We start from the raw sequence: 225,477 nt of genomic DNA, 5'->3' as shown, positions 1-225,477 counted from the left end.
TATTGTAACAGTCCAAGCATCTTCATTCTCCAACCTGCTGCAGTAATGCAGAAATAGTATATTTGTTGACTCCTGAGAGGGGTTTTACACTGGTCATTTCCCAGTTCCATTGTTTATTCTCAGATAAGCGAAAAAGTAAGTGTGCTTACTATTTAGCATTCCTTTTTTGTTTAATTTTGGCCATTTCTATTTTTCATGAATTATAATTAATCAAATCACATTTATCTTACCTAGAACATCTAAGGAGATGTTTTTGAGGTATAAGATCTCAACTTCAGAGCTCCCCTGTGTAAGATTAGAAAAATATGTGCATATCAAAACACATTTGTTTAATGCACTTGATTGGCTGGGTATTATACCTTTTACTTCACTATATTTTTAATGTGATACATATATTACATGGACATATGGTAGAAGAGTACATTTTCAGCACAGCAGGACGCTAGACTGTTTGCTGTGATGGGGCACTGATTATACTGTCACACAGAAAAGCTGCATTTGATCACTTTAATATAGACCGCTATTTTGAAGGCACAGCTCACTGACCTGAACTCTGTTGATGTCTTGACCAGCATTTGGTCAAATTCAAAGCCAAATTAAGTTGAGTGGTGACCCTAATGCAGCTCCACCTCTGTGGACCTGAGGGTAAAGGGCTGAACATAAAGTTGGAGCTACAGTGAGCAGGTTCTGCAGTGAGCAGTGCTTCATGCACACTAATTACTCAGATGCACATGTGTAAATAAATGAGGAAAGTCAAAGTTGTACATTATTTTTCGAATTGAAGGTCTTCAGCCATGTAATTCCACTGAGCAAATTCCTTTTTCCACATCTGGCCCATGTGATGACTGAATTCCACTGAGATGTAGTTATCTGTCGTGAATAGCACCTCCCTGGTTAACCAGCTTTGTACCGTCTAGGTCTTTGCTGAGCCCCCCCAGGAAACAAGAAGAAAGATGTTGGTGAAGAGTACCACCAATAGCCCACTCTCAGTATTACATCTAAAAGTCAACTCAAAACCTCATTGACTGTTTCACATGACAGTGGCTTTTTAAATGCTCTTAGAGAAGTGATGGGTCAAGACAAAAAATCAGTAAAATAAATCTGCACCACAACAGGCAAATAATCACAAGCCACAAGATGATCCGTCATGTTTATAGCATGCGAGTAGAAAACACAGAAGAAGATGGGATGTTGTCAAAACTTTATATAGTACACAAACACGACAGGTTCAACAAATGGCCACTGTTTTTGTCATGTATAAATTTTTTCCTTTTGAAAAATAAACAAAACATAAAAAGAGAATTAACTACGAATGAGGTCAGAAAAACACTAATAAAATATCAAGTAGAAAACAAGAAAAAAACTACAAGAGCAGAGAGCAGTTTACCTATTTACATGACAGGTTCAAGAAATGGCCACTGTTTTTGTTACAAGTTACAAAATATTTTCATTCTTCTTCGTAAGTAAATATTTTTTCCAATTTAACAATAAAACATAATCTAGAAACAAATAACTATTAATGAAAAGGCACTAATAAGTGAAAAAATGAAGAACGGAGAACAAGCATTTCGATAACAGTCGAGATCGTTTTAGTTAATAAAATAACCTATTTACAAAGTGAGGTTCAGTTTCAAAAAATCCTCAAATTTATGCAAAGCCGAAAATTTATGGTCATAAAGCTAATCATGGAAGAAAAAAAAATCAGTAAAAGGAGCTTAAATAAGTTCCAACTGTGGGACACAAAGCTGAAAACATTTTAGTCAGCTCTTTTAATCTTTTTTAGGCTTTAAACCCAAGCCTCCATTTCTGAAGTTTAACAGTTAGCTTTTCAAAGTATATATTCTCTCTCAACACAAAATAGGTTTATGGATAATGAAGGCAGATAATAGCATCTGTTTAGTGTATAACACACCTACTTCTTGTGTCAGCTATAGGCTACAACAATAAGGATCTCATTCCTGCTTGATGCCCACTTCACTTTGCACAACTCCACGATGCTATGAGTCAGTGGCCATATTTTCTTGCTCCTCTTTGATCAAAGTACTCTCATTGCCCTGACCAGTGGAGCCATGGAGTATCCAAGCTTCACCTGGAACGAAACACTTCAAACATCCACAGTATCTACTTCTGTTTTTATGTTACTCTCAATGTTTGGACATACAGTGAGCATAGCATGTCCTTCAGATGCTTGTGGTTCAGCCAGGATGTAATACTGGACACCCTCATTTTCTGATTCTGTTTTTATGTTGCTTTCAGAGTTCGGACACATGGTTGGTAAAGTATATCCAAGGGATCCGGCGGGTCCACCTGGGACTAAAGGCTTGACATACCCAGTGTTTGACTTTATTTTGACGTCATCATAACCATCATCATGTGGATGATATTGCTCGTCAGTGTCCGGTCCTGGTTACTCATCGCCATAATGTGGATCAAGCTCTTCCTCTTTAATCTGATTGTTTCCCTGGAGAGGACTGCCACAGCCAACACTCCCATTCATCTGCACGTTCACTGTCCAAAGATCACTTAGGGACTTCGTGTCCTCATCACAGCACAAAGATTCCTTGTTAATTTTAACGCGACCGACAAAAATGATGCGGTTAACATCTGTATGGTATCTAACTTGGTGGATAAAAGGACTTGCATTCCTTTTCTTGTTGGGCTCTTTGTGGGAGTACTTTTTAGGTGTAATTTCTTGGCTCTTCTTTATCAACATTTGTGAATTATTGGGAGGAAACACATATGGCAATCTGAAGACCTCGTCAGGTCTGTGTCGTTTTGTACAATATTGCATGACAATGGTTTGGACTTTGGATGCAGTAGCTAAGGAAAATTCCCAGCGCCTGTAATGCTGGGAGCTAAGATCAAAGTTATAGTCAAGGATGTCAAAAATAGTGTGCGGGTAAAAGTGTCCTACTTTCTGACTTGCAAAATTATGTATCTCTAACACTACAGCTGTGGTCAATAGCTTCAAGTCCAGTTTTTCTTTCTCTCCTGATTTTGATGTCATGTCTAGATCCAAACCGATCTCTGTGCAAACTGGATAACACTTTCCAGTGCTCTGATGATTAGTCTTTGATTTTATCACCCTGACAGCACTACAACTTTGCAATGTGGCTTTTTCCTCCTTTGTTTCCAGGGCCAACTTTCTTTTTTTGATAGTTTCCTTCAATTCACTCCTGTGCAAGGCAGATTCCCGTTTCAGTTTACTTGCATATGCAGGTGGTGTGTGACGATATGGCTCAAAGACTTCATCGAAACAGGTGAGCTTGTCATCTTTACCTGACATCACTCTCCGGAACACCTGTGGAGGATCTAGGTCTTGGCTCTGCACGCCAAAATTGAAGTTGTGTTCAAGGACATCATTAATGACTTTATTAGGTGTTCCACACAATTTTTTTGCAAAATGAGCCACTTCCAGGGCAATCACGCGTGTCAACACATGTGTGCCAAGCTTATCTTTCACTTGGTCTTTGTCCCCACACAGGTTCAAACCTGCTTCCTTGCAGTAAGGGTAAATCTCCATTATTTTTTCCTCTATTGCTACAGAGATAGAGGACAGATCCTTTGCACACTTCTGTACTGTGCAGTTAGCATCGGAAGAGACTGAGTCAGTCATGGTACGTGGACAAGGATGATGCATGTGACCAGCATCAGATTCATCTTGATGAGGCTTATGATTTCGGTCTTGATAGCATTTGGGGCAGTATAGAGTAGGTTCTTGTATGCACGTCACCATCTGCGTCACATCAGGGAGTTCAAAAGAAAGCTTTTTTCTGTATGTTTTATTCCCATTAATTGCTCTAATTTTATCCATAGTCTGTTGTGCAAAGGCACGGCGAGACAGCTCATTTTTCAAATTGAGATCAAAATTATACTCCAATATCTCTGTGATAAAATGCTTTCTGGCGGACAACAGTGCTGAGGCAAAAGTGTTCAATTCAACCATGATGCCATTGGTCAGTAACTTGGGGTCAAGATTTTGTTTGACTCCAGATCCTACATTGAAATCGATGCCTAGTTTCTTGCATCTGGAATAAGAATAAAGTGGGCAATGTTCTTGATGGGGTATTGAGAGGATTTGCTGAACCTGATTGGCTCGCAATTTCCACAGCTGTAAATTGAGCTCATTTTGGTTTTCAATGTCAGCAGAACTGCCTACATTATGATTTTGGTCTACGGTTGCAGCCTGCGAAGAACCAGAACTCAATGCATCTAAATTTGATCTGTCATGGCAATCCAGTTTTGCTGGTGTTGGGATATCTTTTCTTGGGCGCCTTTTTTTCCTGTTGCCCTTTAAAAAGGCTAATAGATTTCTTTCCTCCACTGCAACAGGAATTTGTGCAAGAATATTCCTGGCAAGGTCAGATTCTCCATTTTGCAGATTAAGATTAAAGTTATGTCTGAGGATGTCAAGGCAAATCTGCTCAAATGTTCCACACAACTTTTCTGCAAAGTTTGCAACTTCAGTCATTGCTCCATTGGTCAGTTTGTTGATCTCCAGTTTTTTGTTTGGTTGACTATTGATTACATGGAGCTTCAGACCTATTTCCTTACATAAAGGATATAGGTCCACACTCTTGGGTGAAATGTGTTCTTCAGTTTCAACATGTGAATCAGGAGAACACACAGAAGCTACATTACAGTTCTCCATTCTTGATATGCTGCTGGGTTCAGGAATAACATTGCCCATACTCTCATTTGCCTCGTTCATTGATGGCATGTGACCAGGAAGTTCAAAAACCTCTTTTGAGAATTTGACTGCATCTTCACAACTTCTCAGCTGTCTAACTCTATTCAGAATTTCACATGTGAAACTATTCCTCTGGTGTTGAGTCTGCAGGCTGAGGTCAAAATTGTATTCAAGAATCTCCATGATGAATTCTTGCTGGGATGAATTAATTGCTAAGGCAAATTTTGCAATTTCAAGCAGAACAGTATTCGACAAACAATCAACACTGATGTTTTGCTTTGGGCCAAATCCAACATTCAATTCCAGACCAAATTCCCTGGATCTGTAGAATGCACTGAACTCTTTGTTGCGTGAGAGGATCTGTTCTACACGGTTAGCACGTAACTTCCACATCCTGTTTTCTGTTTCAGTTTCCTCTTGTTCCACGTCACATTCATTCGGTACATTTCTTGGAGTATTTGTTTGCTGTTCATCTCCACAAAGTCCATTTTTATTAAGCTGACTTGCACATGGCGTGTCCATATTTAAGTTTCCACTTAAGCTGGATGAGACTTCAGTGGAGGTGAGCAAAGGCACACGAACACCCAGAGAAATTGATTCTGATTCTCTAGATATGTCAGGGCTCAGAGAACAACTGCTTGGTTTTTGTAAATGGTCCTCATTGCAAGCATTTTCTGAATCTGTGACTTTGTCTGGGTCTAGGTCAGATTCTCTCAGAGGACAAATGTAGTTGTTTTGTGTTCCCATGTCTTGTTGTTCCATGTCAAAGTTGTTTGGTACATTTTGTGGAGTATGTGTTTGCTCTTCACCGGGACAAAGCCCTCTTTTATCACTTTGACTAACAAATAGTGGTTCCACATTTGAGTTGACAGTTAGTAAAGTGGATGAGACATGAGTGGTGTTGGGGAAAGGCACACAAACAAAACTTAATTCAGATTCTCTTGGGATGTAATACTTCGTTGGATTTTGTAAGTGATCCTGATTGGCAGCACTTCCAATTGAACCTGCGGGTTCACCTGGGACGACGGGCTCCACATGCCCTGTGTTTGGCTCTGTTTTGAAATCATCATAATTTGGATGATATTGCTCGTCAGTGTCCGGTTCTGGTTTCATATCACCATAATGTGGATCAAACTCCTCCAGTTTAATCTGTATGTTTCCCTGGAGAGGACTGCCACAGCCTGAACTTACTTGACTCCCATCCATCTGCACCTTCATTGTCCAAAGATCTGCTGGGAACTTTGTGTCCTCATCATGGGAGCAAGGTTCCTCATCAGCTTTGACACCACTGAGAAAACTGACATGACTGACATCTGTATGGTATCTCACTTGGTCCACAAAAGTACCATCATTCCTTTTCTTCTCTGGCTCTTTACAGGAATACTTCTTACGTTTCATTTTTTCTCTCTTCTCAGCAAACACAAATGGCAATTCGAAGACCTCGTCAGGTCTGTCTCGTTTTATACGATATCTCTTGACTCTGGCTTGGATTTTGGATGCAGTAGCTAAGGAAAATTCCCAGCGCCTGTCATGTTGGGAGCTAAGATCAAAGTTATAGTCAAGGATGTCAAACACAGTGCCTGGGAAATAATGTCTTACTTTTCGACTTGCAAACTTATGTATCTCCACGACCACAGCTGTGGTCAACAGCTTCAAGTCCAGTTTTTCTTTCTCTCCAGATTTTGATGTCATGTCTAGATCCAAACCGATCTCTGTGCAAAGTGGAAAACACTTTCCAGTGCTCTGACGATTAGTCTTTGATTTTATCACCCTGACAGCACTACGACTTTGCAATGTGGCTTTTTCCTCCTTTGTTTCCAGGGCCAACTTTCTTTTTTTGATAGTTTCCTTCAATTCACTCCTCTGCAAGGCAGATTTCTGTTTTGGTTTACTTGCATATGCAGGTGGTGTGTGACGATATGGCTCAAAGACTTCATCGAAACAGGTGAGCTTGTCATCTTTACCTGACATCACTCTCCGGAACACCTGTGGAGGATCTAGGTCTTGGCTCTGCACGCCAAAATTGAAGTTGTGTTCAAGGACATCATTAATGACTTTATTAGGTGTTCCACACAATTTTTTTGCAAAATGAGCCACTTCCAGGGCAATCACGCGTGTCAACACATGTGTGCCAAGCTTATCTTTCACTTGGTCTTTGTCCACACACAGGTTCAAACCTGCTTCCTTGCAGTAAGGGTAAATCTCCATTATTTTTTCCTCTATTGCTACAGAGATAGAGGACAGATCCTTTGCACACTTCTGTACTGTGCAGTTAGCATCAGAAGAGACTGAGTCAGTCATGGTACGTGGACAAGGATGATGCATGTGACCAGTATCAGATTCATCTTGATGAGGCTTATGATTTCGGTCTTGATAGCATTTGGGGCAGTATAGAGTAGGTTCTTGTATGCACGTCACCATCTGCGTCACATCAGGGAGTTCAAAAGAAAGCTTTTTTCGAATGCCGCTGTATGGTTTATTCCCATTAATTGCTCTAATTTTATCCATAGTCTGTTGTGCAAAGGCACGGCGAGACAGCTCATTTTTCAAATTGAGATCAAAATTATACTCCAATATCTCTGTGATAAAATGCTTTCTGGCGGACAACAGTGCTGAGGCAAAAGTGTTCAATTCAACCATGATGCCATTGGTCAGTAACTTGGGGTCAAGATTTTGTTTGACTCCAGATCCTACATTGAAATCGATGCCTAGTTTCTTGCATCTGGAATAAGAATAAAGTGGGCAATGTTCTTGATGGGGTATTGAGAGGATTTGCTGAACCTGATTGGCTCGCAATTTCCACAGCTGTAAATTGAGCTCATTTTGGTTTTCAATGTCAGCAAAACTGCCTACATTATGATTTTGGTCTACGGTTGCAGCCTGCGAAGAACCAGAACTCAATGCATCTAAATTTGATCTGTCATGGCAATCCAGTTTTGCTGTTATTAAGATATCTTTTCTTGGGCGCCTTTTTTTCCTGTTGCCCTTTAAAAAGGCTAATAGATTTCTTTCCTCCACTGCAACAGGAATTTGTGCAAGAATATTCCTGGCAAGGTCAGATTCTCCATTTTGCAGATTAAGATTAAAGTTATGTCTGAGGATGTCAAGGCAAATCTGCTCAAATGTTCCACACAACTTTTCTGCAAAGTTTGCAACTTCAGTCATTGCTCCATTGGTCAGTTTGTTGATCTCCAGTTTTTTGTTTGGTTGACTATTGATTACATGGAGCTTCAGACCTATTTCCTTGCACAAAGGATATAGGTCCACACTCTTGGGTGAAATGTGTTCTTCAGTTTCAACATGTAAATCAGGAGAACACACAGAAGCAACATTACACTTCTCCATTCTTGATATGCTGCTGGGTTCAGGAATAACATTGCCCATACTCTCATTTGCCTCGTTCATTGATGGCATGTGACCAGGAAGTTCAAAAACCTCTTTTGAGAATTTGACTGCATCTTCACAACTTCTCAGCTGTCTAACTCTATTCAGAATTTCACATGTGAAACTATTCCTCTGGTGTTGACTCTGCAGGCCGAGATCGAAATTGTAGTCAAGAATCTCCATGATGAATTCTTGCTGGGATGAATTAATTGCTAAGGCAAATTTTGCAATTTCAAGCAGAACAGTATTCGACAAACAATCAACACTGATGTTTTGCTTTGGGCCAAATCCAACATTCAATTCCAGACCAAATTCCCTGGATCTGTAGAATGCACTGAACTCTTTGTTGCGTGAGAGGATCTGTTCTACACGGTTAGCACGTAACTTCCACATCCTGTTTTCTGTTTCAGTTTCCTCTTGTTCCACGTCACATTCGTTCGGTACATTTCTTGGAGTATTTGTTTGCTGTTCATCTCCACAAAGTCCATTTTTATTAAGCTGACTTGCACATGGCGTGTCCATATTTAAGTTTCCACTTAAGCTGGATGAGACTTCAGTGGAGGTGAGCAAAGGCACACGAACACCCAGAGAAATTGATTCTGATTCTCTAGATATGTCAGGGCTCAGAGAACAACTGCTTGGTTTTTGTAAATGGTCCTCATTGCAAGCATTTTCTGAATCTGTGACTTTGTCTGGGTCTAGGTCAGATTCTCTCAGAGGACAAATGTAGTTGTTTTGTGTTCCCATGTCTTGTTGTTCCATGTCAAAGTTGTTTGGTACATTTTGTGGAGTATGTGTTTGCTCTTCACCGGGACAAAGCCCTCTTTTATTACTTTGACTTACAAATAGTGGTTCCACATTTGAGTTGACAGTTAGTAAAGTGGATGAGACATGAGTGGTGTTGGGGAAAGGCACACAAACAAAACTTAATTCAGATTCTCTTGGGATGTAATACTTCGTTGGATTTTGCAAGTGATCCTGATTGGCAGCACTTCCAATTGAACCTGCGAGTTCACCTGGGACTACGGGCTCCACATGCCCTGTGTTTGGCTCTGTTTTGAAATCATCATAATTTGGATGATATTGCTCGTCAGTGTCCGGTTCTGGTTTCATATCACCATAATGTGGATCAAACTCCTCCATTTTAATCTGTATGTTTCCCTGGAGAGGACTGCCACAGCCTGAACTTACTTGACTCCCATCCATCTGCACATTCATTGTCCAAAGACCTGCTGGGAACTTTGTGTCCTCATCATGGGAGCAAGGTTCCTCATCAGGTTTGACACCACTGAGAAAACTGACATGACTGACATCTGTATGGTATCTCACTTGGTCCACAAAAGTACCATCATTCCTTTTCTTCTCTGGCTCTTTACGGGAATACTTCTTACGTTTCATTTTTTCTCTCTTCTCAGCAAACACAAATGGCAATTTGAAGACCTCGTCAGGTCTGTCTCGTTTTATACGATATCTCTTGACTCTGGCTTGGATTTTGGATGCAGTAGCTAAGGAAAATTCCCAGCGCCTGTCATGTTGGGAGCTAAGATCAAAGTTATAGTCAAGGATGTCAAACACAGTGCCTGGGAAATAATGTCTTACTTTTTGACTTGCAAACTTATGTATCTCCACGACCACAGCTGTGGTCAATAGCTTCAAGTCCAGTTTTTCTTTCTCTCCTGATTTTGATGTCATGTCTAGATCCAAACCGATCTCTGTGCAAAGTGGATAACACTTTCCAGTACTCTGACAATTAGTCTTTGATTTTACGACCCTGGAAGCACTTTGACTTTGCAATGTGGCTTTTTTCTCCTTTGTTTCCAGGGCCAACTTTCTTTTTTTGATAGTTTCCTTCAATTCACTCCTGTGCAAGGCAGATTCCCGTTTCAGTTTACTTGCACAACCAGGCAGTCTGTGAGGACTTGGCTCAATGACAAAAATATCATCGAACCAGGCAGGTCTGTCATCTTTACCTGACATCACTCTCCGGAACACCTGTTCAGGATTTAGGTCTTGGCTCTGCATGCCAAAGTTGAAGTTGTGTTCAAGGACATCATTAAAGACTTTATTAGCTGTTCCACACAATTTATCTGCAAAATTAGCCACTTCCACGGCAATCCCGCGTGTCAACACATGTATGTCAAGCTTATCTTTCACTTGGTCTTTGTCCACACACAGGTTCAAACCTGCTTCCTTGCAGTAAGGGTAACTCTCCATTATTTTTTCCTCTATTGCTACAGAGATAGAGGACAGATCCTTTGCACACTTCTGTATTGTGCAGTTAGCATCGGAAGAGACTGAGTCAGTCATGGTACGTGGACAAGGATGATGCATGTGACCAGCATCGGATTCATCTTGATGAGGCTTATGATTTCGGTCTTGATAGCATTTGGGGCAATATGTAGTAGGTTCTTGTATGCACGTCACCATCTGCGTCACATCAGGGAGTTCAAAAAACTTTTTTTTTCGAAGAGTGCAGACTCGCTTATAATTTCTATATTCTTCAAGTGCATGAATTTTATTAAAAGTCTGTTGTGCAAAGGCACGGCGAGACAACTCATTTTTCAAATTGAGATCAAAATTATACTCCAATATCTCTGTGATAAAATGCTTTCTGGCGGACAACAGTGCTGAGGCAAAAGTGTTCAATTCAACCATGATGCCATTGGTCAGTAACTTGGGGTCAAGATTTTGTTTGACTCCAGATCCTACATTGAAATCGATGCCTAGTTTCTTGCATCTGGAATAAGAATAAAGTGGGCAATGTTCTTGATGGGGTATTGAGAGGATTTGCTGAACTTGATTTGCTCGCAATTTCCACAGCTGTAAATTGAACTCATTTTTTGAGTAATTCTGGCAATCTGATTTCTGCATTGTTGCAACACATATTCTTTTGCCCTTCATTATTTTGTAGGCTTTTACCTGGTTTGATAGATTAATTTGCTCCATTGCAGCAGGAATTCGTGCAAGAATATTCCTGGCAAGGTCAGATTCTCCACTTTGCAGATCAAGATCTAAGTTGTGTCTGAGGATGTCAAGGCAAATCTGCTCAAATGTTCCACATAACTTTTCTGCAAAGTTTGCAACTTCAGTCATTGCTCCATTGGTCAGTTTGTTGATCTCCAGTTTTTTGTTTGGTTGACTATTGATTACATGGAGCTTCAGACCTATTTCCTTGCACAAAGGATATAGGTCCACACTCTTGGGTGAAATGTGTTCTTTAGTTTCAACATGTGAATCAGGAGGACACACAGAAGCAACATTACACTTCTCCATTCTTGATATGCTGCTGGGTTCAGGAATAACATTGCCCATACTCTCATTTGCCTCGTTCATTGATGGCATGTGACCAGGAAGTTCAAAAACCTCTTTTGAGAATTTGACTGCATCTTCACAACTTCTCAGCTGTCTAACTCTATTCAGAATTTCACATGTGAAACTATTCCTCTGGTGTTGACTCTGCAGGCCGAGATCGAAATTGTATTCAAGAATCTCCATGATGAATTCTTGCTGGGATGAATTAATTGCTAAGGCAAATTTTGCAATTTCAATCAGAACAGCATTCGACAAACAATCAACACTGATGTTTTGCTTTGGGCCAAATCCAACATTGAATTTCAGACCAAATTCCCTGGATCTGTAGAATGTACTGAACTCTTTGTTGCGTGAGAGGATCTGTTCTACACGGTTAGCACGTAACTTCCACATCCTGTTTTCTGTTTCAGTTTCCTCTTGTTCCACGTCACATTCGTTCGGTACATTTCTTGGAGTATTTGTTTGCTGTTCATCTCCACAAAGTCCATTTTTATTAAGCTGACTTGCACATGGCGTGTCCATATTTAAGTTTCCACTTAAGCTGGATGAGACTTCAGTGGAGGTGAGCAAAGGCACACGAACACCCAGAGAAATTGATTCTGATTCTCTAGATATGTCAGGGCTCAGAGAACAACTGCTTGGTTTTTGTAAATGGTCCTCAATGCAAGCATTTCCTGAATCTGTGACTTTGTCTGGGTCTAGGTCAGATTCTCTCAGAGGACAAATGTAGTTGTTTTGTGTTCCCATGTCTTGTTGTTCCATGTCAAAGTTGTTTGGTACATTTTGTGGAGTATGTGTTTGCTCTTCACCAGGATAAAGCCCTCTTTTATCACTTTGACTTACAAATAGTGGTTCCACATTTGAGTTGACAGTTGGTAAACTGGATGAGACACCAGAGGTGGTGAGGAAAGTCTTGTGTATACCCAGACAGCATGATTCTGATTCTCTCGGGATGTCAGAGTGTGTTGGATTCTGTAATTGATCCTGATTTCCAGCGTTACCGAAATCTGTGACTTCGTCTGAATCTAGATCAGATTCTCCTAGAGGACAAGTGTAGTGATGGTCGTCCACTGCTTTTGCACTGGTACACAAATTAGTGCGATGAGAAAATGAGTTTGTCTCCTCGTGTTTAGATTGTCCTTTTCTGTGTCTTTTGGTTATCGGTTCACTTGTTGTTAAACAAGCCCTCTTTTCCTGTTTAGTTTTTAAATCAGACTGCCTTCTTTTAGTAACAAATCGATATTTTGGGGTTCCCGTATTTGGCAGTGCTGATCCTCTGCGTCTTTTGAAAGTGTTTGTCTGGAAGGAAAAGGGCTCATTTTTAAACTGTGGAGTTGTTTTGCTACCAGTGGCAGTTATGTGCTTTCTCTTTTTCAGTAGGTGTGATATCTTGAACCAAACTCGATTTTTCACCTGTTGATTTTTGAGATTAAGTTCAAAATTATGCTCCAACACATCCAGAATAATACGGCTGTAGGATGCAGTCAGTACTTTTGTGAAGTGCACTAGTTCCAACATTGCGCCCTTTGTGAGCAAACCTGGATCTAAACTTTGTTTTGACCCAATATCAAGATTCAGACCAATTGCTTCACAAGAGGGAAACGATAGGGGAACATCTTTCAGTTCTTTTGTTGACTCTGTTCCTGAACACTTAAATTCATCCTCATGTTCACTGTCATCAGTATTTGTTCCATCCACTCCATCTGAAAGGCTTTCTGTCTCCATGTATTTTTTGCATGATGCTAGTGAACACTTGAATTTGTCTTCATGTTCACTTTCCTCAGTATCATCCATCTGCACCAGGAAACTTATAGTCTTATGCTCTGGGGATGCCATGTTTAGTCCATTGTTGCTGTTGCTGGTACATTCTGGCTTAGGTGGAGTGTCAAAGAGTGTGAAAACTTCATGTTTATCTTCTGGGGGTTTTCTGATCAGGTCTTTGACTTTGTGCAGAATCTGGGCAGTAAAATCAATTCGCTGTTGCTCACTGTCAAATGTAAGATCAAAATTGTTCTCTAGAATTTTTGTGATAAAATGCATTTTACTCTTATTTACTGTTTTAGCAAAGTCACAGACCTCAAGTATGACACCATTTGTTAATAACCGTAAATCCAGTTTTTCCTGTGTGTTTGATGCAACATTAAAATTCAAGCCTATTTTATTGCTGTACTGAAATGGTTCTGGACATCTGGAATATTTCATTACACGCATAATGCGCCACTGCCATACTGTGTTGGAATCCATCTTTTTTCTGTCCTTCAGACTGCAGGTGTCCCTGTTGTCAATCTGTTGTGATCTTCTTGTTCTTCCTTTCCTGTATTTAGTTCAGGAGAAAAAAAGATATAAATGACAGACTCTATGCCTCTCTCTGATTACAGTCACATACAATTTAAAATGGTTAATTACCGCATTTCATTTACTAGATTAAGAAAACTACAGTCATTGCTTCTATAATGGGATTTGCACATGTGTCTCTTTTCTTTTCAATACCTTTGGGTTTTTGGATTGCTGTTCAAAAAGCACAGGGTCTTCACTTTGGATCCCTGTTTACTGGAGAAGGGCAACTGCAAATACTAAAATACTATGGATGAGCTAAGTTGCAATAAAGTACTGAGCATTGCTGACATGTTTTGATTCCTCTTAGTAATACTATGGTACTGGTACTTATCAAAGCGCAGTCAACCAAAATGAAGCTAACCTTGTTCCTCACAGGTTTGCGTTATAATGTAGCAGGGAACATGTACTGTGTACATACACACATTCTCCTGTTTTAGAAACCGATTTGTGATACATTGGTTTGACCATCAGAGAGCTCAGTGGGAAAGCAGGCACAGTGCTTGATGGTGATGTGCACAGGTGTGCAGGTGTGCCTCTGAACTGAGATCTTGGCTTTTAAAAACTCCTCTTCAAAACTCTGCAAGCACATTGAATACTGTAAGCACCACATACTGTAGGTTCAGGGCTGCAACTAACAATTATTCAGTTAGTAAAATGCTAAAATTTGGAAAACTGCTCATCAGAACTTCCCAAGACCCAATGTGACATCTTAAAATTGCTTCTTTTGTCCAACTAACAGTCCAAATCCAATGGCTATTAAAGCAGCAAACCCTTCCATTTCAGAAGCTGGAACTAGGAAAAAAACTAGGAACTAGGAAAAATGACTGAAATGATTAATCGATAATCAAAACAGTTGGTGATTAATTTTATTTCGATCGAGTAACTACTTGTAAAATTGTTGCAGTACTTCGTACTCTATGCTTGGCAAATGCTACATTATGTATACACTGCTCAAAAAATAAAGGGAACACTAAAATAACACATCCTAGATCTGAATGAATGAAATATTCTTATTAAGTACTTCATTTACATAGTTGAATGTGCTGACCACAAAATCACACAGAAATTATCAATGGAAATTCAATTTATTGATCCATAGAGGTCTGGATTTGGTGTCACACTCAAAATTAAAGGTAGGGCCAGTCCATAGCATCAATGCCTTCGTCTTGCAGGAACTGCTGACACACTCCAGCCACATGAGGTCTAGCATTGTCCTGCATTAGGAGGAACCCAGGCATATGGTCTCACAAGGGGTCTGAGAATCTCATCTCGGTACCTAATGGCAGTCACGCTACCTCTGGAGAGCACATGGAGGGCTGTGTGGTCCCCCCAAAAAATGCCACCCCACACCACTACTGACCCACTGCCAAACCGGTCATGCTGGAGGATGTTGCAGGCAGCAGAACGTTCTCCATGGAGTCTCCAGACTCTGTCACGTCTATCACATGTGCTCAATGTGAACCTGCTTTCATCTGTGAAGAGCACAGAGAACACCAATCTTGGTGTTCTCTGGCAAATGCCAAACATCCTGCACAGTGTTGGGCTGTAAGCACAACCCCCACCTGTGGACGTCGGAACCTCATACCACCCTAATGGAGTCTGTTTCTGACCATTTGAGCAGACACATGCACATTTGTGGCCGGCTGGAGGTCATTTTGCAGGGCTCTGGCAGTGCTCCTCTTGTTCCTTGCACAAGGGCGGAGGTAGCGGTCCTGCTGCTGGGTTGTTGCCCTCCTACGGCCTCCTCCACATTTCCTGATGTACTGGCCTGTCTCCTGGTAGCACCTCCATGCTCTGGACACTACACTGACAGACACAGCAAACCGTCTTGCCACAGCTCGCATTGATGTGCCATCCTGGATGAGCTGCACTACCGGAGCCACTTGTGTGGGTTGTAGACTCTGTCTCATGCTACCACTGGAGTTAAAGCACTGCCAGCATTCAAAAGTGACCAAAACATCAGCCAGAAAGCATAGGAACTGAGAAGTGGTCTGTGGTCACCACCTGCAGAACCACTCCTTTATTGTGGGTGTCTTGCTAATTGCCTATAATTTCTACCTGTTGTCTATTCCATTTGCGCAACAGCATGTGAAATTGATTGTCAATCAGTGTTGTTTCCTAAGAGGACAGTTTGATTTCACAGAAGTGTGATTGACTTGGAGTTACATTGTATTGTTTAAGTGTTCCCTTTATTTTTTTGAGCAGTGTAGTTTATCATGATAACTGATTGATAACTTGAATCCCTTTTTTCTCATTACTTATATTAACCACTCCTACCTGAACACCTGAAGGGTTACTCAGCGAGCCAACTTTCTATTTGTTATAGCAACCATGTCACAAAATCCATCAGATCAAAGATGACAGATTAACACTGGGGGTGGATGAAAGTTTTCTTGCAGACCAGCAAATGTAGCAAGATTTCACCTGACTACATACCTTGCAGAGCACGGTCTAGCTTAGGAAAGAGTTCCTCCACCCCGTCTGGTCCACACTGTATGTCTGCATCCAAGGGTCACATCCTCCAATCGTTAATGGGATGGTTCTGGTACAGTGCAGCCCTGAATAAACAAAATGTTAGTGTCCGTTCATTAGGGACACGGGGCGAAGCCCAGAGTCACTATTGTTATCCTGTGCGTTTCTTCTTATTATTATTTTTTATCTTCCTCCAAAATTTCGTCCCCTCCTACAGCTTGAAGAGTTGTAGGACAAATTATATATCAAAACGTGCGGTTTGATTGGGATCTGTGTGCTATTACTTTTCTCTACAAAATACGCATTTTTCGTGACGTAAGACGTGAAAAACTGCGAAAAATTTTCCATAAGAATGAATGGAACGTGCACAGCATTCATCTACAAGCTCAAAGAAGTGGAGAATATTTGGCTGGAAAAATTTGATTCGTTTTTTCATTACACCTCTTATAAAAAGCAAATTCTCTCAATCACGAGAACAATGCTGGAGGCAGTGCGGAAACATGAACGCAGACCACTCCCATATATTCTGGTTATGCCCAAAAATTCAAACTTTTTGGGGTATTGTATGTATTACTGTGGGAAAGATCTTGGGATACACAATTCCTAATGATGTGATGGTCCTCTATTTTTGTGTTTTAAACGAAAATGTGATTATTAAAAAAGACTGGTATTTATGTAAAATAATGTTGATGGCCTGTAAAAAAGCTATAACAAAATGCTGGTATAAAACTGAATCTCCAAGCATTGACCAATGGATTGACAGAGTAAAGGAGATGTGTTTAATGGAAAAGATGACTTTCTCTCTCAGATCTAGTGGAGCAATCTTTCACAGGAAATGGAAGAAATGGACTGCTTTTATCAAATCAATTGAGGATGCCACACACTAACAAGTAAAGACACTGGACAGTAATTATAGTATTACCATTCGAGGAGCCCCCATGTTTTTGTTTGTGTTCTTGTTTTACTTTCTTGACAGTCTGTTGTCAACTTGTTCATTTGTTCTTTCTTGTAATTGAAAATATTAAAATAAATAAAAAGTATCAAAAAAAAAAAAAAAGAATGAATGGGACGGGAGAAAAAAAAGAGATTGGAATTGGAGTTTTGCAAACGTCTGTAGCTCAGGCACACATTCACTGCGAGACTTCATTTAAACTTCAAACTGTAGACACAAGTCTGGTCTATTGGTGTATTCATCCACATTTTGATTGGTCCTATAGTTTTTGATCAGTCACTGTTCAATGACAATGACAAATTTTGAGATTATAATGGGCGTGTATTGCACGGAATGTTCGTGCTAGAGTGGGTGACAGAGTCTAAAAATGTTCTGTCTCTCGTCGCTACGGCCACAAATTACACTCTACACATGATTTAATACACTTTTGTAGACAAACTTATCTTCTTTCATCTGATGTCCTCAAAAAAGCAGAGAGACTTACTGAATTAAAATAGTGAGACTTTTTGTGCAGCCAGCTCCCTCCTGCTCTCCATTAACTCAAAAAAAATTTGAGTTTTGAGGCCCCTGGCCCCTACAGCTATTTCATGGCAACCTCTGAGCTGAACCCACAGCCACAGCTGGAACCAATTCATTAATCAGGGACTGACTACCTCTGATATCTGCTGTTTCCTCAAATTTCAGCCTTTTTCAATTGCATTTTCTAGTTTGTCCTACAACTCTTCAAGCTGTAGGACGAGTTTGGGGACTAAAATTTGGAGGAGGATGAAAAATAATAACGAGAAAATTCCCTCTGGGAACGCGGGGGGCTACTGCTGGGGGAAACCATCTCCGTCAACATAGACACGATCATCTTTCACTGAGCAATGATTGAGGAGCTGTAATCACATTAAGTCTTCTGTGTGTTTGTATCTCTGTGATCAAGTAACCTGTATGTACATGCATGTGTGTGTGTGTGTGTGTGTGTGTGTGTGTATGTTTGTGTCTAACTTCTGCCCCACCTGCTGATAATTACCTATCTCTCCCACTTTTTACCTGTTCCTGTTCTGGGCATTTTTTTGAGAAACTTTACGGTCTTCAGATGGCCATAGCTCGAAAACCGTAAGAGATATTAAAAAATGTACCGGGTTCATTTTTGAGCCAACAAAATTATCTACATTTTAAAGTTTGAATGAAGTCTCTAGGAGAAAGTATGGCGAAGCAGTGGACAATTGAAAAAGGCTGAAATTTGAGAAAACAGCAGATATCAGAGGTAGCCAGTCCCTGATTAATGAATTGGTCCCAGCTGTGCCTCTGGGTTCAGCTCAGAGGTTGCCATGAAATAGCTGTAGGGGCCAGTGACTTGGTGCGTTGCCCCTTGTCCCTAATCATAATAATAATATTAATAAGAAACACGAAGGATAACAATAGCTAGTCACTGGCCCCTACAGGTATGAAATAGCTGCAAGTGTGTGTGTCTGCTTAAACTACACATTTATCAAATTCTGCCCCACCTGCTGATAATTACCTCTCCCACTTTTTACCTGTTCCTGTTCAGTTGACATGCATGTTTTTAATCACTTTTTTAGCTGTTGGTTAGCCCTGTTTGTGTGTGCGTTTGTGTGACTACTGTCTCAACCTTTTTGCAAAAGTGCTTTCTGAAGCCGAGTGTAACTGCTTGTTGGACGGAGATTGTTTTCAAACAATGCCCTTGTTTTGACTGAGCTCATTAAGAGGACAAGGACATTTAATTATTCTCAGGCTGGTTGTCCTGCAGATGTGTGTGCGTGGGTTATTGACCGGTATGTGTGTAAATGACAGTTGCACCTGTTCAACTCTTCCCTTGAAAAGCTGCTTTTTCGCTGTCGGTTTCTTCCAAACAACTTGTGATTGTGAAAAAACCGTAGCTCCTATCAAAAAACCGATTACACTGTGAGATGCGGACAAGTCTGGGCCAGATGTACGTGTGTTTTATGTCCAGATATTCTTTAGAAAAATTACTAAAGGGTCGATTTAAAAGGCACACTCCCGCAGGCTGTGACTCAGAAAACAGGAGATTTTATGGGTTTAAATGGAGAGCAGTTCCCCTGAACTAAAGCCTTGTGTGAGAGAACCATACCTCCTATCTGAGTGTACTATAGATCATCGGACTCCTGAGACCTTCCTGAGTAGACTGTGTGCTTTTTATTGTCCTTGGACAACAACTTTTCTTTTTATGGCGATCTGAAGACAGGAGGCATTTCTGCTTTTCTCCAAAAACAGCTCTGAATTTTAACAGAGTTAATGGAGAGCAGGAGGGAGCTGGATGCACAAAAAATCTCACCATTTAAATTCAGTAAGTCTCTCTGCTTTTTTGAGAACATCAGATGAAAGAAGATAAGTTTGTCTACAAAAAGATCCAAAAAAATTATGGGTGTAGAGTGTAATTTGTGGCCGTAGCGACGAGAGACAGAACATTTTCAGATAATTTTTAGACTCCCTGTCCCACTCTAGCTGGTGATGTCACCCACTCTAGCACGAACATGGGGGGGATTTGTTTAGGAGGTGCGCAGAACCCAAATCTCACTGCATACTGCCTGCTCTCTGCATACTGGCTGCTTCTAACCACCTCAAGTTGTCATGGCAACCTCTGAGCTGAACCCACAGGCACAGCTGAGAGCAATTCATTAATCAGGGACTGACTACTCTGATATCTGCTGTTTACTCAAATTGCAGCCTTTTTCAATTGTCCGCTGCTTCGCCATAGTTTCTCCTAGAGACTTCATTCAAACTTTAAAACGTAGATAATTTTGTCGGCTCGAACACACACACACGCACAAACACGCGCACGCACATACAGGTAACTTGATTACAGAGATACACACACACACAGAAGACTTAATGTGATTACAGCTCCTCAATCATTGCTCAGTGAAAGATGATCATGTCTATGTTGACAGAGATGGTTCCCCCGGCAGGAGCCCCCCCGTGTCCCTTTCAAAATTTTCCAGAGGGAATTTTCTAGTTAGGGACACGGGGCAACGTCCCGAGTCACTGGCTCCTACAGCTATGAAATAGCTGCAGGAGCCAGTGACTCCGGGCATAGCCCCGAGTCACTTATTACTATCCCGCGCGTTTCTTCTTCATTATTATTATTATTATTATTATTATTATTATTATTATTATTATTATTATTATTATTAGGGACACGGGGCACGCTCCGAGTCACTTATTACTATCCTGCGTGTTTCTTCTTATTAGGGACACGGGGCACGCTCCGAGTCACTTATTACTATCCCGCGCGTTTCTTCTTCTTATTAGGGACACGGGGCAACGTCCCGAGTCACTGGCTCCTACAGCTATGAAATAGCTGCAGGAGCCAGTGACTCCGGGCATAGCCCCGAGTCACTTATTACTATCCCGCGCGTTTCTTCTTCATTATTATTATTATTATTATTATTATTATTATTATTATTATTATTATTATTAGGGACACGGGGCACGCTCCGAGTCACTTATTACTTTCCCGCGCGTTTCTTCTTATTATTTTTCATCCTCCTCCAAATTTTCGTCCCTTAACTCGTCCCACAGCTTTGAGAAACCCTCGCAAATTATATATCAAAACGTGCGGTTTGATCGGGATCGGTGTGCTATTACTTTTCTCAAATAAATTTCCCATAAGAAATGAATGGGGAAATTTCCTCAAATTTCAGTGTCTCACAGTGTAATCGGTTTTTTGATAGCAGCTACGGTTTTGACACAATTGCAAGTTGTTCGGAAGAAACCGACAGCGAAAAAGCCGCTTTTCAAGGGAAGAGTTAACAGGTGCAACTGTCATTTACACACACACCGGTCAATAACCCACGCACACACATCTGCAGGACAACCAGCCTGAGAATGATTATCTTAACGAGCTCAGTCAAAACAAGGGCATTGTTTGAAAACAATCTCCGTCCAACAAGCAGTTAAACTCAGCTTCAGAAAGCTCTTTGCCAAAGAGGTTGAGACAGTAGTCACACAAATGCACACACAAAAAGGGCTAACCAACAGCTAAAAAGTGATTAAAAACAGCACGTCAAAACTGAACAGGAACAGGTAAACAGTGGGAGAGGTGCAGAGGTAATTATCAGCAGGTGGGGCAGAAGTTACACAGGCACACACGCACACACACACACACACACACACACACACACATTCAGACACATATATACCATACACATCTCCATGTAGGAGCTGGTTGGGCTGCTTGTGTAGTTCAAGCAGACACACACACACACAAACAGACGAAGACACACACACAGGTAAACAGTGGGAGAGGTGCAGAGGTAATTATCAGGAGGTGGGGCAGAAGTTACACACGCACACACACACACACACACACACATTCAGACACACATATACCAGACACATCTCCATGTAGGAGCTGGTTGGGCTGCTTGTGTAGTTCAAGCAGACACACACACACAAACAGACGAAGACACACACATACGCAGTCACACACAATGACAGATACACAAACACACACACACACACAGACAAATGCATAATGAAAACCCCATCCCCCCGCCCCCTTGTTAACGCCGTTAGCTCTATTAGCTCTGTTAGCACAGTTAGCTCTGTTAGCGTTAGCGCCGTTAGCTCTATTCGCACCGTTAGCTGTTAGCTCCATTAGTGTTAGCTCTGTTAGCTCCGTTAGCATTAGCTCCATTCATGTTTATTGATTAATTCATGTTAACAGAGACATGAAGCAGAGGAGAAAGCCACAGAAACACAGCTGGGACCAGTTCATTAATCAGGGACTGACTACCTCTGATATCTGCTGTTTTCTCAAATTGCAGCCTTTTTCAATTGTCCGCTGCTTCGCCATAGTTTCTCCTGGAGACTTCATTCAAACTTTAAAACGTAGATAATTTTGTCGGCTCGAACACACCCCGTGTCCCTTTCAAAATTTCCCAGAGGGAATTTTCTAGTTAGGGACACGGGGCACGCTCCGAGTCACTTATTACTATCCCGCGCGTTTCTTCTTATTAGGGACACGGGGCACGCTCCGAGTCACTTATTACTATCCCGCGCGTTTCTTCTTATTAGGGACACGGGGCACGCTCCGAGTCACTTATTACTATCCCGCGCGTTTCTTCTTATTTTTCATCTTCCTTCAAATTTTCGTCCCTTAACTCGTCCCGCAGCTTTGAGAAAACCCTCGCAAATTATATATCAAAACGTGCGGTTTGATCGGGATCGGTGTGCTATTACTTTTCTCAAATTTAAACAAATTTCCCATAAGAAATGAATGGGGGAGTTCCTCAAATTTCAGCCTTTTTCAATTGTCCACTGCTTCGCCATACTTTCTCCTAGAGACTTCATTCAAACTTTAAAACGTAGATAATTTTGTCGGCTCGAAATGACCCTCGGCGCATTTTGATAAATCTTACGGTTTTCGAGCTATGACCATCGAAGGCCGACGTAAGACGCGAAAAACTGCGATAAATTTCCCATAAGAAATGAATGGGGAAATTTCCTCAAATTTCAGCCTTTTTCAATTGTCCGCAGCTCGGCCATACTTTCTCCTAGAGACTTCATTCAAAGTTTAAAATGTAGATAAATTTGTCAGCTCAAAATTAACACCGGCACATTTTTTGATATCTCTTACGGTTTTCGAGCTACGACCATCTGAAGACCATCAAGTTTCTCACAAAAATGCTCAGAATTTCTCCCCCTACAGTGGGTGATGTCATCACTTAGAGTGAGACAGCCGGTGAGAAATCGCCTGAAATTGTTTTCTAAAATTGCCGTAAAATCCAAACGGTGAATAGGAGACACATAATTTTGGATATTTTTGTAGACAAACTTGTCCTCTTTCATGTGATGTCCTCGAAAAAGCCGAGAGACGTACTGAATTTAAATAGTGAGACTCTGTGTGCAGCCAACTCCCTCCTGCTCTCCCATTGACTCCAATGTAAAAATTCAGAGCTGTTTTGTGAGAAAAGCAGAAATGCCTCTTGTCTTTAGATCGCCATAAAAACAAAAGTTGTTGTCTCAGGAATAAAACGAGATGATATTCGGACTCAGGAAGGTCTCGGGAGTCCAGTGATCTATAGTACACTCTGATAGGAGGTACGGTTCTCTCACCAGAGGATTTCGTTCAGGAGGTTCGCCGAACCCAAATCTCACTGCATACAATACAAACTCCTGTTCTCTGAGTCGCAGCCTGCCGGACGGTGTCTTTTAAATCGTCCATTTTGTCATTTTTCTAAAGAATATCTGGACATAAAACACATGTACATCTGGCCCAGACTTGTCCGCATCTCACAGTGTAATCGGTTTTTTGATAGCAGCTACGGTTTTGTCACAATCGCAAGTTGTTCGGAAGAAACCGACAGCGAAAAAGCCGCTTTTCAAGGGAAGAGTTTAACAGGTGCAACTGTCATTTACACACACACCGGTCAATAACCCACGCACACACATCTGCAGGACAACCAGCCTGAGAATGATTATCTTAACGAGCTCAGTCAAAACAAGGGCATTGTTTGAAAACATTCTCCGTCCAACAAGCAGTTAAACTCAGCTTCAGAAAGCGCTTTGCCAAAGAGGTTGAGACAGTAGTCACACAAATGCACACACAAAAAGGGCTAACCAACAGCTAAAAAGTGATTAAAAACAGCACGTCAAAACTGAACAGGAACAGGTAAACAGTGGGAGAGGTGCAGAGGTAATTATCAGCAGGTGGGGCAGAAGTTACACAGGCACACACGCACTCACACACACACACACACACACACACACACACACACACACACATATATACCATACACATCTCCATGTAGGAGCTGGTTGGGCTGCTTGTGTAGTTCAAGCAGACACACACACACAAACAGACGAAGACACACACACAGGTAAACAGTGGGAGAGGTGCAGAGGTAATTATCAGGAGGTGGGGCAGAAGTTACACACGCACACACACACACACACACACACACACATTCAGACACACATATACCAGACACATCTCCATGTAGGAGCTGGTTGGGCTGCTTGTGTAGTTCAAGCAGACACACACACACAAACAGACGAAGACACACACATACGCAGTCACACACAATGACAGATACACAAACACACACACACACAGACAAATGCATAATGAAAACCCCATCCCCCCGCCCCCTTGTTAACGCCGTTAGCTCTATTAGCTCTGTTAGCACAGTTAGCTCTGTTAGCGTTAGCGCCGTTAGCTCTATTCGCACCGTTAGCTGTTAGCTCCATTAGTGTTAGCTCTGTTAGCTCCGTTAGCATTAGCTCCATTCATGTTTATTGATTCAGTTCATTAATTCATGTTAACAGAGACATGAAGCAGAGGAGAAAGCCACAGAAACACAGCTGGGACCAGTTCATTAATCAGGGACTGACTACCTGATATCTGCTGTTTTCTCAAATTGCAGCCTTTTTCAATTGTCCGCTGCTTCGCCATAGTTTCTCCTAGAGACTTCATTCAAACTTTAAAACGTAGATAATTTTGTCGGCTTAAACACACCCCGTGTCCCTTTCAAAATTTCCCAGAGGGAATTTTCTAGTTATTAGGGACACGGGGCACGCCCGAGTCACTTATTACTATCCCGCGCGTTTCTTCTTCTTCTTCCTATTATTAGGGACACGGGGCAACGTCCCGAGTCACTGGCTCCTACAGCTATTTCATAGCTGCATTTTCATAGCTGCAGGAGCCAGTTATCACTTATTACTATCCCGCGCGTTTCTTCTTCTTCTTCTTATTTTTCATCCTCCTCCAAGTTTTCGTCCCTTAACTCGTCCCGCAGCTTTGAGAAAACCCTCGCAAATTATATATCAAAACATGCGGTTTCATCGGGATCGGTGTGCTATTACTTTTCTCAAATTTAATTTCCCATAAGAAATGAATGGGACGGGCGAAAAAAACAAGATTGAAATTGGAGTTTTTCAAACGTCTGTAGCTCAGGCATACATTCACCGAGAGACTTCATTTAAACTTTAAAATGTAGACCCAAGTCTGGTCTATTGGTGTGTTCATCCACATTTTGATTGGTCCTATAGTTTTTGTTCAGTCACTGTTCAATGACAGTGATCATTTGGAGGGAAATTTTGAGATTATAATGGGTGTGTATTGCGCGGAATGTTCGTGCTAGAGTGCGTGCTAGAGTGGCACAGAGTCTAAAAACGATCTGAAAATCTTCTCTTTTTCTCGTCGCTACGGCCACAAATTACACTCTACACGCATAATTTTGGGATCAGTTTGTAGACAAACTTGTCCTCTTTCGTGTGATGTCCTCGAAAAAGCCGAGAGACTTACTGAATTTAAATAGTGAGACTTTTTGTGCAGCCAGCTCCCTCCTGCTCTCCCATTAAGTCCCATGTTAAAATTCAGAGCTGTTTTGTGAGAAAAGCAGAAATGCCTCCTGTCTTTACATCGCCATAAAACGAAAAGTTGTTGTCTCAGGAATAAAACGAGGAGATGGTCGGACTCAGGAAGTTCTCGGGAGTCCGATGATCTATAGTACACTCTGATACGAGGTACGGTTCTCTCACCAGAGGATTTAGTTCAGGAGGTTCGCCGAACCCAAATCTCACTGCATACAATACAAACTCCTGTTCTCTGAGTCGCAGAGTCTTTTTAAGTCGACCATTTTGTCATTTTTCTAAAGAATATCTGGACATAAAACACACGTACATCTGGCCCAGACTTGTCCGCATCTCACAGTGTAATCGGTTTTTTGATAGCAGCTACGGTTTTGACACAATCGCAAGTTGTTCGGAAGAAACCGACAGCGAAAAAGCCGCTTTTCAGTTAACAGGTGTAACTGTCATTAACTGTCATTTACACACACACCGGTCAATAACCCACGCACACACATCTGCAGGACAACCAGCCTGAGAGTGATTATCTTAACGAGCTCAGTCAAAACAAGGGCATTGTTTGAAAACAATCTCCGTCCAACAAACAGTTAAACTCAGCTTCACCAAGCGCTTTGCCAAAAAGGTTGAGACAGTAGTCACACAAACGCACACACAAGCAGGGCTAACCAACAGCTAAAAAGTGATTAAAAACAAGCACGTCAAAACTGAACAGGAACAGGTAAACAGTGGGAGAGGTAGAGAGGTAATTATCAGCAGGTGGGGCAGAAGTTACACACGCACACACGCACACACACACACACATTCAGACACACATATACCAGACACATCTCCATGTAGGAGCTGGTTGGGCTGCTTGTGTAGTTCAAGCAGACACACACACACAAACAGAAGAAGACACACACATACGCAGTCACACACAATGACAGATACATAAACACACACACACAGACAAATGCATAATGAAAACCCCATCCCCCCGCCCCCTTGTTAACGCCGTTAGCTCTATTAGCTCTGTTAGCACAGTTAGCTCTGTTAGCATTAGCGCCGTTAGCTCTATTCGCACCGTTAGCTGTTAGCTCCGTTAGTGTTAGCTCTGTTAGCTCCGTTAGCATTAGCTCCATTCATGTTTATTGATTCAGTTCATTAATTCATGTTAACAGAGACATGAAGCAGAGGAGAAAGCCACAGAAACACAGCTGGGACCAGTTCATTAATCAGGGACTGACTACCTCTGATATCTGCTGTTTACTCAAATTGCAGCCTTTTTCAATTGTCCGCTGCTTCGCCATAGTTTCTCCTGGAGACTTCATTCAAACTTTAAAACGTAGATAATTTTGTCGGCTCGAACACACACACACACGCGCACATACACACATGCACGCACATACAGGTAACTTGATTACAGAGATACACACACACAGAAGACTTAATGTGATTACAGCTCCTCAATCATTGCTCAGTGAAAGATGATCATGTCTATGTTGACAGAGATGGTTCCCCCGGCAGTAGCCCCCCGTGTCCCTTTCAAAATTTCCCAGAGGGTATTTTCTAGTTATAATCACATTTACAGCACTGCAGCGACTGGTCTAATGGTGGGAACAGCTAATAAAGGCTTCGCACACTCTGTGATGGTGTAGCTGAATCTCTTTCTCAATCATCGTGTCAACGTTACAAGACAAGCACTTTCTGTACAGCAACGAAGCAGGAAAAACACTACTGGAGTCCACTTAACAACTCAAACATAACCATTTTGTTCGTATATATTTCACATCTACACATATTAACCGTCATTTGGACGGAAAAAGGGGCAGGTCCTGCCATGGATTTCATTTTGAGAAAACCACGAACGATGAAATGATCGAAATAAGACGAAACACACAAGTACACGTACCTAACGTGGGCTGACCGGCCACAGAGGAGTTCTTCTCACTTGCTAAGACGACGCACGGTTGTACAAACAACGTCTTTAATCAAGCCTTTAACTCGCTCAATTGTGGACGAAAGGACGCAGCGCTCTCGCAGGAAGTATCGATCAAGAGGTCCGCGGGCCCTTCAAAATAAAAGTGTCCAAGACTGTCGCTTTTTCATGATTCAATTTCCCTGCCGTCTGTTCGGCTCTCTGCAAAGCAAACCGGAATTCTTGAAAAACTACATGACTACACTAACAGAGAAAAAAGGCATTTATAATTCAGACAGTTTTTTTCCCTTTCTTTCGGAAGAGATAACCATTTTGTTCGTATATATTTCGTACTGACACATATTAACTGTCGTTTGGCACAAACAAGAACAGAATGATGGAAATAGGATGAAAACATGAGTGTACATTTGCCCATTGTGGTTCGAACGATCACAGAGGAGCTCTTCTTACGAGCTAACACGACGCACGGTTGCACAAACATGCATTTTTATATAAACCGAGGCCTAAAATCTCATAATTGTGGACGAAACAACGAAGCGGTCTTACTGGAAGTATCTCGCAAGTGCACTGGGACTTCAAAATAAGTGTCGAAGACTGTGGCTTTTTTTTAATGACACATTTCCCTGCCGCCAGTTCGACTGTCTGCAAAGCAAACTGGAATTCTTAAAACACTAAATGATGAGACTTACGGAGAAAATGCATTTACAATTTATAAAGAATTTTTTCTTTCAGAGGAGTAATATAGCAAAAAGAAACCAAACCGAGCAGGCAAATAGTTTATTGAACAAAAAACAAACAAACAAACAAACCATTAAGTCACTTAGATACATTGACTTTTGAGCCAACAGACTTATTGAAACATAAATTATTTCATTTTGCTCGATCTCGCAGAAAAAACAAACAGAAATAAATCAGCAACTTAAGTTTTGCATTGGATGCCAACTATTATGTTCTGTAGTATTCTTGTAAGCAATGCAATGGAGCCCCTCATTTATATAACGAGAATAACGGTCTCAGCCTGCCTTCACGCTGAGCATTGACATGGTTTCAACTTCCAAAGCATAAATTCTAAGCCTAATTTTCGGATGAGAAACTACACAACTAAGAGAAGAAAAAAAACAAAACCATCAGGAGTCTGGTTATCCACTGGATGAAGATTAGAGATTCTGGCATACACAGTGAAATGTTGCCATTTTGACATCTTCAGTATGCATTTCATGTCAATTCTTTATGACTTATGTGTACATGCGTTTGTCAGGGTGGAACTGTTTGTACAATGTGTGAAAATGTTGTGTTTTTCTCTACTCTGTATCATCAGGCCATAGTGTTATGTTAGTTGGGTTGTGCTCAGAAGGCTCTGAAAAGCTGGTTTGGCATGTATCCCAGGTGGAGGAAGGAACTTTGGGCTTCTCTCTCGAGGCTTGCCAGCTCCTGGACCGTCGGGGCCAGAACATCCACGTGACCCTTGTAGTTACCACCTAGGTGAGAGCAACAGGTTTGCTGGTCAAACGAAACATAACGGCAGTAAATATCATACGTGTTTAGCCAAACCACCAGTCTATAAAGGCTATAATGCCTCACAACAATCCATGCAATAATTGTAGATATTCCACTGTATTGACTGGATACTATTCCTAAAGCCAGTGCCCCTAGTGTGGCTAAAAATGTACAACATACTTGTGTCATCAGTCACTCCACAACACATACCTCCCAATGCCCTACGCTGACCATAGGTGACCTTTCCATCGAAGTCATCCACAGGTACCTTAATATCTGGCTCACACTGGGTGATGGTGCACTTTAGATGCTCCTCAATTTCTGACAGGAGCTGTGATCGGAGGAAAGGAAGACAAGTAGCATTGAGAGTTCATGATGGGTAGGCTGTACTGGGTCGGCAAAACGTTTCAGCTCACGATGGTTTCTCCATGAATGTGTTATGTTTAAACCCAGACACATCTTCCAAAGTAGAGGTTGACCATAATCGAGTACAAAGTGTTGCGTATAATAATAGTATGTCTTTCTGCTCTGAGGTCAAATTCCACAGGGATCACCCTTGTTTTGTGTTTAATTGCTGCCATGGGTCACAACTTCAGAAAAACACAATCTAATGTATCACTGCTATGCTGATGGCACACAAATCCATCTTCCTGGTACAGTCAGGATTCCTATAAAATTAGAGACAGGCTTGTTAGAAGTCCATCGTTCGATGTGCAATAATTTCTGCATTTGAGTGCACACGAAGCTCAAAATAGATTCATCTTTCTTTATACTTTATATATTAACTGTGACGGCAGCATGATTTCTCAGACCCTCAGTTTAGAATCTAGGAATACCACTGGATCCCTTTCTTATATACATCAAGTATATAACGCAAACTGCCTTCATCCACCATCATTATCAAAATCAGACACTGTAATCCTCGAACATGCCTTAACAACATCTGGAATAGACTATTCAAATGCACTTTTGTCTGGCCTTTCTAAGACAGAAAGTTGGATCATGTAACTCTGGTACTGATGTCTCTGGCATTGGCGACTGTTTCACGCCAAGAGCTGATTTCAAAATCCTCCTTCTTACTCATAAGGCTTCAAATGGACTGACTCCCTCATATGTCTCAAGCTAAATTTTTTACTTACTTCGGGTGTACACACACTCTCTCTGTGATGTACACTTAAAGTAAACTGAAGTTGAAGCTCAATACTGATCTTATTGGTGCCGATTAATTGGCCGAACCGTCGATTTGCACTCTAAACTCAAAAGCGTCGTTTCTGCCAGGATGACAAATGCATTGGCTGCGTATCAAGTCACTCATTCTGCTGAACCACACACGGTGTCGCATTTCAAACCGCAATTTACTTGCTGCCTTAACTCGATTAAGTTTGTGTCTGCGTTCACCTCTTTCTCATTGTACCAGATGGTGCAACCCCCATCCTCCTTCAGTCGGGTGTTGTAGCAGCCCCTGCCTCGGTTTGGGCAAACATGGTACCACACCTGCGCATATGGAAAGATTTACTTCCACCGGGTTTCAAAAGCTATGCGCGATTAAAATCAATTATCCGTGTATTTTTATCATCCACTGTACCTTCTCCTTCTCCATAGCAACCAAGGAGATAGCCAGTCCCATTCTGCAAGTCAAAAGGAGAGGATTTTCACTATATGGGCAGTAAGTATTTATTGTTTCTCAGTCAAAATGTATTGTGATTAGACATTTCACAGTACACTGTGTGAAAGTTTCAGGTTGCAATGAGGTCGAATTTGATAAATGCATATGATCTTTATATAAGATGCGAAAGAAAGTCTGTGCTTACCTCTCGGCTCTTCCAACTCGGCCGATACGATGGACATAGTTCTGCTTCTCGTCTGGCAGGGTCACGTTAATCACTGGAGAAAAAAAAAAAAAACAGATTAAACTTGTGAGAACACAGCAAAATTTTTGATGAACACTGTGTATATAATCAGGGCTGTTTTCCATCAATAATCGTCACACAAATAATTGTGATTAACAATTTGTCTTTTTCCGTTCACTTTCAGTCACCATAATAGCCAAATAATACTTTAATGCACAGACACCTTGTGAAGAAGAGCCATGTATCGGCACTGAAAATTGGAAAATATAAACAAAAATTACGTTTCTGCTTGTAAGGCTTTGTAAAGATCATTTGCCCCGATCAGGTTTACTTTTTATTTGCTGCAACATTCCAAATATTAGCCAGATTTCTGACTACATGTATCGCAAAGTTTAATCAAAATTTACAGAAAAAGCAATGTGCGTCTCCATCCACAACCATTAGGCGACGATCCTCCACTCAGCTGCCCTTAAACTTTAGCAGAAGAAGGTGAAGGTGCAACAAGGTGGCACCAGTCAAACCCCAAACAGCGAAAACAACATGGAAACAGTGGCGGAAATTTGACATTGTGACGTTTCATACAGCTGTTTTTTTTAAATACAGGTGAATGGAAATGATTCTGGAAATGTAATGTTTACCATAAGGAACTCCGTGGATGTCAATTCCTCTGGCAGCTACGTCCGTGCAGATCAAGAGCCGCACTTCTTTTCTCTGAGAACACAAAATTATCTTCAGACACGCGTTGTGTTTTGTGAAAAGGTGATCATTGTGCTGCAGTCCTTTCTACCTTGAAGCGCTCCAAGTTATTTTTCCGCTCATTGGGCTTGCGATCACCATGTAGACAAACGCAGGAAAGCTGGTGGCCTTTGCTGTCTGGACCTAAAGAAGAGAGGCCAATACTGAGTTGGGATTCTGACTTTGTTGTGTTAGCAAACGCATATTATCTCATCATTCTGTTACGTGCATGTGTGTCCAGTGACGGCTGAAAAGCAAAATCTCAGTGATCCTAACGCCTCCTACCTCCTCCTTGCTGAACGAAGTACTGCTCCATGTTGTCACAGTCAATCTTGGTGCGACAGAAGATTATGGCCTGGTCCATTTTGTGCTCTTTGATGGCTCTCACTGTGTACTCGCCCTTCAGCACCTTGATGGCTTCTGACCACATTTCTAAAATGCACACATACACATTTCTACTAGAGTCCTTCATCATGACTATTCGTAGAAGGAAAATGCTAATATAATATCTGTGTTGTTGTTTATGTGATGTGCATTGATAGATGTTTATTCAAGGGCTGTATGTGACACATCACACTACAGGGATGAAATCAAATGGTCTAAACCGTGCTGATGGTCTGCTCTCACCTGCAGAATTGGCTCCTGGTCTGGTGTTATCTTTGGCATGGACTTCATCCGTCTTTCCAAAGCGAAACAGATCAAACGAGAAAAACATTGTCAACACCTTATTCTAAGCCGAGAGAAATAATGGGTTCACTCCTCCACAATGCTTCAACAGCGAAGCAAATCCCTGCCGCATTTTTTCCACCATGACTTGTGTCCTTGGCCCAACATGACGGACTCACCCGGATGTGGTTCTTGCCCAGGCGCTCCCAGAGGCGATCGCTTTTAGGGTTGACGGGGACCACCACATGGTGGACAGTCTCAGGGACAGAGTCCTCCCCCTTCAGGTCCACCCAAGTGGGAAAGTGCATGATTCGCTCAGACAGCTTCTTCACGTCAAACGAATGCAGCGTGGCTGAGCAAACGATCACCTGGAAAAGAGGATATGGATCAGTGCGCTTAAACTAATACCTGCCAATCACCTTCCAATGTGCAGAAAGGCATAAGTCACGTGATACAGTGAAAAAACATGGACATTTGATTTTCAGCAACTGAAATAGTTCACTTGGACTCCCAACATCTCGCAGCAATAACATACTCTATTTAAGGAGCTACTTGCTTTGCTAGGGTTAGGGTGGGTGCCAGAGAGCATTGTTTAAATCGAATCCATCTGTGTCTCACATATAAACACATAGAAAGTTTTCAGAAAACACGCCACAACTGCTCTGACTACCGTCTGAAGTGGTCTCTCAAGTTGTTGTCACTACAATCTGCACTGTCACATATGCAATTCATCTGAAGTGTTACCTGCAGCCTCTTGCCATCAGACGTGACCTGAGGGATTTGTTTGTGGATCCTGTTGATAAAGTCTGTGTAGCCTGCGGACAGCAGACCATCCTGAGGGACACGGGGAACACAGGCAAACGGGTAAGTGACTTCAGGGATCACGTCACGCTCTGTAAATCAATTATTAAAATCTGTGTTGTACATACACACTCATCCAGGACGAGAAAGCGGACTTGGGACAGACTGAGCTTCCCAGTGGATATGAGATCATCCAGTCTGCCGGGTGTTCCCACCACAATGTCAATCTAATTGTAAGATGACACAAGAAAGCAGAATACAGGACAGGGGGAACAAATCGAAGAGAGATGAAGAGCAAAGATTATGTCAGCTAGTTTTAAAGTATTTCGAGATTTGTTTGGAGACAGTACATGTCACGTACCCCCTGTTCCAGAGCAGCCAGCTGCTCTTTGGCAGCCACACCACCAATCACCAGCAGCTCCCTGTAGACAGATTGATAAATGTGATGCATAGGCAATATTTATAATCAAGCTCTGGCGCCATCTGCTGGTATAAACAGGAATCATAGCACCACTGGTTCTCAGTCATACCTGAGTTTGGGGTTTTCCACATATTTCCTAAATTGCTTGACATTGTTGAGGGTTTGTTCAGCCAGTTCTTTAGATGGCTCGATGATCAAAGCTTTGGGTGCGTTTGATGAAGCTTTCACCTGCGTCACTTTGGCACTGCCTGCGCAGACACAGAGCAGAGATGACTATTCAACACTGGGATATATAATATACAAGTGATACTGTCTTACTGATGTATTCACAGGTGTAACAACAATAGTAAAAATGTGTCTTGTTTTTAAAAAGGTTTAGCAGAAGAAGGATTTTATTGTGAAAGGAGGAAACTCATGATCTAGTCTAAATATCGAATCATCTCGGGTTCTACAATTATCTCACAAACGCAGTTGATTTTTTCTGTCTCTTTTCAGTACACTGTCTTGCTACACCTGACGGGAGTTTGCATCCACACACCTGTCTGAGAAGATTTGACTTGGTGGCCCTCTGGCGCCTGGTCCAGGGCAACAAACCCACCCTTGGGGGCATGTTTAAAGTCTTCTCCTCCAAAGTTGAACTTCAGCTCTGCATTCTGTCAGACACATAAGCAAACGGGCAATTTGTATGATGGAAATGCGGCACTTGCCGGTTTGTTTTCTACCTTTGTGAGTTGATACCTTGAGCACACAGGAGGCAAAGAAGGGCTGATTCCTCAGGTGTTGAGGGATCTCAAAGGCCAAACCCAAGTCATTACCTGGAAGAAGAAATCAAAGAGAAAGGAGCAGCATGAGTAACTAAGCCATTTACCATCAACTTGAGATGTCATGCATAACTATAATAAGAATCATAGCTACTAAGACAGCACCATTTTTAGAGAACATAATTTGGCTCTTGTCCAGATCCAGGTAGCATCCAATTATGTCATGCATGGTGAACTCCTGTAAAGAGGTAAGACAACAAAGAGAAAATATGCCTCAAAAGTATCCTCCCAATTGTTTACATATGTAAGCAACAAGTTCATTCATTACTTGTTACCTCGCCATAGCTGTCAAACTGCTTGTTGTTGGATTTCTTTCCAGTTCCACCAAAACCAAAACCATACTTATCAGTTCCTGCAAAAAAAAAAGAGTTTGGGATTGAATTATTGTTCTACTGAGAAAGTTTATCTTAGCTGTTGTATGTTCTGCAGACTGAAGAGTAGAAGAACATACCCAGGTCCAGCGCTGCCTGGCTGGTGGACCAGCCAATGCGACACAGACCCTGGTCATGGCAGGTCACCTCATAGTAGTACTTCCCTAGACAAAGAAAGACAAGGACAAGAACAGGTAACAGTTGTAAAGAAATACAAGGTCATTCCTTTTTTGTCTGTCAAATGTGAGATGCATGTGTGCCGTCTTGAAATCCTAATTAGTCTGGCTTTAACTCTTGCGTGCTTTACACACCTTTGGTGACACCTTTTGTAGAGCGACAGCCGTGCCACTCTTTAAACTCCCTGCTCTGGCAGCACAGCCCATCTGGACCAATGGCTGTACAGGTAAAAACAAAAAGTGACAATGAGGAGAGGTGACAAAGAATAAAGCTGGAGGAGTTGCAGTTATAACAGATTAGATTAAGGTGGAATGTGACATTACACGCTTGTTTTTCTCCACTTACCAAAGGCTGGACTGCGGTCATAGGGATTCATCTGCCAACTGTTGAAAACTGAGCCACACAAAGAAACAAAAGCAGGTTAAACATCCGCAGAGCACCCACCACTGCTTTCAGAATTTGTATTATAATGGATTATTATTTAGATGCTGGGCTGACTGTGTGTATTGGACCGGAGTTGTCTGTGCAATGCTGTGAACACCTTTAAGGTGGCATATCAAACACAGACTGCAATCAAATAAGTATTAAAGTGGTCTCACTTGCTCCTCCAGTCTTGACGGAGGCTCTGCCCGTCTTGCCCTCCTGCTGATCCTTCAGCGTCTCATACACGATCTGGATCACTGGGATACTGAAGGCCTGAGGATGACAATTATTACACTTTAGCATTAAAACTAAATAAATCTGACCATATCTTTAAAAGCTAATGTAATAAACAAACTGTGGATGGGAAGCGGTATTTTAAAACTGTGTGGCTGTAAAATACTTACACCTGTTTTGCCGCTACCAGTTTCTGCCGCCTTAAAAAAAAAAATAGAAAAGAAAATTAGATGTGAAACTAGCATTTGGCAAATTTTGAGTCAGAGACACAACAGAGACAAATAGGTAGATTTACCATAAGTACATCTCCTCCACCAAGAATAAGGGGAATAGACTCTGCCTGGATGTCAGTGGGAAGCCTGAAATCCAACGATTGAAATAAATCGAGTCATTGTGAACTGTTAGGCTTAAAGCAAAGGGTAACAGGTAACAAAAATAATGACAGACATCAGAATATATGCATGACTTAGCAAGACAGATGACTGAGTCTGACGTTTGTAGAGTGACTTACAGCCAGTCCAGCTCTTCCACAGCTTGCGCGATTTCAGGCATGACCCCCATCTCTATTGAACAAAAGACATATTTCATGATTGCGTACGTTTATGTAGATTTTAACAAACAATGTGGCGTTGAAGTAAAATACGAATGTAATGTTAACATAATGACATTCATTGAAAAGTTCTTACCAGAAAACGCTGCCATGATTGCTAATACGACAGCAACCCAACCGGATATAGAACGTGCTCAGAATTTTCGGCTCGGTGCAACTCGTTTAGCGGACTGGCCTTATGTCAATGGTTCCGGGCAGATAGTTCGTAAATTGCGGTCGATATTTAAAACACATATCACCTTTGGGAGAAATACAGAAGCATATAACTCTATGGTATTACGATAACAACTTGTGTTTTGTCAAGCCATGAAAATACCTTTTCTGAGAGGTTAGCAATAGTTTCCAAACGCGGTCTCGTGATATATTTTGTCCTGTGCTAACCGCCGTAGACGTTTGACAGCTGGTTGAAGTAAATATGGCTGAAGAAAGTCTGATTGAAGGCGAAGATGAAAATATTTTATACGATTTACTTGTCATTACTGAATGGCCGCCAGAGACGGACACTCAGGTTAGTCAGACTTTTATTTATGCTCGCTTTCAGTTTAGTGTGGGTCTTTCGCTGACTATTTATTGGTTAAAATAGCCCTCGAAAGTGAACTCTGGTCATCTGAATAGCGTCCGCTGCTCAAAGCCACGTAGCATAAACATACGGCCACATTGCTAGCTAAATCCTCATGTTCTTATATCGCACATCGTGTAGTTTTCCGTTTTGATTGTGATGTCTCGTGCAATGGGCGATGAGTTCCGTTTTGTATGACAGCATTTATATCTTGCTCCAGTTAGCTAGCTAGCCCAAAAGTGTGTTGCTGCAAGGCTGCCACTGCTATTAATGAAAGAGGTTACCCTAGCAACAGAGGAAAGCACATCCATGGCACTTTCATTCTAAGTTCAGTATTAACAAATGATAAGAGATGACACCGACTCTGCTTTATTCATCGGAGGAAAGAAGTGAACAAACTTACCTGTCACTTTCTAATATTTGCAGTTGCGAGGCAACAAGGAGCACAACACCTCACTTATTGCAAAAGCAGTGACTGGTAAGTTCTGTTTTGTTTTTGTTTTTTTTCAATCCAAGTTGTGGTGCTGTGCATGCAAAGGGGTACGTTACTTCATCACAAAATAAACATCGATCAGCCACAACATTAAAACAACTGACAGGTGAAACGAATAACACTAATCATCTCTTAACTTCGAACAATGCAATGTTCAGTTTGGGTCCTGGCATTCACGTGGATGGCACTTTGACATGCACCACCCACCTTTGCAGACCAGATACACCCCCTCTTACGGCCCAATGGCAATGCCCCCCCTCCACTCCCCGTAGAATTATGTGCCCTCCACATCGTAAGAAATGCACAGGAATGGTCCAAGCAACATGACAAAGAAATCAAGGCCTCGACCTGGCCTACAAATTCCCCAGATCACAGTCTGATCGAGCATCCGTGGGATGAGCCAATCCATGAAGGCCCCACCCCACAACCCACAGAAATCCAGTGCCCTGTTGCCAGACACCACAGGACACCCCCAGAGGTCCTGTGTCCATGCCTCAACAGGTCATAGCTGTTTTGGCGGCATGAGGGGGATCAGTGTATATTGAGCACCTGACCATAACCTTTTCACTCTTAAATTCAGCACTAAATTTACCTTCAATGTAACACCTTTATGGAGTTTGCTTCCACCAGAATACAGTTTAGGATTGGTAGCATGAAGTTTCACCAGTAGGCCAAAGGTGTGGACCGGAGTGGGGCTGCAACTGCCAATTGTTTTCACTGTCGATTCATCTGTCGATTATTTTCTTGTTTAATCGATTAGTTGTTTGGTCTATAAAATGTCAGAAAATAGTGAAAAATGTCCATCAGTGTGTCCTAAAGCCCAAGATGACCTTCTCAAATGTCTTTGTTTCGTCCCCAACCCAGAGCTATTGAGTTAACTGTCATAGAGGAATGAAGGAATGAATGAAGATCATGTCCTATATGTCCTTGAGCAAACACCAAATCCCCACCAGCTTCAGGAATAATGCCCCTGTGCTACTAGTCATTTAGAATGTGACAAGAGACTTTATACAAAATAATTCATGAACCATGACCTTGTGTTCATGTGATATTTGACTGATTATTATTATTGTTATCATTGTTATGCATACTAACTGTGATACTTTTCTTGCAGGGCCATTTCGCTTAATCTTACACTACTTGTGGTACAGGTGGGTTCATCATTATTATGCTGAGATTGAGCTGTACTGAGGAACTAAAACTTTGATCAGGAAGTCTTGGTTCATACATTCCTTTATGGTTTGATGATTGAAACGTATGTTTTAATGCTAGTTTTTGGATGTAGTGCTGCGTCAAACTAAATTTACTCTGGTAGCCGCACAAACACGGAATTACTTAAAAATGAATAGATCCAGCACTTTTACTTTGTGACATTCTAAATGATGAGATGTAACCTTGTCAAATTCAGCTAGAGTCACATTTGACAGTTCAGTCATTTGCTAGAAATAACAAGAATCTATTTATAAATGCCAACAACAGCTGTAATTTGTTCCGTTAATGCTAATCTTGTAAGTGGGTTTATTGAGCTAAATACTGGCACAAGCTGCAACTGAGAAAACATGACAATGAAAGCTAAAACAAACCGATTTTGTCCTAAGAAGACTCTGTTTTGTTATGTTATACTGTGTAAAATGTTGCTTTTTTTTTGAAGGCACTGAATAATCGAAACTTACCTTCGATTTGTGTGTCTTAATTTTTTGCCTAACTCAGACTAAAACGAAAGTTTCAATGTGTCTGTTTGCAACAGATTTAAGTAGGACTACACTTTGACGGAGAGCCTATAGTTCCCCCGTACATCCTTAAATCTACTAAAAGTCTTATAGACACATTCCTGGATTCAAAGTTCAGATTTCTGAGGTTTTTTTCCAAGCAACATGAATCCAAAAATACTGACCTCGTTCACCCTGCTCTCACTGCATAGTGTCTGTTGGAGCGCGTTAACAGATGGCTACGTGTGGCCTGCAGTAGATTCTGCAGTGCTCTATCACCAAGGCCTGCTTATCCTCTCAGCAGGTGGTTAGCTAGAACCATCAATAACCCCATTAAATATTTAAGAACTCCTCCAGCCATGTTTGCCTCTCGGCTCTCCTTCTCTTTATGTGGACAAGGAAGGATGGGGAGTTTTATTTAACATAACAAATGGAGTAGATAGAATGCCCTCCACATGCTATTTAGCACAAAAAACAAAATAGTTCAAGACAGAAATACAATACTTATGAGCTTTAAAGGCATGTTTTGATGGTGGGTCAGATAGTGAGAATCAGAACAACAAAGATCCACCGCAGACGGCAGTTTGTAAACTCTTGACTGCTTGGAAACTGGGCAAATGCGGTTTGCAGTGCTGAAGAACTTGAAATATCTCAGCTGTCTGTAAAAATTATTTCTCAAAGCAAAAATATGCTCTTCAGATTCAATTTAATGAAAAATGTATATATTTCAGTTTCAAGTTTAAGTTTGAATTGAATAGCATTTTTTAAAATTTAATTTAAATTTTAAATTAACTTAAGTTATACAGAATTTGATTTCATTTTAAATGTTAAATATTTTTTGTATTTTTGATATAATGTAATTGAATTTACTTCTTATAATTTTTTATTTAACTTCACATTGTGATTGAAGTGAATTTGATGTTTTATTTAATTGTATTTTAGATATTTTTAAACTTAATTTTAGTTTAATTTAATTTGAATTTAAGTTTAATGAATGTTTGATATAATTCCATTTTTATTTTTTAATTTTACTGAATCCAGGTCCTGTTGAAATCCTGTGCATGATGAGATTTTAGTTCACAGTCGTTCACACAGATTGGTCACCTGTCAACGAATCACCTCAGACATAGTGAATAAACATAATGTCGTCCACAGCTCTCGTCTCGGGAGTCGTCTCAGTCCCTCAGTAAAAGCTGCTCTCAGCAGCTCTTAAGAGGAAACTCCTGGAACTTTTAGCCCCATTTAGACAGACTCCTTGTAGTAACGTGAGACGTTTTGTGAATATGACCACTGCTGAGCGGCCGTTAACGTTTTTAATCTGTTCATTAATGTTTTGATTGTTTGTTTGATTCTGTAAACCTCAGCCCCTCCAGCTCGTCTCTGCCTCTTGGTCTCGTCCGCCAGGCAAACAAGCAGATCAACTGGCAGCTGGTGCTTGCAAGGTGCAGCCCACACACACACACGCACACGCACACACACACACACACGTGCACGCTTCCTCTTTGTGATCAATACGTGAATGTGGGCTACTTTGTTGCTGACAGGCACTAAGCCTTCCCCTCTTCTGATTTTCTCTCCCTTCTGCTGTATCCCCTAAACCAATCATTTAATTGTACTCATTACCAACAGACAAACCAAGTAGAAAGGCGGTTTTTAATTGGCTATCGATTCAACAATGTAAGACAGTGTTAAACGCGGTCAAATGATGCTGCGGATGTCCATTAGTCTGATGTGCTTGATCCTTCCGTTTCGTTTCGGTCGGCCCTTAAATCTTTCGTCCTCGTTTCATTCCCTCTGAAACTATCTTTGCTCTTTTTAATGCCTCCAATTATCATTGTTTCTCCTCTCTTTAAGCCGTCCAACATGGGCTCTCATTCCGGTCTTTATCTCTCTTCCACCCGAACTGCACTGCCTGGCACACTCTCATGCACACACACACAAAAATGTTCTTTTCTTCATTGCCACTGGTAAACGTGTCTCATCTTCCTTAATCACCTTCACTTTATCTCCCGCTTTTTAAAATATCAGTCAGAATGACATTTGTTCTCTTCTTTATCCGCGTTTCCTCCTCTCACCCTTTGCTCTCTTTGTGTTCTCTCTCGTTCCTTTCTTTCTCTTGCTCTTTCCTGACTGTTCTCTTGTTTTCTCCGCAGTAATGGAAAACTGCTGGCAGTGGTTCAGGACCAGTGTGTGGAGATTAGGTAATTATTGAACTCTACCCTGCTGTTTGAGGCACTCTGTGTGTGCTAGTGATAGAGAGCCTTTTAATTAATAGGGTGATTTATCACATCTCCGTTAAAAAGGGCTGTGGCCTCGGCCTGTATCTAAAAGCACTAAGATTTTCTCTTCAAGCATCAGTACAATCAGTAATAATGGTCATAATAAAAATATGGGAGTCATTTAGATACCTTCTGTGGCGCCCATTTGGTGCTTCAGGCAACATAAAAGTAACTCTAACAACATGAAAATACCAGCGCTCCCGAAATGTTTTCATTAGTTTGTGTGTGTTTGTGTGAGGGATAGAGAAAGAGACGAAACCATACATGCTGGTGAGCTTGTTTGTGCTCATTTTGAGTGGTTGTAATTATTTTCAGACACAATCCAATTTCCCCCCTTACACGGAGAAAATGCACCCACTCAGCAATGTGCTCTATTGACACAATGTAATGCTTTAAATGGAGCAAAATTGAAATGAAAATCAATAGCGCTCGACCAGGTATACAAATAACGTCTTGCTCTGCAGAGGCTAACAAGAGGCAAATTCCGAATGTGTCCCTGTTGACCATTTGTGTAACTCAAAGTCATTTTAATGCGTAGATCATTATGGAGAACATGTCTGCATTGTTCACCATGCTCTGAATTGTGTTGTGGCTGACCTGTTGTAATTGACACAGCCGAGCCTCTCCACTTACACCTCAGCTTGATACTGTGGGCTTCTCCCTTGTCCTTTGTTCACACCACTGTTGTTTAATCACAGTGTTTTATAGCCTTGCTTCGTGGCATTAGTTGGTGTGAGTGGGTGTTAAGTCAGCTCAAGGCCTTTTCCGTTGAGCTCTGTTAAGAGTCTGTCTAAACGCTGCCTACTCTCAAGGCCCTGTCTGCCTGATCCATTGAGCTACTTCAGTCGGATATAACACACCTCATACCAGGCCATAACAGGCTTAGCCGTGTGCATCCTTGTCGCGCAGTGAAAAGGCATCACCCATCCTGCTCCCCCTCATCTTGTCTGTTTATGTGTGTTTGCTCCTCAGGTCGGTGAGAGATGACTTTGGCTCGGTCATTGGGAAGTGCCAGGGTAAGATCGCCTCCCGCTGCTTTATCAGTCATGTGCTGTAGTTCACGGTAAATGGCGTTAAATCACCATAGCTCACCTCGCTAAACACCCCGTTTGCTTTATGAATGCACTGGTTACTATTGTGTAGTATCATCAGCGTAACGCGAGTGTGCTTGAGCCCATGTTGACGTAGGAAAGTTAAGCTGTGTGTGTCCTTGCGCTGTACATTGAGTTTTGAGAGGCTCAGTCAGGTTGTGTTTGAGAAAAGAACATTAGACGTGGTCAATATGGCTGAAATTATGGCCGCAATACACATAGAAATATAACCTAGGTCAGTATTTACATCCTGGACTCAGAAAAGTTGGGACGCATTATGTTTTATTTACGTTTCTCAAAGCGTCACAACTTTTTTGGGATTGGGATTGTAGAATAAAACACTCTAACCACAGGTGGAGGTTTGGTCTCACTTCAGACACAGTAGCACGCTATGTTTGCTGGCCATCATTTGCGTCTAAAATTTAGTGTCTAAATTCTGAATGGGAAATGTGTGATGTACAAAATTTCTGTCAATGAAACTAAAAAAAGAATATTAATGGTATTTACACTGCCGTCTGCTCACAATCCCACAATGTCACATTTTATAGATGCGTAAATTAGAGTAAATTAGTGTCACGCGACTCCGGTCAGTGGTGATGCAAAATGATCTTGATTAATAAGTGTGTGAAATCTCTATTCACTGAGCAGAGTAAACTAGTGTCTTTTGTTGAGGGAGCAGTGAATGAGTGACACAGCCCAGGTTTGCTGGTGTTGATTAAACTGTAGCCTTAATTTACAGTATCTTTTGTTGTGTGTGTGTGAGCGCATGTGAGCGCACATGCCCGTGTTTCAGCACATCTACTTTGAGTTTGTTTCAAAGAGAAATATCGACCGCGGTGGCTAATTGGAATGTGTGAGGGAGACTGTGAACAGCAGCACAGATAATCACCCTCATCCCCCCTACACTGCCACTCATTAAACACGGCCTCCGAGTGGCTGATAAAAACAAATAGCCTTGATTGTTTGGTTAGTTATTAAAATGGCCTGCTGTGTTTTGATTTTAATTGTTCTAAACTTGGTGAGGCCCAAACTTTGTACAAGTTGAGAAGTTTTGAATCATACAGAACAAAGTTTACTTCTATAAAAAAAAAAATCGCGTCTATTTGAAATCTGTCTTATTGATCTTCACTAATCAGCTGCACTAATCAAACTTTTTATATTAGCAATGAATCAAATATGTGTAATGTAAAATGGGTCATTTCTAGTGATGGCCCCACAGAGAATTGCTGCTGCTGAGCATTTAGGGGTTTTGCTTGACTCTCGCTGCTCTCATCAGACCCTCTTCCAGCCGCTTCCAGCAGGAGGCTTTGATAATCCCGCCGTGTGCTACCGGCCAGCATCAAACGGTCGACTGTCAAAGTTAACAGTTAGTTAAGTTTACAGCATTTAGCTGCTAAAGAGCAACGCATTCCCCTCAGGATTTGGTGGAGAGAAAAACAGGGCAAGAAGAAGAGGGAACATTGGAGTTACCTTCATCAGTTGGACAGAAACATGACGCCAGATATGTAAATGTTAGCAATCATGGCGACCGTAACAGCTTTATGTGATGATAATATGGTGTGTTTGCAGCCAAAAGTGGCCAAAGAAAACATAAGTTAATTTAGGTTTGCAACAGCTGTAACGCTTTAGAGCCACTAGGTGGAGAATTTAAAAAATTCTGAGATTTGACACCCCGTAGCAGTAGCATCATAAAAGACAGTAATTCACACCAATGCCCCGCAGTCTTACAGATCTGACCAGAAGAGACTGTGTTAACTGGCTGAAAGCAACAGCTGGACTTCAGTCACTCTCACCAGGATTGTTACATATCTGTGCGATCAAAAACCAAAGCTATCAGAATCATTTGAAAGAATCTGTTATCACAAAATGTCTGCATAAAGCGAATCACTGTAAAGAATAAAAACAACATGGGCTTTCTTTCTGAATTTCTTCCTCCGTACAAACACTGCTCCAAACAAGTCGCACAAACAAAGCGCAAAGAGCTCAGCGTGGGTTTTGTCAGAATTTTCCATCTCCACTTCTTGCCTTCTTTCGTTCTTTTCATTGTTTTTCTGATTTTCATCTTCTTTCCCACCCATTCTATGTCTCTCTATCTCTCTCTCTCTCGCTGTATTTGTTCTGCTCTGGCTAGCCGTCATTGTGGGCCGTTGTTCTAATGGTTCATAGTGTTGATAACAGTAGCCCCTGGGCCCGTGTAAACCCCATCCTCCCTCCTCTTTTTCATTCTATTTCATCTCTCCTTTCCATTTTACTTGTACTTCATTTCATTTCACGGAGATTTGTCCTAATGGATTTTGCTGTGATCCTGCCTTCAATAGCATTTGCTTTTAATGGAGGAGCATGCGTGTGTGTGTGCGTTGCTGCCTCCTTTGCCCGTGTGTGCACGCCTGCGTTTGCATCCCCGTGCGCGAATCTGTCGGCGCATCCACACCTGCGTGTCCCTCTCTGCACCCCCACCCCCGCCCCCCGCTCCTGTTACAGTGGAGCCGTCTCCCACCCCCGTACATAATTCATAAGTGTTGAGCTCTGATAAATGCATCTGCGAGGCTTCAGATGGAAGGCTTCTGTTGGGTCGTTGGGTGTAATTCTCCCCAACTTCTGCCCCCGCCAATGCTTGGAGAGAGAGAAAAAAAGAAAAAAGAAAATCAGGACAGTAGCATCCAATTTTCCAGCTCCCCAAAAAAGCCATCTATGTGGAAATGGAGCCCTCTCAGCCGCAGAACAACATACTGTATACAATTCATAATGGGAGCCAGAGATAGGAGGGGAGGGCGTGTGTGAGTGAAATAGAAAAGAGGTTGACATAGGAAGCAAAAGAACAAAAAGAGAACAGAGGAGATGCTTGGTACCTATGGCTCACGTAATGGCTCCATGTTCCTGTCTGCTCCTCCTCAGCTCAGCGTCTCAGAGGTGTGTTAAATCGCCAACATCCCGAGGTGCTCTCTGACACTCAGGCCTTAAAATTTGGGGAGCTATTATTTCTCTCAGTGGGTGCCGGATTCATCGTTTCTCCCTCTCTCTCTCTCTCTCTTTGTCTGTGTCGCCCTCCCACTTCCTCCCTCCGTTCTTCATTTAAAATTCTAGTCATACAATATCCGACGCCTCCATTCGTTTGCAGTATTGCCCACCAGGGGTTGCAGCAGCGATCCTCAGCCAAGAAATTCAATACAATAAACGCCAATAGCGCTGTTATGTGATATCAACAAAAACATAACTTCCTTTTCATAACTTTATTGCTTAGCAGACACAGCACCCGTGGTGGCATATTATGTTTCACAGTGTTCTCCAATGCACAAGTCTAACTCTGTGCTAAAGGTTCTATCTAATTGTACGTAGTACTTAAATATTCCACTTAGCTTTCTTGTACCAAGTGCGTAGAGACTGTGCATGTTCGTGAAAGAAAAGCCTTACCCTGTTTACCTCCCATGCTGTTAAATCTGGGATGGTAACGTTGGAGAGACCAGCGAGAACAGATTTTGAAGGTACACAACCGAAAAATCAATCCCCTCCCACACTGCCTGACTTGTGCTGTCGCTGTGCAGCGGCTTTCTCAGTCTTCAGGGTGTGTACTGTGCCACAAATGTCATCGCTAACCATATCCGACTAGCTCATGTCTCACTCACATGTAAGAAACCACCTAACATTATCATAATGAACTGAAGCAGTTAACATCTGTCTGCCGTCGAGCTAGCATGTTAGTTTTGGGAGATTTTGGCTGCACTCTCTCTGCCATTCTTGTGCAACTAGCTCGTTGTAGGAGCTGTGGAAGATATATTGTGGAAGACTCGGGTCATGTGCAATGAGTGCGCGGGGGCAGGTAGTTAAACAGGTAGACAGGCATCCAGTCATTTCATTTGGCCTGAATGAAATGGATTGGATGGACTTATTACAGGCCTGCAACAGCCATAGGATTTTTTCTGCCTTTTTTGGCAGAGCGTTTGATTTATAGATTGCTGTCAGAATGTAAAGAGAATTTCAACAAATATGCTCTACAAAAAAAAAAAAAAAAACTGCCTCTGAAACCCATTACAATTCCCCACTCTGTCTTTGAATATGTCATAAGATAATTAGGTATTCAGAACAGATTCGGGATCAGAGGCCTGCCAGGCCGCCCCAGCTCTTCGATCAGAAGTGTGACAGCGAAGCCTTGAGAAAGTGCCAGCAGTCAGGGATGTGCTTTATAACAGCGATACGGTTACCCTCGCAGCACTGCTGAGCCAGCAGATTGGTAAAACGGTAGCCTATACTTCAATAACAGCTGGATTTATGATCTCCGTTCTCCTCCCCCTTTCTTTCTGCCTCTCTTTTTTAGTCACTCCACCTTTCTCTCCCCCTCCATCGACCCCCCCCCATAGTGTGTGTGAAAGTGTGTGCGTCTTTGAGAGACAATTATTGAGATGTATTACTCTAGCTATCCTTCATAGATGAATTGGATAGGTCCTTAGACACACTGTGTTGATGTATGGCATTAGCTTTATCCTTCTTCCCCCATCTGTATTCATCAGCGGCACACCACAGAACACCAGGGATTATTCACAGAGAATTTTCTCATCTGGCTTAATCAGAAATCCTTTTGTTCCCTGATTCTCTTGTCAGTCTCTCTCTGTTCGTACGAACTTTCAAGTCCTCTGTTTATTTTTTCATCTGCCACAGTGCCGAAGGACCCGAATCCCCAGTGGCGAAGGGTGGCGTGGAGCCATGACTGCACCCTGCTAGCGTACGCCGACAGCACGGGCACCGTGCGCCTTTTCGACCTCATGGGCAGCGAGCTCTTCGTCATCCCGCCGGTAACCATGCCCGTCCCTCCTCTCTGACGCCATCGACCGGCCCCTTTCACCCCTTCAAGCTAACCTATCCTAACATTTCTTTTTTGTGCATTCATTGGTACTAATTATAGGTGATTAGGCGGAGCATATGGAAGCACAGCACTCACTTGGCTTCTCCTCTGTATTATCTCCATATTTTTCTCAGATGATTGGCTCAGTTACAATATGTTACATCTAATATGAATTAATGCACACGTTTTCTTTAGTTTATCATCGTAGTACTGCACAGGCTGATGCTGTTCTGTCAGAAGGGTCATAAATTGGGTAGATGCAGTTTCTCAAAAACAGCCCCTCAAAAACAAGAAAAAAATCAATCAATTAAGCAAATGTATGTGCCAACAGAACAAGTAAAATTCACTTACCGAGATTTTAGTCATCAGTCATCATTTAGCCATTCAGACATTGAGGCTTGAAAGCAGTTTTGTACTTCTGTCTGTGCTGATCAAACAGCTTTATCATTCTGGAAATTCTAGTTTCAAGCATTTCGTCACTCAAAACCGGTGATAACATCTCAGTGACAAGTTATAATATCATATTAAGATAATTAAGGACAAAAAATGCTTGAAACAAGTGAGATGCTCCAACAATAAAACTGCTAAAATCTTATCAGTCAAAAAACAAGCACGTATTGCCTTGATTTGGGATATTTCTTCCTAGATTTTTGCAGCGAATGTGTAACTTTGCAGCAAAACAGTTATGGGGATATAGACGTCCATAATCTTGGCTCCAGAGATCGGTTGGGCCATGTTCTGCCGTTTCAGTGCAGCATATATTCACTGGGCACTTTGCCTGTCACCTTTTTGAAGAAACCGTCTCCATGTCAGACGCCCTCTGTTCTCTCTCCGTCTGTCATGCCTGCTTTCTCATCTCTCTTTCTTCTTCCCACTTTGCTCATAGTGTCCCATTCTCTTCTTTTCCCTGCTCTCTTTAATTTTTCACAACCGCGCCGCTCCCCGGATCCTCCATCCCCTCTCTCCCCCAGTATTTCTCTCATCCTTGCATGTCTGTGTCTCAGTAACTCTCCTCACACTGCGATTTTCAGGTCCATCTGTCCCTCACTTTAATGCCCTCTGTGTGCTTCATATATCGCTCCCCCATTTCTATCCATCATTCCTTCCATTCCCCCTTCTGCCCTGTCGGAGACTTGAGCGCAGACACTCCCCAGCCACGCTCGTCTGTGATCTCCGTTCCTTTAGCGCAGCTCTGCTTTGTTATGTATCTACAGTATGTGTGTCTGCGCACTTACAGCGCTCGGCTGTTCTGTTGCTTTTGTTTGTCACTGTTAAGTGCACACACTGGTGACTTGCTGCTATTTCTGGAGGAGAGGATGAAAAAGTGTCAATTTGACAGAAAGTATGCATGGATGAAAAAAATTAAAATTGGTTCATCTTCCCTGCCACCCCCATCTCTCTCACTTCCTGTCTCTCTTTCACTTCGTCTCTCTTTTATCTTTTGTTCCTTGCCTTCCCTGTTCCATCGTTTTTCTTAATCTTTTTTCTGTCATTTCATGTTCTTTAACAAAAGCTGTTGTGACGACGTGTCTTTGTTGTTTGTCCTTGTAAAAACTTGGCGGGGGCACAAACCGAAAGATAATTATACAGATTCCTCAACTTCTTTTGATTTCCGCGATCAGTCACTTTCACTCCGCTGCCGACTCGTGTTTCTCATCTCTCTCTCTTGATCCAGGTGGTGAGTTTTCCTGGGGATTTCAGCTGTGCGGTGGTGGGCCTGATCTTCCTTGAGTACACGGGCAGCGCCCAGTGGTCAGCCGAGCTGCTCGTTATCACGTACGGCGGCGGGCTCAAGAGTTACCTGGTCAGGTGAGAGACGAAACTGCTGCAAAATACACCAGAACAGCAATCTCCTTATTAGTCACAGCATCTTCACTTGAATAATGATCTACAGTCCGGTATTATTTCAGATTAAACCCCACAAGTAATTGTTGTTTATTATTGTCTAATTTCTGGAGACTTTTGGGTACAAAGCTCATATTCCTGACTGCTTTATTATCTTCCAATTGTGCCTGTGCATATTTTCATTCATCCAGGTCATTGTAAGCTTTAGGGCATTCAATTGCTCGCAACTGGACCTCGTCAGTTTGTCTTAGAAGACGTTTCGCCTCTCATCCGAGCAGGCTTCATCAGTTCATGCGCACCAGACTAGATAGGACAGCTCTAGTCCCAACATCTTCCAATTGAAATCCACATACTGTATATTTCAGCCTTTCTTAAACAATGCACCCTCTCTTTCACATCAAGTGTGTATCAAGTGTTCCTGGGCATCCTTTAGTAACATCCTTTATGCAATCATGTGCTCACAGAGTGTTGAACCTCGCTCCATCCTCGCTTGTGAGCGACTGAGCCTTTCCAGGGTGCTCCTTTCATACCCCATATATCATGATACTATCACCTGTTACCAATCCACCTGTTTACCTGTGGAATGATCCAAACAGGTGTTTTTGGAGCGTTCCACAACTTTCCCAGTCTTTTGTTGCTCCTGTCCCAACTTGTTTGAAAAGTGTGGCTGCATCAAACGGCTGGCTCGGTGGTCTTTGACAACCAATGTATTTAAGAAGACCTGAAGAATGAGGAAGCAAGCAGAAAGCTGCACACATGCTGCACAATGGCGACACGCAGTCACTGTAAAAGTTTTGACGACAAAACATCACACGTGTGGGTCACCGTGCTGACACCACGGCTCCTTTCAGGCCTCAAGTCTTTAACCTTTAAACCGATCGGACACAGCTTCGTCGAGCTTACACTTGAATTGACATAATTTTTCAGTTTATACGCTTGTAGTGGAACTAATTCCTTCCAAGACTTCCACTTCAACCGACATTACCAGCTCAATTACTCACCGACACTTGGACTGACGTTGCCGGCTGCTTTCAGTGCTTGAAGTTCAGCTGAAGCGTCATCTCCACTCAGTGCTTGTACTTAAATCAGCAGTTCAGTTTCGTTCAGCGCTTACACTTCAAACTTCAGCCTCCTTTTGCACTTGCAGTTTTTTCGGTTTTCATAATTCCTCATCCACTTCAAATGCAACTTTTCCAGTATTTCAGCTGTTTTAAATATTTCAACTCAGCTGTTCAATTTCTGGGGATTTTTTGAGCTGCTTTATTATAATATGATTTTAAATGCATGTACTGTATGTTCTAACCTTTTTGTGACATTTCACCCTATTTATTTGGTGCTGCACGCCTGCCTATAGGTAAACTGTAAGGGGTGGCGATACCTCTCTTCCCCTGCTTGCCAGCCCTCTTCAAATGCACATCTTGATTATTTGATGACGTCTGATTTTGTGCGCACGTACTTGAAAGAGTCTGCCTGCTTGCGTTCCTCATGGCTGCCCACACCTTCCTTTTTTAATTTAGCATTATTTAAAATGCCATTATTTCAGAGATTTCCCACTTAATTCTGTTTGATTGCCGCAGTCACACCAGGCCCTGGTGCGCTGACGCTCCAAGACACGGGATGAGATTGTGTCTGCGGGTTGAATCTCGATCAGAATCATCCCGCGCTCCACGACTTCTCTTCAATCCCGTGTGCGTAGTGATGTTTGCAGAGGACGCGCGAGAATGCTGATTTATTTTTTCTATTACGGGCAGATAAATGGCGTTGGCTGCCCTTGAAGGCATCGGGGTGTGAGTGTACGTATGTGTGTTTGTGTCAGGAGGTAATTAAGATGTGGGAGACATTTGCACCAGATTTACTCTGAAAGTGCTGGCTTGTTTTCAGAGGTTCATTTTCAGTACGGAGCTCATACTCACTCCTCTCCATATGACTGCATCCCAATATTGTCGCTCAAACACTTTGAATTAGAATTTCAGAATTATGGCTGAGCCTTGACAGTAAGTCATCTCTCTTACTCTCTCTCCCTTGCTCTGTGCCAGCACTTCTTTATATGTGTGTGTGTTCACATACACACACACCTGCTTTAGTGTTGCACAAACACCTACACGTCTGGAAGAAGTGGAACTATGGGACTCTTTCAGCTTCTTCCTTTGTGCTCTTTTCTTTACCTCCTTTTCTCCTTCTCTCTTTACAATTTACATTGCAGGAAAACATTTCCACACTGAGATATCCCCACACAAATTACACAACATCTTGCCAAGTGCCGATCCGATTTAGATTGCCCACTTAGATTAGATTATATATTTTGCCATGTCTCATTTTAATTGCAGCTGGGATTTAAATTGCTCTGTCATGTTCCCCGAAACAGCTTTGTCACACCATTAACATTCTGCACACGAGCGTTCACGTTTTGATTGTTTTTGTGCCAGAGTTCAATTACGGGTGACTCGTCATGTGACTCTGCTCTCCCTCTCTCAGTGTGGGAACCAATCAGAACTTCCAAGAGAACCACAGCTTCAGTTTCTCCGCTCACTACTCCCACGGCATCACCTCGGCCATTTACCACCCCGGTCACCGGTAAGTTGGTCGTTGCCAGCAAACACAAATATCAACCTTGAGTGCTTCTAGAATATAATTACAATAATGAATATTTTGAAAAAGTTGCATTTCTACCATCCTTTATCTGTTAATTCATCAATGACAGCATAATTAATGCCTGTAGCATTCACTCGACACCCTTACACATTTTATTTTGTCTTGTGGCCTCCACAGTCAGAGCCTACTGAGATTCAAACTCTGTTTCATCAAGAGTGTTGTTCAGACATTCATATTCAAACATCTACACACGTCCTTATAAATCCATTGAATCAATTTTCATCCTTAAACCTATTGCCAGTGATGGTACATGATGCCATGTACAGCTTAAATATGTGAATTTGAAAGTAGCCGAGTAATTTCAAAGGCTTTCATCATTTGATGTCTAGGGGCAATATGAGCATACTCCAGCGTGTCTTCAATACGCTTGTGAATATGTATTATATTGATCACCGTGCAAACATCGTGTGAATTTACTGCATTACAGTTAACATTAGCTGAAACATTATTTGACCATGAAAAAAGTTGCTTTGCAGACAAGTTTTATAAGTGTATAAATAAGAAGATCATGCAATGAAATATGTTCTATACATATCAGGCAATAAGACCAGGAAAAAAAAGAGCAAATACACAGCTCTTATGCAGACATTTTTGCACAGGCATAAAATGTTACATTATGGAATGGGTCCAAGGGGCTTATTCAGGAATAAATGAATCAATCACTTTAATGGAATACCTGCAGGAATTGACCACGGTGGTCTACAATGTCCTTGGCCTTCCTCACCCATGCAACATAAGGTTTCGGTTAATTATGTCTGGCTCACACCCATAACCTTAGTGTTTTCACCACGCTCCCCCAGTCTCCACAAACCAGATTTAGTTTGGCCGGTGCAGCTCAGTTTGGCAGCTTAATGGATTTTGGCAGCTACTGTCAAGTGTTTGCCAACTGATAGATGAGATGAAACTTTAATGATCCCTGTGTGAAAACTGGGTCAGCAACAGAGCGGGTAGGATTGCGATAAGAAGAAGGCAAGGTGAGAAGCTGTATATAAAAAGAGTGATTTCGACAGCTGAACATACGTATGAGGATTCTGTATAGTAATGAAGATATGCAGACACTGTGGAAGTGTTAACCAGTAGCAGCTTTAATTCATGCAGTGCACAGATGGAATTATAAATACTCAGAAATGTTTCCAGATGTGTAGTTAGACATTGTAATTTTTCCATTATCCGACTTAAAGACGGAGTTAATATACTCCATGTATGTGCAGCATATGCAGATGTGTATCAGGGATGCTAGAAGCAGACAGGTATCTGTTTTAATGAACCTTAATGTCTGGCTTATGTCGGATGAGAGCTGCCGTGTTAACACAAAAACGAGTTTTCCATCAGTGCTCAAACTCTCCTTCAGTTCCTGGCTCTTACTAAGTGTCCAACTCTTGCACTAGGGGGCAGTGTTGAGCTGGAGAGTGCTGCATCATCCTCGCCTCCCCCCCTGAGTTCAAGACCAGTGTTGCATCTGTTCTGTTTCGCTGAGACCCACAGATCACTGTGGTCATTGTGGTATTGTTTGGGCTTATCTGTGCTCAGCCACTGATTCCAAACAGACCTTTGATAAAAAAAAAAAAACACATCTTAATCCACTGCTTTACTAAATGGCACTTCAGGGCTGTGAATGCTCACTGATATTCTGGTTTGAACCCAGGCTGTTGGATGACCTCACAGTGACCACCTTAATTTGCCGCCCTTGTCGTGTCAGGACACAATCATGGAGGTGCTAAGAAAAGAATCTGTGTGTGCTTGTTTTTAAGATTGCTGCTGGTGGGGGGCTGTGAGTCTGGAGATGACAGTACTTCCAAGGCCTCTTGCTGTGGGATTACAGCCTGGAGGGCTCTGTCTGGCTCGCCACACTACAAGCAGGTCACCAGTTATGAGGACGACGTCAATCCGGTGACGAGACTATACACATGTTCATGCACTAATTATCCATGTCAATGTGCACATACACACATGCACATTATTGTCTTACGTTCTCTGTGTCTGTTAGAATCAGAAGAGAGGTTTCATCAGGATCCCTAGCTTCAGATTGTTTTCCAGACAGGGAGATGAAAAGGTAACACGGCCCCCTTCTTTTTCATTTTCCTCACTTTAAATGAAAAGCTTAATGGGAAGTGTCTCGCAAGCAATCTCTTGTTTAAAGAAAAGATTGCGTGCCTGTATTTGTCATGTCCAGGACGGCGTATTCCGCATGAGTCTGAGCCCCGATGGCACCCTGCTGGCTGTCATCCACTTCTCCGGTCGCCTGTCTGTCTGGGACGTCCCCTCCCTCAAAGAGAGGGCCACGTGGGGCCAAGACCAGCAGGTACGCCTCTAAGCTGCTTGTGTTTATACATATGCATACATGATTTTACTTGCTTTGTGCAGTGCGGTTGTGTGTGCTGGTAACATTTTATACATTAGATGCTCGACTGACTGTATTCATGTAATCTCTCTTTGGCCTTAGTATGAGTGTGTGTGGAGTGCGAGGTTGTGTGTGTGTGCTCCCATTAGACAGTAAGTGAGGTGGCTTAGGGAGAACTCATATTGCAGGATGTTTTGACAATTTATACGCCGTGTGTATGTTCTGCTTCATCGTTGGTCTGAGCTGGCAGAGCTGCAGTGTGTGTGCTATAAGTGTAAACAGGGTTAGCAGATTAATTTCTACACCCCCTCCTCCCTCTCTTCTTCTTTTCCTCCCTTCCTCTTTGGTCCCTCCATCCTTCGGTCCTCCCCGCAGCCAGGATTTGAGGAGATCAACCCAGAGTGGAAGACATCGCTGGAGAGGAGGAAGAAAATAAAAGGTAGTTTGGCCTGAAGGGCTAAAGAGAGCCGACTTTGTTGCTGACACAGCAGTGCATGCTGGATACAATTTAATGATCTTTGACATGTCTTATTCACTGAATTATACAGTTATTTAGATGTACAACCATATAGTATACGCCAAGGCTAGCAAATATTTTTCTCCTTCACAGTGTGCATACTCGTGAGTGTGTGTATCTGTGTCTATGCCTGTTTGTATGCCTTTTTTTGACAGTATTGGGCCAGTAGTGATGACAGCTGTGACAGCTTGTGTAAGCAATAATCTGTGTGAGTCCTTATCCCACATATGTAAACATGTCCACAAGCACACTGAAAAAAGTTAATGGGGATAAGAGTACTAATAAGGACTAATGAGTGCATCATTTTAATACAAATCGCTGCAGCTTTGCTCCACCCTTTTCTGTTTATAATTTATAAAACTGCCCTCACGTCTCTCCATTAACCGGCCCAGATAAGGAGCAGTACTATCCGTTGGTGGATGTGAGCTGGTGGAGTGACAACGTGTTGATTCTGGCGCGCTGCTCCGGCTCCGTCACCGTCTCATCCGTCAGGACACTGCGCAACCTGCTGGGGAAGTCCTGCGAATGGTTCGAGCCTTCACCTCAAGTCACCGCCGCACACGATGGGGGCTTCCTCAGCCTGGAGGTAAATGTCAAGCTAGTGGTATCCATGTGTGGTTAAGTAAACAGATAGAGGGAGTTTGTCAGTGATAGAATGACATGTGAGACTCATGCAAGCATCTTTTCACCTTGTTGCACCAATCATCTGTTCTAGATGTTGGCCTTCAGGGCTTTAGAAGGGATATTATAATTTTCATCCTTTCACCCATTTTCTAAAAAGCTTATTTAGTTCCGTACAGGGCTGGAGCCTAGCCCAGCATGCACTGAGCGAGAAGAAGGGAACAGGCTGGACAGGTCCCGAGTCTATTATGGGGATGTCAGTTCTTTTGTTTTATTTATTAAAGATTTAAAACAGAAACTGCTTTTGAGTACAAAGTGAGCCTCATGTACAGTTAAATCAATCATGGTTTTGCAGCACAAATGTGATGCATTGATTTGTGGTCGATCCTTTGTACTGCCGGCTGATGTGATTCCCCAATGGAACCCAAAGTCCTCTATGCTTGTATTGTTCAATTTGTTAGTGTCATTGTGTGAGGGTGTGTGTGCGTGTGTGTAATTGCACAAAGCATGTGATGATGAAATATGTATCCCTGCTGCTTTATCCCCCAACAAAGACCCTGATAGCACATCACCCTTCTCTTTCATTCAGTCCTTAGCCTTTTTCTGTATTTTTTTATCTGATTGCATACAGAGAGAGAGAGAGAGAGAGAGAGGGAGAGGGAGAGGGAGAGAGAGAGAGAGAGAGCGAGAGAGAGATCTTTACCAGCCAGCTGCCAACTTTTTGGAAAGGTTTCATCAGCCTGCTCAGCATGGAGTGGGGGGGATGGGTGCCTGTGTAGCTATATCTGAGCTGAGAGTAAGTGTGCGCTGAATTGTGGGTTGTAGTTAACTTGAATGCGTGGCTGCGTACGAGGACGGGGCATGTACTGCGTGCACGCCTCCACACATGGTGCATAATGTGATCCTGTTGTGATGATTTTCACATGTGGATGTCCCTGTGTATGATGAGTTGTATTAGTGCAGCACTATGGAAGCTGCTTCAGCTCCTCATCGATTAAGGGCTTAATGTATTTACAGGTGCTAAACGTTTCATAAACCCTGTCTGGGAGCCCGTCTGCTAGCATATTTTTCTTGTGAGCTAAAACCCAGAGGGACATCCCGACCAAATATGAGGACTTGCTGCAGTGTACGGACGCAAAACGGGCGAATAATAGGCAGTAACAAAACTAGACAACAGATGAGTTGAAGAAAGTACTTTGGACAGCACGGATTTAGATCTTCTATCGAGCAGCTTGACCTTGCTGTTGTTCTGTGTTTTAGACAGGCTGCTGATCTGGCATGAGGGCGTTAAATTGAGTGTGTTACCAGCTTTAAGCGCAGCTATATGTGGAAACTGTGTTGGATTGCATTCCATGGTTCATTTTTCGTGCAGACTTCCTGCTGGCAAAGAAGTGTCCATGCTCAGCATCAGAAAGTCATTCTGAGCAGAAGCTTTAAATCTGACATCTCAATCATCAGGAATGGGGCTTCTTCTGTTTTGCGGCCCTCACTTTATGATTCGAGCCAAGACAGATGTACAGTATTATGTATCAGAGCTTGATGCAGCTTTATGATCACTTTCAGTAGTATTGCAGTATAGGTCAGAGCTAGGTTTAAATCACTCTTTTTACTCTTGCTCATCAATTCTCTTGTGCGCCTTCATTTTTCTCGATTCTTCTGTTTCCAGCCTTCGTAATTTTTCGCTGCCTCTCAGTTTACCTCCTTCCCATTCGTAATGCCATGTTTTTTATTATTCACAGTGTGAGGTGAAGCTGGCTCAGAAGCGTGGGCGCCTGGAGAGCAACCTGAGCGGCGGGGCCAGTGAGGATGAGGAGGGTGATGATGGCGGAGACTCTGACTCAGACGAGGAGTCCTCAGCCAAAGCCCGCTACTTTGGCTACATCAAGCAGGGCCTGTATTATGTGACGGAGATGGAACGGTTTGCCCCGCCGCGGAAGCGCCCGCGCACCGTAATCAAGAACTACCGTCTAGTCAGCCTGAGGTCAACGACACCAGAGGAGCTGTACCAGAGGAAGGTAGGAGCCTGACACGGCTTGTGAAAGACTGGAATATTAGCGTTCACATGCACTTGTTGATACTTAGCCTAACTCTCTTCAAACACTAAACTTGTGCATCTTTTTTAGAAGGGCAATAGCTCTGAATTTTGGCCCGTAACATGCTCCACAGGTATAAGCTCCTATAGACACTGCTTAGAAAACACTGCTTAAAAAATGATCTAACCATTCAACGGGAACACCATGGCCCATGAGCTGTAGTAAATGATTAGCACTGCAAAGGTCTGGAATATATGTCAAAGATGTCTTTAGGTTTTTACCTGACAGCTCTCGGGAGGCTGTTCAGTCGGTGGGTCCGCCTCTTCGGTCCTCTTCGAAATTACCCAACAGCTATTGGATGGATAGCTATGACATTCATGGTCTCTAGATGATGAATCCTATTGACTTTGGTGATCCCCTGACTTTTTCTTTAGCGCCACCATGAGGTTGACACATGTGATTTTGCGCTAAATGTCTCAACACCTCTTGGATGGATCAGGATGAAATTTGCTCCCTGCATTCGTATTCCCCACAGAATGAATCCTAATCACTTTGACGATCTATCACCACCATCAGCTCAGAAACAATACTAACGACATTCCCATCAGCTCCAGCTTTACTTTGTGCTGAGCCATAATTAGCGAATGTTATCATGTTAACATGCACACTGTGCCTAAGTACAGCCTCACAGAGCTGCTGTCATCAGTCTCTGAGGTATGAATAAATAGCCAGTTGGTTGGAGGGTGATTGAGGGCCCCAGTGACTCTGTGGAAAAGTCACATCGCAGTATTCATATTTCAGAACATTTACATAATTGGTGTGACCTGTTCTGAAAGGTACATTTTCATTTGACAGTTCAAGTCGCTGATGCGGTGTGTTAAAACCAGTAGGAGTCCACAGAACGAGATAGCATATCCATAATGGGGGAAAAATAAAGAGTCACATTTCTGTCCTTGTTTGCTTATTCATTGTGACACACACAACAAAACTCTTGTGTGCTTAGACGAGAAAAGCTTCCGTCAGTACTCATGCTGGAATGCCTTCATGTGTGGATTTGAATGTTCTTTTAGCTCAGCAGTCTAAACAACAACTCCGGAGCTGACGTGCAGTTCTCTGCCTCACACAGTGTTCTAAATTCATTTTGGCAAAGAAACTGATATTACCTATTTAATATTTCAAAGATTCTCCAGTCCTAATTATACCACCCCTTTTGTGAGGCCTTTATCATACTCAAACGGATACATGAGTCAGTGCCTCACTGTAATGCCAGTAATCATTTTTAAGAGCAGTTGTCAGTTTTCTTCAATGGTGGATATCACATTTACCATGAAAGTCTTAATTTCCTTTTGCCACTTAATTTAGCAGCAACTGAGGGATGTCATATGAATCCGTTTGGTCACTGACTGAATTATAACAGGCTGATCTGCAAAAGTGGTTTCTGACTAAATAAATCCTGTGCCAGCTCAGTGAAGTGCTATTGTTTTGTTGGCTCAGCTCCAGAGTGCTGTTGAGGAGAAATGAAAACCAAGCAAGATGTTCAGCCTGCTTTAAGGCTATTTCTCAGTCCCAGGGGTTTCTCTGAAATGCTAATTGCTGCATTAGAAATATGGCTGCTGTTGCGACTCGCTACAAATTGCAGCAAAGACAACAACATGTTCTGTCATAAAGCGCAGTGTCGGCTCTCAGCGGTCCCAAGTTTGAGCATGGTTCATCAGTCATTTTTATGACCCATCATCGACTTCCTTCTTCATCATTGTCATCATCATTAGATGACATTAGTCATCACCATCAATCCTAACAGTGGAGAGTTACAAAGTAATATATCATTATTATCTCTTTGTAACACTTGGTACCCGCGGCACTCCCCCAGCTGCTGCTGCTGCTCTCCTGTTGAAATTGTATTTTTTTTCTGTTCACATGTACCACATGTAGGCGTGTGAGTCAACACAATAGGCTGTCTGTATTGTCTTTGTGCGAATGCATGCAGGTGCATATGCTTGCATGCATATTCGCACTATATTGCATGTTTGTACAGTTTGACATTTCTACACTACACACACTCACACAGAAATCAGAATGACCTGATCTCTCTTCAGGGATTTGCTTCATGTGAGGTTTGTAGTCCGTTCGACTGTGAGCAGACCAGATCAAGTGATTCAGGGTTATTTCCTCAAGTCAGCCTCTTCGTGTGTTCAGAAGTTTGATGATGCGTTCGGTAGCATAACCCAGCCTGTGCGAGAAGCACACTGGCAGGGCTGCTAACAGTTTTATTAGCTGAATCCAGAGAGAGAAGGAAGCAGTTTTTGATGTCCTCCTACGTGAGGTTTAACTGTGTGGGGTTCTTATTGCCCTCGAGGAACCTCAGTCTGGCTAATGTGTTGCTTTGTACTCCTACACACAGAAAGAGATGGATACGCAGTGTCAGTCAGCGTGCTGGCACGCATGTACTTTCACACACACCGAGTGGGTCTGCATAGACTGAGGTGTCATGCCGTTCGATCAAATTATTTCATGAGACGCTGATATGACACAAAACCTCTTTTAGCATCATTATGTGCTGACATCCAAGCCAGGGCAATTTAAGAATAACACTAGTGATAACAACAGCTACTACTACCACCAACCAGAAATGCATGGTAGCAAGAGTCTACAGCAATGCTAGCGGCTATGTGAGACTGTACGTGGGCACAGCAGTGATTTGAGCTCAGTATTAACATCAGAATCCGAACATTGAGGTTGAACTTGCTGTCCTAAATACACCTGTGTGTTAAGCAGCACGAAATGCAGGCGTACATACTGTATCCCTTCCCTCCTGACTTGTCCTCTATTAGGTCAAAAACTTTGTCCACCCCTTTTGGTTTTTGCCCAAACGCCTGCAAAACTAGTGGCATAACTAAAAGCCACGACATGCTGTAGCAATTAGCATGCTAACATGCTACTGATGGTGCTAAAGGTGAGCATTTAAGCTAGAATTGTCATTTCGATCATGCACGGCTGCTAGCATCGCTGTACACTACACTAGGATTTTTATTTTTTTAGTGAGGTAGTACTAACGCTGTGTGTGATATTAAGTCCCAGTATCCAGCTACGGATTCTCCCATTGGGTTTTCTCCTTCTGTCAATTTGATTTTCCTCAGATATCCCCAAATATTTCATTCCCCTTCAGCCACTCTCCTTATCCCACTGTAGCAGGCCCAGTCCAGACTGTGTCACATTGCACATTGCTTCACAGATTGGAATCTGCATGTGAGAGCTGTTCCTATTCAGTCTTTGGGTATTCAGAGCGCATACTCAGGATTTCGGAAGTGCCACGGCTTGCACACAGGTTTATTCAAAGCCTTGGCTTCTGTGTCCTTCAGTGTGATGGAAAATTAGGCCGTGAACTTTTCTCCTGTTTTTTTTTCCCTTTTTTTCCCCAGATATTTGCTTTAAATACCACATGGTTTGAATTTGTTTAGTGCATTCTATTCATTTAATTCTGTATCGAGACCCAGTGCATGAAGATTGAATCAGTAATATACCCTTGGAACACTAATTTGTTATTAAAAATCATGAAACGTACCTCATAGAATATGAAACAAATTAAAGTGTTCTGCAGTTCTGTTATTTTTTTGGTACTCAACCTAATTTTACATCAGAAAATTAAACATGTTTCTTAATTAGAGTTGTGACCTCTCATCAAATGGTTTGTTCCTGTCATTTCACAAACACTTGTCTCAATCACTGAGAAATAAATGTCAACCTGCTCACCTTTTCTGATTCTATGCACTTGTCTTCACAATGTGAAGAAAACACGCACAGATACAGCATATTGATCATGTCCTCAGCGTGTTCATTGTGTGCTTGCTTGTTCATCCCACAGATTGACAATGAGGAATATGGTGAAGCCCTGTCCCTTGCCCATGCATATAATCTGGATTCCGACCTTGTCTACCAGAGACAGTGGAGGAAGAGTACTGTCAGCATCGCCTCGATACAAGATTATCTGGTAAGAGATAAGAAATAAGAGCGATAGATGTGAGGAAATGAGGAAAGGAGAAGGGACGGTTAGGAAGAGAGAGAGAGATGAAGAATTGTATCAGGTTTGGTGTTTATCACAGTATATTAGATGACTGGTAAGAAAAATACAGTATATATGTGTGGGCGAGCAGGGTTACAGCACACGCTTAAGTGTAGCACAACCCCCTTACTCTATTTCACGCATCATTTTTACCAATTTGTAGCAAATTTTCACACCCTTCCCTCCTAATTCTGTATCTCATTTTATCCCATCATTTCTTCTGAACTCATTCCCTCTCCTTCCTACATCCCACCCAGAGCAAGATCTGCAAGCGCTCATGGGTGCTGCACGAGTGTGTGGAGCGCGTCCCAGAGAACGTCGATGCGGCCAAGGAGCTGCTGCAGTACGGCCTGAAGGGAACCGACCTCGAGGCCCTCTTAGCCATAGGAAACAGGGAAGATGGGGGGAGGTAGGGCATGCACAAACACATGAACACACGTATTCTGTAAATGACAATTGATTTTTGTTAGCGTCTCCATTAGCCTGAGGCTCATTCTGCGTTTACTTTTAAGCTACAGCATGTGTTTTTTCCTCGCTATGCTCCAGGTTTATCATGCCAGGCGACGTCGACCTCGATGACCTGCCCTATGAAGACATCCTGTCAGACGATGTGGAGCTGGAGATGAAGAAGGAGAGGGAGAGCAGGAAGAGACGAGAGCTGTTGGCCAAGGTCGACTTCAGCAGGTACACAGACAGGCAGACTTCAGCAGGTACACAGACAGGCAGTCTGTTGGTTAGTCAGCTCAGTTATTCAGTCAGACAGCAGATGAAGACAGAAAGTCACGGCAGGCAGAAATGCTGCCAATTTCCTGAATGTACGGAGACTAGAGCATTTATTTGAACAAAATCACCTAGGCTGTCTGGTGGTCACAGAGACCATCCTTCAGCTGGGGGACCCGAGCTTGGTTGGCAAGCATCTGCTGAAATGTGCAAGTTACCAAAGCCCTTATTTCACACATATAATCCCTTTACAGTATGCCGCTGCTTTTTAGGCATGCCAGTGGCATGACTTTAGGAATGGCAGTGACTCTGCTAGTCGGTTGGCCGTCCATCACTTTGTTCCATACTGAAAAGTGTCAGCAGCTATTGGACGGATCACCATGAAATTTTGTACACACATTCATGGTTCCCAAAGAATGCAGCCTGCTAGCTTTTGCGATGCCCTGACTTTTTCTTTTCCTGTGTACATGCTGTATGTGGTTCAGAGTGAAATATCTTGACAACTACTGGATGCCATGAAATCTGTTACAGGTATTTACAGTCCCTTGTGGATAAATTTAATGCCTCTGGTGATCCTCTGACTCTTGCTCTAGCGCCACCAGCAGGACAAATATTTTACTTATTCAGTGAAATAAATCAACATCTAAGAGGTGGGTTGGCGCCAGATTTTGTACAGTTTTTTTATCAGGTCAAAGTTTCTGTTTTCTTAACACCCTAGTTTGTGACCCAATACCTAGAACATTATTCCCCCTAGCAAATATTAGCACACTAACACGGAAGATTCAAGATTCCTTTATTGTCATTGAGCATGACATGTCAATGACATTTGCATTGCAACCCCCATGTTAGTAACAAGATAATAAGAAAGATAAAAAAGATTATAAAATAAAATTAAGATACTAGAATAAAATAAACCAACATGCAGTAAAAATATTCATAAATGCAATAAAATAGACCAGAAATGACAATATACTAAGACAATAAAAATATACTAATCAATAAACAATAAAATATACCAGTGAAATGTAACTACGCTGATTTACATGATAAACATTATACCTGCTGAACATCAACATGTAAGCAATGCCATTGTGGCCAGTGTTTGCAAACTGACCAGGGAACTCAGAACACTGCTGACCTAATGGAGAGCCTCACAGAGCAACTTGCTTGGCATGGCTACAGACTCAAAGTCTTGTTGCTAAATTGTCGCAAGCTGTTTGTATAATTTTCACTAAACTTTCAAGACTGCATCAGCAGAATCAGTCATTAGCAGTTGTTAGGTGGGTGGTAAAACCAGACGCTGACCCGTGTGAGCCGTCTTGTCGGCAGGTTGTTTCCTGCTGTTCAGAGAGCTTAAATGGAGCCATTATTATTCACGGTGTCAACTGCAATGATGGGCAAAGCGACTGCACTCGGATTTGTTGAAAATTCAGAAAAAGAGAGATTGTGGTGACAGTATTTCAGGTGTATACAAGGACACTGTGAGGAAATGGGAGAGGAGGCTGCCAAATGTCACACTGATTGTTTGATTAGGTCGCACACTGGAGAGGGGATCATAAAGGCAGGGATATTAATGAGGACGAGGGAGAGAGCATTGGTGGAGATTAGTGGGTAATCTGCTGGAGGTAATTTATGCCTTTGTTGTCGAGTGCCCAGGGAAAGACTAATGAAAAACCCTTTAGTGATCACTAATCACCTTTCATACACACACACATGCACGGCAATACACCTACCCATGAAACACTCAAGCTTAATGTGAGTTCATACACAGACTACATACATCTGTTAAGATGATAAAGGAAATACTGGTGTACTGAAATGAATTATGCACACGTAAACGTGCATATCCATGCAGTGTTTATGCAGCAGGCATTGTGTGCACAGGTATTTCAAGCTTCAGTTGGTAGATTGCGCCGTCTCTGTTGTTCTTCTCACCTCAGACGTTTAACCAGTGACCCTCCAGTCTGCATTTGAATGAGGAAGATCAGAGACAGTGTGGTATTGAGCGCCTGTAAAATCTCCCCCTCAGTTCCCTGTTAAGCTTCTTTTTTTGTCTCTTTGCCTGTTTGATTTTCTTTCTGTTTAATTCATTGTGTAATAAAACTCTTTAGCTTTATTGCGGACCTGTAGTCCATGGTAGATAAAAAAAAGATGTAGGATAAGAAAAAAAAACTAAAGAGGGGGCAAAAAAATCGATTTTCTTACGAACTATTAAGAAAACCCCATCACATTAAATCGTCAGTGAATTGCCGTCTTTAAATATGCCTATTTTTCTCCCTTCTCCATCTCCGAGTCGGCGTGTCTGCCAGACAGCCTCTACATATGTCCCCAGAATGTGTATATATACTGTATATATGTGTGTGCACGCGTTCGGGTGCAGTGAAGCCCCTTGCTAATGGATCCAACCGTGCTGCCTCAAGGCCTGCGGCCGAGGCTTGAGACAGATAATAATTCTCTTAATTTCTTTTTAACTACACCGCCATTACAGAAATGGCTCGGTATCGATCACAGCTGCTCTCTGTATGTCTGCTTGTGTGCCATTTGTGTGTGTGTGATGCTCCTGTGTGTAGATAAGGACTGTATTTAACTACTGACTGTGACGCTGGCCGCATCTTTCGTCCCTCCGCATGTTTTGAAGTTGTCTCTGTTTGTTTGTATGTATGTATGTATGTGTATATGTATACGTGCCTGTGCTTGAGAGACACAGTCGGTCAGGATTTGCTTTCCATCACCAGTCAGTACAACGAAATCAAGTGTGATTATTCCTGAGTATGACTTCTGGACAGCACTCTTAAAGATCTCTATTCATGGTTCTTGTCCAGGAGAGAATCACATTTTCAATAATCAGAGTCAAACCCACTCAATCGATTTCTGCCATGTTATGTAAGATGCTGAAAGATGTTCATTTCCCTCTCAGCAAACACAGGCTTTGTTTAAACGGTCCAATAAAATGATGGATGTTAATGTATGTCTTCAGCCTCTCCCGTTTTTTTCTAGTACATTTCTCTTGTTGCTATCAGCTTTACTCCTACAGGCAATGTGTTGCACTTGAATTCAGTTATCCTAAAATATAATATCACACAAAGTACAGACTTCCTCAGGACTTGGTTATTGGTTTATATTCTTAAGTGTCATGCACTAGTGCACTGTTGTTTGTCTTGCATGCTTTAAAACTGTTGTTTTGGCTGCACGCAGACAGCTTTATCTATTAGCCTCCTCCTCATCAGTCTGTGTATGCATAATAAAATATATTCGGAATCCGCTGAGGGCCATTAGAACTGCTGCTCTCACTCTCTGCACACAACAACAAGACGGACAGTGCTGCAGTTGTTTTGTGTGTGTGTGTGTGTGTGTGCGCGCGCATGTGTGTGTGTGTGAATGAGAGACAGAGAGAGATGGGGGAAAAAAGTGTGAAGATGAGTGCAGTCTGCTGCAAGGTGTTCTTATCTGATCAGACTCAGACCTCAATCAGAAGTCTCATTTGCTCCAGCATTGGTTCTATGTGCGTGCGCGAGCGCGTGTGTGCACGTGTGCGTGCGGCTGTTTATGCTTTTACTGTGATGCACGTGAAGGCATGAGCTGAAGTGTTTTTGTCTGTTTATGCAGTCCAATTTTGTCACTCACACTGTGTGATAATCGCTTTTATCGCACACTGCATTTCTGTGTATGTGCGTGTGTGTGTTTGACTTTTTGTGTGTGTGTGCGTGTGTGTGTGCGTGTGTGTGTGTGTGCGTGTTGCTTTGTTAGCCTGTTTATGCAGTTCTATCTCTGTCCATACAGTCATATTCAAGGTGTCTGTACAGAGATGGAGGAGAGGAGAGATGCCATCTGATAATAACCAGCAGCTGTGGTAGCTTCAAAATACAAGACACACACACACACACACACACACACACACACCTTGATGCAATCAGAGTCCAGTTTCTTTACATTAAACAGCATGTGCAATGATGTGTTCACATTCTACAGCACAGCTGAAGATGTGAACAGTAAATTGCAAACCTTACAGCCCTCAATCTCCATTCAGATGTGCCGCAGTGCTTTTGTTCATTCTGGCCCTTCCTTAACTACGGTTTCCCCTTGAGTCACTGTTGTAAGGGCAATCCAGGAACTAATGTAAACGTTTACAAAGGCGCAGGCACTCTGCTGCCCTTTTGGCGTACGGACAGGTTGCCCATTTGTATGTGTAACAGTGTAGTGCGCACTTTTTATGCTGTGCTTGAGTGGAATTCAGCAGTAGGATTTGCAATTTAGGAGCAAGAGATGTGGACCTGAATTGAACATTCACCGACTTTTAACCTGTTGGTAGCCACTTCCAGAATCCCACCACGCTGGTGTTGGTCTCTGAATTGCATTCAGGAAAAAGGTTTAAGAATTTTAAACATTGTCTCATGTTAAATTCCTAGCTGGTAATTTATTTTCTGTCGGCATGTCTAAAAATTAAATTGAAATCACAAGGATCAGCTCTGTGGGGCATTGCTAGTGCACAGTGGTGCTTTGAGCTAGATGCTAACCTTAGTATGCTAACATGCTCATAATGGCAATGCTAACATGCTGGTGTTAAGCAGGTGCGATGTGCACCGTGTTCACGATCTTAGTCTTGTCTGTTAGCACGGTAAGATTAGCGAATTAGCACCAAACACAATGCACAGCTGAGGCTGATGGGAACGTCTTTAGTTTCACAGCTGATTGGTCACAGAAATTGACATTTTGATGTCATCGTCGCGCTAGATGAAAAGTTAAGGGATCACCAAAGTTATTACAGGTCAGCCTGAGGGGGTCATGAATGCACCAAATTTGACTCAATCATCTCATTGATCCATAATCTATAAATGTCAAGACTTTTCAGTAAAAACCAGAAATGGGCACTAGAGGTAAAGTCATCATCAAAGTCATTAGGATCCATCATGTGAGTTTTGTGGATAAAAATGCACTTTTTCAGATTTTACACTTAATTTAATAAAGCACCTTGCAAAATGAAGAGTTTCATGGGAAGTTTAGTCAACCAAATTCAGAAAGAGAGACACCCAGCCCGTGTTTCCTTCCTCCGAGGCCTTTTTGTTTGTATTAGACTTTATGATTGAGCCATCATGAAGAACCTCCAGAGGAAAACAGACGGGTGAAATAGCTTCCTAGCATCTCTTCTCATCTCCTCTCCTTCTCTCCCCTCTCCTTCCTCCACCTCTACTTTCCTCACTTTTCTCTGAAGAGGCAGAACAGAGCAATAATTACCACTGGTACGAGTGCTAAGCCGCCACCCTTTGATGTGTCAGAGAGTGTGTTGAGCCAGTATTAATCTCTGTTATTCTGTGTAGAGGAACCCTGATAAGGCCTGATAGCACACTCTGTAATGAGGGATTAGGGATTAAGGCGGCAGTGGAGGGGTCACCTCCCCTGTGGTCACACTGCGGTTGATCCAGGCTAACTTTTTTAAGGAGCTTTGGGCACTGCTCCGCCTGGTCAGGTTGTTTCCTTGTGGATTAAACTTGGGGGTGTGAGTATGTGGTGAAAAATGTTTGATTTTACGGCGAGCGGGTGCGATCTGAGGGGGCATAACCGACCACTCGCAGTGGTTTTCAGCCTTGTCGTTCTTTTCCCTTGGGCATACCTCGAGTGATTGAATTGTAGGTAGATTCTATAAAGCCTAGGGCCTTGGTGTTTGGTAGTCATCCAATTTATTTATGGTGGTGATTAAATGACATTGAAAATGGATTTGATTCTCACCGGGCAATCAGTCACCTCATTGACAGCTAGCATCCCATACATAACAACTGGAGGGTTCTTGTGGTCATAAGGAGTTGATTTGTGGCCCTTAGAAAATGATTAGGTCTGGAGGGCACTATGTGGTATTGTAGTCAACAGCCCCAAGCATTGCTATATAGGTCCCTGCGGATATACAGCACTACATAGGGTCAATTTACAGTTAATTTAAAGCTAGAGTGTGTGATAGTGCAGCGTATAGACTAAGCCTGAAGTTTGATTTGACTGTGTTTAAAACAAAAAATTATTCAGATGTTAGAACTTGAGTTTTCAAGGTGCGGTTTTGACTGTTAATTGTGATGTTGTGTTGGAGTGCTTGTGCAGTCATGCTGTTCATTTGTGTTTGTGTGCTTAGGCTGACTCTGGAGCAGAAGGAGCTGTGTCGAAGCCGACTCAAACTGCTCTCCTACCTGGACCGACTGGCAACGTACGAGGTAAGCACATCCACCCATTTTTCTGGTACTCTGGATCAGGCCCAGAGTTGTTACATAGTTATTACATAACCTGCAGTCATAAAGCTGCCACAGTTCAAGATATTTAATAAGGGCTGCAGATAATTATTTTTTTTATTATGGATTAATCTTCTGATTTCAAGAGATCATTTTTTCTATGAAATTTATGATCACAGTTTTAGAGTCCAAGGTAACATACTCAGATGTATTGTTTCGTCTGACTGACAAAACTCAAACATGTGCAGTCTACTATCATAGAAGACTACAAAAATATTCACCTTTTTTGTTTAAATACATACTCGAATAGAATTCTTGCTTTAACCCCTTAACGGCCAATTTCGATAGGAATGCCGGTTTGTGCATATTCAACACACACCTAGGAACCTTTTTCAAGCACTGGTTTCTCGTCGGACCGGTCAAAGTGAAAACAACATCCGCTGTGTTGTTGTTACAATGTAATGGTTGTAAGCCAATTTTGTGGCTGTTTTGATGAAATAAATGAATTTTGAATACACAAAAAAGATGTTTTTCCTGCATTTAAGCATCGACAAAAGTGGACATATACTGTTTGTTTGAACCCTAATCTAGTTGGTGATATATTGTAAAAAGTTGTAAACAATTTTGTGCCTTTTTGATAGATAGATAGATATATAGATAGATAGATAGATACTTTATTAATCTCCAAGGAGGAATTAAGTATTTTTATTGCCGTTAAGCCTGTTGTCGCTAATTTGCATCTTACCTAAATTTGTATCTATTGTATGTGCTACAGAAAAATTAACAAACTCCTCTTAATTTAGGATCAATTTGAAAGCAAAAACACAAAGAATTAATTTTTTAATATAATTCTAAATAAATTCAGGCCTCAAGGGATTAATTGTCTGTTGATTGACTATTCAATTAATCTACTACTAATTTCAGCTCTAGATTTCTAATAAATCTGAACCATCCAATTGACAAGACATGTCAACGTTTGTGAGGGTTTCACTGATATTTCAAACTGCAGACTGTCAGCAGAAGCTTCAGTCCTCTGATATTTTATATATTTATATATTTTATAAATATCTGCTTATTCTGAATTTGTGCAGCCACACTTTTCAAACAAGTTGGGACAGGAGCAACAAAAGACTGAGAAAGTTGTGGAACGCTCCAAAAGCACCTGTTTGGATCATTCCACAGGTAAACAGGTTGATTGGTAACAGGTGACAGTATCATGATTGGGTATGAAAGGAGCATCCTGGAAAGGCTCAGTCGTTCACAAGTGAGGATGGAGCGAGGTTCACCACTTTGTGAACTAATGATTGTATAAATGATGTTACTACATGAGCTCAGGGACACTGTGTACAACTGTTGTCTATAAACACAGTTCATTTGGAAATTATTGCATTCTGTTCTCATTTTTGTGTTCCATGGTTTTTTGGAATCAGGGCTGTTTGCATACATCTATTCCGCCCGTTTTGTGTGAGATGGAAGCCATTGAAACGCCCCTTGTGTAAACACAGTGGTATGAACCCAATATGCTGCTTATTACAAAGTCAAAAAGTTCCCTTTGTATCCGATTGATTGCCTTAAGATGAAAACCAGAAAAAAAAGCAGTGCTTGTTTGTCATAATTAAAGAAAGTACTCCTGACAGTGTGTTGATGTCCAGCTTGGAGCCAGCGGGCTCACTGGAGTCTCAATTGATATTTTCCAGACTAATGTCTCATTATGAAAATTGAGCTCACGAGATTTTAGCTTTCCTCTGTGAGACCTCGCAATGTTTGAAGTACAATTAACTACTATTAAATGTACACTTATTTTAGGGTCACTAAAGGACCATAGTATATCTTCATTTACATGTTTGCAGAAGACACGAGCTAATTCAGTGTTTTTGGTAAACATCCTTTTCGCTTGGTTGTTTCCCCCATTGGCAATCTAGAGCTTTCTCGTTTCATATCCAATCCCTCCAAAGCACAGAGGCTTTTCTCACATGCTCCATTGATGTTCTCTCTTTTAACCCACTAATCTCTTTAGGAATGTTGAAAAGTTGTAGATGTTTACGTGAGAGGCATTTGAAGTGCGTAAATAAAAGAATGGCAGGAAACTATGGGTTTATAGGCTCGCGGTGTATAGGCATCAGTGCAGCATAGATGGATACATGCTTAAAGCGGAACTTGTGACACTTGCAACTACTCAGCACTCTGGGTTTGAGATTTATGATGAGTTATGTTAACATGCACGCCCTTCTCATCCGCGATGAATCACAGACGAGCAGGGCCATACTTTTGCCCAAGCAGGAGAGGAGAGATGAGATTTTAACCTGCTAGATATTCAACTCAGACAGAATGACGTCTCTCTCTTTATTCGGACATTGTCATGGTAACTGCAGCGCTCGTCAGATTCCTTTTGCCCCAATCCATTTTCTCTGGCTGTCTATGAATATGATATTAGGGTTTTTATCATCCCGACTTGGGCCGGCTCTGTCTGCATACGGCCCATTCAAAGGCCATTCATCAGACGCACACACACATCTTCACAAAGGCGCACACACCCTTGCGCAGAGGATGCTATGGAGGTTTTATACGCACAGGCACACATAAATCACTCCAAGCCAAAGGCCAGGGCAACAAATGTTCCCTCCTGACGTATGCGTGTGCACACACTTACACACTCTCATACCTGCCTCAGATGGTTCCAGCTAAAGGGACAAGACAGCTGTATGCGAGGAAGTTAAATTGCACCTGTGTGGACTTATCTTGTCTTAGCGCATTCATTTGCAGTCACATCTTCCACTCGCTCTTTTACCTTTACCTTTAGTTTGACTTTTTATCCACTCACGCCAATTCGGCTTTATAAATTCTTTTTATGAACCACACTTGCACACTTCTTCCTCATTTTTTGTGTTTTCCCTCTCTCGCTCTCTCCTTTCTCTCTTTGCTTCACGTTCTCCAGGAGATACTCGGCGGTCCTCATGCAGCCGAGCAGAAATATGATGCCGAGTTCTTCAAGAAGTTCCGCAGTCAAAATATCGTTTTGTCAGCAAGAAACTACGCCAGGGTAACATCAGACTCAGACTCTCCACTCATCTCACTTAATTTGCTTTTCTTCGCCGTCTGCACCTCCATTTGGCACCAATGTGATATGCACTCAGTTGCCAGTTTATTAGGTATACAAGACTAATGCAGTCTAATGGGACAATAAATCCCACTTTCATGACGGTTATAATGTTCAGTTTTTTTTTAATCTGTGTTACAGAGGTGTTGATTCATCTGTATGGTCATTTTGGAGGCTGCAGTTTGTGGTGCTGTTGAGATGTGTTGTGTTGATATAATTGGAGTGGATGGACAAAATAATAGAAACACCTGTTATTAGACATTCCTAATAAACTGGCAACTGAGTGTGTTTCCTACAAACCTTCTAAATCAATTCAGGTTTTCAGTTGTTCGATCATGCATCTGTGTGTCTACAGGAGAGTAACGTGCAGGCTCTGGACATTCTGTTCACGTACCACGGAGCAGAACTCCTCCAGCATCGGCTAGCTGTCCTTCAAAACTTCCCAGAAACCACCTCTCCACACGAGTACACCATCCTGCTGCCTGAAGCCTGGTGAGACATGCACATACTCTGAGTCATCAGGGGACAAAAAAAAAACAAAAAGCAGGAAGTTGCTCATCATTTAAAAATAAGGGCAAATTGAAGCAGTGTTTGCTGAAGTATGGAACATGTGGACGGTGCTGGAGTCCAGTCACTGAAGGTGGCTGCCCTCCTATCTTTCTGTGATAGATGGTGCAGTTTCAGCGAGAGCGTCCAATTCACTTACTCTGTGGTGGTAAAAATGTGTGAAGAAAACGCTATTCAGATTGAACCCTTTGTGTTTTTACAGATGTTGAAATAAGCATGAACCATTTTATTCTGATCTATTCTGGTGTTCTCAAACCTATAATTTACATTACACTATGAAACAAAATCGAATCCATTAAGAGATACTGGTGGGAACACATTAATACTGAATGTGACGTCCCTTAAAAAGTACTTGAAAAGAATTCTTTTTCATATCAATGACATAAATGAGCAAGTTAGACGAAAATTAGAAATGAGCATTTCTGTTTCATCTATTTTTTCATTCCCTTTCATTCACTTTGTGAACTATAGACACAGCAGGTGTAAAAATACATGCATCACCGCAGGGACACGTGCCCTTTCTGACGTCTGAAAATGTACACCTCTCTGGAAAGCACAAACCACGCTTGTCACTACATTTCAAATTAAAATCACAGCAAACTGGAAGCACACCTGTCTCAAAGTGCGCCCTCTTCCAGGTATTTCTCACTTCTTTATTCTCACCTTCACACATCAGGATAGACACACAGGATAGACACACAGATACACGTGTATGCACACAGCCACAGGTTAAGGGCTGACACTGGCGAACTCAGCTATAAAATATAAAAGGAGTGAGACTTAATTGCTGCTCCTGAATTTACACGTGAACTACTCAACGCCTCAAAATGATACAATACTGGCTGCAAGGATTGCAACTGTCCGCCTGCACTTTGGTTTTGTTCTAGTTTACACCTTACAGTTTCTGCTTTGGGACTGGAGGAACGCTGAGGGGGAGGGAGTTGGGGAGAAGATATGTGCGAAGGAGATGATGGAGGAGTGTTTTGGAGGGGAAGAAGTCATTCCTCACCCCTTACGGTTCACTAATAGAGGTGACAGACTGAATTTACCGATGAGTGCAGCCAGCCATTCGTTTTGCCTTTTTGTTTCCTCTTACTCGCTTTTCCGTTTTAGTCCTCTCCTTTTCCCCCTTGCTTCCTCCACTTTCAACTATTCATATACCGTCTGTGCCAGTATTTGTATAAGGAAACACATGCATACATGGTGACATTCGCCTGTCGTGATATATGTGAAATATATATCATTTAAAAATCATTGTTCTTACAGCTTCCATCCACACACCGCCACTGCTTCCTTTTATTAGCCATGTCTGAGTTTGTATGGAGGTCAGGCAGCTGTGGCTCTGCAGTGAGCATCCATCATGGGTCTGCCGCTGTGGGGCAGTTTCCTATTTTCCCCAGCCTGTGAGCACCAACTGCTCCTCCCAACAGCGCTCGCTCCTACACTGCAGCAGACGGAGTCGGCTCAAGCCATCTGTTTGGAGCTCACTGGCTATATACTATAGTCTTGCTTCATTGGAAGGGGAAAATATCCTCCTGTAATATTGATCAGGTCTGCGAGGGGACTTCTGGATGCGTGGAAGTATGAGGAATAGTGATATTTTGTTGGAAACTTTGCCCGCAGCTTGAAAAGGTTTGGCCCAGTGGAAATACGAATAAACCAAAACGCCAGCTCCAAGTTTGCTTTGCATCTCCATTTTCCTTCCCCCCGCTTCCCTGCCTCTCTCAGGCTGACGCGAAGCAGATTAGGGGAGCGGGCGTGGAATAATTCATTCCTCCCATCGATATCTGAGCTCTCACACCAATATTTACTCTCCACCCTCTAACCTGGCTGTCTTTAATGAGGAAAGAGGAGCAGGGAGCGAGGGAACGAAAGAAGAACCGAGGCTTCTCTATCTCTGCCACCTCTGTGTTAAAATTCCAGTCGTAACAGATGAACTTGCGCTGGAGTGTTGGTAAAAAATCTTCCTGCTTTTGTGTGTTGACATAAATCACATCCGCCGCTCGGACACATCTTATGTATTTTGTGATTGGATGGAATTTATGGCCGTGTTAAAAAACTGCTGCGGCGCGTGTGCACTCGGCCTTTAACTGCACCAAAGCTATCGATGATTTGTAGCCCGCGGTATCTCCTTGAGTTTTACAGCCACAGTACATATTTTTCTGTCTACAGACAAATAGATAACAAGAAGAAATGCATTCATCCTAGAATAAGAGATAAAAACGGCTTCTGTTCATCCCAGCATCTCAGTATGTGTGCATGCATTCATATACTTCTGTGTCTGAGTCTTGTCAGCGCTGACACGCCAGGTTACAGAGTCATTCTTCACTTTGGTTTCTTTTCTTGTGTGTTCCCCATTTATCTTCCTCAGACCTGTCACACTCAAGGAGAGCAGAAAGAAGCAAAGCTTAGTACCAACATGGCGTTTAGAAAATAAAAGTCCCAGCTATTTACAACCAAGGCACGACCCAGGCTCTTTTGGAAAGTTCCCTGACTGGTTTATTGTTGCCCGTTCGTCCCTGATTATGCTCCTCTGTTTCCATTTCCCATATGTTGCAACCTCTCGCCGCAGTAGTTTATGACCATGTTTAGTCTGAAACAGTCTTTGCAGATTTATCAGGTGCAATTATAGATGAGCGCCGCGCAGTTTATTGTTTGACTCCTGCCTACTAATTGGTCTTTCCTCCTCTTTTCTTCCATTTCTCACTCTGCCTTTGCCGCTTACTCTCTTTTTCTACCTCCCTCTGCCCCTTTCTTTCACTCTCTCAGTCTGGATGGCAGAGGCGAATTGGTGTTGATTCCTTGGGATGAGCAGAGGCATAGAGAGATGGACTGGTGCGAGGCAGAGGAGTGCAGGTAAACAGTAAACATAAACACGCCGACATTATGACACCGTGCACCGAGCACCAAGCTAACCGAGAGATATCATTGTAAAATCTCTCCATTACCCCTGATAACAAAGCCTCTCGCACTGTGGAATTGTTAAAATTCGTGCTCCATACAGACCAGATGCTTGTGCTGGCATCATTATGTGAAACAAAACATGACATCCTATTATCGAAATGTTAAACAGAGCCATAACAAACTAATACCAAATCTTGTTGCGCTGCCAATTTATGCCTTTTGCCTACTTCTGTGGGGAGGCCAGCTCCATTTACAATTTTATTTAGCAAGCTCTTTTTACTGCTCTTTGGTGGAGAGTCATAATATCAGTTGGCTATTGTTGCATGCTTGGCCAGGAATTGCTGGATGAAATTGTGATACTTCTGTGAAGCCAGTAATGTTTAGGGTTGTGTTTATGACATGTTTTGTCCCCTAAATTTCATCCTCAGTCTTCCCATTTTCTGTCTTCTGTGTGTGTTTTCTCTCTTCCCTCTTCTCGCTTTAACCCTGTATCCTCCTTCTTAAAGGGTACTAGGGGTGCTAATATTCCATACTATGAGCATTTCTTTGCTTGTTTTGCTCTTTTATCGGGTTTCGTTGCTCATAAGAACAATATAGAATATCACCAGGTTGGTCCTTTAATTTAAAGTGAGTAAATAGATCAAATGCACTCCACTCTCCCTCCATGTCTCCCTCAGAGCAATGCTGGACCAGAACTTGTTCGATGATGACAGTTTCCTGTATGAGGAGGCTCCGGAGCTGCTCAGGTTCCGCACAGCCACACCCTCCGTCGAGCTGTTGACCGACTGGTACCAAAGCAGGGCTAAGGATATCGAATCCTGCTCCAGACAGGTACGTACACCTATGTTGTTGCAGGTTCCCAGTTGCAGCTGATTTCCATGGCACCAAAGAGTCAAGAATGGTTTTGACTTTCAGTGGATCCATTACGTTATAGGAATTTTTGTCATTGTCACCTTGCAATTAGTTACAGAAGCCACAAAATCAGCTCTATCTGACAGACTCTTGTGATCCAAGTTCACATAGACCCAGGACAGAGTGTGTAAGAGACATCACTTTGGAGGCTTCAGTACACTTGTTGATGCAGGACCAATTTGTTGCCTAATCCCTGTGAGTGAAAGGAGCTGTGTGCTGAGGTTGCATGCAAACAGCTACAAAATGTATGGAGCTATTTTGCTGCTTTTTTTTTTAGCCTTCACACGGTTGACAGGCGATGGGTTTTCTGACTGTCCCATTCTCGTGGATGCGATCTCAGGAATGCCTGGAGAGATGTTGTTTATATTTGGTACATGTATTCACTTGGACAGAAGAATGAACTGATTAGATTTTAATGGTCAAAGGTCACTGTGACCACACAAAATACATTTTTGACCACAACTAAAGAATTCACACAAATGTCTCATAGGAAAAACAATAATGAAATGATGATCTTCTGTCCTCCCAGGTTGAAGATGTGTGTGAAGCACAATTTGCAATTTGTGGCTTCTTTGCAGCAGCATCCATATTTGTTATCCACCACAGGCTCATTGGTTCTGCAGATATTGAGCTTCAGGTGATTGTCGTTGCACCATGTGATGAAGCTCTATATCAGTCCTCTGCCCTCCTCTGGAAAAATAGTCTCTAAGTCAAGACAGCATGTTTAGAGATAACTTCCATTTTGCCAAAAAATATTTTCCAAAATACAGTTTACTGTTAAATTCATCACCTGAATCCTTTTCTCTCTTTGCCATCTTCTTTATGAGAGAGGACCAGCTGACGTGCTGCTGCAGCTTTATGTCTTTACACTCCGGCAGCCAGCCAGTCAACACACACACACGAAAGTTAATGTGACTTGGTACTTGGTTCATGTGAACTCTCTGGTCTATTCATCGATACACGCACACACACACTCTTTTTGGCCCCCGACTTCTGAAACGAATCCAGCGCCCTTGCCTATACTTGATTGGAACTTATAGCTGGACAGCAACAGAAAAGAATGAACAGACATCTGGCAATTTGGAAGATAATTGCCGCTGCACACTTCTTTTAGATGAGTGGGGCTCTTTTAGTGAGCTGGGATTCACGCTGCACCAGCAATGTTGCCAACCTCCATCAGTAAAGGTCACTTTGATCCTATCTGTGACAGACATTATCATATTCGCCATATGGACCTCTAATGAAGAGTAACCAAAGCTTCTGTCATCTGCGTTCTGTTGCGGTAACTGAAAAATAGGACTTGATAGGACTTGTTTAGGGGAGTAATGGGATGTAACTGCCGGAGCTGCCCACTCTCCACCCACGCCATCCACACTGCAGCTCTGTCCCCTCTTTACCTCCCTCACAGTGATGGATCAAGGTTGTCACAGTGGTCTCTTTGTCTTTGTGAAAAGACTAACAAGGGTGCAGTCATATCTTTCCCCTTCATTTCTCCATTTTATCCCTTTCACTGAGCGTAAGGAGGATGGAGGGGAAGAGATTTGGGGGTCCATTGCTCATTTTTGAAGACAACTGGGGAATCGCGCCTTTCATCATCCACTTGAGGGAAAGAAAGTGAGACTGAGAGACTTGAGTGTGTGTAAAAAGCAGTCTGTTAATCTCTAGGAATTCACACCAGCTCTCTCTTTCATTCTCTCCCTTGTTCCTTTTTTAATTTGACCTCATCTTCTTTTCGTGCTCTCACACGTTACTCCAGGAGCCTCTCGGGGTCGCCCCCAACTCTCATGTTTCTCGGTTTTTCACAGGTTTTTTTCCTCACTCACACTCCTGTAGATGCAGCAGAGAGAGACACTCGAATTTTTTCCCCTCTCCTTCCTGCCCTCTTTACTTTTTCATCCCATTTGTTCTCTCTCATTTGCACCCTCCTCCCATACCTCATCTGGCCGTGTTTATGCTTGGGAGAGCGTTTTAATGGAGGAAAATGGGGTTTGATTAAAATGAGCCACATCAGAGGAAGCTGGAGTGTTTTAAACCAGTCGCAGAGCCGCAGGAAGCAAAGCGCTGAATGGGAAGATTGACAAGATGATGACAGATTGACTCACAGAGGGAGACAGGTTTTGAAAAAGCAGAGAATGGAAGCGCAACCAAAAGAAAGAAAAAAGGAGATTAACACTGGTCCAATGCAACATCCCTAGTTAGGTTAGAGTGTATTACAAACACAGAAAGAGGGGAGGACAAGGCTGAAGTAAAAAGGGAAAGCAATCTCATGGAAAGAGCTGTTGGTGGGAAAGAAAATCACAGGTTATAAGGGGGTGAAAGGGCATAAATAAAGGATATTAAAAAGAAGTGTTAGAAACACCGTTGGCAACAAGATGGCACAAAATGAGAGGGTGGCTTTGGAAAGCAGACAGCGAGGGGGAGACAGGCATACAGAGAAGGCAAAGGGCCAGACTTGGTAGAGTTCAAATGGAGGTCAATCATGGTGACTGTTACAAACCTGTTGTTAGAGGTGAGAAGAGAGAGAGAGAGGAGAATAAAAAAACCTGCGGCAGTGTTGAAAAGAATATGTGGAAATGATGTTTGAAAGAAAGGGCTGAGATGGGACAGGGAGGAGAGACAAAGAAGGATCCAAATGAGCTGGAGAATTAAACTGAAGAGTCGGTGAGAAGGTGGAGATAGCACAGAGAGAGAGAGAGAGGCAGAGGATACAAGTTGTGTTACAGTGCAGAAAACGATGAGGGGAGGGCATGGAGACGAGGTCGTAATTAAAAAGTGTGAGATTTTAACGTCTGAATTGTCTGTGGTTAGCTGGGGAGTCTATCTCAGGAGAGCAGGGAAAGAGAGCGAGGGAGGGAGGGGTGGAGTGAGCAGGAGGATCTTTACTCACAGTTAGATCAATAGACTTCTCTCTCTTGTTGTATCTAATTGCTCCGGCTCTGAGTCAAGGTGATTTGGGTTTTCTCTTGTGTGTGTGTGTGTGTGTGTGTGTGTGTGTGTGTGTGTGTGTGTGTGTGTGTGTGTGTGTGTGTGTGTTTGCGGACGTGCATGCTATGAACGAAGGCATGCAAATTTGGCAAGTAGAGTGTTGACATAAGCTGAAGATGAAAAGGCTGTGGACCCTCTGTGTGTGTGTGTGTGTGTGTGTGTGTGTGTGTGTGTGTGTGTGTGTGTGTGTGTGTGTGTGTGTGTGCGTGCATGTGCAAGACACTGTGCTAACCGCTGTGCTAAAGGGCTCTCCTTCTCTAAAAGGTGTAGAGAAAGCAATCATCACCACAGGGCCCAGCGGCATCTGCTATTGATTGGCTAGCATCCGCAGGTGGCTGAGCATCGATTGGCCGGGTGCGCTGCCAGCATATAGGTGGTCGGATATCGACTGGTTGCTCTTCTGGATGGAATTTTATCGATCAGAGTAAGAGGAAGCCCAAATCTTCCCTGTTTTATTGTCCAAAGACTAATGATTGGATATTAGTAATGACTGACAAGGTATTATTTGGTTTTGCATTAGATGGGATATTGTTGTTTGCCCACGTCCCAGTTCTGTGATCTCAGCAAGAGTGTTTCAAAGCAGCCTCTTCATTCACCTGTTGAACCTGTTACTTTTACTAGATTAACTGGATTGTAGAAAGGTGGAAAGGTACAAGGCACGGGCTACAAGTACGTGTGTGTAGGAATTCAGTGCAATGCAACAGCACTACAATGCACAGCCTCAAGAATAACCACAGAGGTTATTCAACAAATGTCACATAATAAAGATTAAACAGTTGAGGCTATGTTGGATTTGTTTGTTGCTACAGAGCTTTGGGTCAGTGGTGAGTGTTTGAGCAAGGTGAGTTTCCACTCTGACCAACTTTAAGGCAGAAGTAGTAAATGACTACAATGGTTGCTCACCTATTTACTTACACAGTAAATAGTCAGCACTTTGGTCCAAAATATTGCACAGGTCATCAACAATTTGTCTAACAGCCACAAGTTTTTCAATCAGACGCTGTGCGGGCCAGACATCTACAAAACAAAACATTTAAGCCTACTTAGCCTATTATTATTATCATTGTTTAATACTTTCACTTTCTTACAAACTTAATGTTATTTTTATGAGCCTGTATCAATGTGAACAAAACATGGAAAATCCATAACGATAACTAGAAACTTCACTTGAAAATGCTCTCAGGCCTCCACCAAGGAGGCAGTCAGCGCTAAATACACAACCCACGGTTCAACTCAACAAAATCTCCTCTTCAGGATCCCTGGAAGCAAACAAAAATACTCTTTGACTCAATGCAACAAAATGCAACGAAAATAAACCAAAGTGCTTTTGGGTCTAATGAAAAGGCTCCATGAATCACCAGCAGCTCCCAGTCAGCCCAGTGCGCTGCTGACGGCTCGAGGGAATGGTCAGCCTGGGAGCCGAGGGGTTTGATGGTGACTCTATGGAGTAGAGAAGATGGAGTTGGAAAATAATCCAATTCTGTAGAATGTAGAATTAATTATGGACTTTCTGGCTCGTTGTCCGGGGTCGGCAAGCTAATCGACAATCACTCTCAGGGTGGACTGGGCCTCTTCCACTGGTGAGTAATGTTAGATGCGTGCATTTTTTCCGAATTCATCAATATTCTGTGGCCTGGATGTGGCTCGTGGGCTGCCGGTTGATCATCACTGAACGATTAGATGATAAATCCAACTGCCTTTCCCTCTAGTGCCGCCTTTATGTTGACATTGTAGGGTTTTTTAGTGAAATGTCTTGACAGCTGTTGGATGGATCGTCCTGCAATTTGGGGCAGACGTGACGGGCAGAGGATGAATGCCAATGACAGGTCAAAGTGTCCACCTGTCCAGTGCAGTATCTCTAACTTTCCTACAGACATTCGTGTTATCTGGAGGATTAAGCCTTCTGACCACCAGCGGGTTGTGCTTCAGCATGAAGTGTCTCGACGACTGTTGGATGGATTTCCACCATTTTTCCACCATTTTTTGTGCGCACATTCATGGTCTAGTGCCATCATCACCTCGCAATATAAATTTGTCCGGTACTTTAGTTTATCTGTCATTATACAGTTCAGCCGTTTGTACAATGAACATTTAAGCCTCGCAGAAGAAAATATGAATGTGGCTAATGATGTGCGGTAGATGCCTCATGACTCAGCATTTTTTCTCATGTTGCCTTTTTCTCATTTTTTCCCCCTCCTCTCTCGTTGGCATTTCTTTGTGTCCATCAGGTGGACTGCGCCCTGTCGCTGGTGCGTCTGGGGAAGGAGCGGGAGATCCCGGGGCTAGAGCTCCTGTGTGATGACCTGGTCACCATGGAAACACTCGTATATGAGACATCATGTGAATTGAGTCTGACACTTAAAGATTTGCAGCAGCTCAGTGACATCGACAAGCTCCACCTGCTAATGAAAAATGTAAGTGCCATGATTTGTGCCCTTCATCTCTCTTTTTTTTTTTTTTTTTTTTTTTTTTTTGCATTTTCGCTGGAACATTTTCCCAAGATATGTTCTGGAATCAGATATTGGTTTGAAATTCTTATTTTTTATTCATAAAATGAATGAAGTCTGATTAAATTGCAAGGTGATGCTTTCACTTGGCATGTGCTGATGTAGCAGTATCTCAGCCAAAGTGAGCAGATATGAGAGATCATCTTGCTACAGAAATAAAATGAAACTATTCCTCTCTACTATTTTAAATTTCAATAAGCTTTATTGGCATGACTGTAGATCAACAATATATTATCAAAACATTATCATCATGGAGATCTCTCATTCTGTCAATAATTTTGCATCATCTGGAAAGTGCACTTTCCAGCATGCTGCTTTGTCTAGTTCACAGTATGTGGAGAGTTCATCATCAGTAAAGTTAAGAAAGCTTACCTTGCAACTGCATTTCATATTAAAGTTCCCTAGCGTGGTTACTTTAATCCTTGACTGCAGCTTAAAAGAACATAATGTATGCTAATTACAACTTCAGTTGGCAACAAAAGCAAACTTGAAAAGCAGAATTTGAAAATGTTTTTAATAGCGCCCCAACAGTAAATCACTTTCTTTTAAATCTTGAAGCCCTGACATTTGTCAGTGCAATCTTCGCGTCGAACAGCAGCGAGAGCGCTGATGGCGCCCGTCTGTAGCAGGTAGTACAGTTACAAGTCCCCTTGGAGTACATAATATAAGCTGTCCTCTAAATTGTAGCTAATAACTGCCAGCTTCAGCCTGTGAGGACCACTGCCAGTAGGATCTGCCATACAGGCAGGCAGCCAGCAAATGTTGTTGACTGCACTAACACATGCTGTTTGACTGGTACTCCCTTTGGGCGTTATTTGAGAGTGTCTGTGAATGTTTACCAAACTCGCCTAGATTAAATCTCCCTCTTTGCCTGTGTCTGATGTCTTCCTTTATCAGAGACACAGTATAGCAAAGTAAAATGTTTGCGTGTGGGCGTGCAAGGTTGCATTTAGCATCTAAGTATTTCTTGAATCTCATCTTTCCTGTGGATGCTCTCTTATCTGTTTATCCTGAGTCAGAGCTGTCGCGAGGTGGGTGCGAAGCCCTGCACGAATTTGACATGCAGCGCAAATTGCAGCACAGCCCACATACTGTAGCAGTTATAGTTCAAGTTCAAGTTTAATTGCATGGCATGATTTCATTTGAATTCTTCTTACAGTACTTTGCACTGTTCTAAAAACATTAAAATCAAAAATGATACATTTATTGTAAATGAAGAAAGGATGGTTTTCACAGGATGTGCATCTGCTTTTGATGATTTTTTTCCATCTTGCAGACGGGTGTCTACCTTGTAACATTACATTCTGTGATGCTGTATTTCTCGGCCAGCTCAGAAGAGGCTTTCCACTCATTAGGAGTTTATTTCTTTCACGGCAGCAACACATTACAAGAACAAGCATATAACTTCTGGGATAACTTAACACAAGACACAGAAGACACATAATAGAAGGATGAAATTGGGAGTCTAGCGGCAATAAGGGTACTTATAACCCATAAAACAACACTGTTTCAAAGTAAAAAGTATTTACTGTCCACGACTCTCTTTCATAGTGCACCTCTTGAATATTCAATGTAGTGTATCCCATAATGAGACCAGGGTTTTTTGTTATCATGCTGTCTAATTGGTTATGTTTAGCACAGCTAATGGTTTCATTCTTCATAAATCCATTATTCATTTGTTCCAATCAATCATTCATTTCATCTAAAAACAACCTGCTCTGTAAAATGCAAGTGCTGATACTTACACATATTTACACAAGAAGTGTGTTGTCTCTTTGGTTCAGTATGGTAATGTATATGCAAGATATGTAATGCTTGATTTGCAGTTTATATATCACCTGACAATTTGCAAAATTGATGTTGCGCTACGGAGAGGAAGAAAAAGAAGTCCAGTAATAAATCAGTGGTCAAGGTAGGCCCGACCTTGTATTGGGAGAGTTTTGCTTTCATTAACATGTCTTCATAGAGAGCACGGAATAACTGTTGAAAAAAGTTAAGCCAGTATTTGCTGAGTTTTTGGTCAGAGGTAATCAATATTTTTGGAATGAGCTACATCAGCACCACAGACAGCGCCATGGATTCATCGCTACACTGCACGGTTAGCTGCTGATGTTTCAGAGCCATGTTCAAGGCCGGAGATTCTAAATTGCACAAACCTCAGACAGACAAAGGATCAATGAGTCAGGCAGACCAGACTAACATATTCAACGAAACAGCCCCTCTGCCCCTGCACTCTATCTGCTAGTAAGGGATGGAGAGGGATGGCATCTGGTCATTTTGCTAACCAGGGAGATGGCACCGCCCCCTCAGATCACCTACTGCAAATAGGGGTCTAAGGCAGCTGTTCGCATTCATGTCTTAAAGTAAATGTCTTTCTATCACCAGTCCAGCTCCGAGCGCTACGTGAAAGACGCCTTCCAGTGGATGGTGCCGTTCCTGCACCGGTGTGAGGGACAGAAAGAGGGTGCTGCTAAGTCTCTGCTCAGAGAGTACCTGGTCAGCCTGGCCCAGCGAGACCTCACCCTGCCCCTCATCATCTTCCAGCACTCCAAACCAGACGTGATTATCCCAACTCTCACACACACACAAACACAAGCACAAGTGGTGGGAGGCGTCACACTTGGGTAACCATAACACACACACACGCTGCATCTCTCTGGCTGTTTGTGCCATTTCAAGGCCAGTGTCGTGTCCCTGCGCTGTAAATGTTATATTTATGACCCTATAAGGGCACTGCCAAGGACAGGTCTCCTGGCTATTAGAAAACATCCACCACACACACACACAAACACTGAAAGAGAAGAAAATCTCTCTCCCTCTTTCGCCCCCTCTCCTCCAGTGCCAGCAGAAGATCATCGGGGACCCAGACCAGCTGATGGCGGTCGCTCTGGAGTGCATCTACAGCTGTGAGCAAGATGACCAGCTCAGCCTCTGTTATGACATCCTGGAGTGTTTGCCACAGAGGGGCTACGGGTGGGACTTCCAAACACAAACACACACACACACACACACACACACACACACACAAAATCACAAACGCTTCCACTTATTTAGATTATGTAAACCATCATGTAAAGAGGCTGAAGCTGTTCACCAACTCATCCACGACAAAACAGCGGTTCCTCCCCTCCCACCTCTTCACTTTCCTTCCACTCCTCTACGAGGACCTATCAATAAACGTAACTACCACCTCTGTTTCTATCTTCTTCCCTTTGCACCTTTCTTTTCCTCCTCCTCCTCCTCCTCCTCTCTCTCTCATGCTTAACTGTGACTCCAAGGAGCCATCAGTTAGCCGAGCTACACTCTATACAGCATTTCCTACCTTCCACTATTGCTGTTTCTGCCTCTCTCTCCCCCCACCTCTTTTGGAACACATTTTATTTCATGTGGCAAGAGGGCCTGTCCTTTAAGTCTCCCACGAGGGTGTGTGGGTGCGCAGTGCATTTGAAGGAGAGTAAGTGATAATAAAAGACTGAGAGGGAAAAAAAATCAGGAGTACAAAAGAGTAAATTGTTGATAAAATGGACCTGTAGAGTGTCTGAGTAATGTAAATGAATTTAAATCGCTGGATGGTGTGTGCACTTTAATTGGAAAGCTGAATTACCACAATAAGTGCTTTGTTTTTTTCTTGTTGTTGTCTGCAAAGAAGTGACCATACTTTTTTAACAACGCTATCAACAGTGGTAGCTTTTCACCTAGCTCGTTCAGCTATGCTGTGCTGTGACCGTGTGCATTTCCACTGCGCAGTCACAGCGATAACTGCACTGAAACAAGGTATTATGGGACTGCTCGAGAGCAGGGCCACTCTCAACCAAAGCAATACTGAACAAATCTAATGCAGGAAAATAAAGGTTTTAGGTCTTGTCATGCAGTTTAAAGAGTATTAGCTGGGAAATAGTTTTGTTGCTCTAGCGTAATGTTGACTCTGTGGTTTTAAGTTTTGTTCACTCGTTGCCCCAATACCGTGTAGGTGAATGGAACGTTTTTTCTGCCACTGACAGTAATGACATAAAGGCATTTAGCCATGTCAGCAGCCATGTCTCTGCAGAAACAGGGTCCCAGTTACTCTGAATAATCCGCCGATCTTGCTGTTGACAGCTCTCATCAAAACTACTTTCTACCAAAGAAATAGCCCTACAAAACACAGCAAAACTGTGGAAACCCGAAGAAACCTTACCCTGGTTAAGAGTAGGGCTGCATGGCAGACCTTGCAGTACCAGTCCTGCTCTTCTTCATGCCCTTTTATGGTGTTCAGATGCATATAAGTGCATTTTAAGTCACTGAACACATTTACAGAGCCAGCTGTGGCAGTTTCACATGCGGTTTCAGATAGATGTTTTTTAAGTCCCAGTTGAGCTGGTCACTCCACCAAAACATGCTCAGAAACCCAAATAAAGCGCTATTGTAGTTTTACAATTGGGCTTATTACCTATTCTAAACAGGGTCTTACTTTCTAAATGTTTGGGTGTATATAATACTCATACATGTTTCTAAGTTAGTACAGTGCTGCATTTGATGCTAAGCACGTCACTTTGCTAGACAGGGTTCCTTCCTGCAGTGTTTGGATTAGCAGTGCTGCAAGGCTCTACTGTATAAGCAATGCCTTCAACTCCACATTTCTCCCAGGAGTGATTTCTCTGACTTACTAAGCTCCAAAATTGCCATCCCAGCACAGAATATTACAGATTTGCGAGCAAGGAGAGAAACCATGAGTTAGTAGTTTCAGCCCAATTTTTCGATTTTTTTTTTTTTTTTTTGTGAGACAGCTTAATTAGGTCTAAATCTGCTCAGAAGAATGTAATATGCATTCACCCTTAGAGAGTGGAAAATGTGGAAATGGGCAAGGGATTAGATGGCGAGAGAGGGAGAGAAGTGGAATGAAGGAGAAAAGGATATTAAAAAGAGGAAGGAGCAGGAGGAGGAGGAGGCTGGAACCGAAGAAGCAGTGGATGCATTGGAATGGATTGATGGGTCAAGAGTTTGCGTGTGTAAAAACAGAGAGATGGTGTGTTTGTAAAAAACAGACGGACACACACACACACACACACACACACACACAGAAGGTTGTTTCATCAGGGTCAGTACTCTAGTGGGGGACAGGCCAGCCTGACCCAGAATCCTTTGCCTCAAGGCAAAGCATCGTGGGGTTTTATTTTTAGTGGGGATCAGTACAGCCTCACAGTGGTAGGCCACACACACCCACACACATATAGTACACTGTGCACTGTACTAGCATAAATACACATGCAGGCAGGCGCTTGAACATTTTGCACACACAAAAAAAACTTCGAATTAATGTTCTGCTTTTTATTTTTTACCCCAGACACCTTTTTGACGACATGAACATAAAATATACTTTGCTTTTGTCATCCTACAGGCCTGACACGGACGTCACGGCATCCCTCCACGATCAGGTGGACAGACTTGAGAAGCATCTCAGGTACATCAGCACAACTCCCGCCATCTTTCAGCTGTCATTCCGCCCTTCTGCTTCGTCTTCTCCCGTCCACCCCGTCCAGCCACGCGTGCGCATGCGAGCTTAAGGGTGGAGGATTTGCTGCTTTTTCCTTTTCTCCAACTGTTTTAGTGGAATATGTTTTGGCTCTGCACAAAACAAGGTTTCACGCCAGCTCTTCATCCAAATATCTGTGCCGTAGCATCGAAGGTGCTGAAGAGAGCTTCTCATCAGTTTGATTATTAGCACTGCGCTGCTGGGGAAATGTTGACTTTGTAGCAATGCTTATTACTTCCCTCCCCCATAATGGGCCTGATGGAAAACCCTGAAAATGAGAGGAGACATGGATGTGCAGTCAACACACTCGATATCAAAGGACTGCTGTGTGTCCCATGGTATTCAAACAGCCTCAGGCATATTCTCTGTTACAGGTTAAAATCACCTACGTGTCTCTCTCCCTGTCTCCCTCTCTGTCTCTCTTATTCTCTCACTCTCCTCCACCCCTCCCCTCAGGGTGAACTTCCGAACACAGAGAAGTGATGAGGAGGAAGGAAGGAGGATAAGGATGAAGGCAGGGGGAGGGCGGGAGCCTGAAGGGAATGCGAATGTAGATGATGAGGAGGAGGAGGAAGCAGCAACAGGAAAGCCTGTGTTACAGCTTAGCGTTGGCCTTTACAGACAAATATTCACACATATTTACACGCAGGCACACACAGCCATGCACAAACACACCCCGGGGGATCCTGGGAAGTGTGTTCATGTGTATTTTGTGCTGAAGCAATGTGACTCACACACAATACTGTACACACAAACATGACTCTTACCCAGATGAATCAGGCAGCAAATGCGACGTGTCTGCTCTCAGAGCGCCTCCAGAATAAAAGCTGTTTTCAGCTGCTGCCACTACCACTTGCTGGCACATTAATATGTGCACAGGGAACATGCAGACACGCCCACACCAAATTCACGCTTGAGCAAACACACGCGCGCGCAGACACACAGAGTATATATCGAGACTTGCTGTCTGTCTTTTGCTCACATTTCCGCATATGCAGCCACACACACGCATGCACCTGTTTACTATGGTAATTAGTTTGCAGCAAAGCGGGTACATCTGTAGCAGTACGACCCTGTTGAGACTCGGGGTGCCATGCTAATTCCACAGCAACACACACATGCATACACACACACACACTCTCTCCCTATGTTACATAAGACGGCGCCATTCACATGCTCCCAGACACACACAAACACACGTTTACAAAAAAGCGGTGTCTCGTTGGCGTACACTTCATCACGTTGCTCTTCATTGTTGCTCTACACTTTCTCCATCTGCTCTGTGGCATGCAAATGACTTTCTGCTGCCAAAATAATGAACAGTTTAGAGCGTGCACATCTTCTGTCTTTCTCCTCTGCACTCTCTCTTGGATTTCAGGTTTTATTTTACCCTTGCGTCTTCTTCTTTGCCATTTCCAACTGTAAAACTTACTGCCAATCTTCCCGTCTTCTGCTTTTACTGAATGAGCTGATTAATGTGACTTGAAACTTCATTTGTCTGTTTTTATTGCACAGTTGTCCTTGTCCTGTATCAGCGTGCCTCATTACATCAGTGTGTGTATCTCTGTGTTTATACTTAACAGTGTGGTGGAGGTTCTGGAGAAACACGGCCTGCAGAAGCCCACTTCATATGTAAAGAACAGTCAGAACAGTGAAGAAGAAGCCCACCAACTAATGGTGAAACTGTGCCGCCACACTGGCCGCAAGTATGATTGTGAAAGACACACACATGCACTTACACTTACAAACACACATGTCTGTCAAGGTCACATGAGCATGCTGAATATATATTATATGTTCGTGTGTGTCCAGAAACCCTCCGGTGAGTGAGACGGTGTGGAGAGGTCTGCTGCAGGACCTGCTTGACATGCAGCAGAATGTCTACACCTGTCTGAAACCAGAGACGTGTCACCAGGTATCACACCGCAGCAAAACAGCAAAACATGACACGTAATCATCAGATTTCTACTAAAATATATCACATCAACTTGCAATTTAAGGTGACAAAGTATCTAAGTGTACAATTTGCACCTTTAATGACACCTTGGGCCGCATTTCACACTCTGAGCTATGTGTTTCCACTTCCTGAACCACTCAGTTCTTAAGTGCAACTCATCAAACAAAGTGAAAACTTAAACGCTGTCTCCTCCTGCAGATCTTTGTTGAGTCGCTGCTGTGTTCCAGCCGCGTGGAGAATGTACGCCTGGCAGGGCAGCTCATGCACTGCTCCAAGGTATATAAGATATGACTCGAGACTCTACCTCAGAGAGCTACACTCACACTGCCCATTGCAGTCCCTAAATATTCAGCCACCCATAATGAATTCTGATGCTGCGGTATTGTCAAAGTCTAAATTTTATGTGACTGTTTCCAGGTCAGCCAGGATGTTCCTGTCAGCTTGTCTTTCCGGGGTAAAGGCTACGCTCTGAAGGTGGCCTACGACAGCAGCGTAGAATTAGTGTTGGCTGCTGCCAGAGAATACTTCAATTCATCCACAACGCTAACGGACCCCTGCATGGGCCTCGCCAGGTAAGTAGGGAAATGAGAAGTAATTCTCTGCTTAAGAGGACCATTTGGACATTTGTCAGTGTTCGTTTGCCAATTCTCACTTATTCAAGGGCCTTATTCAGATTTAAAGCCTGATTCACATGTAATTTGTTATCGCTAAGAGTGAAGATAAATGCTATCCATGCAATATTGAGGTAAAGCTATGGGTTGGATGTAATTTCTGACAATTTCAAACTTTACTAACTTTGTTTATGTGCTGTCTGAGATGCTGACCTTGCTTGTGGTTGGTTTGAGAAACACTATTTATTTCTTTGTGGGTGGATTGTGCTTTGTGCATGACTGACCAGGAAAAAAATACTGGTGGCGACTTCTTTTCCCCTTCCTATAGTACATTACATGAAGTTTATACCAAGTATTGGTATGTGTGTCTGTTGCTGGTTTCAGATCTGAGAGGGGAGCTGCTGGGTGTCTAACCTTACCGTCTGTTCCTACTGGGGAAGTGGGACAGTAATTGGGTCGTCATTCATTTATAGTAACTAATGTAGAGGCCCCCCTCCACTCTCTTGGACAACATCATCCATTGTAGCACTCCCACTGTGTGTGTGTGTGTGAGAGAGAGAGAGAGTGTGAGTGTGTGTGTTTACGGCATGTAAATTTGAGATATGAGGCAGAAAGTAGCGTGAACATGTGCCTGTCGCTCTGAAATTAATAGTCCATACAGACTTTCTGCCTGTGTCCTTAAGATTAAAATAACTGCTCCACAGACACACATTTTATCCTGTGTACGAAATACCAAAGACGTGCACAAACGCGCACCCACATGCACATGCTCGGACAAATGCACAAATTGTGCCCGCCTGTGTCCTGAACGGACGCGGTCAGTGGCGCCAGGCACAAGTTTACACAAGGACAAAAAGATTCCTCTTAAAATAACATGGGAATCCCCTTCAACTACTGAAGTGATCCAACAAACATCACTCAGGATAGACAGCGGAGATGCTCACTTACACACAGTAGTGACAAACAAAGAGGTATGAACACAGGTCCCTAAAGATACGAAAAAAAAAGTTCATATATCTGAAAAAAAATAGCTCCGCTAATCGATTTATTTTACATGGACAATGGGTCAAATCACTGAAATTTATATAAAAGGTGTGCATAGTGACGAACCCACAGGGAATTATTGCCCTACACTGAGGCTCTGCTTAGCTCTGGGGAGCATTTTAGCATCTTTGAGCGTATTATTGTGGTTTTACGGCCTATAACTTTAGTGCTTCGTTTCACTCTCACAGCTTTCTAACTCTGACCTAATTTTCACCAGCATCAGTTTTAGATTAAATAAAGCTTTAAAAACTCACTCTACGCCACCTGCAAAGCACCAAAGGGAGCGATAATTTCCTCAGGAGCTGGTGGAGACCAAAACAGAGCTAAAAGGAAGGTGACTATTTGACTTGATCCAACCACAAACTTTATGTAGTGATATTAGTTCAGTGTTTTGTTTACAGCTACTCAGGCTGACCCCAAGTGTCCAAAAAAATAATAATAATAATGCAGGTTTAAGGCTTTGAAAATGGTTAAATTGCTGTAATATAATTGAGCTCTTTTCAGTAATATAAATTGGCCTTATGTGTGACAATGATGTGTGATGTCTCCCAAAAGATGTAAATTATACTGCCGACTGTATGCAGAGTTAGATCTATGTTCTTGATTTTTCTTATGGTACTTTTGCTTTCAGTTGGTCTGAGGGGGGCTGGCTTACATGCATGCTATTATCAGAGCTGGCCAAGGTCAATATGATGTTCATATTTATATATTTCAGTGAATACAGTCAAACTTATGTTTTCAAATTTGAAGAATCTTGTTGTTACATTTCCAACTCACCTTTCTGCATCTTTCATCTTTGTTGCTAAACTTCAGGGTCAGAGTCAACAGTGTCCTTTCAACTCCGATATAGATAGATGTAAGAAGTTGTAAAAGTGATGCAGGAAAAAATGTGAAGAAGTGAGAAGTAAACCCAGAATGAATGACTTGTTTTGTTGCTGGTTGTCTATCTCGTATTTGAGAGAGCTCTTCTTGCAAGACCTTGTATGACTAAGACAGGGCTGGAGTGGAAATGACACAGAGCGAGAGGAAAAAAACAAATCAGAGGATGACTGCGTCAGTATGCTGCTGCAGCACAGCTTGGGTTGGTCAAAAGAAGGGCAAGGTTTCTATCATGGTGTTCCATTGATAACTGCTTCACAACTGTTAACTTGTGTTCTCCCGTGTGTCTGTTTAACAGGAAGTAGTTATCTGCAAATTACAGAGTACGTGCTGAGAAGCACATCGTGACTGAAATTGAATTTTTTTCCACCGCTTTTCTAAGGCGGTCTCCTCGCACAAGCATGACACGCGTGCGCCGGCAGACACTTCACAGCACAAGCACATAATCAACATGCCCCCTCTCTGTCTCTCATTCGCCCATCCACAGCCCTTGCCTCTGCTCTCATTTGCCAGGACAAACCTCTTGTTCCTGGCAAGAACACCAGCCGTGCTCAAAGAGTGGGAAGCTGAGCGTTTTGCAGAGTGTGTGTACGCTAGTCTGTTAGCAATCTCGAGTCAGCCTGGTTTAAAGATGTAGGTTTTGGATTGCTTTCCTTATGCCGATAAGGATTCTGCGATGTCTCTTCTTCTCTGTTAGTTGCCTTTGTTCACACACACACACTGAGAGGGTTACAAAAAAAAAAACTGTTGGTCAGTGTGTATATCTTTGCTGAGTACACATCCCAAGGAAGAGTTTCCTTCTTTCCACACAGCTCCTCTCGACACTGCTTTATTTATTTGTACATGTAATTCTGTGATAAGAAGCCAAGAGATGAGAGAGTGTACTCACATCTGAAACATACTCACAAACTCACACATTCAGTGTGCTGTTACATATGCAAAGTGATGTGCCGCATAATCCGACTAAAGGTAATGAGTGTGGATTGTGTTGCCAGAGAAAACTCCCCTGTCGTACATCGTCGCATCAGTCTAGACTTTGTGAGTAAATCCGTGTTTCTGATCACAATGTTTAAACTTCACAAACTTCAGATTTAATAACCAATTTTTGCAACAACTGAAAATGTGTGCTTAAATAAGTAAAACTCATTTAGTCCTTCCCACTCAGTTTGCCATGCAATCAAATCAGTTGCTCCTGCTTCACAACTACTTTCTGCAGATTAAATGTAGGATGGAGTCTCCGCTGGTTACCTGGCAACTGCTCAGAGCCCAATAGTTTTGCACATAACCCCCCCGTAAAACAACAAATTGCCATTTTTGCTTCATGGTTTTTGTGCATATTAAGCAAAAAAGAGTTTGTTCATTAGTGAGCTTTAGAGGTGCTGGCAGGATTTTATCTCTGGACGGAGCCAGGCCCGCTGCTTCCCCGTGTTTTCAGCATTTGTGCTAAGCTAAGCTAGCCGGCTGCTAATAGTGAATGAGCATATTTCCCAGAATGCTGAATCTCTGCTTCAAACTTGCCTCTCTCTCCTGCATTATGTTACGATGCTCAGGTCGTAAGGCAATCAGTGAATGTGTTGCTAATATTCTGACTTCCTCTTTTGGATCCCACATGGTCGTCTGCTCGGGTACTTCTGGGACAGAATCACATAGCTCATCAGCTGTCCCTGTTTTAACGAGTTGTTGTCTTCGTCAGGGCGTGTCTCCAGCTGATCACTGACTGTCCCCCGGCCATCCAAGATGAGCTGGACCTCATCAGCGCCCTCAGCCAACTGGAAGACTTCGGCGTCAGCACCCTGCCGCTGCAAGGTACAACAGAATGTGTATTATCTGTGTGTCTGGGGAGAAAATGTTCTCAGTTGACGGAGAAGGAGGAAGAGGAGGAAGCAGCTCTTTGTCCATAAGAAGAGACGCATTGCTTGTGCATTCATTCATGTGTTCTTCTTTGAAACTCAGACATGTAAAGGATGCAAGGACGCCACCCCCAACTCTCTCACCCATGTACCGTGCAACCTGTCTCCCTCCCTGCTGTCAGTTCCTCCATCCCTCCATATGTCACTTCTTCTTGCCACTATATCTAAATATATGGTTATTTATGGATCAACTGTTGAGCAAACAACATCTGCCTGATGGCCTAATTAGGAGTGAAGTGTTTGGTCTCTGCGTGTGTGCTCTCTCTCTCGCTCACACACACACACACACTTTTTTTATATTTCTGCTCCATCTGTAAACCTGACCAATCAGTATTCACCTCCACACTCTTTCTCTCTTTCTCTTTCCTGGCTCCACATCGGTACCCTACTGCAGCAGTTTCCAGGCATGGCTCTCTGTTAAAGGAAACTGTGCAGCCAGAATGAACCAACTTGGCCCCTTGTCGCCTCACCTCTGAACTGAGGTGTTGTTTGCCTCCGAGGCCTCTGCTTTCTTCCCCCTTTGCCCTCATCAAACTGAGCTGCCAGCATAAAACCACTGTGACAGAGGGAGCCATAAACTGCCATCTCTCTCTCGCTTTCGCTCTCCCCCTTTCTCTCTTTGCTTCACTCATCCCCCCGTTTTTCTTTTTTTTTTTTTGGTTCCCACTTTGCCCCCTTGCTCTCATTCCTCTTTCTCCTCACTCCCTGCTGTCTGCTCGCATTATTTTTTCACAGCCCACTTATTCTTACCTGGGAGACAAAGTGAGAACAGGAAAGAGTATAAGTAGAAGGAGGGACTAAAGACAAAACCTGTGACAGTGCAAAGGAACATGGGAAGAGAGACTTGAAGAAAAGATGGCATAGTAAAAGGAAAACTCTCCAATTACCACTGTGTGTGTTGTGTTCCTTTGTATCAGCGGTTATTGTGTAAAGCCTGGTTTGAGTGCTCAGGGCCAGACTGGCTCCATGGCTCTGTACTGCCTGCGGTGCCTTCATGCTATTTTTTTGTACTGACTCAAGGACACATGCACACATACCGTCCACACACAAAAATACACATTCATTTCCTTTTTCACCAAAGTAAAAGCCCTGGCTCTGTAAATTCCCACACTCTGAGATAAACACGCGCAAGTATGAAGTGAAAGGATTTGAGCATCTTAGGCTGTCTCCTGCAGCCCTCCTACAGTGCCTCAGGCGACACCACCCTCCCCGGAATTCCCTCTAGGCCTCGCCCAAAGTTATGCCGAGCCATAAAGATACTCAGCAGGGTATGAAGAAAGCACAGGAGCCTGTGGAGGCACTAAACCTGCTGTTTCTCAAGTTTTCAGTGCAAGTTCAGAAAAATATGGAAATGGCTTTTTGTGAGTTTCTGTATCTTGAACTCAAGTTTAAAACCTCCAAGGTGTTATCCAAATTATAAGCATGTAGAGCATGCCACAAAATGTGCATTGAATCTCCAAGAATTTTGTTCTGAACCATTCACATGTGTTAAATAAATAAATGCATGGGATCATATTGAACTGTGAGGTACCCAGACACCAGAGAGTTCCCAGACTCAAACAACAAAATCATGCATGGCACTTTCATACAACCCTGAGTCCAAAAAAGGTTTTACTGTATAATTAAAGGCCCAGTTTGGAGGATTTAGTAGCATCTAGCTGTGAGCTTACAGATATCACTGAATCCACCTTGCCTCACCCTGCCCTGCGTTGGATGTTAAAAACCTGAAACACGTGAAATGCTCTCTCTAGAGCCAGTGTTTGGTTTGGTGGTGCAAGAGCTTATTCTAACATTACGAAAGCACAACAATTCTTACTCTCAGGTGATTATACATGAATGAAAACATACATATAAATATTATATTCCATGTCTTCCAGTCGATCCCCCTAAATCCAACACACTGGACTTTTGTCAATTTCTCCTCTATAGTAATCAAATTCTCACTTCTTCTCTCACATTCAAAAATGTGCTAGCTTGTATTTACTTTTTCAACCTTGATTAAAATGTCAATTATTCAACTGTGAGGTATTAGGTTACAGTAGTTACAGTTACATTATGCCTAGAAAACATGTTGATCGTCATCCTCCAGTACATTGTTAGAGCCGGGCTTTACTATAACTGGAGTACGACATTTCCTTGTCTTGCAGACATCGTGACTGCAGCTGCATCATCATCATGTGCACCAGATCATTTGTATCATCAGCTGCAACTTCTCCAGATTGAATACAGTAATTAGCAGAACATGTCTGACACCCCTCCCCCCCTCTGCCTTCCTCCTCTCCCTCCCAGTTCGCCTGCGATCAGACCGTCTGTCTCTCATCCAGGAATGCATCGCCCCCTGCCCCACGGCCTACAAGCAGTCCACTACTCTGCTGAATCTGGCCTCACTTCTCAGAGTGGCAGGTACCTCCAGGCACACACACACACACACGTTGTCTGACATCACGGACCTCATCCCCTCATCTTCTCTCTCTTCTCTTTTGAAGTTTTCTCATGAGTATGGCTGGAAACATTCAATGAGTAAGACTCTTCCCTGGTGGCAGTTTCATGACAAAGCCCATGAGATTTAGTGAGGAATAGCCGCCCACGCGAGGCGCAGAGACGCGTGCTGTGCGTGGGCACTTTCAGCGAGAACGTCGACAGCTCTCACACGAGAGGGAAGTTCATCTTCAGCCGTGATTCAGCTCGCGAGCAAAAATCCACACTCAAGCGCACACACACCCTGAAAGAGCGAGCAAAAACGCACACGCACTCTTCTTTGTAAAGAGCCCATTCATAAATACCAGCTTAAAAAAGTTCAGTGTACTCGGTTGTTGACTGTTTGCTGCTGATTTCATTTGGTGGTCATTTTTGGAAAACTGTAAAAATGTTCTTTCGCGCTTGTACGTCCAATCGAAGCGCTCCCTGTTCGGCCTCTTTGAAGCTCTGCGTGTTGCCTGGCTGCTTTAAAAACAGATGAAAGTGTTGCTCCTCAAACCGGCAAGAGACATTCAACTTTGTATTCACTTCAGTTTGTTGAACAGAAGGTTTTCTAATTATAATCTATTCACATCCTTTTTCATGTGTTCTTGGATTTGATATGTGGACCTCATGTCTGTAACTTCCAGAAACTACGAAGGGGAAGGTGAAATGGAACATTTGTTGGGTTAATTCTCAGTGTGCTGAGAGATGACTCGTACTTAAAAGGGACTCAGCTCTTTAAATACCATCCTACACGCTCACAAGCCTTTGCAGGGAAGCCACTGGTGAGCCCTGTCTTGTTTTGGTAAACAGATTTCAGTTCTGTAAGCTGAGTGTTTCTCTCTTTCCGTCCCCTCGTGTTCACTTTCTTTAAGAGTTACCATTAGCACAAGCTCCCAACCAGAAACATCAGTCGCCTTGCGCTAATTCCAAATGGGATTCTCTTATATTTCATTAATTTTTTTTTTCAGACGAGTTGTTTATGTTCTTTCGAGCTTTCATATCTTCCACTTGGGATTATGCAACTGCGGAGCGGTATCACTGCAAGCACACGCTGCAGCTGACTGATGAGTAATGCAATCGAGTCAACACACGAAAAGTGAGTGATGTTTTGCAGCATTTTGACTGAAATCGAATTCATTAAGTTAAAAAAAAAAAGTGCATTTTCTTAGTTTTGTTTATTGGGAGCGCTCCAACCACTCCCAGCCACCATCGCATTAAACTGACAGCATGTGGGAAAGTTTAAGATGTCATCCTGTTACTTCTTGTCCCCCAAAGTGACACGAACTTTGCCGCCTTCCTTTCTCTGCATCTCCGTGTTTATCCATCTTCCCTTCAAGACGATGAGCTCGACTCCTCTGTCTGCCTGTGTGTCTCTCCGTGTCTGTTGCGTTCCCCTCTCTCCCGTCCTTCATCTGCTCGACTCGTAGCTCGTTCTGTCTTCCCCCTCTGAGGCCTGTCGCCAGCCAAAGGAAACCTGCTAACCGGTCTTGTGGCGTTTCTGTGTCTCTTCTGCACACATTCAGTCGGCAGACAGCTCTCACTGTGTGGCTTCAGAAACAGAGAGAGGCAGAGGGAGATGAGAGGAGGAATAAACAAATTTTTAAATAAATAAATGCGGGGGGGAGGCTTTTGAAGGGCGCATAGCTCTAGGGCTCCGTGGTGAATATTTAATGCAGGTATCACCAGCACGCCGGTTAAAACCCCCGAGGGTTTGGTTGCTGCCTCGGTCTACAGAAATGTTCCATAAATCAATCAGTCTTACGGGGGAGAGATGGGGGGGGGGCGAAAAAAGTAGTTTTTGTCTGAATGAATCAATTATTATATTCCAAATGAGAATTACATTGTGCTGACTTGGAAAGGATCCTAGTGATCGAGTGAAGAGCCTCAAGAGTTCGTGCTGTAATCAAAGCTTATTAACTTGAGTATTTTCTATTTGTTGTTTTTATGACATTCCCACCTTTCATTTCACCCTTTAATTGTCCCATCAGATACAGATTTAGGTTGTCTTATTTGGATTGGCTTGAAATCAATGCCGGAGAATGTCTTCATAAAGGCGTGGGGTGAATGAAGTGGTGCTGACGCACACACGCACACACACATGTGCAAACCTCCTCTATATTGAGGTCTTGGCAGCTTTTGAAGACAACCTTTCGCCAGTCACCCAGAAAATATTTGACCAACACCTCCTTCCCCTTCGTAGTAAACACAGCATTTCTATCCTTCACTCTCTCCGCATGCACTCACATACACACACACACACACGCTGACCAATCCAGCACCATCACATCTCTTCATCGCAGCTTCACTCTTTGATCTTCAGTGTCCAGGTTTGTTCAGTAGTCCTGTTTCTGCCTCTGCCTCTTTTGATCGTCCTGTCCTCTCCTTTTTGTTTGCAGAGATCAAAGGTTGTCCTGAGCCACCGCATGAATGCTAACACCACAACCAATCCCACCAACACTAAGATATCAAACCGAGATTTATTCCTGTTTAGCCAGACAGATGGATGGGTTTTTGTTTTTTTTTGATGATTCCTACTCCCTCTTTGAGACGAACAGACACAGCAATAACCTCATTTATGGTGGACACCCATTAACGTGTAGTCTCGGGCTCGGACTGCGGTGCAGCTAATACATTTAGACGTCCTGACATTCCAACCTTGAGCCAGTGTGAGCGCAGTCAGATGGAGATTTAATACGAGGTTTATTAAGACAGATGTTGTACGTGCTGTGCAGGATTATGAGATCTGCTGTTTAGCGTGTTAGCTTTGACATGTCGACGTTTCTCAAGATTAAAAAGTACATTTTAAATAGACCGAAGACTTTCATGTTTTGCATCTCTGCAGTGTTGGTGTCTGCTTAAATGATTCTGTATGTGCGTGCGTGCGTGCGTGTGTGTGTGTGTGTGTGTGTGTGTGTGTGTGTGTGTGTGTGTGTGTGTGTCAAGGAGATGACAAGGCCACACGAAAAGGCCAAGTGCTGACCCTGCTGGCAGAGCAAGCTCTCCAGTGTCTGGACTTCAAGGCCTCGTACATCCACTGTCAGGACCTAATGGCTGCAGGTACGTAGTTGACTGTGAACTGTGCACTGAAGCCTGCAGAAAAGCTAATGTGGAGCTCACTTCTGCCTGCCTGCCTCTCCCTTCATTTGGTCCAATTGTAAGGTTGCACGAGGGCAACACTTCCCTAAAACTTTAATCGTCCGCCAAATTCTTTTGAATCTCAGCAGAAAGTCACTTTCATAAAACGAACAATGACCTACAGCAGTTCACAGTGAACGCAGCATCATGACCTGATCGTAGAAGGGACTGTGATGATTGATAGCGAGGAGTTCCCAGACTCACATTCTGTCCGAGGCCGGCACAATCAGATGTAGGTTACACTGGCATGAAATACTCATGATACAATATGGCATTTTTAAACATATTTTGCTTGTACGTCTTAAGTACCCACTTAATACCAAACCACCAAACCTGAAAATCAGACTGATATGTACTGATCACTGTTAGATATGATGTAACTCAGCCTGATATTTCCATTTAAGCCGGTTTACCAGCTAGCTGCCATTGCTGCTGTTATTAAAGTGGAGTCCATGTGCAAAAATGATTGGCTGAAGACTGTTGGTTATGATAAAAAAATTTACTCACCAAAGGTAGTGATGACATGTTGAGAAGTGGTGATTCAGCTAGCCGGAGCTTTAGCATTGACTCACACCTGTCAGCTAGACTGGCTTTAAACAAACTCCGGTGGTAGTGTGAAGGTGTTGATTTCAGGGTGAGAGAGATCGACTGCTGGGTGAGCAAGATTGGCTTTAACAAGAGAGCGGTGCGCTGTCAATAAGCAGAAACGGTCAATGCTTTCAAGGCAGGCAGGAATTTTCAGCTCTACCTTCCGTCTTGCCCACATTGTTTTCAAGCTTTCTCTAGTATCAATAGGAAATACCTTTGTCTGCTGCTGAACAGCCTCCGTACCATGACGTACATGTGAGGGACTATTGTGATTGGTCCAGACTGAACACATGATAATAGTCTAATAATGCTGTCCTTTACTTTTTTAGAAGTTAGTCTTTCTTGTGTCTTTTAATGTTGACTTTGATCATTCTTATAAATGTCGAGAAGACGTTCTCTCCCAGTCATTTTTGATTGGCCAGTTGAACAGGTGAGCGGGCCCAGGCCCGTTAGGCCCACCCCCGTTATCTAAATCACTCATTTGGAAGTAAAACTGAAAGTACATGCGCCCAAATGTCAGTTATGACAGTTGATGATACTGCAAAAGTAAACGTATGCAGTGTCTCCAAGATGGAGTACTGCCTGTAACTTTAACTTGCAACCAGCAGAGCATCAACAAAATGACAAGTTTAGTCAAAAAGTGTCAGACTGAGTAGAATTGATGTGTCTGGATTCTTTTAACTTTAATGAAGGTGAAAATCACAAGTCACAAGTTCATCACAAGTTATTTGCAGATTGTTACGGTGTCATAGGTTCTATATATGTTCTATATAATTATCACTTGTGCTTCTCGTTGGTGTTATGGGATCACACTTGAAAAGCACTCGCTTTGTTCTTCTTACATTCTTCTCGGCCAGAATCGAGGATGAGCGACTCTGTGTCTGTTCGTGCACGACAATAATAAGGAGGAGGACATCACAATGATATTACAATCTAGGCTGCCCGCTCCTCAGAGTTTCCCTGAAGGGATTTAAAGTGGTCACTCTGATAATTCTATATTTTCTCTGACCCTGTTTCGCATCAGAACAATCAAAGTGAATAGAATTTCTCCCCGCAGTACTGAGGAACGGGAGACGGCGCGGATGAGAAAAAGGTGTCGGGGAGAAAGAGGAGGTGTAATCAGATAAGCACCGGTGTTCTCCGTCTGCGAACGCGCTGGGAATAATTGAATCTGTTTGTAAGAATGAAGTTAGGATGGCGCGTTGGTTTTTGACTGTGATGAAGCTGGAACAAATGTAGCACAGTCATTACAGTGATATTTTCTTCAAGGGGAAACATAGTTTAGACTTAAATATGTATTAATATCCCAAGGGCTTGGAAGGTCACGCCTTATTGTATCATCAATATCTCAGCATTGTATCATCTGCATTTTTTGCTCTTCATATTCTCAGATTTCATGCAGGATGTGTGTGTGCTGGGCCCCTTGTGTTTTTATTGTTGATGGGTCTCAGTCTTCTATCTGATAGGATTCAGGACAGATTAGCATAGAGAGAAGGACACTGATAGAAATGAAAGCTATTCTGCTCAGCTATATTGTGTGATATGTTGCGTGAAGAGAGTAAATTTGTGTTTATATTTGACCTTATATATCGTGCGTAATGCTTTTATCGATTCTTTTATCGCAGGAGCTGTTATCTCCTTCGCTCTTTTTTAACTTTAATTTAAAACCCCATTGCCCTTTTTTTCTCCTCTCCTCTCATTACCCCACTTTACCTCACTTTCTCGCCCTGTGCGCCGCCATCTGCTCTTCCTCCAGGTTATGGTCCAGCGTGGGATGTGTGCAGTCTGCTCGGCCAGTGTGAGGGTTATGGAGATCTGGAGGCCCGGCAGGAGCTTCTAGCCTTCTCTCTCACCCACTGTCCTCCTGACAACATCCACGGCCTCCTGGCCGCCTCCAGTGACCTGCAGACCCAGGTCACTCTTTATTTTCGTTCTTGTTTGACCAAAATGGCTTTTTATGAACCAGTATGGATCCTTGAAGTGCTGCAAATGTATTTTCCTTTTTACAACTAGAGCTCATACCAGCATTTTGTACCAATACTCAATATCTTGAGATTTTTAAAAGATATGCAAAATAACATGATTAAACAAACAGCCATAACACGTAATTTGAGATACCCAGTCAACAGTGAAATCTTAATTACTAACACTAACTCCTAAAGTTGTAATAAGTAAAATTGTGTGAATACTAAACTCTAAATCTATCCCGGCATAACAAAAAATCCAAATTCAATGTAGTTAATACTTCATATCCTGTCCTTTCTGAACATTGTTAAATTTCAGATAAGTTTAATTAGGATTACTTTTTCTATTATAACTGAGACTGTTTACCTTTGGTTCACATTTGTGTGCTTTAAACAGAATGTATGACGAAGCATCTCAGCACTGACAGGCTGTGGTTTAGAGAAGAAGGGAGCATGGTTTCATAAAGGAAAGAATCTGATAAAACACGCAGACCAGTAGACGAATCAGAGGAACTTTTTTTCATAAGGAACTAGACAATGACTTCTCATACTGGCAAAGAAAGACTTCGACACACCAACAGCAGCTTCTTATATGAAAAAAGACGACTATCAGGCCTAATATCTTTATGTTTGTTTCAAGATTTTCTCTTCCTAGAAGGAATATTTTACCTCCTTGGGCCTCTTAAAGGATTCAAATGAAACAACCTGAGAAGGGATCATCACTTTTTGGTTCTCACAGTGGATTCATTCTAGGGGTCACGAGCCAAAAACAAAGCTGGGGCTGTGCATAGGCCAGCAAACGCCGTGAAGTTACCTTTTTTTGTGTATTTATTGCAATTGGGGATTACTTAATGCACAAGATGATGAATAATACTGTCAGACTGAGGCTGAGATCCTCACTGCAGACTGTGTTTTACTGGTGTCCAAGTATGTGTTACGAGATTGTTTCAGTGTGTTGGTGAACCGATAGAATCGTTATTGAATGGGCAGCATCAAGACGTGAATTAAAAGTTTGTCATTATTATGTTTTTACCAAGCACTGATGTGATGAGACAGGAGTCCTCTTGACTGGCTCGACCTTCTCTCAGACGCGAGACCTGCTTTTAGTGTTAAAATGCTTTGAAAAAACAGGTAGGCGTCCTAAAGTCAGGGCTGGCACACCTCTTCCTCCTAACTCCTCCAGTCAGGAGCTACTTTTAGCCTGAGGATGTTTTGTGAACACGGCCCCTGTGCTCCAGAAAAATGAAGGGTGAGCTCTGAGGCTGTTCGTGCAGGTTCTCTTTCTTCCCTTAACTACCACTCTGTGAAATTTGTAACAGGTGAAGAGGTGGCCAACACAAAACTGACTAAAAAAAGAAATCAATCTTTTAAGGAACACAGTGAAAACTACCTCCTTTTAACCACTGTGCTTGCAGCCTTTCAGTTAAACCACATTCTTCTGTCCTCCAGGTGTTGTACCAGGCAGTTAACTATCAGATGGAGCCCGTTAGCACTGAGAGTGGACGAGAGGCCGACGAGACAGACTCTGTAAAGGTTTGTGTGTGTCAGTGTCCAAAGTAAACCTGTGTGTTTCTGTACGTCAAAGCCGTACCTGCTGCTGATCATCCGATGTCTCTTCTCCCACTCCGGCGTGGGTGTGTCTCTGTCCCTTTCCTCGGCTTGTGTGTTTTCCTACTGCTCCATATTTGATGAGGTGTAAATCTAGTGTTAAGGTTGCTCAGCTCCCTTGGTTTATTTATGCCTCCCCTTCTCCTCCCCTTCAGCACCGCCAGCTTTATGATGCCTTGAGTGGGTGTTAATGTTTCATGACTTGCTTGTGTGTGGATGGGTGCTCATTTGAAGCTGTCTCTTGTCATTTTATTGTTGTATTGATGTCCCCGCTCCTCACCCGTGTATATTTAAGCCCTAGATGAGAGTGTTTGTGTGTGTGTGTGCAAGGTGCATTTATTTATCTACGTGTTTGTGTGTGTTTTTGGCTTTTTTTTTTTAACAAACACCTTGTGTGTGTTTGTGTGTGTGTGTGTGTGTGTGTGTGTGTGTGTGTGCGCGCCTGGTTTCCATTCATTCCCTGACCCTCAATCCCCTGCCAAATGAAGTATTGATGAAAGGCACTAAACGATTTGGCCCCAGCCCACTGGCCCACTAAATTTGGTTTTGATTTTTTTTTCAATTGTGTAGTATCCACCATGCCGTGGAAACTGATGGTGTGCTTTCAAAATTACTCCAACAATGCGATTCGCAGTGCGTTGCCCAATTCAATTGTTAATTTTTGTCAATTTTAAAGATGATGAAAACTTTTTATATGTGAAAGTTGCATCTTTGTTGGTCCTTTAGCTATCATTATTTGTCAGAATGGCTCAACATTTTGGGAAATAAGCTAATTTGCTTTCTGGTGGAGAAGTTTGACATCACTCTCATGTCTGCTACAGACAGGTGACAGTTAGCTCTGTCTGTAGGTAACAAAAAGGTAGCTCACTAACTAACACATTATATTTCCCTTTTTTTAATCTCCACAAAAACCTAAGAAAAAAATGACTAAACACCTGTTCATGGGGGGGTTGCTGTATGTGCCACACTGTTTCATGCCATTGCCAAGCAACCAGCAGAGATTCCAGGAAGTTACTGCTCAAAGCACACAAGCCCCACTAGAACAGTAAGTTGACATGTTTGCACTGTAGTTTTAGTGAGCTTTAGAGGTGCTGGTAGGCAGATTTTGTTACCTTTGAACAGAGCCAGTTGTTTCCCTCTGCTTCTGTTCTTTATGCTAAGCTAACCTTCTGCTGGCCGTAGCCATATATTTGACTGACAGATATATGTGTGGTATCGATCTCATCTAACTGTATGCCTGAGGACAAAATCAGCATACACTTCAGCACACACTTCCCAAAGTATCCAACTGTTGCTTTAAACCCCACCCCCCCAAAAAAAAACAAAAAAACGCAAGCATTTGTGTTTTTAAATTAATCACTAATACAAATATTTCATTAAGTTAAAAAAACCCCATCTTCCTGTAATGATGCGCTCCAGACCAACTGAGTACTACACAACCTACAGTTGTGTAACTGTGTCACGAAGTTCTGTACAAGTTGTGAGTGTGTATGAGTCATGCAGGGCTTTGAGGGCTCTGTGCTGCCTGGAAAGTGCATATTGTAATTCCCTTACGCAGTCCACAAACAAACCGACAAACACAAAGGTTCCTGCATTTATTGAAGTGCTCCTCTCAAGTACCTAATAAAAAAAAAAACAGAACACAACCATCTCTAATACCACATTGATACTCAAGAGTCCTTCGCTCGAAATTTGTCCTTTTGCTTAATATAACAATACAGATGTAGCGATCAGAGAACTCCTCTGATGCTGCTTTTTCATTTCCAAAGGAAAAAACAAAAAGGAAATATTCAGAGGATCCTGCAGTACTACTGCAGGTTGTAAATGACTATTACTGTGGATGTGACTGCAGACACACCAGAGTGACACATTAGGTTAATGTGGCTGTCATGTCCTTTTTGTCCCCCATGCCACCTCCGTCACCTGCTTGGCCCCAGGCCTGTGTCCCCTCTGTGGGCTCCCCTGTGGGGACAGCAGGGCACCTGCTGCACAGGACTACAGCCAAGACCATGGAGGTGCTGACCACTACGGGAGTGACCACCAAGGCCGTGCTGGCTGCGGTCAGCGACCATCGCTGGTGGAAGGATTCACTCAACTACCTCCGTCCGCTGCAAGTAAGAGCACTCTGTGATCTGTGGTGAAGCTGATCAGTTTTCTGTGTCAGAGGCTGTAAAGGGCCCAATAACTAGCTAAGTAACGAGCTTGTGGGTGGTTTTTATGTGTCTGCAGATGTATTTTCTTTATGCTTGTTTTTAACTCTCATCGGTCCCTGAGCTGCACGACGTGTGTGTGTTTGTCTGTGCGTGCGTGAAAAGAGTCCCTCTCGTATCTCACACACTGGCTCACAAGACTATATAGTCTTTGTCCAAAAACAGCCAATCAAGAGCTCATCTCTTGCATAATTAATTGGCCTGCCTGTTGAATATTTCAATATCTGGCGCTTTGCCGGCGGCTGGACTGGCTCGGTGGTCGCCAGGGCGGGAATTGATGGTGTCTCTGGTCCCGGCAGCGTTTTGGGGTGGTGGCTTGTGGTCCGAGTTTCTGAGGAGAGGATGTGAGCTGTTGGATAGAGAGGGATGACAGTGCTGTGGGCATGTTGTGAAAGTTTAATGATGTTTTGATGGCTCCTCAGGGTCACGACGCAGGAGCCGCTAGTCAGGAAGGGGCGTGTGAGAACTCCAACCTGGAGCGCCAAGGCTGTAGCCCCTTTTATCAGGAAGTCACTGATGATCCCTACGTCGACCCGGTGAGTGGCTTAAGACCAGTGGGCCCCGTGGCTCATTATTTTTTTCTTCCTTTTCACATTCCTGTTATCCTTATTCCTCCCTCTTTTGTTTACCTCAGGCCACATTCTCAAATTACAGCAAAAATGCCTGAGTAGGTTTATGTCTTTAGGCATTTAATTAGATTTCTTTTCCTCCTATGACTTATAAATTCCTTCAAAAACAGTGCTTAGAGTGAGACAAAATGAATATTGATTTTAGACCAAGTAATTTTAATGCCAAAAGCAATTTGAAAGTGCTAACAGTGCTTTACAGGAAAAAGAAGGATAAACTTAAGAATGATGGTATGATAAGAGCTCATAAACCTGAAGATGTGGTCAAAAATATAACACTGACAGAGGATGTGATGTATGTATTAGATGGAGGGGGTGACTATCATAAAATCCAGAAGAAAAGAATATCAACAGAAGAAGTTATGGAAGTGGAAAAGAACAAAGTGAGAAAAGGAGTAGTTTGACCTTTATGCCTAGAAAATGGTCGCCCTGGGCTATGACTGGGCTTTTTACTCAGAGACACAAATCATGTGGATAGCTAAAAGAGTGGACGCGAGGGGAAACAGAGAAGGCCGATACATCTCTTCTCATGACATTTTAATAGGCCTCTCCAAATCCCTTCCTCCGCTCCATCTCCAGCATTCATCCATCTTCCATCATCCATCTACCAATAATGGCTCCCCACGTCCATCTGTCTGTGAGCCGGCTGATCAATGAGATTGGTTTTTACCTTAACAGTTTCGATGAAGGAAGTGGGGAGGGAGGAGAGGCTGATTGAGAGAGAAAGAGAGACAAATGCAACAAGACAGAAAGATGGATGGAGCGAGAGCGGCGGAGACAGACAGGAACCACGGTGTGTTGAAGCGATAGCTCTGAGGCCGGCGAGAGCGCAAACTTCATTGTTCACCTCTCAGACACTTGAGAAATAACTTGGCGTACAAGAATCCTATAAATGAATTATCGCAAGGCCCCATGTTAAAAGGCTTTATTTGGCTGTGAAGTTCATTTGTTTACTCCATCTCTCAGCTGTCTGACTCCCTGGGAATTAGGACGCTCAGTCACCTTAATCACATCTCGCTGTGCCATTTTCTGATCTGCTCTCTGTACTGTTGGGATTCCCTCAGTACAGCGAATATGCATTAGGTGTTTATTTGTCACTCTCTCTTCCCCGTGCTTTCTTGCAGAGTCAAGACGTGTACTCGTCCTACAGAGACGTGCCGCAGGAAAACTTTGCAGAGGTTTTGCTGAGGACCGGCAAACTGGCTGAGGCCAAAACTGAAGGACAGACCCTGTTTCCGGCTACGGAGGGTGAGCATGCAGAAAGGGCCCTCCCATAAGACACTTACACCCAAAGCAACACACAATAAGTGCGGTCAGTCATGTGGATGCAACCCAAAAAATGCAAGAATAAACAGATGGAGACAGTGTAGTGTCGCCTTCTTCTGATGCAAGATGCAAGTTCTAGCGCCTGTATTTTAACCCCGACTTGAAGCCCCCGACTAATTTCAGAGTCACAATTTGTGCCAGATCAGCTGTCATTTGACATTCAGTTTGAGTCGGCTGTCGCGCAGCTTGAGCTCTTCCACGTTCCGATTTCCCACATGGCTGCCCTGAAAAAAATCTGTTATAAACTGCTGCGATTTCTTTCTTTCTTTCTTTTTTTTTTCTTTAAATCCCGTTTGAGTATTTAACATGTTGCTGCTGTAGTCTTGACTGAGTCTGTGCTGTGATAGAAATAAAACTGAACTTTGCCTCAGAACAGACAGACCATATTGTCTGCATCTTCCAGCCATCTGCAGCTCCGCGCTTTCCTTCTTTTTTTTTTTTTTTTTTTAAGACGCGCTTTCTGTTTGAAGGGTGCCGCTCTCTTTATGACGGATAGATGCGGTTGTCGTGTTAACCGATCGGGTCGAGTAACGTGCTTAAGTGACTTGATCGAGTTGATTGATCCGTCCTGTACGAGCGCAGAACGTTTTGCATGCGCAGACAGGCTGATAACAAAACGTGTAGTGAGAGGCAACCGACAAGATGAACAGAAACGCACAGTGTTTGCTCGGCTTTCGGATGATTTTTTTGGATCATTTGGAGCAATCAGGTACTAACTGTCCATGTTACTGTTCAGAAGCTTTTGTAATGCAGCTGAAGTATTTCTGACTCATTCATACACTCAGTTAGCAGCCTCAACCTCAGTGAGCTTTTTCTAAATCTAGAAGTGCTTTTCATTTCTTTTTTTTAATTATTCACAAATCAAAAAGTGTTTTCTAAGAGTTAAAGATATATGAATATTGTGTAACTGGAGCTGCTTCTTGGTGCTCCATCTTAGTGAATCTGTGGTGTTTGCAGAAAGCGCCCTGCCCTCTCCTCTCTCCATCCTTCTAGTCAGGCGAGCCCGAACGTGGTGGACGAGGGGACAACATGTGAAGAATGGCCTCATATTGATTAATTAATGTATACCCACGCATCCCACGGCAACAGTAAATAATGACGCGTCACCGGAGAGATAGCATCAAGTCAAAACATCAAGGCCACGCTGTGTGATGGATCGCAGCTGCCCGCCAAAATCAATGTGCCACTCTGAAAATAAAAAGCCAAACGCATGCGTGTGTTTGTGCGTGCGTGTGTGTTTGAATACTGATACACGGACAGTGAAGAATGCGAGGCCCACGCTTTGACCACGCACATCCCGCCAAATCCAAACTCTCCCCGCTGCCGTCACTCAAATGAATATCTCTCTTCTTAAAAGTCACCTTCCCTTCGGAGCTGCCGCGGAGTGCGACGTGTCGAGAAAGAGAAGCGCCGGTCTGGAAGGCATCGCGTCTGATAACAACCTTCGATTAATGACTGCCGTATCGGCCCGCCACGCCGGCTGTCCTCAAAAACAGACTGGGAGATGGCCTTTAAGAAAATAAATGTATTGATTTTTCACCTGGCCCAGATAAGGTGGAGGTAATTAATGATGACACAAGTCGAAAGTGACTCAATGGGATTGAGCTGAGTAAGGTGGTGTGAGGGGAAACAGAGGGAGATGCGCGCACGCGAACACAAACACACACACACGCACACACAAAGAGAGCATGGAGTGCTGCCATTGGCCGCATGTTAGATCAGGCCATAATCAGTTGTTTTTCACACTGCCTGCACAGGTGAAATAGTAATAAGTCACTGTCTCACCATCCCGCTAACAATTTGCCCGATATAGCTGACACAGGGAGAGAGAGCGAGTGTGTGTGTGTGTGTGTGTGTGTGTGTGTGTGTGTGTGTGTGTGTGTGTGTGTGTGTGTGTGGACGCATACACACCCAGTCTCACACACTCACTCCTCTTCGCTGTGTCTCTTTATCACTCTCCCTTTTTTCCTCCCTCTCTCTCTCTCTCTCTCTCTCTCTCTCTCTCTCTCACACACACACACACACACACACACACACAAGCAGGAATAGTGTACGCTTTTAAGTCAGGGTTATCTATTCTGTGTGTGCGTGTGTGTGTTTACCCCTCTGGTAATTCCTGTCCCGATGGTATCAGTAGCTTTAGAGAGGCGTGTAATCAGCTCATTCTGAGGTGTAGCTCATTGAAACCCAGGGGGTAGGAGAGGAGGGGAGAGGAAAACGAGTAAAGGAGGAGGGTGGGCGCTCTGCGTAAGAGAGCTGTTATGGCTCTTCAAAGCAGTGCATCACTCCAGCCCGTGCTCACGCATACATGCGCCGAACCTCCAAGTATATATGTCAGGTACTGGCCCGCGTGTGCACATATGCATATTAGTGTGCGTTTTGTTCTACAGTTCATGTCTCTCTCCCTTTGCCCCCCGCCTCTGTCTCTCTCTCCCAGTGTCCATGCTCTACTTTTCTCTGTCTGTTCCATTTTGTCTCAGGCTCTTATCACCAGCACAGGCTTTTGTTCTCCTTGGGTCTGAGACTACAAAGTGATTCTGTCTGCCTCTGCTTCTCTCTGCTCTCTCCCACTGTTTCCTCAGAGCGAGCGAGCGAGTGAGTTCGAGAGCGATTAACTAAGAGAGTCTGTTTGTTTACAGTGTTTGGTGTTCATCTGGTAAATAGAAATGGTTTTAATCACAATTGTGCGTGCGTGTCCTTGTGTGTGCCTGTTGTGGCCTCAAGGCCAGCAGTCTCAAGAAAAGTCCATCCCTGTGCCCAAAGCTCTGTCTCGACTCGATATCCCATCAGCCTCAAGGAGACTGAATATGTCCCAATTCCATATTACATACTAACTCAGTAGAAAAATAGCTGAATTATACTTAAATTAGTCAGTTTGCATAATAAAAATTCCAGATTTTTGTGTGTTTTGAGTCTGTGGATGCAATACACAAAGAAAATGGAAGAGAAATTCACAGCTGCGATCATTAAAATTCATTGCATATGGGGGTGACGCAGCTTGAGGAAATGTTTGGATGATTGTAAAAACAGTTTTTGTTCTCTTTGTGAGGTTTAGTGCAGCATTCATGCATTGTCGGCAAAATGGGAAGAACAGGAAAAACCCCTGGTTATTCCATTATTGTAGTCAGGACTGAAATAGCCTGAATTAGCTACTTTTGTTCTGAGTACGTATTTAGAGTTAAGCTAATGGACCACATTTCTCATTTCAAATCAGTTGCATTTGTGTTGCGTAAGCGCATTAGATTTTATTTAGTTTTGAAGCCATTTTACCACCAGCTTGCTGACATTTCTGTAGTTCTCTTCACCGAGTGGGAGATAATTGTGATTCGGAGTAACTATGAGAAGGCTGATGTGAGCGGACGCTCATAATTACAGCCTGGAAGATATGACATGAAGGTAGCATGAAGTCGCTGATTCCTGTCCGTCTTCGCACATTTTACATCATGTTCTGTTCGTACAAAAAAATTAAGTACATTCATTCAAGGATGGTGGGACAGTGAATGTGTACTTTGGCAATTCCAAGTTAAAATCCACGCACTAGTTTCTTGTGGAGCTTTAAGCCACATCACACAGTTTTCATCAGTGGATGGAGGGTGCTTATTTCTCAAGGAGACTAATCAGTTGAGGGCCGAACCTAACGATCATTTTCATCAACGATTAATCTACCAAGTGTTTTCTCAATTAGTCAATTCATGTTTGATGTAATAAATTAGTGAAAAGGCTCGTCACATTTCCCCAGAACCCGATGTGTTGCCATCAGTTAAGACTAAGAAAGGAGAATATTCACATTTGGGAAGCAGAAACCAGAAACCAAAAATAAACTGTCATGCTAAAGCATTGTACAGGATGCATTGCATGCACTTAGTGTGTATTATGGAACTGGGACACAACAATAGTTTGCGCAGAGAAATCTTGAATCTGAAACTGCTCATTCACAGTCGACATGACCCGCTCGGCCGGATCAGTGGTTCAAACTTACAAGTCGAAACAAGTTAAACACAGAATCATTTTGGATTCTGTTAATCAAACTCCCCTGTCTGCCTCCGCCGTCAGTATGCATAGGCTAATTTGCCATTCAGGGAACTCAACTTTAAAGTGCACTTAGATGAAGTTTGGACTCATCTGGAGAGCACTTATTAGAAGCGGGCATGTACTTACTCTTTGAATAATGAATGCTTTTCTGTGCAAGAAACCAATATGCGCTCACATGCACACACACACACACACACACACACACACAACTAACCTATATTCGTGCATACACAATATATGCAAGCACACACACACAGACAGGCCCAGCGAGAAGATGGACAGAATCCCAGAACTCAGGAAAGATTTTTAATGACGCTTCTTGACTTTGTCCTCTATTTTTACCTCCCTCCTCTTTTGTCTGGCCCACCGAGGGGTGTATCCTGACAGGCACTGTCGTCTGTGTGCAACACATCCCTTCCCTCCTGGATGAGACTCATCCAGGAGGGAAGGGTTGGTTGTTAATCCTCAATGCTTTAGTTAAAGTCTTTCTTTGCCCCCCCCCTCCCTATCCCTCCATCCCTCTCCAGTTTTGCTGCAGCTGGCCAACGATGCATTTCCCAGGGACATGATGCTGGCTCTGTCCTACTTACTGGCCCTGCCTCAGGTAGGTGGACACACAGTCGCACACACACACACAGCTTTATTTCAGACACACTTACAGACTGACTCCAGTAATGTAAGTGTGTAACAATGTAACTCTGGTTGATTTTAGTGAGATTCTGGCAAATGACTGAGTGAATCCACATCCTCTATCGATACCTTAGCTTACATGAGCTATTGTTTTAGGCAGTTTGCATCATAGGTGCGTGACTTCGTGATGACACACTAATCGCGCAACATACGTCATATCTCGATTTTATTCAGCTGTCAAACATTTCTATAAACGTGCCCATCCCGCGCAAACATGGCTCCTGTTTCCCTTGTCGTAGCTGTCAGAGGAACAGTCAGTGTACTTTGACTGCTAAGAAAATGAAATGTTAGGCAGAGAAACTGATACTGGCAAGTAGTAGATTGTGTTCAAGTGGAGGTGGTGAAAATCCCTCATGAGCCTTAACACTTGCCGTGTCTCCAGTGAAACGCTTTACTGCTGGAGTGCATATTACATAGATACGGTGTTTCCAGGAGAGCTCGTTAACTCCGCTCGGATTAGACATCTGACATGACAGACAAACTGACTGTCTCGGAGTTCTGCATGGGTTGACACAATGAACGCAGTTTTTGTCTGTCCCTAAGGGTTTGGTTGATTGAATATTTACTGTCTTTGATTTTGAACTGCGTATTTTTAAACATTATGAACTGAACTATGGAAGGCCAGAAGAGATTTTTTTTCTGTCAGCAGATAAAGTATTGGAATCAAGCATTTTGCTCATTTTTTTTCTCCCACCACCTGCTTTATTTTCTTATTCATATATTTACATCCATCTATGCAGGTACTGGATGCCAACAGGTGTTTTGAGAAACAGTGTCACTCCGCCTTGTCGCTCCAGCTGGCTGCCTACTACTACTCTCTGCAGATCTACTCCCTCCTCTCACCCTGCTTCAAGAACAAGAACCACACTCTCTACCAGGTTAGCACGGCATAATAGTTATGTGTGTGGAAGTTTGAGTGAATGGAGATATTGGGTAGTATGCTGAGGCATACTCCATCCATCTTTTAATTGCAACAATGAAACAGACATGAATGATGCTTGATAAGAATGAAGAAAGAATTCTTTATATAAACTACACATTCCCAACACAAGTACACAGATACATTTAACATGAACAAAGCAACAGAGAAAGTTTAACGCTGCTTCAACCGTAGACCCAAAAGATTGAGCTGCTTTGAGCAGCTGGGTTTTGAAGAAGTTTTTTGAAAGTGCAGGTTTTAGCTCTTTAGTCAGACACTGAACCCCAAGTTGCTCCCAATGGGCAGGTCAGCGCCTCGCACGGCAGCTCCATCGCCGTCATTGTGTCAGTGTGAGTGTGAGTGGGAGAATGAAAGATTAAAATGAATACATTTTATTGGTAGCAAAGGCTTTACCAACTCTCTCAACAGCAGAGAATGATGAGTTTCCAGCTTTGGCACAAAGGATAATTGTTAAAATGTGATTTTAACTGATGATGACTGTTAAAATGCCAGTAACACCGAGTGGAGGGCAATACCTGGGGAGGTTATTTAGTTAATGGATAATCTAGTGCTAATGAGGAAATCCAAATCTTTAAAAGCTTTTTTAAGTAATTATATGGCAAATTTTGATGTCATTCAGAGCAGTCAGAAAAAGGCAGGTAAGAGTAGTCATGCCCTGTTTTGTGGAAATATAAATGAATGTCATCTGCGTAGTGCTGAACCCCAACCCATATCTTATATTGACTCATCTTATATGACATGAAACATGTTATTTTAGTCTTATCAAGTTTTCTTTCTAGTTATCGTGGCTAAGCAAGGCTACAGCTAAACAACATTTTGTTTAATTCTGTGCAGTCCACACATTTAACTCTATTTCCTTCCATTTTTGCTTTCAAGTAGCATTAATGTTGAAATAAAAGGATCTTATTCCACATTGTCTGGCAGTAGCATACACTCACACATATACACACACATATATATTTACACTTTGTTTTAGCTTTTCATTGAAGATATATGATGTTTACGCTGTGCAAAATACTCAAACCCAAGTTTGTTATGATCCGTGGGAGTGAAACGGTCAAAGCCACAAATAATCACAAATCCAAGTCATTGTAAGCAAGTGTCATTCTATCTTGTGTTATTGTGTACAAAATACATTTCAATCATTTCTGTCACTTTTTTTGGGTTCAAATGCTGTTTGGTTCCTTAGATGGAGACCATTGTTTGCAGCATAGTGGGAATACAAAAGGCTTTGCAGTGATGTAAGAGGCAAAAAATGAACACAATCAGACATCATAATGGAACAAACTGGGAAAATAACACTCAGGCTGAAAATAACTATGATTATCCTTTTACTCCTCAGAATAGTCCAACTTAATCCACTTATTTCTGCTTTAATCCAAGCGCTGGATTGTGTGGTAGCGCTTCTGTTTGTGAATGTACTTGCACATGTGTCTGCGTTTGTTAAAATATGTGTGTGTAAAATAGATTTTTTCCCCCCCAGATGTCTTAATTATGGCAGCCAGACATTTTGCATAATTGACTCACTCTTAGACTCTTTGCATTATATGAAATTTGACCATGTATGAATTGCAACTTAAATCTAATTGTCGGATATGGTGGCACACAATTGTCACATTACGTTATTCACTTAAACAATGCAAGCCATAACAGGCCACATCAATGTATGTTCCTTATCTCCTTACAAAGAACAAGAGATCAGAATATAACAGTGAGAAGGGGAAGAATTGGATAGTGATGGTGAAAGAGTGGCGGCAGGGTTGTCAGGGGGGTGAATAAGAGAAGAAATGGCTCTGACCTTATCCTTGAGTGGACTGTGGCTCTCGTGGGTTTTAGCCTAGGTGGAAGGAGGGGAGGTAAAATGTTGAAATAAAAGAACTGAAGAGGAAAAGAGGCCAGCAGAAGAAGTGGATAAGTGTGTCCCAGTTGACATTCAAGGTCAGGACTGTGCACGGAAACACACGCTCGCGCACTCCCACTCACACAAGTGCGCCAACAAGTTATACTCAACACTGCACACATAGATGCCCGTCGCCACACGCTGCCACGCACATCCTCCCCGCGTCCTAATGGTAGTAATCACTCTCCCACCTCCTGCCTCAAGTGAAGTTCAAGTCCATTAACTTAAAATATATACACCTTTTCCTCTTCTGCGCTATACTTTGGTAGTTGTACCTTCATTTTTACTTCATTTCTTCTTTCTTTTATCTGTCATTTCCTTTAAGTTTTTTTTCTTTAGTGTGTTCTACCAGAGTGCGCGCTTGTTATCGTTGTATTCCAGGTCTTGCCTTCACTCAGCTCTTATTGATGAAGCAGTGGCAACTTTTGCTCTAACACTCATAGAAGCAAGAGGGAAGAAAACCATTAAACCTTGATTTCCTTCTCCATATTCACCATCTTTTTTCCCCTGTCTCCCCCCAGTGTGTCCGTCTCCTTTTCTTATTTTTTTTTCCCTCTGTCAGTTAAGTTTAATGAATTTCTTTGTTGGCATGACAGTTCTGTTATTATGCGTCTCCATGCTGCTTCTTTCTGTCCACATTATGTTGCTCTTCCCGCTATCGTTCCTCCCTCCTTCAACACTCTGTTTAGAGGCTTTTTTCCCCCCATAGGCCTGTCTCGCTCTTGTCAAATCTCAGGCCTCTCCGTCCACAATGCTATCTTGACAGTCCACACTTTATACATTTCTCTTTTGCTTTCTTCAGCTCCCTTGCTTTCGCTTATTTTTTAAGGGCACACGCAGCGTGCAATATTTAATTTCAGATATATATATGACAGGAGGCGCCTATCAGAATTTCTTTCACGTGCTTGCTTTGCATCATGTGTGGAAACGTGTTTTTATAGTTGTTATTGTGCACATAGCCTTTGTTTGTGTGTGGTGTGGATGTGTAACTGCAGACTAACACGTCGGTGTGCGTTGGAGTGTTAGATCTGGTTTCGTGCGACAGCGGGCGGTGTGTTTGTGTGTGTGCTGTGGTGTGTCAAGCTGTCTCCGAGTGTTTCCCGCTCTCTACTTGAAGTGCAGTAACATTGTGTCTCAATAACTCTCACGCTCTTTCAGTTCTCTTGTCACTATCACATAATTTCATACCCAAGCAATGAGACACCAAACACTCAAGCCACTGAAGTCATTCAGTTGCAAATAGGAACACAACTCTCTGAGGGTTTAGTCTAGGTGTTTGATGTGTTTTTAAAGCCTCAATCAGCAGCCTGTTTCCTCACTATTCTGAAGATTTAAAGGTTCTGGAACTGAAGCTGGCTGCAAAGAGAACATTAGAATTTAAAGTGAAGGAAACACTTAAATTAAATTAACTTCAGACCCTGTTTTTAAAACGTCAGATTGAAACATTAAAGACAAAACAGTCTCACATAAAATGCCCATTACACACAATTAAAATCACATGAAACACTCATGAAGTACATACGCGTTCATAAGCGTCACATATAATAAAGCTCATGTTCCATTATGCTGTTCTACCTTATCTACTCAGAACATACTGTCACACAGAAGATTTCCTATCACTTCTTGACATTTCGGCTAATGGTCATACGACTAGGAGTGTAAAAGCTTACCTCGCAGCATCATTATTACACCACAGATGAGCAGTATACAGAGGCATACACCCAGATCTTCACGTCAGTTTAGTACACGTGAAACATGTATATCGGGTTGTTGTCTAACCCACTGGTTCCCAATCCCCACTAGGGGTCGCCAAAGTTTAATTTTTTTAAAATTTATTTACTTTAATAATCCTAAACTGGGAAATTTAACCCATCACTGATTCACTGAAACACACACATGCAACATGCAGTGAAGCACATAGGAGCAGTGGGCACACACACACACACAGAGTAGGTTTACTGTATATCTCAGCAATAAAATAATGTCTCCCAGGATATGGTCACAGTGACCTGAACTCAAGCTGTATCCACAGAGCCTTCACTCTCTGCCAAACAGCCTCATTCTGCATTAGGACAGTACGCAGTTAAAATAGCCAAAGAGCTAATAGAACAATGGGCAAGCATCAGGGAGAAGAAAATACTGAATTTGTGAACAGAGAAGCCTATTAAGTATGTATGGTTGTTCAGAATTAAAACATACATAATACAGACAGAGAATTGTATAAAACGTTACTGAAATGTCAGGAAAAATCATCTCTGATGCAATATTCACAGGAAACAATCTGCTCAAAAGTCTTTCAAATAGCTTGTTTTACAAGAAGTTCCTGCAGTTATTGAGTTCACTGTGTGGGTGAATTGTACAGTTTGTCAGTCAGTCTGCACTGTTATTGTTATGCTTTGACTATAATATCACTATAATATATAAATAAAATATATCACTTTTTCAGGTCGCCTGTTCTCTCAGTGATAGAAAAGGGGTGTCTGAAGGAAAGAGGTTGGGAACCACTGGTCTGATTTATCCAATCAACTCTGTTTGAGTCATCTACATGTTCACATGGTAGCATCAACTATACTATTACTACATTTGTGAAGTGAAAAAGGCATTGAACACACAACCTCGACCTCGTGTGTTACTGGGTCTGATTTTTTAGCTGCATTAATTCTTTTGGAATGATGAGTTTGAGATATTTCATGGAACTTGTCGGACTACAGAAGCTATAATAATCTTTACCATGGCGTCACTTGTTGACTGCAGTTGCTCTAATGCTTCTCAGTACATTAATGTGTAAAATGCACAGTGCTGCACAATGATTAAGTTATACTTGATTGATCCCTGTGGGGACATTTTCCTTCTGTGTTTGACCCTCCTACTTTACTGTAGCTGTTTAGCTGCAGTGGGAAGCCACAGCGTAGCCCAGAGACCAATTCAAGTTCTGAGACCAGCACTTTGGTCAATGTCAGTTGTAACCGAGTACTGACCATACATGCAATTAGACTGTTGAGGGAAATCACAGGTAGAACATGTAAAGAAAGGAAGTCTAGCACCTAAAATTAAACTCCAGTTTAAGCTTAGGTTTTGGCCACAATTAATTTTAACCAATTGGAAATGATAACATAATATTCACCAAACTAATCACTGACATCATGGAATATGGCTACATTGGTAAAAGGAAGTCAGATGGGGAGAAAATGTGAGCAGTCGGACAATCATGCAGGTATTTAACAGACCAACGGATTAGCCAAATTTATTTGTAAGAGAAAACAAATGCAAACAGTAAAAAACCTGGTGTTTCCAGCTTGATGTAATTTCACATACACGTGTCCTGTACAATGAGGGATCATTTCTGACATTCATGTTTAATTTAACCTGCTTGATCTTCTCACGGCACTTTTTGGCATTGTAGCAATGTTGCCACATTCTCAGATGTAACCCTTTGGTGGGAACATTGTTTTCATAAACAAAACTAGAAAAATGAGAAACTAAATTGTGACATCCAATGTGACATTATTCATACTGTGGGAAAAATAATCCAGTGGTCCCAGAGTCACTGATAATACTACCACTAATTTTGTCCTTAAGTGTTGCAGTAATGCTTGTTTCCCAGTGTTTTGTACTTTTTTTTTTTAATCAAGTGACATCTGAAACCATTTGATCGATGTTGAAGTATTGTCGTTTTAAGTCTTTTTAAGTTATCTTGTCTTACTGCTTACAGACTGTCTGCCTATTGAAGATTCTGTTGCCCACTATTGACTTTCAGAGTCCTCAACTGTTACTTTCCCATCTGATTACGGCTTCCAGGCATGACGGGGCAGCACCAGGCTCAATGACACAGAGGCTGGGTTTCCATTATTCCCCAAGGCATAATGAGCCGATTTCCACTTGCTCGCACTGGAAGTTTTCATTATACCGACTAAAGTGCTCGTTTGCCAAATAGAGGCGCTCTTTACCGTAATTGTTCTTCTGGTGGTGTTTACTCGATGTTGCACAATAGCCCGTGTTTATGTAGGTGTTAGGGTCTGTTTACCTGTGTTTGTCAGTGTTTTAATGTGTGAGTTTTTGTGTGTGTGTGCACGCTTGTGCTTAGCATAATTGTGTCTGTGAATGTGCAGCCACTGTACAGCAATGTGCTGAGCAAAGAGATTGAGATTTTTCACTCAACCATTTATCTTCGCCTGCAGTCACCATTCTCTCACTGAGTATTGATCAGTCACACTCGTGGTACACACAAGCACACACTCACACACATACATATTTAAACATTTAAAGCATACACAGTTGTACTACAGGCACGCAGAACGCGACTTTAAGCGTATATCAGGCGGAAAAAATGCTTAGCTCTTTGAACACCTCATTACAACATTTGAATATAAAAGCCCACAAATCATTGTTAGATTCTTTACTTTCCGCTGGTGTATTCAGATGAAGAATATTTTCACCTTCAGTAATATGTACGTTTGTTTCTGATTCTGCCTGAAGGAAATCTTACCAGTGTAAGTTTTCTCAGACTGCAAAAATATACAAGAAAGTTCACCAAGGCACTCACTCGACAAAAATGATAGCAAAGATGCAAGCGTTTTTGTAATAGCGTCAAGATCACTTGATAAAATAGCAAAAAATTGCAGCATAAAATTGCTGACATCTATTGACATTTTGCATTGCCTGTGGTCTTTGCAGATGTTTTTCCATTCATAGCCACAACAGGATTCAAGCTGTCGGTCGCGGCGGCTGACCTTGGATGTGCCGGACCACTGAGCCAACTCCCTGTTGCTGAATTGACTGGAATAATGAGTTGGGCTGAATGACTTCCCCATCATAGAAAAGCCTTCGCTTTCCTCTTTTTGTACAAATTGTACCCTTGTACCACAATCATTAGCGGTCTATATTTTACCCACGGGAGCCCTGTAGAGCAGAGTAGCTGCAGAAAGGGCCCTTTTAGACAAATATACATGCACTCTAAATGCACTGCTGCAGCTGAATGGGAATGTTTGGGACTAAGTAGTCTAATCCTTTGATTAGATGCACAGGGCTGACTGTGCTACATTACCCCTGTTACACTTGCTCGTGTCTTCGATCTTGGTGGGCTTGTATCTCGCTTGTGATCAGCCCCCTTCATGGTGCATTATGACCCACGGTGCAGACAAGCCTGTTTGTGGCGTGATTATTCCTTTCAAACTGGTGCCCAGTTTGTCTCCCCCCCTGCATTCCTCCTAATTATGTGCACATACTGTATACACCATTTGTAGAATTAGTGCTAATGAGGCCACTGACTGTATAGCTAAGTGTTAGGCATGACATAAACACAACTCATTAAGATCGTTACCAGCTTACTCTCTAGAGAGGGAAGGCACGTCTCTTTCTCTGTAACCTCTATGTGATCGTTAGAGACGAGCAGACACAGAGAGAGACATTATGTTTAAAATCTCCGTTAGCCTGAATCATTTTATTTATGTGCATGTGGCATTGATGATACACAACTTTATTTATGAGTGAAATATCTATTTTAAGGATTTCTGTGACATTTGGTGCAGATATTCGGGCTCCTCAGAGGATGAATCCTGACAACTCTGATGATCCCTTGACTTTTATCAGCCCAGCACCACCAGGTCAAATGTACCTCCTATCGAGTGAAATATCTCCACATGTGCTTGTTGGATTGGCACAAAACTTGGTACAAACGTTCATGGCTCCCAGACGATTAATCCAAAGTTCTTTGATGATCACCTGACTTTCCCTCTGGCGCCACCAGCAGGTCAACTTTTTTGTTTCTGATTGAAATGTCTCAACAACCGTCACATTCGTGCACTTTTGTCGAATTATTTGTAGTAACTTTGTTTACTGTGTCCAGTAATTTTATTTTTGACCAAAACTGGCATCCCCATCACCCTCAGCTCTTCTTTAATACTTTATTCTTCAGCAGTAATTACTTAATTTAATGTTAGCATGTGTAATGACTTTTGCCTGCTTTTTTTTCGATCACTACGATGGCTGAAACAATCAGAGTCTAATTAATTAGCACATATATGTGTTCATAATCTTCATATTCATGTGATTTGTCAGTTTCTAAACGTTTTACGCGGTGCTAGCATCCACGGGTGAAACAGTGAGAGAGCGAGTGCGGTTGAAGCGATTTCCGACCGAGGCGCAGACTCCTTCACACGCTGCTCCCTCTTAAGCAGCATCACAGGAAGGAGGGGAGCACAGAGAAAAGAGCCTGTGGCGGTGGTGAAATATCTAAAAGGGGAGTTTGGGAGAGCTGGCTTCCTCCCAGCTGTGTAACATCACACGCTACCTAATGCAATTGTACTTTACATACAGTTTATAGATTCCTCCCTTTGAAGAAAGTGGCTTTTAAAGATACTTTGAAATTGAATAAGCAAGTCATTAGATAAGATGAAGACAAAAATGAGGAATGAGTGTTGCCTCTGCTTAATTTGAAGACTAATTGAGATTGCAAAAAATACTTATTAGAAAGGCGACGGGTTGCGGAGATTCTTGAGTAATGAGAGAGGAAGGATAAAGACACTAAAAGCTGCTGTTTGGAGAGGTAAGGGAGGATTAAATATCCAGATAGCCAAAAGGACAAAGCGCTGTGGATGAATGGCAGCGAGAGCAAGAGAGAGAGAGAATGCAAACAGTATTTCATCATGAAAGCCCTATTTCAATAAAACTCTTCAAACATCAGCCTGTCCATCACAGTTCCAGCAGACTTTCTTCTCTCTCTCCACGGTCTCCTTTGCGTGTCACTCTCCCTTGTCTGAAAATGGTGTCCAAAATGATGCCAGAATTAACAAATGCCATTCTACTCTTTCTCCCCTGTCGCCTCCCTCCCTTCTCTCCGTGACTTCCCTTCTCCGTTCTCCTGGCTTACACCTTCCCCCCTGCAACTATCTATCTATACTCTCTACACTTTTAATATTCTCGCCTTTCTACCTCTTCTCCTCACTCTCCCTCCTGCCCTGCTTTTGAACTGTGAATCTGCCACCATGACTGCCGCTAAGGCCATATCTTAACATGCACACACATGCTGAGAGCAGGAAGAGACACACAGAAATAGACACACACGCGCTCACCTCTGTTTTCGAGCTCGCACATTTCCAGCAGCCATAATTACCTTATGCAAATAAGATCAACAAATAAACCATCTCATCCTGCTGGGCGACAGCATATAAGATGCCAAAAACTAAATTCAGGAGCTCATTTAATTAAAGCAGAGGTGATGAGAGATACACCGTGCGCCTAGCGCTCCCTGCACATGACACTCTCAATCATAAATGTGTATCCACTGTTGAGTTCCCCATAGGCCTGAATCACGGTAGCAATTATGGTCCTGGTACATTTACCCATATTTTCTTGGCGTGTCAGAAAAAAAGGCCCATATTGAGTTGCCTGATTCAACTCGGGTGCAGCAGTCAATCTCTTCCTGGAAGCAGAATTATAGAAGCAAGGCCAGGATAGTTAATCTGCACCTACATTTTTCTGCCGATTTTTCAAAATTACTGCCATTTTTGAAAATAGGCTCATTAGTTCATCACGGCAAAGCCGAGGAGGATCTGTGAAGTTTTGGGTACCACGGGGTGCATGGTGTTTGAAGCTCAGCGTGTCACATAGTTTAATGATAAGCCTTAAGGGCGGTACGAATTTGGGCAAACCTGCCTTTAACAGTGTAGTGTGCTGCCGGTATTGCTCGCTCTAAAGGGAAGAATTTGAAAGCCAGTAAGAGTAAAAGATAAAAAAAATAGAGAAGAAGGGAATCTGTCAAGTTAGGTCCCGTTGTTCTATACACAGAAGGTAACATACCAGGTAAACATATCTCAGGACAAAAAGGATGATCATCGTCAACAAACACAAAATACCACTTTCTTTCAAAAACCTTTGAAAACTACAAATTCCAGTAAACACTAAGTGCTTTTTCATTATTTTTTTATGTCTTTTAATGCGCATTTTCATTTTGAGCGATAAAAAAAACCTGTTTGGAAATGACAGGAGTAAAAAAAAAAAGTTTAAATATCACTAAATTTTGGCTAAAGTTGAAATATTGGTGTATTGATACAACCAGTTTGCGACAAAGTGGGACATTTTTTTAATCCAGGGTTGGAAGTAGCAGGTTTTAAGTGAGTGATCCCCTAAATTGGAGAGAAAATGTACAGTTGTGATAAAAAAAAAGTAAAAAAAACTGTGACTTTTAGCGCAATGTCTGCTTCACATCCTTTTACCCTGCCAGGCAGCCGGCATGAAATGACACATTCCGCTGCTGTTTGTGTGTAAACCTGAGAATTATTCCCCTTTTCACAGGCTGACCCCAAGGAGCTGATTCGATTGGTCACGCAGCATGTGTCTGCATACTCGGATTGGCCGGAGGAGCTGCAGAAGTTGATCGACCAGCTGCGCGTGTACAATGAGCGTCTCACAGACTTTACCCAGGCCCAGGTGTTGCAGGGACTGGGCCGCGGAGTGGACGTCCAGCGCTTCAGCTCTGACTCCGACTACAAGAAGGAGACCATCCTCGGCCTCACAGAGTAAGTGGGGATGGGACTTACAAGAATATACTGTCAGTACAAGGTTTCCTCAACTGAATGGGTTCAGTGGGTTCCTTATGTAGTCAGTAAAGTCTGCCTTATTTGGTCTGCATTTCTTCATACCACATTTGCACATGAGTGGCAGTGGCGGCTCTCTCTGCTTCATTGCGTTGAAATCTGGTCATTATTTTCCTCCTCTTTGTCTGTGTGTGCTTAGGACACTGGATGACAGCGTGTACAGAATCGCTCTGTCTCTGGCGAAGCGCTACAGTGTGCCGCTGTGGGAGGTCTACATGACTCACCTCGAGTTCCTCTTTACAGATAGCGGGTACGTGCACACACACACACACACAAATACGAACACCATCATACAGCTTCTCCCTGAGCATTTTTCGTCTCATGTTGCTCTGCATCTGTTCACTTTCTGTCATCTCGTCAGTTTGAGTTATTTGTGCATTTGATAAGTCCCTGAAATGCATTTGTGCTTGGACAAAGAAACGTGTATTACTTGTGTATTTCCGCGCCTTGTGTGTTTTGTGTACAGTGTTTTCTTTACAAACGTCCTTGTCCCTCCTGTATTGAAAATTCTGAAAGGTGAAATGAAAAAAAATGAATTTAAGTAGGACCACTGCTGCCACTGAGTTATGATAAAACTCGCCTACGTAAAAAGCATACCTAAAGCACTGCAGAGTAAATCAAACGTGATTTTTTTTTTTTTTTTGTGGGAGAGAGGACGTGAGTGTGTCAGAGTCTATTTCCATAATTTATTTGCTCTCTGACTTCATAGCTGGGGATCTGACTAGCTCTGCACCTTTCCTTGTTTTAATAGAATGCCTTTTCAGCAGAGTTGAGATGTGTGCATGTGCATGCGTGTGTGCGTGTGTGTGCGCGCCTGTGTGTTTGCATGCACACGTGTGCATCTGTGATAAACATCCCCTGTCGCTTTCCGATATAAGGAAATGGTATATGGCTTCCACTTAACGATAAATTACAACCTCTACCTTCTTCAAACTCTACCACAGCTGCTGGGTGTGTGAGTTTCGGCTAAAATCTCAACATCATGATGAATGCATGAAAATATTCATACTATAATCTTGACTAGGATCTGCAGCTGCAATGTGCACATTATTTAATGGATGGTTGGACACGGGGACTGATATGAATAGAGCAGACGGGGGGAAACTGAAATGAAAAGATGCATACAGACAGAAATGCAGGTGCGAGATGGAATTCAGACTTTTATTGATCCCTGTAGGGGAATACGTTCTTTGCATTTCACTCATCAACTGTTCGGCAGCGGCAGCCAACCACAGGGCAGTGCCGTGGGGTACAATCCAGATCTGAGGTCAGCACTTGGGTTAAGGGCAATAACAAGAGTCTTCTTGATGCATTACATTTGTCTTTGACACTAATTTGACACTTTTGTCCAAAGCGGCTTACAATAAGTGCATTCATGCTCTAAAGGTTCAAGAGCTGGATGCCATTAAAAATTGGATGTGTAACACTCCCAAATAAATAACTAAAAGCGTGTTAGAGAGCCTGCAGCCAAAGGCAGTGACTCCGATGTCCTGACTGCAGTGTGAAGTTCATTCCACCGATGCAGAGCCTGAACAGAGAAGATCCTCAACTGAGAAGAGAGACTTCAAAGTCCTCAGAGTGACCCGACAACCAAACGTCCAGATTTAGGCAAGCTCAGTGGTCAGGGTGGAGTGTAGCGTTTGACTGTGGCTTAGCGATAGAAAGGAGCATTTCTTTTCACTGCCCTGTAGTTTGTTGAACACCATGCGAGCAGCAGCATTCTCGACTACCTTCGGAGGGTCAATGGCAGATGCAGTAGTTAGAGCAGTCCAGGTGGGTGATGATGAGCACCTGGGCAGCCTCCGCAGTGAGGAAGGGGCAAATCCTCCTGATGTACAGGAGCAATCCACTGCTGTCAGCATCCAGAGTCACAGCCAACTACCTTGCTGTCTGAGGTCTCACAGCAAAAATACATGGTTAGATAGTGCCTATCATACATAGATTTGTAGTGAGAAAACCCGAACGACTATTAGTACACAGAAAGGAAGCAGAAGAGCAAAAGTACTTGATTTGTTTATGGCAGTTAATACAAGGGTATCATAGTGTTGGTCTTGTGTATAATGGCAGGGTAAATTGTTAGTACAAATGTTCACCAAAGTTCTGATGCCACAGTAGAGATCTGCACCTCTTGAAAAATAAGCCTATATGGTAATAATATGGTCAAAGAGTGACAAATGGAAAAATGCATAAATGTATTTCAGGGCAAATGAGTAGAAAGAGCTGCCGAGCATTTATCACTAAGTGTTGCAAAAAACAGGATGTAGAGAGGGGTTGTTAGGTAGAGAAATACTCACAGAGTCGGTGTGTGCAGGGAAGGACCGGGGGAGGGGAGGACAGGCCAGATGGATGGAGGAAGAAGAGATGGATGATAGAGCCAGAGTGTCCCTGAGACAGTCCTATTAACACAGAACGAACGCTTTAGAGGAATCAATGCGCTGCTAAACACCACCACCGCCGTCAGCTGTTCTCTCTGCGTGCAGGTCTTTGTAGATGTACTCAGGGGCTCTTTAGGGACATGAATGTCAGCCTGTTTTATTGACACTGTAATGACAGCTATTAAACCACATAAATGACTTGTCTGAAAACAGGAAGGGTGTTGACGTATTACTCAGAAACCACCTGCCAGTTCTTTTTGAAGCTTCTAGCGTCATCTCCAGATCACCCAGATTCATCTTTTATGTTTTTGCCCAAATTCATGGCGTGTGAGTTTTAGTCAACGTTAACTTGACGTCTTGCGAGACAAAATAATGGCAAAATTTCCTCCAAAATACCAGAAAATATTCGTTGCTTGCACCTGACATCACTGGTGCCAGCTCGTTCTGCTGGATTCTTTTGTTGCCGCTCTTCTTGTCAGGATTTGGTTGATGGCTTGATGGTTGTGTAAATGAAACTTGGATCGCTTCAGGCAGGCCACACAAATAATGTTTTCCACATCAGTTGACAGTCAGCTGATCCAAACATCACATTTCATCATCATTTCGAGTTCCTACCTGCCGCCAACATCTGCTGGCCCGTTCTGCTTTTTTTCCCATAATGAGAAATAAATAGTCTTTTGTGGCATGCTCCTTTTCTCACTCATCCTCAAGGTGTGTTTTGCTTTGCCTGATAGATGGAGAGGACACCTTTGACCGCAGTTGTACATCTGGTGACCTCATCTGGCAAACAGACGTTGCAGTTATATCAGAAATGTGCATGCTATACACCACACAGTCATAACGTGTTCGGCTTTGCTGCGAAGGCTAATTTTGTCTGTGATAACTGCAATGCGTGAAACCAAGTACTGATTGCAAAGGCCCGTCAAATAAGCTAAGCCTTTTCCATTTAGAAAATTCGTTTGAACCTGTCTACACTAGGCACTTGCCACTTTAACCTTCCAGGGACCTTGTGGCATGCTAATTATATGAACACTTCAAGAACTGCAGTCACCCCTGTCATAGCAAATTTCCCCCTCTTCCCTCTGTCACTGCAGTTTCACCTCAGCTGTTTTATTTCTTAAAAGCTTTCTTCTTTCCTGTCATGTTTGAACATGCATGGTGTGTGTTTTTTAGGAGTTATTATGAAGTGATTCACTGTTGATTTTCTATATCAGGCATACTCTATAAACGACACTCCTCCTTTTGGCATATGCATGAGGATGTTGACGTACCACCAGCTGTCTAACTGTCACCTTTGTAAAAAATACATGCTGTGTTTTTGCATCATTCTGTTCTGGACATACTGCATTTAATAATCTAAAACATTTCTTCCGCATTAAATTGCGAATGCACTTAGCATGCGGATGAGCTTTCCTGCCTAGATTAAAAAAAAGTACAGCTGTAGCATTCAGTGGGAATGTGGCTCATGCTGTTGTCAGCTGCAGTTGTTTGGTGCTGTTGATTCTGATGTTTAGGGATTATTGACTTGCTGTCTGCAGAAGATCTGCAAGATTTGTGCCTGCAGCGTGACCATGACCTGGAGCATGACCAAAAGCATGCTTCCTGAGTCACTGGGGAGAACTGGGGAGAGCGGGATGTGGAACGACACATACACCTGCATAACCTTTGGTTCAGTCTGACAAAAGCTGTATTTCTGTCTGAATCGAAACAGGGGCTCTTTTAGACAGGATGTGCCACACGCACGACACATGGGCAATCAGGTTTGACACTTCAAATACAGCAGGCAGTCCATTTATGCCATCAGCTCCTAATTTAACCTGCTGTTTCTAACTGCCACGTGCCGCTGTAGACCGCCTGTGCTGCTTTTTCCCTGCACCCCCTCAGCCTCTCCCTGGGCTGCGTGATAGTATATTTCTACATGCTTGTTTTTAGAAATGATATACCAGATGTTCCATTTAAAAATCCATGTCTTGCCTGAAATGAAACACGTGTAAAATATACTGTATATGTTAGCTATGCCGTACTAATTTAAAAGGTGATATATCATTTCTGAGTTCAGAACTTCTTTCCACTGCCCCCAAATGTATGCTATGTCCAGAAAAATATTGCCTCACATTGAAATAGTGAATCAGCTGTATCACTGCCCTCTAGAAAAGTACATTTCTAAGTGCCATTGTTCTGCACTGAACTGTACAGCACAAAAACTCTATTAGAACCCCCTGCTGGTCAGCAATTTGTATAAAATTAGATGTAAATTAGCAGCACAAATCATAGAACAAATACTGTTTGCATCAATGCAAATAACAATTGTATGTTGAATAATCATCACTGCTCCGCCAAAACCCCCTAGTGTTTAATTCTGGCTGTCAGATTACCATGGCAATTAAATATGCCTCTGAATTTAAGAATATGAGAAGCCTGTTTTTGTTCAGACATGGTGCAAGAGACGACTGTATGGTAATGTATGACGGGGACGCGGGAGGGATGAGAGGGGGTAGGAACGGCACGGAAAATGAGCATTACTCCACCGGATGAAATTGGTTCCTCACTCAGGCTTTTGAAACAAACAGGAAAAGACTGTAATGAGAAGCTCCTGATACTGCATCCGCACGAACACAACAGAGACAGAGAGGGAAATTGTGTTGTGTACAACGATAAATACCACCAAGCGAGCTGCAGCATAGTCATAAAAGATGCGGGACAAAGAGATGCTGAATGCCGGAGAGAGAAGAGAGGAGGCGCTCACAAAGTTGGTAAAGAGAGGCGCTAAACGCTTTTTGTCGCCGGGTAGAGAAGAAAGACAAAGAGGAGACGACAACCCCGGCTTTGAAGAGCTACAGGAACACACTCAGCCGAAGCAGAGCCTGACATGAATACTGGCCACAATCCACCAGTCTCAGCTGTCTTTATTTCTGCCAGCGTGCGATTGCCAAGGAACACACTTAACACCCCTCAAACAGTCCTACCTGGACAAGCTGTTGTCTCGCTTGCCATTGTTGTTGGCGCTTTCAGTCACTTTGGAGCTAATGTGATTAAATAGTCAAACATCAGACTTTGATTGGGGTCTCGGGCTGCCCGCGAGTGCGTGCACTCAGGAAAGAGACGAGAGGAGAAGTGACTGAGAGAGTCTTTACTCAGAGTTGCTTGTTCTGTTGACTCCGGTCTTATTCGAGCCCCTGTTGTGAGGATGATTAGTGTTATTTACATTATTGAGCTTATTGTCAGCTGCCTCCACGCTGCTGCCGCTGTCTATATTTTTTTCATTAGCGAAAGCCTCCCAGCTAGCTCTGATAGAGCGCCCAGAGGAGACACCGTCCTCTTTGATGTCGTCCCGTTCCAACAGATAAACAGACTCGCTCTCGCGCTAATGCACTCCCAGACAGCCACAGATTGTTCAGAGCCCCTCTGCGACTACCAGCAACCAGCTTCCCCTCGCCTTCGCCTTTTCATCCTTTGTATCTTCCCTTGTTTAACCTTTGTTTGCGGCTCTCTGCGGTTTTTCTCTTCCAATTCTCCTCTCTCTGGTGTTTCGCTTGCATTCTTTTCACTTGTCCTCTCATTCTTCAGACCACCTGCCGCTGCTGACTCTGAGTTCTGTGGTAAAACATGTTTTTGGAAAGCAAAGCGGCGCACAAGTTGAGCACAACTCGAACAAATCGCTGAATAGGTTTTACATTTTTTTTTCCAGTCTCTGAGCATTTCCACATTCTTTTTCCTCTCTCTTCTGTCTGTCTATCCCCCTTTTGCCTGTTTTTATGTCAATGCTAACCAAGTTCTGAAATGTGTTCTCAATAATAATCTATGACATCCTCATCTTTTTTTTCGAGGGACTGTATCTTTGGTGATAAGCCTGCAGATCTCTTTGCTGCCTTTGCGCTGCAGTTTTCAAATACTGCTTTTGCAACCAAATAGTCTCCAGTGCTGGTTGTCTTTGTCCATTGATTTCTTTTCTGTTAATGAAATTTGGGTTTTTGTCTGTATTGTTGTTTTTCTCTTATCTATTTCACGCATGGTAGCTATCGCTGCTTATGTGAACAACTTAGATCTTAATTTGTTTTCCTTTTCCCCAAACAAACTGCTCTTTCTGATGCTAGAAACTTACTGTGAAGTGTTTCACATCCTGGGTACCAGTGGATATTTTCCGCAGAGAAGACATATCTCACACAGCAGGCGTTTACTAGCAAACACAAAAGCTTTGAACTTGGGATACGGATTATTGCTCTGTGTTTATTTTGCTATGAAAACTATGGATTATTGCCTTCGATGTGGAATTATCAGAAGCGTTCAGTTTCATACACTCATGCTTTTATTCTCTTCTCATCTGATCCCTGTCCTCCTCTTCGTCCTCATCCAGTCTTTCCACCAAGGATATTGAATCCCGGAGCGAGTCCCTCGGTTTGTTTGACACTTTGAAGTGCAACCCTCGGGCCTTTTACAGCCACATGACGAAGTACGTTCTGCCCACTGTGGAGGGAACCGACCAGGGCCGCCTGCTCTACTACTACACCTTGCTAGACGCTGCAGGCTGTGAGCCTTACGTCACCACCACTATCAAGCCAGACTCCCATGTCAAACTGCTCAAGAAGCTTCGAGCAGTCGCCAGTGGTAAGTTTTTTCTCCATCATTGTAATGCAGATGGAACAACTACTGCAAAGCTAGTAGGTGGTTTACAGGAAGGACAAAAGGTAGGGATAATACTCCTGTTGTTCAAATGTAACCCCTTGAACCAGTGGATGCAGCTTGCATCTGAAATCTGCTTCAGCGCTGAACACAGCAGTAATAGTTTCATTACAACCACTTAATCAGATCAGCACAGTCTTTCCAAAAAGGGGTAACTCCACTTCTAAAAGTGTGTAATTCTCCTTATTTATGAAAAATGTGCTTTCACCTTGTGTTATGCAGGAGGTGTATTTCAGAAAGAAAGGAATTTATTTGGTGGGAAGCTCAAATGCTGTTATCAAAAAGATAATGTCTAATGTCTAGAATCTAATATTGTCTAATCTAATATTATCGCTTCGCAATTCAGCAGCTGAAAAGAGAATGGGTAGTGAAAATCTGGGGGGACATTGGGCTTAATTTCGAGGTGAAACAGTGTAATTGGTAACCCATTAGGTTTGATGGCCGTTTATGTTGGTGCAGAATGACAAAAAGCACCCATTTGCCTTGCAATTAATGCTGTTTCTGGGATTCCAGGGGTTAATCTACCTCTGTTGTTGGTGGGAAATCAGCGCCAAGCCTTTAATGTCAAAAAGCCAAGTTGCGTGTTGAAGCCTTGAACATAATCCCTCCTGACATGTATGATGACTCACAGATGTTGACATTCCTTCTAGTCAGTAGATAAGGTCAAGTCACTGTCATGTAGAATCTAAAAAAAAAAAATTCAACAGCTGAAGGCATACATTCACGGAGTATTCCTGGCCCCATTTAAAACCAGCTAAATCTTTATATTTCTCTGTAATTGACAAATGAAATACACCCAATGACAAAATAACACTTCAGATGTACAGATATTATCTTGGCCTCATCTTGTTTTTTTCATTTTTTTCACTTCCTCCCTTTCTGCACCACCTGTCATGTTAGTCTGCAAAATTGAAAAGCAACAAGATTGGAAAAAAAAAAAAAGGCTATTCACATTTTCCTGTGAACTGAAGCAATCCACCTCTGTATTAGTTGTCAATCCACCGAACACACCAAGCCCCTGAAATAGCGGCAGCATCGCAGAAAGGTGCTGTTTCCACTTAGGTTCCTGTGGCAGCGCCCTCTCCAAGGACGTCATGTCCAGGTTGTTGCGTGTCACCGGTTCAGCGGTCCGGCAAGAGGGCTCAAACTTAGTTGTGTACGGGTGGAGGTGGTGTCACTTCTCGATGAAGTTCAGCAAAGGTCAGCCAGGTGTCAGCTGTGTTTTCACGCCTCACTTCCTCCCCCTGCTCCTGATAACACCGCAGCTTTTACCGGTGACACATGTCTCTGTTTAACACACAGGCACGCACATACACACACACCTTTGAGTCGTCCACTTCGAGACTTCAGTGCATTTCTGCATAAACGAACTGCACTTTAAGCTCACACTGCCACTGTTTTATTTTAGTCTTACTCTCACACAATTACCTTATCAGATTACTACATCACTATACTTCCCCATTAGCAGGACAGAGCTGGTAATGTTAACCTAAACTCTGGGAAAGTTCTTGCCACTATATAACTCAGGAACAGAGGGGCAGATTGTGACCATATTTCACATTTGGGCAGATACTGAATTGGTGACACTAATCTTGAGCGTCCACCTTGAAATCCACATCTTGAGATCCACATTTTACAGTTTGTAGTTTCTTTGCAGCAACATCCATATTTGTAGTTTGTAGTACTTCTCTGTAAAAATAGTCTCTAAGTGAAGAACTTATTCACTGGAATCATACATGTTAATGAAGTGATAACTTCCATTTCACCAAAAAATACACTTGATATTTTTTATTGAAGTCTTCACTACATATATGCATCCACCCAAACTATTAACCAACTACACCGACTATTGGCCTCATGCATTTCAGCAACAAAGAAGTGCTGCGACTCCTCCTCCTGTCTACGCTGGAGGTGGGAATGTGTCATGTTGCGTGGATTGACGTCCGGTGCTTGTGATTGCCTTGCGCTTACGTTTTGGCAAATGTCTGACCAGTTAGAGAACTTATCGTACAGCGTGAAGAAAATGTTTCGTCACAGAAAGAGATACTGCAGCACAAAGTAAGGTGTTGAGGTAAGCTGGTTGTAAGCTAGTGAGTGCCAAATGTAACTTTGCACTGAAGACTTTCACAAATGTGCGACAGGCTGTGTGAACCAAGACATCTACTGAAGCCAGCGATAGACCCTTTTCATGGCAAACATTCTGACAGCAAGAAACTGGTGTACGTAATATGTGAGGTGTCCCAGTAAGCCACCTCAGTGAGTGAGCATGCTCAATGCCAGAGCCCTGGAACTGGGTCATTTAAATGAAACGCAGCCACCATTAATGCTGTTACTTATTGAGCTTCTATGATTCTTCCTGCTCCGACAAGTTAAAATGGGACGGGACAAACAAAAAAAGGCACGAGCCTCGTAAAGCCTAGCTGCGTTTGCTACGCTGCGATTGGACAGTCGCTGTTTGGCGGGAGGGGTCCAGAAAACGGTCCACACATCAGCGCTCACAAAATTATACATACATACGAACGTCACCAAAGGGAGTAATGCTCGTGTACTAGCACATACACCGACTTTGTGACATTAACACTTACAAACTAACACTCCCTGTATCTCTCTCGCACACACGTTCTCAAGCACTGTTAAAACCTAACCCACACGTTCACGCTCTTGTAGGAGAATTGACACACAGGCTGTTACAGCCACCGACTTTCTACCAGCACTCTTCAACTCAAACACACACAGCCAGTACTCCTCAGCAGCACACACACACACACACACACACAGACATGCTTACGAGGCATTCAGACAGTGTAGAGACAGGTGGCGTGTGTCCAATATTCATCACAATTTCAGACACAGTACCAGGTGACTGTCTGAGTGGGCTCTCCTGGGGAAGAGGATGAGATGCTGCTTGGGCGTGGAAGAGACGGAGGCAGGGAGAGGAGTGGGTGGGGCAGTGGGAAGAGACGGAGAGGGTACATGTGTAAGTGCATGTAACTCTTATCTGCAGTTTAAGTGTCCGTCTGGGCCTGTCTGAAAGTGTTGTGTGTGAGTGTGTGTGTGCGTGCGCACTCACAGTTCTGTGTGTGTGTGTGTGTGTGTCAGGGATTCCGAGCAACGTTGACAGAACCCTCCCCACAGGCAGACCAGTGTTAAATATTTAAAGTCCAGACAGGCTGTGGTGTTGCCACAGTAATGTGTCTGTCTGATAGTGCTGGAGACTAAGAGCACGCCGCTCGCTCTGTCTCACACACACACAAACACACGCAGAACTGCAGTGGAGTGAGATATGATGCGCACAGACAGAGCCACAGACAGGCCGTATACCTTTGCATGCAGACACAGACAGAACCACTTTCAGACGTGCACTCTTTGTGGTTCACGTCAACCTCATGCTCTCTTACGTGCATTTCTCTTGACGCGTTTCTGTCGTGTAATGGAATATTGAACAACCTCTGCATATGAAATCACTGCAATTATCCTGCAAAGGCTGCGTGGTTCGCACATACCACACAGTGTGTGAATACAGCAGTATAGCATGTACACTATAAAGTACCTTCAGGCCTCTCTTTTGTAAAGTGCCACTTTCTGAACAGAGAGGTGTTGGATATGCTGCAGGAGATTCAATGCTAGGCTTCATATACAATGCAGCACTATATTCTGCCTTGGCAGGTAAATATATATGTACCAATGCTGTATTCACAATGCCTGAACATGTTTTAAATGTGCATGGTGTGTCTCTGTATTTGAAATAGCAGTTAAAACTGACACTGGGTCACGATCAAGAATTTGTGATATATTCCACAATGTCAAGCTAAACTTAAAAGCTGGCCTTGTGTCAGTGTTGTGGTCTTTACTCATCATATTACCGTGTTGAACTTTTGTATATTTTCCTTGAGAAAGCAGTGAATGTGTGTGACAGACTGTATCGTATTAGCAATTTAATGGTGCAATCACAATAACCAGGACAAAGTGCTGCAGAAGGTCATGTGTACAGTGGGGATGAGGGAGGGAGTAATTCACTGTGAGCACAAGGGTTGGGTGAAGTGGAAAACACATCATTGGGATGTATTCATCATTATTTCAATGTCAAAAATATTGTATACCAATGTCAGCATACATTTCATGCTTTACGAAATAATATGCTTTCTCTCTTGCAGGCTTGAACTACCGGAAGCTGACCGATGAATCGCTGGATCCGTTGACCACCCTGCAACCAGTTCTGACCAGTCAGAACGTGCTGTCCATCTCCAAGCTTGCCAATCGGCTGCCGGTGCCTGGCGGTGGAGGCGCGACGGTCTCCCCCAGTGCAGTGCACGCAGTGTGGCTGCAGAAGCTGTTTTGGAAAGGAGACCCCCAGTTGCTGAAGAGACCCCCACAGGGTGATCAGGACTACCTCCATGCGTATGACACCTGTGCCAAATACCTGGACAGGCTGGTCCCTGCTGACGCCGTCCACTTCCTGGACAGCATCACCTTCTCACCTGATGCAGCCGAACATGTAAGCCTAAATTCGGTCAAACGATAGTGGTATTTGTGTTTTTTTTTAAATTCCCTTCCCTTAAAATCTAGCCACCTTTTTCATATGACTTAATGTATGGAAGAGAGAAAAGAGGAAAAATTAGTATGACACAGTAGAGTGTGACGGAGGCTTTACTTTCTGTTACCGTCTCAGACAGGAACGGGTGGGAGTTTGGCAGACAGATAATTTGTAATTGCAGCACAGAAGGTGCTGTGGTTGGTTTCAGGCAGCCACCCAGACAGGATTCATATTGTCTAAAAGGAAGGATTGTGGGGATTTCCAGTCACTACATCAAACTGTCACATTCCTCATTCTGTACTCTTCGTCGTCTGACCGGTCTCCTCTCGTGCCCCCAGGCTCAATTTTTGGAACGGCAAAAGCCCCTTCCTAATTTTTAAATATATTATTATGTTCACATCCACACTCTGTCGCCTCAAAGCACATACCAGTCATGATTTATAAAAGAAATTATAAAATTGCACAAGAAATGTCAGCCACATAATTACAGCTCTCTGAAAAATTGTCCTGCAGAGGACTTAAAGTGCCTCAGAGCACCTTATCAATACTAGCCCAGTTTTTTTTTTCCTTTTTTTTCATGCTGGCACACCGCCGCTCCCCCACTCTAGACCTTCCCTTTTTCTTTCACTTTTGTCTTATGCACCCTCTCGTTCCCTGTGACTCCACGATAGCTAATTGATCCCTCTCTACTTCAGAGCCAATTAAACTCCAATTCCCAGCAGGCACTGTTTTCCCACTGTGCTTTTTAACATGCAGATTACCTCTCAGAAACCCATCGTCTGCTCCCTCTTTCCTCAGCCTGTTTTTTTCTTTTTTAAAATCCTTTTTGAACCCTCGCTGCTAGGAATGCGCCTGACCTTTCACACCCCCATTGCCCCCCACGATGAATTGATCCATTTCCCACTACGCTAAGGGCTGGGACTTAGCTTTCCTTCTACTGGACAAATCTTTTGAAGGAAAACAGAGAGTGTTGGCATTTCCCCCCCTCTGAAGTATTGATCTTAGATAGTGTCTTCACGGAAGCGCCCTCCTTTACTCAACCTCCAGCCTGTTTTCAAACCTTGCCCTTTGGTGAACGCCTACATCAGATTCTATACCCACTGATGCTTAAACTATATACACATTCATACACATTTGACTGATCGACCTGTCCTAGCAGAGAAAAGCGCTGTCAGTCTGAGTCAAGATATCTAGCAAATGCAGAAGTGGGGTAGTGGTAGAGTAGCATGTGTCTGAGTGTCTGAGTGTGTGGTTGAGGGAGCTGGGAAGCTGGATGATTTGAGTTCCGTCTTGGTGTGCACGTGTGTGTGGGGAGCTTGTCGGTACCTTTATGTTCCCATGCAAGAGAGTGAATCCTCCTATAGCCAAAGGCCCTCTCTTCTCCCCATGAATGCTTAACCTGCTCGCACTGAATTGAATCAATTACAGCAGGCTTCCAGCGACACTCCTCACACACATGCTAGTCAAGTGCCTGATGGTATTTTGGTGCAAATAGATTGGGTTATACCTGCCTCCCTTCAACATGTTAAGTTTGAAATGAATGTGCATAACTTGTGCACCTCTCTTTCCCACTCTTCGCTCAATTTGATTTGCTTCCCTTATCCCATTCCTCCCTCTCCTCATTCTGTTGCCTCCCTCCGTCCTACCCCGTCTCCAGCTGAGCATCCAGGCGAGGTCGGAGGTGATAAAGCGAGCCACCAAAGCCCTGCGCCAGCTGGGGGAGAAAAGCAGGAAGAGAGGAGGCGACGGCGGCGGGGAACAGGAAGGGACGGACCCAGTGGGGATGACTTTTGATGAGGCTCTAGCGCACCTGCAGCAATCCCAGGCCCACCTGGACACCCTGAGTCATGCCTTCATTCTGTCACTCAAAGACGGCCAGCAGGTAGACCCCATCTGCCAGACACTTAAACAGAAATCCTCTTTGTGCTCGTGCTTCAGCATAAACTGTGTCAAATGAGTTCTAAGCTTAAATGGTGAGTCGTTAAATCTGACGAATTTGGAGGAAACTCTTTGAAATCGCATTAAAAGTACATACATAAAAAAAATAATAGAATGGTTAGGCTTGGTGGGAACTGTTGAGTATGTGGTTGCTCAACTTAAAATTGCTCCAAAAATAGACTTACCTTCTTTAGCTGGATGAACCTGATGATATACTGCACCGAGTATTAGTCCACAGACCGTATAAGAAATTCTAGTCAATTGTTATTCCTGAAACGGCAGAATTCTTACTGTGTTTACAGCTAATCACCTACTTTATGATAACGCATGCTGTAATTCCCATCTACAAGCGACACATGGTTAATTTTTGTGTCTTTCCTTTTCTTAATTAACAGGTAAATTGACCCAAATAGTCATTCTCCAAAACTCTTTTGATTGAGCAACTCATTCACAACGTTTGAGACACACTTGATCGCTCACATCCTGTTCCCTCGGCCGCTCATGGGGTCACCTTTGCTTGGACATACTGATAGTTTATGTTATGTGTGTGTGCTTGTGCATGTGCTGTACATTACTGGGATGGTTCTGCTCGACTAAGCTCTTCCAGGTCTCGGTGGGACTAGTCAAGGGTACATTAATGTAAATCTACAGGCTGCTGTTTCAAATGAGCCCTCTCACATGGCTGTATATACAGTACGAACGGCGTTCTGTATCTCATTAAGCAAAGTCACACTGACTTACCCCACTGTCACCTGGCTGTGGCTGTGCGTGCGTGTGTGTGCGAGCCTGTGCATGTGCATACACAAAATGAATGTGGGCCTAGAGAGAGTGTTGCTATGCGACAATGAGATACCCATGAAAACTGGTGATGTCTGACCCCCACACTGTGCAACTTTATAATATTTAGCCCCGTTTTATCTGTGTTTAAAAGCACATACCCTCTTGTAATAGCGAAGAAGATACAAGCATTACTTAGCTCTAGGCTAAGGTCACAGGTGCACACACACACACACACACACACACACACACACACACACACACAGTCCAACCTCTGCAATGCAACTTCCCTTCGACCGGTGCAGGAAGCGAAAGTATCCTTGGAGATAGATAAAAAGGATATAAGAACCAGCAAAGGGCAGATAGGTAGCGAAAGATAGATAGAAAGAGCCCTGTAGGCTCTGTTTGTGTATACTGTGGTCATTTATCAAGTGTATGTGACCAGCTGCTGGAAATAATAGTGGATCGTACAGGAATCCACCACAGGCGCCTTGACCTGCCACGAGGACAGCAAATTACACACTGCGGATATTGCGCGCGGTGCAATGGTGTCGTGTTTTTGAAAGCAAGGGTCAGTATCCAGAGAATAGCTGTGAAGAGATAACTGCGCTGTGGACAAATTAGTATTTACATTAGCACAGTTTTGTATAACCTTCCCGTGCACATGTCCCATGAATCAAAGACTGTAAAGCAGGAGAACGTGCTGCCGTAGCATGCAAAGTCACCATTGTTGTTTTTAAAACTGATGGTAGTGACAGGAGGGACTTGACAGGGAACGAGGGGCGAAGGGTTGATGGGGCACGATGTGGAGCAAAGATCCTCGGCTGGATGTAAGACACTGAGGCTGATGGTTGACAAAATCACCAGCAATTACAACTGCTGTTACCCGACCTGACACTCCTCAAGTCTTCAGCTAGGCCTTGATATTCTGCCAATACATCAAGACTATATGACGTCCACATATCATGGCTGTCAGAATATTATATCTCATATGAATATCAATATCCTGTCAATGAATATTACAAACAGGAGAGGTGACAAAGGGCACCCTTATCCGAGTCCAACGCCAGTGCTTATTGAGCTTAACTGTATGCCAAGAATGTCAATGTCTTGCCAGGCGGGAGCTCTCTCCCAGCACCTCCCGCTGAAGACGTTGGGTGCAAAGATCACGACCCTATCTTGATGCAAAAAAGATGTTGCCTGGGTTAGCAAATGTCAGACATTTTTTAAACACTAGTGCTTCCTGGCAGGGGTGGAATGTAACTAAGTACATTAAATTAAAAAAAAAATTAAATTAAATTAAATTAAATTTCCTCAAGTACTGTACTTAAGTATGCAGTCGTTCTTTACTCGAGTATTTCCATTTCATGCCAATTTATAGTTCTACTTCACAACATCTCAGAGGAAAATATTGTGCTTTTTACTTCACTACATCTGTGTACAGCTGTAGTTACTAGTTTCTTTTCAGATTACACTTTTTCATGAGTACTTGAGTACTTTTACTTGTCAAACTTTCAGCACAATTTGCTGAGAATGCTTACACAGGACTTTTGCTTGGAGTGGAATATTTTCACAGTGTGAGATTTGTACTTTTACTTAAGTGAAGTAACTGAATACATCTTCTGCCTGCTTCCATTCTGCCCTTGTTTCTTGTCTTTCCCCTGGCAAACAACAAACCTGTGAGTTACTAGCATTACTGTGAACCTGCTCCTTCAAAACTTGCCACGCCCTCAGGTTTTTACTTCTTAAACTATAATAGCTGCAGACTTTTATTTGCCCATTGATACTTGTCCATTTACTGTGGAGGCGCCCTCTGTCAACAAGCCCTGAAAGTTCCGTGTCTCAAGCTCTTGAGAGACCACCAGTGGCAACAAGTGCAGTCTTTCACCAACCGTTTCCCAACCACAGCTCTTTGCGGCTGCCATTGACATATGGGTTTGAATAGGATATATTCTGCCTCCATACGAATGCCCAACCTTGGTTTCCTCTAAGGTGAGAGTTCTGCCTATGGAGGAATAAAATCAAGTGTGAGTCTACAAAGAAAACAGAAAGATAAAAAAAATACAAGAATGAATTAAAAATAATCAGAAATTTAACAATCATTAATTCTGACCTAAGGAAATATTAACTATGATAGTGACGGCTGTTTTTTTTACCCTAAATATTCACACGTCTACTAGGTAAACACACGCAAACGGACTGACACACACACACACACACACAAAGACAACCCAATACCATTTCTGACTTCCCAGGTTGAGCTCCTCAGCCGTTTCTTATTGGAAGAGAGAAAAGCAAGCAAAGCAGAGCAGGACAGTGGAGAGGCGAGCAGGTTCAGGCCGGAGCTGCCCTCGGGGTTAATACCTGTAGGGAACAAAGCACTCAACAACAAACTTCACTCACTAAACTTTGCACTTTTTACACCACTACTGCACTTCTTTTACTCTGCCTTTATTTCTTCTTTTCTTCAGTTCCTGTCTCTGAAAAATAATATTCGAGCCAATTTATTGTATTTCTATCCATTTTTTTCCCCCTGTCTGGTCTTGTTTTTCTGCCGTCTCACATTTGTTTTGCTCTGTTTGTCTTCTCTAAATATCAAGCCTGTGAACTTTGATATTGTGAATATGCCTGCCACCTTATGCTTTGCCATGAAATATTTTTTTTCCTGTCAGGTCAAAAACGTCTGCGCTCCCATCACTCTTGCTTTGTTTTTGTATTCCAGCGTTACAGTCAACTTTATGATTTGTCCCGATCGGAGAGGTCAAAGGTACATGAGCTGGCGGTCACCATGGCCACTGACGGGGAGCCTCTGGAGCGCATTGGCGAGCTTCTGCGCGTGGCTGTGGGACCCCTAGACCTGTCTGTTAAGATGGTGCTGCGTGACGCAGTGGAGAGAGTAGTGGCCGCGCTCAGGTATTACCTCTCTCTCTTCGCTCTGTTTCTTCATAACGTGCACAGTCGAGAACACAAACTCAGCACACATTCTGAGGTGGTATGATGCAGTCATGTCAGTAGACGTCACCAAATCTTCCCACTGACAACATACACAATGACACAGAGAAGCTTGGCTGCACGCTTGGAGGGCTTATTCAGCATTTTGGGAAATAATCTTTTTGCTGGCTTGCCAAGAGTCCTATGAGGAAAATCGATAACTCTCACGTCTGAACATTAACCATGGAGCCGGAGCCAGGAGGCAATTAGCTTAGCATAAAGACTGGAGGCACAGGAGAGGCCTCTGGTCTGGCTTTCTCTAGAGTTCAATAATAAACTTACCAGCGCCTCTAAAGCTCAATAATTAGCATGTTGTTTAAACAATGTAATCCATACAACAACAAAAAAAGAAGTCGTACAGCTGAGCTCACAGACTTCCACGAGTCTCTCTGAACAAGGTGAGGCATTAACTAATTTACAAGAACATGACCTTTCATATTTGAATAGACACTAACTTCAAACCAGAAAAACATACGTTTTACACTGCAAAAATATTAACATATAAGTGTATATTAAACTTCTGAGACTAGATGTCGTAGGTCTAATAAAAATAAACTACATTTTAGTCATAGTTGCTCACCTCTTCGCCATCGTTTAGCTAAATCACAACATCTCCTGCATCAAGAGTCCAAACACTTTCAATTGCAGACCCGCCTCTGAAGTTAGTGTGTGTTATTGTGGGTATCGCTGTGTTTTCGATGAGTTATAAATCATAAATGGCGTTGCACAGCAGTAGCTCCCCTCTAAGCCCTGCATTGTTCAGAAAATGGTTAATAATAATCGGACAGTGTTGGGAAAATTACACCGCTGTAGGCTTGTGCACGCCGTGCCGGCGAGGATATCGCCCACTGTGACAAACCCAAGGAAGGCAGCAGGAAAATCATGCTGTCAGGTTACTATATGTATTTCCTTTCTTTCTCATTTTAATCGCTTCTACATTCGCTGTTGCGCCTTGTCAAACAACATTATCATCTACATGCCTCCTTTTTATACCTGTCTGTCGAGATTACATACACATGCATGTAAAAATATATGTATGTTTTCAAAACAAGTCCAATTAGGCGAAGCATCTATATCCACCTCAAAAGCGGGCTTTGTGATGTATTCTCTAAAACACTGAAGGCCACCCCTTCACACCACCTACTGCCTGATCTCTGTTGGTGGTTATCTGAAAATATACTGCATATTGGTCCACTTTGAGCTCAGCATGTTGGTGGAAAAAACTGTCAAAACAAATGCCTGAAGTGTTGCATTGAATCTACAGTAGCCGCCGGTGGGAGTTGGACTGGGAGCGTTTTATTGGTGTCTTCCTGCTCCCTGCATTCAAAAGGAAGGCAGAGATGATTCACCCTGACACATCTGCAGAGCTGCTATATTTTAGGGCCACGGAAAATACTTGGAAGTTGTACGATTTAGCATCCAAAAATGACATGTTTTGATTATCGGTGTTATTAAGAAGCAGGAAGTTACTTTCAGTTAACATATGCATAGGCTTAAATGAAGGCTGATTTTAGAGGAGTTTTTTTTTTTTTTCTTTTTTTAATGTTTGTCCTTTACGGCAGACCAAGGAGCACGGATTTACTGACAGGGCCAGATATTATCGAGCCCTCTGATTGGCTTGATAAATGGGTGCCAGTCGCCTTGATTATATTCCTGCCTCATTTCCTGCTTCTTTATGGCTGCTCAATGGCGCATGGTGGAGATAGATGGCACCTGCAATTTAGACACACACTCGCACACACACAAACACGCACCAGGAAATACTTGTGCACATGCACAGACACTCTCACGCTTGTAGTTAAGTAGACATGAAGGCACTACTCCTAATGAACATGCGCACATGTACACACACTCTTTCTCGCGTGCACACGCTCTTCCCCTTTCTCCGATTCATTATCTACTTATAATTAATGCAGCCTAATACAGCTGTTCCCCTCCAGATCTCACTCGGCTCCCACAGCGACACACACACAGTATCGGCCCGTGTATGTGTGCGTTCTGTGTGATGTGTGAGGGATGCGCACACAGCCTTATGTAGTCGCCGGAGGAGCTCTTGTCCTCGAACGTGTCGCTCAGTGCGCTTGCATATGAATGCCCCTTAACGCATTCAAGTATGGCTCTGTGCGTGCGTGCGTGTTTGTGTGCGTCTGTTGTTGCAGGGCTCTCTCGAAGCTTTGTGTTTGGCAGGTATGAATGAGGCGGTCTTGTTTTTGGCTCTCTCGAAGCCTTCAGTCTGGCGCAGCAGGCGTACCTGAGCCTCACACTAATGGCCATCTTTTGTATCTGTCATAACCATTCTGTGTTTGTGTGTCTTTGAAGAGGAAATGTAAGTGGTGAAATGCAATGAAGAAAGTGCTGTGTCGTCTTTCCACCTTTTGCCAGAATATTTGTATGTTGTGGGTACGTGTGTATATATATATATATATATATATATATATATTTATATATATATACATGGTGTGCAAAGGCCTTGGCACGTTTGCGCGTGTGTGTGTGTGGGTACGCACATGAGCCCAGCAGCCAAGGGGAGTTGAGTCAGGGGAAATCACCCTTTTTTTCTGCTTTCTGTCTTTGTGAAAAATGGCCCTCCACTTGCGACATACAGTACACACATGCACACACACGCACGCACACACACACACACACACACACACACACACACTGCAGCAGAGCCCACAGCCACACCAGGAAATACACTAATGACGCTGCAGAAAAGATCCCATATTACCTATTTAAGCTTGCCTACTAATATCTACAATGAAATCTCATTTACACTTGATTTGAACAGAGAGGCCCAGTTTGTCGACGTTAAATGATTAAATGATTCGATTTTCTGGTGTGTCTCACACAGCCTTTGAGCTTGTCACGTTGGAGATGTTTTTTAAATGTTGTTTTTTTTCTGTTGCGTCACGTCTCTAGGACTTTAAATGATTTCACGATGGTTAATCTTTGCAAAGCTGCGTTCGCTTCACATATTAAATCGCTGCCAGGCATGTTTTTAACTAACACTGTCCCTGAGAAGAAAACCTTTGATTTTTTTTTTCTTTGTCCCTCTTTGTTGTGGTCATTTGAAAATCTTATCTTAATAAGCGTGAAGATGAAAGATGATTGTGGTGATGTGGTTTGTTTTTCAGCGGAGACCCGGATGCACTGACAAATTACCCACAACCACTCCGGGTCCTGGAGGCCGTGGTGACCGCTGTGCACAAAAATGTCCAGATTGGGTAGGTTATCTACAGTCAATCACACACATACACATCACGCACACTATTACGTTGCTATATTTGTGTGACTTTTATTGCCGTCCTTCAACTAAATCATCCTCAGGGAGCAGGCTGAATAATTCAATCCCAAGCACATGTACGTTATGCAGTATTTTGTTTTTAAGTCATGCATAATCACACACGCACAAACACACAACGCTTCAAAGATGCTTCCCTTCCTCCATCACTTTACTCTCTGTTGCTTTTCTCATCTCTATTCAAGGCCTGAAATGAACACCTGCTGAGTGTCAGATGCCAGTAAAATGTCTGTTTGATATGTTGAATCAACAAGAGGCACCTGCCAACCTGTCTGGAAGCTTTTTGAGCTGATAACGTTTTGATAGGGCCTGTTATGGCCTGGTCAGCTCTTTTGTGACCATCAGCCAAACAAAGTAAACCAATGGATCTGTGACAACATGGCTCCTGATCTGCTGCCTGTCAGTGGAGTTATGCACAAAGTGATATCATCTAAGCTTGGACTGGAAGCTCTAGAAATGCCACCAACAATATTTTCATTACTGATTCATCTTGAGATTAACTCGATTGATCATTTTGTTTATGAAATGTCAGAAAATGGTAAAACATGTCCTTCACAGTTTCCTAAAGCTCTCTTTGACTTCTTCAGAATGACCATAAAGTTCCATCAACATCCCTAGTTGCATTCAATTTAATTCAAAAGACACAGAAAAGCTGCAAATTCTCACATTTGAGAAGCTGAACCACTGAATTTTGGGGCTTTTTTTGCTGAAAAAAAGTGATTATTCGATTATCAAAGCTTTTCAAATCTAATTTGAATAGTTTGCCAGCTAATGCAAAGCATTGTTATTGCCCGCAACAATAACAATGCTTTGTTTAAGCTAGTTCTAAATTAGTGTTTTGATTTACAGTGAATGTCTAAATTTGCTTGAATACTTACATACATTTTTAATCTTTATACACACGAAAATAACGGTTTTTGCAGGCTAAGAAGACATCTGTGTTTGTGTGAAAAGCTCAATTTTTATGGTGAACATGAGCCAAAAACCTTAAATAAGGCACCTCTTTACTTTTTACTTTTTTTTTTTAAGAAGAACATCTGCGCCTTACCTCTCTATCTCTGTGTCTGTATCTCTGCCTCACTCCGCCTGTCTGACTGCTGTCCCTCTCACCCTCCTCTCACAGCGACAGCGCCGTGACTTCAGACGACCTCCTGGCATGGCTGCATCCGTTCTGCGGCGACGCGGCGCTGCCCGTGCGGCCTCGGATCGACGTTCTGCAGATCCTGGAGAGCAACTTCAGTCTCCAAGACAGCGACGTTCGTCTTCTGCTGCTCTACAGAACTCAGGCCGTTCTCAAAGACAGAGAGGTAACTCACGTGTACAAGCAGCCGTGACTCATCGGCCGCTCACTCGCAAAGTACAAATGTGAGAGATTTTAAGCATACATACAACTTTAATCAAATCGAAATATGTGAATGTTGACATATACATTCCCATTCCCACATAATGGGCTTTGGGCCATAAAAAAAATGGTGGTGTACAGCTGAAAGGATAAGTAAGATGAAGTTGAAGTCTGCTGCTAAAGCTGCTGCTGCAGAGCTGAGATCATGGCTCGTTCATTTGACCCGTGAATTGCAAACTGAAAAGGACGTTGCTCGCTATCCAACTCTTTGTAAAAGAAATTAACATTCGTTTTCAGAATGTGAACCGCTCATGCCTTTTCACGATTGCTCATAACAAACGTTTCAAAAGGTATTTCAGTCGTCACGGTTGTCAGAGACCTTTGCAAACAGTTGTATTATATTTATAGAACCAGTTAAGAGCAAACAAATTTGTGATCTTGGGAAATCTCCGAATTTGTGGTTGTGCATCTAAATTAGACGGAGTATGTCACAAGAAATCAGAGACCGCCAAAAAATATTCAATTAGTAGCCGTATGTAATTCTGTCTTTACTTTTCTGAAGAAAGTTCGCACACTTCATGAATGACACAGAATCAACGTTATAAAACACACATCCTTCATAAGACTATAGCAAAGCAGCTTGATAATGAATCCTTAGGCCAAGAGGACATTATTGCTTTAAATTGATTGAGTGGAAACAGGTCTTCAGATGCAGCTTGTGGTGCTGATCCAGGATCATTTAATGGAGATGATTTAATTTGTCCAGGAAAATGTAAATAAATGTAAATAAATCCTGTATATTTGCAGCAGTGTTTAATATACAGTATGTACAATATCTGGTTCAACCATGCTGGGTGTTTGCATGCATGGTTCTGCCTGTCCTCCCCCTCCCTGGTTTAACCTGAGTAGCTAGTCATTAAGTTCCCCCACTGACTAATTAATGGCCTGGGCTGGTTGATCAATGTGTAAATGTATGCGTGCAGCCGTGGGCCACTGTCAGCGCAGGTACGCAGGACGTGGGCCCAAACTCTTTAACTAATTGGGTGCGCTCTCGACATTTGGCAGAAACACACGCACACATGGGGGGGCATACACATGCACTTTAAGAGAGTGTTCATCCAAGAGATCAGTTAATTAATCTTGTAAAAGATTAAGAGCGGGACTCATTTCAGATGAAGTGCCATTTTCTCTCTTTCTCTAGTCTCTCCTTGAGGCTACCACAAAGCCTTTGCATGTGTGAGCAGGGTTTTTGGAGGCAAATGTCTCATTTAGCTTTGATTAAGCCAAATCTTTGTTAGTTGGAGAGATTTTTCCTATCAACATCTGCACACAAAAATGCACACGCCTACCCACTCTTAAATTTATTACATTTTTGGCTCATAATTGAAGTGACACTCCACTGTCTCCGCTGGCTGTTGCTGGCTTAAGGCAGCGGCACAGTAATCACGCTGGGTAGGCCGGTGCCTCCTGTAAGCAACGTGGGCACTCATGGCATGCTGGTGCCCCGAGGCCATGCCAGAGACGAGGCAGTGCCCCAGTCTGACCTCATCACGTTGACGTAGAACCAGAAAGACAGAGGAAAGTGGAGGAGGAGGAGGAGGAGGAGAGAGCGGTGGTGCACTCTGAGAAAAAAAGGTGAGGTGCTGACAGGGACGACAAGGGGATGAAGAAGGAGGGAAAAGAGTCGGTATTGTTACCTTTCTGTCCTCCTGGTCCCTTAACTAATCAGCACAGCTCCCTTCTAACTGTGTCCCACAGGCTAACACACACACACACACACACACACACACACAAAAATCCCCACTGTATCCGTGTTTCACTGCATACTCAGCCCTCCTGTGCAGTACACACATACTTCTGCACACACACACCACACGCACACACACACACACACACACAGGCTGCCTGCTGTGATTTCCATGACAACCATGCTGTCAAGCCGCAGTTTGTGAGTGAAACTGGTACCAGTAGCATTTTTAAGTTGGAGTTTCTCTCATCTCTCCTTTTCCACCGCTGTCTGTTTGCTGTTCTGACAAAGGCATCTGATTAGCACTGTCGCCTGCGATCAGAAGCAGCAGCAAAATAGCGATATGTACACACACGCACACACACACACGCACAGCAGTACTGTCAAATGTGCAAAAGTTTCCATGCATTAAGTACATTACATTATGTACATGTACACGTACACACATGCAGAGAAATACTGTATACACACGTCGTCTGAGTGTCTTAATTCGAAAAGATGTAACTGAAAATAAGATTGAAGAAAACATGGCTTTGATCTTAGAAATGAATCTCCTCATCCTTTGCATCGCTTTCTGTATGTCTGCCTGTCTCTGATGTGCAGTGTAGAACTCCACCTCTCTTTGTATTCCTCCCTTTCCTCAATATCAACAAAGCTAAAATTTAAGTGGACGGGAAAAAAATATTTTCACAGACCCCCCCCCAATAGTCATTAATTTTGTATGTTTTTTTGTTTTGTTCTGTGTTTTTTTGTTTTGTGGCAAATTAAAAAGAAAGGAAAGTAATATTTCAAAAGGTTTTTGTATGGAAATTTTCAGAATGAGCAAGCAATGGAAATTGGTTCATTGATCAAAAAAGAGCAGATTAGAACGGATGAAACGACAGGTTTTTAATTGCTCAAGTAATTATTCAGAATCAAAATAGCTGTCCCTTTTCAATGTGCTCCAAATTGGCCTCTTTAATTGCCATTGATGAATTACAGACACGCTAGACTTGCATTATATTAATCTTTTTTTCTCTTTAAAAGTAGAAATATGGATATAACTTAAAAATCAAGGGGGCAGTAAAATAGTAAGGCTGCAGATGCAAATGGTCTGCTGTGACATTCTGCCATTACTACAGTGACCTGACCATGGCCGCTGACCTTCTGGCAGAGGGGACAAGCAGAGAGAAAATTATGACATTCCTTCACAATGCAACAGGATTAGTTTTGTTGCCAAAAGGTGATATGACTTACTGTGGTAAGAGTGGTGCTTACTGTACTTACTGTACTACTGATATGGATTTCTAAAGATTAGCTCAGGCTGAGACTCCTTTGGTTGGAGACCTTCCAGGCAGTTGGCAGCCTGTCAGGCTGAAATGAAAGGCAGTAAATAGGGTCAACGAGAAAAACACTTCAAGCCAAATAAAAAAAAACAACCCTAAAAAACAAGCAGATTTTTATCTGCCATAACAGAACAATATTTGAAAAAAATTTGTGCTTATTACCTATTCTGTCAATTCTTCTCAGACCTCACTTTTGCGTCTCTGCCCAGAAGCACTTAAAGGAAATGTATGACAGTTTGGGAAATACATTTATCTGCTTTCGTGCCCAGTTAGATAAGAAAATGTCTGCACACTAGATCCGAAGCTGCAGCTATCGACCAGTTAGCTTAGCACACGGCAACAGATTAAACAAGAGAGTGATCAAACAACATGTAACGTGTTAATTAGTGAGCTTTAGACGTTGCTGTTAGGCGGAATTTGTTAAGACTGAGCCAGGCTAGTTGCCTCCCCTTGTTTCCAATTGTTGTGCTAAGCTAAGCTAATCGGCTGCCGGCATATTGTCACCACTCAAACTGATATGGCTAACTAGTGAGTAAACAGATGCCCGAACTTTCACTTCTGAGTGGAACTTTGTGTGGTGCTGAACATGTGGAGAACAGCTGCCTCTGCAGATGAAAGTGACGCAATAGAAGCGTTGTGGCTGAGCACAACCAAACCAAAATGATGTGCTAAAAGATGCTTGAAATGTTATTTTGTCATTTCATATTCCACATTATAAATGTGTCCACTGTTAATATAAGAATGTTGACTTTAGCTACTTTAGGCACAGTCTTACGATCCATCCAATTAGCTATGCTAAGCTAAGCACTTGTCCTTTAGAGGGTCACGGTGGGCTGAAGCCACCCTGGACAGTAAATCCTGCAACACAGGCTTAACAATAGCTCACACGTGTATATTTTGGAATTACCAGGCATTACCATCCTAGCTGAATTTGAACTCTGGGTACAGTGTCTGTGATTATCACAGCTGATTTGGCCCAAAGGTTATCTCTTCTGCAGCTTTTTCTCTCTCTCTTCGTTTCCCAGTCTCCTCATAACCTGGTTGTGTTTGTTTCAAGGCTGCATTGTGTATTCCTGAAGATCTGATTCACTTACTGTGTAATCCTCCATCCTTGCCTCATCGCCTTGTGCGCGCACCTCTTTGACAGTACGTCAAGAAATCCTCAGATCCTCACAGTCTGTTAGGATCTGAAAAGTCTTGTAGTCTCTTCACATTGGCAGTCCAATGTGAAGAGCCCCCCCCCCATGTTTCTGTCCATGCATCCTCATCCATATACAATGTGTCCTATAGACCCAAGCAGGTAGACGCATGTGCTTTTTAGCATGCCAGCCTGTGATAGCACTAGACAAATGCTATTGTGATGGATGCTCTTTAGCCCAGTGGTGTCCAGACTGAGTCAGGCCAGGCTGTGTCAGTGGAAAGGCCACTGCATGATTCACAGCCGCTGCCTCGCACATACCCAGCGATGATGGATCAGAGGGAAACAGAGAGAAAGAATCGGTAGGGAGGGGGGGGTAATGATGGATCAGAGACAAATGGAGAGAGAGAAAGATTCAGGGATGATATTAAAACAGAAAAAGAGAACAGCAGGCCACTTACCATTCCAATACATCATGCTTCCTCCCTCTCACAGCATCCCAACACGCTACACAGGCACGCGCACCGACACCCAAAAAGGGAGCTATTAATGAGCCCAATGGAAATGCTGACATTTAGGTAGAGGGGAGGAGGAGGGGGAGGTGATATGGGAGGACAGGGAGGGAGGGCGTGAGAGGTGAAGCCAGGGATAGATTTTGTGACTTCATTTTGAATGATTAGCCATAACAGCAGGGTGTCCAAATGTCAGCACTGTCAAGATTGGAGGGTCTGTTGTGTCTGTGTGTGTGTGTGTACTGTGCGTTTGGCCTTTATGCCACTAATAACAATATACTTAGTGTCATTTGTTTATGGCATTTCAGAAAGTGTGACATCTGACAGCAAGTGTGTGTGTGTGCGTGTGTGTGTGTGCGTGTGTGTGTGTGCGTGTGTGTGTGTGTGTGTGTGTGTGTGAGACGCGTGTCTGTGCTGTAGCCTTATGTTTCCATGCAGAAACGTTTAATTACTGCGCTAAATCCCACGACTGCGCTAGCACTGAGGGTTAGAACACACACATATACGAACACACACATGGTGAAGGAAGGTGAGCCCAGTCACTGCATCAAGGTCTTCACCCCTGCGTGCACTCTCAATGTGGCAGAGCACAGGGGAGGATCCACCTGCATGTGTGCGTGTGTGTGTGCATATGTGTGTGTATGAAAAGTCATCATCTAAGCTCATCAACAGTGCGAGCTGATTCATGCTACAAGCCCCTTTTCTCTCTGTCAATGTCACGGATCATTTGCTGTAACACATTGTTTTGGCGGTGTGCTGTTTGGCCTTGCAGAGCGCCGTCTATCTAATATGAATGAACTGAGCCGAGCGGAGCAGGGCAGGCGGTTGTTGTTGCACTCTGTCAGCCTCCAGTCTGCAGCTACACAGCCTCGGGACTCCACACTTTAACCCAGACACAGCTCTTATTTGACTTTTCGCGAGGCACGTTTTCATTTCGGTTTTCCCCGGAAAGAGTTGTTGAAGATTAGATTCGATCACGGTTTAACTTTCCAATTAACTTTTGGCAAACACATCGCCGTTTTTCTCAGAGGTCTTCCCTTTTGTATTGTCCATTTTTTTTTTAGTCGTGTCTGCTCATGTGCCTACTTTTGGTGTTAGACCTGATTTTAGGAAAAGTTGAATGAGGTAGAGGTCTTTATGCATGTGTGCCCCACATGATCGTATGACTGACACTTCCATGCAGTATTCAATTTTTACTCATCTTGCTCAACCTTGTTTTGCATGGCCAGACACAGCCAGCTCACCAATCTGTCTCTCACTCCACCTTTTTTTTCCTCTCTGTGGAAAGACAGCAAGGTGATTCTCATTTCGTATGCACCAATTGAGCTAAAAATTACACAGCTCCATCATTTCTGGACACGATGTAATAGAGGCGGAGCATATGCACGCGTGCACATATCTCAAACAGATGTGCCACGTGCATCGGCGCCCAGTCCACATGCACACTCACACACATGGTTGTGCTGTAGTATCTTACACAAGGCATTAAAAGCCTTAAGGATTCTGAATATTTGAAGTGTGTGGGGAGGAGAGCGCGCATTCATTAATGAGTCTGTAACATATCCCACTCCACCTGCCGTATATTTAAATATTAAGGCCACAGTTTGAAGTATGCAAAACCATATTGACAAGATAAGCCTCAGCCATGACAGAAATCCAAGCATAACAATGAAAGAAGACAAATGGAACTGCACAGATGGCTGGCACACCTTTGTGTGATATGACTGAAGCACAAACTGAAGCATTAGCGGCAGTGTTGTTGTATGACAGAACAGCGTGTTTTGTCTGCGTCTGACCATCGTCATTCTGCCCCTCCGGTACACAAACACACACTCACATATTACATATTGACAAATGGGCGGACGGGCCGCCTTGATCCAGAGTTAGAAAAGTTGCAAACTGGAAGAGAACTTCCGGATTTGTCCCACCTGGGATTGTGTGGGGGGAAAAAAAGAGGACAGAGCTTTGCAGAGGTGAAGGCTGTGTGGAGAGGAGAAGCCGGACAGTGAAGCTGAGAAAGATTTGTCTGATGAAAGTGAATGAGCCTGGACTGGAGGGAGAGGGTTATAAAAGAGGAGAGAGAGGGAGAGAGAGCAGAGTCTCTTTCCAAGTAGATAAATAATAAATGTGATGGGGTTGAGGAAGCTATCTTATGGCCACACTCTAATACAACAGGTCAGGGGTTATTGTCGTGATAGCCAAGCCCCAGCTATAATTCCACTTGCTTTGGCAGCTTTTATCTATCCCCCTCGGCTCCTTGCGGAAACTTTATTTATGCTCCGCTCCTAACTCGGAGCCGGGAGAGAGGAGCACAACACTTTGTCATCTCGGTGGGATCGCTGATGATTCAGTCAAAAAACACCTCAGAGGAGGCAGAGCAATAAAATAAACAAGGAACGAGGGGATGTGGATAGGGAGACAGACAAGAGGAGAAATAAGGAGGAAAGAGCCTGAGGACAGCTGAAGTGATGGGAGTGGGCAGCCCAGATCCAGGCGAGAAGGAGGGAGAAAGACAGTAAAGTCTGAGATGAAGTGGGGGCACTCATGCACCATTATCTCTTTTGGCACGTTCTTCGCTGCGCTGTAGCACCTGGTAAAGGCTTTACTTCAACTGGCATTATTCAGCCTGAGCATGTGTGTGAGCGTGCATCCAAGCTTAACCGTCCACTTACATCTACATCTAAAAGCGGGCTTTAACTGTATGCAACTCAAGGCATTTAACTGATACTCATCTGTCTAGCCATGTGGGCTTTTTTTTGTGTGTGTGTGTGTGTGTGTTAGCGCGCACACACATCCCATCATGCAGCATCTTCTCTTGTCCTTGGCCTTCCTCTCATTGTGAATATTCATCTGCCCCTATACGCATGCATGATGAAGGAGAGCTCGGCACAAATGGGTTTAATATTAAAATATACTCTAAAGGTAGATTATGCATGCATGTTTGATATTGATGTCTCCGTGTTAAGACGGTTTCAAGCTCCCAGCTCATTCTTTCCTCGCAACCTTGATCTCCCGATCCTTTCTAACCACTCCCCCTCTGTGTCTTGCCTCCCGTCTCTTATCTCACTCCTCTCTCGAGGCGCGTACCATTATGTATTCTCAGGCGTCATGTTATACAATGTAGATCTACCCCAGCCTACTGGGAGCGATCAAGAAAAAGCATAATAAATACAGGGAGAGGTTAGAGAAGCTGTATTTGTTTGTCATTGCACTCATCTTGTCATGTCATACTTTGCATACACAAGGGTGTTTGTGTGTGCGTTTGTTTGTTCTCTACGGGTGTGCGTGTCTCTATCGTCGCGCTCATGTTTCCTCTGCATGTTTTATGTGTTGCACTTTCAAGTCGTAATAAACTCCCCAACCCCCCACAGGCCCCGAGGCTTTGCCCTTTTGGTGTTTACTTCTCTTTGCTCTCATTTTGTCTGAAACCTGTGCCCTCTCATCATCCCCGCTCACTCTCTCGCCGTCGCTCACGCTCTCCCTCGCTCTCCCCGCCTCTCTCTCCCCTTGTGAAGTGTGCGACCTCTGCAACTTTATTCTGCCCGTCGCTGGGGACATTAGCCAGAACGGGTCAATGAATATTGATGAGCTCGTTCGGAGCACACTCAGTAAAGGCCAGACACAGAGATCTCTGGATCCCACGGCTCCACAGGCACTCCCAGTCCAATACACTGACATGCCCACATCCTGTGTCCCCCCCCCCCCTCCCTTCCCCGTCTCTCCCTCTCAGGTCAAGGACTGAGATAATTGCCAAGTCACAGAGAAGATTATCAGGCAGATTTGTTGATGGGGGCAGGAGTTCACTTGTGTTTGACTAACGGCTCATACAAATTCAGGAAGGAGCGATGCATCTTTGATTTAACTCGGACAGGCGAACGCTCTCATGTGTCATGTTACCTTGACAGGACTGTCAGGTGCAGTAGTTTTAGATAGATGTGGTTTCTCAAGATTTAAAAACTTAATTAAACTCTAATCAAGATCGCACCTGTGCATCTTTTTGTTGTTTTTAACTCCACTCCCTTCCAGTCAGGGTCACATTATCTATTATTACTATTATTATAGACCCTTTTTTATGCTTGTAATTTAATTGTTGACAGCTGTGCTGCCCTCCAAAGCCAAAACGCAGTAACTATATGCTGGATTTTCTCAAAACTGACCAAAATCTGGCTCTATGACATCTGTTCACCAAATAGATGAATGATATTGACAAAGACAACTTAAATAATCAAAATAAAGTAGATTTTCTTGAAACAATGTTGCGAACTGAAATAATGCATTTTGTATCTGCAGATTTGTTGGTGATCATGATTTAAGACATGAAAATTGTTTTATCAATAAAGCTTGTTGGCTAGCAGAAAGTCTACAATACAACAGTACAATCCAGGATGAAAAAATAAATTCTCTTGTGGGACAACATGTCTCAATTTTTCAACATCAAGTAATTTGTAGCACTTCATGACAATCTGTATTGTAAAACCTCTAGGAAGCAGTTATCTGAAGAGAGGCAATTAAATTTAACAAGCTGACACCATTAAATGATGAAGTTGACTCTGGAGCCTTTGTCGTGTCATGGTATTTAATAAAAAATGCTATCCTCCATTTATTCCGCTCATTTGATAGAAAGGTGGGGTTGAGTGCTCGCTCTCTTGATTGGCAGCGATGTGATGAGTGAGGGTGGGGCGAGCTGTCGAGATGGACGGCGATGGCGACGCTGGTCATTAACATGTCTGCCACGGTGTTACGAACAGAGGCGATGATGTTTTCGCTGCATGCTTCGACAAGTGAGTCACAGGGTCAGCTCTTGTCAGCTGTGAAGGCATGACATGTTTTAGGTCTGTATGTGTGTGGATGATACAATCAGTGGTGTGTACATGGGGCTTTTCTTGTACGTGTCACGTCATTGTTGGTTTCTGCCTGGAGTAGTGGTAATGCTAGTGTCCTTTTCCATTATTGCCATGCTTCATATCTGCTACTGGGCTGTTTGAGGCAGTCATTACAGGAAGCCTGATTGAACATTGCCGTTGGTTTCTTCAAAATGTGCTTTGAAATTACATTTGCGGCAGTCTGTAAATTGTTTTTCTGAAAAGCTTTTGCCTTATATAGCGTGTGAGAAATTGGCCGTTAGTTAGTTCTACAGTGTGAGGGCAAAGGTCTGTGTTTTTAGCTGTGCCTGTGAGTCCACGGCTTTGGTCCAATATTTCAGCGACCATTGGATGAACTACCATTGCCTTTGGTACATGTCCCCACAGTTCCCTGAGGATGGATCCTAATGACCTTGGTGATCCGCTGACTTTCTCATGTTTGGATTTTAGTTTATGTTTAGTTTATGTTGTGAAATCTATCGGATGGACGGGCAGAAGATTTTGACATTCATGGGTCCTGGAAGAGACTTCGGTGATGTCCTCACTTGCGCCACCACGAGGCTGATATTTTTGGAATGCGGAACGTTTGACAGCTATCAGGCTGACTGGAATAATACCCAGAGAATGAAGCCTGATGACTTTGGCGACCCCTTGATTTTTCTTTTTGCGACACCATCAGGTCAGATTTTTGTATTTGTTTAATACTTTGTGTTTAGGACCAAATACCTGCAAAACAAACCTCTTGTGTTCAGAGCTAATTAGAATGCTAATTAGCATGTTTAACACGCTAAATTCAGATTGTGAACATGGTAGACATTATACCTTTTTAGCCTGTTTCCAGAGGATGTTCTGTGAGGGCAGACAGGGAGGCTGAGCTGTGACTGTGAACTCCGTACTCAAATGAACCTCTGATGAGACTTATTGATGTTAAAAGTTTAAGTGGTCATTACTAAACTTTAAACAAACTTCAGCTTGACCGGCAGCAATGCTTGTTACGTCTCATAAGTCCTGTGCGTTGTTGCTCAGAGGTGCCCTGCTGAGCATGAATGATGGAGCTGTTTTCAGGCCAGACACGTGTTGGGTTTTCTGTTTTAATCCAACATGCTGTTTCGACTAATTGCAGCAAAGCATGCACACAATGTGTACGCCTGACTGATCAATCACTGTGATCTCCTGAGCTGCGTGTGATAGACGGGGTCTCATCTTGACTGTAATCCATTCAGTGACTACTGTAGCTGACTGTATAAGCGTTTGCCTCACACCTTCAATAAATAGCCTTTTCTGATTGAAATAGTCACTGCTTCACTGAGGGTTTCATGTCTGTTTTAAATTCTTTTAATGTCAGCAGAAGCGGTCAATAATTTAGTGGAGTTGGGCCACATCCAAACAACTGGAAACCCTGGGCATCATGCGCTGCACCAGAGCCATTCACTCTCCACAGCGCTTTATATTTCAGCCTTTGTATTCAGAGATCAGTCACAAGCAAGTCTAAATTATGGAGTCTGAGGCGTTAAGACACCGCCCCTCCAAAACCTCATGCACGGCAACAAGTATTCCAACATGGCTGTGTTAAATGATTGATCAAACACATGAGATTTATGTAACACCTCAAACTCATCACATGCATTTGGTAGAAACAACATCAAATGGTGTGTGATTCCAATCCCGGTGGAAACGTTTGAAGTACCTCCTCGAGCTGAAATCTTCGTGTTGTTATTTGAGGTTGAAAGTTGTTTCGAGTCCAAAATTAATCTTGAATATTGCGTCATTTGCATGTGAAGTTGGTCTGATTTGAGGTCAATTGAAGCGATAAGTTTAACCCTAATGGTCCTAAATAAAGTTCTGTCACGTTCTCTCTTAAATAAAGCAAAAACAAAGCACTGTAGTTATACGCAAAATGCTTCTACTTCCTGTTTCACATGTGGAAAAACCTTTAAACAGTACATCTAACCACTTTCATGTGCTGTTGTTCAGATAATGTAATATGTTAGACAGGAACGGAAAGCATCAACACAGACTTTAATTTAAAGTCATTGTGTTATCTTTGCAGCAAATATTCAATTGTTATGCACTGATGCATGCTGTTTTTGTAGATTCAGGAAAAGTGAGAGAAGTAACCCGTCCTGTGGTTATTTATTGTCATCTTGAGTGTCTCTTAACACGTCGGCCATTATCTTTATTTGTTTCGATTCAACCCCTTTGACACTGAAAATTTAATCAGTGCTGTAGGAGGGTTCTCATCACAAGTGGGGTGAAATTTTTCAAGCAGGCCCCAAATTTGCATATTCTGACTGACACTCTGATCCCAGCTTTCTCATTTAGCATCTTAATTGCATGATGCTGTGGGGGCAGACCGAACCGGTGCTTGGACAAAAATAACTCTAAGAGAAGCTGATACACGCGTTCATTTTTCATCTGTAACTCTCATGTTATGCTGTTTTTTGTGAATATATATGATTGAAAATAAAAAATTGGGACTTTTTAAATAGTATACTAAAAAAATGGCACATTTCTCCTGACAGCCAGAAACCACCAGCAGGCTGTTTGCTGCGACAGAACTGGGCGAGTTCACGGAGCCACGGCGTGGAACGCACTGTTCCTCCAACAGAGCCTCCAGAGCCTTTCAGCACCATGGACAGCGCTCTTTTACAAGCGACAGTGCTTCATGTGTGAGATGAGGTGAAAACACTGGAGGCATGTTTACAAAATGTAGCAAGTCAGTCAGCACCTTTCGCCAGGGTGGCCGCTGCACCGGCCTCAAACATTCATATTCTGTTCTGTGATCAACACTGTAGCCACTGTAGGTGGTGACATTAAACTGACATCCCCGGTAAAAAGGCTTTTTTATTAATGGTCTTTCTTTCGCAATCCCTTGTTTACCTTTTATTCCTGACGCCATCGATCAAAGTGACACTACTACAAATTTAGCGCATGAAACATTAGCTGGAATCCCTTGAATGAGCTGTGCATTTTGACACCGGGTTGACACAGTGTTGACAACACACCGCATCTTTTTTGTGTTGGTCTTTAATATTACAAGGTTTTTTTTGGCAGTGTTTATCCGCAGTTAATGGTCGTTAAGGCTTTTGAGCTCTCGCTTCATTTACTCACATTTGAAGTTTGCACTGAAGGAACTCTTCCATTTCTTGCATCCACGGGATCTAGCTGACATTTGATACCAGAGCAATAGCATGTGGCGTGTGAAGCTGACTCAGCCGACCCTGCTGCGGCTGTTATTCAGAAAGTAGGCTGTCTGTTCCTATAGGACGGTTATGATTAGCAAGGAGCTGCTCTGTTTCTGTAGTGCGATGATGTGTGTTTATTGCATTATCAAGCAACTAAAACTAAACATTTTTTTAACAATGAAGACTAAACTGAAACAAGCAAACCCCCGGAAACAAAACTACATTACAACAAAAATATAAATATCATATTAGCTGTTGGATGTTCACTAAAATCAGCTAAAATCAGTGGAAGCACACCCCTATGGTTACCTTGACAAGTGTATAGGGCATTCTTCTTTCACCCTGTGTCTGTGTGTGTGTGTGTGTGTGTCTAAAATTATCTACAACATTACCTTCTAGTGTCACCTGTGTGTTGAAAGCAGTTCACATTTAACAGACGACAGTAGAGCTCTTTGATGTTAGAATATTTATTTAGTCGGAGTTTGTTCCTTCAGGAAAGACGGCGACATATGGAGGAAATTATTTCACAGGAGTTCATTGAAGCTCTGTTTCAGTGGCATTCAGCTGATTGTTTTTGATTGTGTGTGTGCACACCTGCGCGCCTGTTTGCAAGATCCTTATTATGTTTTGGTGTGTGTTTGTGTGTGTGTGTGTTCTCCTTTAAATGAAGTGAAAGAAGTCTCATGCCAGTAACTCTCAGGAGGAATAGACACACACACACACACACACACACACACACACAAACACACACTACTGCAGTCCTTTCCCCTTCATCTCCATTTTTATCCTTTTTTGCACTCTGTGTGTGTGTGTGTGTGTGTGTGTGTGTGTGTGTGTATGTGTGTCTTCAGCCACGTGCCTTCTGACAGCTTTCCGCTCTGCATATCGATTTGCCCAAAAGCGTCTCTCTCCGTCTCTCTCACACACACCCTCAAATGCACTTCCTCTCTTTCTTCCCCCTGTTTTATTATCATATGCTGATCGCAGGGTGAGACTGCATTGCAGTTTTTAATCAGTGGAGGAGATGCCCTGTCTAACTGCACAAGCTGTTTCGGACAAACTACAACATTCCCTGTAATTGCTGTTTGTCCTGTAGAAATGTGCACGTGGCTGCGTTCTTGTACGGCTTTATAAAACTCTAAGAGTGATGACATTTTAGTGGTGTAGCAAAATAAGTGTGTGTGTGTGTTGCATTTTTACAAAGAGATAAGGCCAATGTCAGTGCGGTGAAGCACCCCATATTCACCACATATTGCTTTCTAATGCAATAAAGGCTCATGAAATCTCATAACCAGTTTATGAACAAATCAGAGCAGTTGGGAAAATGTATAACCCATTTTATCGTATCACTTCGCACACATGTACCGAGGCACAGCCAAGCAGCCGCTGAGGTTTTCACTTCTTCCCCTGCTGAAAAGTAAAAGGTCGTCAAAGAGCAATACTGTAGCTGCTGGTAACTACTAGTTGTCATGTTTCATTTACTGCAGCCTCCCCGTCTGCTTACTTCATTTCTATGCTTTCCCCTCGTTTCCTGTGTCCCTGAGTATCATTCCTCTAAAAGCATGGCTACTTCCAGTCACAGTGGGCGACGGTGTAGCATGTGGCCGGCACAAATTCAGCGCCACTGTTTCCCGTGCCCGGCAGGAAAAAAAAAGGAAATCAGTGGTTCTGAAGCTTGAAATTACAGATGGTGAGAGCTCGCAGCTTTTTTCTGTGTGTTCATTTTCATGCCCGTGTGCATGCGCTGATCTCTGTCCCACAGAAATGTTTTTGTAGGGTGTCATATTGTTTGTTGACCCTCAGCGTCGCTGGTTGCAACTGGCTTCCATGAATCGCTGTGTTGACAGAATTTATGTGTTTCCCTGTGTGTGTGTGTGTGTGTGTGTGTGTGTGTGTGTGTGTGTTTGCCTTTTCGCCAGCACCTGTTGATGTTTACGTGTCTGCGATCATGTGTGTATGCTTTATCTTTAATAGCAAGTGTTTGCACACAACTGGCACGTTCATATAACTGAAATGAGTCATTTGTTCATAAGAGGTGGCAGATTTACCACACCCAATTCATAGCAATGATGAAACAACGACGTCAGACAGAGGTTGTTTCTAGCCAGCGACCGTCGATCTTACCGGCTGAGGTATCGCTGAGGGGATTTTGGTCAGCTGTAGCTACTGTAGCTAGCTAAAGAAGCTAGCATGCATATACTTGATGTGTGCTAAATTGGGACCACTAATTTTGTACTTATTAAACTTAAGTAGTATTTAAGTTGTACAAAAATCCATCTTAAGTTGTATGAAGTATACTTGACTTTTCTAAAAATGGGACTATTTTAAGTATACTTAATATACTGCAGATATACTGATTATTTTATATTGGCTCATGCATTTAGAATGTAATGTAAGTTATACTTTGAGTGTGCATTAAATCTGACATTAATAGAGTATGACTCAACACTTTTTATATACTTACATATAAAATGTAATACTTTTAATCTGTATGTATTAGTAAGTTTATTTCTAGTGCACTATTATGCCGAAAGTGTTTAACACGCTTACTGGAAATATACTAGAAAAGTATTTGACAGCAATTATGTTAAAGGAGCACTTTAAAAGTTGAACTTAAATTGTACTAAACATATATTTTACTGTAGTATATTTGTTAAAAGTATGCTTTCAGTCTATTTAAGTAAGTACCCATTTTCTATAAATGTACTTGAAACATACTTTGCAATATTTAAATGTACTTTAAGTACACTCAAGTATATTTTTTTTCACTTACATACAAAATCTGACAGTTGTTTAAAAAGTTGTCCTCCAAATGGGGAAGTGGAGATGGGCCATAGGAACAAACAAGTCAGATGCGAAATATAGAGTCTTGTTCACAAATGTACTGTGCCATTAGCATTTATGGCAAAAAATTTGTCTTAGTAACTGATCTTGGGATAGACAGATGGCGAGGAAAGAGAGAAATTGGGATTGAATGTGTTTGAAGGTCTGACAAATGGAAAAGGCAGCATTTACATTAGATGAAAGAGCATAAAAAGTGTTATAAATATACATGGAAGTGGACAGATTTGTGCCCACGGTGTGTACGTATATTTAGATCGGCTGATTGACTGAGAGGCTGTGTGTCGGATCTAATTTGTCAGCACTCCTCTGCTAAATGTTACGGTATTGGCTGACGGTCTCGTCCTTTTCCTTCTCCCTCCCCCCTCCTCTTCCTGCCCTCCTGCCCTCCTGCACTCTGTTCTTTGTACGACACCACAGAGGAAATGTTGATTTTAATCACCAGGCATAATTAATTACCATCCTCCCTTGTTAAGAAAATAAAAGCCTCACAGCCACGTAGTAATTGGCAGCGATTTAATTTGCGTTGTACTGTAGGTGAGTTTTGATGAGTGTGTGTGTGTGTGTGTGTGTGTGGTGACAACGTTGTGGGGGCATAAATCTATTTACACAGTCACATTGTGTGTCCTTATGGGGACAAAGCACAAGTCCCCCATAACATAAAGGACTGAATGTTAGAGTGAAGACTTAGGTTAAGGTTATGGTTAGGCAAGTACTGGTTTTGTTCAGGGTACGTCTCCAGGAAGTGAATGTAAGTCTATGGAATGTCCCCTAAAGTGATGGAAACATGACCATGTGCATGTGGGTGTGTGTTTGAGAGAGAGAGAGAGAGAGAGAAAAGACTGTATGACTGTGTGAATGTATCTGAGTGCACTTCATAATGTGTTTAATAGAACATGCAGTCACAATATTACCAGGGAATCCCAAGGCCTTCCATACCATTGAATTTTCAAACATAATGAATAAATGTTGCCATAAAACGTCAGAAAATTCGTCAATAGCGAGACAGCGATCAGTATTCAGTGTTCATAACCCAGGAAGGCAATAACAATGATGAACAGGCTTTGGGTTGCAGTTTACATTCAGTGATGGATTTGAGAGCTTTAGATTGCAGCGAGGGCTTTTTACAGGTAGTTAAGATTCCATTTCTGTTTCCCAAGTGACCTCCATTTCCAGAGGGTCCTGGGCTTCAGCTTTACTCATTTATTGCTCCATCCCACATTATAAGATGCTTCAGCACACCGCTAAGTATGGATCTGCGGTGCTGCCGGTTATCTGCACGTGCTGTTGCTTATAAATTAGAGGTTAAACACCTCAAATGTCTCAAAATCAGTAGGAGTAACAGATACTTTATTAAGGAAATCAGCTGATGCGAGTACTGTTTAATTGCCGTTCATCCATTCCATGTAGTGTTGGTCCACTGTGGCACAATTACAAGAGCAAGTGGATTATATGGAGCCCCACAAGCCACAAAGGAAGAAACAAATTGTCAGACCAGTTAAAAATATAATGCTGTTGGTTGGATACTGTAAGTCTAAAAACAAATCTTTGCATTTCATCTTTAACTTCCATGTAGCTGATGAAAAACAGAAGAGATTTTTATTGTTTTCCTTTTACAACTTTTACATTGTGCTAGGACGCTAACTTCACCATGCTCACCATCACTCAGCATGCCGGCTCAGCATGGCAGGGATTTGAATCTCCGTTCCAACAGGGCTACCTGCTCAAAGGTGCGTCTTCAACTAATGATAATAAATTCATCACAATAAAAGTCCCCTGTGACTTTTGCTGCAAGTGTTTTTCCATCACATGGCACTGCAGGTAAAAGAAGCTGTTTACCTGTTGGAGGTGAGCTGTTTGCAGAGATGCAGTCAGAGCCTGTTGTCTGCAGCTCTTCATCTATCATCTCACCATGGCTGTTTCTGCCTGTACTCTTCCTCCCTGCAGCATTAGCAGACTTGTTTTTATTGAAGAAAAGCAGCGAACAAAGCTCCGCTACTGCGGTGATAAACACATTTCATTTCCTATAATTCGTCACAATAAAAATTCCCCTTTGTTTTACTATTCGGAAACTTTTATTATGAAGTAGCAGTTTCATCAGCAGTAACGACAGCCGAAAGCGAACATGAAACGGTAGAATAGAGCAGATACCTGAAAGTGCAAACAGGGACACGGGAGAGAAGCTAAACTTCAAACCATAGAGATTCAGTTAGAAGCCTTAAAAGTACTGAGAGCTGAACACACAGAGACTTTTCAAAACAGCTTTCTCTCTTCTGTACAGACAGGAGCTGAGTCTCACAACATGTGCTTGTTTGAGGGAGAGAAGGGGTGGGCCATGGTCGGCGAGAGGTCACCAGAACCTGCTTCTAGGCGGGTCCGGCACGCTTTGGCCCAACTCTGGAGGCGGTCCAACCTGAGCGTGACTAGGCACGTTTCCGGTAATAGAAACGCAAATCAAGGCAGAATGGTGTGACTGGCCGTGGCCAAAAGTGCCAATGGAAAAACACACTGACAATTTATGCTCACTAAGGAAAAGTGTCTTCCTGCCTCATTAAATTATTGTGAATGGGACAGCTTCATTTGCTAGTCCAAGTCGGAGTACTTTGGAGCTGGATCTTTACCGGTACAAATAGAAGAAGTGCACAGATGGTTTCTGTGCTAACACAACGTTATTACAAAACTGTCCCACGACTGAAAAACAACGGATGAAAGAAGAGGTATGTGTTTACCGGTTCATCCACAGGCAGTTCCCAGCGTCTCAGAATGTTTAAATTGGACTTTGTATAGACCTTTATAGTGATGAAATATTGCCAGGCTTTACATAGATATCCAGTCATAAATTTGATCGCACCGCTGAGGCTGAAGCTGTGTTTTATGAGTCTGGCTGCAAGTGATGTATGTGTTGTGTTGTGTTGTGTTGTGTTGTGTTGTGTTGTGTTGTGTTGTGTTGTGTGTGTGTCTGTGTGCGTGCGTGCGTGCGTGCGTGCATGCGTGCGTGTGTGTGTGTGTGTGCGTGAGTGCGTGCATGTATGCGTGCGTGTGTGACAGAGCCTGTCTTTGCAGCAGCCATGCTTTGGCAGGTTGTAGTTTTCCCCTCAGAAATCAGCCGCTCTCTGAACTGTTAAATCACACTAGAAGCCAACCTTTGAGAAGAAAATTAATTACTTTCCCTCTGCCGCCTACTCCTCTCATTTTTTCCACATTAACCCTCCCTCATTCGTTCTCACTCTCTTTTTCTTACACTCTCCCGCTTGACTTCTCTCTTATAGGCAACAGCCAAGGCCGGAGGCATTATGTTTTCAGGTTGACCATCCATCTGTCCGTCCTTGCGTCCCATCCTCGTGATCGCGATATCTCAGGAACGCCTGGTGGGAATTTCATTACATCTGGCACAAACGTCCACTCAGACTCGACCGTGAACTAATTAGAATTTGCTGGTCAAAGGTCACTGTGACCTCACGAAACACATTTTTGGCCGTAACTCAAAAATTCATCCGCTAATTATGACACCAATTCATACAAAAGTCTCTGAGGAGAAAATGATGACGTGATGACATTTTATATCCAAAACATCAAAGGTCAGCTTCACTGTGCCTGTGATGGCGTTCTGCAAAAACACTTTCCTGGCCATTATTCAGCAGCATAACAGAGGAACAATAACATTTGTCAGACGCTGAATTGGTGGCACTAATCTCGGCTGCCCACCTTGAAACTGTGCTGATTGTATAGATCTTCTGTACAGCATGTGCATTGTAGTATTTGTATGTAGCTTTGCAGCAACATACATATTTGAAGCATTGTAGTCCAGCACAGGCTCATTGGTTCTGCTGATATTGATCTTGAGGGGATTGCTGATGCACCATGTGATGAAGCTCTCTATCAGTCCTCTGTCCTCCTCTGGAAAAATAGTCTCTAAGTGAAGACAGCATGTTTCTCACTGGCAGTTATTTACTGGAATAACAAATGTCAATATAGTGATGGCTTTCATTTTTTACAAAAAAAATGCACTTAATACGTTTATTTATGTTCCCTCAAAGTCTTCACTACATGCAGTACATGAGTATATACAGACATGGGTGCAAACTGGTCTAGTTTGATTAACAGTGAGTGGTGCCGTTACATGTTTGAGGTTCGGGGACTTTGATACTCGTCGAGAGGGAATGTTTGTGTGTGTCTGCAGTCATTAGGTTGTCAAGTTTTGCCACCACAATGGAGAGCGTGCTGCATTAGAAATCAATGAAAGCTGTTCTCCTTTTTCTGTTCCATTTGTGTTGGATGGCGCCCAGTGGAAGTGGCCAAGATAACAGATCACCGAAATCCGCTTCTCGGTGGGCGATGCTGCCATTTATCACAACATTTATCCACAACATTGCACATGTAGCAACATTTGAAAGAAGCGGGTGGTGGTTAGTCTTGCCGGAACACACTTCACGCACATAATTTGTGCTTTGTGCTCAATGACCTGCTGATATCTTACAGCTGAGATCCTCACAGCAGACCCTTTGCGTCTCGCTCTCAGACTCATTTGCCTTTCTCTACGCTCTTCCTCTCAGGTTCAGATAGAAGATGTGGAGAATGAGGAGAAAAGGTACGCCCTCTTCCTGGAGCTGCTGGACGCTGCACAAAAGTGGGAAGACTTTCAGCTGCTCATGCTCCTCCTACAAGCGTGGCCTCCCATGATGAAGGAGGAAGTGTAAGACAAATGTCTTTTCATTGTTCTTTGATTCTTTCAAGGGTCAAGCAGTAGTTTGACTTTCAGAAATATACTCCTGTTGGTGTTCTTCCTGAGACATGCGTGGGAAGATTGATCCCATTCTCATCTCGATAAATATTAAGCTACAGCCAGCCACTGATTATCTTAGCTTAGCATAAAGACTAGAAGACCTAGCCTGGCTAGCTGTCCAAAAGTGCCATCGCCTCTATAGATCACTTATTAACACATCTTTTGTCATATGTTTAATCCGTACAAACTCTGACATTTCAAGGCAACTAGATGTTTCCCCCACATTTTCTGTCTTAATGCTAAGCTAAGCTAACCGACTGCTGGTTGTAGCCTCATATTTAACCTACAGAAATGAGAGTGGTTTTATTTTCACATCTAACTCTGCAAAATGACAGAACTATTCCTGTGAGCACCTCTATGACAGTAATTACTTAAGAGTTGTTAATATGCTCACCATCGCTTGTTTGCAGCTCATTTGCAAACATATCATTCATACATAAACGATTAAAAAAAAACTCAACATTTTATTTTACATTTTATTTTATAAGCAATACCAACATTGCAGCTGCTGATTAACTTTCTTCCTCTCTTTTCTCACCTAATTTAATTCTCTCTCTTTCAACCTCTTCTCTTAATGTGTTGGTGCCCTCTAAGCATCTTCAGTGAATGTAAGTTTTAAAGTTAAAATGAAAAATGAGTGCTATTTCATTTTGGGTCAAAGCTGTCCCTAATGCATACTTAAACTCAGTGAATAGTCTGTGTGTTTTGGTGCTTAACAGTCGCCCACAGACACTTTGACCAGCGTTTATACTGTAGTTTGTTTGTTAACAAAATCAGGGACACATGACGACATTGGAATTTTAATGGGCAGCTTCTGTGCAACGTGTTCTCGTTTCACTAAGAGCGGGAATGGAGAATAGTGCCTCTGATCGCTCAGGTAAACATGCTGCACATAGACTTTCAGAGTTGAAATGAAAGCAGGTGAAAGCTTTAGGCTCCAGGCCTCTTGCACCAGCTTGTGTCTTATGAGCAGCAAGCGTTGGCTTTATTATTAAGTGTCTAATGATGTGATTGCTCTCCTCCTGCTCCATTGTTCTTGATTAAAAGTGAGCGGTGTTCGGAGGACTGGTGAGACAGTACAGGTTTATGCAGTCGGGAGTTTATCCTTCCAGCTCAATCGATGCATGCTGTTTCGATCAGCAATTTAAAGTGGAGCTCTTCTCCAGTAGCTGTTAGAAACCCACAAGGGCTTATGCAAAACTGTGTACAAGTGTGTGTCTGTAAATCAGTTTTATAGATGCTGATGACTTTGTTGGTGTGTTGATGAACAAGATTTACTTGTGTTCAATACCAATGCATCAGTTTAAAGGCCAAAACAACCTGCCTGATGGGATACTTGCTCTTTAAATCTAGAATAAACACTATTCCAGGATCAGACTACACAGTATTTTGTTTGTCCGTATGATCTCCATGTCAGGTTAGGGGGTCCAGCTGCCAGCTTCTACTGTGAAGTGATGTGTTGATGTGGATTCAGTCAGAACTGGAAGGTGTTTGGCCCCAATAAGTACTCCTTCGTGGGCCCCTGGAAAAAGTTATTGCCATTAGATGCAGCATTTTAGTTTTTCCTCTTCACAGGATAAAAGAGAAGTTTCTCTGCCTGACACTATTTTTTCGTATTCAAGACAAAGCTGCCTTGTGTGTGGAGGTGAAAATTACTGAAAGGGAGTCGATTCAAGTTTTTAAATAAGGGGAAGCATGTATTTTTGAGCCGAGGCAGTGTAACAAACAGAATGAAAAGAATCAGGAGCAAGTGTAAAAAATGGCTATTATTCATCTTCGTATTTGAATGGACAATAGAGGTGTGACAGGGTTTGTGTAAAGCCGGTGTTTTTTCTGGCAGACTACCGTTCGGATGAGAAGCCGTAGGAGGGATGAGGATTAGGTTTGGACACCGCAGCTGCTTCAAGTTCACCCCCAGATTTAACTGACACTCCGCTGACTTTGTGAATATATATAAACACTCCTTTCATCTGCAGACCAAGCTGTTGCACTGTTTCTCAGTCTTAAATGCAAACAAAATGCCGAGTACAAACTCGGCTCCTGATTATGGATTTTGTTTCTTCTTGTCTCTTTCGTCCTCATTTAAATCGCTCGAGTCAATTTGCTGCAACACGCATACATGCTGTGCACTAACCACAGCAGGCTGGAATGTGCCTCTTTGAAGCCTGAAATTGAGGTCTGATCTGTGTTCAGTGTGCGTTTTATGTGCAATTGCTGCTACATGCTGCAGTCATAATTTGGGACACAAAACTCAGAATAACTTAACCCTCAAATGCCTCATTTGAGATGTTCAGTTAAGACTTGAGGGCGTTATCTCGAAGTGTGCGTGACACGTGGTTAACCTTAACTATTAGCCTGACTCAGCATTTAATCTTGGTTGAGACGCGTTTACTGCCTGTCTGTAAAGCGGAGATTTGTTTCTGTAAAGCTACAAGAGGCTGTTCTGGGAGCTATATTGAGTTGCATCTAAAGAGCTTATCCTTTAGTCTGTGCCCATAAACTGAGTCATGATTCAAAGCACGAATGGAGGCTGGCTGTGACTCACGCTGCGCCCCGTGACAGATTTGGCGAGCGCGCAGACACTCGTAGACGCATGCGGCGGTACCTCCCTGTCCCCTGGTAAAGCGCAGGAAGCAGCGCTGTGCCAGCAGCACAAGTGGACTCTTGTTTGTTCCCATGGCCGCGTCATCCGAAGGTGAAGCAGCTTGTCAGGACAAGACGCCCCGGTAGCTGGATGGAGAGCTGCCTTCTCTGCTGACAGTCGAACAGGAGCCCCCCCGCTGTTCTCCCTGCTGTCTTTCTCTCCTCACCTCTATCCTCTCTCTCTAGCTGGCAAGCTCTTTTCCATCACACACACTCTCTGCTCTGTGCAGATACACAGAGGCACACACACATAGGCTTTTACCTCAGGGTCTCCTTCCTCTGACACGCTTTCTTAAAGACTCACTTCAGCAGCCTAATCTGACATCAAGCATCAACCACTTGACTTTTCTTTTTTTTTCCTTTTTTTGATTTTTCATCATGCAACTGAGGATTTATCAACATGTTACCATCGACCCTTTATCATGGGAAACCACTCACACAGCACACGTTAATATCCGATTCCCCCCTCTCACCTCCAGTCTCATCCTTTTCCTTCTCTGTCTGTTCATTATTTAACGCGCTGCTTGTCATGTTAATCACACACATAACTTCCAGCTGTGCGAGCATCACTGCCTGTCTTCTAACCACTGTGGAGCTCAGAACTGTGGTTTCTTTTCTTGTGTCTTGACGCCGATTTAACGAGGCGGTGGCTTTGCTGCAGCATCCATAACCACAGACATTAGTGTTAGCCAGCTGTTAGAGTGGCGCTCATACAGCATTGACTCCTTGCCATTCTCATCATAATACTAATAAACTCAATCATTTAAACAGGATCCATCCGTCAACCAAGATCTAGTTAACAGATAATCAGTCGTTCTGTTTATTTCTTACCATGACTGATATGTATTAATAAAGATCCTTGAAGGTCGGATTTCCTTAGCGTCACTCGCATCTGCTGGCCTTGGTGGTAGCTAATCTGTCGCTCCGGAGGCATTAGCACGCGAAGTGATGCCTGTCACGGCTGACAACCGTCCCCTCGTGTTCACTCAGACAGTCAGAGAGAGAGAAAATGCAGCATGTAGGTGTTAAATATTAACTGCGAGAGTATTGTGGTCAAACAACTTTCCTCCTCACTTTCATGCCAAAGTCAGAATCCATTAGGTCGTCTGCAAACCTCTCGGTAATTGTGCCTGCCTGTGATTTGACTTCTTACGTGGCTGTTGTATTTAGATTATTCATAATGTACATTCTCGTGCCATATGGTGCACATACAGTTGTCAGCTGCTAATTTTGGATCGCTGTCTAGCAGGATCTGGTGACATGCAGAGCAGTAGATGAATAACATTATTGGTCTTTCTATACATTGTATGTTCCTGCTGACTTCTACACGCTCACTAATATAATATACAGCTATATATAGTAATATACAGTAGCTGTGTACTTAATGTACTTCACATGCTTACTCTAGTAATTTCCAGTCTATGTTCTTCTCTCTATGTTCACCTCAGACGAGACAGCAGCGTTACACACAAGCACACATATTCAAACATATTCATATTCACAGGTCTGTCTTGCTCTCTGTCTCCAGGGCACAGTCGGAGCGCAACCCCTGGGTGGTGCTGACCTCGGCGCTGCTGACCCGCTGCCAAGGGTCAGAGGTCAGATTAGACCTGGGTCAGCAGGTCGTCACCATGGTGCGATCCCTGTACAACACCAAACACAAGCTTCCTGCGCAGGTAACGGCAAACACTCCTTGGATAACCGTCTGACTGCTTGTGTCGTCTTTTCTTTGCTGTGGGTGGATCACATTAGTGTCCACAAAGACAGTTTCAGGTGTTGTGAATATCACAGTGTCTGGCTGTGACAAGTAAATGCAAACAGGAAGCAGTTTCATGCAATACAGAGGTGGTGGAATGTAACTAAACACATTCACTGTAAGTACAACTACATATTAGAGAGAAACACTGTACTTTTTACTTGCGCATTGCTTTAGATTTAGCTCCCCAACAGTATTTAAAATACAAAAAATTGGCTCCACCATAACAGCCTACAGCAATTACATGCTACCTATGGTAATGCATCTGTAATAATGACCAATAATGTAAATATAAAAATGATCAAACTTGAACTTAAATAATAAGAAATCATAATTTCAAGCACATTTAGTTCCTCATTCTTCCTACAATGCAGGGCTTCTTCTTGTAACAGAGTGTTTTTACACTATTGCTACAATTGTTCTGAAGATAAAATAGATCTGAATGCTTCCCTCACCACTGCAATACAATGAGGAGTGTGAAAATTATTATTTAAATTTATCTGCTATATTCATTGTTATCAAAAATATGAGGCTAAGCTTCTCTAAATTCAGCGTAACTTAACTGCAGCGCTGCCATTTTGCCTTGTAGCTTAATACAGGGGCCCAAAGCTATTAAGCATGTAACCCGCAGCAACACGTTACAATCAGCTCGGTGCTTTTTGCAATGTACTATAGGCACTAGCCACTCTTTGATATCTGACGGCCCCTAATGCTATTCATGCCCTGCTGAGCACCATGGAAGTGGTACGCCTAATGCCATTCTGTATGTCTAGCGCCAGCTGACTGTGATATTAGTTTAGCGCTAATGCTATTCAGAGTGAATAGGCTAGTGTCTGCCTGGCTGTCTAATATTAGTGTGGGAAGGGGGTGGGAGGCAGAGAAGGAGGCCTTTTACTCTGTTCTGAACAGCTTTAATTTGAATCTGCTGGAATGAAACCGCCAGAGCATGGGGGAGTCAGATTGCATTGTGATATCCATATATTACTGGATAGGACTGCAACAGGACTGTGTGGCTGGTGTGTGCAGACGTTTTTAGAGGTATTATGTTCCTGCGTGTCTGTACAGTATATGCACATTGATTAACCTTCAGTGTTCCTCGCCTACTCTCCCCCCCGTCTCCTTCTCCCCTCTTTTGTTCTCCTTTGCTCTTTTTACTCTGTCTTCTGATTACCTTTCCCTGTTTTCAACCCACTCTTGCTTTTATCTCCCCCCTCCTCCTTTCACCCATTCATCCACACATGTATCCATTCTTTCTCTCTCTCTCTCTCCCTCTCCAGTGTATCAGACACATAACCACCCTGCTGCTCCAAAGCCAGCCGAGCCTTCAGCAGCCTGCACTCAAACTGATGGCTGAGAGTGGTGATGAGCAACTGCTGCAGCTGACTCTGGATCAGATCAACAGCATGACCGCGGTAAGAGTCGCAGTAATAGTCAGCATGGTCCATATTCAAATGCAGCCCAAGTGCAATCCATGGGCCACATTGCAGGCATTATAGACATTTTTAAATGATCAATTATTTTGTCTTTTAAATCATGAAATCCAACTGTTTTCACTTCTAATGGCAGCAGAAATCGTCATTCTGGATTTAGAAGTTTGGCATATTTGCTTGAAAAATGGCTGAAATAACACATTAATTACAATACAGTAACTGTCATCAAGTCATTTTCTGTTTATCAAATAATCCACTGGTTCCCAACCTGTGTGCCTCGGGACCCTTTAAATGTCTGCTTTCGACCCCTTTTCTCAAGATTTTTCCTTATTAAAATGTTTATTTGAAAGGTTTTTAGATCATTTATTGTTTGTTTCACAAGAAAAGAGCACAAAATATGTGGAAAAGTTTAAAAAACAAACAGAATTGTGACACTTTTTTTTAGTTTATTCATCTGGTGACCCCTCAGATTTATATTGTTGGCACTAATCAGTCAATCCACTAATTGTTTCAGCAATAGTGGCTATAACACCCTTGATTTATTGAGGCTCTAATGGCTATTTTCAGTCAGTGGATAAAATCTAGCATCACAATTATTTCTTTTGTCTGTTTATTAAATGCAGTAACATTACAGTGCTCTAGCAGGCCTCAGAAACCGAACTGAAGAAGTGTGAGGAGGAACAGAAAGAAAAATGCAGGCAGGAAAGGGGACGACTGATAAGGATGTGATCAGAACTTTATTCCTATCTTCACTGTGGTGAGATAAGAGTAAAGTTCTCCAAAAGAACCCCAACATTCAAAGAAGCCAACGCTCATCCACTTGCTGACTGGCCTCTTGTTTTGGGAAGCCACGATCAGATAAGAGAGCTACAGTTTAAGAGTGTGTGGGCCGCTCCCAACTGTTTCCCGATCAGATAAGCAATTGTCACAAAGTAGGCCTCTCAGACCCAGCACACCCTCTCTTTGCTCCTGGATCAGATAAGAGGAAGTCTCTCCATTAAGTGACAGAGCCCCTATTAAATGAAACACTGAAGCTCCTATATTGGTGCACCTGAGCAACATGCTGCTTTTATCCTGCCGAGAACAGAAAGCAGGACTGAGGCAGGTTGGGGTTAAAGGAGGTAAGGGAAAAGATATGCGATTTAGATGTGCCAAGGGAAAATGAAACGGAGGGGGAAGGAAGGGGGAGAGAAATAGGGGTGAGAAGGGAAATTAAAAAGACACAGCAAATGTATGAAAACGTAAAGTTAGACGGACCAAGACGGAGGTAGAGAGGACAGAGCATTGTGCACAGAGGGGGTGGAATGAGAGGAAAGAGAAGAGATAAATCAGGTGGAGTTAGAGAAGGGCTGCATGGATGGAATAAGACAGGTAGAGTGTCCCACTGCTTTGAGAAATAATCTCGCCTCCGCCACCTAAGAGCTGAATGAACGAGGGCATGTTCGGAGCGGCTCAGAACAGTGTTCATCTGAAGATAACATCGGCAGAGACAGAGAGAAATCGCCGAACATCTAATACATCTGATAACATGTTGGCTCATCGCTGCTCACTGTGGACTCGTACGCATGTGGGTGTGTGTTTGTCTGTGTGCATCTCTCTGGTGCCTGTTTGCTGAACCGTGCTGACACAAAGTGCGTTTTGCTATTAAATTCAAGGGCGGTGTTTCTGCCTGAGACTGTTTTAAAGGATCTGCTCAACTAAATTCTGTTTCTAAAAAGGGATGCAGGGTATCAGTATTTATCGATGCTCCAATCCAACCTTTTCTTCCCAGATATCAATACCTCAACTCAGGTCCAATGCCAGGGCTGCTTGGAACTCACTGTATTTCGGTACGATCTAACGGTCCATGAGTTTGAAGTCTTAGAAGATGAGAAAGCTCTGCATAGCAGTTTATAACACTCTGACATATATATATATTTATATGCTTGTATGTATTTGATTGGCTGCAGCAGCACCTTGTTGGATGACGTATTCATTTTGGCAAACGTTGAGCAAGGTTCAACTGGATGACTCTGCGTTTTTTCTATTTTTCCGGATCAGTTTGTGTGGGCATCCGAGCTGCGTCACCAAACTGGCGTCATTCCAATGAGGGAGCTGGGCTTTTTCACATAGTCCGAGCATGGCGTGAGTTAGTGGCCTGCTGTGACTGAATGATTGTACCTGACGCTGAATTTTCTGACACTGATAAAGAAACTGTATTTCATGTGCATCATCACATCATAGCTGATACATAGGGCGCTTAATATGGTCAGCATCAGATCATTGCATCCCTAATAGCAAACTTTATTGTCTGATAGAGTTACTCTGGATTACTCACAGGTCTTTTACGAAGCATTTTCAGTGAAATTCTGAGACCCGACAGCTCAAAACCTGGCTGAATAGCTTGCTGCTCTTCTCCTAAACCTTCTTTTTTTGGGCTTCTTTTTTCACTGTCATGGCCAAATCTAAGCTGATACAAGAGCTCAACACTCTGAGGCCTTTTATCAGATCCACAAATAGCCGGGACTTGTCAGCAGCTAGCCATCAGCAGATCAGTAGCTCTTATCAAGGGAGGATCAGAAGTAATTGATTTTAGTTCAGCTTGGTCGAACAGGAATCTGATGGAGTGTATTGTGGAAGCTTAACTGTTAATTGACTGTTGTTTCAGTCAATTAACAGGATGAAATTTATCATAGAGAGCCATGTGAAAGGTTTCTGAAGTGTCAGTCTTCATTTATTTACCTGCCTTTTAATGCCTAAATTAACAATCCTGAGGTTAATTTTGGTCACAATGCACCATATATTTATCAGCTCTGGAAACGGCAGCGCTCCTGATTAATTACATGAAAATGGGTGATTGGCAGGCGTTATCGTCAAGCACTGCCCCACCTGTTTGTGTTCGCTGGCGCGCTGCTCCATATCTGATGTCATAGATTACTGTGCACATTGTTTTCCCCAGTATCAACACATATTTTTGAAAGAGATGCCCCTGAGATCACATTAGAAAAAAAAAAAGATGAATTCTGAAGATTAGTTTTTAATTAAAATGGTGTTGTAGAAAACCACTTGACACTAGAAGTAAATGAGGAAAAGTAATTTATTTGGCTGCAGTGCGCGGTATGTGTTCATTTTGCTTCACATTTACCGGGTCTTGCTTCGCTGCGGAGGACACCACAGTGGGCGTAGTAAAACAGAAGGAGGGAGGAATGAAAGAAGTCGGAATAGAATAGAGTATATGACTTGGAAGGGAGACAAAGAAGTAGTAGAGAGAGCAGGTAATGAAGAAGAGGTTGTATTGTTCTTAATGGTGCAGGAAAATACAATGCAGGCTTCTATTTCTTTTCACTAGGGCTCCCTCCCTCCCATCATTTCTTCCTTTAATCTCTTTCCTTTCTCGCTCTGCTCCTCCTAGTAAAGATGTATGGACCGTGGAGGAGCAGAAGGGAGCAGTGGAGCAGGGAGCCAGGGGTTAACACCAGCCTGACTAATGGAAGAGAGAGATAAGGGGCTCATAAGAGCCGCCCTGCCAATATGAATGAGATGTCAGTGCGACGTACAGCATAGATTCATCCCATGCATACGCAGCTGTGGTCCACACCAGAACTTGCTGCAACCAAATGCTCTAACAGTCCTTGTGTCTTTCCACCTTGTTCAGTAAGCCCCATCCCCCTTAGTTACTGTTGCTACGCCTGTCAGCCTTGTAGGTCCCGCGTGGCATAGATGTAGTTGTCAATTATATCAATGGCAGATATACCACCCAAAATTCTCAGTCATTTTATTAACAGAGGCAAGCTTCTCATTTCCAACGGCGACCGTACATTTTTCCATCTGAATTTACTGCTGTTACCAGCAGGTTTTTATCAGCGGTGGCTAGCTCGCTAATTAAGCTATAATTTTGTGAATTTGTTGAAACGACATCTCAGGTTGACTTTTTGTTTGCAGCTTACTTATTTTAAAATGGGAGCCCTGTAAAAGGGGAATCAAGTATACACTTGATGGCTACATACATGATTGCGTACTAAAATACTGAGGCTAAAGCTACATGTTCCAGGCAAAACGTTAGCATCTTAATGATGATTCATGTAGAAAACGTAAGTAACAGCATTTGTTATAATATTGCAGTGTAGAACTAGTTTGCAATAGTATTACAAGTATATAAGGAAACATCTAGGATCAGACTGTTATTTTGTGTTAGCATAACTCTTTTAGCCTACTTAGCTTACATACTAGTGTACATTTTAAAACCATGTATTTTCACTTGCATCATTATAAGAAAAAAGGCTTTTAGGATGAGGAGCAACTGAAAATTTGGAAAATGCAACGCCGTCCCGTTGGCAGCAGCTGCCGTGCAGTGTAAACTCCCCCAAATCCTATAAAGAGCAAGGCAGAACCGCTAACGTTAGCTTAAACTTTGATAGCATCCAGACCAGCAGGAAATACTACAAGGTGAATGTGCTAATTGTGGACGGGCCTTTTTTTTTTTTGACGCAGCTTGTAACCCTGCAAACTAATGTACTCAGTCAATTCTTGGCCTTGAGTGCAATGCAGTGAGAGCACTGTTGGAGGGAAGCTGGATGCTCACCAGGGCTGTCAACAAATCGAATGGACTTGTAAAAAAAAAAAAAAAAAAGCAGACATTCGAGTGTGAAAATTAATTGTGGGAAAAAATAAAGCAGCACTACCGCGGCTGTCCGCCTGCACTGAATGCACTGTATGAAGGCCATTAGTCACACAGCATCACTTTCATTGATTGAACATAAAATGTAGGTGTTAATGATTAAAAAAAAAGACTATGAATATGTCTACAAATAGATATTCAAATGTGTGATTTGAAGAAGGAACACTCAAATGTCTTTTCTGGCCCGTTTTGACAGCCCGAACGCTAACAGTTGCGGCTCACGTTAGAGAAGATAAACACAGAGCAAACTCTTTACATAGAGAGTCTCTCTTCCTGCACCCTTACTACAGCGTAAGGAGGAAGCCAAAGTTGAGCAGATCTGCCATGCCGTGGCCTCGCCAAACAACCACATAGCACGCCTTTTCCGTCTCCCCAGAGGAGCGAAGACGAGAGGCGTGCGCCGATGATTGTGTGATTGAGTGATTATGTGTCTAATTGCTTGTTGAAGTGGGCTTGTTCACAGCCTTTGTGCCATATTGGACCTGTTAATCTAGCCGTGTTTGCTCGCAGTGTGCTGATCCCTGCTTTGCTCACGGCACGTATGTGTGTTTGTGTTTGCTCGTGTGCGTCACAGCCCACTTTTATTTTTATTTTTTTGGCTCCGCAGCCTCTTCTTGTGTCACTTCCAATCATGTCGGGGCTGTAAGCAAGGACTGTTTGGTGTTGTCTGTGTGTGTGTGTGTTTGGTGCACCACTAAAGCCCAGGGACAGCTAGGATGGAGAGATGGGAAGTGGAGCCTGAGGGAAGGAGAGAAAAGCAGGAGTGAAGGAGGGAAGGAGATAGTTGTGTGTTGTCTGGCATTCCAAAGAAGCTTTATGATTTAAATGATAAAAGAAGGCTCGGCCATGCATTATGTATTAGGCATTGTACGTGTACGGTAATTCCAATTAAGCTCTCACCAGGGTTTAGCTCAGGGAGGGAGAGGGCAGAAGAAGACGTATACAGGAAATGAGAGACGTGCAGGGCAAGAATAGAAAACGAGGGTGTGAAAAATTGACCAGAGCAATCAGGCAACATTTAGATGCAACTGAAAACAAACAGGAGCGGCAACCTTGGCTGCCTTTCACGGGGCGAGACAGCACGAAGCGAGAAGGTAACAACAAGAGCGAGAGGGGCATTGGACATCTTACGGCTGCAGTTTGATGTGTCAGTTTTCTTGTCACGCTGAGTGTTTGTTCATTCGCTCACAGCGGCTGCGAGCACGCACACACACGCACACATGAAACAGAAGACGCCCCTTGTTTTCGCCTCACTGAAGACACCGATTTGTTTGAACGTTCAGAGGAGATTTGGAGGGGCTTTTAACCTCGCACATACACCTGCGCCCAAAAAAAAACAAAAACACATACGCCACAGGACAGGTTTTTGTGTTCTCCAAGCTGTTGACCTTTGAGAAAGAAAGGAAGGCATGATGGATGTGTTCCCTCCTCAATCAGTTTTCTGTTTGCAACAAACTGTTTGTCAAGGCAGGGCCTAAACAGACTGCCGGGGGAAGCTCAAAAACTCAGAGAGAAAGAGCGAGACGGGTGGTGGGGGAAGCATCGCAGCAGTGCGGGTGGATGTATGGGTGTGTGAGAGGTGCGGCAAACTGGATTGTTAGCCGTAGAGTCGACTCAGAGGTCGACGTACCTGACAGCTGAATGCTGGGGCTTCGGTTTGTGCTGCAAATGCCATGTTTAAATCATGATACTGCAAATGTAGCGAAAGCACATGAGACCAGTTCTAATTATATGAAACCAAACTCTTCATCTATGTAAAGCGTCATTGTAATTAAAGGAATAGTTTGTCAGTTTTGGAAAAACACTTTCTGGCTTCCTGAGAGTTAAATGAGAACGTCAGTCTTTGTGCTACATATGAAGCTGGAACCGGCAGGCTGTTAGCTTAGCTTAGCATAAAGTGGACTGCATCTGTTTGGCTCCTGGCTGCAGCTGCATATTTAAGGGACGGTTATGAGAGCAGTATTGATCTTCTTGTCTAATTCTCTGCGAGAAAGCAAGCGCATTTCCCAAAATGTCAAATTATTCCTTTAAGTTCAGCTCGCTTGGAATCAATAATTTAGACAGCAGAGCCTTTCTGAACGATAATATGATGCAATCTTATCGTCGTGATGGGATTCCACTGTAAGTTGATAAATGAAAATATTGAATTATCGCCCATCTCTGCTCTGCTTTCATGAGGTTTTGCAGTATTAAGAAGAAGGAAATGAGTTATTAAATTAGTAAGTATCATCCGAGAGTAACTATATTTCTCAGATGCTGCAGAGGAAACGCATAGCAGGGAAATGATTCGGGGATGGCTGCAGTTACTACTTTAGTAAAGATGATAAAGGGAGGATAAGAAGATTTTAGATTCGAGACAGTATGTTCAAGTGGTGATCAGCTGTCTACAGCACTGCATCCTTACTGTAGGTGTGAGCCCTGGACGAGCAGCAGTGCCTGAAATGTAACAGAGCTGTTCGTGCTGTAAAAAGGACATAAAGTTATCTGCTCTGCTCTGATATCAAGATTCCCCTCCATCCCTCCATCTCCCTGCCGCTCCTTCACATCTATTTTCAGCTCCACTGTCAATCCAACTGACTCTAAGACTCAAATCTGCTGTCTCTCTTGACACCGTCAAGCAGTAATAGCCTGGGAGGTGTGTGTGTGTGTGTGTCAGTGAGCATAGAGGACCAGGCCTGTGCTCCAGTGATTTTTTGTGCTTTTCCTCTCTTCCATAATGGACCAGAAGTGCAGGAAAGACAAAACTGTCTGCATATTTATAACTAGTGGGGGTTTCTGTTTATATGTCTATGTTCCTGTCCCTAAACTGGTCTTAACACAAGACTGACTCTCTGTCCCCTAAGTCTGTGGACATCTCATCCAGCCCACATTCACTGGATGTGGCGACATGTGCATATCTGTTGTCACTTTCGAACTGGCGCCCTGCAGGTGTATTTTGTGACGCCACCTGGTAGAGCTCTCAGAGAGCGGCGCTCCCCAAGCATGCGTCTGGCAGAGGCGTTTCTATTTCGGAGGTGTGAGTCCTCATTAGAGCCAAACGCTGCAGAAGGTGATTTCAGTGATTAGCGTGCCTTCAGGTCAAATCAAATCTAAGTTATTTGTCCAGCCATTAGTCACACTAACAGCCTCAAATGGCACCGCGAGGCCACATTTAACAAAGTGAAAATAGAATGAAGAATAACTCCAGTTTATTACATGTTTGGTCTGATCTGTAGCTGGGCTAGCAGCGACGGCAATGACGGTCTGCACTTTGGTTCAGACTGAAATATCTCAACAACTATTGGATGCATTGCCGATTTAATAGAGTCATGTCTTAGCACTAATTAGCAAGTGTTGCCATTCTAACAAACTAAAATCAGCACATTAAATATGGTCAGCATGACATCTGCTAAGCATCAGCATGACAGCGTTGTTATTGTGCGCATGTTAGCATGTAGCTCAAAGCTGTGCCTCACAAAGCTGCTAGCTAGTTCCCGTGGGTGCTGAGAGTGCATCAGCTCGTGTCTGGTAATGTGGCGACTTTAATGAAAAGAAGTGAGACGATCAGAAAGACAAAGAGAAATTCTCAGGTTAGCCAAATTGATTTGTAAATAGAGCTGCAACTATCGATTAATCTGGCAATCATTTTCACGATTTATTGTTTGGTCTTGTTTTAATCTACCAACAGTCTGTTTTTAAGAGAAATTTTTACCCGAAAGATCTGCTGTAAACATCCAAATTTGATCTACTGTACTTGCTGTAGTTGTGTCGTGCAGCATTTTCCGGCACAGTGAAGGACTTTTACTGACATTTACTTTGCTTTTATCTCCAAACAATGAGATTTAGACAATCTGGATAAACACTGGTCTTATTTACAGCCTGTCTCATCGTCTCCTGTTGTGTTTCTTGCCTCTGTATTTATTGTTGTGCTGTCACTGTGTTCCCAGATCTCAGGAGATACTTGATTACAATGTTATCATTATCAAAAGGTCCAAGATCTGATTTAATAATAAACAATTCGCCCTGTTAAAAAAAAGATGATGATGATGAACAGTGGTGGGTGGATGAAAACCTCCATAAACACATACAGTATCGCATGTTTGGACACTACAGAGACAGTTTGTCCATATTTTGTACATCCTTACTTGCTCCTTTAGCCTTGAATCCTTTGCAGTCATCTGTGTAAGATATTGAGCTCCAAAATAGGTCAATGTTCACTGCAGCTCCCGAAATTCCACGTTGTTCTGGGCCTCTGCTGAGGCTCCAAAATCAAAAGTTTGAAGCTGAAGTGTTAAGTTGTTTTGAAGTGCCTCTCCTCGGTTCTAGTGTGCATTTGGCTCTGGGAAACAGTTGGTGCACTTAAAAATGTATGCATCTGATGCTTTCAGTGCATGTCTGCCTTTCTCCTCTTCAGCTCTCTCCCTCCATCTCTCTCTCCGTCATATATCTTCCACACTCCTGAGCCCTGAACCCTCTCTTGTCTTCCTTTTCCATAATTCCCATTATAACCGGGTGGCCTCCTCATCCACCTCTGCCTCAAGATTCAACAATGTCTCTGTCCTCCCTCCCCCTCATGATTCATCTGGTCCCGTCGGTCAGCGGAAGGGATTTATTCAATCATTAGTCATGCATGACATGCTGTATCTCTTTAACTGCTGTATGTCATCTCTCTGTCTGTCTTTTGTATTCTATTTAAATGGTAAATGTATCCAAATCGAGAATACTTTCACAGGAACAATGAATCTTGGGACGCAGTGATAATGTTCTTTTTCAGATCTGCTCGCATTTCCACAACGTGAAACTTAATAAAAGTCTGATTCCAGGAGGGGACGGTGTCATTGTCAGTGACAGCAGTTGATCGTCTCTCAGCTCTGACGTGAGACGTCGCGGTTCACTAATATCCGTCCTCGCATGAGTGAAGGGATCCTTTTTAACAGTTTTATGTTTTTAAGGATGAATTATCCTTCGGGGGGGGGGGGGGGAAACGGAGCGAGGCCAGCACGGAGATGAGAGATTTTAGAGGTGAGGGAGAGGAATTCATCCGGGTCTGCTCCCCTTCTCGACTACAGAATAGAAGACATGAGCTCCACATTTATAATTGATCTGCCTCAGCTCCAGAAATACCCTGACAGGGACTCGCCGCTGTCCGTGTGTGTGCGCGCGCGTGCGTGGTTGCGCAAGTGCGGGCTTAATAATAGAGACAGCAAACAGGTAAGAGGATGCAGAGGAGATGGGCTGAGTCACAGAGAGAAGCTGAGAGACGGCCTTTCAACCCCAGCACTCAGCACCGCTTCTCCGTGGCCTGGAAAGCACTCGCAGCGGCCCCGCCGGCTGTTCGCTGTTTGAATTTGCATGCGATTCATTGATGTAAAGAGGTGGAAGATGGGATTAAAATATTACGTAAAGGGCTGTTTATGGGTGCGTGAACATGTGTTCACAATTGTTTTGGCAACTGCGACTGCTGCAAAGAACTGCAGAGGAAGTGTGTTTGTGTGTGTGTGTGTGAATGCACATGCCATGGGAATGGCGGTCAGCCGCAGATTCAACACAGGATTTGACCATTCTGACCTCATCAGGTTTCTTCAAGCGTGTAACATTGTAATCCTGCACAGCCTGGAAATACTGCTGCTGCAGCAGGAAGCTACGGTAGCTTTTGTTTTTAGACAGACCACTGTGGCCGGTAAATCTACAAATCTAGCAGCCACTTTCAGCGTTTTATCAGCCAGCGGGTGTTTAGAGTAGAATACGTCTGCTGAATGGTGGCTGTTTACCTGGCAGCGAGGCCGGTTGCATATTGCCAAAGTTCTGGCTGTTAATCTTGGCATGTATTCACAGGGGTGGAAAAAACATAATCACAATGTAAAAGGGAAAGTTGGTTTCTCCTGACTGCATCACCACATGTGTGTTTACACTTGCTCCTGTCTTTCTCCTCCAGGAGACGGCTACCCTTTGCGACGCCGAGCTCCTCTCGTTGCTCCTGGACGCCGGGCTCCTGGTGGGCTGCGCCTCCTCGGCCCTGTACCCCCCGCTCAGCTCCCACATGCTGTCCCACCAGCAGGAGGGAGGCTGGGACGTGGAGAAAGCCGCCGCCGAGCTGCTGGCGGCAGGCCACGGGCCCGAGGCGGGCTCCCTGCTGCTGGCTCACCGCGGGACCCACCAGGCCCAGTTCACCTTCAACTCCGCCTTGGCCGTTCTGAGGAAGTGGCTGTAATGGGGGGAGGAACGAGATGTGAGGGAAAGAACGCGGCGGGGAGGCAGTTTGGAGCGCCGCCACGGACCGCGGCGATAAAGCAGATTTAGGGAAGGAGAGTGGGAAGGTGTTGAGAGGGGAGTGGAATTAGATTGGATAGAGATCTGAAGAAATTAGCGTGAGGCGAGAGCAGAAGTGTTATTGGGCCGTACCTCTGCATTTTGTTCTGTAATTGGGTTTCGGGTTCATCAACTGAAGCCACTTCAACAGCAGCTGCAGCGTCTGCCTTGAAGGTATAAGAGCGGATACCTTTAATATCGAAACATCTGCTCAATTAGAAACACACACACACACACACACACACACACACACACACACACACATATATATACACAATCACAACCTCTACTGTCTCTCAGTCATGAATGGATGCACTTGCTGCTTGCATTTATTTGTGTGTGTGGTTGTGTACTGTGTCCTATTGTGTGATAAAGTAATTGAGCAATAGCCGGGAAGCTGTGGGTGGATATTAGCCTATTGTTCCGTGACAGGTTTGCCTCTTTGACGTCCCACCGTTAAACACCCTGCCTCTGCTCCATTGTTTTCCCCCTAATAATGTCTAATTAATTCCTTCTAAACAAATTAGCCCCGCAGCTGCCCTGCGCCGTGCGTGCGCCTGTGCACGAGTATTGTATACGAGCACCCAGCGATACCATGCAGTGCTAATGATGATGAGGGGGTAAACAAGTGCGTGTGTGTTTACGCACGCAGTGATGCTGTCAGCACGGTTTGTTTCACTTTATAAAATAAAGGTTTTATTCTGTCCCACTTTTCAGATCTGAAATAAAGACACATCTAATGACATGAGAATGAGTCACTGAGTTTTCCTTTCTCTTGTATTTCCGTTTCACAGTAGTGTCGGGGAACGTTTAAATCTATGCAGTCTTTTAGACAGAAAAGATATTTGTAAATCGACCCTGTTAGCGTTTCAGTGAGCTTCACTTTTCCGTTTAATGAACGGGTTTCATGAAGATCTGGGCTCCGTCTCATAATGAATGCTCTCAAAACGTTTGCATTATAATTACAGCATTTCCACGCCGCTCCAAGATAATTACAGCCCTCTGACCCAAACAGCCTCACATGCACTTTTAGTTTTCTTCCACAATCATTTCCGAACAGTTTTGTGAAGCGTTTGCGCTGGTCAGCAGGCACAACTCCGGCGAGGGTTTGGAGCAGCCGGCTGCCTTCACCTTTCCCTCGACCCGGGCTGTCACCGAAGGCATTTGTAACCTTTTCAAGAACTGCAAACAGGCGAAAATACATTTTGAGAAGTTGTTCGCAGGAAAAAAAAAAAAAAAAAAAATCAAAGTGTCTAATTTATTTTGTTTGTCAAAGTGGTAAAAGTGTGATTTTCAGACTGTTCAAAATAAAAATTAATGAAGTGCTGCTGACTGCAGGTCCCCGGAGCAGCGGGTTTTGTTTTGTATGTGCACTTAAAAAAAAAAAAATCAAAGTAAAACATAATTTTACAACATTAATGGACAGTAGGAGGGAATGCAGGGTTTGGATGGTGATTAAGCAAGAAAAATATCACTTTTTCTACTCACAGAATCTTATGAGCTGACAAATATTAATTTACTTATTTTTTTATTTTATTTTATTTTTTTACTGTTTTAGTACATTGCGTCACTAATGAGACAGAGATAATCTTAATATAATGACTGTGGTCACTGATATTGAAGGCCCTGAAACCCTTTATTCTGAATCAGCTTCTTATTCTAAGTGATGGGTTCCAACAGGAACACAATTATCAGCCAAGGAGAGAAGTTTTGAGATTTCACGAGAGATTTTTCTCATCTGTGCTGTCCTGTTCAGCAGGAAAACGCTGATGTCATGTGCGTCCATGCACCAATCAGGACTTGCTATTGCCACTGTCAATCAAATCTGGTCACACACACACAAAGTCCTGATGAAGCAGATTTGCGCTTAAACTCTTAATTGCTTATATCTTCATACAAGCCTGAGTGTAAAGGCACTGAAAACAAATATTGATGAGTAAAGAGGCAGCGTGGGTGTAGTTTGATTGGCAACATGTGCAAATGAGCCCACACCTGTCGTCACAATTTGATTAAAATAGCTAAACTCTGATTGGCGCACAGTAGTAAATGACATCAGTTCCAAACGCCCCCATCAAACCAGTGACGTGAAAACTGCATCGAAACACAGAGAATCGCTCTAACTTTAACAGAAAACCACACTGCCTTGAAACCAGTCTTTCAGGAGCTTTAAAAATAGTGTGCTCATGTGTGCACCGTGCTTTAGTTAATTATCCAGATGCAGTTTGTTGAAAACCAGCTGGAACCGTTCTTGATGGCTACCTTATGGAACTGTGGCACCAGTGGCTTCAAGGCCCATTTAAATCTGTTCAGGCAGTAATAAGCAGATCATGTCTCCATATTTGCTCGTTAAGTTTCTCCTGCTGCACTTAATCCCTTAATTTAATAAATGAACTTCCTAACGATTTCAGCCTGGCTTTTCTGTGAAGCGTCTGCCTTTTCTGCTGCGTCCAAACACCAAATAGAGGTTGATTTCCTTTAATTCCCCCGTGGTGAAGTTTGTGCTGAATATATTTTGTTTGGGATCCCCTTATCTTTCTGCTCCATGAGTGCACAGTGGTGTTTGCCTGCCTAACCCCTCTGTCATTTACAATGCTCTCAGGATAGCTAAAATAAGAATACACTTTTTTTTTTTTAATATTGTGAAATATTCAACAATAATTCACTTTGGCAGGCAACATTTCAAACAGCTGCTGGAGTAGAGTAGCTCGTGTCAGGCCAGATATTGAATAAAGGGCCGTGGCTCCGAGGTATTTACCCTGACAGCGGTACTGCTGTGTTTCTGGCCAATATATGAGAGCTGAGGATAGGGTGGGTGGCTGGTCTATATATCAAACAAAAGGGTAATGAATCTAACCACCTGTGGAGGGGTAGAGGAAAATGAGACAACGCTTCTATCAGTGACAGGCTGCATGAATATATAGCAAATACCGAGCGATCAGGTGGGCTTTCTGCAGGCCCGACTGTGGAAGTGTCAGCATTATACCATAAGAGGAAATAACACTGGAGAGATTAATGGGTCAATTTCTCAGCCTTCCACTCCGTCACTCATGACTCACAGTATTTAGCGCTATTCTGAGCCAGTGTCAGACGCTGATTGTTATAAAGACAAGTGGGCTGTGCAGTCTTGAGAAAAATACACTGATGCTCATTCCCTCGTGTCAGACGTGTTATCTCAGCCCTGCAAAATGAATTAAATTGGTCTCAGACAGTAATTGACCCAGGTTGGCTCATGCCCTCGAGCTACAGCAGGAGTCCGTTTTTAGCCCTGGCCAGCATGAAATCAACTCTTTGTGCTAAACTAACAAGATTACATGAAGCCTCATTGTAATCAGTCTGAACTGTAAAATCCTCCAGTCACCAGGTTGATCGAATCAGCGCTCGCGGGCTCGGACCTCTGGCTTTTAACACCGCAACAAAGTGGTACATCTCCGATAATGTTTGTGCAAAGAAACTCCAGCGTCGGGCAAACACACAGCCTTAAGTACTTAGCAGACGAGTGATTATGCATCTGTGCGAGAGAGACAGCAGCACTGAGAGCAGTCATTTGGGTAAATCAAAAGAATGGAAATGTGCAGAAATCTCTGAAGGTGGAGAGGGGAGGCTGGTGCATTAAGACTCAATTTGATTAACATACTGGTGACAGAAAGAGAGAGACGGATGAGAATAGCTTAAAAAAAGGCCAATGGAACAGGAGCAAGTGCATTAGCACCGCAGTGTTTTATGGCATGGTGCTTTGACCCGTCTTGATTAGCAGAGCTCACCCACATAAACCCCGGGGCCACTTTTCTATGTGTTTGCTTAAAATACTCACACACACACCTGAGATCCCAAACAGCCTCTCAGCTACGTCCAGACAGCACTTGCATCTTATTTCTCAGCAGACTTTCAGCTTGAAAATGTGCAAAGTTTATCATTTGTAACATGTTCTGTCTTTCACATGTTTACTCTCAGTATTAATGCTTTTTCTTTTCCCAACAGCTTTTCCCCTGTTCCCTTTAAGGCAGCTATAATCAATGCTTTCATATTAACAATAGCTCTTGAAGAAAGTGAAGCATTTAGCCGTTAAAGAGCCAATGTGTTTCTTAGGAATCGGTGGAGACCATAATTAAGCTAGAAGGAGAGTGAATGTTAGATGGCCAGAAACGTTTCCTGTGTTCCTCAGATGTTCACCATGTTCAATGTACGTTCTCATATGGCTGATAAGGATGTTTGATTCCCCAAATAAAGTCTAATCGCCCAAGATTCTTGAAGTTATTCCCTCCTGATTGAAAATGCATCTCGAGCATTCCTTTGAACTCGTCAGTTCTTTAAAATGTGTACCAGGTGCACTGTTGTGTATTCAAGTCCAAGTTTGAAAAGAGTTTTGCCAAACCTTTTTTCAAAACAGCCTCGCCCACTTTCATTATGAGCCCTAACACCCTGTAAATCTCTCTTGAATATTAAAATCAGAAGCAGAAACTCCATCAAGTCATGCATAATATTCGTATTCCACACCCATTCATTATAGGAACTCCTAAAAAGTTGATGCTGACAAAGCCTTGCTGAGGATTGAGGGGCTCCTGTCTGTTTGGATCTCAGCCCTAAAGTTCCCTTTCAGCGTGCTCCATCCTCTCACGATTACCAGAAATATAATTTCACCTTTATTGACTTCTGCCTTGAATTAACATTCAGTCAGACCTCTTCACCAGCGTGTTCCTCTCTCACACAGAGTAGTGCTTAACACGAGCACAGACACGCCATGAAAATGGGCAGGAGTTCCCACTTTTACAGTCATTTCGCTCTTGATCTTGAATGTCACTCGTGCTAATATAATGGCAGAATCCGTGATTAGGATTAATCATGTAAATGTCTGGCTCTTATTTACACCTGCTGGCTTTCTAATGAAGTTAAATAATGAGACGATCTTTTCTCTCATGCACTCTTTTTTTTTTTTTTTTTACTCTGCAGTCTTTTGGGCTTAGCTTGTGCTTGTGCCTGTGTGCACAGATTGCAAGCAACCCTGGGAAATATTGTTAAGGTCTACCTCCCCTACTGCTGGGTTTGGTAAACACAGTGTCACAACCTGTCAAGTGTCAGCATCCTTTTTTTTTTTTTGTCTGTCTGACAAAGCTCTCAGTGCAGGCTGTGAGCCATCATCGCAATCCATCCAGAAGGTGAGAGAGCAGGGGGGAGAGGAGAAAGAGAAAGTTTGTCCCCCCAGGGTGAAGCTGAGTGAGACGGGATCTTACAAACGCTCTCCTCTGCTGAAGAGAGGTTATCTCTTTGAAACAAGGCATTTAGCTTGCGCATACAAGTCCTCTGTGGAGTCGACAATGTGAGACACAGAGAGAGAAAACATGAAAAGAGAGAGAAAGGAGTAAAAAACTGTGTTTGCATTCCAGGAAATCCCTCACACGCCTTCCACATTGTGAACAGACTGAATCCTGGGAAATCACTCCCCCTCCAAGGCCATGTTTGTTTCCTTTACCTCTTTATTTTCATCCATCCTGTCTTACCTGTCTTTGACCTATAACCTTGCCCTCTATGGAGTGACTGTCTAGCTACTCCTTTACTTGCAGCGCCCTGAAACACACACACACACACACACACACAATCCTTCAAACAGAAACTGTAGGAGTAAGACGCATTTGAAAAGAGAGTCGTAGTATTGAGTGTAAAGAATGGAAGAGAAACGATTGAGGTGGGAGGTCAGAAAAGCATGGGAGATGGGAAATGAGTGAAGGTCAAACACGGTGATGACTAAAGAGAGAAAGCAGAGCGAGAATTAGAGGGTCTTGACTGAAGATAGTACTGCAGGATTTGCATCACATGGCTTCAGTAAAACAGAATAACAGAGCAGGAGAGAACAAGGACGTTGGTGCAAGGCTAAACCTGTATAAGTGCTGCAGTGAAGAAGGTAATGCTGTTTTATATAAATTCAAAAATGGCTAATTTTCGCACATTGCCTCTTTGAAAACGCAATCGCAGTCATATTAAAGGATTTACTGTAGAGTTATTGACAAATTGACTGTGTTAGGCTGAGTAGGTTCATGCTGTGTTAAACTCACTTCATCAGTTTCCCCTGTTTCTCTTAGTGGCTGGAAGTGGGCAGGCGCAAATCAATTAACTCCCAGGTCCAGGTGAGTCATTCTGGAGACGTCCTCACCGCCTGCGAGCTTTCCATTCTGTATGCACACCGGAAAAAAACTTCACTGACTCTGTAATGGGAAGAAAACACAAAGTGGCTCAGACCGAGCAGCACAACACTATTCCAGCCGATCGGCAACAAGTAACGCTGGTTCTCGTGCACGTTCAGAGGAAGAGGAGGGGAGATGTGGCGCACTGACATGTCATCACATTGTGAGAAGGGAAAGATGGCCGTATCTGTAATATTTCTCCAGAATGACTCACCCACCCTCCCTGCAGAGTTCACTTTGATACCAAGTTTATATCTATATTAAGCGTTTCACACCAAAAGGCATCCAATCATCAAATGTGTCATACACCTGTGTGTGTATGACACCAACAATATGGGGACCTACTTGTAAGAATATTTGCGCCATGGTGCTTCGAGTGGTCAGAAATTCAACAGGGTACCCTTCAGTGTTCATGCGTGGCAGTGGAGATTAAACTTGCTGAGAGCTGAGAAATGTTTTTGTCCAACCTAACGCCTACACCTAACTAAACTGCGACAGTTTCACACTATTTACCATGTGCTGGAAGGGCTTTCTGGCATGAAGTCTTTGTTCGTTGCACACAGATGCTAAAGGGTACTTGTGAGGGCAGATCTAGGATTTTTCTATAGAGGCCAAGTATATGTCCAACATCCAGTAATATCAGTGTGGTGTCATTCCTTGTTTGCCAGTGGCTTTATAACTCTGAGCGAAGACACAAATCATTGGATATATTTTGCAAACTGAGCCATGTCTAAGCACACTGTGTACTTCAGAGAAAATAAAAAGTTTTCATATTTATTGCATTTTAACCCTAACCAGTCCAGTAAAAATAAGCCTAAAACACCTGTCCAAGACATACCCAGAGTTAACTCATAGCTGCTCTTCAGCCGTTTGGAGTACATCTTGGTCTCTTTTGAAAGGCAACACTTTGAACTTTTATCCCCAGCTGTCAGAATCACTGTAAGTACTTAGCTGAGTAGTAAGAGTTTGAACACACTAAAGTAGGAGGTTTTTTTCTGCCTAAATGTTTTCAACATGAAGCCTTACTCTAGTTCAATACAAACTTATTGCAGTACAACAGAAGCTGAGTATTTTCATGTTTTCTGTAATGGTGTATCTAGGTGTCCTCCAAAAAAGACAATTTACTATATATACATACATACATACATACATGCATATATATCAGAGAACACACACATGTACATATCTATATGTATATTCATGAAATCTAAATTTTGGTCATCTATATTCATTTTTAAAGTATATATATACCTATGTTTTGGCTATATATCTTTGTATTGAGGCCATTTGTTATATTTATCGCTTCAAATTGTGTGTCATTTCCCTATTTGTGTCTGGAGCTCTAAATAACCCCCTAAAGTGGTATATTGCCATATTCAGAATTTCATTGGCTATTTGAAGCGTCAGCCATCTGCAAAATTGGCTGTGATTGGCTCAATCTTCACACCGAAGAACAGAAGGAGGCCCCTCTTTTCAACGCAGACTGTTATTGGCTTCTCTGGTTGCTGGGCTTCATATGGCAGATCATGATTGGTCAATGAGGCGTCATTTGAAAACTGAGATGCTACAAAGTAACTAGAGACATGATAGCACCAGTCTGTATACGATTATGGGAGTTGGAAGAGGGAAAAAACAGACTACTACTACTACTACTACAGTAAGACGAGCTCATCGCCTGCTAATTTAAAAGGAGAAAACATATTTCTGTGGATTATTATTATTATTATTATGTTTTGAACTAAATGCTTTACTGCAGTGGATCGTGTGGACCTGTGTCGATGTTAGCAGAATGTTTTTGTCAGGGTGTCATTGATCTGAGGATCAGCGAGAGACGTAGGGTGGATCCCATTTCTCAAAATTGCATCCTCGTTTCCCTCACTTGCGTCTTTTCCTTGCGTCTTAGTCCCTCCCACCAGGGATGCATGAGAGGACGCAAGGAAACCACGCAAGGAGAGAAGAAACGAGGAAACATGTTTTATGAGAATTGAGACGTCCTTTCCTCTGAAGCGTCACGTGAAGCGACGTCTGTTCCTGATGACGCGACACAGCTGGATCTGCTGCAGTTACCGTTATATTCACACCCCCACCGCCCCCCGCCCTCGATATATTTACATTTTATACTTATATTTACATTGTTAAAAAGTCTCCAGCACTAGCAAGTAAATATGAAACACTTTTATTAACACACATGAGAATTAATGAGTTCATTCTTGGTTGGACGCCTCTTCCAGGTGAACAGGTGTCATTTTCTGACCTGAACTTTATCAGCCTCGCTGTGTCTTCTGTCCTGTTCAATGAGACACATTTCAGAGCTGTCAGTGAAGAGAAACCTACGAGCCATGAAACACATTATTTCACTCAGATAACACGCAGAAAAAGTGACGAGAGGCCGATGTGTTAGTGTTAGAACAGGTTGTAGATAAAAGACTGCTGAGTGGAGACAAAACTGGAGACAGATGTTTTAATGTCTGACGCTGAACGCAGAAATCAGCTGCTGCGGGACTTTTACCCATCAGTAGAAATAATAGCGGTAAACCAAACTCTGTCTCCAGCTACGTCTCTCTCAGGTCTGGGATATTCCGTCTCTTCTCCACATTTGACATGATTTCTCTGAATATCTGTAAAGAAATAAGTTTCCCCGCCTGCCGTCCTGCGCACATTGAGAGGCGGTTGCTACGCAACGTAAGTGTTTTGCTTTCAGAGCCGCTGCGCAGTGAGAGCGATGACAGACGAGAGTAGACTCATTTTAAATCAATAAATATGTTTTAATCACTATTTTGTGTCACTTTGTATTGAATGCTTTAGTAGTGAGCAGAGTTCAAAGCGGGATAATAGTGAGCAGGTTCCTATCGTTCCTGCTCACTAAACATCATCTCTTACGTGATTGAAACATGACGGATCCTCATGTTCTTGTATTATCGCTCTTTGGAGAACGTAAGTTTAAGTTAGGCTCATCTGAATTACAGCCATTCACTGCAGGATATTTACACTAGCGCACTTTCTCCACCTCGTTCAAACGTGCCAGCTGTGGGGGTGGAGTCTTCATACCGTTCAGTTGACAGACTTCCGGGTAGGATGCACTGATGTATCCTCGCTCATAGCTCCTCCGAGAGCCCTCCTCGCTCCTCGATCCTCGCTCCTCAGAGCCGCAATTTTCGCTTTGGGACGGCTGGCAATATGGCGGACCAGAAGTACTTCCGGTTCGAGCGAGGAGCGAGGAGCGAGGAAACGACAATTTTGAGAAATGAAATGCACTCATAGTCGGTGAGTTGCCTCAACTTCAAAATCGGTTGTTCGTCTGCTGTTTGCATTTATTGTGCCTTCTGTTGAGATTTTATCTTGAACTGGTTTGCATTAATCAATTCACAAGAATCTTAGCTTTCTAATCGTGTACCATATAAGTATAATCGTAAAGGTAGTGTTTGTGTCAATAGACGGGAAGAAAAATTAACAAGATATGATCCTATGACCCGCTGGTGGGCTGTTGGAGCGGTTTTAACTAACTAGTGATGCTAATTGCTGCTACCTAATTTCCACAAACCTCAATGCTGTGACAACAATTAAACACTCTTCTAACATGAACGTATGTGCTATTACCTTCTCTCCCACATCATCATCCTCATCTCACAAGAAGTGTTGTTGCTGTTGCTTGTTGGTATGTATCTTATATGCTAGCTTTGTTGCTACTGTTGGCTCCTGTAGTGGCTCAAATGTTAGCTTTGCCAAGAGGTTGGCTACTTCTGTTGTGAAGGCATTTTGAGAAACTGATATTGGATGTAGCGATTTGCATAAACTTTAGAGAAACCAGCTGCTTTAGTGGCTCAGTAACTGCTAAAAGAGAGAGTGACTGCCGATGTCCTTGCAGAAGCCTTGTGACTAGATCCCATGATGAAAGGGCAGGAATATAAATCAATCAAACCGTTGGACGGAGAAAAATAATATGAGTTTACCACTAACCCGAATAACTGCCACAAATGACCATTATTGAGAGTCTCTGTGATAGGCTAGTGTTCAAAACACTGGAAACTCTTGACATCTCTTGTGTCACACTCAACTTTAAAATCTTTTTGACTTTTAAAATTTCTTAAACAAGTGAAACATTTTGCCAGCAGCACAAGGTTCTTCTCAAAAGTTCAAACATGGCAGAATGAGGCCGATCACTGTACAACTGAGAAGGAAAATGACACTTGATTTGACGAAAGTGATGAAATGAGTCGATTTGCATCGGAGACATGTGAATGTAACTCCCAGAGCTGATGGAGTCTGATGGATTGTAACATTTAATAATAGATCAATATGGTATATTTTTCACAGTGATTCCATAGAAGCAGCTCTGTGTGAATACCATATGTGAATGATGATAGAAATAAAGGACTGCATCACAGAAGCAGCTAGATGTGATGAAACTGGAGCGACATGGAATTATGACATTACACAAATGTCTTTGCACTTGAGAGAAGTGTATCTGTAAGCATCGAATGTTACCACGTTTCCAACAGCTGTTTTATTACTCTGGGAAGAAATAAAAGTCGGTAATGGGTTGCATTTCACATATCGGCATCAACACCCCGTCCTCTTTTGCAGGCGTACATGTATTAATATCCTCCAAGCTGTTACTGAGTGCCGTATGTTTCCCAAACTGGTTGTTCGGTTGCTTAGGAGAATGAAAGAGAGAGCTAGAGAGGATGTGGAGAGCTGGTTTGAGACCTGGGACAGAGCAGTGCTGCTGGAAGTGCAAAACTGGGGGATCCAGAATGGCTGGAAGGTTGTTAATGCACGTCTAAGGACGGAGCTGAAGCGAGAAGCAAAGCAGGAGATGGAAAGAGAGAGGACATGAACTGAGCAGATCTGCCAAATCGATACGAGCAGCAGGGGAGATGTTTTCATATATATATTTTTTTCTCAGTCCCGCTGTAAAAATGAGTGTGCTTGCCTTTATTTTTTTTTCAACACATCAAATGGAGGAGGGGAGGAGTGGATGGAGGGAGGAGTGGATGGAGAGAGCAGGAGGGATGGAGGGATGGAGGGAGGGAGAGGAGTTGAAAGTCTGGGTAATACTTCAGTCTAAGTGCAGTAAAAGTTTCATCAGCAGTGTGTGTGTGTTGGGGGGCATGCAGCTACCTGTGTGTGCATGCATGTTTCTGTGTGTGTGTACAACACAGCACACCCACGTGTGCAGAATATCAATTCGGTCTGCACTCCCTGTGTGTATTTGTGTCTATTTTCCTCTGTTTCAAGCATTTAGCATCTCTTCTCCTGCAATCAGACGCTCATTGATGTCGATCTCTTCGGCTGAATGAAGCAAATTACCTGCTTTACCGGCAACTGTTATCTTCTCTGCTGCCGTGTTTGAGCTCTGCTGCACCTTGACTCAGCCTATAACACCAACAACGTCTACCTCTCAACACACACACACACACACACACACACACACACACACACACATCACACACAGTGGAAGGTGGAGTTTAAGAGACCTTTGCCTCCTTCCTGAGTGTAGGCAGGGCGATTACAAAAAGTTTTGAATCTGTGTGCTGTTTGTGAAATCCTGAATCTGTGAGGATTTCAACAGATATGTGCATCGAAGTCTGTTTGCATGTAATTCTCTGGCAAAGTTAAAGCAAACTTTAAAAATGTTGCAGAAAAGAAAAAGAAAGGAAATGGAAAAATGCTTTCATCCATCCTGACCATCTGCAGGAGAAAACAGAGAGAGGGCTTCTTCTTCTTCTTTTTTTTTTTTTTTTTAGTCATTGGTTTTCTTGAATTTTGCCATTTACATCAATCTTTTCAAATATGATGAGCATAAAAATATGTCACTGTTACGCTGGTCCTTACCAACTCCTGCTGGTGCAGCCAAATTTTATTCAAAGCTTGTCTCGCCAATTCTTATCTTTAGACTTTACTTTAGATCCCGAAGATGCCAAAAAAGTCAGGCTGAATTTTGGAGAAAATGCGTGACATATAGAATATTTCTGGGTGATAAAATGATGCAGTGAATGAAAATGATTTCACTCCGTGTAAACATCAAACAGCTTCACTGAAGAGTTGATACAAAATATGTGATGCTGTCAGACAGGGAGGAATAAAATGCTTTTTCCAGCCTTGATACTTCTTATGAGGGAAGCTATAAGGGGAAAAGTTGATTTTAAGAGGTTTCAATGACACTTGTACTTGGTTAAAGCGCATCACAACATGTTTCAGTTCCAAGGTATTTCTCTGAAACATTAAATATTCATGGCAGAAAGTGCACAGAAAACATATTTCGGTTGTATTTTGAAAGGAGCGCAAAAACTTTGATTGGTGGAATACTTGACATCACCCTTTTCCAGCTGAGCCCCACCATACATACAGAACTTTCTTCTGTGCAATAACCAAAACTCTTGTAATGTTCATGTTAACGCCCCATCACTCGAAGTAAGAAGCTGATCGGGAAAATCAGCTTTCTTGGCCTTCGTGAGGTTTATCTCAATGAAGGAAAAGAATAATGTGCGTGTTTACAGCATGTGGCACGCATTATGTGCCCCCTCCAGTGCTTACTAGAGTTTTTCCAACCAATCCAACGTAATGACAAATCAAAGCTAACCAACGACGGCGGCAGCAAGAGGAGCAACAGGTGTTTGTGGTTCTGAGCAAATTCAAGCGAGAGGAGAATGAGGCAATCAGTTACCATGGCGATCGTAAAGAAGGAGGAGGAGGAGGAGGGGTGGAGGAGGAGGAGGGAGCGCAGAACAGTTTCGTTTGGAGAGTGTCACTTACAGGCTTTGATGATGATAAGGGCTGCTGCCGGGGTAAACAACATCAGAGCGTTAAAATACTGAGAGAATTGGCCACTCCAGAGGATCAGGTTGAGCTCGCTAACAGCTTTTTCCCCCCTTCTCCTTCTTCTACTAATCTCCTCCTCCTTAGTACATACCCCCCCACGACGACATCTGCCTGTCTGTCTCCATCTCCTCACCCACTCACCCCAACACACACACACACACACACACACACTCACCCGTCAGCCCAGGCTACCTGCTACTCTCCCCCCGCAGGTGTGCTGCTGGCCTCGTGATGAACGGCAAGGATCACCGTAACCATGGCAACACTCTGACACAGACTTCCATCTGTGTGCAGGTTAGGCATTTGGTCCAAAAAGGAAAAAAATAAAAAAAATAAAAATATTTATAATAATATTTTAGATATAGATGTAGATATAGATATAGATATTGATAGATATACACACTGTTGGAGAATGTTTGTGTGGCCTGTTCGCAGTGTAAAAAGCTGGTGAAATGTTTCATTGGATGTTGTGACGACAGGTTTCATTAATGCGTCACACAGTTAACGGCTGTCACGGCGAAACTGGATAGATGTCATCAAGCACGCTCCAGTGAGTGATTCTCTCACTTTCTCAGGGTGAGAGAGGGAGGACGGGGAGGGTGTGTGTGTGTGCGTGCGTGCATGAGGAGTGTGTGTGTGTGTGGGGGGGTGCTGAAAGGAGAGTGATGGACAGAAAACCAGTGAGGCAACAATCACAATGGCAGGCAGCGAAGCTTTTGAAGCCCATTGAAATGGCAGATAAAGAAAGAGGGGAGTGTGGAGAGGGCAATGAAATGAGAAGAGGCAAAAAAAAAAAAAAAAAAACTGATGAGATAACACTCCCGGTAAAAGCAGAGTGGGAGGATGATCCAGAGCAAGACGAGGAGAAGTGATAAATTAAGAAAGGGAAACGACGAGAACCGCAATGGAGATGTGGGCAAAGTGTGTGAGGAAACGACAGCTGAAAGAGCAAGGGAGTGTGTGTGTGTGTGTGTGTGTGTGTGTGAGAGAGAGAGATGAGACAGAGAATGAGCAAGAGGGAGGGTGAGGGGGAGATGAGAGCAGTGGAGGATGTTGAGCTGGAATCCTAACAGAAACGCCGGCACCACACTGAGAAGGAGAGCTGAAACCAGACATCAGGGCTTTAGGCTAATTAAGAAAAAGAAAGAGGCTATAAGTGTGCGAGTGAGAGTGTGTCTGCGGGTGTTTGTCGCCGTGCGCACGCCGGTGCGGATGTACTGCAGCTGTGCCTGTGTTTGAGTATGAGGGGGAAGGAAAAACAAGGTGCTGATGTGTGAGCCGTCTTTGTTATACTGTAACATGTTACCTCATGTACCCGGAGAGAACTTACCTTACTCTGCCTGCTCTCTTCCACATTTATCTCACCCACATCTGTGCCATACGTCAAGCTGCTGTCTGTGTGTGTGTGTGTGTGTGTGTGTGTGTGTGTGTGTGTGTGTGTGTGTGTGTGTGCCTTTGTGTCTGCAGGTGTTTTTATGTGCTCAATTACCAAAATACATCCGTCTGGCAGTGGGAATGAGCTTTAGAGACGAGGCAGCGACACGATATTGTCTCCTTGTTAGTTGGGTCACAGCTGATTACTATTCCAGATGACTGAACTGCAGTTAGGCTGCAGCAGGATCCTATGGCGCTTTAAACCACGATCCAAATGTTAGCATAATGACTAGAAGGAAAATGCAGCTTTTGTGTGAGTGTTTTCAATAGGTTTGCCCGTCATTCCTGTTGATTATGTTAAGATATTATTTACCGACCTGAGATGCAGCGTTAGTCCAACAGGGCCCGTGCGTGAGCGGTTAGACAAATATAAATAAAAATAGCAAACAGAGCTTAATTGCATCTTCTGCAAAATATTCTACTTATCATCTGACTGCTTGTGTTTGTTGCCCTTCATGCCCAGATTTCAGTCGGTGAGTGAAATGATCGAAAATTATCAAAAATGATCATGAAAACAGTAAATAGAAAGAGTAGAAAAGTCTCGACAGTTCACTAATATTGTGTGTTTGCTTTAAAGGTTCAGTACGTTCAGTATGTAGCGTAGGGGTCTATGGGCAAAATACGGCACACATGCAATATGATATTCATAATAAGGTTTCATCAGTATATAATCACCTCAAAATAAGAACCGTTGTGTTGAGCAATTTAAATTAATGGAGGGGGCAGGTCCTCTTCCACAGAGTCGGCCATGTTGCACCGCCATCTCTCTACAGTGGCCCACAAGGGATAAGCTAAACGCTGCCTTGAGCAAGTGCCTTTTGCATTTTTTGCTTGTTTTTAGCAGCCACTGTAGGAACACCTGTGGTTCTTGGTGATAAGATACTACCGCTTTGTCAGAGATACAAAAGAAGAGCAGCTGGTGTATCTGTTTACAGTGCAGCCAAACAAATTGACTGTAATATATAGCTTTAATGCCCCCTGTTTATGGAGTCTCTGCCCAGATAACCCTGATGACGTCACCAGGGGCAGTTGGACTTGACCATACTCCAGACCCACAGAAGGTATTCTAACTACTTAAGGTGCGTTTGATGTGTGAAAGTGTTGTGTCTGCCCTTTAAGAGTTCAGGATCCGTCAGCAGTCGGCGTCTGTTTAGTCCTCGGCGCTGCAGCTCTTTCAGTTCAACCATCGCAGCGTTTAGCTTGTTGTGTCTGTGGCCACCGGAGACTTGCTGTTGATTCAGTTTTGCCGCTGTCCTCTCACCGCTCTCACATCTCTTCTGTACCTGCACTCATTCTGTCAGCATTTCTCTGCCTGAGTCAGTGTCTGGGTCATCATGACCGCTCGGTTCCCTCGTCCCTGATGTCTGTGTTAGTGCCTCCTCGGTCCTTCTCAGCTGGCTGAACATGTCTGTCTCCGTCTTGTTGCTTCCAGAAGTCTGAGCGTAACTCGAGGCGGTTTGGTTGTCAGGGTGACTGCCGTGGTCATTTTCAGGTACACACGTCTCCTCCCACCATCCTCATGTCTCGCAGAAGTTGTTGACTTCAGCGTCTCCATGTGCTTCCTCTCTTGGAAGTGTATTTAACAAAATTTTCTTGGAAGCGAAAAGGTTTGTGTGGGTTTTTGGCAAACTTTCCACACGATTTAAATATGTTGTGATAACGGGGGACTTGTCACATCACAGCTATTAAATCTTTTACACGATGGCCAGGATCATACTTTCCATTATTGTACCAGATTCACCAAAAAACAAACAAGAAGAAGTTTTTAGAGCAAGTTGGTTTAGGTTTAAGGTTTGAGTGATGCTAATGCTGTCTGATGTCCATCATTCACTACGACCGTTTCCACTGCACTTGGTTGCATTTTCTTTTCATCGAGACACCAACTTTTCCACCTCAGCTGTGCTTAAAAACTTTTTTTTTTTTTTTTGCATTCTTTCAACTATTTTGTCAGTTTTCCACTCAGGTTTTTTTAATGTGCAAATTCTATGATCATAAAAACAGATGGATGGAAATGAACTCACAGTCTGGACACTGGGGCTTCCACTGGTGTGCATGGCCTTTAATCTGGTTTTCCTCTGATTTTATGGCCACATGCCTACAAAAGTTTGCTCTGTTGCTAGAGGACACTGATCACCAATGGCAACCAGTTGTTTAGAACAGTCAAATTGAGCACAGATTAATTGCTGGACATGCTGTGATTTTAGTTTGAAGAGACCCTCTGTAGTCCAGAAGGCAGCACATGTAATCTGCACCTCTGACCGCACCCGTCAGAGGTGTCACAGCGCTCTGACGCACCTGATCTCCATCCCTGCAGCAAGATGAAAAGTTAAACCCCTGAGGGCCAGCATCACAAGATTTTTAGGGGGCGTTAAGTCGCTTTATAAAGATTTTTACAAGTTGCAGACATAAAAAAACCCCCCGCATGCACATGTTTTTGCTTTTCCCTACATAAACACACATAAAATCACAGTACAGTAAAGTATGAACCAAGTAAAGTATGATCAGAATGAATGCTTTTATGGGCTTGAACTGTGACTGTGCTCTCCTGCATGCTCCTGAAATGACGTCTGTTGCTGCGACTGTGAAGAGAAAATGCTAAGTACAGCATTTTGATTATAAAAAAAATAGAAAAGCAACAATTTGCTAGATCATCATGTTCTATTTTGCTTTTAAACGAAATGTGATTTGAGTGCTCTAATGTACTGTGAATCACTTTGTCTGCACATTTGACTCAGACACTATATATATGCCAGGAATGTATATAGTAAATTAAGTGCAAACCTATTATATATTGTGTTTTGATAGATAAATGTGTGTATTATCTCTCTCGGCCACCGGTGGTGCTGCTGATTAAGCATCTGTTTGCGCACACGTGCCTCCTTACATCTCTTACAGCTAACGTTCACGGCAGCACATTGAATCGCCCCCGCAAATCAATGCAAGCTCACATTTCAAACTTAATCTTCAGCAGCCGTCAATCAATGGGCTCAAACAGAATCAGCCCGCCCGATCGGTCAGGGCCGCGGCCTCGGTTCCACAGGGAGCTGCAGCCAATCAAACAGTGTTAACCTCAAATGGTTCAAACATGAGGGGATCAAAACAAAATTTTCCCACCTGTTCTCACAAATCCGATGCAACACCGGTGAAAAATGAGAATGTGTTGTCTCCAGAAAGAAAGAGGCAAGACTGCTGATGAAAGATCGACTCTGGCTTGTTTTGGTTTCTCGGGCAAATAAGGCGTCGATTAAGTTTGAAAGCTCTAATTGAGTTCAGCCAGATTAATGCAGCCAGTGACTAATTAAGTTGACATGTGTGGCTGTTTGTGTACTTGTTAATTTATCTCCTTAACAAAACACGTTTTCATGTGGTGAAGCCCTTTCCAGTGCTCCAATAATCAGTAAAAAGCTCACTAATGAATGACACATGTTCCTACAGGGCCATGCATTAGAGTAAAAGTCGCCCTGTTTTCTTTTTGCCTCTGTTTGCAAGCACTTAGAGTTCTGCATAAAGATTATGTTTCTGATTACGACCTGATGGAGCCTACGCCTACGCAATCAGCACTGCAATGGACACAATAATATAAAAGTTTTCTATCAATTTACTCATCCCATTTCATTGCCATAGTAACTAAATACAAAAACCAGCCAGATTGTCTCATCTTTTGTGCATTCATTTCACTGATTGGGGAAAATAAGAAGCCAAAATGCAAGTAAACAACAGTTTTATTGTCAATTTATGGACCAAAGGCAGTTTTATGAGCACCAAAGGCAGACTCAGTGCACACAGAGGTATTATGATAATACCTTCTTCTTTCAGGGGATGCACCGCTTGAGTCCTTTCGCATGTTTGAAAGCCAATTCAAGTCCCTTTAATCTTTGAAACCAATAGTTGCTGTTTGGACTGTCCATCAAGCGAGTGTGCTTTTGTGCTGGAGATGCTTACCTGTTATTAGTTTGTCACTGGAAGTTTGTCTTTTGATCAAGGTTTAAAAAGCCTAAAAGTGTGTGTGTGTGTGTGTGTGTGTGTGGTGGGGTTGCAGACAAATCAGAAGCATCAAAGCAAAAAACAACAGGCCTGTGATATTTCCAGCGTGACATAATGTTTCCGTTGCCTGCGATGCACTGAAATGTGTGAATATGTGATTATGAAGCATGCATCTAAACGTGTGTGTGCGTGTGTGTGGGTGTGTGTGCGTGTGTGTGGGTGGGTGTGGGTGTGGGTGTGTGTACATTTCCGAGTGGATTTTTAGCAAATGTATTCTCAAGTCATGGCTGTTTGAAAGGATGATGACTGTAATCAAGCGGGCGCCTTTCTATCACGCCAAGCTCAAATGCAGCGATGACATTTCCAAAGGTGCGTGCTCGATGGAATATTAAAACGACGTGTCACGCCAACTCTTTTAATGGCTTGTCTTTGTGCCTTAAAAGCCGCTTGACATTTCCTATCAGGGTCCCCGGCTGTTTGGTTTGGCTTTTTGAAGTTTTGCTAAAGTTTAATCCACCGCTTTGGATTTCTACATGCTTGGCGTGCACGTGTTTCTTTCAGTTCTATTTTTTTTCCTGGCGGTTACGGTGAAATGAGCTCCTCGCTGACTGAGACAGGTGCGCATTATGTTTCCTCAGAGGGCGAGAGAGATTATGTAATGAGTTCGAAAGCTTAAAGCTCCTTTGATTGGCTTACGGGGTGACAAAAGAGGTGTGTGTGAATGTGGCTTAAAATTAGAAAGAACAGGGGAAAAGAGGATTGGAGGGAGGTAGGTAGGTCAGCATCTCTTCATTACTCTATCAGCTTTTTGACTGAAATGGAGCAGGACAGCCCCTCAAAGTACTGTACACACACACACACACACACACCAGCTCATACCTGCTGACCTGATAAGATCAGGGGTAACAGCAAACCTGCCTGCAAAAACACAAAAGGAAATCCCTTGGGGTTTTTCGGGTAGCGAGGAACCATCACGTCTTGTCACACTATGCTGCCTTATTGCTCTTCCTCTCTTCCTCTCCTTCCCTCTGCGGTAGCTGTTATCCTCTGTCCTCCCTTCATCTTTTCTCGTCCTGCAGCTCTTTTGCTTGCTGAGGCTCATCTAAGCACCAGAGACGTGCCTGGAATCGATTGTCTGATTAATACAGGAGACAAACACAATTAAAAATTGATTCGCGGCTCATTATTGACCAATGTGAATAATTAACCAAGGTCTCATGGCCATGCCCGCGAGTGTGTGTTGTTTTTGTGCATTGTGTGTGTGTGTGTATTTGGGATTTTGCTCCATATTCAGATGTTGTTGCAATCATATGCTGCTTTATAAGTGGGGCTACAGGATCTGCTGTAAACCTTCAGCGTTAAATGAACTCTGCTGGTTTGTACCTGTGTGTTTAAACACTGGCAGCGTCTTCAATTTTTCTCTGTTAACGAGTGTTGATTTTTCACCGACATTCTATTAGCTGCTGAAAATGTTGATTGTTTGTCCGCTCTTAAAGCTGATGTGGCCTCAGTTTTATCTCAGTGTTGGTGTCAAGTGTTAATTTCACACTGCGCTTGTTGGGACTGTCAGAGTGCATTTAACACTGACGCTCTTACAGTTTTGGGTCTTTCAGATAATGCCTGGGGGGTGTTTACAGGATGAATTGTTTTGTCCATTAAGTCATTACACATGATCCCGTGCCTCTCAGACCACAGCGGCGTCATTTAGAGGCAACACGGAGGGATGATTTTTGACACCTTGCTGCTGCAGGAGGAAAAAACCACACACAGATGGTCAAATTAGGGGCATTCTGAGATCACAACAGTGTGCATTTTTGACGCTTTACTGGTGCAATTTTAGACAAATTTGGGACACATGATACATTTTGCTTGTCAAGTATGTACCAAATAGATATTGTACTGTCAGTAAATTACATTTGTCAAGCAGGAAAAGGACTAAATCCCGTACTTAAGATCCAACAGAAAGCAGAAAAACACATTTAAGAATCTCAGACAGGCTGACATCTGGTGAATTCATCTTGTTATAGTTTAGTCCAAGTTTATCAGCATCATTTGTAACTTGATTTAAGTGTGACTGAGCCATAGTTTTGGTGCATGCACACGACACATGGAGCGTTAGCATTATGGGGGATGAAGGATATAGTTTCAGTTATCGTTAACCCAACAAAACAAAACGATGGCAGCTTATACATGCATCAACTGATCTGAAATCTAAAAGCTTACATTTGTACGGTTCAATTCAGGAGAACTGAAACTTCTGCTCAGGTTGAAAGAGACTGGAGCCTGTCTGAGAATTACATGACAACAACAAAGTTGTAATTTGACTTATCTGGAGTGAAGTACAAGCTGCACCTGAGAAGCATGCAGCCGCGGAGAGACGTTCTGATGGACTGCAGGACTTACAGAGAGGAAACAAACATCCTATTTGCAGATGTTGAGTCGCCACATGTGGCGCACTTGGCCGTCAATCATGCAAAGAAGAACTCTAATTAATTGAAATCACCAGTGTGGGTCGTTCCTGCAATAAAACACACCGTCGCCCACACCGGTGTTTTGCTGCTGCAGCCTTGCTTGCTCTGGCTAATGTCAGCAAACTTTAAAAGATATAAGATAACCTTCATGATTAAACAGAACCAACGTTGACCGATGGTAGAAGGCAAGACAAGGATCATAAATATTAATTTCAATGAAAGATTAACAGTGTTTTTTATGGAGCGGACAGTCATTATTCTGTCTAGAGATACTGAGGTAAGAGAAACATTGTTTTGAACACTTCATCAATCCTCTTCTGTTGGATTCATTCATTGTTAAGCTGGGTTTAAGCTGCTGATCTCAAAGAAGTACGTGTCTTTGATTGCGTTGTCTTGTGTGATACAGAAAGCCTGCAATTAAAAACATGTATAAATTCAAGCCGAGTCCGTTGGGAACATGGAGGAAGTTCTCTCACACCTGCTGCTCCTCACTGCTTTAAACAAACCAGGACTTCATCCATCGATCTCACCTCACTGTCGCTTCTGATATTTTCCACATCTAAGCTCCCACCTCCTCACAATTACCTATCATTGTGTTGTCATTGCCTCCGCCTTCCTATTATGTACAAATGGAGGAGAGGGTTTGACAGTTTGTCAGGCCGGAGAAAGATAAGATGGCCATTTAGCAGGCGTTTGCTCTCCTATCGTCTGTCTAGATTTAATTATACTGTTAGCTCTCCTCCCAGGAAAGGCTTTGAAGTCACTATGTCAGAGAGAATAAATGTGATCTGCTTTACCTGCAAGTGTACAGTGCTGGAGCTTTAGGGAGATTTAGGGAAGGATTTTCATGTACTGCTGCCTTGCCGTTTTGATCTTGAAATTAATAACCACGTGTATTTTCAGCAGAATTAAAGGTGCCCCATTATAATTAGACCTTGATTTAACATGAATCTGCCAAATTACCAGAGCAGCTCTGTCTGTGTCAGTTGCAGGGGAGCACCGCTGCAGGGCTTGAATGCAACATTCCCATCAGGGCTGTACAGTCTGTAAAACAGCAGTCATAGCCGCGGGCGAAAGAGGAGTGACCCGTGTAAAGCACGACTGTACAATGTAGGCAGCGAGGTGGGGGTGTCGTGAAATGAGCAGGGAGAATATCCTTCAGCGAGCGCCTGACTTCTGGTGGACATCCAACCCCGCGAAGGAGTCCTTGAGCAAATCACTGAATCTTCACTGAAAAGAGAATTTCCCTGAGGGGATCAATTTTCATTAGAATGGCTGGAGCATCCTATTCAGTCAAGAGGAAACATGTACGTATGATTGCACTCAAAAGGAGACCCTGTGCATGAATATCTGGGCTTAAACGCAGATAGAATACTCTTGTCTGAAACCGAACGATAGCATGAAGTGCGAGAGCTGGGAGGGAAACAGGTGTAAATTCTGAAATTGAGTTGTTCTCCCCTTTTAACAGCGGAGACGCACTTTGTGTACTTCGGCTCTTTATCAGCTCCCCGCTGTCGCCCTTTCCCTCCTCCCGCCTCTTCTCTTGTCTCCATTGTTTCATTTGACCTGATCTATTGGCGCGTTTGCTCTTCGGGGTCTCGCTCCTTTTTCTTTCCCTATCAGTTGTTTGCCAGGTGGTGAGTCTGTGAAAGCTGTCTGATTTATGGCGGCGTGGAGAACCAGGCTGGACAGGAGACTTTCAATGGGTATTCAGTAAAATGTGTGTGTGTGAAAGGGGGACAGATGGAGAGTCGGTGTGTGTTGGTGTGCCGGCATGCAACTAAAGAGGAAAAGTTGCTGTAACTTTTACACTGATGTGTTCCCGTCTCGATGACTCATTTTCATCTGTTTCGTCACCCCATAACTAGTCACAGCAGTCACAAATTGGGCCTAGCATAATTAAGAGAGACAAGCTAACACGTCAAGCTGAGGCGATTTCTCCTTTTCAAACCAGGGAGCACCGCATGCTCATTGCACGCACACATGTGTGCGCTTATAGACGCACCACTGGCGTTATCATCAGGATGGGTTACACTGACCAGCTTAGCACACATACCGAGTGCACCTTTGAACGCCGCGGAGGCCATGAACGCAGCGTTTTCGTTGCCGGGTGCTTTACGGAGGAAGGAGTGAGCCTCCTGGAGCTCGTTAGAAAAGACGAAGACGCAGTTTCTCTTGGACGTAACAGAAAACCGTTAGCACACTGACAGGTTCTGCCAGAAAGCGTCATAGCCTATGACAACAACAACATCGATCGATTGACACACATTCAGACAAATCAGTGTTGAAGTGATGTTTTATGTCTTAATATTAGGTTAGGTCATAATGAGTAGAACAGAACACAAAGAACATCTAAATTAGCTTTGAAAACAAGTATAACGTAATCATTTTTATCTTAATTGTGGTGAAGAACTGGACATTTTAGTGTTGTACAGATGATTGTTGCTTGGGACACCATGAAACCAGGACAACCCTGGACGAGCTGGGACATTCCCGGACGAACCAGGACGCCAGAGAAGAACGATTGCCTGGTTTCTGGCAGCATGCAGTAGTTGAGCCCAGTCGGACAGACCATGCTGTAGTACAAGCCGCAGCCTGTTGCAGTTACAGAGTGAATTCTGAATTTGGACAGATCAAAACAGATTGAATATTTCATTTGAAAAGTGACCTCTTGTGTGCCTCCCCAGAACTCCAAGCTGATTCTTTTCAGTCGCTTTTTTCAGAGTAAACTTTACAGAGAAGTAGAGAGAGAAGACGAAGAGAGACGGTCGTGGTGATGAATGAAAGCTGATACGCGTCTCGGTCAATCAGACTGATATTCTCCTGCTCTCTCCAGTACAGACATGAGGCTCTGTATTGATCGTCTACGTATCCGTGTGTCTCTGTCTTCAAATTGATTGACGCCTCTATGTATGTCTTATCGTTTGTGTTTGTCTGGTTTACACTCTCTGTTTATGCAAATACATGCATGTAAAATATGTAGATAAATGTGTGCATTTACGTGAGTTAACAATCATGCTTCATGTGCATGTGAAGGTTTTCAGGAAATGATCTGGAGATTTGCAGCTCTCTGATGGCCACTCCTCAGTCCTCTCTTCCCGTATATTTTACTATATTCCGTACCATTTTGAGGGTTTTCACAAACCTTAGCTCGCCTGTACACTAATCAACAACAAACAAGTGGTGCCTGCCTGTCCACCTGCCTGCCAGTCTCCACTGTCTGTCTGCACGACTGTCAGCTCGCTCTCGCTCTCTCTGCTTCCAACATTTTCTCACAGTGATGTGAAGGAACCGAAAGGTAGTATGTTGCTAAGGTAACCGGTCTTCCTATCATTCCAGGATCTATCACAAGTGTGTTCAACAAGCCAGTTTGGGGTTAAAATCCATCTGAATTGGAAAAAATGAGTCACGCTCAGCGTATACTGGATCCTGGATCTCTGCAGCAGACCCAGGACAGATGGGTCATGTTCTCATTGTCTTCACTGCATGTGTTTGAAATAGCGATCAAGTGGTGAATAAAAGTTCTGCTTTATGTTCGCCGCACTCTGTGTTTAAACTATAAGCAGGATTGAACTGCAGGTCTGGTCAAGAACACGACCAAATTCAAAATAAATAGTATTTCACCTATGATGTGCACATTCTTAAAAAATGCTATTTAAGCACTGGTTTAATATTTTGGAAAACACACTAATTCACTCTCTTTCTGTGAGTTAGGCACAGACAATGATACCACTCTCTATATGTCTGGAGCTGTAGCCAGGAGGTGGTTAGCCTAGCTTAGCATAAAGACTGGAAGCAGGGGGAAAAAGCTAGCCTGGCTGTCTCCAAAGTTAAAAGAATTCATCATCATCAGCATCTCTAAATTTCACGCAGTGGTCGTAGCTAAAGGTCTGCCTCTGCCCTTCTGTGCAGCAGCAGACCCACTAAAAATGTTGCAGACACGCTTACAACCAATGGGGTCAATGCAAAGGCCTGGACACGCAACAATTTGAAACAGCTACGTTTCACGGTTAAATCAATTCATTCAGATGGAAATCTGAATCAGAGGATTAAATCAGGATCCGCATGGGGAGGTGAAATTAATCCCATTATTATTCCCATTCATTTCCATTAATTGCTTCCGTGGATGACAGATGGGGTCTGACTTTTACCACACAGGAATTAGAGAGGGCACGAGAAAAGAGAGAGAAAACCCCCCAAAAAAGTTGACACAGTGACCTGCAAATGAAAAGGTCTAGTCGAATTTGGAGTATTACACAAATTTTATAAGTATTAATCAGTTTTTTTAAGAGGTTTTAAGGGTTTGCAGAGTCCATCCCGTTCATCCTATCAGAGCGCAGAACAGGCTGGCACAAACACAGACAGCAGCACACAGGGGGAAAGTCTGGCAATGGTTAGGAGTTAATCAACCTGTTAATTGCCCCTCCGTGACAGGTTAATGTTTTTGTTTTTATCTCTCTCTCCCCCTCGCTCCTTCCTTCATCCTCTCTTCCTGTGCGATCCTGCTGTGGTAAAAAATCGGACCCAATCACTCATTTGCAGAAGCAATTAACTGCGATTGGCCAGGGCTGGATGGGAATTGTGCTCCATCACCGTGTGCGTATCTGCGCATGAACTCTGCTGACTTTCTGTGACTCATTGTTTTCCCCAGCAGTCACTCAGGAAAAGGTTTTTGTTGCTCAGGAGACTGAGGCTGCAGTCTCGGGTCACAAAGTCTCCGAATGGAAGCCGCCGCGCGTTGATTATTAATATTATTATTGCGAGTAACCTCGACAGTTTCCTTGAGCTCGTAGTGAACAGTTAATGCATTATTTAGGAAATGTAACTTTGGCCAAAAGTTATTTTGTCAACTTGTGCTAATGTGAATCTCAGAAAACATTTGTTTTCCCAAGAGAAGCGAAAAGCAGTAAAATGAGTAGTTTCAGGTAGAACGTGTAAAGGTCGAACTCATATATGTAGGCTGAGGGAAAGAAAAAAATTCTCTGTAGGTTGTAGTAGGTCTCTGAGGGTTCACATTTTCTGGTAATTGTCTTCCAGCGTGATCTCTGGACCACAGCTCCGGGGGAAAGCCTTATCGGTTATACACTTGTTAGCAGTTGGTGTAATTCAAAACAAATTAATTACTGTAAAAGAAGTGAAGGTTAAGAGCTGCTGTGGGCCTCGTTGGGATAAAAAATATATTAGAAGAACGGAGATAGATTAAATTAGTTTCCCTTCCTTTTTCTTGACATCTGATTTCATTCGAATTTAATTGGTTATTGTTAAAGTGTGTTTAAAGGCCAGCTGGGTCTCATTAAGTGAAACACGCACACACACACACACACGCACGCCAGCCGCTGATGCTAGATAGCCAAGTGTAACGGATGAGGTGGAAGGTTGCATGTGAATGTGGGCTGGCAGCAGCAACTTGTTGTCGCCTGCCTGTTGTGTTCACGTTCCTTTAGTTCCACTCTCTGATTCCACAAACACTCTCAGGGTCTTGAAGAAAAGCGTGTCTCGGCTCCCTTTTGTTGCGCGTAGCATGTTATCGTATCGCCTGTGCGTGACCTCAAGTTGTAGATAATGAGAGAGGATGCTTTTTTTTTATGATGGCTACATAGGATATATGAAAGAAGAAAAAGACCGGGAAGATGGCCAGTTAACTATTTTAGACTGCTGCAAAGCACTTCTGGGAAGTGGATGGGGTTTTTTTTGTGCTGAATCATGGTTTCCCACAAAAATGCCATCGCGCATGTGCATGTGAGCGTGTATGTGATTTACTCGTCTGCTTTATTGTTACACCCTGCCTTGTGTGTGTGTGTGTGTGTGGGGATGTGTGCGTCCTTTGCCCTTCATTGGGAATTCAGAGCCGCTCTATTTTTGTGCCTCACATTTCTCATCAATATTTTACTCCCTCTCCTCCTCTCTCCCCGCTTTCCCTCGCTCCCTCTCTCTTTCTTGGGCATCAGAATGAGGTTTTATCTATGCTCCACCACACACTCTTGGCTGGCTGGCTGGCTGGGATCCCGTTGGGACGCTATGAGTTGCGTCTGGTGCTGTAAAGGAACGGCCACCGCCAGATGGTTGCAAACAATCCTTTATTTAGCCACAGTAGGTTGACAGGGCCCAACACATGCTCGCGCAGTTTTTCTGCTATTCATGGAGGAGTTGTCCAATACGACCGATCTCTTTGACACGGGGTCATTTAGTAAATCCACTGGTGAGGCAGCGGTCAAGGGCAGGTCAGTTGATGATAGCTGTTGAATATAGTTTTGTCCAATCATATCCCCCCCTGCAGAGCCAATTCCAGCCGCCCCATCAACAGTAATGACACCACACAGACAGAAGGAGACAGGAGGAGGGTTAAAAGAACAGAGACCCCATGCAGCGGAACATAATAGCAGCGTACCCCCCATACTGATGAACCACGGCAGACGCTACAAATGTAGCTGAGGCTCCAAACGTTTAACCTTTAACCGGACACATCTGCAGGTGGCACCCTTTCAGTTTATTTCCCTGTTTGTGTCCATTTTAGGGCTTCCTTCAAGGGCAAGTCTAAGCTGTGAGCAAGAGACAAGCTCTGTTTGCAATGCTTGATTTTACAGGTCTGCAGATCCAAGTAGCTCCTTGAAAGCTTCCTGGAAACTGTGTAATTTCGGTGCTAATTATAGGTAAAATAGAGACGGTGTTCAAATGATGCACAACCAGATCACAAATTTCAATTACATGCTAGCAGAGCCTTTCAGTCGCTGCACAGCAGCTCAGCAAACATGTAAAGCGGTGCAGTTTATCTGCAGGCGAGCATACGACTCAACATAAACATAAGCTCAAGAGTCAAATTTTAAATAAGGAATTAATGATGAATAAATATGCACTTGGGTTTAACTGGGGCCGTTCAAGCAAATTCCTCTGGAAATCCACACCTGCTTTTAAACACAACTTTTAAACACAACACAACTTAACTCTAATTACAGTCTGAGAACTTTCCTTCAATCAGTGCCAAATTAACAAATCTGTAGAACAGGCATTATGCAACGTGATTGGCTGCTGCTGGATTGATTCAGAAAAGAGTTTATTTGCTGCATATTTTCTAACATCATTTTTGAATTTTTGGGCTTTGGGAGGATATCTAGTCTTTCCAAAGTATTTTGTGTCAAAGTCAAAGTCAAGTTGAAAGTAAGCCCCTGATATGAAGGGCTTTGTCCTTTATATACCGTCACTTTTTGCTATGTGCATCTTTTTTCTTTTACATATTTCTACAATATTATATAGTTAGAAATTGGTTCTACATGATGCATGTAACATCTCATCATACTTTTATGTTTCATGCATTTCTAAGTTTTATGTTCCTGACTAAAAAACTTGTAGCGTCTGTACTGCAGTGGATAGTTGGCAGATCAGTCAGCGAAGTCTGGTGAAGTCTGCACCCCGAGCAGACTCTCTGAGAAAGTCCACGTGACCCGCCCCCTTGCGGACTTCATGAATTGTGGATCTTTCATGCTACTCCCTCGCAGCACCAGTTGATGTCTGTGATGGTGGGTAGACCGCATTACAATTCAAGAAGTACTGGGAGGGTCGCTGGCGCAGCACAGCGCTACCGCGGCGGCTCCTTAAGCAAGATGCTTCATACCTGCTACCTTCTCCAGCCCGGAGAGTGTGGACAGCCTGAAAACGTTTAATAATATGCATGTTTATTAAAGAAAAAACATCACCCCGAGGTATTATTCAGTCATCTCTAGAGGATAATTTTAATATTCTGAATATAAAGTCCATCATTTCAGCTACACATACAGCATGATTCACATACAGTATTATTCGCTGAGGTAATTGAATCATGATCCCAGATTCAAAAATCAATGTTTCAGTTTAGTGAATTGATTTAATCCAATTAATCAATTGACTAAACACAAAGATTGGGCAAAGTCCCTGCCACTGAAACCTCCAAAATTAATTATGTCCCTAAATTACGAGGACAAGTGGAGCACTTACACACTGACTATCATAATTATATATTGTGGTTACATAAATGCAGCAAGTTGGCCATCAGATGCACAGACTCTGGGGGGAACACCTGTTTCTCAAGTTTTCTACTTTAGATTTTTTTTCCTTTTAATTCCAACAGCGTTTCTAGCTTCTTTATTCTTTATGAATTGCTGTCCGTTCTAATGTAAAAAAACACACACACGTCATATTTTCAGTCCATTAGGAAAAACTGCAGCGAGCGCTCTTACCTGCAGTGGCCAGCTGACACCCAGGGGAGCAGAACCACGCCTGTTAATTAACTATCAGGCCACTTTTGAATATTTGGCCGTGCTGCAACCACATGTGTTTGTGCCCCCCCCCCCGCCTCTGTGTGTGTCAGAATAGAGGTGTGATTATAGAGGGCATTAGCCCCTCTGCCTGCTTTTATTAGGCCACACATGAAGGGCTTTATTTCATCAGAGCTGACACCCTCCCTAGGAGTCATTTCTTTTTGCAATTTTCTGCTCGGTTTCATGTTCCATTACCGGCAGATTATGCTTTTTCTCTGTCTTGCACATGCACTCATTTATGGATGATCTCACGGACACGCACACACACACATAGCTGTGTTTCCATCACTTTTGGGGACATTACATAGACATGGATTCATTTCCTATGGTCTTACTCTAACCATCACCATAACCACTACTTGCCTAACCCTAATTCTTAACTAATAATGTAGTGATTTACTTGTGTTTTGTCGCCGTACAGAAGGCGAGTCCCCACAACGTGACTGTGTAAACACATTCATATCTCTCTCACACACACAGCTGCATACACATATTGTGAACGCTCATGATCCCATGCACTGTTATTATTGGACCACTGGTTGCTGAATGGTGAATGGGAAAGCTTGCCTAGAGGAGAGGACAGTAGTTAAACCAGCACTGGATTGCTTTTTTTTACTATGAAAGTAAAATCAATTCCAAAACCCATTACCTGTATGGATGATTTAAAGGCTCTCTGAGAAAGGAAAGGTGAGTTTTTTTTCTACCCATTTCAACCTAATTGCCTTCTGTGTGTTTACTTATGTGTGTGTGTGTGAGTGCATGTCCTCTGTGTGGCGTGTGCATAAGGGAAATTGGCAGGAACCTCCATATTATATTGACTCTGAAGGTGCTGAATCAACATATTATGATTCTTTTAAAGAGGCACTTCAATAGATTTGATATTTGAAAGTTAAAATTTACTAGTCATGAGGAGCACTGCTAAGCGTGTGAAAACGGTTGTAAAAACATCTTGCCAGGTTTGACACTAGTGATGTCATAGTGATGTCATCAGAGTGATAGTTGGGACTATTGAGTTTTATTGGGAAGCGTAGGATCCAGTGTTACATATTAGGGACTGTATCTCTAAGGATGGGAATGTCAGGCTGTCATCAGCATGTGAGCATGCTGAAGGGCAGCCTCGCAGGCCCCCTCCCATGGTTGTCACCTTTTAGGGCCTGGCTTTCAAGTTGTCCATCTCACGCGTGTTTAACAGATACGCTTCTATTTCAATCAATGCAGCTGTCAACACAGGCTGTGTAACGGCTCGCACGGCCTCGATCCAGAGCATGCTTTTCACCAGGCTGTTTTCTTTTGTTTTCCACCTGTACCTCCAGTGATTGTTTGTTGGGGTGCTGCTGAAGCATGAGCAACCTACACTCAGCTGCGCCTGTGTAGACACGGACAGATGACTTAAACCAATTCATATAACACAAGATGACGTCCAAACAATACAACACTAGATGCAATACAAATTTAATCTTCCATTTGAGTGAATAGACTCAGAAGGTGCCGTTAGTCTCCCAAAGGGGTGGGCCAGTGCCAAAGCCTAAGTGTCCCACATACAGGAAGTGACTCTTATGTTTGATATTCATAAACTAAGAAGGGGTCTGAACACACCTGCCTGGCTTGTTTTTGTACTGCTTTGGCAGGTAAAACATCAGGTTGCCTTCTCTTGTCTGCCTCCCTGTTTAACTGACTGTGGCGATCTGCCCTCGCTGCTGTTGGGTATAATCATAAAACACTTTTTCCATGCCGGCGTTTAGAAACAGTTTTACTCATCGCGCTCGAGTTTGTCTTTACAGCTGTGAAACCCGAAATAGCTCCTGACCTTGGATGTAACCTGGACAGGTGATGCTTGGAGTTGAATCTCCGCCGGTGTGTCATCCTCCACCTCCGCTCTCTCTGTGTACCCTGTGTGTCCCGGCTCACAAATGCAAGAAGGGATTGGGTTGTTTAAACCTGCACTTTCTGCATTATTTTCCTTAGTTTGCAGTAAACATGCATTTTCCTTGTGCAGTGCTTATGCTGTATAATTTAATTTCTAACCGTGTGGGTGTATGTGTCTTTTCCTGCACGGCCCACCAAACCTAAATATTGATACTCCAGATATATATACATTGAGCACAGAGGATGTACAGAGGAGGCGTGCAGACAGACGCAAGAGGATACAGAGCCAAGGAGAGAGAAGAGCCCATCCACAGTCTGGCATGATGGTGGGTGGGCACCGAAACCCTGCATGGGACGCTGAGAGGCGAGCGAGAGAGACTGTAGAGCACAGGAGGAGACGAGAGGTGATAGCCAGTGTGGAAAAGAGTGTGGATGAGTCCACGGATGACAAAAATACCAGCAAGTGGCAGCAATCTGAGTGTTTTAGGGTTTTCAGACGACGCGTCACCGAAAGCATCACTGTGTTTTTCTTAGTGGGCATTTATGTCATTAGTGGAAATATGAGGGAGGACACAATTGCTGTCAAAAAAATAGTGACCGCTTTGAGGCTGGATGTGTGCGTAAGTGTGTGTGAGATAGAGCGTGTCTTTGCTGCAGCCGTGCTGTGGCAGGTGTGTGTACATCGTCGTTAATTTTGTGTTAAAGTAGCACTCATTAACTCCTCAGGAAATTTGTGGTGTATGTGTGTGTGTGTGTGTGAGTGGGTGGGTGGGTGCGTGCGCATGTGTGTGTGTGTGCGCGCATGGAGCTTGCTCTACACTGAGGATTTCATTTGGCTCGTTTAAACATCATCAGCACTAATGGATGAGTGTCAGTGGTGTTATTGACAAGCAATCTATGATTCATTCTCAACCTCCTCATCCGTAAACCTGTTGCTGCTCACTGATGAGCACGGCTGGCTTTGACAGTGTTTATTAAAGGTGTTTATTTCATCCTAGACGTTTTACGTGTATTTATTATTTACAATGCAGGAAATTATTCAAACTCAGAGCACAGAGCTGCTACTCTCTGCTGGAGGTTAGGTAGTAGCCTCTTGTCAGGTGATCAGAACTTATCAAAGGCAGATTGTGACTGAGGAAGTAACACAGATGATTAGCTACAATTTTGAGGAGGACGTGTGTTTTCATGTGTTATGTGGCTACATTCGGTGCAATTATGACAACAAATTATCCGTGTCGCCTGTTACAAGCTCGGCATGGGATGTGCACGGCTCAGGACACGAGGGCTCTTCAGTGGGTGATTAAAACCTCGTAGAGCATCACTGGTACCCGTCTGTCGAGCCCACCTGCCCGTGCAGAGCCTGAAGGGCGCTAAAAGACAATACCCGCCCCAGGTCACGGCCTGCTCACCCTGCTGCCGTCCGGCAGAAGTATCCACAGCAGCTTCTGTCCTCAGACTCCTCATCTCATCCTCCGCACTCCTTTATAATTTTAATGACTTATTATTGATTCATCCACTTATACAATTTCTGTTGCTTCAGCAGCATTAATGGACTACAACTAGCAATTAATTATATAACCCTGTGGTGTACAGTGATAAATACATGAACCTTGTACCTTGTTAACAGTAAACTTTCACAGTGACCTTGTGAACTGTCCTACTGTTGTTTCATCAGCGGCAAAAACTCTTCTGAATTATGTCTCAGCTTCTGGTTGATTTCTTTAGACAGCATAGAAACTTGACGACAGTCTTAAATTCTTCCACCCAAGGTCAGACTGACTGGTTGGGGAGCTGTGGGGTAGGTACGATCCACCCGGCGCCACGCTGTTGCTCTCTCTGCAGTGTACACTTATTCTGTTTGAATATGGCCATAGGTGTGCCTTGAGGGCATTATCATGCAAGCAGAGGTTGGGTTTTTTCCTACCATGTGTCTTTTTAATTATTTTAGCACAAACAAAGTTTATACCCAGCAAGCCTGGGGGCTTTTGAGGGCACCTGAAGTATTTGGGACTCTGGAGCTGTTGACCATGCACTTCAGCGCTGTCCTGTGATTAGCAGTAATTCATGTCAATGTGTTTTAATGTGTTTTGGGATTGAAATAACGTGAAAACAAGTTTGATGGACACAGGACAATTTGACAGATGTGCTCGATGTTATCATTGCCCTCTGATTATTTCAGTGTTTTGACATTACTTTGCAGTTCCATAAAGCTGTATTGTAGTTTTGGATTTTGATTCCATCTTGTCAGAAACCTTATAAACTGTACTGTAGATTCTGTAGCATTAAAGGCTGGTTAGTTTAAATTATTGAGCTCTGCAGTATATGGTCAAAGGTCTGGAAAATATTGATATACTACTTTTTTATTGCCCAGCCCTATTGCACAAATGTTTCTGTATTGAGTTGGGAATGAGCCATGATCATAAATATGCACACGTACGCTGCAGGCCTGGATCAGCTTCATGCCTATTCACCAACCTCTCACCTCTTAAACAGCCTTAGAAGGACACACACTGACTGTCAAATGACCACTTGCTTGTTTTTTTTTAGCTGCACTCTTAAGTTCTCATCCACAGAGAGAGAAAGAAAGAAAGAGAGAGAGAGATTACCAACATCCTCACACAAACCTCTGCAGTGTGAGACTGAAAGAGAGAGAAAGAAAAAAAAATCAAGGATCTCTGTTCAAACTCCTCCTGTGAAAATGAATTCACTGAGGGCATTATTCAACAGTGTGCAATTGTAGAAGATGCGAGAGAAATTTTCGGGTGTAAAGAGTAACGTTATGAAATGGTAAAATAAAAACCTTTACTGGGGAAACACTCTGGAGTATAACACGACAAAATGTTAAGAGAATGACATTTAGCGGCGGGTTATTCAGAGCAGGGCGGCCGGGAAGGTTGTGAAATGCTCATAATGACATTTGCAGTAACCTTTTCCTGTGACTTTTTAAAAAGGGTTAAAACCACAGTGAGGGAGAGATGTGGCTATGCTAGGTCCTTCCCATTAATCAAACTGTGATTGCACTGGACCACAGCCTGAGGGCAGTTTCTCTTCTCACTCATTAAGAAGTGAGGAGGAGGAGGAGGAGGAGGAGGAGGACAGGGCCACACACATAAAACAGTCAGGGCTGCAGGGTGGACTGATGGCCACAATATTTACCCTGTCAACCCGGGGTCAAGCCCTCTGATAGGCCTGCTGGAGTGTCTTTGAGCCGGACACTAAATCCCTGTTGCTACGGCAACTCATCATCATTAATAAAATGAATTCAAACCACATTGTTGAGAATGTTTTCATGGAAATTAACTTTGCATGAATGTTTAGATTGCGAAATTGCTCATTATGATGTACGAATGCGTTCTGGAAACGACGGCTGTGCACATTAATTACGGGAAAAAAGCTGTTAAATGGAGCTGATTTCAGGGAAAGGGGGCAGCTTTATAAAACACTCATTATGAAAGACCTAAGAGCAAATGCGACGAGACATTTACCAGATGCTGTCAAAGGAATGGGAAATAACTTCTGCGGTCGAAATTTTTCATTTCATTCTCCTCCAAATTACATTTCACCTCACAAATGTCATCCTCAACATATCTGAACCCCGTGATGGCTGGGCTTTTCTTTTCTCTCCCAAAAAGCAATCAAATATCTTCATCTTCGGTGCTCAGAGTAAACATTAAAGGTGATGTTTGTAAAGCTGTGCAACCAAATGAATGAATGGCACTCCTACAACATTTTAAGAGGCTGTTGACAATATGGTGCTGACATTTAGCGGTGGCTGTCTCCTGACAGAGGTGGAGAGGACTGAGCGGTGCAGCCGTGGCGGAGCACATATCCTGAGGCCATTCAGTCCCTAAACTCAGTGAGGCACGGCCAAACGTTGGAACACCTGCCCTCACAGGCTGCAGGAAATGGTGCAGTTGGGTTTTAGCACCCAAAAGTGCTTTTTAGCCGCTGGCCTTTAAGATTTTAGCAAATTTAGCACAGTGCCATGCAAAGAAACCGAAAGTCAACACTGACCCATTTAAAGCTCCATAATGTACTTATGTTACGTTACACACGGAACAGTTTTAACCCACAATCTTCTCCTGAAGCTGACCAAGCAGCTTTGTCGCCTAAACCTAAGCAAACTGTGATGGTTTCACACTGCTAATGAGGTGAGCATGAACGTTTCTCTACTCTCCAACGGTGACGTAAGACATTTTCGGAGCTATACTGTTGTTTTTGTATGAAGATGTGTTGATTAAGAAGCAGTTACATTGAACATTTTAGCACTGCTTGCATGTTAATGAGTGCTTTTACTTTAGACATTTTGAGTATATTTTATTGCTAATACCTCTTTTTACTTAGCGATCATGTGAATGCAGGATTTTTACTTTACTGTTTTTAAAATGCGTTAGTTCTACTTTTAGTCAGGTAAATGATCTGGATACACTTGATGACAGAAATATCGTCGGCTAAAGGTCCCAAAAAAGGTAAAAAAAAAAAAAAGAAAGTTCAGAAACTCTCCAAATGAACTTTGATGTACGTTACAAAAGTAAGTTTCCTCCAAACTGTGATTACAGCACTGAATTTGAAAAGAGCAAACAGGATTTGACAGGGTGCAGCACTTAATCCTCAGTGGCCGGGTGCAGGCAACGATCTTGTTTGAACAGAGGTGTCTCTTTGCATGTCAGTTACTCCACCTGTTGTACTTAAAGCCGGGTGGGGCACAACTAGTCTTTGCATGCACGTGCTTTCCAGCGGGAAGACCTTTAGCATCGTTTAGTACCGGAAACATGTTGAATAGCTTGTACACGTGTGGGAGGATGTTTGGGTGCTCCAGTCCAGCACAGACATTACCACATGTTGAGCTGGGATTCCCCTTTTTCTTTGTTAAGTGGAAGAAAACCTGAGATCCCACAAATCGCTTTGACCAGCACTCACAAAAGCAGGTGAAGGTCATCTGAGTGAAATGTTGGAACTACATAAAGTGACTGACGGTGACCGGCGTAGAGTCATTTCAGGATAAGGCTGGTGATTTTCTATATTCTGTTACTGTCAACAAATCCCACGAAAAGCCCAAAACAAAGTTAATATGACTCTCAATATGTCCGACTCCCTTCCCCGCCAAGCGGCTCTGAGCCGCAAAAGCCCATTACTTCTTCCAAAAATTGCAAATCTTTAAAAACAGGTCACAAATATAAACTTCCATTACAAAAAGGCAAAGTAATTTCCTAAAACCGCTGGGCACTGTAGTTTTTCTGCAAGCATTACTCAAACGGGAGTGAATAGCGCATTTGTTTGGGGCTAATTTCAGCTGCAGGTTTGGTGCTCCAGTGAATATTTACAGCAGCGGGATGATGTATGTGGGACTGAGTCAAGATAAACTACGGCGCCCACGTTCATCATAATAAATTAGCATGTCACCCAGTGCAGTGATGTGGCTCAGAGGTGTGTTTTTCATAGTTTTTGTCCAACAATGGAGTATGGCTATATTAGGCTTTGGGATAAACAGACAATACGTCGCTGTGGGTTGAATTCGGTGTTGGTTTTGGTCCTTTTATGGGAAACAGAATATCACCAGACTCATCCTTTAAGACTTCATGGTGAGCAAGAACAGACAGGGTGCTGCATGCAGGTTTTAGGGCTCAGGCCGCCCCAGCTCCAAGTGCCTCTGCATGTTTATGCCGACCTATTACATGTTTAGTCGAACTTGCACAGAGAGAATGCATCAATGAGCAGGTCCAGCTGGCCATGAGATTCAAATTACCAATGTGTTGTAGCGTGTAATCAGTTTTAAATGTCAGCATGTAGGTGCTGCTTCGAGCATAGAAATACTGCATGTGATGTATGCCGACATTTAACAACAGATGTTTAGAGATAAGCACTGGTACCAATGGTTTAACAGCATGTAACTCATTAACCACTGCTGCGTTTTACATCAGCAGCTGCGTCGGCTATGTTGTCGGGTAAGGCGCCCATTCTAAAGAACGGCGGAAGAGGAAAACAAGACATTCAAGTCTGCTGGGAGTCCAGGCCAGTGTCTAGATTAGAGGGGGATCCTCTTAAAGGCATCGCGCAGACAGGATATTCTGCCTTGTTCTCTCCTCCCTAGAACATCTCCTCTGAGACCACTGATTTAGCTGGCAGCAGGCAAGCTGGGATCTGCTTTGTCCAGATGCATGCACGCACACACACACACACACACACACAAACACACACCGAAGACAAACCCCAGTGTGAATTGAATACATCCATGCCACTGCACAAAGGAGCAGGGGCTGGTCCTTTGTGTGCGAGCGAGAGAGGCAGAGAGAAAGAGAGAGATGTGGTTGTCGCATGTTTGTCTTACACCGGGAGCTATTAAAGCTAACAACTAGCTTTACGCTGCGGAGGGTGTGCACGGTCACACGCACACATGCATGCAGACACAAGACCTCGGTGGATGTACAGAACGACAGTGGCTGGAGTTTCCCTAGTAACAGCGTTCACTTTCACGCTGTCGGTGATGGTACAAAGATCCAAACCTTTATGAATATACATGCACACAGCATATGGCCAATATATATAAATATATACGCAGCCTGACACCCACAGCTTGGGTAGTTAGGCCTCACACTTTCACCTGCTCAAACACACACATACATGATATATACACACATACAATGTCATGTCAGATGGCGGAAGCTTCTCCTTAAGCTAACAATATGGTGTGCATTATCTGCCTGTGACACACACACACACACACACACACACACACACACTAGTAAACCTTTCTCTGTGGCCTATTAGTCACAGACCACAAACACACATACAAACTCTTCCTACCAGCTGCCCCACTACCCTGATTCTTCAAACTCACAAGGGATGTCTGACGCACTCACACGCACGCACACAGACAGACACACACGCACACCTAGGGTAACCTCAATTTAACATGCAGCCTGTTAAAAATATACTAAACAGGCAGAACAGTCGACAGCGGGTAAAACAGAAGGAAGCGGAGGGATAAAACGACAAGGATGTTTATCTAAATCCAACCCTGAATAGATGCTTGTTCGTAAGAATGACATGTTTGGATAATTGAAATATCTTAAATTCTGATTAAAACACATGTTTCAAATCTGACACATCCATTTCTTTTTTCTTTTCTTTTTTTTTTTTTTACAATTTTTACAATAAAAGCGGGTGCTGAAGCAGAATTTGATGTGGTTTTGTTGCAGAAGGAGAAAAAGAATGGTTATTTTTGGCTTTAGCAAATGAGAAACACAGGTGAGGAGAGTTAAGCAACACAGAGCAAGATCGGAGAAATACCAGCCAACAGAGGCTAAAGGGAATTAGAGGGAATGGAGTTAACAAGGGAAATGTGTCAATGCATTCACAGCAAAGCCAATAGAATAAAGCATTTGGGTCAATAGCTGGAGAGGAAATGGTCTCAGGGCACATGTACAAGGTCCATAGGCTTATTAATCTGTATTTTGACATGAACCACGTCTTAAGGGAAGAGACTGCAACATCTGCACACACACACACACACACACACACACACACACACACATACAAGGTACGGATGGACGATCTGAGTCTGACTGAGCTTCTCAGTGCAGCAAACGTCTCCCCCCGCGAAAGAAAATCAGCCCCACCAGTGACAAACTCACACATGAGTAACAGTGCATGCATGCTGGCTTTCCTGCATACTCTCTCTCTCTCTCTCTCTCTCTCTCTCTCTCTCTCTCTCTCTCTCTCTTTCTCACACACACACACATATAAACTCTTTGTCTACCATTCCTCTCCAGTTAGATTTAACTACATCAACTGCAGCTCTGCTATTCACGACCACGTTGAGGCTAGAATCATGGATACCTATGTGTCAAGATTGAACCAAACAAGCTCTCGTAGTCACAAGAGCATATTTAAAAAATTCCTCCTCATCTTATAAATACAATCATAAATGAATCCCAGGTGTAGCCGACTGCCAGGCAGAACAAAGGCACACATGACTGCAGAACCTATCCATAAATCTGCTCTCTGGTCCTTTCAGACTCAATTAAGCAAACATGAGGAGCCGAGCGAAGGTAGACTGGCGTCTTCGGTCTACTGGGGTGATTGATCCCGCCTTAACTGATACTACACATCACAGGAGAAAAGGAAGGCACTGTCTTGGCTCCCAGCAGAGGAGCGTAGACATCAATCCAGAGCTAAAGCCACTGCAGACTGAAACAACACACATGCCCATAACAACACAATGTGTTCCCGCGTGATAAGCGTTAGTATACGGAGGACATCGTGTTCACAGTGCAGGTGTAAAATGTGATTTAAGAAGCCACCAAGTTTAGCCACGCTGCTGCGAAGAAGGAAAAACATAATCAGGAGATCAAGATGCCTGTGAATGTGTAAATTCCAGCAGGATACAACCCACACATGGAAAGAACAGCCTGTGGCCATGTGCAATCCCATTGACTCTATACAGCTTCCTATATACTGTAGCTGCAAGATCCCGTATGGATTTTTCATAAAGCCTTTGTGGGTTTGATGCAGATGACCAGTTTACTGCCTCCAAATACTGTGCAGATATATGAAGCCTATTTGGCTTGAGGCAGGTCAGGAGGCACTAGAACATCAATAATTCATATATCCCTCTGTGTGTGTGTGAGTGTGTGTGTGCGTGAGAGAGAGAGAGAGCAAATGATCATGAGTTTGTGTTTCAGTAATTAAGTGCGACCAAACAACACCTGCTAGACCAAGCGGTTATTTTCATATTCCAACCTCCATTTATTTGAACCAAAAAAGAGAGATCAGGGTTAAATCCACTAAACTTAAATACAAAAATAAGGGACTCAAATTGAAATCAATATATGAATACAATTTACACACACATCCAGTGCTGTGGAGCAGGATGACAGCATTGTGAAAATGACAACACTCTTATTATGGCAAAAGGGGAACTTGAACAAGCCAAATGCTTTGTTTTAGGCAACTGCGTAGCCACCTGGATCTGTCAGAGGTCTATGAGTTAGTGGCTTAGATCTGTGTTATGGTCAGTCTCGGTCTTAAAGCTAAGAGTAAAAAAATAGAAGGGAGACTATTCGAGAGCCATCCCAGATCCTATCTTTCATCACCGCCCCCCCTCATCTCTCCCTCTCCCGGTCTCACCGTCTGGTCTGCCGCAGCGGGCGCCCTATGCCGGGAAGGGGCCAATTCCATTATCCGGAGAAATTAAACAGAAAACCAAACCGAGCCGTGTGCGCTATGTGCGGTCTGTAAAGGTGATTTCGCGGTTCGGGGCGATGGATTTTTTTTTTTTTTTTTATAGAAGTCGTGTGTCCCACTCAGCACGAATCTAATCTGAAGGGGCGTTGTCTGTTTATATGGCCGCTCTCTCTCAGTTTTCAACACTCTGCAATTTGATGGAAATTCCACAGAGAGCCTGTGGTCCAGACGCAGGCCGGGGGTCCATCTCCATCCGTAACAGACAGTTCAGAACCAACAGGTCCTTGCGTGTGTGTGCGTCCGTGTGCTTGTGTGCCTGTGTGCTGAGTACGTATGTGTGTGCGCAAATCTGTGCGTCCGTGCGCATTTGGCGAGAAGAGGCAGCGGGGAGGTGGGGGGAGTAAGGGGGTGGAGGGGAGGATATCAAACGGAATCCCTGATCACTCCTTGCCCCCGTTAACCAAAGAGAGCTCTTTGAGAATTCCACTGGCGTCCACTCGCCTCCTCTCCCGGATCATGTCCTCCAGGCTGCGAAAGACCAGAGTGTGTACCCCGCTGCCGGACAGATGCACTTTGAGGAAATACTGCTGCTCCGCTGAGTGCGCCTCTCCCCCGGCTTTGAACTCCCGTTTCCCAAAGCGGCACCAGGCTGCGAAACTTTCCGAGTTGGTCCAGCATATCTCCTCGCTGCTCAGGCCCAGGTGTCCCACTGCGTTCTGCATCACTAGGTCAGGGGGGAGCGGTCGGTACCGGTACCGATTGTTGACTATCCTCCCGTGGCGGCCGTTGCTGATCTCAAGCAGGCTGTCCTTGCGGATCTCGCCCTTGTGCAGATGGATGACCTGGTCGTCCTGCTCGTAAATGGCCCAGTGGGGGGCTTGCGCGGTGGCCACCAGCTCCAGCACGTCCCCCGGTTTGCACATAGTCAGCAAAGTTTGGGCCGAGTACACATTCAAGTCCTCGTTCTCCCGCAGCTTGGAGAAGATGCATTCCTGGGAGCAGAAGGCTGAGTACTCCACCTCGCTGACCGAGAAGGGTCCCTCCTCGGCCGGGCTGTGGTCCTTGGTGAAGCCGCAGTCGGACGGAGTACGGTCGTCCACCTCCTCCTCTTCGTCAGAGAAGAAGTAGGCGACGCCGACCCGAAGCTCGTCCTTCTCCAGCCCGGACGGATCCCCCGTGGGCAGTTCGCTGTAGTTGAGGTGGGTGATCCGATCCAGTTGATTTCCCATCAATGACCTGGCAAGGCAGAGGCATGGACTGCGGTGTCTGAGAGGGAGAGGGCGAGAGGGAGATAGAGAGGTGTCAGCAGCCTAAAATGCAAACACATTTCACAGAATAAGGCTCGTTATGCACAAACGCGTGGCTGCATTTACATCTCTGTGCTCAGTAGATAAGAGAGCAGGCTGAGAAAACACTCCACACTTCTGAGCAGTCCCCGTTCAGAGGGCAAGAGCTCTCTCGTGTTATTGAGCCAAGAGAGTACACTAACACAATCAATGATCCACTGCCCCTTTGCTACCTTCACACCCGTTAATCAATCATTAATTCCAGTGGATTGTGAAAGAGCCTGGGATTCCCACGCAGAAGAGACGAGGGAAGTGGAAGAAAGACAGAAAAACAGTCTGAGGCTTGCAGCTGCTGAAAGAGTAGAGAAAGAGACAGCACTGTGGATAAAGGAGAGTCCAGCGTCTTTTACGCACGGCGCAAAATGAAAAGAAGCTGGAGGAAAAGAGGATACCTGTGCGCTCCCCGGGCAAATGGTTAAATATCCTTTTGGTCCATTAGTACAGAGGCTGCACGGTCCTCTGCTCCCCTTCTGTCTCTTCTTCTTTCCTCTTGCTTCTCACACTTGTCTGACACTCTTCGCACCGCGCACCGGGCGCTCCGGCTGTCGTGCGTGCTAGTATTTCACTTCCTACAGCGCCAGCTCCGTTTAAGTACCACGGAGAGCTCCGCCTCAGACGGCGCGCACCTCCCTCGGTGGGTTTTACTGGAGCACAGTCACAGATCCATTACCGCCGAGCCAATGGGAAACGGGCAGGAATACGCCAGTCAGTCAGAGGATCAAATCGGGTGCGCGCAGGGCGGCTGGCGGCGATAGGCGGCTGTTACCGTGGCATGGTTTTTGTTGTCAGAGCGCTGTGGAATTCTCGACATGATCAGCAGAGTCTGTGTATGCAAGTTCAAGGCAACAACAGTCAGCAGCGATAACAGCCGGCCTGTCTCAAGACGCGCATATGAGAGAAGCTCGAGTTTTTATTGCGCTCTGATGTGCTGTAAACATTTCCACTATCTCAGAAAAAAAGAAGCAGAAGAAGAGGAAGAAAAAAAGAAACCCTCCAAAACTGCACCCTTATCGCATGCGCACTGTTGCTGTAGGACATGACTAATGTGAACCCACCTTTCCGGATACGGGAGTCGCCTCTGTCCCCCAGTTCCCACGTGTGCATTGTAAATTATTTCCACATGCTTCAGTAGCTTCACCACATCTACATGTCCTCTCATGTCTGTGTGTGTGTGTGTGCATGTGTGTGTGTCTGGTAGAGACTGTAAAGGAGGGGCTGCAGGCAGGTATGTGTGCAAAACAAAGGAGTCTACAGGGAGATTAATACACACTCTGTGATATTTTGCTTTGCACTGGGGTTGTGTCTAGGAACAAAATATGACAGAAATAAAATGCAAATCAAAATTTCAGCCTCACTTTTGCGTGTGTGACATATTGTATGCTTGCATGTTGTTCTTGCAAGATAAACCTGAGGACACTTATGTCATCCAGCTGCAGTCGTGCCTCTTGTTTCATCAGCGCCGTCCAGAGCAGATAGCCATCTTACCGTTCATATCACCACTTCTTTGGAGTGATTGTTTTCTCTGTCTACCTCCACATCAGAAATCTGATCGTTTTATTTCTTTTTCTTTTCTTGCCTTTTTTTTCCCTCCCCCTTTTGCTGGCAGCATCCGGAGAGCTCCTCAGAGCATCTCTCCCAGATGGTTGGAGATTGCGGCTCTCCAGTTGCTGACATAGAACGGTCCCCGCTCTTCGTTTCCACTGGTGACAGGCAGAGCGGACGGTTGCTTTTTCAGTGGGTGAGATATGATTGTGCAGATTTACACACTCTCCCACACACACACACACACACACACACACACACACACACACAAAGGACAAACACAAACTGTCATCCATGCAGCCACGAGTATGTC

General features: G+C 43.2%; 3 protein-coding genes across 3 annotated transcripts; 1 reads left to right on the top strand and 2 right to left on the bottom strand.

Moving 5' to 3' along the window:
• Window positions 1-28,172: 28,172 nt before the first annotated feature.
• On the bottom strand, window positions 28,173-36,138 carry ddx1 (DEAD (Asp-Glu-Ala-Asp) box helicase 1). The gene is made up of 26 exons (XM_041958307.1): window positions 36,091-36,138; window positions 35,916-35,967; window positions 35,700-35,763; window positions 35,575-35,604; window positions 35,347-35,443; window positions 35,093-35,140; window positions 34,882-34,965; window positions 34,651-34,734; window positions 34,475-34,551; window positions 34,305-34,377; window positions 34,117-34,193; window positions 33,917-34,031; window positions 33,488-33,626; window positions 33,319-33,379; window positions 33,086-33,184; window positions 32,901-32,990; window positions 32,336-32,524; window positions 32,118-32,169; window positions 31,776-31,922; window positions 31,543-31,634; window positions 31,394-31,466; window positions 30,717-30,789; window positions 30,491-30,533; window positions 30,304-30,399; window positions 29,116-29,236; window positions 28,173-28,886 (listed from the first exon to the last, which is right to left on the bottom strand). Exons 1-26 carry the CDS (start codon window positions 36,104-36,106, stop codon window positions 28,756-28,758), a joined length of 2,223 nt encoding a protein of 740 aa, XP_041814241.1. The 5' UTR covers window positions 36,107-36,138; the 3' UTR covers window positions 28,173-28,755.
• Window positions 36,139-36,419: 281 nt separating this feature from the next.
• On the top strand, window positions 36,420-182,794 carry nbas (NBAS subunit of NRZ tethering complex). The gene is made up of 53 exons (XM_041958947.1): window positions 36,420-36,522; window positions 37,000-37,051; window positions 38,181-38,217; window positions 40,140-40,217; window positions 40,929-40,976; window positions 42,027-42,070; window positions 46,799-46,932; window positions 48,658-48,791; window positions 51,303-51,401; window positions 53,231-53,369; window positions 53,467-53,532; window positions 53,653-53,781; window positions 54,196-54,259; window positions 54,730-54,923; window positions 56,698-56,973; window positions 60,854-60,979; window positions 61,309-61,460; window positions 61,598-61,735; window positions 67,887-67,965; window positions 70,916-71,020; window positions 71,433-71,569; window positions 74,414-74,500; window positions 75,226-75,379; window positions 80,674-80,859; window positions 83,338-83,511; window positions 83,792-83,925; window positions 86,330-86,392; window positions 88,048-88,170; window positions 88,277-88,379; window positions 88,620-88,697; window positions 88,839-88,993; window positions 92,649-92,761; window positions 95,155-95,268; window positions 98,272-98,385; window positions 100,808-100,965; window positions 102,465-102,548; window positions 104,561-104,737; window positions 105,256-105,369; window positions 106,584-106,707; window positions 111,345-111,421; window positions 112,248-112,385; window positions 122,640-122,863; window positions 123,081-123,191; window positions 129,671-129,921; window positions 134,151-134,491; window positions 136,188-136,412; window positions 139,968-140,158; window positions 143,371-143,460; window positions 144,661-144,844; window positions 165,043-165,182; window positions 169,444-169,591; window positions 170,949-171,083; window positions 181,673-182,794. Exons 1-53 carry the CDS (start codon window positions 36,430-36,432, stop codon window positions 181,946-181,948), a joined length of 7,110 nt encoding a protein of 2,369 aa, XP_041814881.1. The 5' UTR covers window positions 36,420-36,429; the 3' UTR covers window positions 181,949-182,794.
• A 39,074-nt stretch (window positions 182,795-221,868) lies between these two features.
• lratd1 (LRAT domain containing 1) lies at window positions 221,869-224,132 on the bottom strand. Its single transcript, XM_041959192.1, has 2 exons — window positions 224,015-224,132; window positions 221,869-223,542 (listed from the first exon to the last, which is right to left on the bottom strand). The coding sequence occupies exon 2, from the start codon at window positions 223,503-223,505 to the stop codon at window positions 222,717-222,719; it is 789 nt and encodes a 262-aa protein (XP_041815126.1). The 5' UTR covers window positions 223,506-223,542; window positions 224,015-224,132; the 3' UTR covers window positions 221,869-222,716.
• Window positions 224,133-225,477: the final 1,345 nt, after the last annotated feature.

Source organism: Chelmon rostratus, chromosome 18 (assembly GCF_017976325.1).
Source record: "Chelmon rostratus isolate fCheRos1 chromosome 18, fCheRos1.pri, whole genome shotgun sequence".
Lineage (NCBI taxonomy): Eukaryota > Metazoa > Chordata > Actinopteri > Chaetodontiformes > Chaetodontidae > Chelmon > Chelmon rostratus.
The sequence above is the reverse complement of the archived record's forward strand: the minus strand, read 5'-3'. Positions and strand labels throughout refer to the sequence as shown.

Excerpts from the sequence above, each read along its gene's own strand:
- ddx1 (XM_041958307.1), bottom strand. Across the intron at positions 35,764-35,915 it reads GTGGAAGAGCTGGACTGGCT|GCTTCCCACTGACATCCAGG; the intron begins GTAAGTCACTCT and ends GTTGGATTTCAG. Across the intron at positions 32,170-32,335 it reads TGGGCAAGAACCACATCCGG|ACGGATGAAGTCCATGCCAA; the intron begins GTGAGTCCGTCA and ends CGCTTTGGAAAG.
- nbas (XM_041958947.1), top strand. The coding sequence starts at position 36,430 with ATGGCTGAAGAAAGTCTGATTGAAGGCGAAGATGAAAATATTTTATAC. Across the intron at positions 42,071-46,798 it reads GGTCATTGGGAAGTGCCAGG|TGCCGAAGGACCCGAATCCC; the intron begins GTAAGATCGCCT and ends CATCTGCCACAG. Across the intron at positions 51,402-53,230 it reads ATTTACCACCCCGGTCACCG|ATTGCTGCTGGTGGGGGGCT; the intron begins GTAAGTTGGTCG and ends CTTGTTTTTAAG.
- lratd1 (XM_041959192.1), bottom strand. The coding sequence starts at position 223,505 with ATGGGAAATCAACTGGATCGGATCACCCACCTCAACTACAGCGAACTG.